Source organism: Sinohyriopsis cumingii, chromosome 1 (assembly GCF_028554795.1).
Source record: "Sinohyriopsis cumingii isolate HCF-2022 chromosome 1, ASM2855479v2, whole genome shotgun sequence".
In the NCBI taxonomy this organism is placed as follows: Eukaryota; Metazoa; Mollusca; class Bivalvia; order Unionida; family Unionidae; genus Sinohyriopsis; species Sinohyriopsis cumingii.
Genome location: NC_142961.1, coordinates 90,280,339 through 90,568,696, shown reverse-complemented (window position 1 = coordinate 90,568,696; position 288,358 = coordinate 90,280,339). Strand labels below are relative to the sequence as shown.

Genomic DNA, 288,358 nt, shown 5'->3' with positions numbered 1-288,358 from the left:
AAGTAGAGATGATCAAGTTTACGATGTTGACGAGTTAAATGAGTCCCAAACGAAACTTTCAAATAAGCAAATGAATGAGAGTGACATTCGCAATGCCATTCAACAAACGTGAGAGACGCAGTATTGAAAATATCATTCTGATCGTTTAAACTGTTATTTAGGAGAAATATTCGTAGCATTTAGCAAATAGAATTGTTCAGACTTTGACCATTGCTCTCTAGGGTCTATAAAGATGGCATAGAAAAACATATTAAGGCCAATGACTATTGCATATCTATCAGAGACGTACCATTTTACAGAACAAAACACTAAATTCGATGAATAAAATGCAACTGAAGGTTTTGGTAATAAAGTAAGAGTATCAGAGCTAATAAGTCAAGATGACGAAAAAGTATTATTACCGCAGATTAAATGGACTGTCACACAACACTTTTTTGCAATTGTCCCGTTTAACTATTTTGATGCAATGTTAGGTTAGCGAAGGAAGCCATACATGTTATAGCTGTGGTGCCCCCAATGGTGCGCGTGCAAGTGACATGGCATAAACATACGTCTTTTTTAGAAGGTAATAAGAATGGCAATAAACTTACTTACATTTATGCATCTTGAATTTCCTAAACATGTACTTAGTTCTGCACATCGTAATGATATGTCCCGTGTCATTCGTTCCAAAACTTGATACATACCACGAAATTGTACTGTAATATCGACCTCATTTCCAACTGAAAGCACATTCTCCTTCCTGGACTCAAAACGAAATGAATGTGATATTCCATAACGTCTTTTTGATCATTTAAAAGAATTATATGTTTAGCACATTATGATTTTAAACAATCAATGCCAGAGCAGAAACAGAGGTGCGACTGATTCAACGCCAGTCCATTTCCCATATCACATTTACATGTTACGGAATTAACTCAGCTATTAAAACAAATCAAATTCATCACAAGTAGAACAGCAAAAATGGGTTGGATCAACAGAAAAACAAACTCCATCCAGTCCAGACCAACTGAAAAAGTTGTTTCAATTCACATTCATTCACCACATGAATATATTTCAATTTTATGAAAACCAAACAAATTTTTAGCAACTAATGTCGAGTGCACATTAGTTTGATACTGCGTATTGTAGAATCTACGGTTGTGTTTTTATTTTCGAATACAGCCTATATTCAATTACTTTGTTTCTTGTAGTTTATTCTACTTATTATTAAGCATTGAGTAGAAAAACAAAATGAGTTTATAATGAAAAGGTTACTGCATTTGTATGGGAAATAATGAACTGGGTTTCTTTTCTTCAAACTAATACTGCACTCGCAAGGTCGTGCAGTAAACAAGCAGTGAATAGCGTACACTTTAGAACTAAGTGTGTTTAATTATGTGACCAGAACACCGGAATATCATTGTATGCTGTATATCTAAATTTATTTTAACTCTGTGACCAGAACATCGAAATATTAACTAACAATGGTTAAAGTATAATATAACTCTGTGACCAGAAATGTGTTTTATCTCTGTGACGAGAGCATTGGAGCATCACCTAACAGTGGTTGATGTACACTGTAGAACTTGGGGCTTATTTTAGATCTACGACCAAATATCAACTAACAGTGATTAGCGTTTACTGTATAAATTTTATGTAGCTTAGTGATGTGACCAGAACATATGAATATCAATTAACAGTGGTTAACATATATTGTAGAACAGGGGTGTCTCTTAGCTCTGTAACCAGAACAGTGGAACAACGACTAACATGGGCATTCTGTAAAACTCATGTGTTTTAACTCTGTAACCAGAACAGTGGAACAACAACTAACATGGACATTCTGTAAAACTGATGTGTGTTTTAACTCTGTAACCAGAACAGTGGAACAACAACTAACATGGGCATTCTGTAAAACTGATGTGTGTTTTAACTCTGTAACCAGAACAGTGGAACAACAACTAACATGGGCATTCTGTAAAACTGATGTGTTTTAACTCTGTAACCAGAACAGTGGAACAACAACTAACATGGGCATTCTGTAAAACTGATGTGTTTTAACTCTGTAGCCAGAACAGTGGAACAACAACTAACATGGGCATTCTGTAAAACTGATGTGTGTTTTAACTCTGTAACCAGAACAGTGGAACAACAACTAACATGGGCATTCTGTAAAACTGATGTGTGTTTTAACTCTGTAACCAGAACAGTGGAACAACAACTAACATGGGCATTCTGTAAAACTGATGTGTTTTAACTCTGTAGCCAGAACAGTGGAACAACAACTAACATGGGCATTCTGTAAAACTGATGTGTGTTTTAACTCTGTAACCAGAACAGTGGAACAACAACTAACATGGGCATTCTGTAAAACTGATGTGTGTTTTAACTCTGTAACCAGAACAGTGGAACAACAACTAACATGGGCATTCTGTAAAACTGATGTGTGTTTTAACTCTGTAACCAGAACAGTGGAACAACAACTAACATGGGCATTCTGTAAAACTCATGTGTGTTTTAACTCTGTAGCCAGAACAGTGGAACAACAACTAACATGGGCATTCTGTAAAACTGATGTGTGTTTTAACTCTGTAACCAGAACATTAGAATTCACTAACAGTGGCTAACATATACTGTGCAATGGTGTGCGCTTTTACGCGGTGACCAAAACATTAGAATATCAACTACAATTTATAAGTGTATATCGTACAACTGGGGGGGGGGGGGGGGTTAGCCCTGTGACCAGAAACTTTGTTCACATTTAATTTGTTGTTAAGATGTGTTGACAAACTTTCTTGTTATTATTGCAAGACATGGATTCTTGTTTACAATTCAGTTGCTTCAACGTCTTGATAGCATCTTCGTGGTTATTTTGGCCGATCCATATTTGCGGTCATAAGTGCCAAAAAGCAACCGTGCTCTACAGCTAAAGTGCAAAAAGTAACCGTGCTCTACAGCTAAAGTGCCAAAAAGCAACCGTGTTCTACAGCTGAAGTGCCATAATGCAACCGTCATCTAAATGAAGCTTAAGTGCCAAATTGCAACCGTGCTCTACAGATGAAGCAATACAGTCTACCTGGAAGATCAATTCACTCAATTGCTTTAGAACCACACCTGATCATGTGACCTTTTCTTGGTGACTGTGGTAATTTAGCATTAACAAAATGTAAATTTGGAATAAAACGTCTATTTCATGAAAGCAACAAGACAGCACTTTTTGATGTGATCTGACGATATTCAGAGATGATTATTTAATTAAACGAGTTAAAATATCACCGCAAAATCCATCTTGACAAATATATATCCAATATTCTTTATGACTTGAGGATTATAACGAGAGCTGAGAAAAAAAAAAACAAGAATTCGTTTGAGTTACGAGCATGGAAAATGTAAAGTCTGATTTATAGCCGGGAAGAATTTGCATTTGTATTGATATAGATACACGAAGTTGTCAAAATAGAATGAATATTTTATCAAATCCAGTGATGTTCACGTAATCTCAGTTATTTATAGCAATAATTACTCCATACTAAGCCCGAAAATATTATTAGAGGAGTGCCATGTAATATCTAATTCTGGCAATTTTTCAATTGAATTGAGGGTTTTAGGTAATCTCATTTGCATGTCATTTCCGGATGCATGTTTTTTATACATAATTTATCTATACATGCTTGTTGGATCCAACTACAGACATCTCAGCTTATTTACTCTGATTCCATAAAAGCGAAGTCCGAAAAACTTACTTATTGTATGAGGTCACATGAATGACCCACACACCAAACAATTCTCGAGAATTTAACATTGACTGTAGAAACAAAACAAACGTCTTATTCAAATCGGTAAGCTTAATTTCGAATCCACAGATCAACAAAAGTCTAATAAGTTTCGCGGCAAAGATTAAAAGCCTTCTGAACATGCCACGAGATGTCGATTAGAGATGGCATTACAAACATTACTGTTTACAACTTTCTGTATATCAAGGCTATACAAACATTATTGTTAACAACATGTCTACATACCAACACTTTGCAAACATTACTGTTCACAACATTTTCAAATAATATCACTAAACAAACATTACTGTATAAAACATTTCCATATGCCAACGCTACACAACTTACTGTTCACAACATTTCCACATACCAACACTATACAAACATTACTGTTCACAGCATATTGACGTACCAACACTACACAAACATTGAAGTTAACAACACTTCCACATACCAACACTATACAAACATTGCTGTTCACTACACTTCCACATACCAGCTATATGCACACATTACTGTTCACTACATTTCCTCATATCAGCATTTACAAATATTAATGTTCACAAGCTGTGTGCCACTGAATCTTTCATAATCACTTCCGGTAAAATTATGTACTGATTTGTTATTCACTTCACACATTAGGACAGTTAAACGATTGGATATTTGAATCGGTTTTGATCTAAAGATGTGAGTGTGCGTCTGCAACTATGCTGACTCACCATTTGTATTTGTTTAAGAATGAATGAACTCTGCACTGACCTGTCCAGTGTGTCCGCTACAAAACCTTTTGCGAATAATCGCAGTCTCCATTGCAAATTCATAAGTTGCTTCTTTTAGTTTTTGAACTTCTATTTTCATTCAGATTGATTAAATAAATATAAGACATACTTGTGATTTAAACAAGAAAGATGGTTTCAGTGAAGAAAGTATAGCACTAAAACACAGCATGCTTAACAACATTTGAACAATATGACTTTTATATAGCGGCTAGCGTATTTAATAGAGTCTGAAATATAAACAAAGCGCAACCAGGAACCGATAAGATGTAATTCAAGCATTTAAATGTATCTACAGGTCATCAAAGTCAATACTATAATGTAATTAACATTACTACCAACCACACAATTTTTTATACTATTTCTAAATTTGCCCTTTCCATTGCTTCGTGTAACTAAATTTTCCCATCGTTGATGGGTCCGGAAACATCGACGCATGTCACAAACGAAATTCCGCCACGCTCGTTTTTAACGGATTTTGGCTAGTATCTCTGTCCATGAAGGTCCAGAGAGAGAGAGAGAGAGAGAGACAGACAGACAGACAGAGACAGAGAAACACAGAGACAGAGAGAGAGAGAGAGAGAGACAGACAGACAGAAAGAGCGAGAGAGAGAATGCTTAACCATTTAGAAAACTAGGATTATTATTTTTATCGTTAGTTTATTACAACGCCAATGATTAATCAGTGGAAATTCATTACAGATTTAGAGAATATAGAAGCGATAGCCTGCTGTGGAAATAGAGCCTATGTTGAAACAATATTTATTTATGAGTATTAATGCGCCATGGGCGGATCACAATTTGATATAAAAATGTTATTGGTATATCAAATTGTTTTATACCAGCACTTTAAAAACCATTTTATTATACACACACACACACACACACACACACACATATATATATATATATATATATATATATATATATATATATATATATATATATATATATATATATATATATATATATATATATATATATATATATATATATATATATATATATATATATATATATATATATATAACGTCATTTTCTGCAAGCAAGCAAATTATGTCAGTCTAGAAACATATATATACCTTTATCTTTGATGCTAATAGCCACTGAGTAATAATGTTGAAGCGGAAATGATTTGATGGGTGCAGATTTGTTTCAACAACCACAGTAGTTTGATTAAACCGAACAAAATGATGAATGACATGGAGATGGGCAATTATTACGTCTGGAAAAACACAGCAATCATTTGTTATTTATAGCACACTTCTAGATTTCAGTAACAATTGTTGTTGTAGTTGGTGTTGTAGGTTTTTTTTTCAGCGCAAGATAGACTGTACATGGTGGTCAGTATAACTGGTGGAGGAAGAACCCTGGAAAAACCCGGGAAGAACCACCGACCCACGAGAAGTTACTGGCAAGCTTTCTTACGTACCCACGTTAGCCGAGCCTGAGACTCGAAACCCTCGCAGACAAAGGTGAGATGGCAATGATCCGTACAGGTGAGCACTTTAGACAACTCGGCCACTCGGGGCCCCGATTTCAGTCAATTAAAAAAATTACTGTTTTATAATAGGCATGACCGTTGGAGGGTGATTTGCTGCATCATTTTGTTTCTTGACATTATATATAAAAATGTAAATTAATCTGACAAATAGGGGGACATAAGTTTCAATGGCATATTAGATCTCCGCATGATGGAACTTTAGCCAAAAAGTATAACTGTGAATGATAGACAAATTACCTAACAACGCTGCATGGTAATTTGATGATGGAATAATGAACTAAGAGTGCTGGATGGTAATTTGATGATGGAACAATGAACTAAGAGTGCTGGATGGTCATTAGATGCGCGGTGTTGTGAAAACTGGTGTCAAAGGGCTTTGATCCAGGTCAACTCGTTTGACATGGGTTCTATTCACAACTGTGGCGTTAGTTGATTTGCTTGAATCACCGTTAATTTACCACTTATCGTTGATCGAGAGTTACTTATGTAGGCTTAAACTACAAAATACCTTTAAATGGTCCGTTATGAGTTCTGACTCGTGCTTGACAACGTGGCATTAGTGAATGACAAATCACATATTGTCATTCTTTGTGGCTTCTTCTGTCCTAATGATATTTACAGTATTTTTAATTTTAAAGACAATATAGTTATTCATAATACCATACATATCCGAGATCATATTTGATAGTGTGTGTTTCTGATTCCTCTTACTCTTTTCCATGTTTGAGGTGAAATCGGGAAAAATTAGTTTCATTTATAGTTTATAAATGCATGTACATTGTCACAAGTATAAAATTTGAAGTTTTGGTAGGCAACGAAAAACTCCTTACGAGCGAATACTTCGGACAATCGGCATTTGGATAATCAATGTATATACATATAAATACATATATATAGATAGAGAGAGAGAGAGTCCCAGCGGAACAAACATGACAAATTGTTGCCAGGCGCATTCGAGATGGACTTATCCATTTATCATAGACAAAAGAGTAAATGAAATATCTATTTACATACTGTTTTCTTTGGGTGAAACCGAAGTCAAAGAATCTATTATTAATATATATATATATATATATATATATATATATATATATATATATATATATATATATATATATATATATATATATATATATATATATATATATATATATATATATATATATATATATATATATAAACAAGAACAAACGTAATTCTTTGTACTATTTACATTGTGGTAAAACGGTATTTCGGCTTGGCAAAGAAGACTATTTTCATTTAATTTGCCCGCTTCTGTCCTATTTAAATGCCAGAAACAAAGCACTGCAACCAACTACCCACAATTTTGTCCAATAATAACATCTTTGCAGATTTGCAATCCTGTTACATATATTTGATTTAATTTATATTTGATTTAATTTAATTATTTGCAAGTTTTTAAATCTTTTCATTTTTAATTTCATTTTATTTCAAAATAATGTAATTTTTTTGTTTACTAGGAATTTGATATTTACCAGAAAATAGTTTAACCTTGACTCTTCAGTTGTAAACATCTAAAGCTGACCTAGCTCCCGACCTTAATTCAGAAATCAGTGAGAGAAGTAAACAACTTTTTATTTTAATCCTATTCTTAGGGTAAAATGATTGGTTTTTGCCAAGGTCATACTGGGACTATATGCTTTTTTACGTAAATACTTCTCGAAGGTTCTGGAAAGTTGATCCTCATCCGGGAATTAGTTTTTCGTTTCGTGTAACTGTAGAATCATAGTTTATAGAGATTTTTCTCAGTCGGGCTTAAAACAGTGGGACGTAGAGGTGTTCTTTTGTTGTGTCAGTTTTGAGGTATTTTAATGTTTATTCGAATTATCTGGGTTCAAAAGGATTCATTCTTATTCCTGAAAATATATGAGTGCTCATAAAGAATTCTTGGATAAAGACATTTCATTAATTAAAATGCCTGATAATTGTTTGTGAATAACACAGAACTGTAGACATTCCAGTACCACAAAGGATACAGTATTCGTCATCGCCTTCCATCTTGGATTCTTCGTCGGGACTCAGACTTGAATTCAGTACAACATTTCATTATTAGAACTTCTAAAATTTAATTCGTGGATTATTCTTGGATTATTTTTGGAGTTGATTCTTAAAACCGTAAGTTCTTATTTTTTCATTTTTTTTATACAGTGTTTCCAGGGAAATAAATTATTTGTTAAATTTTCCAAAGCTTGTTGTTTTCACTCTTTCTTTTCTTACTGTTTATTCGAGCCTAAACACGTAACATAAGAATCCAAATAGTAAAGATAATGTGCTTTCAAAATTAAGAATGAAATGATAATGGTAACCTGCTTCCAAAATTAGGGATGATATGATAACGAGAATGTGCTTCTATAACTTAGAAATGAGATGATAAAGAGAACGTGCTTCCAAAATTAGGGATTACCTGATATAAAAAAGAATATCTTAGGGATGAGATAATAAAGATAACTTGCTTAAAAACTTATGAGACGATACGTATGCATGTATTAGCGTTTAATTGCACCTCAAGACAATAATGAATATGAGGTACCAAGTTATAAAAACGTAGAAGTCAAGAATTTAGAAAACAAATCAACAATAACAGAAACAAAACTAAACATGGAAGATAAACTCTTCCAAACAAATGTAAACATAAAGAGGGAATTGGGTTTTTATTCATTAATTTTTTATTTTTCTTAAAACAAAAGCGATATAGTGAAATCGTCTACGATACTGAATTGCATTTGCTCTAAAACTCGTAGCGATTGTGGAAGTGATGAGACGATGACACGTTGCCAGTAATACTCAATTTACAAACAAATCTACATGGAGCTTAAAAATGCATATTTTTGAAGAAAGATGTTGGTCCTATGAGAATTGTGAATCTTAAATCTAGGGTCCCAAAATCCTCAAATACAAGCTATTTGTATTTCGATGAATTACTGGCATCCCCATTCTCTATATTCGAGTCCGTGTTTCACATTTGGTCACACGGATTACTTTAGATTAAGACATTTAGAATTAGGGCGATGTCAAATGTTGATTATTATGTATTCCTTAGACAAAACAACGAAAACAAAATGCTGTCAAATCACACCAAAGATGTCCGTATAACATACATAAATGTACTGAGCTAATTTTGACGCCTACAAAGAAAAGAATGCGATCACAGCCAATAATAAGAGTCGGGATAATGACAACGACGGCAATGGTGATAATGACGACGGTGATCAATAGGACAACAATGATAATTACATAAATGGTGCTGACTGCCGCTGTCGACAATGGAGGTAGAGATAACTTTTATTAAAGGGGCGCTAATATTCATCTAAAGGAATTACATTACACTTAGAACATATCTGAATTTAATATGACATTTGGCCACTATAAACTCTAATGGGAATTAAATATCAGCCTTGAGAATGTAATATTAATATGAAAATTTCGACATGACGGACGATACTATGGAAATTTAACATTACGCCCAACGGCCTCACTATAGAAAAGAAAAACAAATTATGTGTGTATGATTTGGATTTTTAATATAGCTTTAAAAAAATCAGTCGTATCGCTACGATGTCTGCAGTGGAACAGATTATAGTGATGTCTAGCACGAGATCACCATGCCGCAGACATGTAGCATCATGCCCCACCTAGTCAGATTATCCTGACACCAGGATGTCTAGTGCTAATACTAACATCGTAATGCTGAGCGCCAAGGGAGGCAACTGTTATTACCATTTTTAAAAGTCTTTGGAATGGTTCGGCGGACGTTCTAACCAATTATGCCACCGGAGCGGTCAAAAAAGAAAAAAGAAAAAATAACAAATTATCATAGGGGTCCGACGAAAAATTTACCATAAATGGACTAACACAAGAAGAGACGCACCAGAGCAAATGAACATACTTGCACGGGTGTAACACTCGCATTAAACATCGTTATAATCGGGATATACTGACGCCAGTCACTGTAGAACAAGGGTCACTGAATGAACTGGAACCATTTATGAATAAAATTTCGATATTACTGTGCTTGACATTTCTTAATAACTGAGTTTGCTTTTATATTTGATAGTGAGATGAATATAATACCTGAGTTCACTGAGTGGGGGACATAAAAATATTATTTCTGAAAGAAAACAAAAAACGCGTCGTATTTGTTGGCTAGTTTTGCTCTCTCTCTCTCTCTCTCTCTCTCTCTCTCTCTCTCTTCCCGGCCAGGCGGAAACTCCTTTGGCTACAGTATCCCGAGTCTCACTATCTCGGGTTCTTTAGGATAGGTCTTTGTATTTGGAGTGATACCCCGCTGTGTCTGTCTGAGGAATGGCGCTTCAGAGAGCATCAGAGTTCTACCTCAGCGGGATACAGTCTTATTCCTGGCTTCTTGCCGCCGACTGGGTCAACGAACTGTGTCGTCAATTGAGTCGTCGACTGGGCCATCCTGTGGTCGCTGACTGGGTTGTCGACTGGGTCGCCGAGTCGCCACCTGGTTCGCCGACTGTGTCATCAACTGAGTCGCTGGATCATCGACGGAATCTACGTTTGGGTTGCCGATTGGATCGTCCTTCTGGGTCGCTGACTGGGTCGCAGACTGGCTGACCGACTGAGTCGCTTGGTCGTCGACTGAATCGTCGTCTAGGTCACAGACTGATTCGTCCTCTGGCTGGGTCGCTGAGTTGCCGAATCTGTCGTCAAGAAGTGAGTCACTGAGTCGTCGACTGCTGGGTCGTCCTTTAGGATCGTTGATTGTGTCGCCCTTCTGGATATCCGGCTGGGTCGCTGAGTCGTCCTTTTGGGTCGACGAATGGGTTGTATTATGGTCGCCGACTGGATTGTTCATCTCGATCGCGGACTATGCCGCCGACAAGAGAGAGAGACGAACAGTACGACATGAGAAGGGAACAGAGATCATCAGTTAAAATGAGTACTGTCGCAAGGTCGTGATTCCATAATTTTCGAACCTCTTGAACAAGCCCTGTATCGCTTGTATTCTGGTCGATGAAAGGCCTTGTCCCTACACTTTTTAGATTCCCTGTTCTGGCCGGTTCCTGTTCGGTAAACTACGCCCAAATGTGCTTGCTCCTGCGGATGGTGGTACTGCTTCACTTGCAAGGGGACATCTTCACACAATACCGCTTCATAGCACACCACCATTGCAGCTACAGTTGGCTCGTATATAACAATCAAGTCGCACGTGTACATCACAAGCTATGGCTGTCGGTGGAAAAATCTCAAGGCCGCTTAGTGTATCAAAATAAAAGAAAAAGTCCGTTAAACAGTTTTGATTTACTCGATATTGCAAAGTCAGTCAGGTATTTCATGCAGACTGAATTCAGAGCCAAATTCTCTCTGGCGATGATCTCCCGTAAGTTGGAAATCGAGACTGTGAACCTGGATTCATCAACGGGTGTCACCGTCACTTGAAGTCGTTGGTTTAATTAGGGGCTGTAGACGACCACTGTTTTATTCGACTATGCCGTTAAAAACTTGGATGAACAGATTAATATGTGAACATCTTGTTATCAAAGCGTTGTATGCCCTCAACCGTTCACCAACACTACGCGCGCTTGCTGATGTTACCTTGTTACCTAGAAAGTACACTTATCAATATATAAAATGCATAGTAACATTTTACGGATGCTACAACGTTAGTACCCACATCAGCCCTCATATTGATTTGACTAGGTTTGACACCGGGCGAGTTTTTATTGACGTCGATATTCAATACGTTCTTTTCAAGTCGCTGAGCGCCGTCGCAAAGAACCTAGCCGAAATCAACGGAATCGGGGTAATAAGAGACGCTGACGTGTCGGTTGCTTTTATAAAAGACTACGTCGATACAGCTAATAAGAGAGAAAACTATACGTGGATGTAAAGATCGTAGAGGTGCCATCATGGTCACGCGTAGTAACTTCATGGGGTGTAACTAGTGGAATATTAATTAAAGAAGCAGAGGAAAAAACTAACTAATTAACATCAGCAAATGGTCGCTTGTTTTCTATTCTCTTAAAAATGTTTCTGATATACCCACATCTTAAATATGTGCGAGTACGAATCATAATTGTTTATCATAACTGGAAGTAAAGGCGGGTAGCGTCAAATAGCTATGTTGATAAATAATCGTATATAATTTGAGATAAGTCGATTATTTAAATTATTCATTATTCATTGGAATTACAAAGTGCACATTGACACTTTGGACTAAATACTATTTTGGGATTATTGTGAATTCATTCAAAGACATTCTGAATTATATCTTTGTAATGCCTCAAGACTGTGAGCACATCACCATATTCAAGACTATTGGTGTATAAGTACATTCAAAAATTCATTCTGATAATTTTATTCTTGTCAACTTGTGATAAAATATCGAGGATTATTTGGAACTGATATGACAATATTGTAAGAAAATTTTAACATAATTTTCATTTTGTATTCAAGGGAAGTATATTTTTAAAAATTCTATTTTTACTAGACTATTGGTTTCTCTTCTTTCTGTTACATAGTTTAAGACCAGGACCGGATCAGGTCAAAGGTTGGGGAAGTGTCCAAAATTTAAAAATGGGCCCAGACTATTCTCGAAGGGGCACCAAAGCAAAAGTATATGAGTATATTTACTCAAAGTGTGTATAATGCCCAATAAACGTTTGCATGAATAAAACGGTGGTCAAATTTCAAGCGAAAAGTGGCTGTACGTTCATGTGTGTTTTCATCTTTTATTACCTGGAAGGGCCGGAAACTCGGACCTGCCCCCCGCGATCCGGCCTTGAAGACGAGAGTTGTAATAATGTTAACATCATTAGTCGCGAAATTCAATTGAAGGAAGCGATATCTTTCCGGACAGGTTACTAATCCGTCTTTAAGATCTGTGTTTAAGATTTGTTTTTACATATACGTGATGGATTCTGCACGCGATGACGATGTTGCGAAATTTTTTGGACTGGATTTTGGACCAGCTGACAGCTGGATGCTCACATCTATGGCAATTTTCTTCCACTTGTCAACAAATATCTGTTTTACCATATAATCGTATACGATAAAATATAGTATAAACGAAACTATGATAAAAAAAATCGACCGTTGCGACCACCAACTATCACCAACTCAATTTTAGCTCGGAGTCGCAGCATTGGCAGGCGATAAAACCCGCAAAAGATACGTCACCATTAGGCTTAAATAAGCCAAAGATTGTCTCAATAACGATTAATTAAAATCTACAACTAAATTAAATCTGCTTACGTTACCAAGCGATTATATTAAACTAGCACTGACTCAACTAAGAGAAGAAAGTGTGTGTGTGTGTGTGTGTGTGTGTGTGTGTGTGTGTGTGTGTGATTTAGATTTTTAACGTAGCTTTAACAATTTTTTAGTCATACCACTACGATGTCTGCAGTGTGACAGTTTATAGTTATGTCTAGCACTGGGGCATCATGCCGCAGACATGAAGCATGATTTTCCACCCAGTCACATTATCCTTAAACCAGACCGACCAGTCCTAACACTAAACTCTTAATGCTGAGCGCCAAGCGAGGCATCTGTTAGTAACATTTTTGTAAGTCTTTGGTATGACTCGGCCGGGGTTCGAACCCACAACCTCCGGCATCCGAGGCGGACGCTCAAAACAACTAGGCCTCCGGAGCGGTCGTACGTACAGAGAAACAAGCAGACGGACATAACAATAAATAAAGAACAAAAAAGACAAGATTATAATGTTATCATATTTATTGTATCGAGCAAATCTACACACACACACCCGAAAAACGAAGTCAATAAAAGATATACTGCATCTGTTTAGTTTTGCTGTAAATGAGGTTATATAATTTATATCGGCTTTACAACGTCATCTTAATATTATTCGACACATTTAACAGCAAAACAAACCAATATAGTTCTTACACATGAGAAACAAGTTACTATCAGCAGCTCTTTAAACAAACGTCCCAGTGCTACAAACAAAATAGTAAGTGTTGGTCTCCATCACTCAGCTTAAGGTAAGACTTGCTATTGAATATCTTTTTATGTATTTCAGTGCTGGTCTATGTATCTTTTCCTGAATTAATCTGGTTAAATTCAAAACCAATTATTTACATTTATTTTGCAACCTTAAATAATGTGTTGTATTAATGTTTATATTGTTAATATCAAGGATATAAGAACCACGTGTAGGCGTCACCGTCAAAGATATAAAATGGAACTGTATGTGTGTCATGTGTATGAGAACAACCCGTAAGTGCCAAAGTCAGTTGTATAAGAACGATCTGTAGTTGTCGCCGTCGATTGTATAAAACAACATGTTGGTGTCACTGTCAAGTCTACAGGAATAACTTGCATGTGTCACCGTCAAGTCTATAAAACAACTTGTAATAGTTCACCATCAAGTGTATGTAATCGTCAAATGTATAAAAACAACTGTTTGTTTCAACCTCAGGTGTGTATAAGAACCTGTAATGAATCACCATCGATTGCATAAAACAACCTGTAATACATCACCGTCGATCATATAAAACAGCATGTAACGAATCACCATCGATTGTATAAAACAACCTGTAATGAATCACCATCGATTGTAACAAACAACTTTTAATGCATCACCATCGACTGTAATAAACAACTTGTAGTGCATCACCATCGACTGTATAAAAGAACCTGTAATGTATTACCATCGACTGCATAAAACAACCTGTAATGCATCACCATCGATTGTAATAACCATCCTGTAATGGATCACCATCGATTGCATAAAGCAACATGTTATGCATCACCATCGATTTTACATAACAACCTGTAATGCATCACCATCGATTGTGTAAAACAAGTTACAATGTTTTAGCGTCACGAGTACAAAACAACATGTAATGTCTCGCCGTCATGTGTGTAAGAGTATCCAGTAATATGCCACCGTAAAGTATATAAAACAAACTATAATATGTCACCTTGAAGTATATAAAACAACCTATAATATGTCACCTTTAAGTGTATAAGAACAACCTGTAACGTGTCACCCTATTCTTTGAGTCGCATTTCTTAGGTGATGGTGTCCAGCACTAGATCCAGCTTTTACACTAGATTGTGAACAAGGCATATTAGTGCAGGCAGACCTAACATAAAATATCCAAACTATAAATTCCCCAGAGCGGGGTACAAATGTGATCCTCAAATATTAATCGGACTTTTGCATATGCATAAAGAGGCAAAGACAGTAAAGATTTTCCGAGAGATGTTTTTACTTAGTACACACCCTAGATGAATTTATCAAATTAGATCAGAATGCTGGAAATAGAAGAATGTAAGAAACTACCATTTCCATTGATTTTGGAGAGAGAGAGAGAGAGAGGTGGGGGGGGGAGGCAGACAGACAGAGAAAGTCTGAGAGACTGATAGAGAAAGTACTTTTACTAGAAAACATATCGCCACCGAGAGTCTAAACGAGGATTTGTGAAATACATGTATATGGTTTTTGAGACATTTGTTTCTGCGATCAAAGCTGTTGTTTGCCGATAGGATGTGATTCTCCCAATACCGGATTGGTAATCACTTTGAACCGCATGGTTTCCATACTCGACCATATGCCAAATGAAGGATAATCTAAAGCATAATTTTTAATTTATTTTCGTATTTTTGTGTAAATGAGATCTGCATCAAATATAAATTAAACATCGTCCACTGGTCATCGATAAAAAACAAAAAGCATTTGTGAAGAAACAAAATTCTATGGGTCACATACAATTTGAGAAATATAGATAAATATACCCGTGTTCAGCTTTTACAACGACGAAGACAAATTCATTTGCATTTCTGTTCAGCAATGAACAAAAAATATTGTTAAGTCACTCCGGGTGGAAATGTATTCTATTGCCAAACCATTGATATGCCATATTGGTTAGTCCTCCCGCAAGCTTAGATAAAAAGTGACATGTTTCATGATATGCATGTAAGTGATTTTTTAAATAAAAATCGCTGTTTTTTTGGGGTGGTTTTTTGTTGTATTCATCCATCAGAGTATGCATCACATAGATACATAACGGATGTACTGGATGTGCCCAGTTACTTGAATACAGACTACAACAATTTACCAGACTCTTGAAGTTAAAAAATATCTTGTTAAATATGGGTCTAGTCTCTGGAAAACAATAATAAAGAGAAACATTAGTGTTAGAAAAAAAAAGAATTAAAATCCAAGGAACAAAGCTGTATACATCTCATCTCAATAATTTTATTTCTCAGTGTTCTCTTCTTCACAAGGCGATGTAAAATGTTCCTTCATGGAACAAAATGGAAAACCTTGCCGACCGAGATTGTCGTCCTTTGGAAGGGATATTCCGTTCAAATCAAACTCCTCATCAAGCCATTCCGTACTCTCTCCATTCTCCTCGTTTACGTTTATGACCATCATCTCGCGTTGCCTACGAAAAGCCACTCTCGCCAGTCTGATGAACTTCGATGGAACTTATATATATATCTGTGCTGGATAGAGTTGCTGAGCAGCATGAGCAGAGAGGCAAAGTGCAGGTGGCATACCTTGCAAATAGGGTCACTAAGCACGGATTGAACTGACTGACAGTACCGATGGTAGGGAATCGACCGATATTTATTTAGAGACCAGGGAAAGATATGATCAGCTTTCAGACTTTGCGATGCAAAAGGGTTGAAATCTTGTGCGATGCTCCTTATTTTGCTCGTTCCAGAACTGTTAAGTCCTTTGCCAGCTTGAACGACATATAGAGGAGGAGGAAGTAACATGTCAGTAACCACGATGTAATACGAGCTTCTTGATTTAGAACAGCAATTGTCGTCGGTGCACTTCACAGCAGGAGTCAGGTAATGGCGTGTACCATTTTTGATCTCTGGACGATAAGTCCTGGTCCAAGAGTTTTGAATCTGGTCGGCTCCATATATTCAACAATGGTAGGTAAAATGTCAACGACCAACTTTTACCATATTTCGGTCAGTGTCTTTCCGGCAAACTCAAAGTTCTATTTACAGTGTTACCTCTTTCGTCTAAATCATTGCTGCTGGGATCGGGAGGTAAAATCAATCCACTCAGTCCTTACTCGGTGGTGTCATCACTCCCTCAGCTCTGTTAAAGGTGTTTCGTTCAGCTGAGTTCATTGCAAGGATTGATAAGATTGTGTTGAAGAAAATCGGTGATCACAGCCTTAATAGCTTTCGCGGATTTTCATCCGGGTCACTATCAACGGGAACACAATAATCATTTTGACTAAGTGATCAATACCGATCATGACTATGGCGTGAAACTTCTTGATATTCAGAAACTTTTTGAAGTCAAGCCAATGGCTGAATGCTGTCGACGACGATTGCTTTCCTGATCAGATTGCAATATATGTTTGACCCTAATAGCCAATAGTGTATCGTTTCCCAAGACTGATGGGCTGAATCTGTATTAGACAGAGGGAATTAGCTTGTCTCAGGCAGCTACAATCCAGTCATAATCAGGAAGGATGAATCTATGTAACACATGTATCATATGTGGACTCAGCTTATTGGCAGCGGTCAAACCAACTGGGAAGCGAGACTTAATGTTTTGACTTATAAAACACGCCTCATTAGGCCATATCATGGAAGATGCTCCTCCAAGTGCCTGAGTGCCTGATTGTGACTGTACAAAACCGCCAATCAATATGATCTGCACGATGGTCGTTTTGTGCCCAATCAGTTTTACTGGGAACGTTGATACATGATATTGTCAAATGTCAAACGGCGCTTCGGCAAAAGATGAAAGTGAAACTCCTCTTAGACCGACGATAAAGCCATCCATTTTCAACCATTCAGTCAACTAGTTTAATATATTGATGCTTCTGTGAACGTCGCGCTGTCTTTTCTCGTGAGAAGCAGATCCACACATACCAATGTCCAGAATAGCTTTCAGTAGCAGTGGCTGATTCTCCTCAATTCTTGGCCCACCATAACTGGTCCTGACATTTAGAGATAAGTGCAGTTCGGGATTTTCTTCCAGCATAGCATTCAGTTGTGTATTCTTCTCATCTAATGTTTTATGTATAAAAAAATGATGATCCTTCTTCCTCTTTAACGTTTTTTATAATTCTCTTTTTCTTTTCTTTCAATTCTCTGTCCTGTTCATGTGTCGGTAGTCCTCGTTTCTGTCGTTCATACAAGCCGACCAGATCCGAATTCAAAACATCAATCTGCGACTGCAACTGTAAGCAGACTACAGCAATTTTTAACGATATTATTGCTAGTGCTATGGTGCAAGTCAAACGGGTCATGTGGGCATTCAACACTGAATAGGTTTGTTCCAGAAAGATTTGAATGCAACAAAATTGCACATTTTAATGAACAGTTGACACCAGACTCACATAACATCTATCAGCATCAACACGGATTTTGAATGGTTGATTTATCGGACTAGGACCGCCTTTGATAGTATGTTGTGGATAAGGTCCACATCTGAAACAAGAACGAAGTTAACTCCTTGTCATTCGATCTATATCATCATCGTTTTCATTGTACAAATTTTCCCATGGAATTTCATTAGTTCTTGCTTTCATCATTACAGAATGAAGATCACAATACATGTCATTGTGACATTACTATTAAATTAATATACATTCTGCATTTGTGAATGCTGCCATGTTGCAAAAACTATCGAAATCATCGAAAGTGCATAGTTTACATATGTTTAAATTCTTAGCATACCAAAATACATTAATATGGAGCCGAGGAAATATATATTATTTGCAATTTGAGTTATATATAATTGATAGAGAAAAAAATTATAATGATTAAATCGCGATTTAGAAGCCAGATATTTAGCCATTGATAGGTTGATTCCGTAACCTGAAGGTCCGTATTCTATATAGATCTACATCCTTTTTCAAAGCTCTGATTCGACTCGATATTAGACTAACCGGAGATGTCAGTTTCCGGTTCCTAGCAGTCGACGAGTTAGTTATTGTGCATTTTGATCTTTGATCCTTTAATCTCTCTCGGACCTACCTTCATCAGATGAAGTTTTAGTTGTCAGGTTGGTTCAGTTTGGTAGATTGATTTAATAATATTTTATAGGTAGAAATGATCCGTGTTTTCGTAGCATGTGTATTATTGTTTCTTTCCATGTTTATTAACTTTTTTCTTCGAGTATCTGCAGAATTTAGTGATTTATTTTTACTGTTTTATCTTTCAAACTCGCCTCTCATGTTAAATGCACATGTTAATTTCTGTATTGATGAATAACAGGTGTGAATGTTTAGAAAGTAGCTGACACTAATCCACTCGGCTATTAGACTATTTTGTGAAGCTAACATTGAGTGCTATGCTGTTGGTAATGCACAATTTAGTATTTGTGGGTGGGGGATAGTACTCTGATTGTTAATGATTTAAATTATGGTACTAGAAATGTCTCATTTCTGTTAGCAAAATGTTTGAAATGTAAGACTTTGGTCTAATATTTTCCCTTTATGCATACCATCAGTAGTATTAAACTGCCTCATTGTATCCTGGTTTCTGAAGCACCCAAGTCTTTGCAAATGATAACAGTACAATGATAAAAACACATTTTTCTGGTCCAATGTTCAAATGTCATACGATTTTTAAAAATATTTTCCCCATATGTGGAAGCGTCTACTTTGAGTGTTAATGGCATGCTTGAGTCAAAGTAAACCAGCACAGGGTTTCGTTTGATTATATCCTTGATGTCTTGAAATGCTTTCTGAGGTTCATCCCAGAAAAATTCATCATCTCTCTTCAAGAGGTCATATAAAGGGCTTGTAACCTCTGTTAAATTTGGTGTGAAGTTAGAAAGATAGTTAGCCATTCCTAATAGGTTTTCTAATTTGGACCTGTTTTTGGGAGCATCAGGTTTAATAATAGCCTCAACCGTGTTTTTATTGGATTTTAAACCTGATGAGCTTATTGTATGGCCAAAGAAAAATACTTCCATTATGCCTTTTACTCATTTGTCTGGGTTGAGACACACACCATTTGAACGTTTATGCTCAAATATACATGTCAACATGTCATATTCCTTGTGAGAGCATCCCCACACCAATATGTCATCAACTATACATCCAATATTTGGTAAGCCCTCTGTTAAACAGAGGGAGAATTGTCCCTCCAAAAATTGGTTTTCGTTATCTAGGGTTGACCGCCCTCGATGTTATTGCCCGGTTCGAGTAAATATAAATATAAGTGGTGAAACTTATAGGTGAAATAGATAGAGATCTGAACAGGTATATAGAACAAACCAACACGAGCCCCCGTACATGTAAACAAACAATTTAATCAATTACATAAAAAACTCTGTGAAAATTCATTACATCAGGAATATACTCTGCTTTTAGGAATTTAAACTTTCACCGAAATACAAAGAAAATGCAAATAGATTTAAATAAAATAGCCGATCTGTTTACTGATAGATTTAGTTCATCATAGGATCGAGTGGACAGTCGAAGTCAACGTCTTGTACGATTTCATAACCTGCTTGTCCCCAGTCTGTTTTGCTTCCTTTGTAGCTGTTCAGACCCTTGGATCTCAGGATGATACTTTACACCGTCCGTCTCAGGATACTCTCAGAATACGTTTCAGAAATTAATACGTTGCAGGATTGCATCACAGGATAATATGTCTCACTGCACTTCTCTCTATACTTCTCCGTATAGGTCTCAGAATAACATCACCTCATACGTCCCAGAATAATACGTCTCAGGAGCTATCTTCTCCCTTTTTAAATAAATATAAATAGAGACAACCTAAATTTCCCGTTATTTCTGAAACAGTTAATTCTTCATTATTCTCCCTCGTTATCAGATTTCACTATCAGTGCTAAACAGATGCTAAGGCTATCAATCGACTCCACATGTCCTATAATGACGCTAGTTAGTCAAATGGCTAATTCGTTACGCCTTGACCTTGCACATTAACACATACGCGAGGCATGGGGTTCTGAGCCAGCCTCAATTTACACAGTGAATAAATAGGATACATCACATCAATCAATTACTAGATCATTTCAGTCAATACACACTTATTCTTAATCATACGTGAAATCTTCTAAATTTGGCGAATTCACACGGATTCTTGTAATCATATTAACTAATGTAATGCAATAAATTCTTAGAACATAACTCTTATGCAAACAAGATGACAAATTCAAACAATTCGTCAAACTTATCTAAAGAAGACTAATGTACGACTTCCTATGTATAAACTCAACACAGTTATACTTCATAAAGCAAATTCTTACACGAATGTAGAAAAAAGATTCATGCAACTACAAGTAAATAACTTCAGCAAAGCATTATATATGGCATCAACAAATTACATGGAATTGTCACACTACCTTTGCTTTCAACATTCCTCCCTCTAATCGGCAGATTAGTTCGTCGGTTCCTTTCGACAATAGTTCCCTTTTTGGACAGCAGTTCCTTTTTACAAGAATTTCTTGCAAATCCTTGGAGTCCTACTTTGGTTTTCACGTAGAAAAGCTTAGACTGATTAGAATTTCGATGTGACTATTTTAAAAACTAGAAAATTTTGTGTGGGAAACACACCCCTTATTTAATGTAACCAATCAGAATCAAATATTGCTGCTGCCTTTTTCCAGAGGCGCCCAAGTCAGGGTCAGCTTGACCTGGTAGTTTGAGTAACAGAGTTTCTGTGATTTCTCAATTTGTGACAACTTTACCATGAAAATGAAGTTTTCCTTGTCCCTTATAGTCCACCTGGCTGCTGTATAAACAAATGTTTAATTAGGAACAGAATTCTCCCTTTAAAGGACATTACCGTACGCGGTAGTATGGCGATATGATACACGCTTGTCTCCATAAATCTAATTAATGGTTCTCTGGTCCCAACTAATGTATTCTTGTTAGATCAACATAAAATATGCCACTTTACACCCTCAAAACTTTCATTCATTTTCATTTGAAATATATCTTGTGAACTTTTTATCCCAAAAGGTAACCTAAGATATAGGTACCATCTGAAAGGCATACTGAATGTAGTTAGGTGTAAAGATTTGTCTTAAAGTTTCTCACTCCAGTGTGTACAGTCTAACGTGCTGAAGTACTTGACATTGGTTAGTTTAGTTATGACATCATCGATTGTCAGCATAGGATAGTGTGGCCTAAGGATTGAATTGTTTAATGCCTTTGGGTCAGGGCAATTTACCCAATTTCGGTTTCTCTGTAATTACAAGGGAGTTGACCCAATCGGTGGGTTCAGTAACCCTTTCAATAATTTTGTACTCTTCCATTCTTGTGAGTTCTTTCTTAAACTGTGACTTTAGTTCTTCTGGTATCCTTCATGGCGGGTTTACTACTGGTACTGCATCGGTTTAAGATGCAGCTTGCACTCGGGGGAAACAGACCTATAAAAATGGTACTAAGTGTGCTGCCTTGCTTGGAGCTCAGCATTAAGAGGTTAGTGTTAGGACTGGTTTGACCTGGTGTCAAGATAATGTGAATAGGTGGGACATCATACTACATGTCTGCAGCATGATGCCTGAGTGCTAGACACCACTATAAACTGCCACAATGCAGACATCATAGCGATATGACTGAAAAATTGTTAAAGTTACGTTAAAAAATTCAAATCACGGACACACACATTATCAATAGCATAAGTCAGCTGGACTAATTGTAAGTCAAGTCAAGTTTGAAGGCCAGAGGTCTTGCTAGGAAATTAAAACTAGGAGTCCAGGACTCCCATTTTGATAAAAGCAGGAGTCCCACCATCAAAAGTTGCAGTCCCTTCTTTCCTATAGAATCAACACAGACGTGAGTGTATCAATTTTGAGATGGAGAGGTTTTTGTAATGTAATCACTCACTTTAATATAGCTTCATTACAACAGTCCATTGAAAGGATTGCAAATAAATGGTTATTTATTTGTCTACGTCCTTGTAGTAATTTTAGGCAATAGTTAAATAGTATCCAATTTGCTGTTTTTCCCCGTATTTTCGCAAATACGTGTCAAGTCTGAAAATGGCTTAGGCCTTAAAGTGCATCTCGCAAACTTCACAACATAGCATTGTCCCATGCATTTCTGACCTACATAAGTTGCATTTTAAATAAAAATCTTTAACAAAATAATACCTTGGCTTTGCTTTCAGTGATTTGTATATTTTTCTGACAATATTTGCCCGATGATTTACGAAAACAGACAATCTAATAAAATGGTACATCCCAGACTTAGCGAAGTCCACCATTATTTCCCATTAGGCCTACTGGTTCACTTACAGTTTCAAACAAATTTTGTGACGAAATAGTGTACAGGAGGCAGTTAATATATATCCAGATCAAAGTTGCTCGGAAAAGGATTAATGGTCATTCAGCTATCAAAACATATGCTTGTGAATGGGCAAGAGTTTGTTTGTCAACTTAATTGATATCAAAGCTAGGCCTAACTACTGATGATTAAGTTTGCCGCACTCTGCAAGTCACACCTCTAGCCAGACACTGTGAGTTGTTCAACTGGTGATTCTTGTTTCTACAATTCCCACATGGTTTGTGCATTGTGAACTGCTTGGGCCTTGCACCATTGTGATGTTGTGTCTGATGTATCTGCATTGACTTCAGGAATTGTTGCCAGTGATATCCCCTGGATTGGTTTCCACCACTTATCTGTGCTCTGTTTTTTCTCTTCACGACAGCATCTACATCCTTGTTTGGCATGCTGTTTGAAATCAACATTGATTTCAGTTGTTGCTGGCAATATTCAAAGTTTTGAATGATCTGAATAGCTTTGTCTAATGTCAGCTTGTCTTCTTCATTAATTAGTTTCTCTCTGACTGTTCGTCCCAAATAACAATTCTATCCATTATCGTATCATCAGCATCATGAAAGTTGCAGTCTCTGGCTTTGCATCTTAGCCATGCGATGTAGGAATAATTGATTCCGCCCCTTGTACTTCAGTATTGAAATAATACCACATAAATATGAAGTTTTACTTTGGTTGCAAATGTGCCTTGAAACAGTCATAGAATGTTTGGAGCTTCTTCAGGTCTTCATTTGAAATACCAGTCCATGTTTGGTAGCCATCTCTCCCTTTCTCCCCAACCCACAACAAAAGGTATGATACCTTTTCAGCTTATGTTTTTTCTTTACGTGATCAAAATCAGCGTGACATGTAGTTTAAACATTTCCCACTGTTCTGGCAAGTTTATAGCCTCCCAGTTAATGACTGGTGGCAAAATAATGCCTAAATCCATGGCTGATTTTTTCATATCTTAACTAATGCACACACTTCTACTTTATGCACAACTCCAAGTTAATGCACAAGTCCATCTTAATGCACCAATGTCACATCTGACACCATGTTGTGTTTTTTGTCATGAACTATCTCAAGTGAGATGTATACATGCATATTGGAACAGATACAAGCGTATTACTTCCAGGAGATTATTTCTTTGAGTGACTCATATAGGCAATCAACAAAGTGGGTTCCTAACAGTGCATGTCTCTATAAGTTGGATAAAGATGCACACTTGATGTAGATTATATAATTCATTTCAATAATACAACACTTTTCAGATATTGCTTGTCCAATCAAAGCATTGCTGTCATTAACTTGTAACTCATGTAACAGGATGGACAAATTAGATACTCAACTGATGATTTTTTTTATTGTAGGGATAATAATTAACCTAAATCTATTACAACTACATAATGAAAAAAGTTGCATCAGCAACAGCATCTGTATGGTTAAGATGTATATAAACTGTGTCCATTAATCATGTACTCAAAATCCATCAAGTAACAACTTTAAACATTTTCTTGGTATTTTTTAAGATATTAGTGACCATTTGAAATTAGCACAAAACAAAGATACATCATTGTTTCATGTTTCATTATATTGGTATTAAAACTATATTAGGGAGAACATGTAATTCACTTAAGAATCAAAGACAAACACAATTTTGTTCTCTCTTAAAAATTCATAAAATATTTGGGAGCCAGCAATTAACAGGTTTGGTGCTGGAAGTAGCTGCACCACATCTGTTGACGATATTTTGTATTCATCTTCTTCAGTGCCCCTTAATATGCCAACTTTCTTGAAACTTTGGCTGCCAGTGATAATTCTGATGTTTACTAAAAACAGAAATATTCATGTACCAAGTATTAATTATTTAGTATGTTTGATCTGTAATGTATTAGTACATGTATGTACTTTCAGATATTGATATAGTCCAATTGTTTATATTTTGTTGCATTATTTTCATTTGGAATATATAATATTGATTTTGAATACACATCTAGGCTTTTGTGTATGCTCAGTGGCATGCCAGCTTGCTTAGGGTGACTAAGCATTTTATGTTAAAGGAAACTTTTTGGTCCTTATTGTTAATCTGATGTTGCTGTCATATAAAGTCCCTTGATGGTACTCAATTGATGTAAATTCTTTCAAAATCAGATTTTAAGCAAAGTAATGTTATATTGTTTAACATTCCTGGAGAAAAGACAAGAATCATGTTACTATGACTGCTAATTCAATTCCATAAATGTTACTTGAGATAAATTTTAATTAGAAGTAATTATTTACAGTCTTTAATTGGAAATGTGGTATTTATTTCAGTTTATTTAGGTGCATGTGAGTTCTGTCCTTTTAAAATAACAGTACACAAGAATCACTAAACAGTAATCAAGTTTTATGGCCACCATTTTTGTTCCATCAATGTCATGTGATTTGCACAAAGGTTGGTCAGAAATAAAATTTTTTATTGCACTGCAAAAAGACCAAATGTCAATATCAAGGTTACTTTCAGGCATGTAAGGAGGATAAATTGGTATAGAATTTCAGTTATGTTATTAACATTACAGCTGTTTATGCACAACCACAACAAACATGGATGAACACTTACTTCCAATCCGTAAATCTTATATGATGCTGGTTTCGATGTCAGTCATAAACAGTCATCTTGAGAGTGCAGAGAAAATACTGATGTTTCCTCACTGAATTTGTTAATTTTAATGGTCATCACATATTTGTAATTAAAGATAAACAGTTTATGTGAAGTCTGTTTGCTACCCATTTAAAGAATTCTCTTATTTTGTCACATATCACATAACTTACTCGTTCACGTAACATTCACATAGCATCCTTTCAGATATACATAGCAAGCATCTTGATTAACTTCTGATTCATTACCTGATGGTTTTTGACAACAGGATAGCAAGTGTGCAGTGTGCAAACTGAATGTTGTGTGCAGTTCTTTGGATTTTTGGTAAAGATAGAATCCAAAATTTTTACTCACGTAATGCTGAAGGCAGATGGACACTGAGGATTTTTCTATAAATTCATAAATTTGTCAAATGTTGAATACATAAAAATATTTAAATTTTTTTATTCAAACAATATAAAATTATTCCACAGTGCATATATTATTCAATTTACGGAGAGTATTATGACAGGACAAGTTGTTGATTATCACGTAACCAGTCAGACACATTACATGTAACAGTGGGGTGATAAAAATTAAATTTTTTAACATTAATTTCCAACGAGCAAAACTGTTTTTACAGGTTAGAAATCAGAATACACAAGTATGGACCAGACAACCATAGTTTTATATACTTGCAATGATGAAATAAAAGCTATTTGAATTTTGTATGTAGACAAGTAATGTTCCATTTTGATGTGTCTGGAATGTAATGTTTTTGGAAATGACAGAGGAAAATAATAATTAACAAACACATATTTTATGTCAAAACTGTATTTATTATCACAGTAGGTAATATTTATGAGCAATTCGAGTCTGAAATGCTTTTAGCAGCCTCATTTCAACAATAGCATCTGACAGTAGACTGTACACAAAACCAATTATACAAATAAGTGTCAGCTCTTTCCCTATATATGGTCTGTTTGACACACTGTACAATCGAATGTAGAAACAAATATTGATACATGTATATACATGAATACATGTCATTAAGCATGTTGCATTATATTTCATTTAACCTTTGCTCTGGTGGCCTAGTGGTAGAATGTCCACCTTGGATGTGGGAGGTGGGTGGCCTAGTGGTTAGAGCATCCACCTCTAATGCGGGAGGTTGTGTGATTGATCCTGGGCCGAGTCATACCAAAGACTTCTAAAAATGGTAATAACTATTGCTATTATTGGTACCTACTACAACTTTACTTTCAAAATGAAAATTATAATAGCCATCAGATTACAGGTTTACATTTAATGTAACTCAGTCAAGGGACCAGGTTGACTAGGGTGAGACCATATGGTGGCCCCCATTACTTTGCATCATGATGCAAGGCCTGATGTATATGAAAAATGTAATATATGTTGCGTCTTGATTAATCTTTCTGCAGTAAAATAATTACAATGCAATAGCTCAAGACTATCTCCATGCGATGATGTATTGTGCATAAAATTCAATATTGTTTCCTATTTTAGCTCATAAATACATCTTTTTGTAAAACAGATTGTCCCTGAACATCTAAATGACAGTTTTTGAACTTAATATAACTTTGAACTTGTTTACTTGTTATATGTGATGCTTGACCATACCATACCCACCCACATGTTAAGCAACTGCTCCGGTGGCTTAGTGGTTAGAGCATCAGACTCGGATGCGGGAGGTCATGGGTTCAATCCCTGGTTGAGTCATACCAAAGACTTATAAAAATGGTACTAACAGCTGCCTTGCTTGATGCTCAGCATTAAGAGGTTAGTGTTAGGACTGGTCAGCCTGGTCTTAGGATAATGTGACTGGGTTGGACATCATCCTGCATGTCTGCGGCATGATGCCTGTGTGCTGGACATCACTATAAAATGCCACACTGCACACATCATAGTGATATGACTGAAAAATTGTTAAAGCTGTGTTGATAATCCAAATCACACACATGTTAAGCAAATTTGTATTACCAATAGTAAGTGCATGATACTACTGTAATTATGACAAGAAAGTAAGTTTGATTATCGATACTTTTGACTATAGTGATGTTGCAAAAAGAAAGTAGTACTGATTACATCAGCGTTCTCATTAGATTTACAAATTGAAGAGACATTTGACCGTATAATCTCAAGACTAAAAAAAATCAAGAGCCAAAACTGAAATCTTAATAGTCACTAGTTTTTTTACAGCCATGAGCCGATGTGTGTCATAGCTGGCACTGTTCATTTTTCATGGAGCAAATTGAAGTTTAAGATTTCCTGTATTGTGATAAATACATTTGAACAGTATTTTGCAAGAATCAGACAAGTAGAAAGTGAGATATACATAGCCATTACTGACTCTTTTTAAAGTGTTTCTCTTTCTAATTATATGACTGTGTGTATAGTTGGTATATTAAAAACAAAAAGGTTAATTTATTTGTATATTGTATTTTTAGTTTCTCAATGTATTTTATTTTTTAACTCCTCAAATAATTTTAAATGCAAAAATATACCCATACAACTATGAAATTATATATAAATCAGATATCAAATTTTTGTCATTGCACACATACCATAAATACTCACTTATAAGTTAAGTCAAACTGCAAACAATAAAGATCCAGATCTGCCATAGCATATGCACCAGCAGATGAGGATCTGTGTTGTTTGTTCTACTGATTATTCTAACAAACTGCATATACCCAAATCTGCAAGAGCATTATGCAGTGGCAGATCTGGGTATATGCACTTTGCAGTTGGACTTCTGTTAAAACCAAGTATATATAGTAATAACTGCTAACTTGTTGTTATGGGGTTTAACGCCATTTTTCAGTACAATATAGGCTATACATGGTGGCCAGTAGACTGGTGGAGGAAGAACCTGGAAAAACCCTGGGAAGAACCACCGACCGTGGGAAGCTACTGGCAAGCTTTCTTAACGTATCCACATTGGCTGAGCCCGAGTGCTTACTGCCTTGCCTCATCCAGTTCCCTTTCAGGATTATTTAGGCATCAGGATGGTGCTAACTTTAAATACTTAAGGTCTGAGAAATGCATGTTCTTAACAGTTGGCTTTCATAATCATACATTTCTCTTTTATAGAATTAAGATGACTTCCAGCAACAAAGTATTTGTTGTTGTGGTGACACTTGGTTTTGTGTTGCTGTGCTGTGGAATGAAGGAAGAACATGTAGCTCACTCACCTGGAAGCCAGAAACACTTGACAGAGACTGGGGAACATAACCCACACTATGACCATGAGGCAGTTCTAGGTAGAATGGATCAGTGCATAATCTAGTAAAAATGTACTATAGTAAATTATACTCATGCTGCATATGTACCTATGTTGAAGTCTTTGCAAATCAAAGCATAGGTGAAAATATACTCTAGTAAAAACATAATCATTCCACATCAAAATGTATAAAAAATAATAACTTGAAAACAAAATAGTAAAAATAGTATTGATCTATCTTAGTATTAATCTTAAGGCACATTTACTGGAACAATGTGTGTCAAGTTTCTTTTACCCAAAAATGATATAACTTAAAAACTTATTTTCATTGCAGATAAAGACAAACTAAATTGCTTATTGTTTTAGGCTTAGCGACATGTATGGTTGTTAGTAATTTAAAACAAGTGCTTACCAACATTGAATAAAAGATATTTCATTGATTCCTACATTTCATCAACACAGCATCATATTCAGATTATATTGGCAAAATGCTTTGTCATATAACAAGTTTGCAAATGAGAATAATAACAGTTTTATATTATATGGATTGATGCAAAATGTATTGTATCTTTTTTTGTAAGACCTTACATACAGATATTATGTTAAAACCACCAGCATTATAAAAGGAATTTATTAAATTATATTCACCAGAATTCTTTTAGCATTAGCTGTGTTTTAGTTACTCTCACATTTTCTTAATTCCAAGTGGGTTTTTTTAAGGATGGGACACTGTGTAGCTACAGTTGTCTCAAATTGTTAGTGCCTTTCTTTCAGATTTTATAAGTTTGGACACTGACATAGATGATTGGGACATTCAGATATTTGTATGTTTGTAATTAATTTATATATCTAATGGTTGAACTGTAGGTGAATATATTTTTTTTCTTCAAATGTTAAGGTTCCTTAGATTCTCTTTGTAGAATAAGTGTGCTGAGCTTCTACATTGAAGTATGCCACTTAAATTTAAGGAAAATTGATCAGATGGATAATAAATTCATGTAGATTGGGGGATTTTATCCTTGTGATAAAATATGCTCATGACATATCAGTTACTAAAATCCCTGAAACCCAGAGTGAGGTCAGTAAAACTGTCAGCCATTTTACCTGTCAACAAAGGTTTTTCAAGGCCATTTTGTATAAATATGATGAACTAATACATTTGAAACTAAGTACATGAGAAATGACAACTCATACATTAAACAAACCTTTAATCAATTAGAAGTAACTTCTGATGAATTAGAATTACTTGTAACACATTAGATTCTAATAGCTGCTGCAGTAGCTCAGATGGCAGAGCATTATACTTATAATGTATGAGTTGCAGGCTTGATATTTGCCTGGATCAGCTACCTCAGTGTGTTTTTGAGAAAGGCAGTTTGCTTCCATTTCCTTGGCATAATATAACCATGAGGTGTTACAAGTACTGGTAAAATCAACTTCACCACCACCCAGTTTCATTTCTAATACGTTACTTTTGGGACCAGAATTTAAAACATTTGTTTTCTACTTTGGAAAAGCAAAACTCTTGCATTGGAAGTCACTAATAAAAAAACTTTTTTATGTATTGGACTGTTGAATTTGGAATGGTTCGGATGTCTTACTTATTAGGAGCAGTGGAAAAGTGTGTCCTTTAACTACCAAACTGGTGGCTAATTCAAGTGGCATTATTTGCATTGGTATTATAAAAGCAGTACCATCTTGATGCAAGCTATTTCTTAAATTAAATAAATGTATGAAGAAAAGTATTTAAAAATTTTAAAATATTTTTCCCTTTAAAGGCAAGCAAATTTTTAATGGCAGCATTCAGAAATCAGTACTTATTGTATTACCACAAGTTTTCATTCTCTGATCATACCATAGATCATTGATAGATTTTACACCAATTAGTATAATTGGATTTTCTATAGAAATAAGCCTATATGGTTGTAGCCAAAGTGTATATGCACATCATTTTGAGTCATTAGTACCTGTTATGCCTCTTATGGTTGGTCAGAATGAGATTGCAGCTAGATGGATGGCAAAAAATATGAAATATGTGAAGTGCGGTCAGAAATAAAATTTCACATATTTAGCATTGTTATCTAAGTTTACAAAGTTTAAACATAATTGGCATCCATTACAGAATTTATAGATATAATTGATACATATAAAAATAGGCAAATATTTATATGGAAATCAAAATTTAAAAAAATTCAGGTAATATAATATGTATATAGTTGTCTGAGATAAAACTAAGTTGGCTGGCTGCTGGATATGTTGTAGGAAATGTGATTAGAAAATGTATGCTTATTTCTAAAATTCTTGCCTAAAAATGTAAATAGAATATGTGAAGCATGCAACCTGTTTTCAAGTCCTATCTTTGTTTCTTCATTAAAACTCATCTATTTTCAGAACATTCCTCCCATTTTTTTAATTTGGAGTGGGCAAGGTGATTTTTCTCAATAAGTGTCCATTACTTAGTAGACTATGGCAGGCATCCCCATATTACCTATACCTAATTGGCATTGTCACCACTAATTCAGATTGTCAGGTATTGCAGATTTATATGTCTTTTCTGAGAATTTGCATTATCAGATGCAGAATATGACTTGCAAAAGCCTCAAAAGATTCAGGTTATATAGAGTTATCTCAGGCATAGCTAATCTGTAAGGCATCTATATATTACCTGAATCTAATTAGCACTATTGGCATATAATTAAAATTGGTAGGTACACTTCTCTTCATAACTAGCAATAAATGAGGTCCAAAATCAGCAGCATTAGCAAGAGTGCGAGTTAATGAGGTACCTCTGAATAAAGCAATGGACTTTTACAGTATGAAGAAAGAAAATGGAGTTGGGTTTTTTATGAAATAGTTGAATACTCATTTTAAAAATGGATTGTGAATAATTGTAAATTACTTTTTATAATGAATGTTTTGTGTTTTTTGTATAAATTGGCATCATTTTCAAGATAACCAATCTTTGAAAGACCATTAAAACCTTATTCCAAGAGGTTTTAATGTACATCATGCCAGTGAGAACATTGTGTATTACATCACTGCTTTTTGAATGTGAATGTTGATTCACATTTAATCGGACAAATAAGACTGTTGAAATTGAACACTTGTATTGTTTCATCAGTACAATATATGACATTGTTGTGATTTCATTTGCAAGTAATCATGAAAATTCTGCTCATCTTTGGTCAACAATTGAGTGCCAACATGGGAATTTGAAGTTCACACAAACTTTGAATTTTATTAGATTTGTACATGAAGTGGCTGCCCCATACAGTGGTATGACATTTATACCAACCAAATGGAAACCTATTTTATCTTCTCTTGAATGGCTATTTAGTAGAAACAATTTTTATCACATGTTGAACCAGATATTTTTTATCAGGGTGGCTTATTCAGTCCTGGTGTGGCTTCCATAGCAAACAGGTGGATAATATGCAGATGATACTCATCTCCCATGCAATATGTTTGTTGTTACTACCTGATCATGAGACTAAAATTGCCTGATCATGAGGCCAAAACTGCTTGATCATATGAGACCAAAACTACCTGGTCATATGAGACCAAAACTGCCTGCTCATTTGAGACCAAAACTGCCTGATCATATGAGACCAAAACTACCTGATCATATGAGACCAAACCTGCCTGATCATAAAAGATGATGGTATATAGACCAGTTCATTTGGTATGGTACATTTTTTTAAGAGCACACTGTGCATTTTATTGGTTACATGATGCCAAAGAAATTTGAACTAAGTGCTTTTCCCTAGGACACTGAGGCAGCCAACCCAGGCTGGCCTAGATGAGTATTGAAGCTGCAACCTATAGATTACAAGTTTGTATTTAAATGATAGATTGTTTTTCATGATAGTAAGTCAGAAAGGTGGATGATTGAATCAAAAGTTTATTTTAAATATAATTTTTTTAAGTAACTCTTCTATTTAACATCACACCCCACAAAGAAGTGGCACATCAGCACTGTAAGGCTATTTAGCGCCTTTGAAAAGGTTATATGCTAGACTTTGCAACTGATAAAAGTTTCATTATATTTGAAGATTTCTGATCAGCATTGAATATAAATGGTGTGTGAATAATTACATAAATAAAGGTACATAGGATGAACGATAGTACATATGTTCTAACAATACTCGAAGAGATTGCGCAGGTGCTATATATTAGATTGCGTGTGGGTTAGAGATTTAAACAGTATGTTATAAAATGCTTAACAGTGAAATGTTCATTGCAAGAAGGTGGGACTTCGCCTTTTAGTATATAGGTGTGGATTATGTAAGTATGACTAGTTCGAATGCTTGCATTGATAACTTTGTCCCTATGGATGGTTCTGTAGGAAGGAGCTCAGTCACCTAGACTGGTTTGATTATATGTAGTTTTTTATTCACTGCATCATGAAGTCAAAGTTTTATATAACTTTAATTGCTTTTAATTCTTTTTCTGAGAGCAACGACTGGGAAAGATTCAGTGCCTGTGGGTGAGTTAGAGCTATATGAGATAGACTCCTGTTTAATTTGCATCATTTAGACTTTGGATGCATTGGTTGGTGAAAGTGGGCAATCAAGCTCTTTATCCCATCTGTGAAATTCTTGCGTTATAGTGCATACAAATAGCAAGGTTTTTAATTTTCCATCTTTCTTGACGAATTTCAGTCATAACTGCTGCTGCACAACTGATTTTGCCTATTTTATTCATCACCTCTTCATGCAGGATTTCAGATTACATGTCTGCAATTTTGGCTTGTTTCTATACAAGAGGAAGGATATAATATGCAGTTGAAACATTCTCTTGGTGGACACAACTTTCTGAAATCTTTTATGGGGTTCTCAAACAACTGACATTGGAAGAGAAAAATATTTAAATGAAACAAATGGTTTGTAGAGAAATTCATCAGGTTACAATTGGTCACTAGTCTTAATAAATTTATGTTGTTCCCTTGATGCATCTAAAATAGATTTTTCTAGTGATATATCATGATGTTTTCCAGCCAGTATACAGTGATACTTGAATTTACTGTGAGTGACAGCTCTAGTTATTGCCACAGGTTTTGAGAACTAATTACTGCATTACATTAACTTACACTGTTACTAGAGTACTTTTGAATGGTCTTGAATAGTTGCTGGAGGAAACCAGTGTACATGTAGAAAAGATAATGATTCTATAGAAGTTTCCTGGGCAATTAGGAGTGAAACAGGTTTATAATTTTGTGGACAAATAATCAATTGAAAATAAAATATTCAGGACTAATTTGCTGAAATTGTGAATTCTGCAAGATTTGGGGATATTTTTCATTATTTTGGCCACCATGGGTCCCTATAAATATCTCTGTATGCATATAGGTTTGTGCATGTAGCAAACAAGTTTAGCACATTAATGTTCAGATCAGGTTATCATTGTCTGAGAGTTAGTAAGAGTTGATTCCCCAGATGATAACATGATTGATCTAAAAGTACTAAAATCAAACTTTTTATTTGACAGATTTTAACATGATTGATAAAAAAGTACTGAGATCATGCTTTTGACTTGTACAGTAACATGAGTTATCTAACAATACTCACATTATGCTTTTAGCTTGTCAGGCAGTAGCATGAGTTATTAAAAAGTACTCAGATCATGCTTTTGGCTTGTCAGGCAATAGCATGAGTGATTTAAAAGTACTCAAATCATGCTTTTGACTTGTACAGTAACATGAGTTATCTAAAACTGCTCAAATCATGATTTTGGCTTGTCAGGCAGAAGCATGAGCAATCCAAAACTACTCACATCATGCTTTTGGCTTGTCAGGCAGTAGCATGAGTGATCCAAAAGTACTCAAATCATGCTTTTGGCTTGTCAGGCAGTAGCATGAGTGATCCAAAAGTACTCAGATCTTGCTTTTACCTTTTACAGTAACATGAGTTATCTAAAACTACTCAAATCATGCTTTTGGCTTGTCAGGCAGTAGCATGAGGGATTAAAAAGTACTCAAATCATGCTTTTGATTTGTCAGGCAGTAGCATGAGTGACCCAAAAGTACTCAAATCTTGCTTTTACCTTTTACAGTAACATGAGTTATCTAAAACAACTCACATCATGCTTTTGGCTTGTCAGGCAGTAGCATGAGGGATTAAAAAGTACTCAAATCATGCTTTTGATTTGTCAGGAGTTTTACAACAAACTACAGGGTATCCTAAACATGGTCAGTAAGAAAGATATCCTCATTGTCCAAGGAGACTGGAATGCCAAAGTTGGCAAAGATGCTCTAAAAGACTGGGAAGTACATTGTGGACCTTCTTGCAATGAGCTTACCAACGAAAGAGGGAGACGGCTGCTCGAGTTCGCATGCTACAACAACTTGGTACTAGCCAACACCCTGGGACAACATAAAGCTTCACGATGCTGGACATGGCACTCACCAAATGGAACCCATCACAACCAGATCGACTACATACTGGTTCAAAACCATTCCCGATCTGGCATCAGTAGAGCAAAAACAAGGACATTCCCAGGTGCTGATGTTGGGAGTGATCACGACCTCGTGATCATGAACTTCCGAGTGAGGCTGAAGAAAATTAACAAGCCAAAGAACATCAGGCTCAAATTCAACCTTGAACAACTGAAGGACCCTAACATCTGCAAGTCATTCCAAGCCACAATTGGAGGAAAATTTGCCCCACTCCTTGTGATGGATGGTGATGTCAATGAGATGACAGACACCTTCAGCACAGTCATGACAGCAGCTGCCAAGGACATCATTGGCCTCCATCGCCCGAAGAAAAAACCCTGGGTTACAGAAGAGATTCTGAAGTTGTGTGATGCCCAAAGAGAACTAAAAAACACCAGACACACAACAGGGGCATTAAAGTACCGAGAAATAAACAAGAATATCAGAAAAACCTTGAGCAAAGCAAAAGAAAATTGGATTGGACAAAAATGCACAGAAATGGAGAACAGTATGATAAAGAATAACAGCAAAAAGGCATTCCAAATTGTGAAAGACCTCACCAGACAGAAACAACCAAGAGTCAGTACCATTCAAGATAAAAATGGAAAATGCCTCACAGAAGCGAGTGACATTGCAGAAAGATGGACTGAGTATTGCAGAGAACTCTACAACCATCAGTCCACAGGAGACCCAGAGGTGCTTGAAGTTCCAAACTCCTCAAATGATGATGACTTCCCCATTCTCAAAGAAGAGGTGGAGTCAGCAATAAGAGCACTGAAGAATGGGAAGGCAGCTGGAGTAGACAACATCCCAGCTGAACTTATCAAGAATGGGGGAGAATCAGTGAAAGAGCTACTAACAAAAATCTGCAACAAGATCTGGCAGACAGGTGAATGGCCAACACAGTGGACCCAGTCACTGATTATAACACTTTCCAAAAAAGGCAATCTCCAGCTGTGCCAAAATTACAGAACTATCAGTTTGATCAGCCATGCTAGTAAGGTAATGCTGAAGATCATCTTGAACAGACTGAAACCACAAGCAGAAGAAATAATCGCTGAAGAACAGGCCGGGTTCCGGAGTGGAAGAAGCACAACAGAACAAATATTCAATCTCAGGGTTCTGTGCGAAAAGTACTCGCAACACCAACAAGACATCTATCATGTGTTCATAGATTTCAAAAAGGCCTTTGACAAAGTGTGGCATGAGGCATTGTGGGCCACAATGAAGAAGTATAACATGGGTCCAAAGTTAACCAATACCATCAAGCAGCTGTACGCCAAGGCTACCAGTGCAGTAATTGCCCAAGGTGCTGTGGGAGACTGGTTCCAAACAACAGTGGGAGTGTGTCAAGACTGTCTCCTGTCACCCACGCTTTTCAACATCTACTTAGAGCGCATCATGAGCGAAGCCCTGGAAAACCACTGTGGGACAGTCAGCATTGGAGGGCGTAACATCACCAACCTCCGCTTTGCAGACGACATTGATGGGCTGGCAGGCAGTGAAGACGAGCTAGCCACCTTAGTGAAGAACCTGGATGAAACATCTTCCAGATTTGACATGGAGATAAGCGCTGAGAAGACAAAACTGATGACAGATAGTGGCAAACAAATCTCAGCCAAGATTAAAGTCAGAGGACATGAACTGGAAACAGTGAGCCAGTTCAAATATCTTGGTTCCATAATCACTGAAGAGGGATCAAGAGCAGAAATTTTGTCAAGAGCAGCACAAACAATGGCAGCTATGTCAATGCTAAGACCCATCTGGAGAGACAAGAATATCTGTCTGAAAACTAAAATCAGACTATTGCGAGCTCTAGTCATTTCAGTCTTTTTGTACTCATGTGAGGCATGGACCCTGACAGCAGAATTACAACGAAGAATCCAGTCACTTGAAATGAGATGCTACAGAACCATCCTTGGCATCTCTTACATGGACCACATCACAAATGAAGAAGTGCGTAACACCATCAGGTGCGAAGTAGGCCAATATGAGGGCCTCCTCACCACTGTCAAAAAGAGAAAGCTGAAATGGTATGGCCATGTCACTAGAGCCAACAGTCTATCCACAACAGTCCTGCAGGGCAGCGTCTAGTGTGGCAGAAGCAGAGGTAGACAGAGAAAAAAGTGGACTGACAACATCAAAGAATGGACCAGGAAAAGTTTTACAGAGACAGAGGCATTGGCACATGATTGAGACAATTGGAGGGAACTGGTCAGATGTTCAGCAGCACAGTGCCTCAACGACCACACTCGGTCATGATGATGATGATGATGATGATGATGATGATGACCATGAGTGATCCAAAACTACTCAAATCATGCTTTTGGCTTGTCAGGCAATAGCATGAGCAATCCAGAAGACTACTCAAATCATGCTTTTGGCTTGTCAGGCAATAGCATGAGCAATCCAGAAGACTACTCAAATCATGCTTTTGACTTGTACAGTAACATGAGTTATCTAAGAGTACTCAAATCATGCTTTTGACTTGTACAGTACTTTATACTTATCTGGTGCTTTGCAGGATCCAGGAAGCTGGAAGAAGAGTTTGATGAACTTACCCCTGAAGAGGCCAAGAAGAGACTGCGTGGCCTGGCACAAAAGATGGACATAAATGGTGATCAGTTTGTCACCCTGGAAGAATTAACTGCTTGGATTATTCATTCATATAGGTAAAAAAAAATAGAAGGTATATCACATACCTAGAACATGACTGCTGTACCATCTTGCATATCAAGAAAGTTTACTTTCACATTGTTTTTAATTTTACTTAAGCTTAAATCTACTAGTTTCAGAAACAAACTTTTCTTAAGCTGCCACTGCTTTTTGAAAAGATTTATTTTTTACATGACATGCTAGAATAACTGTATGGTATTAATTGAATTCATATATTACAATTTAGAGGCTATTTTTTTTCATTAAAATTACAATTGCCACCATTCCAATAGGAGTTTAATGACATTTGGTAAAGCCTGTTGATTTGTTACAGCCAGCTATTCCTTTTTACCCGTACATAAATATACATTTTCTGGGGAAAAAATCCATATGCACATCTTCCATTGTGTCTGTTCAACTGTCTGTCTGTGCAGGCTCCTAGATGAGGAGGAAGCCCTGGAGGAGATGGCAGAACAAGATGAGGATAAAGACAATCGTATCTCGTGGAAGGAGTATCTGTATTCACAGTTTGGCTACAATGAGGCAGATATTAAAGACTTCAGGAATAATCCTAAGGAAGATATTCAACAATTTCTAGAAGTGAGTTTGGGGTTGCAGAGTTGGTCAACTCTTTCATATTCATTCATTGTATTTGACACAATCCTTTGTCTTGTTAATTGCATGCTCATCAAATACATTGGATAAACCCAACTTTGACAAAACTGAGAAATAAAACATTCCCATCAGGTGTCATTTGTCTCAAATAAACACCACTTTTATAAGGTTAAGGGTGGTGGTGGGGATAAAGGCTGAATAATCCCCGGATCTCACAAAACTATTGTATATCTGCAACAAATGATGGTGATGGATATGACTTATTTATTTTACTACTTACTGCAAAACAACTTTGTTAATAAAAATAAATAGGGTTCCCACACTACCGGGAAATTAGGAAAAAGTCAGGAGAAATTATAATTTTTTTCCCAACTGTGAAAAGTCCTTGAATTTTGCAAATATTGATGAAAGTTGGGAAAAAACCAGGAATTTTCCTCCACAAATTGACGCCCGAAACAATTACATAGTTGAGTCATAACTGAATTGATCGTGAGTTAAATTTATCGAGTTCTAACCATAGTATTAGTAGGTTGCAGTATGAATCATTTGGGTGCTTGCCATAAGTATATTTTTTGAGAAAATCCAAACGCTCGTGGATTTGTTTCATTTAGTAGACTTTTTGTTTCACAGACAGCTCTTTATCTGTATCTTTTTTTTATATGGAAGGTATGAAAACCAGTCTAGTATCTCAAGAGGCCAACATAGTGGCATTAAAACATAGCTGCTCAGAGGATGGGCTAGCCAGCTTAAACATTAAAAAGAGTTATACCTGCATGAAATCGATATGAACATTATTTATTTTGAAATTCTTAGAAATTGTGAGTATTAAAATCGTTATGTCTTTAATCTGCTGAAAGACAATAAAACTAATACGTTGATGAAATTTGAGCTGGTACTAACAGTTTTGATTGCTATTGGCATGAGCACACAGAATCTCACAACCGTCAGTTTCAAATATTATAGAAAAAATATTAGACGACAGTTGTATACTGGTTGTAATAAAAATACGAAAATAAAAGAGCACAAAATTCTCTATATTTATTCCAAGACCAACTTCTGGAGTTTTTTTGTCTCATGTGACTACCACATTGACATGTGCTCTTTCATGCAGGGAGCATACGAAACGGGGAACCAGACGGCTCTGCCTGATGAATCAGACCGGCCAAGTTTCTTGTAGTAACTGTTGTAAATATGTTAAGAATTATATATTCTTTCTGGTTTTTACAAAAGGTATCTGACTTTTATTTAATATAATTGAAATTTTGTACAACAACATTAAAAAGGAGTTTGTTGTTGATATCACATGACTATTGGGCTTCCAATGTTGTTGTTTGAGATTTGTTAAGTCATGTGACTATTAACGCAAATGGTGAATACCGGGTCAGGTTTCATCTGTGCCAAGTTTTGTCTAGTCTGTTAACAGATTAAAGAAATAACGTTTATAATACTTGCCATTTTTGAGAAAATAATTAATTTTCCTATCAATTTCATGCAGGTATAAGTCGATATAACATAGCTTAAATTTGCTAGGCCCACTGGCAAGCTTTCTTATGGTGGCAGCAGATTCCTATTTTTTTTATATGTAATTGCTCTGAACCCACACTCCATTCTAAATGTCCAAATGTGAAAATGGGGTTGGAGTATTCGAAGGAAACCCAGATTAGAAAAATTTAGAATCTCTGAGCTGAACTTTGGTTCGAAACTATTACTCAGTGACATGTAGCTTGAAGCATTGGTTTCTCTTAAATAGAATGCAGGAGAAATGGGAAATTGTTGTCCCTTTTATTATATATTAAAAAATGATAAGACCCTATGTATCAATACATACATACATACATTGAACTACAAGAAGGCAAGTTGATTTTACAGAAAATTCAGTCCTTGTTTATACAACAGTATATAATTTTGAAGGTGTTTTGTCAAAATTTAAATCAAACCTTTTGTAAATGTCTTTAATTGATGGAATTTTTAACCAAATCGTCTTAAGGAGTTTAGATTGGTTGAAAAATCTTGTTTGAGATTTTATTGGCACACATAAATTCAGGGTTAAACTTTTTTCGTTAGAAGAGAAGATTCTAATACTTTGCATTTATTGGGGGTTTTTTCATGCTGTGATAGGAAATGTTTACCTTGTATAACATGCACATATATTGCAGCTCTAGAATTCTTTGGAATTAAAGGTTTGAAAGGAAACAAAATAATTTGTGCTCATTATGTTGTTTCCATGTAGCAACATAATGCAGGTCAGCAAAGCAAAGTTAAAATTTGTATTCTGTACATTAAAATGGCTTTAAATACCATTTTATAGAAATATAGTCAGATTTGTCTTTTTTTACTCATTTTGTGGTTTTGTACATGATCATCTTTCCTGACATATGTTTTGGAGTCTTGAAGGAGAAGCATCTTCAGATTTGGAAAATGCATGTTTTATAATCCAAAATATTCTTTAATTCCATTCAGTAATGGTCATATGTTAACCTTGAAATAAACCTGGAAAAGATCTGGAAATTTATATTTAGAAAAGCGTGGGAACCATGTGTTCATAACGCCAAGTGAGCTTATGTTGGGACCTGCATCCATTGCACATTGTCCATCATGCATATGTCAACAGTTGCTATTTTAAACTACTTTTAAAAAACCAGTAGACCAGTTTTGACTAAATTTGGCAGAGATCATCTTGCCATTATGGGGTTTCAAACTTATACAAATGATGCAAGTTTGCCATCAAATATGGCTGCAATTACTAAACTAGAAAATGTTTCAACCTTGCTAAACTGAATAAAATTTGACCAGACTAAACAAAAAGTTTCCTGTCATGAAGACCTTTCAGTTTCGTACAGATGATATTAATCCACAATCAGGTATGGTCACTGTTACTAAAACTAGCAAAACGTTTCAGTGACTTTGTTCCCAAAACCACTTAACAGAATTGGATCATATTTATTGAAAGTACCTTGTCATGAAGACCTTTAAAAAATATACAAATGATACTGATTCATTTTAAAATATGGTCACTATTATTAAAAATTGGAATACCTTTAATCTCTTTTCCAAAACATTTGAAAGACAGCGTCCCGAGATGAAAATCTTTGAAGTTTGTGCATTAGATGCCAATCCACAATCAGTTATGGTACTGTTACTAAAAGTTGTTGTAGTTGTTGTTGTAGGGTTTAACGCCATTTTTCAGCACAATATTAATGGTGGAAGAAGAACCCAGGAAAACCCCATAAAGAACCACCAACCCATGATAAGCTACTGGCAAGCTTTCTCACATACCCACATTAGCTGAATATGAGGTTCAAACCCACGCAGACAGAGGTGAGATGGCAGTGATCCGTAACAAAGAGTACTTTAGACCACTCGGCCACTTGGGGCCCCGTTTCTTAAAGTAGAAAATCCTTTAAACAGCTTCTTCAAAATTCACTCAGCAGAATCTGATCAGATTTTACAGAAAGCATTCTGGAATGAAGGGCTTTTAAGTTTGTACAATTAATGGCAATCTGCCATCAAATGTCACTGGTCTTAACATTTTTTTTAAAAATGTCATAACTTCTGCAGCATGGCATAAGAGGCTTTTATAAAATTTACCATGTTTTAATTTGTATGCCTTGCAGATTTATACAGATGAATCTGTTCTGCAATCAAGTATGGCTGCTGTTACTGAAAGTAGAGAAACATTTACACAACTTTATAAACAAAATATGAACAAATTTTCACCAACTTTGACACCTGTCTTTCTCAAGTTTGGTGCATTATATTCCCGTTTCTGTCCATAGACATTTGCTTTGTAACAGTTGCAGTGATTTTCATGAAGCATTGCTTTGCCCAAGTATATATCACAGCTAAATGGAGAGTTGCATACTGAGGTACAGAAATTAGAGCATGGATATCAGTTTTCAGTAATGCTCAATAAATCCTGAAATCCCGGGTCACCATGACCAAGTTTTGGCATGTATTCCAAGTTCTTTAGTCATACTGTGGTGTACCATTTGCAGAGTTCTTGCTGAAAAATGCACCATGTTTTACTTACATTGTCAATGGCTACAGTGTATGTAGATCACTGAAATGTTGTTGTTGTAGGATTTAATGCCATTTTTTGGCACAAGATAGGCTATACATGGCAGCCAGTATTAAAGTATAGTCACTATTATTAAAAATTGGAATACCTTTAATCTCTTTTACAAAACTTTTGAAAGACAGCGTCCTGAGATGAAAATCTTTGAAGTTTGTACATTAGATACCAAAATCCACAATCAGTTATGGTATTGTTACTAAAAGTTGTTGTAGTTGTTGTTGAGGGGTTTAACGCCATTATTCAGCACAAGATAGGCTATACATGGCGGCCAATATTAATGGCGGAGGAAGAACCCGGGAAAACCCCAGAAAGAACAACCAACCCACGAGAAGCTACTGGCAAGCTTTCTCACATACCCACTTTGGCCGAACATAAGAATCAAACCAACGCAGATGGAAGTGAGATACCAGTGATCTGTAATGGTGAGCACTTTAGACCACTTGGCCATTTGGGGCCTCGATCACTGAAATGAAGTATCCACATTTGCTATTTCATGTTTTTAAAAGTAAAATATTTTGAAAAGCAATATTACAAGAATAAAAATATCTGCTATGCCATTTATATCATGAATAACAGAGTTGTCAAGTCACTTGTTCTGCACTTAAAGGTTTGATTCTAAGATCAGCACTAGCCAGCATTAGTGGCTTTGGAGAGGGGACAGGATCCTTATTTTCAGCTGTATACAAGACCAATACAAGTTGCTAAATGGACCAGCAGAGTCAGTACATTGTTGTAAATTATTGTACCATGAACATCAGGTCAGTAAAGTATAGATGTCTCAGGTCTGGTTATCTGCATTATCAGCCTTGCATGCACAAACATGTATTTATCAATATGTAACTTTTGACTTGTGCTGTGGATTTATTTATATAAAGCTTTTTAAGTTTTAGTGAAAAACTACATTTTAATTAGTATTTAAATTCATAGATTTAGAAACAAATCCTATTGTTTCCAAAAATAAATCATCATTTGTTGGGTCTTTAAATTCATGATTTACAACAACTATGAAATTCACAAAAATTGGTATTCCACCAAAATTATTGAAATTCATAATACAAGTCCATTTTAATTGTGGATTTTATAATTTTTCATTCAGATTGTAGATGAAGATGAGAAGAAATTCACTAAAGCAGATGTAGATAATGATGGATACCTGAACAAAGGAGAGTATATTGCTTTTTACCACCCATATGCATATGAACACATGCATGACATTGAGTTGTCTCGAACATTGCGAGATAATGATAAAGATGGCGATGGATTTATCTCTAAGAAAGAATTTCTTGGAGAAGGTTGGTATTGAGTATAAATTTTGTCATGTGCAATGCATTCCATAAGCATTATTGTTGCATCTGTTTGATGGGTGGGTGGGTTCAGCTTAAGTACTACAAGGCTAGAAAAGTAAGGCAACAGTGACCTACTTTTCATTCCCCAGTGATTAAAAGTTTGCATTCAGTTAATTTCTCTGACATTGTTTCATGAACATTCATTTAATCGGTGTCTAAGGTTCATGCAGTTAAAGTTGGTCAAATTGTCCCTCTTGTCTTGTTCTTTCTTCTATGTCCAAATTTGTAATTAGGCATGGATTGATGTTGGTGGATGTTGTATATTCTAGAATGACTAATGCTGACATGCTGTTTGCAGTATGCACTAAGTATAAAATGCTCCTCCTTGCTTTCTGTGTTTCACAAAGTCAGACTCCATTAACAAGATGTTCTGAAATTAATTTTGTTGAGATTTGCTCAATTGCAGATGGCTTATCATTGCATAAATAATGGTTGTTGTTTTTTATTGACATTTTACCTTAAAAAAACGAACCACAACCTGACAGTGACACTGCTCATATCTTCATTCCAAAATAATCATGCTTTGCATTTCACCTATGTAATAAAATTCAACTTCAGTGAAACTCCGTGACTGTTCACAAACTAGTAAATAATCTTTTATTAAAGAAAGTAGAAACATTCTCATTCAAGGCAGCAAAGTGTTAATTTACAGTTCAAAGTTCTGTTTCTCTGAAACCCATCTCTGTTATCTTTAAGTCTGTTCTTGATGTTTGGTTCTCGAAAACTACACAGCAGAATTTAACCTAATTTGACAACAACCACTCAAAATAGGATTTTAGTTTTGTACAAATAATGCTGATTTACTCTCATATGTGGCTAACATCACTAAAAAATTTTAAAATATTAATTATAAGGTCTGTATTAGGTAATGAAGGATTATATTGTATTGTGAAAGGAATTATATTTTTCTCTATTTTACATTTTGCTGTGTTTAAAGCATCATGTTGAGTAAGATTACAGGCTTTGTTCAGCGCAGAATCAATTATATGTGTAGGATAACTTCTATTTTGGAAATATGTTTGCAAAATATTCAACGAATTTTGTAATTGACAATCATCTGAAAAAATATGTCTGTATCTTTTGGCCTGGCTATATGGTATACCATTTTCACAGGACATGGGATGAAATGAAAAATATTCTGCATATTGGTGGATATTAGTTTCCTTGATATGAATATTTGTAGAGATAGTGTTATCAATATTTTTTTTATTACATTTACATCTAAAAATGAAACAGGTGCACTAGATGCAGTATAAGTATGTTTAATCATCAGGTGAAAATGATTTAGGCAATCAATGCATTTTTTCAGTTCTTCATTTGAATGGTTCCAGGTCATAAATGTCATCTAAAAATCTAAACCAAACAGATGGATTAAACTTTTAGTTTTGAAGAAAATTGTTTTCTAATTTACCCATGAAAAGGGAAGCGTATGAAGGAGACATAGGACTACCCATTGTCATACCCATTACATGGATGTAATTCATATTATTAAATTGAAAATAATTATTTTACAAGATAAGTTTTATTATTTTACAGTTATCTTCACTAGAGAGTGCTATTATTAGGATTGTTATCAAGCAAATATTTACACGCTTCAGTACCATCTGCATGCGGAATGTTGGTATATAGTTATGTTACATCTAATGATACCAGGATTGAGTTATCAGATAGCTGTGGAATAGACTTCAACTTTTGTAATGAAATCAGTAGTATCTTTAATGTATGAAGGAAGTGATTTCATTAAAGGTAATAAAGCACTATCAATAAATTTGGATAGGTTTTCAGTATATGAATTATAACCTGATATAATGGGTCGTCCTGGATAATTGAAAGGTAAATTATGGTCAGGATTTTTACGAGTTTTGGGTAATATGTAGAATTGAGGTGTATTTATGTTAAGAGGGAAAGTATCAAATTCCTCATATATGGAATTATTAGTTTTGGTAATCTCATTAATGCATGTTGAAATTTTCGATTTAATTTCTATTGATGGGTCTTCGTTAATATGTCTAGTATTTTTCGTCATTTAATTGACGTTCAACTTCTTTAACATAATCTTCTTGATTAATAATAATAATAGTGTTTATCAGCCTTTCTAATCACTATACTGTTGTCATGCATTAGGTTGTATAAAGACTTAATTTCATCCTTAGAAATATTACTATTATTGTGCTTTTGATGATTACTAATTAATATCTCTTTTGTGATCACATCAATATAAAAATCTAAATAGGAATCACATCCATTAGGTGGTGTAAAAGATAATTTATTTGTGTTAAAATAACCCATTTTTTTAGAATTGTTGTTTGCTTTATCATAAAAAAATTCTTTTAATTTTATGCTTCTAGAAAAATTAAAAATTTCTTCAACGAATTTTATTGTGATATTTCGGTTTGGGATTTTTTTTTAGCCCTAACAGTATATAGTCATTATCAGTTAATCTTCTACGTGAGAGGTTTAACACTGTTTCTTTTCCTCTCATAATTTGTTTTCTTCGCTTTTTTCGTTCTTTCCATTCTCTTCTACTTTTGAATCTGTGGAACCTCCTATTCTTTTGTCTTGTGATGTCATCTCTATTAGTCCTTGTAAAATCTTTACCAAGTTTGTCAATGTCTTTCTCATGGTCACTGTTTCTGATTCCCCCCATTTTACGGCTTCCGTATATGTCTTTGTTGTGCCCTGGGGAGTCAAGTTTTTTTGCTGTTCATCATGTTGATTCTTGTTTGAATTTACAAATTCCTATTTATGTTGACTGTTTGGTTTACTGATGATTTGGGAGGTGCTATATGTGTATTACTGTTTCTTGCAGTAGTTTCTCTGGGTTTTGAATACTTCCTTTCTTGCCATTCCTTACTCTGTTGTTGTGATGATTTGATGCTTTTTCAGTTGTTTATGGATTATATGCTGTTCTCCAATTTTTCAACTTGTTTACTTTTTTCTTCCTTACTTATTTGTAAATTGTTCAGTTTTTCATTCTGCTTCAGAAGTATATTATTTTTCGTTGATTCTGTTTTCTGATAAACTTCTTTATCGAAACTGAAAAGGCTTTGCCCATCTAGTTTCTTGTTCATTTCATCCCTAATGTTTTCCATCTGTTTTCATATGTTTAGTGATATTTTTTGTTGTTCTTCTGCTAATCTCTTGCATATGTTCAGCAAGACTTTATGTAACAGAATGTCGATAGAATTTTGGAATTCTACATTTCTGCTTCCTATGTATATTTTTAGTTTTAGTCGCAAACCTCATGGAACGATCCCCTCCTCAACACATTTGTTCAAGAAACTGCTGTGAAGGCTGCTTTTCATTTGTTTTTCAGATAGATTTAGTGTTTCAAAGATGTTGTTACTCTCGGTGGATCGTAATTTGATGCCATTATGTTGTTGAAAAATTTCAGAATTGGAATAAGAAAAACAACACAAACACTGAAAATTCTGTGCAGCTAGTTTCGCATTTAATGTATGCTTCTTCAGGCACAAAATGTTTTGAAAGAAATGGATGACATCTTTTTATTTTACAATAACAATTACATCATTACATAACGTCATAAATGATATGGATCATCATAACAATTTTATATATATATATATATATATATATATATATATATATATATATATATATATATATATATATATATATGACAGGATCTAAAAGATAGATGAGTTTCTGATAAAACCTGAATCAGTAAAATAATAAAATAAAATAGAAACAAACAGTCATCCATATAATTATATTGTTATAAATAATAATGAATTAAATAGACAGAAAATAAAAAAAGATGATTTTCGTCATAACAGACACCGTGCTCTCAATGTGCAAACATAAGAGAAAGTACTTTTTTCAGTAGCGCCGATACAGAAGAGGTATTTTCTCTATGTTATAACACTAACTGCATACTAACTGGTGTGATATATTTGATAACCTGTAAAAAGTGTAGCATGCAGTATGTTGGACAAACACTTTAACAGGTTTCTAAGAGAATGAATAATCATCGCTTTCATATAAAAAAAATTTTATAGAGATCCTCAGTTTTCCTCTAGTATTTCAACATGCTTTAACACCAGTAATCACTCTCTACTTAGTTTTCTTTCATGCCAATAGATATTGTGCATGGTGACATGAGTAGACTCAGAAAAAAATCTTATTGGATTCATAAGTTAGATACTTTGTATCCTAATGGCCTTAACCCATTACCTCATGCAAGCGTCTTTGGACGCCTCTACTCCATTCGCATGGAAGTGCTTTTTGATGCCTCTACTCCATCCGCATGGAAGCGCCTTTTGATGCCTGCTGTAAACATCAGCCATTTTGAGCTGGTTTTCATAGCGCCACCTTCGGAGAAACCCCCCCCATTAGATACTACATTCATTTCTGCAAATGACAATTACGTCAGATTACGTGGTCACTATTTATGCACTGGTCGAATCTGCTATTTAAAGTAACTGGGTCGTAATCTCCACTCTCCAAAATGGCGGTCACGGATTTCATTCAGTATGTACGAAGTTTTCACAATTAGAATCACAACCATGAAAGATTCAATAACTTGGGTAAAGGCTCTGATATTGATGTAGGCAGCAATTAGTTTTTTTTATAATTATCAAATTCAGTGACTTAGTGATGTAGACGCCGACGAAAACTTTGTACATTTTGAGTATCGGAAATGGCAGCTACGGTTGGTCACGCGGCATCACTGACAAGACGGTAAACGAGTTCTCTCTCAATTTTAAAGCACATACAAAATTCTTCCGTGAAAAATAATTACACAGCTATAATAATCGGACTTTACTCTTAAATTTTTCCACATACAATAGATGTGTACCAAAAATGTAAAATGGTTCAAATTGCTGTTGAATGTAACATACACTACATTGCTTAACAGTTCACAGGAAGGCCTATGCATATGCTGTCAACTAGGTAACAGGTGTTCTATTTATAGCATGCTGCACTTTGTCACTATGCTGTATGAGGTAAAGGGTTAATACCAATGCATTATATAAAATTGTATAATTTTTTTTACATTGATAAATTGTATATCCTTTGTAACAATATAATTATATGTATAACTGTTTGCCTCTAGTTTTTTTGTGTTGTGTTTCTCGAATTACTTTCAATTATTAGACTTTAAGAATATTTACATTTGCTAAAAGATCGAAAATACCATATTGCCATTTTATTTTTAAAAACTTACTAATTGTTGGTGAAAAAATACAATGATTGATGCCTAGCTCTCTTATTGTCATTACAGTATATATGGTGTTTATTAACAACTGGAGATCATTTGTCCTTACAATATCTGCTGTATGGACAATGGTCTCGATAGCACATTGACAGATTTTAATTTCCCTAAAGAGAGCCTCATTTCCTTACTGGCAGCCTCACTGATTTTACCTCTTCTGTTGAATCTTGCCCTCTATCTGGTTTCAACTGGAATAACCAAAGCTCTACACATATTTAATTAGCATGTATACTAAATAACACTGCATAGCCATGTGCTTGTTGTGACAATGTATATCATAATTAAAACCGGAATGATTGTTGTTGTTGTTGTAGGGTTTAACGCCATTTTTCAGCACACAATAGGCTATACATGACGGCCAGTATTAATGGTGGAGGAAGAACCCGGGAAAACCCCAGAAAGAACCACCGACCCACAAGAAGCTACTGGCAAGCTTTCTCACATACCCACATTGGCTGAATCCAAGACTCGAACCCATGCAGACAGAGGTGAGATTGCAGTGATCCGTTAACGGAGAGCGCTTTAGACTACTCGGCCATTCGGGGCCCCAAAACCGGAATGAATTGTTGATTTAGAAATGTTAATTGATAATGGAATTTAGTAGTTTCTTAATACAAGAGGATTATCACAATTGTCAGGTAACTGAAAATAGTCTTTTTTTTTCTTTGCAAAAGGTACAAATAAAAACCACCATGAATACGGTCTTGTACAGTGACAAAATTTTGTTTCATCTCTCTCTCTGTGACACATATGCTTGCGAGCATTAACTAAAATGTGTTGTCAAGTTCTTTATTTTTTGTATTGCAATTTGATAATTAGGTTATTGTTGCTGTAAGAATAAAAGTTGCACTTAATTTCTTGACAACGTGGACTCGTATCATTGCATAAAATTTACCAATGCATAAAATTTACTAATACATAAAAAACATAATACATGTTCAAACCATCTTTATCATTTTGCCAACATTACACACCATTACACACCATAACAGCTACAAAGAAGTATGCTCTAAATGCAGACAAGCTTAAACACTGAGACATCCTCTCTCTCATTCACTAATAACAACACAAATCTTTCTGAGTACTTTTATTTTTATTGTAATTGGATTCTTGAGTTGAGAGCAGAATGAGAAAATATATATTTATTATGTATGTTTGTACCATTAGGTTTTCAAGTAGCGTGTGTTCCGTAGAACTTGTTCGGGTACAATCCCTATATTTCTCTTACACAATCAGTACCACAAAATGATAATTATTTATTTTACATATAATTTTTCATACACTGAAATTAATAATTATTTTTTCATGTATGAAAAATTACATGAAATATGGTATACTCATTTAAAGAGGTAAAGACCTTAGCTGGAACTTCTTCTTGGAATGCATCCCAGGGCATATAGGTTGCCTTCACAACACACAGAAAGGTGCATTGGAAAATTTTTGCATATATCCCCCACCCCCACCCCCGAATCCAAAAAGGCATAATGTTGGCTAAACATTGGGAAATTTTCAAACTGTGAAATTATACCACCTCATCAGAAATATTGGCTTTTAGTCAAAGTCAGTAATGAAAATAAATTACTGACTGTCCACACCATGTCTGAAAGGATTAATTACCAATTATTGCTTCAATCGCACATTTTCTACTGAGCAATCTGGATGGACTTTCTTGATGACAAGTTGTCATATCTATCTCATCTTCAAAATTGATTTGTCATATATTGTATATCATTGCTTCTCAGCTAAATCTGTTTTCCATAGTACTTACAATGCATGAGAGATAGTAAAATTTAAATCTTATTGCCTGGTTAACATTATGAATTCTTTTTCTTTTCTCTCTTAAAATCATCTTATATTGTGGAGCAAACTATTATGAATATTGGATAAAACTGATAGAGTAATAAACAAAATTTTGAATGACTTCCAAAAGATTGTTTCCATTTATGATGATGTTTTGGTGAGTAATAAATCATAAGAAAGACTAACAGAATCAGTCCATTTAGTCCAAACATCTGACCACTAGTTTGTTTTCTGCACATTATAATAATGTAGCATTCACACATTAGGTTACATGCATTTCCTTTTTTTTGTAGGACATCACGATAGAGAATGGGAGATTGTAGAAGAAGAAAGATTTAAAGACTATGACATAAATAAGGATAATTTGCTAAATTATGATGAAATCCGTCCATGGGTTCTACAGGACAATACAGAGGTAGCCAGTGATGAGGCAGAGCACCTTATGCGTGCAGCTGATACTAACAAAGACTCAAAGCTCAGTATTGATGAGATTGTTGACCACCATGAAGATTTTGTTGGTAGCCAAGCTACAGATTATGGAAGACATTTGCATAAATTCCAAGATGAGCTTTAAGTGTGCTTTTTAAAATGGACTTTCATGGTGTTTTATTGCTATGAACATACAAACAGTCACAATCAAACTTGCCTTTTGTAAATAAGAAGATGCTTAGACAACAGGATGGCAATCAAATTATCCAGAATAAATTTTAAAACAAATCAGTACTGAGTTTAAGAACAAAAAGTTTTAAAAGTTTTTACCCAGATTAGGTTGATTTGTAGTACTGAAAATTGAGTACTAAATCTCAGTGTCACTTTGCTGTCAATCATGATAATAGATAGGAAAATGTGTGTTCTGATATTAAAAAAGTACTGTTCTGTCTTTATAATGATAAGAAGCAATGTATGTTTGGATGAATTAGCCCTTTCATGACCATACCACATGCATCATTAAAATGTTGAAAGGTGAATGAATTTTATTGATATACAGCTCTCACATATGTAATGTTAATATTTACATTGCCTACCTAAAGGAATCTTTATAATGCAGAGCAAATAGGTCCATTGTACTCTTTATACAAGTCTTGTTTTAAGAATAAACCTTTATTTAGTCAAACCTGTAAACATCAGCCAATCATGGGAAAAGGCAAAACTGCTTGTTGTACATGGGTTCGCAGTTCAAAAAAAGTTTTTAGAACAAATGTCGTTTATTGAATACCATATTATTTCATTAACAAGATTGTTTTATATGTACTATTAAATAAATTGATAAAATAGGAATATATGTTGCTATCTTCTAAATTTATGTTTTACAAGATTATTGTATCCTGCTCAGTTAATCCATCCTAGAAAACAAATCATGACCGACTTAAAACATCTCTGATCTTAGTTTGTTTTGGGACCATTACAGAATGCTCATTTAACTACTAATTGACAGCTTATGTGTGACTGAAACAATTCACTGACTTTTTGGTCAGTCAGCTTGTATAAATTGGGCATGTAAACAGCTGTTCATGCTAAAACAAAAAAAAAACCTGAGATCAAGAGACAGCTGGCATATGTGAGGGGCCTGTGATAAATAGGGAGTAAAAAGAAGCCATATATAACTTGTTTTATGCCTCATGAACTGAAACTATGCCTGTCTTTACAGACAAGTTTTAAATACTGGATAACCCCTGACCCTAATGAAATGAGAGGTAACTTGTATATCTTCTCAAAGATGAAATTTTCTCATCAGGGACATCTAAGATAGCTTTTACTTCACAGGCAAAAAAAGATATAAAACTATATCTGACACACTTGCACAAAAAAACTTCATTTCTCTTGCAATAACATGACTGCTTTTCCTACCACCAAGTGAATGCTTTCACCCTCTCCTGTAAGGATACAAACACTTTGATTTGGAACCCAACATACTGAAACTTTTCAGTTAGACTGACAGTGTGACTGGAGTAAAGCAACTACAAGCAAGATATAAAAATGTTTACACATCAGTTCACATGATAAGACTTTACATAAACAATGCCTTGCTCATGAAGCAAAAGTTTAATTTGCATACTGAGAGCAGTCACTGTTGATAAGCTTCAGTGAAAAAACAACTGTTGTTTAGGAAACACGTGGCTACTAATTGCAAAAGGCAGGTGATAGTTGCACACATGGCATTTATACTGGAAACTTGCCAGGGAAAATTAGAATGAGCATTGTGACTATGTGACAGGTGACTGTCAGAACAGGTTTCATTTGACTATTTAGTAATGCAGAGAACACCAATGATCTTTGGGGTATATAAATTGTTGTTTTCTTTTTTAATTTTGATTATGTATACATAGAAATACTATTTCTGAGTCATTCCAAAGAATCGAGAAAACTAATTTTCAACTGAAGCTTTCATATATGTGCTAGTGCAACAGTCCTTAGGTTCAGTATGACTCTTACTGTGAGTTTCATGTTCATTGTTTTATGAAAATATTTAGGGTATCTGACAATTGTTTGTCATTCTACATTGAAATCCATTAGATATTGAGAATCAGTGTGCAGTTAGAATGTATTATTCTACTGTATATCTTTATTCATTTCAAAGTTTAAACATTTTCTGGAATGTGAAATACATGGTACAGAATTTGATGTAATAAATTCATTTTACAAAAAGTTCTTAGTTATTGTAAGCTGCCCATGTTATATAATTTTGAAACATCAGATTATGGGCAGTATATTTCCATACAAATATAGTTCCTCATGTGTACCGTGTAAAATATTTGCTGTTTTTGTTCTGAAAAAGATGTAATCTAAACCACCAATGTGATCTTTGTCCTAATTTTTTGTGATATTACATATCCAACTGATATTGTAGTTATTTGATAACAGAAGCAGTCCTACTTAGTATATTAAACATTAAGCTCAGTATGTAAAAACTTATTTGATTGGAGACAACACCATTTTTGCTTTTTCATTGAAGATTATGAAACACATTAGAGGACTCTTCAAATGATTAGTCATTAGCTTGAGAGATTTAATGACAATGCTTTTACATCCTTGTTCAGCAGTTTTATTGGGTTAATAGTCTTACTTTGGGAAATTTGAATTTTGTTGTCCTTGTTACATATACGTAGCAAAACATTATTTCCCCAACTGACAAGTGGAAGTACATGCTCTCTCATAACAGCGCAGAATACATGTAATGTAAGCTGGGATATTTTTATCACCTTTTAATTGTTTCAGAAAAGCCATTAACATTCACTTTACTTATTTAGAACAAATGTGATGTCAGACCCACTCATGGACTGGAAGCAGTGGGGTATATGTTACATCTATCTAGTAATTTGCCCTCACAAAGATGTATTTACTCTTATTTATTGCATATGACAACATTTTCCTAACATACTGTTATGAAATGATTCTCAATATCAAAAGTTTTAATTAAACTTTAAATCTAATGGCAAACAGTGGACACAAATGGAAACTGGTTATCCATTATGAACAGAGGCCAGAAAATCTTGTGTTCTTGAAAATCAGTTGTAACACCCAAACTATTTCTGCATGAATGTAAAACAGAATACTATGTAAATTAATAATTATTCACAAATTTAAAGCTATATATTTATACTGTCTTTACTGAGCAAACATTCCATACACAGATGGTTGTCTACATAGATGTAGCTGTAGTGAGAAAAGAGGCATACGTTCGTTTCAGATGCCAATTGAGAAAAAGACCTGCTTTGCATTATGTCAGACTGTGGTAAATGGTAACATGTAGAGATGTAAAAGAAACACTGCTTGATATAAATAGTTATTTTTACTTTTGCTGCCAATATTTAAAAGGAATCTGAGATGTAACATTCTGGCACCAAATCGAGTTACAGAATTCAGAAAACTGATGAGAATTCTATTGGTGCTACCTTATTTACTATATATATTGGGACATGATAAAATAATTCCTTTTTTTTGGGATTCTTATAAGTGTGCATATTTTTTATTTTTAATATACAAAGTCAGCTCACATAGCGAAGCCAAGTTGGTTCCTTTTTACTGGTATTCACAGGAATTTTGAAAATAAATTGAAACAATGGAATTTTTTTAAAAGTGACACAATATAGTGCTTCGTGCACAGACATCAATGACCCAGTGTCGCCCTGAAGATTTGGAGAAAATAAAATCATTCGATGAATTTGTAAAGGCCAGAAGAGAAGATGATTTTGCCAATATGATCATTAACAACGTTGAAATTCCAGTGTACTTTGATCTCATTCCTGGACAGACTGTCAATAAGATGGCAGTTAAAAGGGAGAATTAGCATGACTGGTGCAGATTTTTATATAAAAATATGACTTTAGTCCTTGCAATTTCCACTTCAGGAGATTTGTTGCCCACCATAATAATTTTTCATGGTTTGAGAAAGCTAAAAAATATTCATGCACTGAAAGGATGGAACATACATGTGCAGGACAAGGGTTTGGCTGATGAGATGCTGCTGCAAAGAATTAAAGAGTAGTTTTATATTCTTCTGAAATAAAATTTAAGTTGGAGTGCATTTTCCAACATGTAATTTTCGAACGGTGTCCCACAACTAATGTCTCAAGAAAAACGATGTGTCCCAGAACATACAGTGCACAAAAAAATTACTTTAAAAATTAATATCTGGTGTCCCAACAAATAGGGTGTTACAACTATCAGGAACTTAACGAGACTGGTATAAAATTGATCTAATTTTAGGATGTAACACTCACCACATAAATGAAATGTCCAGACAAGGTTAAAAATGATATGATAAATATTTCAACCTGAGGATCTGATTGATTTCAACTATTACAACTATGCATTCTCAATAATAAATAATTCCAATGATACTATCTGAATGAACAACTGTAGTAGTTAATCATGACACCCTTATTGTGAACATGATAAAACATGGAAATGTTCCTGACAATTTGTTTGAAAATGCATTTTTAAATTTAGTTTACTTATGATGAGTTTAAGAGATCTATGCCATCTTTGTATTGTTGACTGTAAATGACATGAGCACCAGCATTAAGTTTTGTTGACTAATTATTCTGAAAATACATTTTTAGATCTAACACTTATTTTACAACGTAAAATTCTGCACCACTTACATGGACATGTTTTATTTTACTGGGTAAATACTGGATGCTAAAATTGTTGTTCCCAAATACTCCTAAGATTTTGACTGTTCAGATGATGAAACACAATAGTAACAGAGTTTTGCAATTTCTTTACTTGCATGCATATTCATACTCTATCAATTTTTGCACTGCCATCTCACCTCTGTCTGCGGCGGTTCGAGTCTAAGATTCAGCCAATGTGGGCATGTGAGAAAGCTTGCCAGTAGCTTCTCGTGGGTCGGTGGTTCTTTCCGGGGTTTTCCGGGTTCTTCCTCCACCATTAATACTGGCCGCCATGTATAGCCTATCGTGCTGAAAAATGGCGTTAAACCCCACAACAACAACAACAACAACTATCAATTTTTGTGAGGTAGAAGTCACCTGGTCGGAAGGCCAAGTCAGCTTATTGTATTGTTATAAAATTATGTCCTTTGTGCATTGTTGTTAATTGATATGTTAACCTCTTCACAAAAAGCACTAAACCAATTTGAACCAAACCTGAGACAGAATCATGGCATGCCAATCTGCCAAAAATGTATGGCCGCCATTGATAATAATAACAGCAAGTCCTTGAACTGAAACTAACCAAATTTTACAGAATGCATTCTGTCATACAGTCCTTTCAGTTGTGTACTAATAATGCTGATTTGCTGTGAGAAATGACCACCATTTCTAAAAATAGCAAGCCTGTAAATGACTTACTTTACAGGAGTGTTTAGCAGTTTTACCAAATTTGACAGAAAGAATAGAATCCTCAGTTAAAAGACTTTGAAGTTCTTAAATGTAATGCTAATCCACCCTCAAAAATGGTTGCTATAAAAAAAAGAGAAAAACATTTAAATGACTTCCCCAAAATCAGCTGAAGAGAAATTTACCAGATTTGATTTAAAGTAACTTGAGCTTTAATAACAATAATAATAATAATAGTAACATGAACTTAGTACAATGTCTAATCTTGAGATGCTCTAAGCACTTTATAGAATTAGATAACATAAAAAATATATACAATGACAAGATAACAATCTAGATGAGGTGTATGCATGTGTCAGGTCAGATATGTATATTGGACTGGAGCCAGTCAATGAAACATAGTATAGTTAACATAATTTGTGTTTGATTCTAGATTAAACAGGTAGTCAGTGAAGGTTACAAAGCAGAGGGTGGTGGTGGTGCTCAGCTGTTCATACTCTAAGGATGATCCTAACAGCTGTGTTTTAACTTTTTGAAGTTTCTGTAGTAGATACTCAGACAAACCAGACAGAAATGAATTACAATAGTCCAGTTTTGAAAGTACTAGGGAACACACAAGTATTTTAGTGGCATCATCCCAAAGAAAATTGAAAATTGTGCTGATGTGTCTCAACTCCAGATATACAGCCTGGAATATGCTCATTACATGTTGATGTAATGAGAGTGTACTGTCGAGAGTGACACCTTTTTCTAAATCATACCAAAAAAAGCTGATCTAGTCAGATATGATCCCCTATAAACTTTACAGAGTTTAACCAAATTTGATGGAATGTTGTCTTGCTGGTTTAAATCAAATGATCCTGTTTTGTAATTGGAAATGGCCACAATCACTACAAATACAAAATTCTTTAAATGACCTCCATTCTAAAGCCACTAAACAGGATTTGACCAAATTTGATAAAAAGCATCATGGTATGATGGGCTTCTCTATTTATAGAAAATCATGCCATCCACCGTCTGATATGGCTGCTGTTACTAAAATTAGAACTTTAAATAATTTGTCAGAAAAAGCTTAACAGGACTGAACCAAATTTGGCAGCATCTTTGTTTAAATGCCTTTTATATTTATATAGATGGTGCCAACCTGCCTTCAAATAAAGCTGCCATTACTAAAAACAGAAAACAATACCTTTTACCTAAAAATTAATCTACAGACTTGACCAACTTGGACAGAAAGAATTCTGGCATTGAGGCCTTTTCTCATTGGTCAACTTTCAAACAATTGTTTAAATAACATAAGCAATATCCCTTTGGTCATTACAATGTAAAAATTTCCTTGTACCTTGTGAAGTTGCCTTGAATACTCCATGAATAAAAAATAGTTGCTTTAATCTTTAAATATTCCTTGAATTTTTTAAAAACTCTTGAACTCTGCCAAAAACTAGTAGAATTTGTCTGACGGAATACAAAATGTCAAAACTAAATAAAATGTATCACTTTTAAAATATGGACCTTGAATTATTAACATATTTTCCAAAAATAATAAACAGAATAAAACTGGGTGGATAAAATGACTCACAATGCTGGTTGTTAAGAAAATAACATATGCAGAAGGTTAAATTTCCACAAGACAAAATACTCAATGAAAACTTGAGGCAGTCTTTGTAACAAGCTCTCGAGGGCTGTATGAACCTTGCATTTGATGAACTTTCTACATAAAACATTTTACTGACCCATATTTTATTGCCAAATTTTTAATTTGAATATGAGGCAGATGTCAGCCATGTGAGTGATCTCGGACCCACTTTATCCTCTCTTGTATGCTATTCTTTTGTGGTTATATTATCATCATTTTAAAGTCAAATTTGTGCATTGGAAAATAAAATGTCTAGAGAAAATCATGGGGATACATGTTAATCATTTACTAGTCTTTCAGCAACTTGAAGATAAAATGCCTCTATTCATCAGAGCAAATTAAGTTTTCTGAGACAAATTAGAATTTTTTCACAAACCTGATGGGCACTTCACTTAGAATACAGGCTGAGCCTGATCTGAATTTAATAGATGGATTTGTAGAGCACTGGCAGCCACTGTTTATTTATCTTTGGTGCATTAAGTGATAAACTAGTTATAATTCAACAAATTTTCTCAGGTGGAAAATTAAAAAAAGTGCCATAACCAATTAAGCATTGTAACAAAGGAACTATAACAAAACCTTTGAAAAAGAATATTACTAGGAATTTATGCTCGACATTACATACATATATATATATATATATATATATATATATATATATATATATATATATATATATATATATTTATAAAAGGGGTCCATGCTGGATTCAAATATTTAGGTAAAATGACTTCACTCTCCTGCCAAAATAGAGGTAAGTTGATATAAAAAAAAAGAACAAAGAGTGTGATAAGTTCACAATTTAAATTTTCATGTCAGATGACTAAAATATGTATGAAATACCGATAAGATTTAGGGACCCCAAGTGGCAGAGGGGTCTAAAGCACTCACCATTTCAGATCATTGCCATCTCACCTCTGTCTGTGTGGGTTCGAGTCTCAGGTTTGGCCAATGTGGGTATGTGAGAAAGCTTGCCAGTAGCTTCTCGTGGGTCGGTGGTTCTTTCTGGGGGTTTTCTGGGTTCATCCTCCATCATTTATAATGGCCGCCATGTATAGCCTATCTTGTGCTGAAAAATGGCATTATATCCTACAACAACCAGTAAGATTTATAAAAAATATTGTAACATATTTGCATCATCATAATTATTGTATTACATAGTTAATGCATAAAATGTCAACCCAGGCAATAGGTTTAAGTAATAAATTAACATCTTTTGAAATGATTATGAAATGAAATTTTGGGCAAAATGAATATTTTAGTAGTGGACCTGGATACATCCAGAGCCATAATTTGCTTCAGACTGGATTACAAATGGGCAACTTTTCACTAATTCTTTCAAGGTTCATATGAATTTTCAGTGGGATAATCAAATTATCACCAAAATCGACCACAGAGCCTCAAACTTTTATAATTTGTTTAATTTTTCTAATTTGTCCAATTTCTCTTTGAAGGAAAAATGTACACAAAAGACTAAATTTTACTTTGATTAGAAAGCAAAGGAGGCTGACCTGAAAGGTGTGAAATTAACCAAAGTTTGGGTCTGTTTAAGTGAAATTACTTGGTGTGACTATTTCACCCAGATCACTCTCTAGCATGGACCATGCAGGACTGGATTTTGTGATACAGCCTCTGGCTTATTTCCATTTTACCAAAAATTATACCACAGAAATAAATTGGTGTAATTTTTATAGTTATACCATGGGCTGTATGCATGTATGTGATTTTGGAGGGTGTGTCCCTGGGAAAGGCACTCAGCTTCCAATTCATCTGCATGATATAGCCAATAAGGTGTTAAAAGTGCTGTTAAAACCAACATAAACAAAAAAAATCATTTCTAGGAGAGTTGTTTGAAGGACCCTCTCCTCTGGTCCTAAGGTGCTGCTACCTGCAGTGAAGTGAAACCAAAGGTGCATGCAGGTACATCAAGTGTATGTTCTGGCATCAGTACATATTATAATTATAGTTGTGGGTTCAATAGGGTTTTTTCTGCTGATAGCCATTTTCTGTCATGCCTTTGACACAGATGGTGCCTCAGAACCTGGTAATCCATTCAACTGGAATAGGGGCACCACTGGGCTAATACAGTCATCTGCAAAGATGAAGGTCTATGGCAACTTGCTCATGAAAATCCATGCTTTCTTGGTGACTGACTTGTTGATGACAATGTTTTGCCAGTGGAAAAGTGAGACCTCTGTCTTGCCTTCATAGGGGAGGAAAAGTGAGACCTCTGTTTTGCCTTCATAGGGGAGGAAACAATGGTTAAAGTACACCATAAATAATTAAAAAATTAATGTTTCTTAACATCTTTTATTTTTTTCCAACATTTTTTGAATAAAAACACAATTTGTAATCTATCCAAGATTCAGGATATACTCTAGAATAAGAAATATATAGGAAAAAATTCCCCTTTCAATCTGAAAAAGGGGTTAATTTTCTGAAAACAGGATTGATTTAAATGAAAGAATAAAGGTATAGCTTGAAAAATAGTACTTGAGTTTTGCACACTGAATACAATTTTGGGTGTAATTTAGTGTGAATCCTGTGGATCTTAGAAATACAAAAAATGCATACTCTTTTTGTTCTGAGTCATTGGAAAGAACAGGTCTGATATGGTAAAGGGATAAATCAAGGTAATCATGTGCCAAATCATGTTCTTTCCCATAACTCAGGACAAAATATGAATGAATGATGTTTAGTATTTAATACATATCCCCTTTTTATGCTATCTAAATATTTTTAGCCTTACAGAATGAATCAACTTCAAAATCTTCTGAGATTTATAAAAGTTTGATTCACTGCATCTAACTATATCCAAGCACAGTCATCAAAGGCACCTAAGCAATTTGAAACTGGGTGTGACAGAGACAGAAATACAGACTGAAAACACCAGATCAGGCATTAAGATTAAATGGGTATGTAATAAATATTATAATCTTCCACATTTATTTAAAACTACCCTTTGAATAAAATGTGTGAAAATCCAATCTTATTTATGATATTTATATGCTTCATATTCATTGATAATATTTCCACACCTTAATATCTTTCAAAAAAACTTGCATCTTCAGGTTTTGCACACACTATTTGAGACTAATATAACTCTCATTCTTCTAAAGTTATGACAACCTTAATTTATTTGTTTTTCTACTGAAACTACCTAGATGCTACCTCAAGTCAGGCAAACCTGACTATCCAGGCGTCACTATGCCCACATGTAGCATGTAATGAGACAGGTTGGCAGTCTATTAGAATTCAAATATGCAGCACAATTTACTTTCATCGAATGGCAGAAAGTTGGCAAATCCTCTGTTGGTTTGTACACTCTATACAAACTATACAATTATTGTACATAATAATGTCACATTGCCTTCCAACATGAATTTAAGATGCTGCACAGATAAGTATTGTCTTGCAAGTATTTGTGAAGATGAGCTGCTGTAAGGTTTGTTTTGAGTACATCTACAACACTTGCAGCTGGTTCTGTATCATATCAACTCGCCACAGTTTACAATCGTAATCTTTTGTGATGTTTTTCCACTTGAAGACCCACATTTCTGAAAGACAGAAAAATAAACTACTTTATTAGGACTTGATACTAATGCCTGCAATTGTGACCATGGCAAGTTACAACTCCACTTATTCAGACAAAATTTGTGTCATTTATGCTTACTGAAGGAAAAGTGAATAATAATTGAAAAATTAAACAATACTTACCCCAATTTGAAGTTTGATGATATTTTCATTGTACCCTTATGGATCACACAAGATGACACATAAGGCCACTTGACTGATCAGTCTTTAGAGAGGTCACAGGATACAAGATGAGACACAGGGAGGGTGGGTGGGTGGGGGTGTGAATCACCGTGTGATCCCTAAGGGTACTACAGGTTTAATGAAATTAGCATAAAACTTCAACTTGATAAGTATTGTTTAATTTTTCAAATTCACTAAACCTTCTGTACCCTAAAGGACCCTCAAAATGTTTAGTGTATCCTGTGACAGAAGTAGAGTATATAAAAAGAAGGTAAAAGGGCCTCAACCTACAAACAACTAACGACAATTGAAAATAAAAGGCTGAAAACAGTAGATTTCTGACCATTTTGTGCTTTGAATTGCTTGGAATTAGTTGGAAAATGGTTTATTTTTATTTGGCCAAAATCAATGTAATTATGTTATTGAGTCAGTCTCAAGTGCCAAATTACTGGGATCTAGTAACTGTTGAAATTATCAACCTGAGCACAAAACAAGACAGCAAAGGGCTTGTAGAGCTAAGATAACTAACTTCAATTAACTGAAAAAGCATTTATTTAGCTAATACCTAAGCTGAATAAATTGGTCCCTTCTGCAATCTGTGATTTTGAGTTATCTCTACTGGATCATCACTAGATGGCACACTGATGCTCACGGGGTGCTTGGAAGCAAAAATATATTTTCATTATTTTGCCAGTCACTCAGTATATATGTATGTTGATTAAGATGTATAAATCACAGACTAAATATTGAACAATATCAGACCCGCCAACCCCAATGAGAGTCCTCGAAGAGAGATTTTGAAATTTTTTCGGGAGATTTCAATTACTGCAGTGAGGATTTCATCAAGGGAATTGAAAACGTTTACAAAAAGTGAATGGTTTACAGATAAACATATACTGATTCAATTCTAAAATGGTTTATTTTCAGATAATAAACAACAATATATAAATAACAGACTGAACAAAGCTTAACAGTGAAGAACATCAATTAACATTACTCCTGGAGAGACATGGTTGTTGATCCTTTGCATCTTTTCAGCATAACTTTGTCAAGCTGTCTCTCTGAGCAAACAGTACCTTCTTGTTTAACATCAAGAAGACTTTCTAGTGTCTCAATTTTCATAATGCTCCTGGAGACTGTCCTATTGTTCCTCACAAAACTAAATATTCTTTCACAGGATGCATTGCTGTGAGGGATGGCAAGGATATGGCTCATCACTTTGGCAAGAAGTCCAGATTTTGCTTGACCCATGATATCTCTGATCTCACCAATCTTCATCCAAGTTTGGTCCACGGCAGCTGCTGAATTAGGCTCCAGCATACCAGGGTGTTTCTCTTTGTCTGTGCAGATGTTAAGTATCTGTGAAATAAAGTACATGAAATTTAAAATACTGACTCAGTTTCTTACTTTTTATTAAAACTTCAGGCACAATTAAGTATTTGTTTCTTTTCCCTATCTTACAATACATCTTAGGCAAGTAGATGTAGTTCTTAGGAAAGAGCTGATAAATCTAAAGTACATTTTCAGGTTTACAGCTTAATAATAATAACAATGAAGTTTTAGTATTTTTATTATCTGCAGATGTATCAATTCAATTGTCATTTATTCAATTGTACCTGATTTAACCGATCTATCAGTGCATCCTAATTTTCCAAAAGATATTCATAATTTTTATGCTGGCACTCAAATTAAAATTTGCAGCATACAATTAAGGCCATAAAAATAAACAGTAAAATTAAAAACTTACTTTTGTGACTGGAGATGTCGATGACACTGGCAACACTGCCACTGGCAACACTGCAAAATGAATTACATGTCTTGCAAAATGCTGTATGTTTATCACTTCACGAGCCAGGCATGGAAATTCCAAGCTATAAGAAGCTTGGAAAGAAGTTTTTATATTTTATTTACTTGCCAACTTCATCCGAATCTCCCTTTCTTTTAGACACCGTAGAAGAGATCACCAAACATATGGATTCAAGTCTGCACGCTTTTCCAAGAACTTTTGCGTACTTCCCATCTTACATGCTGGTGAATTTCCAAAATATTTTTCATTAAACTAAACAAATTTTTCCCATTTATTTTTTGACGAAATGAATTTTTTGTGGGAGAAAAAATAATGCGGGAGTGTGAGAGGTATGGTTGAATTCAGGGAGTCTCCCACAAAAAACAGGAGGTTTGGAATGTCTGTTCAATATCATTCTGTCAAAGTTGAGAAAACAAATTTAAAATGTTTCATATGCAGCCTGGATAATTCACACGACGAATTCCATGATCTTTTAAAATATATTTCGCCTTATATTAGAACATCTACATTCCCAATAGGTAAATTAGAATGATAGCATTCCTTCAGAAGCATTGAAAATTTAGACAATGGCATCAGACATGATTTTGTAGGTCTCCTGCTCAAGAATAGTAAAATAAGGTATTTCCAGTACAATGCTCATCACGGACGTATAATCTAAAAACTGGTAATAACAGTCTGTGTCGGAATGACACTGCAACTGGACACAGCTCATCCATATTTAATGTGAGTGTTGGTGAAAAAAAAGTGTTAAAGATAGGTGTTCTCACTAACACAGCCAAACTACTAAAACCTGTTCTATTTCATGAAGGTCAACAGACCCAATCAAAAGCCACAACATGCTCCAGAACTAAGTGCAAAGCAGGTGTTCTCACTCACTCAACGTGTTGACATCAAATGGTTTGTGTTCAGCCAAACACCTGTTCTGTCTCAAAAATTATAACAGACCCAATCCAAATCCAAAATCAGAACAAGATCCGTAACAAAGTGTGAGGCTGGTGTTCTCACAGTTCCAGAGGGTCAACATCAAATGATCTTGCCCAGATTAAAACCTATTCCATCTCAGAAAGTATTAAAGACTAAATCAAAAGCCAGAACAGAATCAAGAACTAAATGTAAGACGCTGTCCCATAGTACTGGCATCAAATACTGTCTCTAGCCTAAAATCTGTTCTATTTCATTAAGTATAACAGACCCAATTAAAAGCCAGAAGAAAAGCCAGAACAAAATTTGAAGCAGGTGTTTTCACTGTCTCACAGTGTCAACATCAAATAATATGTGCCCAGCCAAAACAAAAACCTATCTCAGAAAGTATAACAAAAGCAATCAAAAGCCAGAACAAGGTCCAAAACAAATTGTGAGGCAGATGTTTTTGTCCTAATACAGTGTCAACATCAAAAAACGAGTTGTGCTCAACCTAGCACATACTGCAGACAAGTATAACAGGTCCAATCAATAGCCAGAACAAAATACATGTTTATAATCTGATGAAAACGAGTCCCATTTCAAAATCTCTGCACCACTGAGTGTAATCAAAGCGTGTTTTAGTCCAAAACACCATGGTTACACAAAACTTAAATAAATCTATACAGGACAATCTGAAAATACATTTTTAGATCTAACACTTATTTTACAACGTAAAATTCTGAACCACTTACATGGACATGTTTTATTTTACTGGGTAAATACTGGATGCTAAAATTGTTGTTCCCAAATACTCCTAAGATTTTGACTGTTCAGATGATGAAACACAATAGTAACAGAGTTTTGCAATTTCTTTACTTGCATGCATATTCATACTCTATCAATTTTTGTGAGGTAGAAGTCACCTGGTCGGAAGGCCAAGTCAGCTTATTGTATTGTTATAAAATTATGTCCTTTGTGCATTGTTGTTAATTGATATGTTAACCTCTTCACAAAAAGCACTAAACCAATTTGAACCAAACCTGAGACAGAATCATGGCATGCCAATCTGCCAAAAATGTATGGCCGCCATTGATAATAATAACAGCAAGTCCTTGAACTGAAACTAACCAAATTTTACAGAATGCATTCTGTCATACAGTCCTTTCAGTTGTGTACTAATAATGCTGATTTGCTGTGAGAAATGACCACCATTTCTAAAAATAGCAAGCCTGTAAATGACTTACTTTACAGGACAATTGAAAATAAAAGGCTGAAAACAGTAGATTTCTGACCATTTTGTGCTTTGAATTGCTTGGAATTAGTTGGAAAATGGTTTATTTTTATTTGGCCAAAATCAATGTAATTATGTTATTGAGTCAGTCTCAAGTGCCAAATTACTGGGATCTAGTAACTGTTGAAATTATCAACCTGAGCACAAAACAAGACAGCAAAGGGCTTGTAGAGCTAAGATAACTAACTTCAATTAACTGAAAAAGCATTTATTTAGCTAATACCTAAGCTGAATAAATTGGTCCCTTCTGCAATCTGTGATTTTGAGTTATCTCTACTGGATCATCACTAGATGGCACACTGATGCTCACGGGGTGCTTGGAAGCAAAAATATATTTTCATTATTTTGCCAGTCACTCAGTATATATGTATGTTGATTAAGATGTATAAATCACAGACTAAATATTGAACAATATCAGACCCGCCAACCCCAATGAGAGTCCTCGAGAGAGATTTTGAAATTTTTTCGGGAGATTTCAATTACTGCAGTGAGGATTTCATCAAGGGAATTGAAAACGTTTACAAAAAGTGAATGGTTTACAGATAAACATATACTGATTCAATTCTAAAATGGTTTATTTTCAGATAATAAACAACAATATATAAATAACAGACTGAACAAAGCTTAACAGTGAAGAACATCAATTAACATTACTCCTGGAGAGACATGGTTGTTGATCCTTTGCATCTTTTCAGCATAACTTTGTCAAACTGTCTCTCTGAGCAAACAGTACCTTCTTGTTTAACATCAAGAAGACTTTCTAGTGTCTCAATTTTCATAATGCTCCTGGAGACTGTCCTATTGTTCCTCACAAAACTAAATATTCTTTCACAGGATGCATTGCTGTGAGGGATGGCAAGGATATGGCTCATCACTTTGGCAAGAAGTCCAGATTTTGCTTGACCCATGATATCTCTGATCTCACCAATCTTCATCCAAGTTTGGTCCACGGCAGCTGCTGAATTAGGCTCCAGCATACCAGGGTGTTTCTCTTTGTCTGTGCAGATGTTAAGTATCTGTGAAATAAAGTACATGAAATTTAAAATACTGACTCAGTTTCTTACTTTTTATTAAAACTTCAGGCACAATTAAGTATTTGTTTCTTTTCCCTATCTTACAATACATCTTAGGCAAGTAGATGTAGTTCTTAGGAAAGAGCTGATAAATCTAAAGTACATTTTCAGGTTTACAGCTTAATAATAATAACAATGAAGTTTTAGTATTTTTATTATCTGCAGATGTATCAATTCAATTGTCATTTATTCAATTGTACCTGATTTAACCGATCTATCAGTGCATCCTAATTTTCCAAAATATATTCATAATTTTTATGCTGGCACTCAAATTAAAATTTGCAGCATACAATTAAGGCCATAAAAATAAACAGTAAAATTAAAAACTTACTTTTGTGACTGGAGATGTCGATGACACTGGCAACACTGCCACTGGCAACACTGCAAAATGAATTACATGTCTTGCAAAATGCTGTATGTTTATCACTTCACGAGCCAGGCATGGAAATTCCAAGCTATAAGAAGCTTGGAAAGAAGTTTTTATATTTTATTTACTTGCCAACTTCATCCGAATCTCCCTTTCTTTTAGACACCGTAGAAGAGATCACCAAACATATGGATTCAAGTCTGCACGCTTTTCCAAGAACTTTTGCGTACTTCCCATCTTACATGCTGGTGAATTTCCAAAATATTTTTCATTAAACTAAACAAATTTTTCCCATTTATTTTTTGACGAAATGAATTTTTTGTGGGAGAAAAAATAATGCGGGAGTGTGAGAGGTATGGTTGAATTCAGGGAGTCTCCCACAAAAAACAGGAGGTTTGGAATGTCTGTTCAATATCATTCTGTCAAAGTTGAGAAAACAAATTTAAAATGTTTCATATGCAGCCTGGATAATTCACACGACGAATTCCATGATCTTTTAAAATATATTTCGCCTTATATTAGAACATCTACATTCCCAATAGGTAAATTAGAATGATAGCATTCCTTCAGAAGCATTGAAAATTTAGACAATGGCATCAGACATGATTTTGTAGGTCTCCTGCTCAAGAATAGTAAAATAAGGTATTTCCAGTACAATGCTCATCACGGACGTATAATCTAAAAACTGGTAATAACAGTCTGTGTCGGAATGACACTGCAACTGGACACAGCTCATCCATATTTAATGTGAGTGTTGGTGAAAAAAAAGTGTTAAAGATAGGTGTTCTCACTAACACAGCCAAACTACTAAAACCTGTTCTATTTCATGAAGGTCAACAGACCCAATCAAAAGCCACAACATGCTCCAGAACTAAGTGCAAAGCAGGTGTTCTCACTCACTCAACGTGTTGACATCAAATGGTTTGTGTTCAGCCAAACACCTGTTCTGTCTCAAAAATTATAACAGACCCAATCCAAATCCAAAATCAGAACAAGATCCGTAACAAAGTGTGAGGCTGGTGTTCTCACAGTTCCAGAGGGTCAACATCAAATGATCTTGCCCAGATTAAAACCTATTCCATCTCAGAAAGTATTAAAGACTAAATCAAAAGCCAGAACAGAATCAAGAACTAAATGTAAGACGCTGTCCCATAGTACTGGCATCAAATACTGTCTCTAGCCTAAAATCTGTTCTATTTCATTAAGTATAACAGACCCAATTAAAAGCCAGAAGAAAAGCCAGAACAAAATTTGAAGCAGGTGTTTTCACTGTCTCACAGTGTCAACATCAAATAATATGTGCCCAGCCAAAACAAAAACCTATCTCAGAAAGTATAACAAAAGCAATCAAAAGCCAGAACAAGGTCCAAAACAAATTGTGAGGCAGATGTTTTTGTCCTACTACAGTGTCAACATCAAAAAACGAGTTGTGCTCAACCTAGCACATACTGCAGACAAGTATAACAGGTCCAATCAATAGCCAGAACAAAATACATGTTTATAATCTGATGAAAACGAGTCCCATTTCAAAATCTCTGCACCACTGAGTGTAATCAAAGCGTGTTTTAGTCCAAAACACCATGGTTACACAAAACTTAAATAAATCTATACAGGACAATCAAGGTGGAGTTTGGTGGTAAGATAATCACTGTCAACATACTGGTACAAAGCACACAATCATCATTATCAATTTAAAATTGCTGCTGGCAAGGAGTACTGTTTTAATAACTAGTATAATATACATTTTTTTTTAAAATTCTATTATCACTGGGGCTGGGGGGTATATGGAATATACTAAATGCTGAAGAAGAACAGTTCCATCAAAGATCTGCAATATTATACAACATACCTATATAAAATGATGTCACAAATATGTGCATGACTAATGCATACTCTTGGAAAGGTCAAATATTGTAGACAAAGTCTGACAAAGGAAAGTATTGAAGATTCCCAATATCATGCAAGTCTTCCACAGTATGTTTTTGCCTCCTACAGAATGTATTTGTGCCTTCCACACAATGTATTTTTGCCTTCCGCAGAATGTCATGTCATCATCCACAGAAAGTATTTTTGCCTTCCACAGAATGTCATGTCATCTTCCACAGAAAGTGGTGTTTCAATAGTTTATACCACTACGATGATGAGCTAACTGCTTTTAATCATTGCATTTCAACTTAGGCATTTTGTAGCATTATAGCACACTTGGATACAGCAACAGATGCTAAAGAATATCACTTTCAAAAACTTGAACACAGAACCAAAACATTGCTGATGGTGATGTATCCATTGTCAATGGAAATGTGATCATAATACTTACTTCTCATTATTCTCAAGTGATACGATAAATGACTAAGTATTTGATGACTAAGTATTTATCTACTTACCTCCATTTTCCTGACTACATCCATGCCATCTGTCACCTTTCCAAAGACCACATGCTTCCCATCCAGCCTATAACAGCCAAAAATTATGACCATATTTTAACTTTCTAAAATATGCAACTGCAAAGAGCATAGAGATAAGGATCTATGCTGTTAATTCTACTCAAGATTTTAAGCAAATAGTATAGACCTGGGGTCAGGAACCTATGGCACATATGCCACAAGGAGGTACATCAAGAGTTTTTGTGTGACACCCAAAGGGCAGCCAAAAATCTCAATTTTATCAGTGTTACTCTCTTACTGGTGGCATGCTGTCATTCATTTTGTAATTAATCAGGAAAAAAGTACCCCTGGTACAGACCTTGATGAGGTGCTTGCACTACAGATCAGGGTCTCTGCAGTTTATATTCTACAGATTTTTTAAAAATACAATGCAGACCCAAATTATATGGTGCATTGTGAAGATTACATTGGAATTCTGGCAATTCACACATGGGTGACCCAAATAAGTTAAAGGGTTATCTGTTTTTCATAGTGGTGACCATACTTAGGTCCAATTCTGTTGAGATTTTAAGAAAAGTCACTGAAAATATCTTACTATTAACTGCTGCCATATTTGATGGCAGATCAGCATACAATTTAATGTTTTTATGTCAGTGTTTCTGTCAGCATACAATTTAATGCCTTTATGTCAGTGTTTTCTGTCAGCATACAATTTAATGTCTTTATGTCAGTGTTTTCTGTCAAATTTGGTCAAATTTTCTTTCCTGTGTTTTTTTTTAGAAGAATCTGATTAAAGGTTTCTATATTTTAAATTATGGTGGCCACACCTGAAGGTGGATCAGCATCATTTGTATAAATGTAAAGCCCTTCAGGCAAGGATAATTTTTGTCAATTTTTAAAAGAATTCTGTAAAGGAGTTTGAGTTGTTTAAAGGTTTTACTATTTTTATTAACAGTAGCCAAATTAAGGTAGATCACTATTATTTGCATACATTTCAAGAGCTTTTCTTTTCTGGATGTTTTCTGTGAAATTAGGTCAAATTCTTTGGCAATTATGTGAAATTCTGTTGCAAGCTTTTTCAAAATAAATAGATTAAAGCTTTTTCTATGTTAGAAACAGTGGTCATATTCGACTGTATATCGTGATTATTAGTAAAATATATAAAACAAATCTCTCATGTCTGAATGTTTTTTGTCAAATTTTGGTCAAATTCTGCTGGTTGCTCTTCCAGTACAGGTAGTTTAAAACAGGTTTTTCAATTTATAGCAATTGTGACCATATTTGATGGCAGTTTAGCAACATTTGTACCAACCTAAAAACATTCATTCTTAGATGAAGTCTAACAAGTTTAGGTAAAACTGGTTTAGTGGTGTTTAAGAAGCTGAAAATAGCAAGTGTTGACAGACACATGATTGATGACTCAACAGTGATTCAGAACCATGCCATAAGCTTTCTTGGCTTTGTGATGATGTAAGCTAAAACTTAACTGAGACTTACACTATAGATGAAAAACAATGAAAATTATGTTCACTTGTTGACAGTATAGAGGATGTCTTAGGAGATGAATATGCAGCTGATAAAATGTTTATCCTTTTAAATGCAGAGGCAAGTGGGTACTTTCAAGCTGATTATGGCCAGAAGTAAGATGAGAGGGAGAGAAAGGACCCATGACACCCCCCATACCATCAGTAGTGGAATATAATTTTCATCCTATTTTGTCTCACAGGTAAGACTCATTCAATATTTACTTTATGTTACCCTAACTGACTGAGTACTCTGGGTACACTGGATGTTCAAATGTAGTGCCCAGGAGATGGAAGACAAAGATTAATGAGAATAGGATGTATGTAATGAAGGTAGTGCCCAGGAGATGGAAGACAGAGATTAATGAGAATAGGATGTATGTAATGAAGGTAGTGCCCAGGAGATGGAAGACAAAGATTAATGAGAATAGGATGTATGTAATGAAGGTAGTGCCCAGGAGATGGAAGACAGAGATTAATCAGAATAGGATGTATGTAATGAAGGTAGTGCCCAGGAGATGGAAGACAAAGTTTAATGTGAATAGAATGTATGTAATGAAGGTAGTGCCCAGGAGATGGAAGACAGAGATTAATGAGAATAGGATGTATGTAATGAAGGTAGTGCCCAGGAGATGGAAGACAGAGATTAATGAGAATAGGATGTATGTAATGAAGGTAGTGCCCAGGAGATGGAAGACAGAGATTAATGAGAATAGGATGTATGTAATGAAGGTAGTGCCCAGGAGATGGAAGACAAAGATTAATGAGAATAGAATGTATGTAATGAAGGTAGTGCCCAGGAGATGGAAGACAAAGATTAATGAGAATAGGATGTATGTAATGAAGGTAGTGCCCAGGAGATGGAAGACAGAGATTAATGAGAATAGGATGTATGTAATGAAGGTAGAGTCCAGGAGATGGAAGACAAAGATTAATGAGAATAGGATGTATGTAATGAAGGTAGTGCCCAGGAGATGGAAGACAAAGATTAATGAGAATAGGATGTATGTAATGAAGGTAGTGCCCAGGAGATGGAAGACAGAGATTAATGAGAATAGGATGTATGTAATGAAGGTAGTGCCCAGGAGATGGAAGACAGAGATTAATGAGAATAGGATGTATGTAATGAAGGTAGTGCCCAGGAGATGGAAGACAAAGATTAATGAGAATAGGAATGTATGTAATGAAGGTAGTGCCCAGGAGATGGAAGACAGAGATTAATGAGAATAGGATGTATGTAATGAAGGTAGTGCCCAGGAGATGGAAGACAGAGATTAATGAGAATAGGATGTATGTAATGAAGGTAGTGCCCAGGAGATGGAAGACAGAGATTAATGAGAATAGGATGTATGTAATGAAGGTAGTGCCCAGGAGATGGAAGACAGAGATTAATGAGAATAGGATGTATGTAATGAAGGTAGTGCCCAGGAGATGGAAGACAGAGATTAATGAGAATAGGATGTATGTAATGAAGGTAGTGCCCAGGAGATGGAAGACAGAGATTAATGAGAATAGGATGTATGTAATGAAGGTAGTGCCCAGGAGATGGAAGACAGAGATTAATGAGAATAGGATGTATATAATGAAGGTAATGCCCAAGAGATGGAAGACAGAGATTAATTAGAATAGAATGTATGTAATGAAGGTAGTGCCCAGGAGATGGAAGACAGAGATTAATGAGAATAGGATGTATGTAATGAAGGTAGTGCCCAGGAGATGGAAGACAGAGATTAATGAGAATAGGATGCATGTAATGAAGGTAGTGCCCAGGAGATGGAAGACAGAGATTAATGAGAATAGGATGCATGTAATGAAGGTAGTGCCCAGGAGATGGAAGACAGAGATTAATGAGAATAGGATGCATGTAATGAAGGTAGTGCCCAGGAGATGGAAGACAGAGATTAATGAGAATAGGATGCATGTAATGAAGGTAGTGCCCAGGAGATGGAAGACAGAGATTAATGAGAATAGGATGCATGTAATGAAGGTAGTGCCCAGGAGATGGAAGACAGAGATTAATGAGAATAGGATGTATGTAATGAAGGTAGTGCCCAGGAGATGGAAGACAGAGATTAATGAGAATAGGATGTATGTAATGAAGGTAGTGCCCAGGAGATGGAAGACAGAGATTAATGAGAATAGGATGTGTGTAATGAAGGTAGTGCCCAGGAGATGGAAGACAGAGATTAATGAGAATAGGATGCATGTAATGAAGGTAGTGCCCAGGAGATGGAAGACAGAGATTAATGAGAATAGGATGCATGTAATGAAGGTAGTGCCCAGGAGATGGAAGACAGAGATTAATGAGAATAGGATGTATGTAATGAAGGTAGTGCCCAGGAGATGGAAGACAGAGATTAATGAGAATAGGATGTATGTAATGAAGGTAGTGCCCAGGAGATGGAAGACAGAGATTAATGAGAATAGGATGTATGTAATGAAGGTAGTGCCCAGGAGATGGAAGACAGAGATGAATGAGAATAGGATGTATGTAATGAAGGTAGTGCCCAGGAGATGGAAGACAGAGATGAATGAGAATAGGATGTATGTAATGAAGGTAGTGCCCAGGAGATGGAAGACAGAGATTAATGAGAATAGGATGTATGTAATGAAGGTAGTGCCCAGGAGATGGAAGACAGAGATTAATGAGAATAGGATGTATGTAATGAAGGTAGTGCCCAGGAGATGGAAGACAGAGATTAATGAGAATAGGATGTATGTAATGAAGGTAGTGCCCAGGAGATGGAAGACAAAGATTAATGAGAATAGGATGTATGTAATGAAGGTAGTGCCCAGGAGATGGAAGACAAAGATTAATGAGAATAGGATGTATGTAATGAAGGTAGTGCCCAGGAGATGGAAGACAGAGATTAATGAGAATAGAATGTATGTAATGAAGGTAGTGCCCAGGAGATGGAAGACAAAGATTAATGAGAATAGGATGTATGTAATGAAGGTAGTGCCCAGGAGATGGAAGACAAAGATTAATGAGAACAGGATGTATGTAATGAAGGTAGTGCCCAGGAGATGGAAGACAAAGATTAATGAGAACAGGATGTATGTAATGAAGGTAGTGCCCAGGAGATGGAAGACAAAGATTAATGAGAACAGGATGTATGTAATGAAGGTAGTGCCCAGGAGATGGAAGACAAAGATTAATGAGAACAGGATGTATGTAATGAAGGTAGTGCCCAGGAGATGGAAGACAAAGATTAATGAGAACAGGATGTATGTAATGAAGGTAGTGCCCAGGAGATGGAAGACAGAGATTAATGAGAACAGGATGTATGTAATGAAGGTAGTGCCCAGGAGATGGAAGACAGAGATTAATGAGAATAGGATGTATGTAATGAAGGTAGTGCCCAGGAGATGGAAGACAGAGATTAATGAGAATAGGATGTATGTAATGAAGGTAGTGCCCAGGAGATGGAAGACAGAGATTAATGAGAATAGGATGTATGTAATGAAGGTAGTGCCCAGGAGATGGAAGACAGAGATTAATGAGAATAGGATGTATGTAATGAAGGTAGTGCCCAGGAGATGGAAGACAGAGATTAATGAGAATAGGATGTATGTAATGAAGGTAGTGCCCAGGAGATGGAAGACAGAGATTAATGAGAATAGGATGTATGTAATGAAGGTAGTGCCCAGGAGATGGAAGACAGAGATTAATGAGAATAGGATGTATGTAATGAAGGTAATGCCCAAGAGATGGAAGACAGAGATTAATTAGAACAGAATGTATGTAATGAAGGTAGTGCCCAGGAGATGGAAGACAGAGATTAATGAGAATAGGATGTATGTAATGAAGGTAGTGCCCAGGAGATGGAAGACAAAGATTAATGAGAATAGGATGTATGTAATGAAGGTCGTGCCCAGGAGATGGAAGACAGAGATTAATGAGAATAGGATGTATGTAATGAAGGTAGTGCCCAGGAGATGGAAGACAAAGATTAATGAGAATAGGATGTATGTAATGAAGGTAGTGCCCAGGAGATGGAAGACAAAGATTAATGAGAATAGAATGTATGTAATGAAGGTAGTGCCCAGGAGATGGAAGACAGAGATTAATGAGAATAGGATGAATGTAATGAAGGTAGTGCCCAGGAGATGGAAGACAGAGATTAATGAGAATAGGATGTATGTAATGAAGGTAGTGCCCAGGAGATGGAAGACAGAGATTAATGAGAATAGGATGTATGTAATGAAGGTAGTGCCCAGGAGATGGAAGACAGAGATTAATGAGAATAGGATGTATGTAATGAAGGTAGTGCCCAGGAGATGGAAGACAGAGATTAATGAGAATAGGATGTATGTAATGAAGGTAGTGCCCAGGAGATGGAAGACAGAGATTAATGAGAATAGGATGTATGTAATGAAGGTAGTGCCCAGGAGATGGAAGACAGAGATTAATGAGAATAGGATGTATGTAATGAAGGTAATGCCCAAGAGATGGAAGACAGAGATTAATTAGAATAGAATGTATGTAATGAAGGTAGTGCCCAGGAGATGGAAGACAGAGATTAATGAGAATAGGATGCATGTAATGAAGGTAGTGCCCAGGAGATGGAAGACAGAGATTAATGAGAATAGGATGCATGTAATGAAGGTAGTGCCCAGGAGATGGAAGACAGAGATTAATGAGAATAGGATGCATGTAATGAAGGTAGTGCCCAGGAGATGGAAGACAGAGATTAATGAGAATAGGATGTATGTAATGAAGGTAGTGCCCAGGAGATGGAAGACAGAGATTAATGAGAATAGGATGTATGTAATGAAGGTAGTGCCCAGGAGATGGAAGACAGAGATTAATGAGAATAGGATGTATGTAATGAAGGTAGTGCCCAGGAGATGGAAGACAGAGATTAATGAGAATAGGATGTATGTAATGAAGGTAATGCCCAAGAGATGGAAGACAGAGATTAATTAGAATAGAATGTATGTAATGAAGGTAGTGCCCAGGAGATGGAAGACAGAGATTAATGAGAATAGGATGTATGTAATGAAGGTAGTGCCCAGGAGATGGAAGACAGAGATTAATGAGAATAGGATGTATGTAATGAAGGTCGTGCCCAGGAGATGGAAGACAGAGATTAATGAGAATAGGATGCATGTAATGAAGGTCGTGCCCAGGAGATGGAAGACAGAGATTAATGAGAATAGGATGCATGTAATGAAGGTCGTGCCCAGGAGATGGAAGACAGAGATTAATGAGAATAGGATGTATGTAATGAAGGTAGTGCCCAGGAGATGGAAGACAGAGATTAATGAGAATAGGATGTATGTAATGAAGGTAGTGCCCAGGAGATGGAAGACAGAGATTAATGAGAATAGGATGTATGTAATGAAGGTAGTGCCCAGGAGATTGAAGACAGAGATTAATGAGAATAGGATGTATGTAATGAAGGTAGTGCCCAGGAGATGGAAGACAAAGATTAATGAGAATAGGATGTATGTAATGAAGGTAGTGCCCAGGAGATGGAAGACAGAGATTAATGAGAATAGGATGTATGTAATGAAGGTAGTGCCCAGGAGATGGAAGACAGAGATTAATGAGAATAGGATGTGTGTAATGAAGGTAGTGCCCAGGAGATGGAAGACAGAGATTAATGAGAATAGGATGTGTGTAATGAAGGTAGTGCCCAGGAGATTGAAGACAGAGATTAATGAGAATAGGATGTATGTAATGAAGGTAGTGCCCAGGAGATGGAAGACAAAGATTAATGAGAATAGGATGTATGTAATGAAGGTAGTGCCCAGGAGATGGAAGAAAGAGATTAATGAGAATAGGATGTATGTAATGAAGGTAGTGCCCAGGAGATGGAAGACAGAGATTAATGAGAATAGGATGCATGTAATGAAGGTAGTGCCCAGGAGATGGAAGACAGAGATTAATGAGAATAGGATGCATGTAATGAAGGTCGTGCCCAGGAGATGGAAGACAGAGATTAATGAGAATAGGATGCATATAATGAAGGTAGTGCCCAGGAGATGGAAGACAGAGATTAATGAGAATAGGATGTATGTAATGAAGGTAGTGCCCAGGAGATGGAAGACAGAGATTAATGAGAATAGGATGTATGTAATGAAGGTAGTGCCCAGGAGATGGAAGACAGAGATTAATGAGAATAGGATGTATGTAATGAAGGTAGTGCCCAGGAGATGGAAGACAGAGATTAATGAGAATAGGATGTATGTAATGAAGGTAATGCCCAAGAGATGGAAGACAGAGATTAATTAGAATAGAATGTATGTAATGAAGGTAGTGCCCAGGAGATGGAAGACAGAGATTAATGAGAATAGGATGTATGTAATGAAGGTAGTGCCCAGGAGATGGAAGACAGAGATTAATGAGAATAGGATGTATGTAATGAAGGTCGTGCCCAGGAGATGGAAGACAGAGATTAATGAGAATAGGATGCATGTAATGAAGGTCGTGCCCAGGAGATGGAAGACAGAGATTAATGAGAATAGGATGCATGTAATGAAGGTCGTGCCCAGGAGATGGAAGACAGAGATTAATGAGAATAGGATGCATGTAATGAAGGTAGTGCCCAGGAGATGGAAGACAGAGATTAATGAGAATAGGATGTATGTAATGAAGGTAGTGCCCAGGAGATGGAAGACAGAGATTAATGAGAATAGGATGTATGTAATGAAGGTAGTGCCCAGGAGATGGAAGACAGAGATTAATGAGAATAGGATGTATGTAATGAAGGTAGTGCCCAGGAGATTGAAGACAGAGATTAATGAGAATAGGATGTATGTAATGAAGGTAGTGCCCAGGAGATGGAAGACAAAGATTAATGAGAATAGGATGTATGTAATGAAGGTAGTGCCCAGGAGATGGAAGACAGAGATTAATGAGAATAGGATGTATGTAATGAAGGTAGTGCCCAGGAGATGGAAGACAGAGATTAATGAGAATAGGATGTATGTAATGACGGTAGTGCCCAGGAGATGGAAGACAGAGATTAATGAGAATAGGATGTATGTAATGAAGGTAGTGCCCAGGAGATGGAAGACAGAGATTAATGAGAATAGGATGTATGTAATGAAGGTAGTGCCCAGGAGATGGAAGACAGAGATTAATGAGAATAGGATGTATGTAATGAAGGTAGTGCCCAGGAGATGGAAGACAAAGATTAATGAGAATAGGATGTATGTAATGAAGGTAGTGCCCAGGAGATGGAAGACAAAGATTAATGAGAATAGGATGTATGTAATGAAGGTAGTGCCCAGGAGATGGAAGACAAAGATTAATGAGAATAGGATGTATGTAATGAAGGTAGTGCCCAGGAGATGGAAGACAGAGATTAATGAGAATAGGATGTATGTAATGAAGGTAGTGCCCAGGAGATGGAAGACAAAGATTAATGAGAATAGGATGTATGTAATGAAGGTAGTGCCCAGGAGATGGAAGACAGAGATTAATGAGAATAGGATGTATGTAATGAAGGTAGAGTCCAGGAGATGGAAGACAAAGATTAATGAGAATAGGATGTATGTAATGAAGGTAGTGCCCAGGAGATGGAAGACAGAGATTAATGAGAATAGGATGTATGTAATGAAGGTAGTGCCCAGGAGATGGAAGACAGAGATTAATGAGAATAGGATGTATGTAATGAAGGTAGTGCCCAGGAGATGGAAGACAAACATTAATGAGAATAGAATGTATGTAATGAAGGTAGTGCCCAGGAGATGGAAGACAGAGATTAATGAGAATAGGATGTATGTAATGAAGGTAGTGCCCAGGAGATGGAAGACAGAGATTAATGAGAATAGGATGTATGTAATGAAGGTAGTGCCCAGGAGATGGAAGACAGAGATTAATGAGAATAGGATGTATGTAATGAAGGTAGTGCCCAGGAGATGGAAGACAGAGATTAATGAGAATAGGATGTATGTAATGAAGGTAGTGCCCAGGAGATGGAAGACAGAGATTAATGAGAATAGGATGTATATAATGAAGGTAATGCCCAAGAGATGGAAGACAGAGATTAATTAGAATAGAATGTATGTAATGAAGGTAGTGCCCAGGAGATGGAAGACAGAGATTAATGAGAATAGGATGTATGTAATGAAGGTAGTGCCCAGGAGATGGAAGACAAAGATTAATGAGAATAGGATGTATGTAATGAAGGTAGTGCCCAGGAGATGGAAGACAAAGATTAATGAGAATAGGATGTATGTAATGAAGGTAGTGCCCAGGAGATGGAAGACAAAGATTAATTAGAATAGAATGTATGTAATGAAGGTAGAGCTCAGGAGATGGAAGACAGAGATTAATGAGAATAGGATGTATGTAATGAAGGTAGTGCCCAGGAGATGGAAGACAAAGATTAATGAGAATAGGATGTATGTAATGAAGGTAGTGCCCAGGAGATGGAAGACAGAGATTAATGAGAATAGGATGTATGTAATGAAGGTAGTGCCCAGGAGATGGAAGACAAAGATTAATGAGAATAGAATGTATGTAATAAAGGTAGTGCCCAGGAGATGGAAGAGAAAGTTTAATGAGAATAGGATGTATGTAATGAAGGTAGTGCCCAGGAGATGGAAGACAAAGGTTAATGAGAATAGAATGTATGTAATGAAGGTAGTGCCCAGGAGATGGAAGACAGAGATCAATGAGAATAGGATGTATGTAATGAAGGTAGTGCCCAGGAGATGGAAGACAAAGATTAATGAGAATAGGATGTATGTAATGAAGGTAGTGCCCAGGAGATGGAAGACAGAGATTAATGAGAATAGGATGTATGTAATGAAGGTAGTGCCCAGGAGATGGAAGACAGAGATTAATGAGAATAGAATGTATGTAATGAAGGTAGTGCCCAGGAGATGGAAGACAAAGATTAATGAGAATAGAATGTATGTAATGAAGGTAGTGCCCAGGAGATGGAAGACAAAGATTAATGAGAACAGGATGTATGTAATGAAGGTAGTGCCCAGGAGATGGAAGACAAAGATTAATGAGAACAGGATGTATGTAATGAAGGTAGTGCCCAGGAGATGGAAGACAGAGATTAATGAGAACAGGATGTATGTAATGAAGGTAGTGCCGAGGAGATGGAAGACAGAGATTAATGAGAATAGGATGTATGTAATGAAGGTAGTGCCCAGGAGATGGAAGACAGAGATTAATGAGAATAGGATGTATGTAATGACGGTAGTGCCCAGGAGATGGAAGACAGAGATTAATGAGAATAGGATGTATGTAATGAAGGTAGTGCCCAGGAGATGGAAGACAGAGATTAATGAGAATAGGATGTATGTAATGAAGGTAGTGCCCAGGAGATGGAAGAGAGAGATTAATGAGAATAGGATGTATGTAATGAAGGTAGTGCCCAGGAGATGGAAGACAAAGATTAATGAGAATAGGATGTATGTAATGAAGGTAGTGCCCAGAAGATGGAAGACAAAGATTAATGAGAATAGGATGTATGTAATGAAGGTAGTGCCCAGGAGATGGAAGACAGAGATTAATGAGAATAGGATGTATGTAATGAAGGTAGTGCCCAGGAGATGGAAGACAAAGATTAATGAGAATAGGATGTATGTAATGAAGGTAGTGCCCAGGAGATGGAAGACAGAGATTAATGAGAATAGGATGTATGTAATGAAGGTAGTGCCCAGGAGATGGAAGACAAAGATTAATGAGAATAGGATGTATGTAATGAAGGTAGTGCCCAGGAGATGGAAGACAGAGATTAATGAGAATAGGATGTATGTAATGAAGGTAGAGTCCAGGAGATGGAAGACAAAGATTAATGAGAATAGGATGTATGTAATGAGGTAGTGCCCAGGAGATGGAAGACAGAGATTAATGAGAATAGGATGTATGTAATGAAGGTAGTGCCCAGGAGATGGAAGACAGAGATTAATGAGAATAGGATGTATGTAATGAAGGTAGTGCCCAGGAGATGGAAGACAAAGATTAATGAGAATAGAATGTATGTAATGAAGGTAGTGCCCAGGAGATGGAAGACAGAGGTTAATGAGAATAGGATGTATGTAATGAAGGTAGTGCCCAGGAGATGGAAGACAGAGATTAATGAGAATAGGATGTATGTAATGAAGGTAGTGCCCAGGAGATGGAAGACAGAGATTAATGAGAATAGGATGTATGTAATGAAGGTAGTGCCCAGGAGATGGAAGACAGAGATTAATGAGAATAGGATGTATGTAATGAAGGTAGTGCCCAGGAGATGGAAGACAGAGATTAATGAGAATAGGATGTATATAATGAAGGTAATGCCCAAGAGATGGAAGACAGAGATTAATTAGAATAGAATGTATGTAATGAAGGTAGTGCCCAGGAGATGGAAGACAGAGATTAATGAGAATAGGATGTATGTAATGAAGGTAGTGCCCAGAAGATGGAAGACAGAGATTAATGAGAATAGGATGTATGTAATGAAGGTAGTGCCCAGGAGATGGAAGACAGAGATTAATGAGAATAGGATGCATGTAATGGAGGTCGTGCCCAGGAGATGGAAGACAGAGATTAATGAGAATAGGATGCATGTAATGAAGGTAGTGCCCAGGAGATGGAAGATAGAGATTAATGAGAATAGGATGCATGTAATGAAGGTAGTGCCCAGGAGATGGAAGACAGAGATTAATGAGAATAGGATGCATGTAATGAAGGTAGTGCCCAGGAGATGGAAGACAGAGATTAATGAGAATAGGATGCATGTAATGAAGGTAGTGCCCAGGAGATGGAAGACAGAGATTAATGAGAATAGGATGTATGTAATGAAGGTAGTGCCCAGGAGATTGAAGACAGAGATTAATGAGAATAGGATGTATGTAATGAAGGTAGTGCCCAGGAGATGGAAGACAAAGATTAATGAGAATAGGATGTATGTAATGAAGGTAGTGCCCAGGAGATGGAAGACAGAGATTAATGAGAACAGGATGTATGTAATGAAGGTAGTGCCCAGGAGATGGAAGACAGAGATTAATGAGAACAGGATGTATGTAATGAAGGTAGTGCCCAGGAGATGGAAGACAGAGATTAATGAGAACAGGATGTATGTAATGAAGGTAGTGCCCAGGAGATGGAAGACAGAGATTAATGAGAATAGGATGTATGTAATGAAGGTAGTGCCCAGGAGATGGAAGACAGAGATTAATGAGAATAGGATGTATGTAATGAAGGTAGTGCCCAGGAGATGGAAGACAAAGATTAATGAGAATAGGATGTGTGTAATGAAGGTAGTGCCCAGGAGATGGAAGACAGAGATTAATGAGAATAGGATGTGTGTAATGAAGGTAGTGCCCAGGAGATGGAAGACAGAGATTAATGAGAATAGGATGCATGTAATGAAGGTAGGGCCCAGGAGATGGAAGACAGAGATTAATGAGAATAGGATGCATGTAATGAAGGTAGTGCCCAGGAGATGGAAGACAGAGATTAATGAGAATAGGATGCATGTAATGAAGGTAGTGCCCAGGAGATGGAAGACAGAGATTAATGAGAATAGGATGTATGTAATGAAGGTAGTGCCCAGGAGATGGAAGACAGAGATTAATGAGAATAGGATGTATGTAATGAAGGTAGTGCCCAGGAGATGGAAGACAGAGATTAATGAGAATAGGATGTATGTAATGAAGGTAGTGCCCAGGAGATGGAAGACAGAGATTAATGAGAATAGGATGTATGTAATGAAGGTAGTGCCCAGGAGATGGAAGACAGAGATTAATGAGAATAGGATGTATGTAATGAAGGTAGTGCCCAGGAGATGGAAGACAGAGATTAATGAGAATAGGATGTATGTAATGAAGGTAGTGCCCAGGAGATGGAAGACAGAGATTAATGAGAATAGGATGCATGTAATGAAGGTCGTGCCCAGGAGATGGAAGACAGAGATTAATGAGAATAGGATGTATGTAATGAAGGTAGTGCCCAGGAGATTGAAGACAGAGATTAATGAGAATAGGATGTATGGATGTATGTAATGAAGGTAGTGCCCAGGAGATGGAAGACAGAGATTAATGAGAATAGGATGTGTGTAATGAAGGTAGTGCCCAGGAGATGGAAGACAGAGATTAATGAGAATAGGATGTATGTAATGAAGGTAGTGCCCAGGAGATGGAAGACAAAGATTAAGTAGAATAGAATGTATGTAATGAAGGTAGTGCCCAGGAGATGGAAGACAGAGATTAATGAGAATAGGATGTATGTAATGAAGGTAGTGCCCAGGAGATGGAAGACAAAGATTAATGAGAATAGGATGTATGTAATGAAGGTAGTGCCCAGGAGATGGAAGACAGAGATTAATGAGAATAGGATGTATGTAATGAAGGTAGTGCCCAGGAGATGGAAGACAAAGATTAATGAGAATAGAATGTATGTAATAAAGGTAGTGCGCAGGAGATGGAAGAGAAAGTTTAATGAGAATAGGATGTATGTAATGAAGGTAGTGCCCAGGAGATGGAAGACAAAGATTAATGAGAATAGAATGCATGTAATGAAGGTAGTGCCCAGGAGATGGAAGACAGAGATTAATGAGAATAGGATGTATGTAATGAAGGTAGTGCCCAGGAGATGGAAGACAAAGATTAATGAGAATAGGATGTATGTAATGAAGGTAGTGCCCAGGAGATGGAAGACAGAGATTAATGAGAATAGGATGTATGTAATGAAGGTAGTGCCCAGGAGATGGAAGACAGAGATTAATGAGAATAGAATGTATGTAATGAAGGTAGTGCCCAGGAGATGGAAGACAAAGATTAATGAGAATAGAATGTATGTAATGAAGGTAGTGCCCAGGAGATGGAAGACAAAGATTAATGAGAACAGGATGTATGTAATGAAGGTAGTGCCCAGGAGATGGAAGACAGAGATTAATGAGAACAGGATGTATGTAATGAAGGTAGTGCCCAGGAGATGGAAGACAGAGATTAATGAGAACAGGATGTATGTAATGAAGGTAGTGCCCAGGAGATGGAAGACAGAGATTAATGAGAACAGGATGTATGTAATGAAGGTAGTGCCCAGGAGATGGAAGACAGAGATTAATGAGAATAGGATGTATGTAATGAAGGTAGTGCCCAGGAGATGGAAGACAGAGATTAATGAGAATAGGATGTATGTAATGACAGTAGTGCCCAGGAGATGGAAGACAGAGATTAATGAGAATAGGATGTATGTAATGAAGGTAGTGCCCAGGAGATGGAAGACAGAGATTAATGAGAATAGGATGTATGTAATGAAGGTAGTGCCCAGGAGATGGAAGACAAAGATTAATGAGAATAGGATGTATGTAATGAAGGTAGTGCCCAGGAGATGGAAGACAAAGATTAATGAGAATAGGATGTATGTAATGAAGGTAGTGCCCAGGAGATGGAAGACAGAGATTAATGAGAATAGGATGTATGTAATGAAGGTAGTGCCCAGGAGATGGAAGACAAAGATTAATGAGAATAGGATGTATGTAATGAAGGTAGTGCCCAGGAGATGGAAGACAGAGATTAATGAGAATAGGATGTATGTAATGAAGGTAGTGCCCAGGAGATGGAAGACAAAGATTAATGAGAATAGGATGTATGTAATGAAGGTAGTGCCCAGGAGATGGAAGACAGAGATTAATGAGAATAGGATGTATGTAATGAAGGTAGAGTCCAGGAGATGGAAGACAAAGATTAATGAGAATAGGATGTATGTAATGAAGGTAGTGCCCAGGAGATGGAAGACAGAGATTAATGAGAATAGGATGTATGTAATGAAGGTAGTGCCCAGGAGATGGAAGACAGAGATTAATGAGAATAGTATGTATGTAATGAAGGTAGTGCCCAGGAGATGGAAGACAAAGATTAATGAGAATAGAATGTATGTAATGAAGGTAGTGCCCAGGAGATGGAAGACAGAGATTAATGAGAATAGGATGTATGTAATGAAGGTAGTGCCCAGGAGATGGAAGACAGAGATTAATGAGAATAGGATGTATGTAATGAAGGTAGTGCCCAGGAGATGGAAGACAGAGATTAATGAGAATAGGATGTATGTAATGAAGGTAGTGCCCAGGAGATGGAAGACAGAGATTAATGAGAATAGGATGTATGTAATGAAGGTAGTGCCCAGGAGATGGAAGACAGAGATTAATGAGAATAGGATGTATATAATGAAGGTAATGCCCAAGAGATGGAAGACAGAGATTAATTAGAATAGAATGTATGTAATGAAGGTAGTGCCCAGGAGATGGAAGACAGAGATTAATGAGAATAGGATGTATGTAATGAAGGTAGTGCCCAGGAGATGGAAGACAAAGATTAATGAGAATAGGATGTATGTAATGAAGGTAGTGCCCAGGAGATGGAAGACAAAGATTAATGAGAATAGGATGTATGTAATGAAGGTAGTGCCCAGGAGATGGAAGACAAAGATTAATTAGAATAGAATGTATGTAATGAAGGTAGTGCCCAGGAGATGGAAGACAGAGATTAATGAGAATAGGATGTATGTAATGAAGGTAGTGCCCAGGAGATGGAAGACAAAGATTAATGAGAATAGGATGTATGTAATGAAGGTAGTGCCCAGGAGATGGAAGACAGAGATTAATGAGAATAGGATGTATGTAATGAAGGTAGTGCCCAGGAGATGGAAGACAAAGATTAATGAGAATAGAATGTATGTAATAAAGGTAGTGCCCAGGAGATGGAAGAGAAAGTTTAATGAGAATAGGATGTATGTAATGAAGGTAGTGCCCAGGAGATGGAAGACAAAGATTAATGAGAATAGAATGTATGTAATGAAGGTAGTGCCCAGGAGATGGAAGACAGAGATTAATGAGAATAGGATGTATGTAATGAAGGTAGTGCCCAGGAGATGGAAGACAAAGATTAATGAGAATAGGATGTATGTAATGAAGGTAGTGCCCAGGAGATGGAAGACAGAGATTAATGAGAATAGGATGTATGTAATGAAGGTAGTGCCCAGGAGATGGAAGACAGAGATTAATGAGAATAGAATGTATGTAATGAAGGTAGTGCCCAGGAGATGGAAGACAAAGATTAATGAGAATAGAATGTATGTAATGAAGGTAGTGCCCAGGAGATGGAAGACAAAGATTAATGAGAACAGGATGTATGTAATGAAGGTAGTGCCCAGGAGATGGAAGACAAAGATTAATGAGAACAGGATGTATGTAATGAAGGTAGTGCCCAGGAGATGGAAGACAAAGATTAATGAGAACAGGATGTATGTAATGAAGGTAGTGCCCAGGAGATGGAAGACAGAGATTAATGAGAACAGGATGTATGTAATGAAGGTAGTGCCCAGGAGATGGAAGACAGAGATTAATGAGAACAGGATGTATGTAATGAAGGTAGTGCCCAGGAGATGGAAGACAGAGATTAATGAGAATAGGATGTATGTAATGACGGTAGTGCCCAGGAGATGGAAGACAGAGATTAATGAGAATAGGATGTATGTAATGAAGGTAGTGCCCAGGAGATGGAAGACAGAGATTAATGAGAATAGGATGTATGTAATGAAGGTAGTGCCCAGGAGATGGAAGACAGAGATTAATGAGAATAGGATGTATGTAATGAAGGTAGTGCCCAGGAGATGGAAGACAAAGATTAATGAGAATAGGATGTATGTAATGAAGGTAGTGCCCAGGAGATGGAAGACAGAGATTAATGAGAATAGGATGTATGTAATGAAGGTAGTGCCCAGGAGATGGAAGACAGAGATTAATGAGAATAGGATGTATGTAATGAAGGTAGTGCCCAGGAGATGGAAGACAAAGATTAATGAGAATAGGATGTATGTAATGAAGGTAGTGCCCAGGAGATGGAAGACAGAGATTAATGAGAATAGGATGTATGTAATGAAGGTAGTGCCCAGGAGATGGAAGACAAAGATTAATGAGAATAGGATGTATGTAATGAAGGTAGTGCCCAGGAGATGGAAGACAGAGATTAATGAGAATAGGATGTATGTAATGAAGGTAGAGTCCAGGAGATGGAAGACAAAGATTAATGAGAATAGGATGTATGTAATGAAGGTAGTGCCCAGGAGATGGAAGACAGAGATTAATGAGAATAGGATGTATGTAATGAAGGTAGTGCCCAGGAGATGGAAGACAGAGATTAATGAGAATAGGATGTATGTAATGAAGGTAGTGCCCAGGAGATGGAAGACAAAGATTAATGAGAATAGAATGTATGTAATGAAGGTAGTGCCCAGGAGATGGAAGACAGAGATTAATGAGAATAGGATGTATGTAATGAAGGTAGTGCCCAGGAGATGGAAGACAGAGATTAATGAGAATAGGATGTATGTAATGAAGGTAGTGCCCAGGAGATGGAAGACAGAGATTAATGAGAATAGGATGTATGTAATGAAGGTAGTGCCCAGGAGATGGAAGACAGAGATTAATGAGAATAGGATGTATGTAATGAAGGTAGTGCCCAGGAGATGGAAGACAGAGATTAATGAGAATAGGATGTATATAATGAAGGTAATGCCCAAGAGATGGAAGACAGAGATTAATTAGAATAGAATGTATGTAATGAAGGTAGTGCCCAGGAGATGGAAGACAGAGATTAATGAGAATAGGATGTATGTAATGAAGGTAGTGCCCAGGAGATGGAAGACAGAGATTAATGAGAATAGGATGTATGTAATGAAGGTAGTGCCCAGGAGATGGAAGACAGAGATTAATGAGAATAGGATGTATGTAATGAAGGTCGTGCCCAGGAGATGGAAGACAGAGATTAATGAGAATAGGATGCATGTAATGAAGGTCGTGCCCAGGAGATGGAAGACAGAGATTAATGAGAATAGGATGCATGTAATGAAGGTAGTGCCCAGGAGATGGAAGACAGAGATTAATGAGAATAGGATGCATGTAATGAAGGTAGTGCCCAGGAGATGGAAGACAGAGATTAATGAGAATAGGATGCATGTAATGAAGGTAGTGCCCAGGAGATGGAAGACAGAGATTAATGAGAATAGGATGTATGTAATGAAGGTAGTGCCCAGGAGATTGAAGACAGAGATTAATGAGAATAGGATGTATGTAATGAAGGTAGTGCCCAGGAGATGGAAGACAAAGATTAATGAGAATAGGATGTATGTAATGAAGGTAGTGCCCAGGAGATGGAAGACAGAGATTAATGAGAACAGGATGTATGTAATGAAGGTAGTGCCCAGGAGATGTAAGACAGAGATTAATGAGAACAGGATGTATGTAATGAAGGTAGTGCCCAGGAGATGGAAGACAGAGATTAATGAGAATAGGATGTATGTAATGAAGGTAGTGCCCAGGAGATGGAAGACAGAGATTAATGAGAATAGGATGTATGTAATGAAGGTAGTGCCCAGGAGATGGAAGACAGAGATTAATGAGAATAGGATGTGTGTAATGAAGGTAGTGCCCAGGAGATGGAAGACAAAGATTAATGAGAATAGGATGTGTGTAATGAAGGTAGTGCCCAGGAGATGGAAGACAGAGATTAATGAGAATAGGATGTGTGTAATGAAGGTAGTGCCCAGGAGATGGAAGACAGAGATTAATGAGAATAGGATGCATGTAATGAAGGTAGTGCCCAGGAGATGGAAGACAGAGATTAATGAGAATAGGATGCATGTAATGAAGGTAGTGCCCAGGAGATGGAAGACAGAGATTAATGAGAATAGGATGGATGTAATGAAGGTAGTGCCCAGGAGATGGAAGACAGAGATTAATGAGAATAGGATGTATGTAATGAAGGTAGTGCCCAGGAGATGGAAGACAGAGATTAATGAGAATAGGATGTATGTAATGAAGGTAGTGCCCAGGAGATGGAAGACAGAGATTAATGAGAATAGGATGTATGTAATGAAGGTAGTGCCCAGGAGATGGAAGCACTGGTCAACAGTGAAATCATTACTGACTTGAAAAGGCCCTAATCTGTAGTATTTTGGTGTGCCGAACACGAATATAACCGTGAAAAATTTGTATTGGCTCTCGTTTTGAAGATATTCATATACCTCATTTTCTATGTTTCACTGTGTAAATTTCTCCAGTAGGACTGCAGCAACATCTGGAATAATGATGTAACATTGCATAATACCATCATGCTCACATCATCCACAGTTGATTGCATCATTTTCTGATGCAATGCAATACTAATGCCATGCGGCTGCTGAAGTAAGTTGACGTCAGCAGTGTACTATACATGTGTAGGCCTATTATACTAATGCCAGGCGGCTGCTGAAGCTGACGTAAGCAGTGTACTATATAAAGCCCAATCAGATAGGTTCAGCATTTAAAATATTTTAGACGTTGTGCGAGACAGTTCAAGCTACTGTTACATAAAACTTATTATTTTATCCATTTACGTACAATAAAGAACAGTAATGCCTCGAAAGTGTGTTAATACCGCGGACAATTTTTGCTATATTTGTGGGGAAGTGACATTTGCCAACCAGAAGAAAAGTATCAATTCTCAAGTGAAGAAGGCATATCATCTTTACTTCGGATGCAAGGTTGGTGACCAAGACAAGCCTTGGGCTCCGCATATATGCTGTGCTACATGTACAACACAGCTTTCACAGTGGTTGAATTGCAAAAGGTCATCAATGCCGTTTGCAGTCCCAATGGTGTGGAGAGAGCCAAGCAATCACCTAAATGACTGTTACTTCTGCTTGGTTCCTCCTCTTTCCGGCGGAATAACGAAGCGAAAGAAGTCGAGAATAGTCTACCCAAACATTCCGTCTGCATTGAGACCAGTTCCACATGGTGAGGGACTTCCTATTCCAGAACCTCCAGCAGAATATTCTCTTGATTCATCTGACGAAGACAAAGGTGAGTCGACCTGTTCTTCTCCTGGTCCATCAGCATGCAGTGATCCAGATTTTCACTGTGGTGCATCATCAACCCCACACAGAATAACACAGGAAGAACTAAATGACCTGATTCGTGATTTGGACTTATCAAAGAACAAGGCAGAATTGCTAGGATCAAGACTCCAACAATGGAATCTTCTAGAAGAAGATGTCACAATTACTGCATATCGAAAGCGCCACCAGCAATTGGAGCCTTTCTTCAGAAAGGAAAGTAATCTGATATTCTGTTCCGATATTGAGGGCCTCATGAATGCTTTAAAAATCACTCATGACCCACAAGAATGGAGACTATTTGTGGACTCTTCGAAACTGAGTCTCAAGGCTGTGCTTTTGCACAATGGAAACATTCTTCCATCTATTCCAGTAGCGTATGCTGTCCACATGAAAGAGACATACGATAACTTAAGGCAGCTACTGAATTCCATTGAGTATAACAAGTACAGCTGGCACCTCTGTGGTGATTTGAAGGTAGTTGCCCTTTTAATGGGACTGCAGCAAGGATATACAAAATACATGTGTTTCTTATGCGAGTGGGATAGCCGAGCAAGGGAAATGCACTACATGAGGAAGGAATGGACTCACAGGCAGAATGTAGCCATTGGAGAGAAGAATATCCAACACCCAGCTCTGGTTGAGGCTCAGAAAATCTTGCTACCACCCCTTCACATCAAACTAGGTTTGATGAAGAACTTCGTGAAAGCCATTGACCGGACTTTGCCAGCATTCCGATACCTGCATGAAAAATTCCCTCGACTCAGCGAAGCAAAGATTAAAGAGGGAGTTTTTGTGGGTCCTCAGATTCGAGAGCTTTTCAAAGATGACCGGTTCAACAACTTGCTGGAAGGTGACGCGAAACAAGCATGGAATGCTTTTCGCCTAGTTTCTACAAACTTCCTCGGAAATGTTAGGGCAGAAAACTATAAGGAACTAGTAGAAGACATGTTGATGAAGTATAAGAAACTTGGCTGCAATATGTCTCTAAAGATTCACTTCCTTCATTCCCATTTGGATTTCTTTCCTAGCAACTGTGGTATTGTTAGTGATGAACACGGCGAACGTTTTCATCAAGATATCGCAACAATGGAACAAAGATACCAGGGAAAATGGTCCACTACAATGCTGGCTGACTACTGCTGGACTCTCCTCAGAGATGCTCCCGAACAGCTGTACAAGAGACAGGCGAAGAAATCTAAGATGTAGTCAATGACTTGATTTTTTATAGGTAGGCTATTACAGTTGACCTTTTACTATTGGAATGCATTTCGTTATGTAAACATTAATTTCTTGCAGATTACAAAAAAACTAGAGCCAATTTTGCAATTTGACTGTCATATTCGTGTTCAGCACATAAAAATTGATAAGAATTGACTAATTTTATTTCAGTAACATGACTTTTGTAAAAATTTGTTGTCCAGTGAAGACAGAGATTAATGAGAATAGGATGTATGTAATGAAGGTAGTGCCCAGGAGATGGAAGACAGAGATTAATGAGAATAGGATGCATGTAATGAAGGTCGTGCCCAGGAGATGGAAGACAGAGATTAATGAGAATAGGATGCATGTAATGAAGGTAGTGCCCAGGAGATGGAAGACAGAGATTAATGAGAATAGGATGTATGTAATGATGGTAGTGCCCAGGAGATGGAAGACAGAGATTAATGAGAATAGGATGTATGTAATGAAGGTAGTGCCCAGGAGATGGAAGACAGAGATTAATGAGAATAGGATGTATGTAATGAAGGTAGTGCCCAGGAGATTGAAGACAGAGATTAATGAGAATAGGATGTATGGATGTATGTAATGAAGGTAGTGCCCAGGAGATGGAAGACAGAGATTAATGAGAATAGGATGTGTGTAATGAAGGTAGTGCCCAGGAGATGGAAGACAGAGATTAATGAGAATAGGATGCATGTAATGAAGGTAGTGCCCAGGAGATGGAAGACAGAGATTAATGAGAATAGGATGCATGTAATGAAGGTAGTGCCCAGGAGATGGAAGACAGAGATTAATGAGAATAGGATGCATGTAATGAAGGTAGTGCCCAGGAGATGGAAGACAGAGATTAATGAGAATAGGATGTATGTAATGAAGGTAGTGCCCAGGAGATGGAAGACAGAGATTAATGAGAATAGGATGTATGTAATGAAGGTAGTGCCCAGGAGATGGAAGACAGAGATTAATGAGAATAGGATGTATGTAATGAAGGTAGTGCCCAGGAGATGGAAGACAGAGATTAATGAGAATAGGATGTGTGTAATGAAGGTAGTGCCCAGGAGATGGAAGACAGAGATTAATGAGAATAGGATGTATGTAATGAAGGTAGTGCCCAGGAGATGGAAGACATAGATTAATGAGAATAGGATGTATGTAATGAAGGTAGTGCCCAGGAGATGGAAGACAGAGATTAATGAGAATAGGATGTATGTAATGAAGGTAGTGCCCAGGAGATGGAAGACAGAGATTAATGAGAATAGGATGTATGTAATGAAGGTAGTGCCCAGGAGATGGAAGACAGTGATTAATGAGAATAGGATGTATGTAATGAAGGTAGTGCCCAGGAGATGGAAGACAGAGATTAATGAGAATAGGATGTATGTAATGAAGGTAGTGCCCAGGAGATGGAAGACAGAGATTAATGAGAATAGGATGTATGTAATGAAGGTAGTGCCCAGGAGATGGAAGACAAAGATTAATGAGAATAGGATGTATGTAATGAAGGTAGTGCCCAGGAGATGGAAGACAAAGATTAATGAGAATAGGATGTATGTAATGAAGGTAGTGCCCAGGAGATGGAAGACAGAGATTAATGAGAATAGGATGTATGTAATGAAGGTAGTGCCCAGGAGATGGAAGACAAAGATTAATGAGAATAGGATGTATGTAATGAAGGTAGTGCCCAGGAGATGGAAGACAAAGATTAATGAGAACAGGATGTATGTAATGAAGGTAGTGCCCAGGAGATGGAAGACAAAGATTAATGAGAACAGGATGTATGTAATGAAGGTAGTGCCCAGGAGATGGAAGACAAAGATTAATGAGAACAGGATGTATGTAATGAAGGTAGTGCCCAGGAGATGGAAGACAAAGATTAATGAGAACAGGATGTATGTAATGAAGGTAGTGCCCAGGAGATGGAAGACAGAGATTAATGAGAACAGGATGTATGTAATGAAGGTAGTGCCCAGGAGATGGAAGACAGAGATTAATGAGAATAGGATGTATGTAATGAAGATAGTGCCCAGGAGATGGAAGACAGAGATTAATGAGAATAGGATGTATGTAATGACGGTAGTGCCCAGGAGATGGAAGACAGAGATTAATGAGAATAGGATGTATGTAATGAAGGTAGTGCCCAGGAGATGGAAGACAAAGATTAATGAGAATAGGATGTATGTAATGAAGGTAGTGCCCAGGAGATGGAAGACAAAGATTAATGAGAATAGGATGTATGTAATGAAGGTAGTGCCCAGGAGATGGAAGACAGAGATTAATGAGAATAGGATGTATGTAATGAAGGTAGTGCCCAGGAGATGGAAGACAAAGATTAATGAGAATAGGATGTATGTAATGAAGGTAGTGCCCAGGAGATGGAAGACAGAGATTAATGAGAATAGGATGTATGTAATGAAGGTAGTGCCCAGGAGATGGAAGACAAAGATTAATGAGAATAGAATGTATGTAATAAAGGTAGTGCCCAGGAGATGGAAGAGAAAGTTTAATGAGAATAGGATGTATGTAATGAAGGTAGTGCCCAGGAGATGGAAGACAAAGATTAATGAGAATAGAATGTATGTAATGAAGGTAGTGCCCAGGAGATGGAAGACAGAGATTAATGAGAATAGGATGTATGTAATGAAGGTAGTGCCCAGGAGATGGAAGACAAAGATTAATGAGAATAGGATGTATGTAATGAAGGTAGTGCCCAGGAGATGGAAGACAGAGATTAATGAGAATAGGATGTATGTAATGAAGGTAGAGTCCAGGAGATGGAAGACAAAGATTAATGAGAATAGGATGTATGTAATGAAGGTAGAGTCCAGGAGATGGAAGACAAAGATTAATGAGAATAGGATGTATGTAATGAAGGTAGTGCCCAGGAGATGGAAGACAGAGATTAATGAGAATAGGATGTATGTAATGAAGGTAGTGCCCAGGAGATGGAAGACAGAGATTAATGAGAATAGGATGTATGTAATGAAGGTAGTGCCCAGGAGATGGAAGACAAAGATTAATGAGAATAGGATGTATGTAATGAAGGTAGTGCCCAGGAGATGGAAGACAGAGATTAATGAGAATAGGATGTATGTAATGAAGGTAGTGCCCAGGAGATGGAAGACAGAGATTAATGAGAATAGGACGTATGTAATGAAGGTAGTGCCCAGGAGATGGAAGACAGAGATTAATGAGAATAGGATGTATGTAATGAAGGTAGTGCCCAGGAGATGGAAGACAGAGATTAATGAGAATAGGATGTATGTAATGAAGGTAGTGCCCAGGAGATGGAAGACAAAGATTAATGAGAATAGGATGTATGTAATGAAGGTAGTGCCCAGGAGATGGAAGACAGAGATTAATGAGAATAGGATGTATGTAATGAAGGTAGTGCCCAGGAGATGGAAGACAAAGATTAATTAGAATAGAATGTATGTAATGAAGGTAGTGCCCAGGAGATGGAAGACAGAGATTAATGAGAATAGGATGTATGTAATGAAGGTAGTGCCCAGGAGATGGAAGACAAAGATTAATGAGAATAGGATGTATGTAATGAAGGTAGTGCCCAGGAGATGGAAGACAGAGATTAATGAGAATAGGATGTATGTAATGAAGGTAGTGCCCAGGAGATGGAAGACAAAGATTAATGAGAATAGAATGTATGTAATAAAGGTAGTGCCCAGGAGATGGAAGAGAAAGTTTAATGAGAATAGGATGTATGTAATGAAGGTAGTGCCCAGGAGATGGAAGACAAAGATTAATGAGAATAGAATGTATGTAATGAAGGTAGTGCCCAGGAGATGGAAGACAGAGATTAATGAGAATAGGATGTATGTAATGAAGGTAGTGCCCAGGAGATGGAAGACAAAGATTAATGAGAATAGGATGTATGTAATGAAGGTAGTGCCCAGGAGATGGAAGACAGAGATTAATGAGAATAGGATGTATGTAATGAAGGTAGAGTCCAGGAGATGGAAGACAAAGATTAATGAGAATAGGATGTATGTAATGAAGGTAGTGCCCAGGAGATGGAAGACAGAGATTAATGAGAATAGGATGTATGTAATGAAGGTAGTGCCCAGGAGATGGAAGACAGAGATTAATGAGAATAGGATGTATGTAATGAAGGTAGTGCCCAGGAGATGGAAGACAAAGATTAATGAGAATAGGATGTATGTAATGAAGGTAATGCCCAGGAGATGGAAGACAGAGATTAATGAGAATAGGATGTATGTAATGAAGGTAGTGCCCAGGAGATGGAAGACAGAGATTAATGAGAATAGGATGTATGTAATGAAGGTAGTGCCCAGGAGATGGAAGACAGAGATTAATGAGAATAGGATGTATGTAATGAAGGTAGTGCCCAGGAGATGGAAGACAGAGATTAATGAGAATAGGATGTATGTAATGAAGGTAGTGCCCAGGAGATGGAAGACAAAGATTAATGAGAATAGGATGTATGTAATGAAGGTAGTGCCCAGGAGATGGAAGACAGAGATTAATGAGAATAGGATGTATGTAATGAAGGTAGTGCCCAGGAGATGGAAGACAAAGATTAATTAGAATAGAATGTATGTAATGAAGGTAGTGCCCAGGAGATGGAAGACAGAGATTAATGAGAATAGGATGTATGTAATGAAGGTAGTGCCCAGGAGATGGAAGACAAAGATTAATGAGAATAGGATGTATGTAATGAAGGTAGTGCCCAGGAGATGGAAGACAGAGATTAATGAGAATAGGATGTATGTAATGAAGGTAGAGTCCAGGAGATGGAAGACAAAGATTAATGAGAATAGGATGTATGTAATGAAGGTAGTGCCCAGGAGATGGAAGACAGAGATTAATGAGAATAGGATGTATGTAATGAAGGTAGTGCCCAGGAGATGGAAGACAGAGATTAATGAGAATAGGATGTATGTAATGAAGGTAGTGCCCAGGAGATGGAAGACAAAGATTAATGAGAATAGGATGTATGTAATGAAGGTAATGCCCAGGAGATGGAAGACAGAGATTAATGAGAATAGGATGTATGTAATGAAGGTAGTGCCCAGGAGATGGAAGACAGAGATTAATGAGAATAGGATGTATGTAATGAAGGTAGTGCCCAGGAGATGGAAGACAGAGATTAATGAGAATAGGATGTATGTAATGAAGGTAGTGCCCAGGAGATGGAAGACAGAGATTAATGAGAATAGGATGTATGTAATGAAGGTAGTGCCCAGGAGATGGAAGACAAAGATTAATGAGAATAGGATGTATGTAATGAAGGTAGTGCCCAGGAGATGGAAGACAGAGATTAATGAGAATAGGATGTATGTAATGAAGGTAGTGCCCAGGAGATGGAAGACAAAGATTAATTAGAATAGAATGTATGTAATGAAGGTAGTGCCCAGGAGATGGAAGACAGAGATTAATGAGAATAGGATGTATGTAATGAAGGTAGTGCCCAGGAGATGGAAGACAAAGATTAATGAGAATAGGATGTATGTAATGAAGGTAGTGCCCAGGAGATGGAAGACAGAGATTAATGAGAATAGGATGTATGTAATGAAGGCAGTGCCCAGGAGATGGAAGACAAAGATTAATGAGAATAGGATGTATGTAATGAAGGTAGTGCCCAGGAGATGGAAGACAAAGATTAATGAGAATAGGATGTATGTAATGAAGGTAGTGCCCAGGAGATGGAAGACAGAGATTAATGAGAATAGGATGTATGTAATGAAGGTAGTGCCCAGGAGATGGAAGACAAAGATTAATGAGAATAGAATGTATGTAATAAAGGTAGTGCCCAGGAGATGGAAGAGAAAGATTAATGAGAATAGGATGTATGTAATAAAGGTAGTGCCCAGGAGATGGAAGACAGAGATTAATGAGAATAGGATGTATGTAATAAAGGTAGTGCCCAGGAGATGGAAGAGAAAGTTTAATGAGAATAGGATATATGTAATGAAGGTAGTGCCCAGGAGATGGAAGACAGAGATTAATGAGAATAGGATGTATGTAATGAAGGTAGTGCCCAGGAGATGGAAGACAGAGATTAATGAGAATAGGATGTATGTAATAAAGGTAGTACCCAGGAGATGGAAGACAGAGATTAATGAGAATAGAATGTATGTAATAAAGGTAGTGCCCAGGAGATGGAAGAGAAAGATTAATGAGAATAGGATGTATGTAATAAAGGTAGTGCCCAGGAGATGGAAGAGAAAGTTTAATGAGAATAGGATATATGTAATGAAGGTAGTGCCCAGGAGATGGAAGACAGAGATTAATGAGAATAGGATGTATGTAATGAAGGTAGTGCCCAGGAGATGGAAGACAAAGATTAATGAGAATAGAATGTATGTAATAAAGGTAGTGCCCAGGAGATGGAAGAGAAAGATTAATGAGAATAGGATGTATGTAATGAAGGTAGTGCCCAGGAGATGGAAGACAGAGATTAATGAGAATAGGATGTATGTAATAAAGGTAGTGCCCAGTAGATGGAAGAGAAAGTTTAATGAGAATAGGATAGATGTAATGAAGGTAGTGCCCAGGAGATGGAAGACAGAGATTAATGAGAATAGGATGTTTGTAATGAAGGTAGTGCCCAGGAGATGGAAGACAGAGATTAATGAGAATAGGATATATGTAATGAAGGTAGTGCCCAGGAGATGGAAGACAGAGATTAATGAGAATAGAATGTATGTAATGAAGGTAGTGCCCAGGAGATGGAAGACAGAGATTAATGAGAATAGGATGTATGTAATAAAGGTAGTGCCCAGTAGATGGAAGAGAAAGTTTAATGAGAATAGGATAGATGTAATGAAGGTAGTGCCCAGGAGATGGAAGACAGAGATTAATGAGAATAGGATGTTTGTAATGAAGGTAGTGCCCAGGAGATGGAAGACAGAGATTAATGAGAATAGGATGTATGTAATAAAGGTAGTGCCCAGTAGATGGAAGAGAAAGTTTAATGAGAATAGGATAGATGTAATGAAGGTAGTGCCCAGGAGATGGAAGACAGAGATTAATGAGAATAGGATGTTTGTAATGAAGGTAGTGCCCAGGAGATGGAAGACAGAGATTAATGAGAATAGGATATATGTAATGAAGGTAGTGCCCAGGAGATGGAAGACAGAGATTAATGAGAATAGAATGTATGTAATGAAGGTAGTGCCCAGGAGATGGAAGACAGAGATTAATGAGAATAGGATGTATGTAATAAAGGTAGTGCCCAGGAGATGGAAGAGAAAGATTAATGAGAATAGGATATATGTAATGAAGGTAGTGCCCAGGAGATGGAAGACAGAGATTAATGAGAATAGGATGTATGTAATGAAGGTAGTGCCCAGGAGATGGAAGAGAAAGATTAATGAGAATAGGATATATGTAATGAAGGTAGTGCCCAGGAGATGGAAGACAGTATGTAATGAACAAAGAAAATGCTAAGTTCAACTGACCAAAGAACCTTGCAGATAAAAAACAGAATTTAAGGACTAGCTGAAAAAGTTACTATATCGCTTGCATTACCACTATGAAGTTACATGCATGAAGTTTAATACCATTCCATAGTATGAAAACTATTGTATCTAGAGCAAGAGTTCCCAACAACTTTTGGCCACAACCCTAAAAATATTATTTCTCAGTCTCATGATACTGTTTCCACATTTGGTAAGTTTTGCCACCCAAAACATTCCTGACGGCCTCCTGAAACTCTCCACAACACCCTCAGAATCTGGGGGTTAGGAATCAATGATCAAGAACACATATCTGAGAGCACATCTGACAAAAATCTACATACAGAAATGCTCCCATAAAAGGAAATGCCATTAGCTAAAAAAAGAAAACAAAAACAAACATTGATTATAGCAGAATTGTCATCAATAACACAAAAGGCCTCAATTGAATAACAGTCCAGAATGTTCAGATGATCTGTCCATTGCAAACAATGAGCTCTACATATGTTCATGTTGCTTACATTGTGCAAGAAGCATCTGTCCATATATCTCCATTGTTAGCCTTGAGGGATTATTTTACTGTTAAAAGTGCACAACTCTTCCAAAAATGCAAGTACAAGTATTCTTCTGATAATTCACAACAATCAACTCAAATGTGTGAGAATAATTGCATTTACAAAATCTGTAGTATATTGAATCCATCTGTACGAAGAAAAAGGATAATAACTAAAACAAACATCAAAGGAACACAAGGATATGATAATATGCACACCTTTACATAATGGCCATAATATGTATCAAGTTTCAGAACAATTAAAAAACTGCAAGATATGTTGTGCCAAAATATTCAGTCTCACACTGTCTTCAGCTGCAGATAAAAGGGCAATAACTCATAAAAAAAATGGTGACAGCAGTGATTGGTTAGTATAAGCACTTTCACATGACCACAGCATGCTGAAAGTTTTATAGCCATCCACTTAAAACTGAGACTAACTGCATTTACAAGGTTCTGTCATACACACTATCCAGCTCCAAGTTAAAAAGAGCAATATAATGAGAATGGCTGGAGTATTGTGATTTGTCAATAAACACATTTTCAAATACTGACCATAATCTGTACCCAGTTTATGGCTTTCCATCAACAACTGGAAACAGTAATGTTACAAGATTGTCATGCACTGCATTCACTTGCAGAACAAAAAGGGCAGTAACTCAATCAAATATAAATTGCTGGAGGACAGTAATTTGTTGATATGCATATCTTCAGATGATGAGCATAATATGTATTAAGTTTCACAGTGATTCATTAAAAACTCAGACAAGTTGTACTCAGAGACTGTCATAAACTGCATTCAGTTACAACACAATACAGGCAATATCCCCAACAACAAAAATTGAGGGAACAAAGTGATTTGTCAAGACACATTTTCAGGTTAAGACCATACTATAAAAACAATAAGCTAGTTGCATTCATGCAATTTTGTGATACAATGCATTCAGCTGCAAGTTAAAAAGGACAAAAGCTGTTATACAAAATTTGGGAACAAAGTGGCAAGCACATTTTCAGATGATGACTCCGAAGTATCATGGAAATCCATAAAAACTGCAGGACTATTTGCATTTACAAGATTGTGAGATGAATGAAAGAACAGATAGACTTGATGGACAGAGGGAGACAAAAATTCCTACATACCACACCTGCATATATTGTGGATTTCCTCAAATATTACTTGCACAGAATATATATACTACCACAAAACTGAAAACAACGTTGGCGATGCCCTGGTATGGTTTGTTTAACAGGGTCTCCTCTTTAATTTCCTTTTTTGAACCACACAAATGTTTTTAAGGTCAAACATATGAACAGACTGGTGTTTTAGCTAGTCAGAAGCATTATATATGTCACCATTTTATTGTTGATGCCTGAGCCAACTGCATAATATTACATGGTGCAAAAAATCAGGACATACACCAGCAGTATGTGGTTCCTTAGCACTTGTGTTCAATAACAAGTTGCCAGTGTACTATGTCATCTTCATCACATTCATTATCTTCAAAGTCTAATTCTCATCCTAAATCAATGGAGGATATAAAATTATACTCTATAGCTGGGGTCTCAAACATGTAGCCCTCTGGCCACATGTGGCCTGCCAAGCCATATCCTGTGGCCTGTCAAATGATTGGTGTCAAGAGGTATGATGAGAGATAACAAAGGTGGTGAAGCCTTTGGGCCATCGAAAATGCCCTCATGTGGCCCTCAGGGTTGTTTGAGTTTGAGACCCCTGCTCCATAGGGAGTTTCTGTCACTTATGGTCACTACTGGTATGATTGGAGCCACTGCTCTGTGTTCACAGTTTATTAAAACAGTTGCATAAGATAGTCATACTGCAGAATTCTCGTACAGGAGTCATTTCAGCTGAGTTTGATGGCAATGGTAATGATGTTACAGTAATGCTGTTGCTTGCTGTAAATCAGTGGCTTTTTCCTTTTGTTTTTTTTGCATTCTTATACTTAAAAATCTGCCCCACCAAATCAAACTCCCAAACTATCATGGATGTCATTTGCAGAGTAAAGTGCTGGTTTCACTCACTGTCCATCCACCATAAAAAAAATAAATAAACAAATAACTATAATGGAAAACAAGTATCAAAAGTATTTGACAGTTAAACTAATTTTAGTAATAGATGTGACATTTAAACTTTGATGATCTTTGATAATTAAAACAAAATGTAAGATTATGTTGATCTAAGAGTGGCATGGTAGGTAATATGTATGAGCTGTATATCTGTCTCCTGCATCATACTTAGTCAGAGGCCCCGAGTGGTCTAAAGCGCTCTATGTTATGGATCACAGCCGTCTCACCTCTGTCTGCGTGGGTTCGAGTCTTGGATTCGGCCAATACTGGTATGAAAGCTTGCCAGTAGCTTCTCGTGGGTCAGTGGTTCTTTCTGGGTTTTTCCCGGGTTCTTCCTCCACCATTAATACTGGCCGCCATGTATTGCCTATCGTGTGCTGAAAAATGGCATTAAACCCAACAACAACAACATACTTAGTCAATTGGTGGAACATAATCTAGAAGTTGGGACTCCTAAGCAACTGCAAAAGTTTAACATAATTGTAGGTCACAAGATCACAGAGGGTAACTGAGAAAAGAAAACACCTGACTGAAGAATACTGGGTAACATCATAGCATATCAAGACACACATGATGAAATGACCTAGACAAAATGTTACAAATACAAAGGAAATATCGTAATAGTTACCAGTCTGTTTTTGCTGTGCATAAGAAAAACTGTGAACCATTTGTATTTGGCCCTGAGTTTGCCATGGAGAGAATACCTGTTAGAAGAAGACAGTAGAATTTAAGTAGGCACTGGCATACAATTCAAAAGCATGGAAAAAACATAATAGAAACATAAATTCCATTTTAATTAAAGACTCTACTGTTGGTATTTTGTTGAAGATTATTCAGCTGGTCCAAAATATATGTTACAATGTGGCAGGCTATAGAGCATTTTTAAGATACCCACTTTGGCATTCATGGAAAATGATAAAATGGGTTAAATCTATGAGCAGATATGTGTTGATTCAACTTGAACATTCAGCTGGGAAAAATATGAGTGAGATGATTTTCAAAATGGTCTAATTGACAACCATTCTGAAGGTCAATCACTGAGACTATAATGTCAAATTTCATTAACCTATATCAAATTTATTCAGATCTTTAGCAGAACTGATAAAACATTATGTAGTGGACAGGAAATATAAACAGATATTATGTACCAAAACATTTAATGTAATATACTGTACTCAGTATTTCCAATACTATTTGTCCAGTATTGTGTTTACTTAATATTACATGTGTACAAACCACATGTAGTGTGCAGTACTATGTCCTCCCAATATTATGTGTACAGTATTGTGTCTGCTTAATATTACATGTGAACAAACCAAATGTAGTGCGCAGTACTATGTCCTCCCAATGTTACGTGCCAATAAATTACATGTAATGTACAGTCCTGTCTTCCCAGCATTAAATACCAATAAATTACATGTAATGTACAGTCCTGTCTTCCCAACATTACATGCCAATAAATTACATGTAATGTACAGTCCTGTCTTACCAATGTTACATGCCAATAAATTAAATGCAGTGTACAGTGCTATATCTTCTGCATATCATGTGCCAGCAAATTACATCTAAGGTACAGTAATAAATGCCTTTCCAATGTTATATATCAACATATTACATGTAATATACAGTACTGTCTTCCCAATGTTATGTGTCAATAAATTCCTGTCTTCCCAATGTTAAGTGCTAATAAATTACATGTAATTATGTTATGTACCATGTAATGCACAATACAATGCCTTCCCAATGTTAAATGCCAACAAATTACATGACTGTGATAGACAGTACTGTCTTCCCAAAGTTATGTATCAACATATATGTAATGTACATTACTATTTGTTCCCAATATTATGTACCAAAAATTATATGTAATATACAGTACTATGTCTTCCCAATATTATGTACCAACAAATTATATGTAATATATACAGTACTATGTCTTCCCAATATTATGTACCAACAAATTATATGTAATATATACAGTACTGTCTTCCCAATATTATGTACCAACAAATTATATGTAATATACAGTACTATGTCTTCCCAATATTATGTACCAACAAATTATATGTAATATACAGCACTATGTCTTCCCAATATTATGTACCAACAAATTATATGTAATATACAGTACTATGTCTTCCCAATATTATGTACCAACAAATTATATGTAATATATACAGTACTATGTCTTCCCAATATTATGTACCAACAAATTATATGTAATATATACAGTACTATGTCTTCCCAATATTATGTACCAACAAATTATATGTAATATACAGTACTATGTCTTCCCAATATTATGTACCAACAAATTATATGTAATATACAGCACTATGTCTTCCCAATATTATGTACCAACAAATTATATGTAATATATACAGTACTATGTCTTCCCAATATTATGTACCAACAAATTATACGTAATATACAGTACTGTCTTCCCAATATTATGTACCAACAAATTATATGTAATATACAGTACTATGTCTTCCCAATATTATGTACCAACAAATTATATGTAATATATACAGCAGTATGTCTTCCCAATATTATGTACCAACAAATTATATGTAATGTAAAGTACTATGTCTTCCCAATATTATGTACCAACAAATTATATGTAATATACAGTACTATGTCTTCCCAATATTATGTACTTCTAATTGCTGTTGTGAATTCTATCAATGAGAAATGAATAACATACCTGGTCCTGTGTGCTTTAATATGAAATTCTCATCTTCAAACTTTCTTCCATATATGGATTTTCCACCTGTCCCATCATGATTGGTGAAATCACCACCCTGACACATCTGACAAAGGTCAAGGATAATATATGACACTCATGCACCATGAACCCAAAATACCTATCAGAAATCTCAACTAGCTTCATCCAAATGCTTGCTGAGATATTAGATGAGTCCATTTTTGAGAAGGGGAAGGGTGAAGGCAATAGGAATGACCCATGTTACTAAACAGTCGCTCGGGTAAGAACCAGAAGATGCTCATGAAGGATGAAACAGAACACTCCTTACAAAAAATGACTGATTCATTTGCCTAAAAATAGAAGCACAACAAAGATCCAAGAAACCTGGACTAAGATGTCATGGGATTAACATTAGCCAAACCATTCAGTTAAAATGGAAATGAATCCAATAGTGTCTGCCTGGAGATTTAGAAAACTGGTTTAAAAACTTCAATATATTTGAAAGAAATGAATTCTTTCCATGCACAATGTTGTAACATTTTGCTTTTATTTAGTCAAGTGCAAATAGGGATTAAAACTGAGGAGGGTCCCAGAAAAAAAACTTAAATATTGATGTCTCCAGCAAAGTAGCATTATCCCCAAGCCTTTCTCAATAATCCCTACATTTATCTACTATACAAAGTCATATAAGTGAACACACCCCCACTCACAAAACTGCACCCCAGGGGATGGATCAAATTCTGTACTTGTTTTCACACACATATACTTAGCAAATAATGCATTCATCATTGGACAAATCAAGATCATACCTCAGTGTTTTTTCAAAACCATTTGAAATGCAACTTCTTTTGATTCCAATATAATATATAAAAATATGAGGTTACATTTTTAAAACATTAAGACAAAAAGGAGTTTTTTGGCACAAGTCAGTCTTCTTATTTTAACATATTTGTAACAAAATGTAAGGCCTCTGTGGGTATGTGAGAAAGCTTGCCAGTAGTTTCTCGTGGGTCAGTGGTTCTTTCCATGGTTTTCCTGGGATCTTCCTCCACCATTAATCCTGGCCACCATGTATAGCCTATCTTGTGCTGAAAAATGGCATTAAACCCTATAATAACAACAACTACACCAATAAAATGTAAAGTTCTGAGGGGAAAAAAATCAAGTTTTATACATGAAAAAATGATATATTTTATCAATTATGATTTTCATGGATAAATGGTGGATGAAATGTTACTTGAACTACTAGAGCAAGTTTGTGAGCTTTTGTTTGTTTGACCATGCTGATAACTGATGTAACAGAAAATGGCTGATGAACTTTGAAATTCACTATTTTAACATGTTCACAGATCTGATGTTACGGTAGGTCAGTTCATGCATTTTCTGTTTGAACATGCTGACAGATATGATGTTACAGTAGGTCAGTTCATGCATTTTCTGTTTGAACATGCTGACAGATCTAATGTTACAGTAGGTTGGTTCATGCATTTTCTGTTTGAACATGCTGACAGATATGATGTTACAGTAGGTCAGTTCATGCATTTTCTGTTTGAACATGCTGACAGATCTGATGTTACAGTAGGTCAGTTTATGCATTTTCTGTTTGAACATGCTGACAGATATGATGTTACAGTATGTCAGATCATGCATTTTCTGTTTGAACATGCTGACAGATTTGATGTTACAGTAGGTCAGTTCATGCATTTTCTGTTTGAACATGCTGACAGATCTGACGTTACAGTAGGTCAGTTTATGCATTTTCGGCTTGAACATGCTGACAGATATGATGTTACAGCCGGTTAGTTCATGCATTTTCTGCTTGAACATGCTGACAGATCTGATGTTACAGTAGGTCAGTTCATGCATTTTCTGCTTGAACATGCTGACAGATCTGATGTTACAGTAGGTTAGTTCATGAGTTTTTCTGTTTGAATATGCTGACAGATTATGATGTTTTTGATTTATTACATCAACAGGCAGCAAAGGTCTTGTAAGACTGATGTGTTCTTTATAATGCAGCACTACTGACACTGCTTAAAAACATTTCACATTTTTTTGTACTTATAGAATTTGCACACCACCAAAAAATAAGCAAAATTTATCAAGGGGGAAAAATAAAAAAATTCCATATGTAAATAGAGAATCTTGTTTTTGATACTTCTATGCTTACATAATTGTCAGAGACAAAGATTATAATAGTATTAACAAGAGTCCCTTGAAGAGACTGACACTCTAATAGGTGAAAGGAACTTCCAGGAATTAAAAAAAAAGATAATTTCTTTCTTTTAACTGCTGAGTATTGAAACCGTCTCAGATATTTTTCATTGATAACAAGGTTTTATAATCAGCTTCTGTGGTGGAGATATAGGGTGTCAGATTGGCACCATTTGCACTTATGACCAAGTAGACATCATTAGAAGTCTTTTTTTTTATAAACCTCATGTCAATATGGCCATCCGTTCTGGGCCAGTAGCAACAGCAAGATTTTAAATATAGTGACAACAATATTGGTTGTAAAATTAGCATCAATTGCATTTAGAACCAACTAAATATTAAAAGATGGCTGCTGGTGAAAACCCGATGTTGATATAGCCATCCATATGGGAGTAGCAGAGATAACAATATTTTTAAGATGGGAACCATGAGAGGGTCAATTACATGATTTTTATTAGGACCATCTAGACAACATAATAACTCTTCTGAAGAAAACCCCCATGTCAAAAAAAACTTAGATTTAAGAGAAGTGGCAATAACAAGATTTTTAAGATGGCTGCCAGGGCAGTCCTATTGGATATCAGGTGCACACTATTTAAATTTTGGACCAATCAAACACCATTATAAGACTTCTGCTAAAAGCACAAAGCAGATATGACCAGACATCATCGGAAAGTAGTGACAATAAGATTTTCCAGATTGCCATTATAGCGGCAATATTACGAGTCAACTTGCATCATCTTCATTTACGGCCAACTAGTCACCGTAAGAACTCTTCTCATCAAAAAACCTCTTGTTAAAATGACTTTCTCTTTATGCTTTATGAGTAGCAATAACAAGATTTACAAGATGGCCCCCATGGTGACCATATTGTACATCAGACCAGCACCATTTTAATTTTGGACCAACAAGACATCTGCTGAAAACCCCAATGTTGATATGACCAGCCATCTAGAAAAAAGTAGCAATAAGATTTTCCAGATGTCCATCGTGGCTGTCATATTAGGGGTCAGACTGGCATCATATTAATTTAGGACCAACTAGACATCACAAGAAGGATTTCAGTGAAAATCCCATGCTGATATGGTCATTTATTCAAGACAAGTACTGATAAGACAATGGCCACTGTGGTACTGGATGTCTGGATGGCACCTTTTTCATTTAGGGCTAACCAGACATCATTAGAAGTCTTTCAGTAAAATTCCAATGTTCATACAACCATCCATGCAAGAGGAGTAAAAATAACAAGTCTCAAGATGGCATCATTGGCAGCCAAACTGGATATGCAAGCGGCACCATGTTTTCATTTAGGACCAACTAAACATCATTTAAAGTCTTCTGGTCGAAACTGTTACTATGACTTTTTTCAGGAGGGGTAGCAACAACATTTTCAAGAAGGCTGCCATGGTAGCCAAAGTGGATATCAGACCGGCACCATTTTCATTCAAGACCAACTAAATATTATAAAAAGTCTTTCAGTATAAACCCCAGGTCAATATGAATGTCCATTTATAAGTAATAACAATAACAAGATTTTCATGACAGCCACTGTGGTGGAAATATCTGACTTCAGATCAGCACAATTTTCATTTAGGACTAATCAGACAATATGACATTCTGTTCAGAAGGAGTACCAATAACAAGATTTTCAAGATGGCTGCCATTGTGGCATTACTGACTGTCAGACTGGCACCATTTTCTTTTGAGACTAACTAGACATCATAAAAGTTCTTTTACTTAAAACCTCTCGTTGTTATGACCATACATTCAAAAGGAGTACTTATAACAAGATTTTAAAGATGGCCACTATGGCGGCCACATTAGATATTAGTTTGGCACCATTTTTATTTAGGACCAATTAGACATCACCAAAAGTCTTCTAGTGAACACCCTAATGCAAAAATGGCTTTCTGTTCAGAAGGATGAGTAGTAATAACATTTTCAGAACAGCTGATATAGTGGTCTTCAGACTATCCATTCAGGAGGAGAAACAACAATATTTTAAAGATGGCTGCTTTGGCAGTCATACTGGATTACCTAGTGGTACCATTTTCATTTATAACCAACTAGACCATGGGATAAATGTGTATGTAAATTGTCATGGCAATCCTCCAAGTAGTTCAGGCAGGGTAATGATAACAAACTTGTTCTTAAGGGCAAATGGGCCATGGACAAAAAAGCTCATAAGCTCTTCTGATCGATAAATAGTAGGGATAAAAATAAATCTTAAGTTTAAAATTTAAAATCTGGTAATCTTATTCTTAAAATACAGTTCAGGAAATCCTCAAATTTCAGAAATTAAAATTTTCTTTGAAGAACAGGTGCTTTTAAGATAAGACAAGAGATTAATGTAAAATGAAAAGCACACTGCTGCCAAGAAAGTGGCAAGAAAGACATCAAAAATCTCAATTTATCATGGTTCATACAGCGATAATGTTTTTTACAATGACTTTTCAAAGAGTTTTCATGGAATTTCGACAATTTTCAAGTTGTATTTTTTATCACAAAAATGTGGGTTATGACCCCAATTTGAATTGTAAACAAAGCTCATCCTTAGTCGGGTCACATTTCTTACTAGAACTGTATTCAATCTGCAAATGTGGTTGAGGTGATACAGTAAAGGGGTACCACTCTCAACTACTTGTGGTGTGTGTCATTTGATCCAACCCAAATATGTCCCATTTTATTCATTTATTCATATTATGAAAGATATATAAATCATAAAACCTTTAAAAAGTGATATAGCTTATTCATTCTTAAGAATCCATGCTAAAAGTAATAAATTCAATGAACATTTTGGCAATTTTCATGTAGTCTGTCAAGAAATTTGAGAATTTTCTAAGAATAAAACCAACTTTCCAGACATTCAGAGAGTATCTCTGGTAATCCATGAAAATGCAAGAATCTTTCAAGGTTGTATGAACAATGTCTCAAATGTAGAGTGATGTCATGTATGAGAGAAACCATCAATAAGGTAAAATCAAAAAAGGATACAAACTCTGGAATGACCCTATGAAATGTACTTCCCTTGTACCCAAATCCCTTTTCATGACTGCATAGACAACGAAAGTTTTCTGTCAAAGAAAATAAGTTGAATACCTTTAGATATATTTAAAAGTTGTGTGTGTTTTTGTATCTAAACAAAAAAATACAACATTTTCATGAAAATGCCTGATTTTAACTGCAAAGTTCACATTGTATGCTACCATAGTTCAACCATGATAACATAATGTTTTGTAAACAGGAAACTACTAAAAGCAGATAATTCTAACACTCATTTGGGACCCTGTGTGCTTTATGAGGTGAATGTGTCATTTCAGAAGCTTTAAAATGTGAACAATATGACCGTGTTAGGGAACCCTTGGCAACAATCAGGTCAGAAATTATAAATTACTGAAACATCAAAGTTTTGTACAATTTGTCTTATATCCTTGAAGTTCATGCTTTTCATTTTTAAAATCACAAGGAGTACAAACAGCTGGTGAGGGAAGAAGAGGCATGCCCCACCTACTTTTCGCTTATAATTGTTGGGATAATTTTATGCTAAATTAAGGAGGAAACTTGAACAGATCTCACCTTGCATAATTAGATGAAACTGTGTTCACTTATTATGAGTATAGTCTATTTTTATACCATGAAAATGAACACAACAGATGCAAATTCAAATTAAGTCAAGATCAGTCTGTAGCACATTGCCTCCTTTCTTACAATATTTTTCAACCATGGAAATTATCAGCTGTGTAATGGCTGATAGATATTTCAATATTTTTTCTCATGGTCATCATCTAGTCACTCAAATACTGCATCCTATAATGACTGGAAATTGAAAAGCCAATGAGTTGATGTTTGTCACAATGTCTGTAGAATCTGTGTGTGATTCTTGTGTTTAATATATCACATAGCATATGAAAGTATTGGTTTTCTTTACCTTTTGGATGAATTCCAATATAATGTATTATATTATCTACACATTAGTCACAAAAGCTTTAACCAAACCGTAACGCAAATTTTCTATGAATCTGACTCAATATCATATTGGCAAGTGAGCAAAGGAGCATGCTGTGCAATGAAGTGTCTTAGCTCCATAATGATTCATCACAATACAATGAAAATCAATGCATAGGTTTCAGAAATATATGCAAGTGAAAAACTTTAACCAAACCCTTACGGAAACTACTGATGCATCCGCTGATGATTAACAATAATTGCTTTGTCTCACTTCCCACTAAGATGGCTCAACAAAATGATATGTAGATATCATTCTGAAGTTTGGTAAATAGTCTTTTTTTTCAGAGGCATGACAAAGTGACTTTATAAAAACACAAGTCCTTGAGTTGAAATTCTTCTAGTTCAATTTCTCTGCTTGTTTTTTTTATTGATAATTTTACATATTTTTCTCACCAAGAGATGAAGAATTTATTTTCCTACCAAGGCCAAAGGCCAACAAAGGCATATGACAGGAAGTGAAGTTAAAGCTACATTCTTTGATGCCAGTTCCCATACAGATATGTGTCTGCAGCCTACAAAGTGTTCATCAAGGATAACTGGTTAAAACGGTGGAAAATTCTAATCCTACATCAAAATAATAACCATGCAGATAGTTGAAGTCAGTACCATTGTTAATGAGCCCAGCATGTGCTAATTGTGCTCTCTGATTGGTTTTCACTGACAAAACAACAATAGCAATGATAGTCAAAATAAGTATCATACCTATCTGAGTTTGACATGTGTTAGGTGTACTCTGATAAGTTTTCATTAAGAAAAAGATTTAGACTGGTTATGTGTACTGCCAGCAATATCGCAAACACATATGGAAAAGAAGGAGGAAATGAACAAGACAGATCAATGTACCGGTTTTGCATAATCAATAATAATTAGTTGAAATAGTGAGCTTCCTGGAAATTCATGTCCTACATCTAATTATGATAATGTCAAAATAAATACCATGGTTCAGCAAGCCTAACATGTAAGAGAATGGGTTTTCATAGAAAAAGCAATTTTGACAAGTTTTGTGTTCTGTGAACTATATCCCAAAAGTGCATGGCAAAGAGAGTAACTGATCAAGTTGAATGACCTGTCTGGTGGTGCTGCAGGACTAATCTTACCCACTCCCCAGCCAAAACATAATTTTCATATTTACAATAGGCTCAAGAATGGTCCTAACAGCAATGAAAATAAAATGGTAAAACATCCGCCAATCTGTTGAAAATGATTATCCCTAAATCTATTTTTGAGTCAGCATCAAAAGATGGCAAAAATGCATCATTTAGTATTAGCTCAATTTTTTGCCAGTTTGAAGAGATAAATTTCAGAGAAATTAAGGAATTATTAAACAAAATGCGAGGAAAGTATTGGCAAAGACTTGCAATAATTACAAAACCTGCTTTGCCACGGCTTAATCCAAAAACCTTGCAAAACTGTAAGAGCAAAAAAAGTCAGTGACCTATATTTGCCTGGGGTGAGTGGTACCCACGATGATCACTGTGACCTCCTTTTACCAGTGGTAAGTAGCAACCTCCAAGATGAATGCACCAATCAAGTTAACTGACTGTACGTAAGTATGAAAGTGTCAGAGAAATCTGAGATAATTGCAAAATCTTGACAAAATCACTGGAGCATTAAAATTGAGTCAATATGACCTACTTTACCTAGAGATAGAGCAGTAAACCCAAGATGAATAAACCCATCAAGTATCATGACTCTGCATACAACTCTGGAACAGAAACTGGACTAAATGAAAATACATATTATCAATGAAATATGAAAACTAGGTCACTGTAATCTACTTTTGTCTTGGTGATCAGTACCCTTTATGATGAAGAAACCCATCAGGATTTATGATCACACATACACCTGTGTCAGCAAAACTGAGCTAAAATGCATAAACACATCACTGATACGTATGACAAAGCTGTTGGAAATGTAGTTCCTATGTCCAACCAATGCTTCCCAAGTAAGACAAATACAAAAGCAAGAACCAGAACAAAATATTGAACAGACTTATTCTATCCTGGTTCATCCAGCAATCAAATATGTAACTATTATTTTTGTCAAAATTTGGTGATTACCTAGGAAATTCAAGTACTAACTTAGCCAGTGCATCGTCCATAGCTAAAGGAAAAAACACTGCATGACAAGCACATAAACACAAATGCATATACATGCACACACAATAAAACTCAAATATACATGTGCACATCAAAAGTAGTACCTGCTGTTTTAGGAACAACATCTGCTTGAAGTTCACATGTTATTCTACCCACATCCTTGTTTCCTATCCTGATGTCAAAATAAACTTGCGGATTTCCCCTCGCTTTCTTTGTCACTGGTTCACTGGCCTTGAAATTTAAGATTTGCTATAATTAAATATCAGCTAAGAATAAAGCAGATGTAACAAAGGTAAAATATATATTTTCTCCATTACATTTATTATATAATAAACTATCTTTCTCAAATGAAAAATCTGGAAAAATTCAGTTGGGAATAGACAAACGCATAAAATGAACAGAGTACAGTGAACATCATATTACATGCCTGCCTCATCTTTAATTAGACTTTGAAGTAGATAACTTACATTTTTGTGAGGAAACTACTTTTTTCATTTAGTCACAGTGACTTGATATTTTAAACTCCATAATCCAAATACCTTTTTTCCTCACCCAAATGTAACCCATCCACAAAGTTTGGTCCAGATCTGTGACACAGAATTTGTTTTATTGTCTGGAAACCATTTTTCTATTTTAGTCATCGTCACCTTGACCTTGAACTATCTGCTACAAAACTGATATGCTTATTCTTTACCCCAAGTGCGAGTCATCCACAAAGTTTGGTCCAGGTATGTTTTGCAGAATTAATGTTATTGTTCAGAGACCATTTTTGTTCTTTCAGTCAGTGACCATGGCCTTTGACCTTTTGACTGTGAAAATGATAGGGTTCTTCATTGCCCCAGGTGCAAGCCATTCTTAAAGTCTGGTAATTGTAGATTACGGTTTAGTTTGGTGCTGTGTGGCACTGAAACACATGTTGGTTATTTACTGCTAATACAATTTAAGTAAAGTGCCTTGCCCAAGGACACACCAAGGCAGCCAACTAAAGCTTATCTGATGACGTGATTTGAAACCTCAACCAATTCAGTTGTGAGTCTGTTATACTAACTGCTGCACCAGTGGTTCCTTAAGTTATTGTGTGAAACCAGTTTTCCTCTTTCAGTCAGCGACCTTGATTTTTACCTTGTAACCCTCAAATTGACAGTAATCTTCCTTACCTTATGTGCAAGTTATAGAAGGTGCAGAACTCAAGTTGTTGTTTATCATTATTACTTTGAGATCAATATCCACTTTCATTATACACCCACTATCTAGCAACTTTTCTTCAAACATATGCCTTTGAGGTTTTTGTCAAATTTGGAACCTATTTTCTTTTTCTTTTCTAATCCAGTCAACAGTTAAACCATGTACATAAACCAAATTGCAACTATCCAATCAAAGTCTGGCTACTTCAATTGAGTGTTCTTTGCAAGTTTTTCTCATGTCCAAGTGGGTGGCTTGAAAACCGGCTTTAAGATACTAAAACCTGACTCCATAAATACTTGATTATCTAAATTCAAAATTTATATGATACACAGTTTTCTAACCATTTATATCCCTAATACAAGAATACTCTTGTGACTATAAACTACTTACTGCATCTGTGTCCCCTGACCTCTTGGTTCCCCTTTCTGATTCCTCTATCTCTTCCTCCTTCCCATCATCCCCCTCATTCTTTACAGTCTCACCAGCATGTTCCTGTAACCAGCTGTCTTCATTCCAAACTAAAATGAAACGTTTTACACTTACAATATTACATATGTGAAAAATTTAGAGCCAGGTATCATGGTATACCATGGTATTTCTAAAGACACATGTACATGATACGTATCACAGTACAATCATATCTGGGACCAACAACTTAATTTTCATAGGCCTAGGACTTTTCTGAAACTACGTCTGTCAAAAACTGGAAAAATATCTTGCTCAGATTTATATTATATCCATTATATTATTAGAAAAAAAAATCATTCTTTATATCAACAAACAAAAGAACTCAGCTCAAAAGAAAATCGCAGCACCTATCCCCCACCCCCAAGAATGAAATGGTCAGTACCTATTAGTAAATCAATTTGCCATGTGTATGTTGATAGTTGCAGTTGTAATCTAAAAACTGTTACTAAAGTAGGAAAATTCAGCTTATACTATAGATGACACCCTGTAAAAGACTGCTAAATTAGAGAGTTTGCTGATAATAATGGGAATTATTGACAATCAAGCCTATAATTTATTAGCTAGACCAATTATATAATACACAGGGAAGCTCAAAGTTTAGATGACAACACCCAGGCAAAATGTTTATTAGATAGGGCCACGTAAATAACTAAAAATGATATATTTGTTCAGTCAAAATTTTTTCCAAAACTTGGATTTTCCTGAATATCTTTCACAACACCCCATTTGGCCACCATGTAAAATGTTTCAAATATGTGATTAAAGAATCATAAATATAATTTTATTTGTATGACAAAAACAAATGTTTTGTAAAAAAAAAGTTTGAAGTTTTGTCATGAAAAACAAAAACATGTTAATATAATTAAATTCTCAGCAAGATTACTCAGGAATGTCTGTACATTACTTACTGACGGAAACTACCAAAGTACCAGTACTGCAAAAAAGTACTTTGCTATATACCAACTCAAAAAAACTGGTACACTGGTAATGCAGTGTACATCTTGTACAAATGAGTAATATCATCAGACAATACAGGCACACAGTAACCCAACTTCCTGTACACTGGTTACAAATTTATACAAGACAGGGGTAACCTAACTATCTCTGTGACTTGGCTACTTACTTACACAAGCACCCAGTAAATTGACTTCTCTGTGACTTGGCTACATACTTATGCAGATCACCAGTAACCTGACTTCCTTTGCAACATGGCTACACAGTGTGAATGGCAGTTGAATACTACTTAAACCCCATTATATCAGTCAACTCTATCAAATGAACAGTGTCCACTTGAGAGAAATTTTATTGCATGATCTAAATGCCCATATGCTATTAAAGTCAAACTATACGACTCCTCAAATACTAGAAAGTAATGGGATCCAAAACATCAAATGCAACATAAGCAAGAATTCCAGCTGTCATTATGTATATCTTCATATGCGTATTACTCTAACACATTGTACTACCAAGGAATATGCAATACAGTGAAACTTGTTCGGACTTGTACAGGAATAAACAAAAATCGTTGAAAATTATTTGACAATTTTTGGTCCTGAATTTACATTTGTATTAAGTAATAGATCACTTATATTAAGGTACCAGTACATACAGTGTGACTCTGCTTTAGCATGCTCCCTTATAACACGAATTCAGTAATAACATGGTTGTGGTGTGGCTCCCGAAATTTCATATACATGTATTTTTCTCGTACACAAAAAATTCTTTCTTCAAAGTATGAAAAAAATGTACAGAGTTTATTATCATTTTGGGGAAGAGATCACGTATAAATAATAGAAGATGATCATGGCATGGCTTCTAAATTTTAAATGTATTTTTCTCATACACGAAAAAGTAGTTTTACCTTCTTAAAAGAACGAAAAATAACGTGTAAAAAGTTTATTCTGGGATCATGTAGGGCTTCAACAATGTCGCAAACTTGGATTATTTTCCTTATTGGCGGCAAAATATACCATTTGGCAAGTTTTGTTATTGGTGACATTGTTGGCTGTTTAAACTTGTATATAGAACCATTGCTTTGGAGTGGAGAAATTCAGAGGCCCCATGAAAGGAAGCTGCAAACTGGATATAAAATGCACTAAATTTATCTATTGTTACATAAACAAATTATTAGTCTGTACTGGCAAACCATCTAAACAGTGCATTGTTATATCATAATCTGTTTATCCAGACATCTAGCATGTGTACTGTATGTTGTGAGATATCCGCTTTTTTCACTGTTGACAACAGAAATCAATCGGATGAAGCATTATCTTGTAATCTATCTTTTGTCAGATATTTGGCTGCTTGCTAGTAATTAATATATTTATATAGACTGACATTTGTAAGTGGATGGTAAGTAAAAATCCTCTTCTTTGCACTCAGAACACTCACATTTTCTGTAATAATCCCTGTCATCAGACCAGAACACCTGTGTCTCTATAATCTGTTTACCCTTTGTTAACTTTCTGACGCATGCATGGATGCAGCATCACACTGCTACCACAAATGCAAAATAAAACAACAACAAAAGAAATCTTACTTATTGGTTTATTCAATAGGCAGGGAGGAACAGTAACTAGAATAGGCCAAATGACGGCCAATTCCTTTGTCAAAATGTACCCAGGGAAAATAGTTTGCTGAAATTTCAAAGGAAACAGATTACCTTTGAAGCACTGATTATTATGAAAACGTACTCAGCAAATGGAAAAAAATCAGTCTCAATCATGCAATACAATTATTTAATGTTGCCGCCACAATAAGAAATGAGCATTTGTTTCATTCTCCAAGCTGTCCTTTAGCAATGACTTCAATAATGCATGCACCTTCATCAAAGAAAGCCAACTACAATCTTCAATAAAAACAATGAACTTTTCTTCAAAGAAGTCAGTACCAAACTTAAATAAAAGCAATAGAATCTGATGGATTTTTGCATTTTCCAACGTGACTGGAACACGTTAACTGTGCTGTGAAAGTTACCTTTTTGCAGGGAAAAAGTTTATGCTCACAAACACTACCAACAGCGGCTTAAAATGTAAACTAACTTTTACCAACCTGGGACATACTGAAAAGTAAATGTGCTTCGTTATTTGTTATGTGATAGTGCTATGTTTTTACACTGAATTCAGACCAATATGACCTGTGACAAAATTACTGAATTTTTTAAATCTGTGTGTGTGCATATTTTCAATGGAATCACTTGTATTGTGGATTCAATGTATATGATGAGATTCATGGGTGAGTACACAGTGTTGATACTCTATTTATTCACTCAATACATTAGACATGTATATATAAACAGTATTCATATATATGTACCAATTTGTCATTCTCTAAATAAAGTAAACTATTATATATACCTTCTCTGTTTTCACTACAGATATATTTCTCATTTAATATGCATCGATTTAAGATGGTAACTGTGCCAATAAAGCATGTATTTTACCACCCGTATTTGTTACCTAACCCCACCCCACCACATCAAGCAAATTTCTGGGGTACATGCATCATTTTCTTCAGCTAACTGACCTGGTTACTTATAACATGGTTCGGTCTATAACACGGTCAGGTTCTATGGCTCCCAACTAATGGGGTCACACTGTATGGGTAACAGCGTCAAGCTTTAAAGTCAATTATATGCATTGGTGATTTATTTTAACACACAGTCTAGACTAATGTCCATATCAAAAGTTAACATGATTATATGCTGGAAAACAATTATCCATGCATCAATCAGTTAATGCACATGTATGAACACTGCCTAATCTAATGTCTACATCAAAAGTCAATTGATTATATGGTACAAAATAATTATGCAAACATCTATTTGCTGATGCACATATTAACTGATTATATAGTAAGAAATAATTATCCAAATCAGTTAGGCTTCAAGGTCAATTATGCAGAAAATCTTCAAAATCTAAATGTTTAAATGACTTTTGTAGAATATTATGTGCAGATTGAAAATCCATTTCTCAAGCACATTTTACTCTAAACAACTTACTCTTAAAATTAATGAAGAATCTGTTCAAAATAACCAACTGCATTACCTCCCTTGAATAAGGCTCGGTTTGCTGTTATGTGTGATGCCATTCTAGAACTAGCCAACCAGTCACTAATGTACAAGTGTATTGCTAACATAGTCATATTAAGTAATAAGTGACCCCTGAAGGGACTTATGCTATATTGGCCATAAGAATTTCCAGGATAAGACCATTTCAGCATTTATATGTTTGACTGCTGAAACCATCCGGTGACCAAACTTTTTCTAAGAGCAACACCATTTTCTTTAAGACCAACTAGACATACAATGTGACCATCCATTCAGGATGAATACTGATAACAATATTTTCAGGAGGGCCATTGTGGTTGATATACTGACTTTAAGCCTGGTAGCATTTTCAACTACAGACAACTAGATATCAAAGTCTTTCCATGAAAATTTCATCTTTATAGTTTATATAAATCTGAACTGCAAACACAGATCTTCATTAACCAACTGCTCTATAGGTTCATGAGAGAGAAATAAGAGCAGGAAATATCAAGTAGAATGTGGTGAAATTATATTCTCATATATAAAGAGTAACCATTTCAAAGAAGTGCAATTAGACTCAAAGATTTATTTTCAATAATTCTGACTAAAAACAGGTGATTTATTATATACTTTTGTGTGAAATATAGAAATTTATAGGAGAAATAATTTTCAGATATTTTTTCATTCCTATATTTTCACATGGGAAAAAATATATCCTCATATTAGTTTTCTACAATCTCATGTCTTTCAAACCTTGATAATTTGAGAATTGATCTGATTATTAAGAAATGAATCCATGTATTACAGAGAATATTAAAGCAGACATAAAATTTCTTAGTATTTCAGGCTCATCCAGGCCAATACCTCTGGGAAATTCCCTACCCAGGAGATGCTGAACAAATTCCTCATTTGATATTTTATTAAAGAACACAACAAGATAAATGTCAAAATTATTTATGTGTCCAAAATATCCCTTTGTCGCAGTGCACTGACATCAAATAAATGCATGGATTATTACATCTGCGTAAGAATAGCTGCAGTGTTTATAAACTTATGTGGTATTAGTTGGAACAGTGACCAGAACATTTGCATGGGATGTAATTAACTTTAATTCTCTTCTTGTTTTGGGAGTTTGCCACAAAAATGAGGGTTTTATAGACTGAAGTATGTTTTTTAATCTTTTGTTGGGCATATAAGTGTTTGCAAAGTGCTCATTTTCATACTTATGAAAATAGCATGTTTTAATATTTGTTTCCATGTTATTTTTCCTGGAAATATTTTCTCTCCAACAAAAGTTTAAATAATTTCAAACATATTATGTTTGTGCAAAATGTTATATATATCAGGAATAAAAGGTATGATCTAAACAAAAATATTCTTTGAGATGTTATATTTTCTAAAAGATTGCACAATTTATCAAACAAGTTTAGTTTCCTTTTATCAATTTCCAATATAATTCTATTTATTCCCAGTAATCTTTATCGCTCATTCATGGTTGTGTGGCTTGAGGAAATACTTGCAGAATTTTGGTGTAATTATGCTGAATACATCAAGCCATTGTGTCTGATTTCAACCAAACTTCACAGACTTAAAGGGCTGATGGTATTGCAATTGTTTCTTACAAACTGACATAGGTAAGAGTACTGAATCTTACGTCATTTATACCAATCCCTACAAGAAAATAAAATGATTTTTTCTGCCCTTAGAACAATCCCTATCTACTTTTGTCAAAATTTCATACTGGAGCTACCTGAAATTCCAATATGATCAGTAACAATAGGTATAGTATGGTTGCCTTTTCTCCAATTAAACTTCTCCCATGTTGTTTGTCTATTTTGGCTAAAAACTAATACACAACTTTTATTAAGGTTGATGGTGAAGTTCCATTTCAAAGAGTATATGTTACATACATCATACATCTTTTGTATATGGATTGGTGTGTTTGCAAGCAGAGTTATATCATCAGATAGTACTGGATTTCCAGATGGAGTGAACCCAACATTTTAACTGCTGTAACACTTACTGAAGGTTATTAATGTAAACAAGGTATAAGCATGTTGATAAAACACCTCCCTGTCTGATGCCATATTTTATTGGAAAAAGTTCTGATTTCGATTCATTCATCCAGACCCTGGTTTGTATATCTGAGTACAATTCCTTTATTACATGTAAAATCTTCCCTTGAATGCCCAGTTTTCTGAGTTTTAGAAAAAATCTGGCATAATTCAGAGTGACTAATGCCTTGTGAATATCTAAGAAATGAGCAAACACTCTTAAACCTAGTTCCAAAAAGTGGACAAAAATAGTTTTGTGTAGATTTGAAGGAAGCTGTTATAATACTCAATCCTTACTGAAACATATGTAGTTCTTATAATTTGTTAAAATGTATTCTTTGATGTATATTTAATGATTTTAAAAAATATCTGAAGTAAAACTTGCCTGCCCTGGAGGATCCTTCCTTCATTTTCATTGGTTTTGCCAAATTAACTCTGATTGTCCTACCAAACAACTCTGATTCATTCTGCAACAAATAATATAATTTACAGTTCAGTTGCTATCATTAAACACAATTCCTGCAGAAAACAGAATATAACCAATATCCTTACAAAAGAATGTAAATATATCCTGTCATACATTCAAACCACAGGGTAAAGAATCAATTTCCAGGGTTATAAGTAAATATTTTGATCAGCCCAGTAGTTATGATATTGAACTCCTGACCAAAAAGGTGTAGGTTTGATTTCAACTCTCATCAGCCTTGATTGGCAGCCAAATATTTAAGGATTATTTGTAAGAGCACATGCTTTCTTGCCCTTGGTGATTGAAATTTTAAAGTGTTTCAGGAGAAAAACACATTGGAGTTTGTTCTTTCTATTATTCAAAAATATAACATAAAAATTTGAAGTACACTGTGGCTAAATGCACTGGATGCCATAAGGTAATGCATATACATGTAAAATATTATAAACAGCAAATAGTTCATAACATGGTAATTTCAGGGCGACAAGTTGCTTTTGGTTAGTTTATGTTGGGCCATGAAAGCAGTCTAAAAACTGAATAAACTCTTTGTTTTTAAAAAACTCACCTTATCCATAATTTATTTACTTACAGTGTTAATTGTTTTATTTACAGTTATATTTTTATTCAGATTTTACAGAAAGTTTTCTTAAATTTAACCCCTTAGGTGTAATATTTTGCTAATTTATATGACTTATTTTATAAAAAGAATTCTCAATAATCCTCACTGTAGATTATTTACTTTGTTTCAAACAAACTGGCATGTACAGGATGCTTTCTATAAAATTTAATGATTTTGGAGAAGAATTAATTTAACCCATGTATCTGATTCTATCCTGAATATAACAATGGGTGTAGTATCTCACTCCATTCTGAATATGACTACAGTCATAATCTACTACATATTTGTGTTGTCTCTATAGAAACGTGTTAAACATCACAAATAGTTGTGTAATTTGTTAACAAAAAAGGACATGGTGACATCATGCCTGCACAGTGAGATTTTATAAAAATCATGATTGGAAACATGCTTGCTTAATAAAAAAGCAATCGATAAAATCATGGATGACAAATCAGATGTTAACTTGGATGCTTATACTGATTATGAGAATTAAATGGCTCTGAAGCTTTAAAGAGGAATGGGTTAGTTATGATTTTTCAACTTGGATGCAGCCATATTTAAATTGATAGAATGTATATACTATAAACAAATACCTGTATCTATACTATAAATAAATACATATAAATATACTGCAAATATATAGATACTGTGCATGTGTGCATTATATATATATATACACACACACACAAAAACACAGTAAAACCGGTAATGAGAGACCGCCCCTTCTGCCAACTAAACCCATTCAGGCTGGTGAAGTTTATCCCTGTTTTTGTGATGCAGTCATTCATAGCAGTGTTGAATCGCATACTTTGCCAAGACATCATGGTCGCTGGTCGCATTCAACAGGTGGTCGCTCACGACAGTGCATTTATATAAAAAAATTGATGTGTGCATTAAGATTTGGTCAGAAATGACAAGTGGTTGCTCAAGGGAAAGGTTTTTCATGACAGGTTTTACTGTATATACTTTATACTGTAAATATATACAAATAACTGTATGTAAACAGGTATTTCATTGTGAATGAAGTTATCTTAAAATTCAGTTTTCAACTCAAAATACCATATTACATAACTGTTCATGAATTTATTTGAGTAATGTTTTGTTTCATTATGGACTGATATGACTGAACAGTCATTGATAACTTTAATATGGTCATGATAGACACCCCCACCCCCACACTTGATGCAAAATATCAACTGTCTGACAGCATATTAAAAAATTTCTGGACCTCATGCATATAGGTGTACTGTCATTACATGTGAAAATTGCCTAAAGTGTCCTCAGGAAATCCTAATCTATGTTAAGAATGCATTCAATGGTATTGGCATTGTCAACAAAATTATCAGTGAACATACCATGTTGTCAACTGCAGCAGAGGCATCCTGCAAGTGAAAAAAGAATGAGCATACATTTCAATAATCCAGTAAAAACAGTGATGACAGATAGGATTTGTCTAGCCACACAATGCAAAATTTTATTTGCTCAGAAGACTTATTACAGATATGTCATATTGATCTTTCAAAATCTGCACTGTTCCCAGAAACCCTGAATTAGGGTTAATTAGCTCACAAATCATGTCTTGTACTTCGATTACTGTCCATTCTTTCTAATAAGCAAGTAATTATTTTATAAGCTATGGAACCAGTCCATGTATGATGGTATATTAAATACCATATTTAAAAGAATGAAGTTTGCTCACTGTCTGAAAATAATTACCAGAAAAAACTCAGTAAACTGTGAACTTGAACATAAAACCATTTTTATTTGATCACTGTCACAGCACAAGTACTACTGGATACAAACAGAGAGATCTCATTGGTCTTGATTTTTATTTTGGGTACCTACAATGTAATTTCTGTCAAACATATCACTGGATAGATAATTCACAAGATAAAGAATGATTTGCCAATCTTACCTCAAAAGTATCTGGCCAAATATTTATGTTGGGCTACTGGAACTAAATTATCTGCCATTGCACTATAGCAACAGATAAACCCAGTAGAAAATGACCAGGATAAAAATTGCACAAGCCCTTTCTCATCCATCTTATCAGCCATTATGGCTCAATTTTAGGAATAATTTGTCTGCTGTGTAAGTGTTAAACAGTTTTACTTAGAGCATCAATGTTAAATCACAATGGATTTTAAAACCAGATATCCAGGGATTGCTTAATAAAATGCTGTATAATGCATTTTCTCGGCTGCAACATAAATAATAAGTTTTGCAAATAAATACCTGGTAAATTGGTGCACATATATTTGATTAATAGTTGTCTACTTTCAAAAGTGTAACTATATGATTGCAATTAATAAAGTCTAGGTATGACAAATTACATTCTTTTTAATACTACAATTTTATTAAAAAGTTTGAATTTTCCGTATTTGTGTAACTGGGTAGATCTACCCTGACAAAACTAGACTACTAAATCAGGCCACATCATTACTATGTTTGATGTTGTATCTTGAATATTTAACTTGGTAATTTATTTATATTTTTTCTTCTGTTTTGCTATAATTTTCATCATTTTTCTCAAATATTTGATAGACATTTTTATGGGTGGATCTCTCACTGCCTTGACTGCAATGAGGCAAATAGTCATGGTTACAATTTCCTTTGATATCAGTAAAATATTAGCTTGTGATAAACATCAAAAGGGTGTGTGAGTGTGTGTGTGTGTGGGGGGGTAATTTGGATTTTTTAACGTAGTTTTAACAAATTTTCAGTCATATCGCTACGATGTCTGCAGTGTGTCAGTTTAGAGTGATGTCTAGTACAGGGGCATCATGCTGCAGACATGTAGCATATCGCACCCAGTCACAATATCCTGACACCAGGCCAACCAGTCCTAAAATTAAACTCTTAATGCTGAGTGCCTAGTGAGACAGCTGTTAGTACTATTTTTGTCTTTGTTATGACTCGACTGGGGTTTGAACCTGCGACCTCCTGCATCCAAGGTGGATGCTCTAACCACTAGGCCACAACATCAAAAAGGACTGCTTGATTTCTCAAAAGTTGTGAAAACTGAAGTATGTGAAGAAGTAGGAGTGAATTTGAAGATTAACTTCCCATTTCGACAACAATCAATGTACAATAACAGCTTTCATATAAGCACTTGCCAGGCATCACTCTTTTAAGGAAGAAAGGTGAATGATACCAATTTTATGTAAGCACATTTGAAAGATGTTGAGTAATGTTTTGAGAAATGCAAAAATTCTGAGTAGTTGTTATTGAATTGGAGCCATTAAAAAAATCCAAGATTACCTTCTTTGCCAAAGTCGTTTTGAAATATGCACTAAAATAAGATTTTCACTACATATTACACATGAATCATAATGCTTCTTTTGGCAGCTTCTCAGGGAAAGTTTTATTCTTTAGTAGTCAAATTCCTCAATATCTTCAAAACAGTAATTCTGAGAAAATATTGCTTTTGTAGGAGGTTTCAAGTTATAAGTGCCTTTGACTATGAACAAATAAAAGTAAAAGTATGTAAAATATGACTCCAGGTCACAGGCCACAACTAATTATTTTATGACCAGCCTATGTATGGTGGAAGAGTCTACAGCAGCCACCCATGTAAAAAGGCAAAAGTGGCCTTTGTAGACAGGTGATCTCTGAAAGCAGGTTCAGCTCTCAAATTTAGCTAATGACAAATTTATGTACTATGAACCAACATAATTATTATTATTATTGTTATTATTTTTTCACATTTTTATTAGCAGTAGTAGCATGCAACCAAGATGCATCTTAGCAAAAAGAAAAAGAAAAAATTCAATGAACTAAGTTCTGCACAAGGATACTTTGTTGTTGTTGTTGTGGGGTTTAACACCATTTTTCAGCACAAGATAGGCTATATATGACAGCCAGTATAAATGGTTGAGGAAGAACCTGGGAAAACCCTGGAAAGAACCACTGACCCACAAGAAGCTACTGGCAATCTTTCTCATGTATCCACATGGGCCAAGCCTGAGACTCAAGCCCATGCAAACAGAGGTGAGATGGCAGTGATCCGTAACGGTGAGCACTTTAGACCACTCGGGGCCCCCACAAGAATATTGAATCTTGACATTAATCCATCTTGTACATTAAATCATAACTAAGCATTAAAAAGGTCACTGATCTAAGCTTGTTTTGCAAACCCGTTCAGTTTACATTGCATACCTGCCCTTCAAGTAAAGTGCACACAACTGACTTTGTTAGGACAGTTGGTGTAATTAGGCATGAAAACGGGTGTTCAAGCTTTAAACAATTCACCAAGATATAAAGACAGTTGGCTTTTGTTTGTGACCTTTGTTGATTAGGGAATGAAAAGAAGCTTCCTGAGACTATTGTTAGAAGCACCTAAACTGTAAGGGCTATCACTAGTGCTGTGTACCTCTACTTGGAGATTACATGCATTTTTTCATCACATATAGCTTGGATTCAAAATCTTAAAATAACAATAACAGCTTCATCCTATTAAGGAAAAAAAGTGTTTCTGGCAGGTTGACCATCCATATTTCTTAATGAAGATCATAGCACTTTTTTCCCTCATGATAAAAAAAAAAAATCACATTAAATACATACAATGTGTATTAAAAAAATATAAACATGACCTGCCTAACATAATTTTAAAACCAGTGCAATAAAAAATATAGATCTTTTTTGCCTAACAGGAAAAAAGAAAGAAAATCAATTCAAAATAGAATTGCTTCAATCCTTTCCTGTAAAGATATAAAATAACATCTTGCTTTTGACCTTTGAGTTTCACTGGGTAACAGTAAGTACAATCAGAATATGAAATGTTTAAACACTGATTCATGTAGTATACCTTTACCTTTATATATACCATGTCATGCTCATCAAACAAAAATTAAGTTTAATTTGCATACTTAAAGCAGTCACTGCCGATAAGCTTCAATGACTGGAAACCAGGGTGAAACCATGAAATCACTGCTTGATTAAGAAACACATGGCTACTGACAGTAGAATACAGGTGACTGCTGATTACATGACATTTATATACATGTAGGAAATCTGCAGGGGGGTAATTAGACTAGCCACTGTAACCAAGTTTGACTGTAACATATTTACAACAATGACAATCACTCATTGGCTGAAATAAATTGCCAGAACAAATAATGTCTTTTTTCAGATGAGTACTGCATATAGTAAACTGTACACACTGAAAGTCTTGAACATAAACCATTTTTACTTAATCCCAGTCAACACTCATTGACCTTGGCCTTAGAGCAACTGACAATCAAATTGAAAGTATTCTTTCTTGTGCAAAGGAAAATGTGAACCAAACTGCATTAAAATCTGCCAAGGAAAACTTAAGATGCTAGCGGGAAACCAAAACAGATGCCCGACTGCACTTCCACCAGCCTGACCACTCAGAAAGATGTTGGTGAACTATAGCGCCTCACAACTTTCATTGGTTGTGTACACACAATATTAAAGATTAGTTTCACTAGATACACACAGAGGCTGGTGTCAGTTATAGAGTACACACCTAAAGGAAATACAATTTACAGTAGGGATACAAAAAAGTATGCCTAGGAAAGATGCTTACCAATATTCTTTTATATGTATTTAACATAAGTTTTGAAGATAGCTGACTCTTAAAGTTTTCACCAACCATGTTGACAGGTTTGGTAAACAAAGTACTTTTGATTACTATCTGTTTGTATAGCAACTATTTATATAGCAACTGATAAGCCTCTGCCAGTTAAATACAGTATCAGGTCTATCATTTGTGGTCCCTTCTAGTTTAAGTTAACAATGGCTGAGTATATAAAATAAATATAATCTTTTTTTAAAATCCCAGATCATACTGATACCCAGTATAGTAAAAGTCACATATACATTCAGTACAGACTCTTTCATTCAGGACACACGGTGGAGAACACCATATGAGCCACTGCATTTTGTTTACATACATGTGCATGAAACACATGTTATTGATTCTGCACCAAATGAATCTGGTGCTACTTTCATTATTGAGTACTCCTGAGTCAAGCCTGTAAGAATGCTAAAATTGCATCAGTAGAAATTTGTCTATATTTTTTTTCAAATTACACATAGGATAAGCTCTCAAAAGATATTTTCACTAAAATTTTAATTTTCATTATTAACCAATTATGGACCACCAAACCTGTAAAGTCTCTATTATTTCTTCACCCATTTCTAGACTGGTTCACAGTTTGTCCGTACAATTAGTACCGTGTGTCCTATAACCAGATTTAAATTTTTTAGAAAAAGTTGTATTTTTCTCATTGATATTGGAGCATAATTGTAAGAAAGAATTGGCCATGCCTGTGCATAGATAATAGTGCAATAGCATTTTATGTGATACCAATGTCTATAGCTAAATTGCATCCGTATTAAATGTTGCTGTGTGGTATTGTACTTATTAGTGGCTTATTCTTGTTATTAAAATAATTGTTTTCTGCCTTTGTATCTTCATGTTATCTTTCTATGGCATGCATGCTACACAAAAGAAACACAAGCATGCTGACATCAGCAAGTATGACATCACAGGGTACCAAATTACATGATGCATTGTATTTTCATCTCTCACTGGCTATAAGACAAGTTTTAAATGTTTTAAATTTCAAAACTGCATTTCTTTTCTTGCTGACTCTCACAGAAATAAGATGCAGTGCATCCCTATTCACATGAATCAAACAAAACAAAATAAGTGTGCCACATGACAGGTCAAAGTGATAAGAGGCCATTGCCCTTTTGTGACTAAAACAAATACACACACCCAAGAAGCATCAAGAGATGCTGACATTCCAAACTTATTTAAACTATCATCACATGTGATTCATCACCCCAAAATCTTAATAAAAAGGTATAAAAGCAAAATAAAAGTTCCATAAACTTTATTATATTAATAATTAAATAACATAGTGCTACTTTTTAGTATAAAACTATGGGGAAGGGTGTGGAGGCAAAGAATAGAGTAATTTCTTCAAGCCTGGTAATGCTCCCCACAACAAGGCGGAAAATGTGCATCAACCCAAAAGACACAGCAACATGAGGTCTGTTAGATAAGGACAACAAGAGACAAATTTGAAAAAGCTATCCAAAGTTCCTATGATGCTGACACTGATGTTGGAGACAGAAAGTGTATATACAAACTGTTGCGGCTCAAGCTATTAAGTATGCTGGAGGTGGAGAAATGTGTGAAAAACTTTGCGATGCCAAGACAAGTCCATTTCTCTATGCAATATTCAGACACTGATAAAACTTATCACGGCATAAACTACTTGTTAAATTTAAGTAATAGAACTGAACTGCATATTAAAGTTGTCTAATACATAAATCTATACCTACATTTACCCAAAACTCATAAAAAGTTAAGAAAAAGTCTCAAAATCATTACTGTGGCTACTTTCCACTATAAGCAGTGTTAAATTACTTACTTTTAATATAAAGCTGAATAAAATGCATAAATTATTGAACAAAAGAGAAACAAAACAAACCTTGCAATCACTCAATTACAGTCAAAGGGGAGGTAATACACCTTGATTTGGCAAACCAAATAGCAAGCTCTAATTTACAGCTAAATGATTCCTTACTATTACTTGATAGTAAGTGCAGGGCAATGTTGGCTTTATAAATAGCTTTTGTTTCAAATATGAAACCATATTTCTGACATGAAGCTTGTTTTCATCTATTCATAACAACATATCTGGTGAACAAAACACATCGCTTAGTGCACACAGGAAAAAATGCTGAGATGTGGAATAATGTGTTCTGAGAGCACCAGTTCCAACACCCTGACTATAAAGGTTTTCTATCATGGGACTTGGTACATGAAGAAAAAAGAGGTCTGGTGTGGTGGGAGAGAGCGATATGTTCACCATGCAGTTATACATCAAGAATGTTTCAACTGTATGAAGAGATGCCGAAGAAAGGGGAATTGGGGGAAGAAAAACTGCCTGTGTAAATAATGCAATACAGATAGGACTTTTGCAGACTTATATTGGGAATGAAGGGTTGAAAACTATTATTTTAAGTGAAAATGTCCCTCCCTGCTCCCTCAACAAAAGGGATGCAAAAAAGTTCCAATACTGTTTGCCAAATAATTTAATGTACCAATATGAGAAACATGCTGAACATAGAATAGGTGTCAAGGAGTTTAATTATATGATAAGAAATAAGACAGATATAATTCATATTCAATGTGACTCAACATATAATAATGCAATTTACAGGTTGAGGCAATGCAGCATGTGCAGTTTTGTGCACAGTCCTTGATTTTTACAATGTTCTCTGCTTTGATCTGCTGAGTGTGTCTCTAAAGTTAAATGATCAGTTTTGATACATAAGTGATTGTGACATAAGTGGCTTACATATAAAATCTTTTCCCACCCCCTTTTGGGGAATTGTTGCATGTGTTAAATGGTATTTAACCATATAGGCCAATATGTGGGCACCATCATATGAACTTCTGCCATCAGGCCATACTATGCTCTTTTCCACATGGCCTGCACTATGTACTGCCACTGTCCAGTGTATAAAACCATTCCCATCTGTCTTTTGTATAGATTTTTCTCCAAAATCACATGCAAACCATGACAAAAAGATTCCGTTATGATTGTCATATGCAAAAACCACCAAAATGATACTCTGGATGTACATGGTAACCATGGAAACAACTAGCTCCTATTATGGTATAGCTCGCATATAGGACACACGGTACTAATTCAACTCCAATAGTAAACACCATCATATTCAAAATTCTATAACTTAAAATTTCTGGGTGCTGATGATGAGACCTATAATTCTCCATGCACATCTACCCTTGGTGCAAGCTTATGTGTGGAGAACACCATATGAGCCACTGCATTTTGTTTACATACATGTGCATGAAACACATGTTATTGATTCTGCACCAAATGAATCAGGTGCTACTTTCATTATTGAGTACTCCTGAGTCAAGTCTGTAAGAATGCTAAAATTGCATCAGTAGAAATTTGTCTATATTTTTTTAAAATTACATATAGGATAAGCTCTCAAAAGATATTTTCACTAAAATTTTAATTTTCATTATTAACCAATTATGGACCACCAAACCCGTAAATACTCTATTATTTCTTCACCCATTTCTAGACTGGTTCACAGTTCATCCGTATAATTAGTACCGTGTGTCCTTCAAGGATGAACTTTATAGAACTGATTACATATACCTTTAAATGGTGATTAGTCATTTGGATCCTCCTATATCCATAATTCATTATTTACACATCCTGACAATCACATATGACAAAACTCAATGTTAAAGTATGTGACCATTTTGGAAGAGGTGAATCAAAAGGTACAAACTGGATCTCACGATGAAAGCTATGCATGTTGAAAATAAACTGGACATGCCCTATACTGTAACAACTAGACCTGAGGAGTTCTTTTCTTCACCAGGTTTAGTACCTATCCACCACTGTAAATGTCCAAAGTGATAGAACATTTCATCCGCCAGTTTCTTGATGACAATTAAGGTGCAGAATAATCAGGATTGAATAAACTTTCATTTAGTAAGAAATTTTAGAACCATATTTAATTTAAGATGTGTAAATCTTCCTATATGACCAAATCAACATACACTATAGTATTTATGCATTAATCCAGTAGCAGTTTAAAATACAGACAAATGAAAAACACAAAAAGATAGAAACCAAAAGGAGTCAGATGTCTGACAAGTAAGCTGCATATTTGTAAGTATAAAAGTAAACATAATCTATTCACATTAAATGCAAACTCACCTCTGCCAATTCAAACTCAATAAATGCAAAACCTCTGTGTTTTTCTGCAATTGAAAGAAGTATAATTCTTAATCAAGCATGAAATTATACAATTAAAAAAGACATACATATATACTTTTGAATTAAATAATTACATGCATATTTAATTTTCCACATAGAACAAAACAAAAATGACAAAATTTGTATTTGTAAAATGTATAAAAAGAAGAAGAAAAAAAACTGAATAATTGCTACAATGGCATGAACATAAAATCATTTTATCAACATATACATATAAGTCATGGACTGATAAAATCGCTAATGCCACTGTTTATCATAATATTCACCATTCATGCATTCTAACAAAATACTGAAAGAAAGGAAATGATTTGTTAAAAAAGCTATCTGACATAAACAGTTCTTTGAAACAATCAAGATGTTAGGTTTAAAAGATGTTCAATTATTCAGTTTGGAATTAAGAGGTGCCACCCCTTAAATCAGTCAAAGAAGTTGCTTGTAATTCCAATCTTTTTCAGAATGCTCCAAACGTAGTAATGTGATACATTCAACATCTTTGTTAGTGACTAATCTAATAACAACATTCACATGCGGTGCACGAATTGATCTGAGAGGGAATGAAGAGAGTCAGGCCTGCTTATTTTAAGTGAATCTGAGATGAAAAAAGTTTGCATTAGATAAAAATAAGACTCGGGTGAATATTGGTGATCAGCTGAGGTGCTGGAATACACAATGAAGGGCAAACATAGGATGAAGACAATCTGACCCAGCATGGTGTTAGCTTCTTATGTTTACAATGGTGATGTCAACAAATATTGTGTGCCAGCTTTCAAATGAAACTGGTTGACATATGGATGTTGACAATCAACATCTTATTAATTTGTACATATGTGGAAAATGGCAAGGTATCTCAGTTTCAGAGAGAAATTACATGGCACAAAATGTAATGAAACATCAATATTATCTGATTTTAATGAAACCCAACAATGTTTAGGACCAATGTCTTTCAAGATTTATTATTGTTCACATCAGTTGGCATATACAACCTTTTTGCATGTAACAATGGCATTGGCAATTTAATTGTACTAACAAGATTTTTGTCAAAATAGTAACCTACTAAATGTGTGTTTATCATTCACATAAAAATAGTAAAGTTTGTTACCAAATTTGTTATGTTGAAATTTCTGAAGAATAAGAGAGATACTTTCAGTACTCAGCTGCTTAAAGGAGGAACATTCATCTTGGAATTTCTGGAAATTCTTTTTTGCAAGTAAAGTGTTATTCCTCCAAAGGGACTCTTGTTTACAAAAACTACTTATATATACTTTTGCTTATTATTTTAAGAATAATAAACACATATTTATTAGGTTGACTCTGTTTCATACTAGTACATATAGTAGGATGACTCTACCTGCTTCATACTAGTACATGTAGTAGGATCACTCTACCTGCTTCATACTAGTACATGTAGTAGGATCACTCTACCTGCTTCATACTAGTACATGTAGTAGGATCACTCTACCTGTTTCATGCTATTACATGCAAAAGGATGACTGCACCTATTTCATACAAGAAAATATATTACGACGATGCCACCTTTTTCATACCAGTACATGACTGTTTCACACTAGTACATGCAGAAGGATGATTCTACCTATTTCATACCAGTACATGTAGTAGGAAGACTCTACCTGTTTCATACTAGTACATGCAAAAGGATGATTCTGCTTATTTCATACTAGTACATGTCATAGGATGATTCTACTGGTTTCATATTAAATACATGTCATAGAATGACTCTACCTATTTGATACTATTACATGTAGTAGGATGACTACCTATTTGATACTATTACATGTAGTAGGATGACTACCTATTTCATACTAGTACACATAGGATGACTACCTATTTCATAGTACTACATATAGTAGGATGACTACCTATTTCATACCAGTACATATAGTAGAATGATTCTACCCGTTTTATATTATTACATGTGGTAGGATGACTGCCTATTTCATACTAGTATATGTAGTAGGATGGCTCTACCTGTTTCATAATCTAATGGAATCTGAATGTCAGTTACGTCACCAAATGGAATAAATGCAGCATGGAGTGTCTTCTCATCTACCTCTTCTGACAAACCTCCTGGGAAAATAAAAAGACAATATTGCAGCAGTTTCTTTTTCATGGAAGACAAAAATGTAATTTTTTTCAGAATGTAGGTTTTGACGATATTTTCATGATCTATATGTTGCTCCTACAATGGTTAAGATTTCCAGCAATTAATAAAATTAATGTGCTATGTCATACAAGAAAAATAATTAGGTACAAATATGGTCCTTGCAAGGCATGTGTGCAAATAATTAGTAGAACAATCTATTATCTACATGCATTGCATCTATTTCAGTGTGGTAGAGTAATACATACTCCTTTCCACAGTAATCAATCAGAATCCAACTTCAAGAACAGTTGGAATCATATCAATTATTGAGTGTTTGAAAAGATCTGATGCAGTGGATTCAAAGAGATGAATTAAACTTATCTGGGTCTAAATAACTCAAATAGTAGCTGAAGACTGCTCCAAATCCAAAATTTCTGCAGTCAAACTTCGTTTAAACTCATCTCTCAAGCTCAGGGTTCTCACTAGTATTTTCAAAAGTTCAGGAATCCTAACAGGGGGAAAAGGTACAGTCCCACTACTAGTATTACCAAAACCTTTGATTTGGAGCCCAACACTTAGGATTACCAAACATTGTTATTCAGTTATCAAGCGCTATTGCAATCAAGGTATAACCTTTTGCACATGGAAGTAAAGCAGACTTTATCTATGGTTATATAACTCACCTCAGTAATACTTAACTACATGTATTTCAATACCTTAGCTTTTTTCTCATTTCTCTCCTGCTTTAATTATCTCACAACATATTTATTTAAGGCAGTGAGTGGAAATTATGGCTTCCATACACAGCTGAGGTCTCATTAGGATTTTAAAATTCAAAGTAAAGGACTCTTCTTTTGGTAAAATAGCAGTCCCATCAGCAAAAGTTGCAGTCTCCTTACAGAAAATCTGGAATTTTGCAGATTAGAAGTACCAGTATTTGCCATTGAGTTTTAAGTTTCTCCATTCTTTCCACTGATAAATAGCTCGTTTGTCCATCAGAGTGAGACTAAATATGTGTAATTAAATGTTTCCAAGACCTCTCTACAGTATAGATAATCCAAGACCTCTCTACAGTATAGATATGTATGCATTGAAGCATAAAATGATTTGCATTTATTTTTTTGAAAAATTAAAATAAAATATACACACGTACAAGGTAATATTTTATTAACATATAACAGAAATGTTGCCGATATATCAAATAACTTTATTGACCTCTGTGAATGAAACACTTTACAAAGCAGGGAAAGGCTTCATCATATTTGGCTAATTTCTGTCGGTCTTTAAATATGTAATCTGGGGCAGCAATGAAATCAATATAAAATTAGTACCCTACAAAATGTATTGACACTATAGTATGTAAATTTAAAAGAAAATGTTTTTTGTTTTTGTTGTAGGGTTTAATGCCATTTTTCAGCACACAATAGGCTTTACATGGTGGCCAGTATTAATGGTGGAGGAAGAACCTGGGAAAACCCCTAAAAGAACCACTGACCCACGAGAAGCTACTAGCAAGCTTTCTCACATATCCACATTAGAAAAGAAAATGGTAATAAATATAAAAACCACTCAAATCTTGGGAACCTCATTCTCTCAGGATCTGCTCTGGAGGTAAGTCAAGATAAAGTTCTCATAGTATCTGCTTACCATTCTGTTTGTACACCTCTACCAATTCCAAAAATGAATAGTATCAAGGTTATACAAAAATGCACTAAACTTTAGTCATTTCACTAATCAATCTATAATTTCTAACCTGATGGTCACCATATGGCCATAACATTGTCATCTTGCTCACATTTCAAAACCATATGGAAGCTGTCAATGTGAACAACCAGAGAGACTGCTGAATGTTTTTCTTCTGGTCCCTAGAACAGTACATTTTCAATCAAATCTGTAACATAGGTTTCCAGTATATGCTGTCTGAAAAAATAGGCTCACCCAAGCAAATATGGCAAATGGCAGGGGCCCTGGGTAGGCATGTGGTCAAAACCACTCACTGTTACTGGTCACTGTCATCTGACCTCTGTCCATATGGGATTTGAGTCTCATGCTCAGTCAATGTGGTTACATGAGAACGTTTGTCTATAGGTTCCACTGAGTCTGTGGTTTTTACCAGGGTTTTCCTGGTTTCTATCTCCACCAGATATACTGGTTGTCATGTATAGCCTATCATGTGCTGAAAAACTGTGTTAAACCCAAAACAAACAAGCAAGAAATTCCAATCTGGTTTGAATGAACAAGAAGTTGAGTGTTTGAGACACCCTTGTTACAATCTGGTAGCAAATTATAAATTGATGAATTATAAGATTAAGTTTGGTGCATTTTTTTTATATTCTTGATCATTTTTGTTTTTAAACTTGATAGGGATGGGGTTATAAAAAAAGGGGTTAAAAAAGGAGGGTAAGCAAATGCTATAACTGACATGCTAAACACTGTGCCACAAAAACATCTCATAAATGGAGGAGGGTTGCCGTAAAATGTTGTCAAGTTTACCAGGCAAAACAGAACCATGCCAAAAGCACTATGATAAATTGATAGAATTATCTGTATTAATAGTTCAGAAGAATAAAAAAAATACTGGTTAACTCAGTCGAGTCACCAGTAATTAACACTCTGATTGTAGGCGATATGATATGGTAGGGTTTGTTTGTAAACAATGCACACAAATATGCAATGGCAGCTACTACAGAATTGTTTAGGTGTTCTTCCACTCCAGATCATTGGCGGAAACATCTGAACATCAACACCATTTCCGAGCGCATCCGTCATAAATAAGTATAATTGCAATTAGCGTCTGCCACCTAGTCCCATTAGTTAGAAGCCCAAAAGTAGGATTGTAGAATCGTGCCACTTAACGCTATCATTACTAAATTACGCAACCCTTACAATTTCAATTTGCAAGCGAAATTATGATACATACGAAAATAGAAAACTTTTACATTGTAGGTCAAAAATTCTTCTTACAAAAAAATTCAGACAGCGCTCAAATACTTTTACATTTAGTCCTGCTTTAATAATGAACTACACATTACATATATTGCGGAAACTGATGATACGAACCTACGTAAATTATACGCTTATTATTCGTTGACATCTCCCTGGACTATTTCTCTTCATATAAGTATGTCTAAAACGGAGGGCGAACGCAACGTCCAACACTCAGGACACAAGCAGACTGCGAACAAGCTGGCATATTTATGAATGTTCGCTACTGCTGATCGTTACAGCTCACATGACTAAATGTGTTATAACACGAAACAACATTATCCATACTAAAGATAAATCCACTATAATAAATTTTGTATAGATAAGGTTATTTCGTGGTTTCCGAAATTTTCGTCGTATTTTATTGATAAAGCATCAGACTCTTGTAATTTAATTGCTCTGGTCATCGTCGTCGTGGTCATCATTATCACCATCATCATGAATGTATTTGTTCTGGTACTATTCTGAAGAATTAAATTCGAAAATTTAAGATTACTGTACGTGGATAAAATAACAAGTACTTAAAAACACGATAATGATCTTGACCAAAAGGAAGCTATCCAAACACTTTCTTCAACATCAGTATAGTTTTGCTCGTTTCGTTAAAGAAAAGTAATTCGATTTCGGCATTCCTGGCTTTCATCGCATTCCAGGCAACTGAAATATAGGTCAATGCATTTTAAGACACATCTGGCGGAATTTTAATTTTACAGAAAAAGACATCAGAGTAAGTAAATTCCGACTACAGCAATATGACTTTAATTTGTAGAAAGTGTTGATATATCGGATGCCAATTATGTTAAAATGTGGCCTCTCATTCCCCTATTAGTCGACCGGAGAACACGCTACACACCGACATTATTTAAGCAGTAAGACGTGGACCCAAACAAATATCAGGGTCGATGTCTTACATTGTTGGGCTACCTCAGTAAAAATGAGTAGATGCTATGCATACCAGATTTGTAAGGAATGCTGCATATATCTCGAACACTCGTGTGTTTGATATTGTGAATTATTTTATTATAATACTGCGCCACAGATAAATCATTTCTATAAGAAATAGGAACGAAAAAATCACAAGTAGGACATTTTCGGCAAGTAAACATTCTGATCCATCATTTTTTAAATCCTTGAGAATCCAGTTTGATTTTAGCAATACATACTCTACAAATACATTCATGATTTATTTGACACCCTACACGAAAAGGTATTTGTCTTTTTAGTGGTTGGCCTGACTCTAAAATCTATCCTAAAGTAAGCATTATTTCTTAGCAATTTCAGTATTTCCCTTACATTGCCAGATATTACATGTATACAACTTATATTTTGTTTCATATAGCGTTGCAAATTGTATCCGCCTCTGTTTCTTATTGAATCTTCACGTCGGCTTCTGGAAATGTTGCTACGATAACCGAATTCGTCTCGTGCATGAATGATTTAAACATAATTCACAATGAGATAAAGCACAACACGATTCTTTTGATGCACGATGAAAAAGATTGGTCTGTATACACATAATCCGCCATGTTCGTCCTGATTTATATAAGAGTTCATGTTTGACACCTCAAAGAATCAAAAGGAGGCAACCATATTATGGACGAATATAGCTAAATAGAAATGCTGTTTAATCTTCAATAAACAAATCGACTCTTCCACAAATTATAGCGGCATCGAAAAATTGTATGTAAACAGAACACGGTGCTTTTAGCATGTATTAAATGAGATGTTTTATGATCTATGTCGATTTAAACGATGCTGAAATACTTGGTGGGCGAAACGAATTAGTTACTTTTAGCTACATTTAATAACATTAATATGAAAATTCATTGAGCAACAGATGATATCATTCACCGCGCTGCATGGAACGAACTATAACTTTGCGAATAATTATAATTGCACTAGATATATTTAGTAAATATTTGCTATTACAATAAGTAATTTAATTTCCTACATAAGGATATGTCACAGCCATACAGAACGAGTTTTGAAACACTTGAACCCAAGTGACCGTGCATCACACAGCCAGTAGCTCTCAAGAGTACCGAAGTCCGCCTTAGAATGAAATTTTAGGGTATTTTGTAAGCGTCCTAGAGACTTGATTGAATCATGAATAATAAAAATGTATAGTTTGGTTCCCAAAGATTTTGACGTCTTTTACATGCGCTTGCAAATTATAAACATGGGTGGAAACAACTATGTAAAGTTTATTTTTTTTATCTATATCATAGAAATTGTCGTACTTAATCTCTTATCATATTAGTTTATATGTTTTACTATAAAATGTATCCTTTCTCTGTTTCAGCAAATTCTCGCGCCGTTTGCAACAATTTAAAGTTTCAAGTGTAACTTTACCAATAGAAGACCTGAAGACGTAAGTTATGGCACAGGGGTTCGTTGCAAAGAAAACGGAGTTTCCTCCATGAATCAAGGGATTGGGGGGGGGGGTCTAACCCGTAACATTAAATTGTTACAGATTAGACCCACCCACCCCATCCCTTGATTCATGGAGGATACTCATAATTTTCTTTGTAACGAACCCCGTGAGTTATGGTAGCTTCCTATAGTCTGACTCTACATCTCGTTTGTTTGTACCCCCCCCCCCACCGATTTCAAAAACGAGAATGTTTAATGTGATAAAAAGTGCACAGAACTAAGTCAATTGAATCATTGATTTATAATTTCTAACCTGACTGTGACCAGAATGGTAATAATGCTGGCATCCCCTGCACCATTTCATGCTTAACGGACTTTCCATACTAACACGGCACCATATTGCGTACACTATAGGTTATTTTATTTCCATCAGACAACATAATAAGTTTATCCTGTTCGGCAATGCTGAATAATTGCGTAAATTACATAACTTTGAGAGTTTGGAATTATATCCCTCTGCATACATGAACATAGAAATTAAACCACTTGTTAAATCCACATGAAAAGCGTAGTTGTCATTTTCCTTTGGTTGATTCGACATTGAAAATATCAGAAGCAGATGACTTATATATGTACTTATGTAGTCATGATTCACCCCTTTGCTGAAAATGGACTTGTCCAGAAACTGGAAATGGATCCAAAAATGTCCGGCTATTGCACTGAAAACTTTGTTTAAGCATGAAATGCGCATAAGATGATGGTGTTAGGGCCACTCTACTCAGAGTCGGGTTAGAAACTATAAATCAATAAATGAACTAAGTTCCTTACACTTTTTATAACATTAAAGGTTTCCATTATTTAAATCGGTAGGGGGGTACAAACAAACAGGTTTTTATTATCAGACTATATGATATCGTGGGTTCTATGGTATCGGGGTATTCCATGTTTGTGGTATTTTTTCTGCATGCTGCCACTAATCTTGTACACTACGTGACCATAAGTTAATAGTTCTGCATTACTGTTTGATTTCAGGAAAGTATCAGAATTGCAAACGAGTGCACTATTTTAAATATACCCTCATGGATATAATTCTTTCACATAATAGCCATACCCCATCATCTCAGATAAAATCTATATCTTAAAATCGCTATCATTGTAACAGATCAGTGAACCAGTGTGTTATCTGATACTGTCCAATGATGTTATGCAATAATTAGATCACATGATTACCATATTTGTCAAGAACCAAGAGATCGACAGGTGTTGATTTTAAAACTTTGTTGTACATGATTTATTTCTTTTCATTGACACATTGGAGTTGTTTGAACAGTCTGAGGTTGACATGTACTTTCATGCTCATGTTGGCGGTCCATTCTCAGCAATAATTCCGGTGCAACTCTCATTGTCACAGGTGATTACAGATGCATTTCTTTACTTCTCTGATAAGTTTTTGTTGGAGGGCACAGATGGTAGAGTGAGTGCAATGGAAGTAGCATTGATTTTTCAACTTGACATCAAGATCCTAACATTAGGACAAGCATTGTAAAAATATATTTCTGTGATACCAGAGTAACTTCCACTGCATAACTTGGTATGTACATGGCATCTATTTATCAATTGATTCCTGCAGCCATGTGACTTAAACTGGAAATTAAATGCATTTTAACATAGAAAAAAGAACAACAAATAGACACATATAATATATTGAAGGTTGTTTTTTTAATATTGTTATTTGCTAATAGCAAACTTTGAGACTGAAGATACCATAGTATTCCAGTATAAATATTCTTCAGGGTCCTTGATATTTCTCTTTAATTCATTTTTTACCCTTTTAAAAGTACACATTAAATTTCAGTGATATATAGGTGCAGGAGTATAGTAAAAGTCATACAGGTCATATGGGCACATTTACTCAAATTCAATTTTAGTTGTCCTAAAATTATAACTTAAAATAGTTTGACCAAAGTCTATTCAGTCCTGAATGTTGAATGCCTAGCACCTTAAATGTCATCAAAAATCTCTCAGACAAAAATTATTGATTGCTTTGGACTTTTACAATGGTAGCTAGTACTAAACTGGGTGAAGAAAAGACAATGTCAGGTTAAATCATCACAACATAGGTAGTATGAATTATTTTTCAACATGCATAGCTTTCATTTTGACATCACCACACATGATATTCAGTCCAGTTTGTACTGGATTACACTTTTAGGTTTATCTGGTCCAAAAATGTCCCCATAAATTAACATTGATTATGCCGTAAGTTTTTCTGATGGCATGTAAATAATAACCTTCCTGTGGAATATGAATTTATGAGGATCCAACATAAGTGAATAATTGCCATTTAAAGGTATGTGTAATCGAATTTCCATCAAATGACATCCATTACTAAAATAGTCCTACATTGACCTGTCTGACTTTTTCTACAGAATCAGCAGAGGCTTTAGCATTGTTTAACTAGCTACTTCATTTTATAATAAAACAGCAAGTTTTGAGTATGAATCTAATAATGATGGCAGTGTTACAAAGTTTTACAATAATAACAAATTAACATGCATCAGGGTATTGTTATTTAATTGAATATGGAAGAGTTGTACAGTATTTTCACAGAAAGGATTTATTTTGTATAAAACCCAGAAACATTTTTTCTTTACTTCACAAGTTTGTTGCCGTGTTTCCACTGATAACACTCATTGTGATTATTAAGTTTTCACACATAACAGGTTCTCAGTAGTTTCTGATCCAGACTTTCTCAATTCATTGGTATTGTATATCTATATTAAGATTTGACCAACAATTTGTTGTTCACCTGTTTTTTCTTCAGATGGTATAGGTGGTGGATAACAATTGTGTAAGGCACAATTTGTGCTGGATCATCAGTATTATTGATCCTGTGGAGTATCTGGCCACTCACTACCAATTAATAACATGTCTTAACCTTATATCAAAACCTGTATTACTGAAGATTGACTGATGAGGGGGATGGTGATGACATGCTGCTTTTGCCTTTGGGGTGATGCTACTTTCTATTCGTTTATTACCAATTCCGATCAGAGGTTAATATCCAATGGATGCAGTGGTGTTCTGTTACATAAGCAATCAATACTAAAAATGTGAGTGTTCAGAAGGATTTAATACCATGACTGAAAGAAGAGGATTATACTTAACTGCCTGCATACAAAAGTCAGTTGAAATTAATATACTAATTAATAGCAAGAGGCCAGATAATCAGCTTGATAAAAATGGTGATGCTCCAGCACAAATCATGCCTTATGCATTTGTTCTTCACCACCAATAATGGCAGAAAAAAAGCAATGTCAGGAAAGAACAATAGGTGATATAAATTTCCTCCTCAATATGCTGTCTTAAAATTACAATGGCCAGTAGCAGCTGACAGATTACAATGGCCAGTAGCAGCTGACAGATTTACAATGGCCAGTAGAAGCTGACAGATTTACAATGGCCAGTAGCAGCTGACAGATTTATAATGGCCAGTAGCAGCGGATAGATTTATAATGGCCAGTAGCAGCTGACAGATTTACAATGGCCAGTAGCAGCTGATAGATTTACAATGACAAGTAACTAAAATTTGTATATGGGCACATTTTTAAAAAATGTATTCATGATGATCTACAAATACAAAGTAACACAAATTTATGCATGTACAAATTTCTCTTGCTTTCATTACTGTCTGCAAAGTCATGGTAGGTCACAACTAAAACTAATTAGCAACCCTTTCACTGTAATAAATTAGAAAGAGCAGTAGTGTTTTTAGATAAGGAATTGTATTATTTATATGTTGGTCTGAAGCAACTAAGAGAGACTCTTTTTGTTTAAACAAAACAATTAGTTATACCATTTTAATATGTTAGCCCTTGTATAAAATCCACTTTGCCTGAAACGCAGAATGTAAATTCAGGAACTTTGATAATCTCCTGCAGTGACTTAAACTCTGATTTCCAAGAATTGTTTAACCTTTAATAACTTTTAGCAGAAGAGTTTTTGCCTTGGGAGAAAGGTCATGTTTAAACGTTAAATATTCTTCTTGAAAACAGCTTGAGAAACACAGTAATAATTAAACATGACAAAAAAATTAAAAATGCTTATGCAAGTGTTTCTGTCAAAGTATTTGGTTGCAATCCTTCCTTTTTATTTCACCTCTGCCAAAGGTCTGCTGATTTTTAATGAGAGATTTGCAAACTATTGTGTACCACCTTGAATCCCTTTATTACTCGAAACAGCTTAATAAATATCCTGACATTGGCCTTCAATTTGTCTAAGTTACAACAATAAGGTAATCAACTGTAGTAATTCATAATCGGTTTACTCTGTGCACCATAGCACTGGTCATTGCTTTGGTGGAATAATTCCAGTCCCAAGTAGACTGATTCTTACTGGTCTTAATAGTGTGTATATAGAATGCATTAATAAACTTTTTTTTGTTCAGAGGTCTTGCTAGGATTTTAAAACTAGGAGTCCAGGACTCCCATTTTGGTAAAAACAGGAGTCCCACCATCAAAAGTTGAGTCCCTTCTTTCCTACAGAATCAACACAGATGTTGAGTGTATCTCTTTTTAGATGGAGAGGTTTTCGTAATGTAATCACTCACTATAACATAGCTTCATTACAACAGTCCATTGACAGGATTGCAAATTTATGGTTTATTTATTTTATTTGTATACGTACTTGTAGTAATTTTAGGCAAATAAATAGTATCTGATTTGCTCCCCCCCCCCCCCCCCGTATTTGCGCAAATACGTGTCAAGTTAGAAAAGAGCTTAGACCTCCTTAAAGTGCATCTCGTGAATTCCACAACATAGCATTGTCCCATGTGTTTCTGACCTACATAATTTGCATTTTAAAGTTAAATCTTTAATAAAATAATACCTAGGCTTTGGTTTCAATCATTTGTACATTTTTTTCTGAATATATTTGCCCGATGATTTAAGAAAACAGATAATCTAATAAACTGGTACATCCCAGAGTTAGCAAAGTCCACCATTATTTCCCATAAGGCCTACTGGTTCACTTACAGTTTCAAACTAGTTTTATGATGAAATAGTGTATAAGAGGCAGTTAATATATATCCAAATCACCAATTCTGATCTTAAAACACAAGTTTGTATGTTTTATCATCAAAGGATAGCATGCAGGAAATTGATAGTTGCTACCTTACTCGGAAAAGGGTTAATGGTCAGTCAGCTATCAAAACATAATGCTTGTGAATGGGCAAGAGTTTGTTTGTCAACGTAATTGATATGAAAGCTATTCCTAGCTACTGATGCCTTGATGAATACATTTCTCTACAAGACTAGAACTAACCAGGCTAAGGTGAGGGGCATTAAAAAAATATGGTATGGTCAGTCAATGTACCTCTTAAATAATCACAGGGCAAAGTTTTTTTTGCTTTCCTAACAGAAGAAGGTGAAGGTTACATTTTTAGGTGACTTGTCACCCACTTACATTGATTCTGAGGTCACGTGCACTGCTTATTCTGCTACATTCGGAAATGAACACAATAACGTTGTTTATTTGATGCACTTTTATAATGACCACATGTACATCTCTGGGTCTTTCTGCCTCTGAATTCAATCACTGTAAATATCTACATCATCCCACGCGGTCGCCAGACAAAGCCTTTGAACTTGCCGCCCAGCTATTGCATCATGTTCTTTTTTATGTACTCTTATAAAATGGCAACATGTTTGTTTCATGGGGTCTTTCAGTCACTGAATTCTGTCACTGTAAATATCAACACAGCTAATTGATCAACACATTTTCCTACAAAGCAGGTGGCTGAAGCAGGACTAGCAAGTCTTTGAATTTTGCTGCACACTTACTACATGCGTAAGGAGGACTCCCGCCTCAGTGATTTTCTGCATCCCAGATCAAAAATTGGCATCCATATAAATGTAATTAAGTGTTTCTGAGATCTCTGTTGTTGTTGAAATTTTTTAAAAGCAGTTTATTCTTTGGTTTATTCAATGTGTCAGTATTCCCCCTTATCTCTCTCCAGTTTTTCCTTATTAGTTTTGAAATATGTGGAACATTGTATCATTTAGAGAGAATGTTTAGTTTTAGAACTTGTGCCCAGTGCCATTATGTCATATTGTGACATTAAAATATGTTTAAACTAAAACTGTATTAAATAAATTCCTATCTTTTCCTTAGGTGAAGGTACTGAAAATGAATTCAAAATGTACTCTCTTCATATGATTCTTGGTACAAAATGAAATACTGCCTAATTATTTAGTTCCATTTTTTTTTCAGTTATAAAAGAGAAACAATGTCAAAGAGAAAAGCCAGTCTTGATACTTCCACTGCCGGGCCTTCCTCAAAGCGTCAACAAATATCACATGATTCGGAAGGAGAATCTGATAATGACAGCCGGCTCAACTTGACTCAGAGGGCAGATTTCAGAACTCAGCCAGTAAGTAGAATAGTCAATTGCAAACATTTTATTGTCTCTGAATTCATAATGACTGAAGCTGTATTAGCAATACAGATACCAGTGTCAATTCTAGAATTGTACATTATGGGATTCTTGTCTCCCCATTTGAATGCAAAGATATTCTAAGAGGGAGAAGGGGAATTCATCAAAGTTAATAAAGGTAGGGTTTGCAAATATTTTGCATAATTTTGAAACATTTGTTTGTTTTTCTGGCATAATTTTTATAAAATTATTATGGTTCCCACAATTGTATATCCAAGAATAGACCCAGAGATATGAGTTTAATGGACTCTAATATGCTTGGTCTCAACAAAATGGAATAGGCCATGGACCAATCATTTAGGATTTTTGAATGGTTTTGACAGAGGAAAATGTAAAACGGGAGTCCAGACAAATATTATTTGGAAGTTTTTTATGCACTATATTTTCAGAAATCTTGTCTCAATGGTGTTACAGCTATTAGTATGCATTCATATTTGGATACACATAGAGTGTGCATAAATAAATGGTCACTGTAATCTGTTTGTTTCTATATTCTGATACCACTGAAATATTACATGAGGTATTTTCAATAGTTTCACTTGAAATCATTATACTTGCAGTGTGATTGCATCTTTGAATGAACATTTATCAAGTCCCCATATAAATTACTTTTATCTGCTCTGAACAGGTGATGTTGTCAGTGCCAGCGCATCTAAATGGTGATGTTGGCAGTGTCAGGGGCATCAACATGGTGATATTATCAGAGTCAGGGGCATGCAAAATGATCAAGTTTTTTAGTCACATATCCAATACATCATTTGCTACATTCAAGTGAAACTTTCTGATACCATCACCAGCTACAGTTATATCATTGGAGTTTCAATCTTCTCTTTAAGAACCAAGGTGAATAAGACTAAAGTTTATGCCAAGATAAATTTGGCTCTTTAAGCACCATAGTTAGACTATTCCAGTGGCCTAAGAGGTTAGATTGGATGCAGGAGGTCGTGGGTTCGAATCCCTGTTGAGTCATACCAAAGACTTATAAAGAAATGGTACTAACTGCTTGGCACTGCACATTAAGAGGTTTGTGTTAGGACTGGTCGGCCTGGTGTCAGGATAATGTGACTGGGTGGGACATTATGCCACATGTATTGCAGCATGATGCCCCAGTGCTAGACATCACTGTAAACTTCTACACTGTATACATCATAACGATATGACTCAGATTGTTAAAGCTTCATTAAATATCCAAATCGGACACACACATGGTCAATAAGGTTAAAGTTTATGCCAGGTATACTTGGAGCTCAACAGTTTAGATATCACTGTGAATAAAGCTAATATTTATGCCAAATTAACTCTTGAAGTTTTTTTCTCACCAGTTTAAGAGACATTAGTGAATAATAGTGAATAAGATTTAAGATAGGCTTGGAGTTTCTGTCTCATGGTGAATAAGGCTAAAGTTTATGCCAAGAGATGATTAGAGTTCTATTCAAGCATCATGGTGAAGAAGTGTCAAGTGGGATTTTTTCTACATCATTGGGTGCAATCAACTTTAACTTTAGGCTGAAATCATTGATAGCAATATTCAAGTTTTGTCTTAGAATGTTTGAGAGTCACACTTCTTTTAAATTTGTTTCTGTATTCAGCTGAAACTTTGGTTTAAAATTAGACAGCTTTCTCCAAGTTTGATTTTGGACAATATTCTCAAATCATTGATATTTCATAATGATTACAGCACCTTAAGTACGTATGATATAGACTCTTGGGCACTTACAGTTTCAGTATACAATTATTAAAGTGGAGAAAAGTATGTCAGCTCTTAAAAAAGTCATCAAAAGTTGTTTACATTTTTTGAGACATGGACATGTAATGAAAATGACAGTAATGCCAAGAAAAGAAAAAAAGATTGGTGAAAGTGCAAATGAAGACAAAGATAACCTGAACTTGGAATGCATATCTAATATTTTCTCCCTCTGGGTACCATACATGTATGTGTGTTATTCATTTATGTCAGCTATCTATATGTTGTAAGAGGCGACTAATAAAGGCGTCATGTGATGATGTTTCAGTTAAAGCCTTAGGCTTTGTAAAAGAGTGACATTTATGTAAAAAAAAATCACTTTGTATTTGAAGGATATTGTTCTTTTTTGCTTTTATCTTTGTTTTGTGTGGGTGTTTTGGGAGAGGGGGGTAAACCTAAACTTTGTACCATACAGTCAGGAATGTGCTGATGTGCCATTATAATATATTACAGGCATGTTCCCAATGGGGCTTGGACCACTAAGTCATTTTCTCTAGACATCAGTCTTGCTTTTTATGGTTATAAATATTTTTATGCCATAGATGGCCCAATAAACAGTTTATGAAAAATCAAACTTAGTTTCTTTACTGCATTTTTTCTAGATGAACGACTCTAAGGTAAATTTTCATACTGATATTATACCAAGGGGTGCGAGACTGAGAGTCAAAAATCTCCTTGGTGTGAGAACTGAGGGTCAGACTGAGTAAAAAACAAACTTTGGTATCAAAACTGGGGGTCACATACAAAATTTGGGGGTCTCTGAAGTGCAAATGAGGGTAAAGGGAAATACTGTCTGTGGTTTGATCTTGCACTGTCCAGTGTTTTTTGCCACTTTGAGACTGGTACCTTGTTCAGTTAATAATTGGTTAGTGTGGGACCCAGCTTAATTAATAATTATTAGCTTGAATTCTATAACTTAAGTGAAAATGAGACAAGTAAGTTCATTATTTCTTTACTTTGTATTTTTCTTTGCAGCAAGAAGCAGAGGTGGGAGTGGTTGAAAAGATATCCCTCAAAAACTTCATGTGCCACAATCGACTTGACATCACACTTGGGCCACATGTCAACTTCGTAATTGGCAGAAATGGGAGTATGTATACTAATAAATACATTTAATAGAGAAACGATAAATAGATATAACATAATTGTTTTGATATCAACATTTGACATTATCATATAATGTGCACATAACATTAATGGCACAAAAGCACAATAATGTCTTTATGAATATACAGTGGAACCCCGCTATAACGCAATAATTGGGGTCCAAAGAATTGGATCACGTTAATATTGGGGTCGGGTTAATGCGGGGTTTTACAGTATTTTACTTTTTCAGAGAACAACTCATTGGCATTTATACGTGTATTCATGTCTAATGTATATGATGAATAGGGTATCAACACCGTTTACTATTGTGTCGTCCTTGCATTCAGTTCATCTATAATGCATGTAATTCCACAGAAAAATTGCACACAGATTTACACTATTCAGTATTTTTTCTCAGATCATTGTGTCTGAATTCAGCGTCTAATATATAGCATGAACAGAGTATCAACACCGTTTACTTGCCGTCTGATATTGTACCATTGGGGATTGAAATTAATCAATAAAATATGTAATTCCATTGCAAATATTGTATGCATATATAAACTATTCAATAATTTTGTCACACATCATTATGTGTCAATTCAGTGATAAAAATTAACAGCAAAATTAGGTTAAGAAAGACGAAGCACGTATACGGTTCATTACGTTACAGGGTCTATGAACACTGTCAGTACAAATTTCATACTGCTAAAATTTTCTCATATGCGTTTCCATGTACATTTATCCATTGCAAATTTCCAATAATTAACACTTGTATGCCTATTCGTTTGAATGACTACAACAAGAATAATTACCAATCAACACATGCTTTCAGCGTGCATATAACTTATCCTTCAGATTTTGTGAATATCGAAAGAAACATGTGAAAACTACTATACTAATCATTGAGCAAATTGCAGTGAATGACTTGCATTTGTGAACTTGCTTTCCCATAACGGTAAAATATTTGTATACAAAATAGGAAATTAATAACAACTTCATAAACAAACACCATACCCATATAAAACCCAAGAACTAAGTGCAGTATGCCTGCAAATGGTCACGAGTCACTTTTATATAAAAAGAAATTAAGCTGAACACATGTACAATTTCATACCCTTTCAATTTCCAGCTAATAAAGTGGACATTATTTACTAGTCAACTGATTGCATCTAATAACACTGTCAAGCCCAGCAAACGTGTTGGTGGCTTTCATTTTTTTAATGTTTATTAAATTGTGAGAATCTTTTATCAACCACCGCATTGGCTGCTGCTTGTTTGTGTATGCAGTTAAAGAAGAAACACATGTCGGCTATTGTTTGAGCAACGATTGTATACAGAATTAATTGAAGACAATCACAAAGACGACTTACTGGCTTTATTATGGATCAGTAACAAGTAACATTTCCAATAATGTTTATTTTGGCATAACACTTAAAGAACCTGGTGAAATTGTTAAACTTCAGAAGCCAAGTTTCGATATGATCATATTATATTCAAATTCTTAGTCGAACTCTTCCCAAAATGATAATAAACGTTTTATACACTATTTCTCACACTTTAAAAAAAGTATTTTCCCGGGTACGAGAAAAATACACGTACCTGTATTTAAAATTTCAGGAACCACGCCATGATCGTATTTTATATCATATTATATTCGAATTCATACACTATCTCTTTCCCAAAATGATAATAATTTTTTTTTTGCACAACGTGCTGCACCATTAATACTGGCTGCCATGTATAGCCTATCGTGTGCTGAAAAATGGCATTAAACCACACAACACCAACACCAGCAAAGTGCAGAGAATGAATTGTATTTGTGAACTTGCATTTCCATAACAGTAAAATATTTTTATAAAAAAATAGGAAATTAATAAAGAGTTCATAAGTAAACCCCATACATATGTAAAACCCGATAACTAAGTGCAGTAGGCCAGCAATGGTCACGAGTCACTTTTATTAAATACATGTATTTAACATTTCAGGAACCACGTCACAATCACATTAAATTCGAATTCATACGCAATCTCTTCCCCATAATGATAATAAATTTTTTATACACTATTTCATGTACTTTGAAGATTTTTTTTCTCCATGTGCGAATGTATATACGAAAATTTGGGAGCCACGCCATGACTGCATTATATCCGAATTCGCGTTATAGCGGGGTTGCACTGTATATTTATATATGCTTGAGGATTTAATAGCTAGTCTGCACAAAAATTTACCAGATTAGGTCAATAATTGTTCTGTCACCTAGAAAATTAATAACATCTGATTGGTTAATCTAACCACTTTGTTTTATGCCAAGTTTTAGAGGGAAATAAGTCATTTTCTAGGACATTCCTTAAATGAGAGTGGTAACTCTGCCTTTCAGAATCACAAATCCCATTTATTTGTGTTGGAACTACCTTAGTTTGGAACAAATTCCGGTAATAATCAGCTGCTGTGAGAGACTGGTCATATCACACAGCATTGTGTTAGTCCACCCCAATTCAGCAAATAGGGGTACAGGGTATTGATAATCCAGAGATGATCAAAATAAAGAACTAAACCTACTGCATTTGTGGTTCTTTAAACCCCTACATGTTTACAATAATAAAAAGGACCATGACTGCCAGTATCTAATGAGTTCCTCTCTTTGTTTTATGCAAATTAGTATCACTTTAACCTGCCAAACTATCATTATTCTCTAGTATTTGATTATGGAAAGTACTCCTTCTGCAGTAGAAAGATGGTCTTACAAGAGAAATGATCTTTGGAAATGTACAGTGGGAAGAAAGAGCAAGACTTATAAAATTGTAAAAAAATGCCCATGATTTAGGTGCAGGACAAGATATTTTATCTTTTTATAAGTGTTATCTCATTAGAGATGTCTGACAAGAGAATAACAAAGTTATATAGACGACAAAAACAGTATTTTGGGGGGAGAAATGATATTTAAATGCCATACATATTGCAATACACAACCTTTGATATTTAAATGCCATACATATTGCAATACACAACCTTTGATATGATACATACCATGTATACTCAACTATAAGTCACACACATACAGACATATCCTTTTAGGGCTGCAAAACACTAATTTGTCTTTGACACCCCTATAAAGATGGGCTGTATTTGCAAGTAAGATCCATCTGTGGGAGTGACTTGTTTTCAGTGAGCCATTGTTGCATTTTGGAAAAATACACAGGGCAAACTTGATAGATATAGACACGCCAAATAAAGACAACCAGTGTAAAATGCAGTTATATTATTGAGTGGAAATAAATTGACAACTTAAATTTTTTCCATCATAAGATCAATAGAGATCCATAATGCTTGGCATTTTAAATCTATTTATATAAATCTATGAGTTCTATTATAGGACACATACTGGTATAAAAATTGTAGCCTAGAATGATCCAGTTCACGATATCCCTAATGTTAATTCCACATGTATTACAAATAAACAATAGAAGTAAAGTCCACAATTTTGTGATTCACAGAATCCTATAAATGCACGGGTTGTTTTTTTTTTGTGATTTGGTACAAAACACAGAATTCTTCCTCATTGTCTGGGTGACAAAATAATGCTTTGAAATCCTCCATTGTCGTATAGTAATTTTAAATTTCATCCAACTCGAATTCCAGTTCTTTATCTTAGCTGTCATATGCAGGTGCTTATTTGGAGACTACACTTGGCTCTGTATAAAGTGACACTTCAATGATTCATTCTGTGAAATCTATTAAAGGATGCAACTGAAAACTGATGTAAATTGTGCTGAAAGATCACCAGGACTTCAGATAACCATCCTCTCTTAATTGCTATTGAACAAGAATCAGATGTATGGCTCAATCAAAGGGTTGCCACTTGGGAAATCAAATAGGGGGCTAAGGGATTAAGGTTTAACATGTACAGGGATTTGTAGGATTGTTCGTACCACTGAACAAGTATCAAATTCATGGATCAATCAGAAGGAAACAAAGACAGTACTGCCTTCCAAGAGCTGATCAGCCCACACAGACTTTCAGAGAACTTGGGAAATATCAATTAGGAATTATATTTGGCTTGTGCAAAAGAAAATATAAATCAAATCAAGACTTTCATTGGATCAAACAATGTTTATGCAGCAAAACAAAACATATCATTTAGAAACAGGTTGCAAAAAAATGGAAGCAATATACTTGCTAATAAACACTCTTGGTAAGCAACATTGATGGAGACTCACTTTCCAGTGGGTAATATTTAATTTACCATCAATATTTTCCTGTAATTACAATCCAAATAATTGTAGATATACATATTGTGTAGTGAATACTGTCATGAAACTGATAAACGCAGTCCATATCATAGATGCATTTCTGAATGGGAATAGTGGCATCAAAATGTACAAGTATTTGAATTGGCAGTTTTTGTGCAGACTGAAAATATATGTAGTTTGCAATATTACCTTAATTTATCATATTTATTGTATGTTGCACTTATTAGATGACCCCTACTGTGCATGTTTGTTAAAAATTAGCGGTAAAGATTATTGTGAATCAGTTATCAACTGTTAGTATCAATGTGTGGATCAAAATTGTTAATGTGTCAATGCATTGAATTATTTCGATCCATGTATTTTAACTCTTTTATTGATGTTCCCGCTATGAGAGGTGCCTCACAAGAGAATAACTTAAGTTCTATGGGAGAAACAGTGTATTTTTCAATGATTGAAAGTCTAATACATGCCATGATATAAAGTAAAGCCACTAACTTTGACTGGAACAACTGCAGTGGCTTATCATCACAAATCAACATTTGCATTTAGGTTAGTTTTCAAACACTGGTAGGGCATTATGTTCCATAAACACATTTCCAGTTAACACCATAGTCACCAATACTTTTTGAAAATTTGAAGAATTTAAAGTCAAAATCATGCGATTTCACTTGCCATTCATCAGGTATTTTTGCTAAATAGTGCTTGTTATGCATGTATTTGTTAATGCAATACACATTTTTTTATGATTGTCAGGTGGAAAAAGTGCAGTTGTGACAGCCCTAGTTGTTGGTCTTGGTGGTAAAGCCTCAGTTACCAGCAGAGGAAACACTATCAAATCCTTCATTAAATATGGAAAACAGTAAGAGTTCTCACCTGCTTCATATCCTACATGTGAAATCTTACCTATTTTTGGGGGTTATATAGTTTCTCTGACAGTACTAAATACCTGTTTTGACTTTTATTTTATTTTGGTTTCTGCAGCCATTTAATTGTAACATACATGATACTATATATTAAAGAAATATTAAGTACATGTACTTATATATTTTATTGAGGAATTTTAATTATTTGTCAAAATATAAACATTTTATTAATTTTTTTAAATAAATTACAGTTCTTTTGAACAACAAGTAAAGGCTGTTTTCTAGATGCAGTATATATTTACAAATTATTTAAAAAAATACTTGTTCTTTACTGGATTTAAGCATTAGAACAAATTATATCATTCAAGTGAAAAAATTAAAGTTGATTTCAGTAAAAAGCCAGAGATTATTAAATTATATTCATCTTCATAGTATATAGTAATCCTCATGCCCATCCATCCATCCAACCAACCACCCACCCACCTGCACTTGCACTAACACTACATTTTTGATGGATTGTCATGAAACTATGTTTATGAAAAAATCATTTTTCATCTGCAATATTGTTGTTGTACAGTTACTGCCCTTTTTGTCATAGAAAACAACGATCACACAAACATAAAACTTGGAAAACTTTAAAACTAACACTAATAAAACTGATGGTTTGCCAATTCAGGATATAATGAATGAAAATGTATTAAGCTAGTCTTTTAACTTACATTCAGTGATGCAGGTTGCCATTACTAGATTTCAGTAATTAACTAAAAAAAATGTTAATAACGATTGCCCAGTAATAATTAAAATTAATAATACGCATGCTTTAAGACTAAAGTTAGATGTCACTGTACACTGGCTGCAGCTAATACTGAAAGAATAGTTGAAGTAGGTTGTATTTAAGCAGTAACATTTGTCCCTTCTCCTCAAGTAACGATCTGAAAAAATCTGGCCTGTGCCACTAAACAGCTGCTCGCTCGGAACGCTTGAAGCTGGTGCAGACAAATACTGTCTATCTAATTTGGCCTAGTAGGGAAACTGAAACCTGTGAGCGCTCCACCAGCTGTATATGTCTTTTCATGGCAACAGAGGGCTGGCCAGATACAATTCAAGCAATGTGTCAATGGCGTCATCCAAGTGGATTGTTTCGTTGACGGTATGGACAGGTTCATCACAGGCCACATAAAACAAATCCCAGAGACACAGCGTTGATGGTCCAGTGGCATTTGTTTCAGTTTTCCTTTTTTTGGTCAGGGGTTCCTCCTGCTTGTCGCTAACACAACTATGATGCATTCTGCTCTAAGCCATTCTTGGCATCTGGTCACAAGTAATTCTTCACTGAATAGGCGATGTTTGAATCGTGGATCCAAGATGGTGGCCAAGACAAGCATCTTGTTGCTAACAACCTCAGCAAAGCATGTGTTTAGTGATGTCAACATATCATGGCGCATTGTCTGAATACCTTGACTCACTTCATGCTCTCCAGCGAGCAACATTTGGAGCATTTTCAGCATAGGAAGAATGATGGATACTGATGTTTGGGTATCACTTACTTCCTTGGTAATGTCTGCGAATGGGCCTAACATGTCCACAATATTGTTAATCAGGACCAACTGTTGAGCTTTTAGGCTTGGTAGGTCATAGAGAGTAGCGTAAGCTGCCAAGACTTGTTTTTGTTCAAACAATGAAATCAACATATTGCATGTAGAATTTTAGCATGTCTGGACATCCTGGACAAGGAGTTTCTTATGGGCAACGCCAAATTTTTCCTGCTGCTGTTTGAGCTTCTGTTGTGCCATGATGGGGTGCCATAACTTGCTGACTATGGATTGCAAAATCGCCAAAACATCTTTGACAGTTCAATGCGACATAATGCCATCACTGACAACAAGATGCAGTTTGTGTGCAAAACAGCTGATGCTGTCGATTTCGGCCAGACACATTGCTTTAACCATGTTTGAACCTCTTTCACGCAGAAGAACATGGATCTGAGTTTTGGGAATGTTGTATTCCTCGCATAATTTGTCCACTTTGCATGCCAAATATTCTCTGTGTGTGATTCATCAAGAATCGCTACTGCTAAAATTACCTGTTTCCCATGAAAGTCTTTCGTCAGCTAGTGTGCCGTAAGAGTCAACAAGGCTATGCCAGTGGATGGGTCTGACCATGCATCAGAGGTCAGATTTGGCAGAAACTAAATCACACACCTTGCTTTGTATCACCTTATGCAAGTCAGGTATCAAAGATGTGGGAAAGTACTTCTGTCTTGGAATTTTATAGCGTGGTTCTGCCTTGGCCATCAGACGTCAAAATCCAATGTTGGAACATGGTTGCACATCTACTGTCATGAGCTCTGCAATAGCTTTGTGATAATTAATAGTTCTCGGGTCATCAAATGCAAATGGCTGCTTCAGATTCAGCATGGCATCAATATTCAGAGTACAAGGAGTTGCTGCAGTTACTGAGGTTACAATTTGCTTTAATCTCGTTGACTGCATTTACTTTGAAGTAATTCCAGACTAAACTTGAGTGTTTTGAGTTCAAAATTATGCATAATCTTGGTAGTATATTTAATTGTGTACAATCGCTAGTCAATATTAATAATCCAATCAATTCATTCTCTTGAAACAATGCTTTTAATCAAGTAAAGACACTGCTAAGTTGTCCACATGGCTGGATGGATGCATGCACCACGCTGCGAGTTGCACGCTGAAGCAGCTCAGCAGCTGGGGTATCCAGGGATAACGTTGCTGGCATGACATTATCAATGCTGCATAATATTTTATGTCAGCGTTCAGCTGCTTCAGCGTCCAACCGCTATTCATTGATTAGCATTGCAGTACTTGCTAAAGAACAGATTAACTATAGTGAGTCATAGTTTCATAGTACAGTGTGACCCCGCTATAGCGCGCTCCATTATAACGCGAATTCAGATATAATGCAGTTGTGGCGTGGCTTCTGAAATTTCATATACATATATTTTTCTTGTGCACACAAAAAAAATCTTAAAAAGTACCAAAAAAATGTAAAAATTTGCTTATCATTTTGGGGAAGATATTGCGTATGAATAATACAAGATGATCATGGTTTGGCTCCTGAAATTTTATATGCATTTTTCTCGTACACGAAAAAGTATTTTCTTCTTCTTAAAAGTAAGAAGAAGAAAAAAAACGCATAAAAAGTTTATTCTGGGATCACGTAGGGTTCGCCAATGTTGCAAACTTGGATTGTTTTTCATTATTGGCTGCAAAACATACCATGTGGCTTTTTATTGGTTTGAAGTGCAGAAATTCAGAGGTCCCATGAAAGGAAGCCGCAAACTAGATATAAAATGCACTGAAATTTATCTATTGTTACATAAACAAATTCTTTGTCCATACTGATAAACCATCTAAACAGTGCATTGTTATATCATAATCCACTTATCTTGACATCTAGCATGAGTTCTGTATGTTGTGAAACATTCACTTTTTTGTTGTTGACATTTCTGGTAACGGAGATCAACTGGATGAGGCATTGTCTCGTAATCTCTCTTTTATCAGATTTTCGGCCCGCTTGGTAGTAATTGATATATTTACAAAGACTGACATTTGTATGTGGATAGTAAGTAAAATTCATCTTCTTTTCACCCAGAATTCTTCAGAACACTCACATTTTCTGTAATAATCCCTGTCATCAGAACACTTGCGTCTCTATCGTCCGTTGACCCTTTGTTAATTTTCAGATGCATGCATGGAAGGCAGCATCATGCTGCTACCACGAATGTAAAAAATAAATATATCTTACTTATTTGTTTATTCAGTAGGCATGAAGGGACAGTAACTAGAATAGTCTAAATGACAGCCAGTTCCTTTTTAAAAATGTACCCAGATAAAATAGTTTGCTGAAATTTCAAAGGAAACAGATTACAGTGTGTTAAAAAGTATTTACTTTTAAGAAATATTTGTCTTTCAGTTAACCTCCAAAACAAATGTTTATTCCTTAAATTTAAACTATTTAATTCTGATTTAAAATTCAAGCCATGTCAAGATGAATGTTATGATTGAATTTATATTTTGGAAATTTGTTTACATCGTCACCGATTATTTCCGCCGATGCTGATTATACCGATTGTTCTAATAATCTGCCTGATTATGATTATGGCCGATTGATCGATACAGCTTTAGTTTACTTATCTACGGTAATCATGCTACTCAATTGAGCCAGTGTCCATGCCTTAATTGATTGACAATTAAAGTCAATGGTAAAGCTTGCCAACAGCTTCTCTTGGGTCACTGGTTCTTTCCAGGGTTTTCATCGTGTTCTTCCTCTGCCATGTATAGCCTATCTTGTGCTGAAAAATGCCATTAAACACCCTACAATAACAATAACAAATATGAATGATTAGTCCATTATAATTTTTGGGGGGCCAACTAATTTAGTACTAATATTATGCATGGCATCTCATCCTGCTCAACCCACTTTAGATTTTCCAACAGTTAATTCGCGTCGATTAATGTTGCAGAACAAACAGTTTAATGGCATTGCTGTCTTCTGTTAGAAAACAAAGGACAAATCTGCCATTTATGAATAGAATGAAATGCCAAAACAACCAGTTGTTCAAATTCAAAGTTGGAATGAATGCTGTTTTGAAAGTTATGAATTTGTGTTACAATAAGCTGAAACACAAAACTAAAATGTATCAATGATGATTAGTTATGTGAATATGCTGTATGCTGTTTATGCAGCTTGTGTAATTAAAGTTGTGCCTCATTTCATATAATTTACATCAAATTGTTGGATTGCTTACATCTCTGAAAAACAATGACTCCTGAGTGTGTGGGTCAAAAAAATAAAATAGCAATTGACTTTTAAATGTGATTTGGGAGAAAGATTTTTTAAAAATGAGGAATAAAGCAAAACTGTATCTAGTATTCTTGGGAATAAACAAGGATATACATTTAGCACCGTAAAAGTACTGTTCTGTACACTATATATAGACCAGTAGCCAGGTAAACTCTAATCGCCTGTGAATTATTTAAGTTTTTATTGACTATTTTATTTCAAGTTGGAAAAATTGGAAAATATTCACATGCAAAATAATAACATAAAAACAATCATAGTAGTTTATAAAAGTTTATTGACAGAGCAAATAACAAGAGCTGGTCACTAGTGCAGTATGGTCATCTTGCCAATTTTGTCTTGACATATTTTTTACGTCTGTAAGTGTTGAGACACCGAAAATACTTAAATTTTTTAAATGCATATAAATCTCGGGACATGAAAAATATTAATCATTTTTTGTGTCCCAAGACATAGTCATTATGGTAGTATTATTTTTGTTATAAATTTAGAATATAATAATTTTATTTTTTACTCAAATAAATATGCAAAGTGTAGTAACCAATAAAAATACAAGATTTGTCAAACTCAAATAGGTAACTGCCAATTTGTCTCATTTTTATTGCAGAACTGCTGATGTGGAAATCAAACTTAGAAATAGGGGGACTGATGCCTACAAGCCAGAGGAGTATGGAGACTCTATTATCATTCACAGGAAGTTTACAGCTGATGGAAGTTCTCAGTACAGGCTGAAGTCCAGCACAGGTTGGTTTCTACAGAGTAGAGAACGTTTATTGACTGTTCTTGAATTCTTGACTTTGTTGTTGTCATTGAGGGACACTCAGTTACATTGTATTATCCAGGCATTGCAGATGTATCCATGCCCTTACTCCAGTGTACTGTTGGATTTTTGAAAGTTATGCAAATATGGTTGCTTGAGATGGCGCCTGCTGTTGAAATTGTAACATGTTATAATCCTTAGAATTTCTCATTGTATCTTCAAGTATCTTCATGAATAAAATGTTCATGTGCTGTTTATGACACAATGTTATTAATTCACAGAAAATGGCATTGTAGAGGGATTGTATTTATAACTTGAAGTCAGTGTTAATTGGTTGCCTTTCCCATGTATAGACCTAGAAAGCTGACCAGGCTGGCTTGGGTGAGTATCAAACCCAAGACCACTAAATAATGAGTTTAATGTCTACGGCTTCCAGACTTGATGTAAAAAGGTCTTGTAGCATAATGGTTGAATTAATCACTGCTGCAATTGAATTCCACCAAAGGGCTTATAATTGATTGAATGCAAATAATGACAAAATTATTAATAGATATTTTCACCAGCATTTATCTCCTTTTTCCCTGCCACTTTTTTCTAGGGCGAATAGTATCTCAGAGACGTGATGAACTGGCTCGAATATTGGACCAGTTTAACATCCAAGTGGACAATCCTGTTGCTATTTTGAATCAAGACACCAGTAGAAATTTCCTCAACTCCAAAAGTCCAAATGATAAATACAAGGTAGAGACTAATAATATTCTGTGCCCTGGTCAACGTTCACAAAATATGGGTGTGGATATGCAGAGTGCATCCAGTTTTGGATAAGGACATCTTATATTTCATTCAAGGGTGCATGGTAAAAGTGACCATAAGGACAAATTTTTAATGGTACAGTTGTATATCTCATAAAAAATTCCAAGCTTTTCTGATGGCATGTGATTCATTTTTTATACCTATTGTCAAGATAGCTGCCTAGTCATCCAGAAGCTGGTCTCATTTCAGAAGAAAGTTGTCTCTGAATATTGTTATGATTTAGTCACATGTTTCTCAGACAGATTGTCTCCTGTTACAATAACACTTCCATCAGCCCAAATTTGTAGAACAGTATTTAGGTAAAAATTAGATTGTACAAATGCAATGTTTAGTTTTGCTTTTAACTTATTGTAATATTAAAGATGAACATTGTATTCTGTACACATAAATGTTACATTATATAACATAAACAACTTGTTTTGCAATATGATTATCATATTGTTTTATCTGTTCATACACAGTATTTTGTTACTTATTTGGCGTACTGCACCTTACAATATGAATGTTTATGTTACATTCCCATCTCATTTTGCAATATGATTATCACATTGTTTTATCTGTTCATACACAGCATTTTGTTAGTTATTTGTCATACTGCACTTTACGATTTGAATGTTTGTGTAACATTCCCTTATCATTTTGCAATATGATTATCACATTGTGTGACCTTTTGCATCTGACATTATAAATGTTGCATTCTGCACTTCCACATTTCATTGTTAGATGTAATTATTTTGTGTGATCTATTCCCTAATTATGAAAAATATGATTATCTTAATTATGCATTTTACAGCACAGCATAAACAATTAAGACATATAAAATGAATCCACATATTTTTTTAATCTTCTGACTTATGCTTCTGAAAAACTATTGAGCTTATATAACATGTTCATTGTGTTTAGCTCCATATTTTGCAAGATAAATGTCTGAATGTCAAAGTAGTTGCTGTATTCTACACTAGATGAAAATTGATTTAGGCAGCATCACACTATGATCTAAGAGGCATTTTCCTACCAAAAGAAGGTAAATTGTTGTGAGGAATATGTGCCACTATAAAGTTGGGAAAGATCTAAAGGATGCATGCTAAAGGTCTGGTTGAACGAGATTTGTCTTATTGGAACTTGATTTCAAGAAAACGTTGCTATTATAGCAAGGTATGTGATGTCATTATGACATAAGAGGGTTCTCAATTTACCTATTCTAGCAAGGTATGTAATCTCATTATGGCATACTGCTCCGGTAGCCTATTGGTTAGATCGTCTGCCTTGGATGCGGGAGGTTGTGGGTTGGATCCCCGGCCGAGTCATACCAAAGACTTACAAAAATGGTACAAACAGCTGCCTCGCTTGGCGCTCAGCATTAAGAGGTTAGTGTTAGGACTGGTCGGCCTGGTGTCAGGATAATGTGAATGGAAGGGACATCATGTTTTATGTCAGTGGCATGATGCCCCAGTGCTAGGCATATCTATAAACTGTCACTCTGCAGACATCGTAATGATATGACTGAAATATTGTTAAAGCTACGTTAAAAATCCAAAACACACACACTTATTATGGCATAAGAGGGTTCTCCAGTTACCTATTATAGCAGGTTTATCTGAGTACATGTATGTGTATGAATGATGCTTGTTTCTTCTTCTTTTTTTTAACAGTTCTTCTTGAAGGCTACACAGTTGGAGCAGATTCATCAGGATTACAGCCAAGCCAGTGAGCAGAAAGAGATCACAAAAGAGATAATTGAACAGAAAACACAGGTTACTATATGTGGGCTGTACATTGTGCATCCTGTTTTTGAATACCAAAATAGACAGTTCCAAAGTTTTTGAATAAATGATAGTTGAAAAATTTAAGTGAAAAATATATTTTCTTTGATAGGATTTCATGTTTATGGTTAATAAAAAGCAGGAAATTCATTAAGACATTAATATAGACAATGTCCAGAGCTCTAGACTACAAGTATATTTGCATTTGTATGTAAACAAAATAATGAAGAATATATAAATAAATTGTTGCATTTGTTCAAATTATGCCAAACAATTTAATATGAAGCATATAGTTCAAAGTTGTCAGAATACTGTGCATGCCATAAGCTCAGGCCATATATTATGATAGTGTAAAATCAATTGCTGTTGGGACATTCTCCAGATGTTTGTGTTTGAAATGATGGTACTTAAACACTGTGAGAGAGCACACCCTGAAACAGAGACCTAATTGAATGCACCCATAAATTAGTCACCATCACTAATGAATATACCCCATCAAACATTTAAAGCACAGCTAGTTCCAAATCATGGAGTAAAATGCAGAATCTCTTAAATTCTTATCTAATCCTATGTCAAGAAAGAAAGGTGGGGATCATTTTTTCTGCATCTTTGCTAGCCAAGGTTCTGATAATCCTATTGTACCGAACAGACATTCCTTTGCTTCGGGTCTGTGAATTGCAAGCCACCGCATCCAGTCAAAATTAAGTTGTTATGATTTGAACACTGTTCCTGCGTGATTGAGTCAAGGGGAGACACAACTTGAATGGACTGATAAATAAACAATTTTCGTGGCTGCATGCAGGCATGTGTAATGTTGCACAACTGCATTGTTCAAGAAGATGTCAAACCTTGGGATATGATAGAGTGGTTATCTATAGATGTGTACAGTTTTGAAATAGCCCATGGGTATATGCTGGGGATTGGGGGAATTGGGGCTCGAGTGATTTAAATACATTAGCTAAACAAATCTGAGACTGCCATATATGAAAATTTGATTATCGAGCTGCGTGTCAACATACAGTTGTAGCCCTATGGATGAATGATAATAGTGTAGTGATTTTAACCCAAAAATGTTAATTATATATTTTTAATCAAACTTTGCATATGGGTATATCATGACATAGTTTGAGAGAAGATAAGAGATCTTGTGCCCATGATATCAGGTCCAAGGTCATGACAAAGAATCTCATATTGCACATATAGTATCTTATGAATATGTTAACTCCAACATGCAAGAAAATATTTTGCTGCTAAGTTTAGTAAGTTAGAGTAGTGCAGTTCATGACAGTTAAAGACCTGGTGCTGTTCATGCTGAGGTGACACTGATCGTCATGCTAACATTTAATGACCTAATACTTTTCATGCTGAGGTGACACTGATCCTCTTGCTAACCTTTAAAAACTTAGTGTCATTCATGCTGAGGTTCCATTTGCTACCTTTAACGACCAAGTGTCATTCATGCTGAGGTTATACCATTATCTTGTTAATGTTTAATAACCTTGTGCTGTTTCATGCTGAGGTTACACTGATTCTTGAAAATAATTATCAGTTATTAAATAAGTTCATTGTAATGCACATTTTCCTTTTTATGTGTGTCTTTTGGTCCATGTGTTCAGTTTTGTGTGGTATCCCTTTGGTAAATGAAAGAGTTTCATCTATATTTTTTTTACTGTTATCTATATTGTATTTTCAGACCCTCCCTAAACTTGAGAAGGAGGTACTTCACTGGGAACAGAAGTTCAAAGCTCTAAATGCCATAGACAATCTGAGGGAAAAGACCAAACGTCTAAAGGATGAAATGGCCTGGGCTTTTGTTATTGAAAAGGAAAAGGTTAGGCAGTTGAGATGGTGTTAGAGTTAATATAGTCAAAGATCTCCTTCTATCAGAGGTTATTAAATAAGAAGTTGGTTTAAATATTTTATTGCCAAGAAGATTGCAAATTAGTAAACACAGCAAAACAAGTTTTTCAACTTACAAGTTAGTCTCCATTATAAACTTAATGAATTAATTAATGTGCAGACAAAAGTTGTGCAAAAAGTCATGACATACATATATACATACACACACATACACACACACACACACATACTGCCTCGGATGTGTGCGGTCACAGATTCGAAACCCCGGCAGAGTCATACCAAACACCTATAAAAAAGGTAGTTACAGCTGCCTCACAGGGTGCTTAGCATTAAGAGGTTAGTGTTAGGAATGGTCGTCCTGGTGTCAGAATAATGTGACTGGGTGGTACATCATGCTACATGTCTGCAGCATGATGCCTCAGTGCTAGACATCGCTATAAAATGCACACTGCAGACATTGTAGCGATATGACTGAAAATTGTTAAAGCTACATTAAAACTCTAAATCACACAGACACACACACACACACACATAATGAAATGAAAGGGATGAATGAAATAAAGATAGCAATAAAAAAGAGCAGAGGGATGGTATTTATGTGGTTTGGGAGAACTTCATTTGGTTTATGTCTGGTGGTCCCTGGCAGTTACAGCCTGTGAGTGGACAGTTTTGTACAGATGCAAGCACAATAGACAGGAGTGCACATCACTTTCCATCATTCCAATTAACAGTGGTTCACTTAGGATAGTCTCAGCATATCAATATCCTGGAAATGAAAGCCATAAAGAAAGCATTCCATCAGTAGCGGGAAAATCTATATGAAAGGGCATTATCGTTCTTTCTGACAACTCTACTGTGGTGAATCTTCCCAGAAGGCATGGGGAACTGCTTTGCAGACTTGCTGTCTCAGAAGCATTGGCTAATACAATCAGAATAGTTGCTTCTTCCATAGTTTTACTCATATATGTGTCCACTCGGATCTATTGGTGACAAGAGAAATGCAGGACTCTCCACCTTTTTCTCATCAGCCCTGGATCCATATTCCTTAGATTGCAACAGCTTGGATGTATTCATTCAGCCTCCAACTCACCTGTTTCTGATTGTGATACAGAAAGCAAGAGAATTGCAGTGTTGCATCATCCTGATTGCTACAATTAGAGGTATTTCCTCATCTGCTCAAGCAATCATGCTTCTTGTCTGGATTATATTAAACAAGCTCTCAAGAACAAACAGTTCTCACATCAAGGGTGGAGAAAAGCTCTCGAGTGTGACAGTCTTCACTTCGAAGATACGAGGGAAATGGAGAATTTTGTGCATTGTGCCACTGAATGCATCAATACCTCAAAAAGCTAACTTCTTACTTTGGCTCTTTGACAAGAAAGAGCATCAGTTACAATAAAAGGTTACGGTTCTGCAATCTCTGACACATGTCATCATTGAAGAGAGGCTATTGGACAAAACAAAGACCTATCCATTTGTCTGTCAGATTTCTATTTTGCACATCCCAAGATGTTGTCCCTGTGCCTTAAGTGGAATCTATCATAAGTACTTACCTGGTTGAATATGACACCATTTGAACTGCTTTCACATGCATCATTGGTTCATCTCATATAAGGCCTGCTTCCTACTTGCACTAGCAGCAGTAGGCAGAATAAGAAAGATACATGACTTAGCAGTGGATCTGAACTATTTGTGGTTCTGACAGGATAGGTCAATGCCTCTAATGATGGCCACTATTTTCATTACCAAGAACAAGCTTCTGCTCATTGTACATATTACCTTTCTGGTGCAACCCTTGTCTACTCTGGACACCTCATCGCAAGGTTGTATAAAGAACCCAGTGAGAATTCTGAAGTGGTACCTAACAGATCCAAGCCAGTGCAAGGATTACATTTCACTGCAGGCACTCTAGTCCTAGATGAAATGTGTTATCCACACAACATATCTAGTCCTGGATGAAATGGGTTATCCACACCAGTCATGATAAGCATATATGTAGTATGTGTGTAGGGTCTACACATATTATGATCTTGTACATATTATTGAAGAAAAGGTAGAGTATGTCGACACTGACCTCCATCCAGTGCATTGTATAATGTCATCTAGGGAACAGTTTTGCTCATATGCAATGCTTGTCGGTACCAGATGTGGCATACATGATGATTGGATAAACCACTTTCTTTTTATCCCTATATTCTCAGGCTCAGTTTCATACACTGGAAGATAACTCAGTCAAATGCCACACTGATATTGATGTGATAGACAATAGAATCATCACAATGACATTGATTTGATGGACAAATGCCACACTGATATTGAAATGATGTATAAATTCCTGAAATAATACAAATTCTGGCACATTTAATTTGGGTAAATGAAGAAAAAAAAACGTTTATTTATTTTCATGAAATTTAATACTTTCTGTTTCATTTTCGTCTTCAGGGATTATCCCCAATTCAGAAGGAGTACAATCATGAACAAGCTAGGTTACCCAGATTTGTTGCTAAAGTTGAGGAAGCAAAGGTAAATAGCTAAATGTGTGTTTGAGAATCTCTATATTTGTGATGCTGTATTTTCTTTGTTCTCCAGTGTGGAGCTTATGAAGTCTAATATTTCTTTTTAATTTTAATTTCTGGATATTGCAATTCTGTTTTGGATTCTTGACTTGTATATAATTTTTATGCCAGTCCTATAAAGGAAATGAATCGATTTATTAAAATAATAGTCACCTGTATTCTGTGTATTTGTATGCACTATCATCAGACACATATGTATTTTTTGTTCACTATTATCTTTGATCACAGACAGGCTCTGAAAGGAGGAAGCCTGTCAGTTTTAGAGTAACAAGCACAAAGATCAAGGTCACAGTGTGACTGAAAGAAGGAAAATGCTTTATGCACAATAACTTGAGTTCTCTGCCATCTTCAGTTACCAAACATTTTGGTAGCTTGCACTTTTTCATTTTTACAGAATTTTTTCAGGGAAAAAAAATTTTTTTTTTTAAGCTTGCTGTTTTCACTCTTTCTTGTGTTACTGTTTATTCTAGCCTAAACACATAACAAATTACAGTTATCAATATGGGAGACTGTTAAACATCAATCAATTTTTTTTAGCAAAATACATAATATGAGCCGATGCTCAAGGATATATATTCACACTCATCATTAAGGACCTGAGTGAATAATCACTTTAGGTTTGTTCATCAGTCATGCTTCATGCTATATCAGTGACTAGCACATGAAATTTTGGCCAGCAAAAAGCCGGTTTTTATAAACTCTCATATATGAGGTCAGTTTATCAGATCATACTCATGTGTATTTAGCTTAGTTTAAAAAGTAAGACCCAAGAGTTTATGGAGGAATTTTAAATTGTTTCTTTTTATTTTCATGCATTGAATGAGTTTATATAATTACTGTACACTTTACGTTGTCTTGCATTGTTTACTGGCATCATTATTATATAAAGAGTGAATAGTCATTCTTTAATCGCTATTCTTAGAGAATGGCAGTTGAATGCCAAGCTGATCTGAATACTCCTTCTTGTTGACATTTAGCTTTATTACCATTATCTCAGGAAAATAATTAGGGCCCAATAAATTAAAATGCCCTTAGCAACCCATTTCTGGGAAAATTGGAGCAGACGCTACTGGCAAAATGTTTACAGTTATATTACACTTTGTTGAGTCAGACACTCAAACAACCCTTTGAAAATAATTCATAATTCATTTTAGGATATCGTGACTCTGCATACATGTATATAAGGGATATTATTTACAATGTCAGCTTTATTGTTAGATATTGATTAAACATATACCCATTATTTTTTGTATAGACCAAGTCCGAGCAGTGTCAATACCACTACAATGAATTTGCTGTCAAGTTACGGGCTTCAGCTGAGGAGGTCAAACAGCTTCAGCCACAGCTAGTACAGGCTAAAACAGCTTTACAGGAACAGAAAAAAGTCACCAGATCAGCTCAGGTACATAGAATTCAATAATAAATTACATTTTATTATCCCAGTTCTTCACAGAAAAGGTGTGGATTATGTGATACTTCCACTTTGAACAACCATAAATACATCTTTAATGCCACACAGTTCAAAATAGTCTTCACATGTTAGGATATAATTTAGATTTAGAGCAGTCTGTTGATGTGCCCACTGGTTTTGGAATTTGGATTGAACTTAGCAGTGCTTAGGAGATGGTAATACTTGTGCATGTTTATATAACAGAGGGATACCAGAAAATATAGCTGCCAAGTGTCCCGGATTATTTTTTATCTGTCCCATACTTTTGCATACATGCCAACCATTACACTTTTGGCGTAATCATTATGCTTTTTTTCACTAAATTACGCCTTACACGCAAATGTTTTTGGATTATGCATTTTTGGTATATCCCCCTCCAGAAAAAATAATTTGTTTTCTTATTTTTATTAGCAGCCCATTAATCCCACAGACCGTATTCAAGAGTATGCTTGTCCATAGACTTGCATGCACTTTCATAACAGTATTATGTTCTATTTATAGCAGCTGCCCTATTTCCAAGAAACATGCTGGTTTCTGTTATAAACTTTTGACCGCAGATTCTTTTTATAGCAGCTGTATGGCTTAGTTAGGAGAGAACAGACTTGTTTTCTAACTTTTAATCTTTGTTCACAGATTCGTTGTTCTTATTCATATCTGGTACAGAACCAGTCTGTATGTATTTGGCACTGAAAGTGAAGACAGATTTATTCTTGTTGATGCGTGTGTTAGAGCAAAAATGCTTTTCAAACAATGTCACAGATGGATTAGGAAAAGAAGAAAAACCGATTCAGAGATGAATACATGAATTACACAATACAGCGTTCCATTCTAGGGCAGTTTCTTGCCCCTTGCAGGCTGTGTGGAAAGGATTTTAATAATGGTTATGGTGGTAAAACAAACAAACTTTGAATTAGTTTGTTTTACTAACTCCAGTACTAAGGTAACTTCTTTTTTACAGCAGAACTAAATTGTGAACACAGATTTTATAAATGCAGAGGCGTTATCTACTGAGTTCTTAATAGAACATGGACTACCCCAAGTGGTAGAAGACTACATTGGTCCATTGTTCAAATGAATGTTTCCTGATTCCAAAATTGCAGAAAATATGCATGTGCAAAAACAAAATCATCTAATATTGTTAGGTGTTTAACAGAAGATACTTTGCTTAAAATTGCAGAAGCCATGAAAATTTGGCCATTTAGTATTGCAACAGACAGGAGTAGTGGTTATGAGGTCAAAAAGTTGTACCCATTCTGTGTAAGAGACTTTGACAACGAAAAAGGCAAAGTCAGAGTGCTCTTCTTTCATTACCAGAATTAACATTGGATTCCACTGGAGAAAACATTTTTTTATTTATTTGCTTGATAATGCGTTGAATAAATGTAAGTTGGCAGAACTGTATGGGGTTTTCAGCTGATACTGCATCAATGATGACTTGAAATTCATAAAGGAATTGCAATCTATATTTTGTAAAATGTCTCCATCATTCAATTCCAGTAAACACTGGTTTCTTCAATTTGAAAATTTGCCTCACAAAATCATCAAAATAATACTGCATATTAGTTCGCAGACCAGTATATACTTTTAAATAAATGGCACCATGTGAGTGAAACAGAGTTTATCAATGTGATTTTGGCTGTTTTATGACTGAAAAATGTTTGAGTAGGTGGATCTTTTTAAGCTTCAAAACATGTCCGATTAGAAAAAGGACAAATTAATAGCCTTTACAAATTTGAAAAGAAGAATATGAGAGTGATTTAATACAGCACTCTGGTTGAGAACAATGGAATTCTCATCGCAGAATTCGTGGGGTTGACTTTATGATAATTTAGTGAAAGTTAATAATAATAATAATAATGAGGATTTTGTATAGTGCCTAATCTTTAGAAGCTCTAAGCGCTTTACAACGTTAGGCAACACCTATAAGATAAAAAACATATAATGATATGATTACAAAAACAAACACCATGAAATTAGAAAACATTAAGAAAAACATGCTGAGAATATTTAAGGTAGGAAACATTATTAGGTCTTTAGGTTTGTTCTTGCAGTCCAAATAAGTGAGTTTTGAGAGCACTCATGAATGTGATCACTGTGTCTTTGTGTCTAAGTTCAGTGGGCAATTCATTCCACGTTGCTGGGCCCTGGTATGCAAAAGAATGCTGTCCATATGACTTTGTTTACATAGTGGGAATAATGAGTATACGATTGTTAGAAGAGGAGCATAAGCATCTTGCTGGTGTGTACACATGGGTGAGGTCAGATAGGTATGTTGGACTAGAGTCCGACAGTGTAACGTAGCACAGAGAACAAATTTTATGTTTGATTCTGGATCGAATGGATAGCCAGTGTAGGGTACAGAGCAGCGGGGAGGTGTGCTCTGATCGTGGTATGCTAAGTATGATCCGAGCAGCTGTGTTTTGAACTTTCTGAAGTTTCTGGAGCAGATGTTGAGATGAACCAGACAGAATTGAGTTACAATAGTCCAGTCTTGAAAGTACTAATGAACATACAGGTGTTTTAGTGGCATCAGCTGAAAGATACTTGCAAATTGAGCTGATGCATCTCAGCTCAAGATATGCAGCCTTGCATATGTTCATGACACTAGACTAGTTAAAGCGAGTGTTGCATTTAAATAATTTGCCAGTATGTTTTATATTTTGTTTTATGGAATTAATCCACATGGATTTTGCCCATTTGTGACAAGAATTATAACCAGCCAGAGATAATGTTAGTAGCAAAAATAAATGTGTACGTTTCATACAGTGTCCTGTGATTATAATATATAGATTACACGTTTTTATGTTCAAATTACACTTTTTGCCACTTACATCAGCAATAATACACTTATAGCTCTTTTGGGGTTGGCATGTATGTAAGCACATTTGTTATATTCTACATAAAAAATTTAAAATGTTTTGCAATTATGAGATTTAATTCATATGTGGTAGTGAGGTGCAGTAGCCAATTAGACTTCCTTGTTTGCTACCCACCCTTGCTAGCCCAGGTTGCCTGCCTCAGTGTGTCCTTGGGAAAGACACTTATCTCCCATTGCATCAGCATTATTTTGCCAAAAATGTATTGAAAGTGCTATTAAAAACCAAACAACCAGCAAGGAAACTTATTTTGGAAACTTTTTTGTTGAATTTTTGAAAACTATCTAAGTTACCAGAAAATGTTTAACTACTCTTCATATGTTTAGAAATCATTTGAAAGTAGGTTTCATTATATAATTTTTTATTATTTATTACTCTGCTCTTGTTGTAGTAAATTACAGACTAATTCCTTTTGATTCATTCTTTGTTCTTGATGAATTTCCACTTAAATATTTTGTTTATGCAGATGGAAGTTAGAAGGCTAGAGGGTTCCCTTAAAAACATGAAAAAAGAAAGAGGTCAGATCCTGCAGAGAATACAGGAGCTCCAATCAAGGTACAGTTACTGCCATTAATCGTAGTCATGTATGAAGAGATACAGATACAACCTGTAATAGTATTCTTGTACACATGAATTACAGCCACAGTAATTATACAGCCTATAATAGTAGTCTTGTATACTGGAGATACAATAAAGGTACAGGCTACAGTCATTGCCTTGTATACAGGCTACAGTCATTGTACAGATACAGCCTATAATAGTATTCTTGTATCCAGGACTACAGTCATAGTACAGATACAACCTATAATAGTGTTTTTGTATACATGCATTACAGTCACAGTTCAGATACAGCCTACAGTAATATTGTATACTGGAGATACAATCAGTAAACACTACAATCTGTAATTGTTGCCTTGTATTCATGGCTGCTGTCACAGTAAAGATACAACCTATTTTTATGTATATTTGATTTAATTTAATTGCTTGTCTGATGTTTTAATTTTATTTTGTTCCATTACATGCTATTGAAATGTAATATTGTTTATTGGACTTGTTTGTTTTTACAGAATTAAGTTCAGTTCTGTTTGACCTGACTTTTTAAAATTTTCATTGGTAAACACCTAATAATAGAAACACTGTATCTAGTTTCTCAAAGTAAGAATTATTAAGTCACGGCCATATCTGGACGACGTGATATTTATCATGTAACAAGCTTCCATTTCTAGAAGGCTGACCCCCCATCTGGGAATCTGTTTTGCGTCTTAGTTAGACTTATTACTGATGTATTGAGAAAGAATTGACAGTCATGCCTTAACACTTGAGACATCAAATTGTTTGTGTTGTGTACAGTTTGGGCTAATTATTTTATTTTCTTCAAATTATTTTGAATTCAGGTGATTCTTTTCCCTGGAAATACTAGTGCTCAAAATTAATTTTTGGACAAGGATATTTATCGAAATTTATACAGAATTAAAAAAACTGAATGATATTTTCTGTGCTTCAACAAGAGATTGTTGACACTGCAGCACTTCACAGGTTACTACAGACGTCATCATCTTCCATTTTGGATTTCATTGGGATTCAAACTCATTTTCATTCAGGACTTATAATTACAAGGACTTCTATTTTTTAATTCTTGGATTATTTTTGGATTTGATTCCTAAAACCGTAAGTTCTTTTTTCTCATTTTTCACTTGATTTTAGATGGAAATAAATTATTTGTTAAATTTTACAAAGCTTGTTGTCTTCACTCTTTTTTGTCACTTTTTGTAACAGCCTAGCCTTGTAACACTATAATAGTATTCTTATATCCAGGACTATAGTCATGGTACAGATACAGTTTATAATAGTAGTCTTGTATATAGGGTTACAGTTACAATACAGATACAGCCTATAGTAGTCTTCTATACAGAACTATTCAGTGTGCAGATGCAGCCTATAATAGTAATATATCCATGGCTACAGTCAAGATGCAGATCAGCCTATAACAGCAGTTTCGTGTACAGAACTCCAATCACAGTACAGATACAGGTTTCTCTTTTGCCTTGGCACAAAAATTAAATTGAGCAAGAGTATGATTAGTGTGAAAAAGAGCTAATTGAGTTTACTGAGTATAAATCTGGCAGATGTTTTGTTGACTGTATGTCTTAGTTCTGACAGGTGCCAAAAAATTGATTATGGTCAGGTCAGGACTCTGGTAAATAGGCTTCTGTTGTAATAAACAGATCTGAAAAGTGTTACATTATAGTTATGACAGGCTTTCATCTTTAGAAATAGTTTTTATTTATGTTGGCAGTGCACAGCATGACTATGATGCTGAGAGACAAGAACGTGAAGGGAAAATTAAAGAGCTAGAAGAGACATTTGCAGGACTTGTTGCTCAAGAAAAAACCACAGAGCATCAGACAAATCAGTTCAGGGAAGCCATCAGCAAATACAAAAATGATGAATACAAATTGGGGTATGTAAAAAATAATTTTACTGTTTTAAACAGTAGTTCTTTGGTCATAATGAATGGAAGGATATTTGGCATTTTGTTCTGATTTGTTACATTCCTGAAAAGCTGCAGAGGTACCAACCATTCAAGATTTTTTTAAATCAAACTTTTTGTGAAAATGTCACTTTCTGAATGATATTGATATATTTTAAAAGATGCAGTTTTTGGGGGTTCAAACTGTGAACAATCATTTTCTAAATAGATAGATGTAGGAATAAAGTAATTAAGGAACTAATCTGACTGACTGGTCATAGAACAGAAGAGCTTGTGAGTATGATCTATTTTCTGTCATTCATTGTCCATCATCTTTTTACCTTTGTCCATCATCTTTCATCTGTTCATCCATTAGCACAATTTGTTATTGCTGCTCCTTCTAAACTATCAGGAGGATTGCAGTAAAACTTTAAGTATTCTTCTCATGGTCTTGTTATTCCTACATGAAAATATTGCAGATCTCACATCCAGTATGGCCACCATGGCAGCCATCTTGAAAATCTTGTTTATCTCTACTCCTCCAGAATGGATGACCATATCAACATGGGGTTTCCATTGAAAGACTTCCTATGGCATCTAGTTGTTCCTAAATGAAAATGGTGCTGATCTGACATCCAGTATGGCCACAATGGCAGCCATCTTGAAAATCTTGTTTAATTTACTCCTCCTGAATGGGTGGTCATATCAACATGGGGTTTCCATTGAAAGACTTCCTATGGTATCTAGTTGGTCCTAAATGAAATTGGTGCTTTTATTCTTATTTGATCATAATTGTTACTATTTACAGGTACATATGTGCTCATAAGAAGATTCATATGATCATATAGCAGTTTGTTGATTTTAATGTACATGCTCTCCATTATACAAGGACTACCTAGATCCAGAAAAGTGACACTGTGATTCCTGATTATACTCCCTGTCTTATTGTTATGTGCCATGTTTCAACAGTTTTGGGAGTAGACATTCGATTTCATAAATAATGAGGGATTCCTAACAAATAGTTGTAAAAAGACAGTTGAAAGTACACATTAAATCCTCCCTATACAGATGCCAGCTGATAACGGTTGCTTTATATCAATGTATACTTAACTAGTAGCAAGTTTTAATGTAACAGCAGCTTAAATATTTTAGTTCCAAAGTCAGGTGTCCAAGTAATAATAATGTATTTTGATAAAATTTCAGATATACAAATTTTTCATTGCTTTATATGACATGTGCTTACATCAATATCACCATAATACAGTTACATAGTACAGATGTTGTTGGAAGTGGGTTTTTTGTTGCCTACCCATTCAACCGTCTGGCCAACAAGCTGACCATAGTAATATAATTCAGCCATTTAAACACTGTATGGGTTTGGTTTTCAAATTTCGTTTTTCAGTACCATCAGCAATGTTGTCTTGTACTGACTTTGCTGCCTGGACCGGCCCACCTTCCTTTCGGCTGCACAACTGATAATTTTGATCCTACCATGGAAAGAACTGAATTCAGTTTCAAAGCCTGTCATTAATTTTACAATTGGAGATTGATTGTACTTAGCCTATTGGTTCTGCAAGTTATGCTGTTTTCAAGAATAAAAGCTTCCTATACAGTCTTAGATAATACGCATGCATGAATGCAGACACACACACACACACATGTGCGTATATGTCATCAGCTGATCAGCTAACAGATCCACTTGTCAGGGATTTCCAGGGGAAATTTTCCTTTCAACAGTACATCTTTCCAAAAGTATAGTTCCCATATTTGGTGAGCCTGTTTTCACAGAGCTTAAATAGGCAGTAACTTTGGCATCCATTTGCATATCTGTATTTATCAAATAAAACACTTTGCCTATAATGTGGGCAGTTTAATATTTTTAATATTATAACATGTAAAATATCACTTTATATCATTCTCTTTGGTCCAAATAAGTCCATGGAATTTTTGTGCAGTATTCTCTTTACTGATTGACTGTGATCATGGGAAAACTTTTTTTACCCCGCCTTCTGTCAATATTTGTTTTCATTGAACATTTTTGGCTTCCATTTTTTTAATCAACTCGTGAAAGAGAATAGGGGAAAAATGGTCTTGTCTGTTTCAATATTGCCAATTTACCCCCATAGGGGTTTGTTGTCATGTCATGTATAACATTTCATAACATGAAAGATGGCAAAACCCCAAAGACAAGAACAATAACAAGAAGTAAAACTACCAGTATTGCTCAGATGATAGTGAGGTTGGGGGTGGGGATGGAGGGGTGGTATATCTGTAGCATGGAATCCACCCTATATACAAGCTTGGTTTAAATGTGAACTTACTGAAGTAAATAAACTGTTTTGTATAGACCAACTCAAACTGGTACTGTACACCATATCAAAGAATGTGACACCACACTCATTTCACACTTTGTGTTGACAAATGTTTTGTCTTTTGTAAATGTTCTTTTTATTTGGATGGATGCTCATTCTTTGATTTATAGTTAGCATCTGTCGGAATGAATGAAATTATTCGTTCTTCTTTTTATCGAAATAATTTCTACTGAACAAAATCTATGTGTTAAAAAGAATCTCAAATGGGTAATGATTTAATATTAAATTTATAAAACTCATTAAATAATGTTCATTTTCTTTTGTCAAGGCTCACAAAAGCTGGACATTATTCAACTAATTTCATAATTCAGTATTAAATTGTTACCCATTTGAGATCCTCTATATCTGTTTCCATGCATATTAATTGCATTTTTAAAGTTTTTACTTTCATTTTGTGTGAATACCAGTTATTGATTTGGATTTGCTAGCTTCAGTATGCATGTATCTAAACATAACCCCTCATTGTAGATCTATACATGCATTCCATGGCCAGCTTCTAAACATTACCCCTCATTGTAGATCTATACATGCATGCCATGGCCAGCTTCTAAACATTACCCCTCATTGTAGAATCTATACATGCATGCCATGGCCAGCTTCTAAACATAACCCCTCATTGTAGATCTATAAATGCATGCCATGGCCAGCTTCTAAACATAACCTGTCATTGTAGACCTGTCATTGTAGATCTATACATGTATGCCATGGCCAGCTTCTAAACATAACCCATCATTGTAAATCTATACATGTATGCCATGGCCAGCTTCTAAACATAACCTTTCATTGTAGATCTATACATGCATTCCATGGCCAGCTTCTAAACATAACCTTTCATTGTAGATCTATACATGCATTCCATGGCCAGCTTCTAAACATAACCCCTCATTGTAGATCTATACATGCATTCCATGGCCAGCTTCTAAACATAACCCGTCATTGTAGACCCGTCATTGTAGATCTATACATGTATGCCATGGCCAGCTTCTAAACATAACCTGTCATTGTAGATCTATACATGTATGCCATGGCCAGCTTCTAAACATAACCTGTCATTGTAGATCTATACATGCATTCCATGGCCAGCTTCTAAACATAACCCCTCATTGTAGATCTATACATGTATGCCATGGCCAGCTTCTAAACATAACCTGTCATTGTAGATCTATACATGCATTCCATGGCCAGCTTCTAAACATAACCCCTCATTGTAGATCTATACATGTATGCCATGGCCAGCTTCTAAACATAACCCGTCATTGTAGATCTATACATGTATGCCATGGCCAGCTTCTAAACATAACCTGTCATTGTAGATCTATACATGCATTCCATGGCCAGCTTCTAAACATAACCCCTCATTGTAGATCTATACATGTATGCCATGGCCAGCTTCTAAACATAACCTGTCATTGTAGATCTATACATGCATTCCATGGCCAGCTTCTAAACATAACCCCTCATTGTAGATCTATACATGTATGCCATGGCCAGCTTCTAAACATAACCCGTCATTGTAGATCTATACATGCATGCCATGGCCAGCTTCTGGCTGCACTTAATCATTTCAACCTGTATATCAGCTTCAAAATTCGTGTATGTTCTTCCAGCACTATTTCAGTAGAGGATCACCCTTGTTGTCCTGACACAATCTGCTGTATACTTCTTCAGATGGTGGGTTGGCTGGATAACACACATAAAGTCACGTGGTTATGAGAAGTTACAAGATATTGAAACTCTGCATTTCTTTTTTTTTCTGCCATTGGTTCCATGCCATGTCTGACACAGTTAATTAAACTTTGTACACATTGGATCCAAGAAAATATTGTGTTGGCTAGTTGGCCGATTTTACACAGGCAGATGCTGCCTCCATGGCCATAGAGGGATACTATCCAGTTTGGGCATTTAGTAGATGTTTATCTTATACATTTATTTTATACAGCAGTTTAATTTGGGACTGTTTTTTGTCTGCTATATTGAGCAGATGACCTTCTTATGTAGAGGCTGATCAAGCAGGTTTGAATATATGCTTTTTTATAAGGGACACAACTGTTGGCTAGTATTCATTTTTACTAGAATTCACACCTTTTACCAAAGTTTTATCTTCTGCCTGAATGCCCTTATGACCATCACAAGAAAATATCCTTTTCTCCAGACCTAATCTTACCATTTCTTGTATGTGTCTAATATCAAGAATTTGCATTTTATTTCAAAATTATCTCTCAAATCCATCCTGAAAGCCCAGTCATTATGAATATGACAAGAAGCTCCCCTTTTGTCCAAACACCTCGTCTATAATGTTTTTACCAAAATTTATTCTCAATTCAGTCAGAATGGCCAAAATTTCCAAATAAGACATGACAAAATCCTTTTGTCTAAACACACAGGCTATAATGATTTTACAAAAATTTATTCTCAATTCCAGTCAGAATGGCCAAAGTTTGCGAATAAGGTTGGACAAAATCCAGAAGAACCTTCATAATCTAAAGAATTCACGTGGAGACCGGTTGAAACGGTTTGGATCCTTTATGCCACAGCTTATACAACACATACAGGAGTACCACCGCCTGGGCAAGTTCCACAAGAAACCTATTGGGCCAATAGGTAAGGAATCATAGTGTTGATGTTAGTTAAAGAATAAAAGTGCTGGTTGATGGCATACAGTAATGTTTGATTGTCAGACCTTGCTGTGTTTTCCTTAACAACCAGCAGCTGGCTTGAAAACCTTAACAAATTGTTAACATTGTAACATTTTTGGTTACATTATTGCATTGACCTTTTCCTTCATAACACCCTAAATTTGTTTTACCAACGTTTAAACCACTATTTTGAAAGTGGACTGCTCTTTTTCTCCAGTGTTAAAATTTGTCTCTTTTTAGTTGGAGGTACTTGTATTGTTATTAAGTTACTAGGTGTTAACATTATTTGTGCTCAGTTGTAATATCGACTGTAAAGACAGTTTTGGTTAGGATTTGGGGAAATATGAAACATTGCATGTCTAACAATTAATGAAATAAAAACAAACAGCTATCTCATCCAGAAACAGAATCATTTACTTAGATACAAAAGTCATTGGCTTAATTCAGAGAAGACATACAGGAAAAACTCCTTAAACAAATTGTGTAATCCAATTTCACCAACTTGAATGGACGACAGCTTGGTGATTGGGATGTAACCACTATAACATTGGGGGGAAAAAAAGAACAAACCTCACAAGCCTTTAACACTATCAATTGAATCCTGCAAATGATTCTCACTTGCTGGTTTAATAGACAAAGACCTTATTCACCCCCAGGCAATGGCAGTATGGATTAACTCTAAAGACCAAACAATAATTTCGGCACTCCAGTGGCTATTCGCGACATGTAGATAAGCCTGGTTTATGAATTGTACCAACTCTCACTATATACAAACCGAAAGCCAGACTCCATTTTTTGTTGTTGTTCTTTTTATGTTTGTTTTTATCAGAACAATATTTACTATTCAAGCGGTCGTTGTTACAAATAATTACATAAAGATCATTGGTGTCTGTCTCTGTTCTTGCAATATGGTCGTTCATAGGGATACTGGGTCATACACGTATATATGAGTGTTAGCAACAAATAGGCCGGGAACCAGGCTAAGTGCTTGAATAATCTTCATGTACTTCAGTCTGGTTTACAATAGAATACACAAACACTAAAAGAATACCTAAAATATTTCAGATATCGGTGGTCAGCCTAGTTTTTGGTTTTGGGGGATTTTTGGTTCGGGGGGTAGAACAGTGTAATGGTCATTGTTACATGGATTAAATAAAGGTCAGCGGAGTTTATCCCCCCTCACCCGTTTTTGAAATGCATTCGTTCATAGCAGTGGTGGAATGCATTCTTTTTACAAGACATCATGGTTGCTGGTTGTGTTAAGTAGGTGGTCACTCATGACAGTGTTTATATAATAAAATCAATCCGCGCAATATGATTGTGGTCGGAAATGACATATTTATCTTGGGAGGACTGGATTTGTGATGTAGTAGTAGTAGTTCTACTAAATCAGGTAAGTATTATTGAAGGAACGTATTTTACTTTAAAAAAAACTGGTTTTAAAACTAATAATAATTTTTCATCCTTTGTATTTTATCTGCCTCTAAAATGATTTGTCAGAAATATCAATAGCAAGATAATACAAAATCTCATTTTGAGGAAATCTTTTCAGAATTTTAGTGATACTGTGGCCGGGTCATTGAGAGAGCAAGAAGTACACCAGAAAAAATGTGGACAATATCAGAAACCTTCTCGTGGGTCGGTGGTTCTTTCCGGGGGTTTTCTGGGTTCTTCCTCCACCACTTATACTGCTGGCCACCATGTATCTTGTGCTGAAAAATGGTGTTAAACCCTACAACAACAACAACAACAACCATCAGAAACACGGATATTGCTACCTCATTTGACATCTTTTTATTGGCTTTGATGTTAAATACAGAATGCTTACTGTTCTTTACATACAACACCAGCACTGCCCTGTGCTCCATGACTGGAACAGATTTTGTCAGCAGTATCTCTAGGCCAGTACTGTCTTGCTACAGTGGCCCACAAGAATATCCTGGGTCCGATTACTGTGACCTCTCCAAGATTAGCCGTTATTGAATACAGGGTCCACAGCAGACTTCAAAAACATCGAAAAACCTAAAATTTCATTTTGATCTTGAAAACCTAGAAAACAGCTTTAAAAATGGAAGGAAACCTAGATAATAGAAACTAACCCCAAAAATTTGACATCTTGATGAACGGCTCTACCCCAACCCACAAAAAAATTTTTTTTTTTGTTAGGCAGTCAAGAAAGTGCAAATATTATGCATGTTAACGACATCCAGTCATTTTATTCCATCGTTCATTTGATATACCCTCTACTGCATATTGTTTTCAACCATTTTAAAAAGAGTATCATTTGTACCCTTTTAAATGTATTTTGGAAAATTGTAACTGATGCCCCTTGCCTGAAATATTGTTTTGAATTAAGTGAGACAGGCATGTAATCCAAACCAGAAGATGTATTGCCAACATAACAGAAGAAGTACATATATGTAGTGACAGTATTATAAAGGCTCAGAAATATGTTTCATTGCAAAGGTATGTCAACATTTGGACCAAAATCTGCATACAATCTAAATTTCATAACTTTTCAAACACCAGATATGTAATTTTAAGGTGTACTGACTTCTGGGCTGTACTTTAGGCAATTGTTAGTGCCAGCCCATAGACTGATAAACACAGATCCCTTGGTATTCTTGAGGCGTGTTGTTGAGTATTATCTCAACTTTTAATTTACTACACCACTCCCTCGATAACTCGCGCTCGGATAACTCGCGATCCTGCTTATAACGCGGTGTCCGTCTTGGCTCCCAATTTTTTTTACAGAGAAAATGTATTTAAAATATCTTTAAAATATGCTGAACAGGAAAAAATTACGATAAGAATTGATAAATTAAACCTTGATACATTGCTCGTTTTATCATCGAAAATGGTGATTAATGCCCGTAAAAATATAATCCATATTTTGAAATTTGCAAGTTCTAAAGAAGAATTAATTTCTGAGATCTCAAAAATGCTTAATTACGCATATTTGGATGCCAGTTTTTGATCTGGGATGCAGAAAATCACTGAGGCGGGAGTCCTCCATACGCATGTAATAGGTGTGCGGGAAAATTCAAAGATTTGCCGGTCCTGTTTCAGCCACGTGCTTTGTGGGAAAATGTGTTGATCAGTTAACTGTGCTGATATTTACAATGACAGAATTCAGTGACTGAAAGACTCTTTGATGTACTGTTGCCATTTTATAAGAGTACATTAAAAAAAATAAAAAGAACACAATGCAACAGCTAGGCGGCTAGTTCAAAGGCTTTGACTGGCGGCCAAGTGAGAAAATGTACTGATATTTAGTGATTGAATTCAGAGGCAGAAAGACTCAGTTTTAAAATCCTAGCAAGACCTCTGTTTAAAGATATCATATATTATGTAAGTTTTTATGATAAATAGTTGTCATTGTACTGTAAATAAACAGTCTAGTGAAATAGCGATCAATGAAAACTTCTGGTAAATGCTAACAGGTGGCAACAGAGAATGAAATAAACACCAATTAAATGTCTTCCTGTGTGAAAGTCACGTTCTAATCCTTTAATTCCGTTTCAGTGTAAACATTATAATCACAACATATTCTGTTCATTGAAAACATGAAAAGAGTCAATCAACCGTCACATCGAAACCCGTGAGTACTTCTGTGAGAACCTAATTACATGTACATGCCGGCTTTGTTTTGATCAACAACTTAGGGAAGTGTTTGTTGCATTAAAAACAAAATCGATTACAAGAGACCTTGGGTGCTGGATTAAGGGTCTTGGAGCTGCCTTTGACGTAAAGCAAAACAGTAACAGAGACAACGACGATGATAGTGACTTCGAATGTTTCAGTGAAACTGATGTCATTAATGCCGAGGCTGTTTGGGAGAAATTCGTACATACTCATGGTCCTGAGATGGGCGTTTCTCTTGATGATGTGGAGGAGTGGATTTGTGCTGACATTGATTGCCCCACAGCCGAATACATGTCATATGAAACTATAATTATTTCTATAGCGAACAAATTTGCAGCAGAAGACAATTCTAACTGGAGTAACACAAGTGTTGAAAGTGATGCAGATGCAGATGTTGCACCCCCCACCCCTCTGCACAGGAAGCAATCAAATATTTTGATATTGCCATAAGGTGGCTGGAGACCCAAAATGTTGACTACGTAAAGCTCATGCAGTTGAGAAATCTGAGGGATTTTGCTCGGCAGATAAACCAAGGAGTAACACACAAAAAAAAATTAACTGATTTTTTCAAAAAGTGAATTGATATTTGTCAAGTGGCACAAACGGCAAGTATTAACTTGTTCTAATTTACGTTGTTTTAAATTTGTAGACCAATTAAATATGTTAGTACTGACTAACCCTTGTTTTTTGTTTTGTTTTCCATTTTACTTCTATCGCATTCAAATCTATTTATCTATCGTTCGATCGACACTGTTTCTCGAAAAGAGTCGATATTTTGTATATAAAAAAATTTGGATCAAACAATAAAACTAGAATGTATCCAATTCAACATAAAAATTAGTGACATAGTACACATTGTGTGAAGTGGTACACATGTTAAGCGAACAGAAACCACGTGGAATAATGTTTTCGATTATCGCCTCAATATACTGTAATTTATCCTGAAATTAATGTTGTCCTATGAGAAAAAAATAAAGTACACCGTTATGAAGAGATATGTATTAACAGTTAATCTCAGAACGATTATAAAGTGAGTATTCAACAGTATAATCTGCCTACCCCCCCCCCTTATTTTTCCGTTATGTCGTCAATCACTTTATTGGTTTTGGGCTTATTTTATAGGTCCCTCGATAACTCGCACCTCACTTATAGTGCGGTCGATGTTTCTGGACCCCGATGTGCGTGAGTTATCGAGGGAGTGGTTTACTTAGTTTTCAGGTGCAAGAACATGTGCATTGAAACAGTGAAAAGTAACACACATTGACATTCTCATATTCACCTAATTATATTTTTATTTTGGAGTTTATCAAGGTGAGGTGAAATCAAATTCAAATTTATAATAGGGGATGATTTACCCCCAAATTACCATTTATATATGAGTTTAGGAAAAGCATGGGGGATACATATTGTCACTGTCTTTTTAATTCGCATGAAGAAATACGGAAATATCACAACATTTATTTAGTATATGGTACTATAAAAAAATGATCTCCAAATATAATTTTTTTTTTACTACTTTCTCTTTTTAGATTTCAAGTTTTTTCAGCTTCTTGCGTTATATACTAGGGTTATGTGGAGGAAAAAAATATGTAATAATGAGACCCTGATAAATCCAGGAAAGGTAATATAACTCCTTAAAAATTCATATTTGAAAAGATCATGAGCATAGCTGGTAGAATTGTAAAACCTGTTCCCAACTAAGCTGGCTTTAAAAACTGGTGTATGCCTGATGGTTGGAATGTGACAGTGACCTTTTTTATGCATAAGGCAAACACAAAGTGTGCAAGGGATAAAGTAGAGGAAATCATGGTTCTTGAAAAGTAGCTGGATGAGAAGTTTCAAGAGCTTAAAACTCCATATAAAGAAAATGTATAGGTTCTAGGACAGGATATTATGTATTGCATATTGTGTATTAACTTTGTATAAAACTGCAGGCCTAAAGCTGACATGTGGTAAATGTTTCAATTTCTTTAATGGATTATTTGCTTGGCAGTGTGCAAGAGGACATTTTTATGGAAATTTCTTTGCACTTGCAAATATTTGGTTTTTAATTTTACTGGTCTACAGCCAAAATGATTCCTAAATAAATATAGTCAAACTTTACTAATCCTGGGTCACTGAGATCTTAAATGATGCTTAAAATTGTTGATTGGCCACAGTTTTGAAGACATAATACAGGGTCATTATACATGATCCTGTAATGGGGATGGCAAAGAAAGTTGAGTTATAAATGGAAGGATCTCAATTTACACCAAAAATGAATAAAATACATCTTTGACTGGATCTATGAATAAATCTATGATTGGGTTTGGACAGTCTTGCTTTTTAGGCAGAGCAATGAATGATGCAATCTGAAGCTGTTATTGCATCTTGTATGTTATGGATTGCATCATGTTATTCCTTGAAGTCGTGATGATGCAATCATAAATAAGCTTACATCACTCTCCTGAACAACTTGCCCTATATCAGCTCTAGAAATCATATACATATATACATACACACACACACACACACACATACATACATACACATACATACATACATACAAGCTAAGAAAGCTTAATAGGTTTGATCCTGTCATCAAATTCATTTCAAAGCAGATCCTAGAAGCATAATTATGGTCTACAGCCAAAAGGCTTCCTAAATAAATATAGTCAAACTTTACTAATTCTGGGTCACTGAGATCTTAAATGATGCTTAAAATTGTTGATTGGCTACAGTTGTAAAGATATGATACTGGGTCAGTATATATGACCCTTGACTTGGGAATGGTGGAGGATAAGTGAGTTATAAAGGGAAGGGATTTCAATTTAAACCTGAAATTACTAAAGCACATCTTTGACTTGATCTATGAATAAATCTATGACTGGGTTTGGACAGTACTTGCTTTTTAGGCAAAACAATGAATGATGCCATCTGAAGCTGGTATTACGTTATACATAATATGAATTGCATCATGTTATTCATAGAAGTCATGGATGATGCAATCAAAACTAAGTTTACATCACTCTGCTGAACAAATTGCCCTATATTAGCTTTAGGAATCATACAATGTCGTGCTCTCTTATTTATCAGTGTTTGATTTTGCAAAGGGACACATTTCTGTTTAGCCAAAGTGAGCAGAGATGCCTTGTACATGTGTGAGCAATGCAGATAACTTATGCTGTATTTGTGGTGAAGTGACTTTTGCATCACAAAAGTGCAGTATAACCACCATGGTTAGGAAAGCCTATCATTTTTATTTTGGCTGCAAAACTGGAGATCAGGACAAGAGGTGGGCCCTGCACATATGCTGTAACACTTGTGCAACAAATCATGACCAATGGTTGAACAGGAAAAGGACATCTATGCCTTTTGCAGTGCCAATGATTTGGAGAGAACCAGTTGATCATATCAGCAATTATTACTTCTGCGTGGTGCCTCCAGTTCGGAAAGGTGTTTCAAAGAAGAAAAAGTATACTGTGCATTATCCAAACATTCCATCAGCTATATGCCAAGTAGCCCATGGAGAAGGACTGCCAGTACCTGATGCACCAGAATCATTCTCATTTGTTCAACAAGGAAGAGGAAGAGGATGAAATTTCTATTCCTGAACCATCCATGTCACATGACCCATATTTTCTCACATCCTTCTCTGAACCACACCTCATAATACAAGGTGAACTGAATGACCTTGTCTGGGATTTGGAACTATCCAAGAGTAAGGCAGAACTGTTAGGCTCCAGACTACAGCTGTGGAATCTCCAGGCAGGTGATGTTAGGGTTTCCATGTTCTGTGACCATCAAAAGGATTTGTCCCATTCTTCTTCATAAAAAGGTGATCTTCTACCATTCTTATTCATGGAAAGTGATCTTCTAGCCTGCAACAACGTTGATGGTGTGTTGGCAGCCCTCAACATCATTCATGATCCCGATGATTGGAGACTGTCCATTGATTCTTCGAAGACGAGTCTTAAATCTGTCTTGCTGCATAATGGCAATGTTTTGCCATCAATTCCAGTTGGTCATGCAGTCCATATGAAGGAAACCTATGAAAACATGAAACAACGTTTGAGGTGCATAAACTATGACCAACATCAGTGGCAGCTTTTTGGTGATTTGAAGGTTCTTTCTCTTGCCTGGTCTGCAGACTTGATACGCAAAGTACTGCTGTTTTCCTTGTGAATGGGAAAGTTGTGTGAGAGATTCTTGTTAGAGAGATTGGCCACTCCGACAGTCATTGGAGCCTGGGAGGAAAAGTGTTCAGCATCCACCACTTGTCGAATCAACTTGCAGGAAGATTTTGTTACCATCCTTGCACATCAAGCTGAGTCTGATGAAGGACTTTGTCAAGGCCATGAACAAAACACACTCAGCTTTCAAGTATTTCCATGGAAAATTTCCATGGTTAAGTGAAGCTTAGATAAAGGAAGGTGTCTTTGCAGGTCCTCAGGGGCATTCAAAAGCCTTGGTTGCAGCATGTCACTAAAGATACATTTTTTCACTCTCATCTAGATTTTTTTGTACCAAACTGCAGAGCAGTGAGTGACAAGCTAAGCAAGCGATTTCACCAGGACATTGTACCAATGGAGAAATGCTATCAGGGCAAATGGAACCCATCGGTGCTTGCAGACTATTGCTGGACAGTGACAAGAGATGCTCCATTTAATGAATACAAGAGACAAGTTGAGAAGCACTGAATAGACACTGAATCCGGACTTAACTATGTACTGATATACACATATTTTTTTTGCCTTTTGTTTCATAATAAATTTTGTTTACATAACCCTTTTGCTGTTTTTTAAAGTGTTACATAAACAGGTCAGGTAAAACATTGTTATAATCATGTAAAGCAACTATAAACACATGAAAAGACCTAGATTTAAATTTGATTAAAACTCTACCATCTACACAATATAACTAGATGTAAAATGTAGAAACTTAAATATCTTGGAAACAGTAGCCAATCATTTGTTTTAATTGTCATATTTGAATTCAGCAGATCAAAATTCATAATAAATAGTACATTTTATCTCTGAAGCAGATGACTTAGACCAGTGTTATTTAATAAATTTCACTTTATTTTTAGTTTCATTGTATTTAGAAAAAAACTCAAAAGCATACTTTATCTAATTTCTGATAAATGTTATACTCACCATGGAGATGGTCGTGTAACTGCAATGTGTATTGAACCTCACTTTTTTTTAAAAACCTTGAAAAGACCTTAAATAAATTTTATTTTCACTTCTAACCCTGTGAATATGGACATTAGCTGTTGCACAGCTTTGACATATGCCAGTGGCTCACAGGAGTTGAATCTTGATACATTGGTCTGTTTTCTTGGTATACCCATTTCCAGCTTCATGACACAGATAGTTCCTGAAAACCAAAACCCAGTGAATGTTGGAGATAACTGTCACAACTTAGCCAGATCCACAGTCTCTTTCACTGTCCATCTCAGCTGGCTTTACCAGTTGCATTGAATGCATTGCAGGAGGCATCTTTATCACTCCATTCCTTTGTGTTTGTGAACTCAAGCTCATGCTCTGTGTTCAGTCTCCAAAGCCTACCTTCTCCTACTCCATAATTGGAAACTTAAAAAGTTTCAGCATCTGTCAGTCTGATTGTCTAGATGCACTAGCTAACATTCAAACAGCTATGACATTCTAGTCAAGTCATTGACCTGTTAGAGTCAACACCAAAATCCAAGTGTCAACAGACTTTTCTTTTTACAGCAACTTCTCCTGTCAAGTTTTAACAAGATTTTTACAAAACTCATATGTTTGCTTTTCACACTGAGGTCCTAGCCAATGAGAAAGTAAGAAAAAACCTCATCTCTTCATGTGAACCTAAAATCTTTCATCGACATAACAACAAATTTTGATCAGGTTATTGCTCAGTTATGTGGGGCCCCTGAGTGACCGAGTGGTCTAAAGCTCTCACCTTTCCAAATCACTGCTATCTCACCTCTGTCTGCATGGGTTTAGGTCTCAGGCTCGGCTAACGTGGGTATGTGAGAAAGTTTGCCAGTAGCTTCTTGTGGGTCAGTGCTTCTTCCTGGGGTTTTCCAGGGTTCTTCCTCCACCAGTTATACCAACTGCCATGTATAGCCTATCATGTGCTAAAAAATGATATTAAACTCTACAACAACAACAACAAAACTCAGTTACGTATCCATGGCATTCTTTCAGCAGTCTGCAAAGTTGTGACTCTTTCATCATAAATCCTACTGGCCATGCCTGGGAGACAGTCTCAGTCTCTCATCAGTGCAACACATCCTTGCCAATTCCATACCAGCGTCAGCGAACTTACAGCTTGCTGAAAGCGAGGCCTTTTTCTCCATGAACATCTTTTTTAGGAAGCACAGTAAGGTCACACTTAGGTTACTGCTTATGTCATTCATCTTGCTCTTCCATTGTCATGTAGTGGAAGTCCCAAAACAGATAGCCAAAGAAGCAAACATTGCACAGAATGGAAACCAGAGAAAGATGAAGGATTCCCTTAGGCTTGCTAAATGGGCAAACAGTCCTATATGCCCTTTCCTCGGATGAGAAAACAGTTTTCAGTGGCCATTGATGACAAAACCTTGAAAGCTAAAGATTACTTCCATGTGATGGGTTATCTGCTTTGTGTTTCAAGAATTATCCCAATGCCAAATGAACTTCTCAGGTCAGGGCAGTACCTACTAGCATAGAATAACTGTTCTGTAACTGACGTCCAAGCTGTGTGATGGCAGGCAGAGACGACATCCTCTTACTTTTACTTCAGAGACTTTTCATCTGTAAGGACTTAGTCTGACCTGGTGTGACCTATAACAGGCTGCCTTCCCAGGTAATTCAGCAGCCTCTCAATGATGTGGTCATTTTACTCAAGTGGGATTTTGGGACTGAAATTTCTCTACAAGCTGCATTCAGACAAATCTATTTGTTAACTCTATCTCATATCTCATGAGATTTGAAGTTGCTTCACATTCATTCAGGGATGGGAGATTAGGACTTTCATCTATGTAAGGTTCATCCCTCTCCAAATAATTTATCCGATCATAATACATTAGGAGAAAAGGAGATGAAGGGAGTTTGCATCATCAGATAAAATATTTGAAGAGGAAATCAGTTTTTGGAGTAAAATATGTTTTGTTGGTAATGCTTTCCCATAACATGGGCACACTCTCCCAACCTCTCTGTGGTGTCCTTAAAATGTGATAGAGCATGCACATCCAATCCAACAGTAATTAACATATTATAGACCTATATAATTTGTTTGTTTACAGCAGGGGTCTCAAACTCAAACCACGCTGAGGGCAGTTTCTGTGGCCCAAGGGCTGCACCACCTTTGTTATATCATGACATGTTGTGGCGCCTATCATTTTTAGGCCACAGGATACAGCTTGGCAGACTGTGTGTTTGAGATCCCTGATTTACAGGGTTTTTGGTATCTTATGAATAACAATGCTATTCCCATGATAAGGCATGCTGATCTTGATTCATGGAAAAGACATAACAGTTGAATGAGCCTTAATTCTTGCAGGTGCTTGTTTCAAACTTGTTGATCAGAGATGGGCCCTGGCCATCGAATGCTGTCTGAAATCACTGCTAAATGCCTTTGTGTGTCATGACCATGACGATGAAAAGATGTTGGAGCAAATCATGTCAACTGTGTGTCCTCAACAGTACAAACCTGTCATTATTGTAACCAAGTTCAAGGTAAAATGACTATTTGCATCATTTTTATTTTAAATTTTTTCAACTTAAAAGCTTTGCAGGTTAATATATCATCTTCTGAATCCTTTATTTAATATCATGTTTTCATATGCTGTTCCTGTCTTACTATTAAGTGGACAAAATTCATTATGTCCTTGATTTCTCTGGAACAACTTTGTACATACCTAGGTGGAGAGGGCTCTTAGTCTCACTTAGGGGTATTGGATTGTGGTTGAAAGCTGAGTGGGTGGGGGTCATTTGACAAGGCTAAGTCAGTGGTAATTCACAAGGAATTAAAAGTGTAAGTTAATATTGTTAATTGGCTCAAATAGCCCATTTATATTTCCAAGATTTAAAATTTAAAGGAAATACAGTAATATATACATACATGCCAACCATTACACTTTTGGTGTAATCATTACACTTTTTTTCACTAAATTACGCGTAAACGTGTATGGATTATGCTTTTTCGGTATATCCACCTTCCAAAAAAAATCAATTGTTTGTTTTCTCATTTTTATTAACATCCCATTAATCCCACAGACCGTATTTTAGAAAAGACAGCTTCTACCTAACTACAATATAAGAGCACGCTTGTCCGTGCACTTTCCTAACAGTATTATATTCTATTTATAGTAACTATCCTATTACCCAGAAACATGCTGGTTCTACTTTCAAACTATTTATAGCAGCTGTATGGCTTAGTGAGGAGAGAACAGACTGGTTTTCTAATTTTTAATCTTTACTCGTAGATTCTTTTTTCAAATTTATATTTAGTACAGAACCAGTCTGTAGGTATTTTGCGCTAAAAAGTATAATTTAGTTTAGTCGATGCGTTTATGAGAGCAAAAATATCTCTTTTCAAATAATTTCACAGATGGATTAGAAAAAGGCCAAAAATAAACAAAACATAAAATAACAATCCTCCAATGATGAGGACACGAGGGCAGCATCATGTGACGTCTGTTGCAGATCAGTGCATGTGATGTGGACATCCCATGAAAAATACAGATCAGTGCATGTGCATACATGCCAACCATTATGTTTTTGGCGTAATCATTACACTTTTTTCCACTAAATTATGCCTTATGCGTAAACGTATATGGATTACACAGTTTCATTATATCCCTCTTCCAAAATAATGTATTTGTTTTCTCATTTTTATTAAAATCCCATTAATCACACAAACTGTATTCTAGCACAGATGGCTTTTGCATAACTAAAACACAAGAGTACGCTTGTCTGTAGACTTGCATGCACTTTTCTAACAGTATTATGTACTATATTTACAGCAGCTGTCCTATTTCCAAGAAACATGCTGGTTTCTACTTTCAAAATTTTGAGCTTGGATTCTATTTATAGCAGCTGTATGGCTTTGGAGAGAACAGACTGGTTTTCTAAATTTTTTATATCTTTGCTCACACATTCTTTGTTTTAATTCATAATTGGTATAGAACCAGTCTGCAGGTATTTGGCATTAAAAGTCAAGCCATATTTATTCTAGTTGATGCATGTGTTAGAGCAAAAGTGTTTTTCAAATAATTTAATAGATGAATTAGAAAAAGATGAAAAACCATTTTAAAGATGAATATATAAATTACATAATACAATGTTCCATTCTATGGCAGCTTCATGCCCATTGCAGGCTGTGTGGAAAGGATTTAATATTCATGGTGGTAAATTTTATGCGGAACAACACTTGAAATCAAAGAAACCTTATATTTTATTTACAAAGTTCTTGATATAACATGGACTACCCTTAGCGGTAGAAGACTAAGTTGGTCCTTTGTTCAAATGTTTCCTGGTTACAAAATTGCAGAAAATTTTCATGTGCAAGAGCAAAATCATCTAATATTGTTCAGTGTTTAGCTGAAGACACTTACTTAAAATTGCAGAATTAATGCAAAATTGGGTCGTTTGGTATTGCTACAGACAATATTAGTGATTATGATGACAAAAAGTTGTACTCAGTCTGTGTAAGAGGGAAAAGTCATATTGTTCTTCTTTCATTACCAGATTCAACAGTAGATTCCACTGGAGAAAACATTTTTGATTTGCTTGATAATGCTTTGAATAAACATGATATAAGTTGGCAGAACTGTATGGGGTTTTCAGCTGATAATACATCAGTGATGACTGGAATTTATAAAGGAGCTGCATTCTATATATTGAAAAGTGACTCCATCAGTGTACCAAATATTTGTCCCTGCCATTTGATACACCTTGCTGCAGGAAAGGCTGCTAATAAATTTGAAGGAGAATTCCTGAAGTATCAAATTGGCATTCTACCTGATAATGTACTTCATAAGGAAAGAGTTGATGTGCTATGGCATGATATAAATTTTCTCTTTTTTTTGTCAGGTTATGAAGGGAATATTGGTTCTTTACCATTCTAGTGCTGACTGAGAGATTGATCAGTATTGTTAAAAAAAATAAAACTGAATCAGATCCAGGCTCAGTAACTCATCATTTTGTGCTCTACTGGTGTGCAAAACATTCATAGTATCAGCTTTTACAAAGTGTTTAGAAATGCAACACATGAGAATGTTGCTTTGTTAAGCTAAAAGTGCTACATATGAAAACTTAAGCTGTAATTGATGCTAAAAGATCAGAGGGGTAAATAAATCATTTTGTACATATGCTTATTGTATTTTTATCATGTATGTGGATTACTCTTTGTGTACACTTGGATTACAATATTTCCGCACCAGGGGTTGGCATGTATGCATGTGATGTGAGCATTCCCATGATAAATACAGATCAGTGCATGTGATGTGGGTATTCCCATGATAAATACAGATCAGTGCATGTGATGTGGACATTCCCATGATAAATACAGATCAGTGCATGTGATGTGAGCATTCCCATGATAAAAAAAGATCAGTGCATGTGATGTGAGCATTCCCATGATAAATACAGATCAGTGTATGTGATGTGGGCATTCCCATGATAAATACAGATCAGTTTATGTGCTGTGGACATTTCAGTGATAAATGCAGATCAGTACATGAGATGTGGATATTCCCATGATAAATACAGATCAGTGCATGTGATGTGGACATTCACTGCAAGTATTTTTGTTTATGCTTGAAAAATATTGTTGATCCTCAGGTCCAAAATGTGCTTAATATGCTCCTCCTTCAAATGTTCTCTGATCGCATTAATATTAAGGTATAAGCATGCTGAATCCAGTCTACTTAAAAGACAAAAATGTATCTTTGCTTTCTATTTCATATTGACCAAGTTAAATAACTCATGTGCATAATAGCCTCCCCTTGCCACCACTAATTGTTGATAGTTTTTAGCTTTGCTTTTGTACTGTCAGCTTTGTATGGATACAGCCACATCAAACCATGCCAGTATAAGTGAAAAATTTTTGCCATTCATCTTGGAATTTGGATTTGTTGTGTAGGAATCATTCCTCAACAGGTTGCATACATTATTTCTGCATTTTTTCCAAATTTGGGTGAATTTTTCACATTCTATGGACTTCCATCTATTTCATCCACATCTTCAACACTGTTGTTGTCACTCATGGTTTAATGCAACACTATTTTCAGCTATGGTAGACAAGTGATTCACATCAGGCCAACTCTGCCTCTTGTTAAAGGGCAGTATCAATCAGAGGATCATCATCAAACCTGGTTCACCTCTAATCTTGGCAGCAGGAATACATTTTGATTATTAAGTTCTTTTTTTGTTTGGAATTTTGTCTGCAATTAAGAATGTGTACAGGCTTCAATTACATCAACTGAGTTCATTGACATGGAGATGTCCACACAAACCCAAACATCATCCTTTTATATACATCAGTATTTCAAGGCAGATTATACTAATTCATGTGCATGATCTTTTTTACATAATTATTGATGTGAAAATGTAAATGTGGTATTCAGTTTATATTTAACATATTGTTTTCTCATTCTAGGACCAGGTGTATGATTTTTCTCGAAATGTAAGTTATTTTTTTGTTCATACATGTCCTTGTTATAATTTATGACTGGTTGTACAGATAGAAATGCATAGTGATATATATATATACACACACACACACATATATACATACATATACATATATATATATATATATATATATATATATATATATATATATATATATATATACTGTTGGTACATGATGTAACAGCAGATCTGGGTCTGTGCAGTTTGGAGTTATATCCGACTTGCACACAAATGTAGATGGTAAAGATGCAGTATAATAAGTACATGGTAAAATTTTCATATTTTTGAGATTTAAAAAATCTGGCTCAAAATAACATGACAGAGTCCATCTTACAAGTGTTAACAAAGATATCCCACCAAAGTCCATCTTATAAGTGTTAACAAAGATATCCTGCCAAAGTCCATCTTACAAGTGTTAACAACAAAGATATCCTGCCAAAGTCCATCTTACAAGTGTTAACAAAGATATCCTGCCAAAGTCCATTTTACAAGTGTTAACAAAGATATCCCACCAAAGTCCTTCTTACAAGTGTTGATAAAATATCCTGCCAAAGTCCATCTTATACAAGTGTTAACAAATTGATCCTGATGAAGCCTATCTTTCAAGTGTTAGCAAAGATATCAGGTTATTTGGAATTTAGCAGTTGTGAAGAGTGTGAAATACACAGTCTTGTCTGTATGAATGTGAGGAACGTTACAACTGATAACAATACACTTATTGGTGAAAATGACTAAATTTCTCTGCTTTGACGCTGTAAGTGTACTATTTCTATCATAAGGTAGAGCATGTTATGATATTGTCAATCTCTTTACCCATCCATCTGTTCCCTCTTTTGTTTCTGCACGATAACTTGAGTTATCACCAATTATCTTTCACAAACTTTGTATGTTACATTTGTAGCTGAGAAGAAACCTATCAATTTTGGGTCACAGTGATTCAAAATTGACTTATATATCATGTATCTTGGTCAAACTTTGTAAATGACCTGCAGTTCAGAAAAGAAAGACACTCAAACCTGTTAGGTAGCAGCCACCCATGTGAAAATGCCAAACTGACATTTGTATTCATATGTAGGTTCACTTTTACACTTGGCTCTTGAACAAATACCTGTTCAAACCATTCATCATTTAAGTTTCTGTGTTTGATGTTGTATGTTTTTGTTTACATATACTGTATGGAACCACCTAGCTCAGTTGCTTGTACATTACAGCTGGAGTCTTCTGTCACAGAAGCAAGAGACGTAGGCCAGATTTAAAAAAGTGTCAACTCAGTGTTTGACAGATCACCTTGGTTCAAAGACTGTGATGCCTTTTAAGTTGAAACACTGTTCCTGTCATGTATTTTTATCAGATGTAAATGGGTTTTCATCCTCATTTAAGTGCTCTTGTTTAATTTGGATGAGCATTTCTTGAAAAGTTTGAATATCTTATTTGTAATATAGTCTGTATTATTGGTCCATTGTCTGTTCTTTAACTAAATGGAGTAACCTAAATAAATAAATGTCTGTTAACATTTGCATCTCAAATTTGGATGGATATTTAATGAAGATCTAGCATGTACATTGCAACTATTTGTTCATTTTTCTCCTTCAGGGACACTCCCTGATCACATTAATGCTTGGGATATAAGCCTTTTACCACACCAAATCCAGCCCTACTAACAAGATGAAAATTAATTATTTTTCTCAATTTCATATAGGCAAAGAGCAATAACTCTTGCCCATTACCTCACCTAGCCACCACCATGTGTCAGCAGGTTTTAAGCACCTCTTGTCAATCCAAGCCACAGTTTTAAAAAAATTCAGACCATCTGTATAGGAGTTTGGATTTATTTGGAATAATATTCATTCCTGTACAGGTGGTAAATATTCTTTAATTTCTGCAAATTAATTTGTGAAATTGTCCACTTTCTTGGACTTGGCAATTTTTAGACCACATGATAAAAAATGCTATCATTGATACATGTTGTTATTCGTGGTTTTCCACAAACATTTTGTAGCTCACTGAACCAGTTAGTGAGGGCTGCTGTTTTACTGACTTATGTTGCATCATTAATTTATACATTTTTGTTGTGTTTTATTTCAGTGAAACCTGTCAGTGAAGTGTAATAAATTCAACACGTTCTCTCCCCTATTAAAACTACCTTAGTACACTGCTTCTCAATAACTTGCATACAATGAGTCAATCAAATTGATCACACTATAAGTGAGGGTTTGAGTTACCTAGGGACCTATGAGAAAAAAAACTAATAAAGGGATGGAAATTAATAGAGGGGGCAAGAGTATGGAGGTTACATGCCAGGTTACATTGTTGAATACTTGTTTTATAATCATGTAGAAATTAACAGTGAATAAATATATCTGTATAATGGTGCAGTTTGTTTTCGTCGTGTAGAGATTTACAGTGAATAAATATCTCTGTATAATGGTGCAGTTTGTTTTCTTCATAAATTACTTTTAATTTCAGCATAAACTATATTGAAGAGACTTAAAAACATTATTCAGCAAGGTTTCTATACACTTAACATGTACTGCCAAAAACATTGTCAGCTTGAGTTGTTTTCATTTTTTTATTTTTCTGCCACTAGATAGATTAATCAATCAAATTGATTGATTGATTGATTGATTGATTTGCAGTAGAATGTAAAAAAATATATTCATAGAGGTTAATCATTACCAAACATGAATTTAATGGGTTTAAACATTTTTTTTTAAAAACAAACATGCAAATGAGAATATAATATTTGCCGTTTTTGACAAATATCACTTAACATTTCACAGCCTGATTCACCAAGCATATCTCTTCTGACAACCAATTTTGTTTTATTCTATGTCCGTACTGAAATTCACCTTCTATTATCATTTGTAGCCCATTTCCATTTTAGTTTGAAACCATAATCAGAATTAACATCATCAAGTAATTCTGATATTTCTGTTCATTCTTTTGCCCACCTCTGAGCATCCACTTGGCAATTTCACTCCACTGTTATGAACCATATCTGTGATACAAAGCTTTTTATTCACCAAGTAATTGTTTAGCTTGATTCCTTTACTCTCCATGATCACATTTACAAATGACTAGGATACATTATTGGTTAATATGTATACATATTCACATTTACAAATGACTAGGATACATTATTGGTTAATATGTATACATATTCACATTTACAAATGACTAGGATAAATTATTCATTAATATGTATACATATTCACATTTACAAATGACTAGGATAAATTATTCATTAATATCTATACATATTCACATTTACAAATGACTAGGATAAATTATTCATTAATATCTATACATATTCACATTTACAAATGACTAGGATAAATTATTCATTAATATCTATACATATTCACATTTACAAATGACTAGGATACATTATTCATTAATATCTATACATATTCACATTTACAAATGACTAGGATACATTATTCATTAATATCTATACATATTCACATTTACAAATGACTAGGATAAATTATTCATTAATATCTATACATATTCACATTTACAAATGACTAGGATAAATTATTCATTAATATCTATACATATTCACATTTACAAATGACTATTACTATTTACTGTGCATTGAAAAAATATTTTCCATTAAAATCTAACAAAATATGTGATTTGTTATTAAAACTAGTAAATTTCATGATGTTGATTCTAACATTTTGTGTACTAAATACCATTTTCGATTATAAAATGAGTTATATATCAAAGTTTCATTTACCATTTCTGATCAGAATTTTCTTCACATTCAACACATCAGGCCATTTTTTAATGTTTTCTTTAAATAAAAAATCAGGATCCACTCCATAAACTATGTTAAAAGTCAGTTTATAAGTTATCAGGGCACAAGTTATTGAGGAAGTGGTGTAGTTATATGATCATATCATTTCACTTCTTCCAATATTTGGTCAAATAGTAGGACACTTTCAGTAAAGGCTTACCTACCCATTAATTAATTTGGAATAAAGCATCATCACATAATTACTTATCACCTTGTATTGCTCCTCTTCTTGGATTATATCCATTGAAGTGGCTGTTGGGTCAGAAGCATATTTTGTTGGTTTATTGTCATCCAATTTATACATTATTTGGAACATTGTATATTTCAATTACCTCCTGTTATTCCTGCCCTGGTTGCGGCCATGTGGTCAAGGGGTTATGCCCTACGATAATAATAACATTTTATAGGGCCATGTGGTCAAGGGGTTATGCCTTTTGATAATAACAAAATTTTTAGGGCCATGTGGTCAAGGGGTTATGCCCTATGATAATAACAACATTTTATAGGGCCATGTGGTCAAGGGGTTATGCCCTATGATAATAACAAAATTTGTTGGGCCATGTGGTCAAGGGGTTATGCCCTATGATAATAACAACATTTTATAGGGCCATGTGGTCAAGGGGTTATGCCCTATGATAATAACATTTCATAGGGCCATGTGGTCAAGGGGTTATGCCCAATGATAATAACAACATTTTATAGGGCCATGTGGTCAAGGGCTTATGCCCTATGATAATAACAACATTTCATCTTATGGTTATATCCTGCTTTTTTCTTAGAACAAAGTTTTTGTGTTTTTTTCTTCTTCTAGTGTGTGCAAAGTGGCAAGTATCAATCTATTCTTGATGTAATAGAACCAGAGAACCCAATGGTGGCCAACATACTAATTGACCAGGTGACTATCATGTTACATTTACTGTATAAATTTGTAAGTTATTATATATCATATTACCATAATATTTAATTTATTATTTAAAAGTGTTAACTGTTTCCTTACATCCAACAGTATGATTAAGTTTTTGCATGCAGGTAAGTTTTTCAGGTTCCAATTCAGGTGTTTCATTTTCCAGGAATGCATTTCTTATAATTTAGTTATTAATGAATGAATAGTAAGGTCATGGTTGTTCTGTCTCCGTCATTATGAAACTTTCTGAGCACAAAAATTTATGTTGTTGTGGAGTTTAACGCCATTTTTCAGCACATGATAGGCTATGCATGATAGCCAGTATTAATGGTGGAGGAAGAACCTGGGAAAACCCCAGGAAGAACCACCGACCCACGAGAAGCTACTGGCAAGCTTTCTCGCATACCCACATTGGCCGAATCCTAGACTCAAACCCATGCAGACAGAGGTGAGATGGCAGTGATCTGTAATGGAGAGTGCTTTAGACCACTCGGCCACTCGGGGCCCCCACAGCAATTTAACTAAAAGGTTACAACTCTAAAATTTGAATTTAAGGCAAAGTTTCTGACAGTCAGAATTTCATAATTTTAATCAGAGTTCAAATTTTGTGCTCAAGATGAACAGTTGCTGTAAACCCAGATTGTTGGAATAGTGTAAGAAAAATGGGTCACATTTTGTAAACCCACTCATTCATTTTTTTTCTCAAATGGAACAAATAATAAGACTTATATCACAAAGGCCTGAGTTGTATCACATAAGCACTAATCAACTCAAACACTCCATCTAGTCCATGAAATGAAAATGGTACTGTTCAGACATAATATATGGTCACCACCATGGCCATGTTGAAATTCTTGTTAATGATACTTCTTCTGACTAGATGGTCATATCAGTATGGTGTTTTCATTTCATTACTTCTTATGGTGTCTAGTTTGTCCTAAATGGAAATAGTGCTAATCTCAATCCCACTATGGCCACCATGGAAGCCATTTTGAAAATCTTCTGAAAGGATAATCTTGTCAACATGGGGTTTTCACTGAAAGACGTTTTATGATGTCTAGTTGGTCCTACATGAAAATGGTGCCATAGTGATGTCCAGTAAAAGACTTTCTTATGTTCCAGTCAATCTTAAAATAAAAATGGTGCCCATATGATCATAAAATTGTGGCCATCTTCAAAATCTTGTCATTTCTACTCATCCTGAATTGATTGCCATATCATGAGGTTTTCACTAAAAGACTGTGTATGATGTGTAGTTGATCCCAAATGAAAATGGTGCCAATTTGACATCCAATATAGCTACTACAATAGTCATCTTGGTAGGTTGGTGATCTTTTATGTGTGTTGACATATTGGTTTTATTTTTAGCATGCAGATAACTTTGGAGGGGGATTACTGCCATAATTATATGCATGTATTTTCTAATCTTCCTTGATGCATTATTGTAAATGGCTGCTTGCAAGTGCTACTTTCATAATTCTATCAATGTATATTGTATTCTTCATTGATGCAGATTGTATATGGCACTTTGCAAGTGCTACTTTCCTTCTGCATTACTGTCAATGGCTGCTTGCAAGTGCTACATTCATAATTTTAGTCATGAATTTTCTGTACTTCATTGATGCTAGCTGTAAATGGCTTCTTGAAAGTGCTTAGATCTACTTTCCTTCTGGCATTGTATCTTGCAATTTGCCAACTACTGAAATGCTTCTATCGTTTGTGGTATGACAAATGCTATGTCAGTTATTACAAGTTTTAACATTCTATTTATAAACTTTCTATGTCACAAGTTACACAAATTGCACCTTCCAAAGTCATGACTATAATGTAGCATCAAGCATGTCGCAAGTTAGAATCAAGGAAGTTAGCATAAAATAATGCCTCATTATGACAACAGATGGTGCTGTGACACGTTGATTTCTTACAATACGACTACTCCCCTGACCCTAGCGACAAGAGGTTATACCACTTTATGGCATGTTAGGGCATCTTATTTAAAATATGATTCAAATTAAATTACAGCAGCTAATATCTCAGAGTATTAACATTCGGAAGAGAGGTGGCCTGCAAGTAGCACAAAACAAATTAAATGTATCAAATTGTACACAGTTAGGTGTATTAACACAACATTATATTTCTGCTAACCCTTCCCACCCCATTCTGTTTGAACATTTTGTCTGTTTAATTTACCGCTGCTGAATGGTGGCAGAATAGGGTAGCCGGTTACAATCAAGATTTAAGGCCCTAATTTTTATATATATTCTCATTCACGATATTATCAGTTTAGAGCATATTTATTATTTTAGAGTGCAGTGCAAATTCTGCTTTTTGTAGCAGTAAAGACCTCATAAGATTTGAGCAAATTGCAGATAATTGTACCTTGAGGCCATACTTTCATTTCTTCTTTATTCACGAGAGAGAGACAGAGACAGAGAGATTAAATTAGATTAGATTCATAAGTAAGTTAGTTTCTTCACAGAATATTAGAAACCGCTAGCCAGTTTCTGACTGCAGTTGTAAGATATCTGAGACGAAAGTAACAGCTACTTTATAAGTATACAAGTCATTTTAATGGGAGTTATAGGCTCTCAAGTACTATTCCTCAGATAAGACACAAGACTGGGTTTTAGAAATTGAAGCCATAGAAGTAACAGTTTGTTACTTTGTGAAAAATGGGGTCATTATGAGAAAATGGAGACACCTGATGTACCTGCTGGTGATGAGTGGTCAGTGAGCAATCAAATTGTTGTTCCTAAGTCATATAGACAGGAAATGCATAGTCTAGCCCATAAAACTCCTTAAGCTGGTCATTTTGGTGTCAGTTAGACTTATCACAAGATCCTGAATCATTTTTATTTGCCGAAAATTGAAAGTGATGTTTATAAGTACCATAGTTCTTGTAACACTTGTCAAATGGTAGGAAATCCCAATCAGAAGATATCTAAGGCACATCTGCAACATATTCCTGCATTTGACCATCTGACAAGCCATTTAACAGAAAAATGGTAGATTGTCGGTTCTTTACATAATACCAAGTCAAGCAACCAATACTTGTTGACCATAATGTGTGCGTCCTCGAGATTTCCAAAGTCTATTCCTGTCAAGAATATTAAAGCAAAAACTGTAATAAAAGTTTAGGCAATGTTTTCAACACTTGTTTGCCTCCACAAATTTGTCTAAATTTTATGTTTGATTATTTCCAACAACTTATGCATGAATTAGACATCCAACAGTTTAATTTTTCTATCTGTCACCCTGAAAGTAATGGTGCTAACTCAAGACTGTCCGAAAACAGTCTCACCTACCCAGGATACATGTATCCCATTATATTGAATAAAACCTTAAAAAAAGACAGTGATCAGTAAAAATCCTGCATTGTATAATTATCGAGTAAGATCAAGAGAGTTTTTTTCCTCATATTGGTATTTATCACCAAATGAAAGACCCCATGACTACCCTAAAACTACGAAAGACTGTCCCAAAACATCCTCAGCTACCCAGGATAAATGTAGGCAATTAAATAGAATAAAACCAAATAAAAAGACAGCGATCTGTAAAATTCTACCCTATATAATTATCGAGTAAGATCAGTAGAGTTTATTCTTTTGTTGATACTTACTGAAGACTGTCCCAAAACACACTCATCAACCCAGGATACATGTACACAGTTACAATAAATTCATGGAATATGCAGTTGTTGTGCATTTTCTTTCTCATTCTTTCTCTCTCTTTCTTTGATCATAGATAATTCACTAAACTACTTTCATATTGCAAAGAGCAGCACAATTAAAAAGTTAGAATCATGTGTCACTGCATTCATATTTCAAAAATTCTTTAAAACTTTTTTAAAATCTTTAATGTGACAAAGAGCAGCTGAATAATTGGAACCTAAGGGTGCTATATTTGTATTTTTAAAATTCTTGAACCAAATTATTAATTTTAATTGGTTTGATTATGGTAAGAATTACAATAAATAAAAGTAAAATCTCCCGTAACATCTTTTGTCTCTGATTATTTCCACTTTTCGAGACAAAAGTTTTAAAGGATGCAAACCAGTTTTAAAGTTGGTTAATTGTTTTATTTTTTATAAGTACATTCAAAGGTTGAGGTTCTGTACATTAACAGTGCAAATTAAGTACTGGAAAACAATTGTACACTAAATCTAATACTTCTAATTGCAAGTAAACATTTTTATCAGATACGAACATGATTTTCCAGTTTGATTATTTCGGTTTTTGCAGCAAAATATGTTCCAAAATGAAGATCATGATAGGAATAATAATACCTTTAAGGAATGCTTAATTTTTTTAATGTCATTTTACCAATAAACTTTTTTATGTGCTATTGATGTTGTTCTGAAATATTTTATTTTTGTGGGAGCTTTTTTACAAGAGTATCACAGGATTAGATAGACGTCAGTGAGGTGTGTCAAAACGGGTGACATACAATATGATCCTTACAACCAGGGTTCGTCTGATGAAAGCTCGTTAAGAAGAATATGAGGGAATATATCATTGTCATTTCTGATCCTTATTTTGCTAAAATAACTAAAGTTTACAAAGTAATGAGAGATACCACTAAAAAGTAGATTTCTTAAATGGTGAAGGTAAATACATAAGTGCATCAAAACTGGGGTTGAAAAAGATGGACCACCCTGCTGCAGTGTATGCGTAAGATGCTATAAATCACTTAGATCTTTGAGAAAACATATGGTTTTTAAAGACAATTAAAACTTTGTTGCTAACGTACACCTTAAAAATGGTACTGAAAGAGTTATCGACACAAAATGTATGCCGTAAGGCTCCGTGGGAAGCATTCATTATATTTGGTAAAGGAAAAACTTTAGAAATTTAGAGCACCGTCTGTTGTCATAATGCCATGCTAATCTCTAGTATGCCATTATGACAACAGATGGCGACAAGAGTTGGACAGCAAAGACGATACTGATAAAACTTAGTGTTTATATTTTTGCAAGGCCAAATCTGTATGAAAACAGCAGTTGGAATGATGTAATTGTAAAGTTTATAAACAGAATATACTAAACTTATAATAACTGACATAGCATTTGTCATACAGCAAACTACAGAATCAATTCAGTAGTTGGCAAATCACAAGATACAATAATGCAGAAGGAAAGTAGATCAAAAAACTTGCAAGCAGCCATTTACAGCTTGGATCAATGAAAAATAGAAAATTCATGACTAGAATTATGAATGTAGCAATAATGCAGAAGGAAAATAGCATTTGCAAACTGCCACGTATAATTTGCATCAATGAAAATACAATATACATTGATAGAATTATGAAAGTAGCACTTGCAAGCAGCCATTTAGAATAATACATCAAGGAAGATTAGAAAATACATGCACAGAATTATGACGGTAATCCCCCTCCATAGATAACAGGCACATGTAGATGACCGTATGCTATGCTCAACCTTGACAAGATAACAAAAATACTTCCAACCAGACTGTATGTTACGTATCAGTGAATTGTATTAAGCCTTTTCGGCCATTTCATTCTGCTCCATTTGATCAGGTGCAGGACTTATCTTGGTCTTCATGGTCTTTGTTTTGCACTACATGAATGCCTTTAAAATGCCATATCACCAATTTCATGTTTTAACTTCAAGTTTGAAGGCATTACGGTGCAGTCTTCAAAACAGAAGAAATAATGCAGTTTCCTTTTGCAAAGAAACTTTTATCTAGAATGAATCAAAGTATGGGAGTGGAGATGGTTTTATGTAGAACAAGTCAAAGTATGGGAGCGGAGATGGTTTTATCTAGAACAATTCAAAGTATGGGAGCGGAGATGGTTTTATCTAGAACAAGTCAAAGTATGGGAGCGGAGATGGTTTTTTCTAGAACAAGTCAAAGTATGGGAGCGGAGATGGGTTTTTCTAGAATAAGTCAAAGTATGGGAGCGGAGATGGTTTTATCTAGAACATGTCAAAGTATGGGAGCGGAGATGGTTTTATCTAGAACAAGTCAAAGTATGGGAGTGGAGATGGTTTTATGTAGAACTAGTCATAGTATTGGGAGCGGAGATGGTTTTATCTAGAACAAGTCAAAGTATGGGAGCGGAGATGGTTTTATCTAGAACAAGTCAAAGTATGGGAGAAGAGATGGTTTTATGTAGAACAAGTCAAAGTATGGGAGCGGAGATGGTTTTATCTAGAACATGTCAAAGTATGGGAGTGGACATGGTTTTATCTAGAACAAGTGATAGTATGAGAGCGGAGATGGTTTTATGTAGAACAAGTCAATGTATGGGAGTGGAGATGGTTAACAACCATATCCTTGACATTGTACTTTCTGCAGATGCAAAACAGCTGCTGTGGACACACTCATTTCTGAGAGTGAAGAAGGAAATTATTGACAACACACACTCCCCTTCTACAAATTAACAAGATGACTACTTGTGCAGCTCAAATCTGCCCCCTTTCTGGTTCTGTGCTAAAAAATTTTTATCCTGTTGGCATGTTCAGTTGCTGATTACATATATCAATGTAAATTGAAACATTCCAAACTGGTTCACCATGTAAATACTTTACAGATTTAGACTGAATTTGGATGCCAATACTTCTGTTGTGTCATACAGTGAACAAGCTACAGTTCTGATTGGTGGTTAATGTTTTATTCTGGACTGGAACAAACAATAACCACCAATCATAATTGAACATAACCTATTTCATTGTGTGGCACACCAGAATTGTAGCCCTTATGTTCAAAACAAGTCAACACGATATGAAGTAACAGCAAAACTTTGTGTTGAAACAGTTTTATTTGACCAGTAAATTATTTAAATCCTTCATAAGAGCAAATCTGGAATGTCTTCTTTACATTTATATAAGTTATCAGTGGCTGAGCATAATGACATAATAAAATAATCAGTGTGGAATTGGTGGAGGTGATGACAGATTTCAAAACCACATATGTTAGTCACCTTGTATTTGTAGAAAGCGAGTTGGTATTGTCAGTAGTTTATTTTGTTGGTATTTTTGGTATTGATTCTTTGACTCATGTATTGATAAGGAAAAATATTGATATATTGATTAATTGTTTCACCCCATATTATCATCACTGATGAATATCAGAGATGGTTTCAGCACTCAGCAGTTAAAAGGAAGAATGGTCTTATCTTGAATTCCTGAGAATTTTTTTGCACAGTATAGTGTCAGTCCCTTTGACAGTTTTTGTTAAACTTTTCACATTCTCTTCAAATACTTTGGTGACAAGAGAATGTGACAGGTATGACCAGCCATCAATGCTTAATTATGCAAACTTGAGAGAACCTGTTGGGAGATTCTTTTCAGTTGCATAATCTCTATAATGTGCAAAATCCCCATTACATACAATCAAGTTCAGGGGCCCCGAGTGGCCGAGTGGTCTAAAATGCTCTCCGTTATGGATCACTGCCATCTCACCTCTGTTTGCGTAGGTTCGAGTCTCAGATTCAGCCAATGTCAGTATGTGAGAAAGCTTGCCAGTAGCTTCTCTTGGGTCGGTGGTTCTTTCCTGAGTTTTTCCAGGTTCTTCCTCCGCCATTAATACTAGGCGCCATGTATAGCCTATTGTGTGCTGAAAAATGGCGTTAAACCCTACAACAACAACAACAGCAATCAAGTTCCCCATTACATTAAATTGAAACTTCCACTTCATGTAATTAACCACCTAGAAAGCCAGTAGAATCAATACATGAAGACATTTTGCATTCTCAAAGCTCAGATGTGTGTATTTGAAGCTCAAGTATGCACTCTCAATAGAACCATTTGGAAAAGTCATTTGAATTGCAGAATGAGACTATATGAATGCACATATCGAAGCTTGAATATGCAAATTGTGAAAGATAGCCAATCAGAGAAGTATTTTATATAACATGATTTCTCTCTTAATTGTACATTCAAGATTCACACTTTTGGGTATCACAAATCATCAGTTGGTTGAACTTTGACCTAATTATGACCCTTCTTAGACAAGATCCGAAGTGGCATCCACCCATGTCATAGTTAGGTTACCATCAGCAACAAAATGAGAGGATGCTTATACTTATCTGAAATAACATCATAAGAAAGGAGTTGGTTTATCCAATGGCTGGCTTCTGACTATTAGTGTAATTAATGTATTCTGAATTGTGCTGTCAGCTTTGAATACTGTTTAAAGCAAATGTTGGCAGTGTACAATGTCGTGGGTCTGCATGCATGTGCATATATGTGATGCTGACTTCGCCAGTAAAACATGGGAAAGAGACTTGATATGTTTGGGGGTTGTATATAGACGTCATGCAAAATTGTTCTAGCATTTTGATCTACTTGAGAGAGGGAGTGTAACAAAATATTGCAGAATATGCAAGATGGCTTCCATCACATATTTTAGCTTCAGTTGTTATAAAGCAGTTTATTATTTTATTTGATACTTGAATTTTTTGATCAAATCCAAAATATATTCGCTTTTGTTAATGGCTTGTATTACAATCACCAGACCTTAATTAGGTCCATACTATAGTATGCTAATCTCATATAAAGTCAGTGTAACTTATTAAGTCTGACCTTGTTATCTGCAGAGAACAGTAGAAAACATCCTGTTAATCCCAGAAGGCAGAGAGGCTCGACATGTGATGGATCCAAGCACATTACCTGGTCCACCAGTTAATTGTCGAGAGGTAGGGCTTACTCAAATATTTTTTTATTTCAGTAAACCTGCTTTAACAGACACCATATAAAGGACACTTGCTAAGTAAGGACAATTGTTTTTATCTTAAATGTATGACTATTCTTCACCACTGTCAAGGACACATATGCAAAAAGAAATTTTTTTGTGTTTCCTTGACTTTTATGTAGACAGGATTCATTGTGTTAATTTTTCTATCTGTTATATATGTAGTCGCACCATAAATCTGTATAGAAATTGGTAGCATTGTTTTATATTGGGTTTGCTTCTGATCTGATAGCTTTGGGAGTTCATTCCATAGAATAGTACCAGAGTAAGCAAAGGCTTTTTTTAAAGTATTTGTTTATGGAAATGATATTTTGCAATGATTATTTGGATTTTTACTCAGTTTAGGTCCTTGATATTGTTTTTCTGACTTAAAATATTGTGGACCAAGTTAATTCTTAACTTTGAACAATAATATGGACTTTTGGTATTCTGATCTGTATTCATGTTTCAGCCATTTCAATTTCAAGAATAGATTTCTGGATGATGTATCTGATAGTAAATTGAGGATAATTCTTGCTGCCTTTATTTGAAGTCTGTAGATTGTTTCAATATTGGTATCAGTTGTATTTCCCTAAAATGTGCATTATTAGTCCAAAAGAGAAAGAATGAATGCAGTGTAAAATAATTTTTGATAGTTGAGTGGTAGATAACATTTTATCCTCTCTAAAAGGGAAATTCCTGAGTTTACTACAGAACAAATATGTTTCATTTGCGTACACCAGTCTAGACTCTTATTGCACTCCTGAAGTTTTTCTGTGTGAACATTTTAAATTTCATTGTTAGAGATATACCATATTTACCGCATATGTTGGGACACTATTTGTTGGGACACCATAAATTAATTGACATATCATTTTTTTCAAGTCATAAGTTGTGGGACACCTTTTAAATCATTCGAAAATTACATGTCGGAAATTGCACTCCAACTGAAATTTTATTTTTTAAATATAAAACTGTACTTCAGATAAAACTCTTTAATCCACTACAGCAGCATCTCATCAACACAACCCTTCTCCTGCATACATACGGTCTATTATTTTGGTACATGAATACTTTTTTAACTTTCTCATACTGTGAAAAATTGTTAGAGGCAACACACCACCTGAAGTGGAAACTGCAAGAACAAAAGGAAGATTTTTTTCAAATCTGCACTAGTCTTGCTAATTCTCACACTTTTGATGCCCATCTTATCGTCAGTCCATCCAGGAATGCAATCAAAGTGCACTAGAGTTTCATCCATGTTAATGATCATATTGTCGGCGAAATGATCTGTTTCTCTTCTGGCCTTCACGAATTCATCACATGATTTTATTTTCTCCAGATTTTCGTAATGATGCTGGGTCATCGATGTTCGCGCACGAAGCACTATATTATGGAACTTTAAAAACTGTTCCATTGTTTCACTTTATTGTCAAACTTTTTGTGAATACTTTTGAAAAGGAACCAAAGTTAGCTTCCATATCTCGGCCGTCTTTGTATATTCAAAGCTAAAAAAAGAAATCGGCACATTTAAAAGAATGCAGTAGTTGGCATCTGAGGTCAGCTTGCTTTGCAATAAAATAACCTTTGTATTGATATCCTTTAAAAAAAATTCGGCCTCCAAGTCCAAAGTCGGCTTCCAATGTCGGCTTGCGCTTTGTAATAAAAATAACCTTTGTCTTTGATGTCTGTCGGTAAGTTCAAAGAAGTTTACTGCTGGCTGCCAGTTGTGTTTATTTACCACCAGGGCTTATATGTGCTTGGCATCTCTAGTAATAATTAATACAAAGGTGCACTGATATCTGTTGGTAAATATTAATGATACTTACGTAACCCACGCTGGTGAAAAGATTGTCACTTGCACTCAAGTGAATGTGTTTTCAAATAATGATTTTTATTTGCGAGATACTGGCATACAGTATAGTTCTCTTCTGGCCTTAACGAATTCATCACATGATTTTATTTTCTCCAGATATTCTGGGTACGCTGGGTCATTGACATCTGTGCACAAAGCACTATATTGTGTCACTTTAAAATTTGTTCCATTGTTTCAATTTATTTTCAAAATTCCCGTGAATACAGTTGAAAAGGAACCCAAGTATGCTTCCATATCTCGTCCGTCTTTGTATATTCAAGAAAAAAAATAAAAAATCGGCTCACTTCACAGAATCCATAGTCAACTTCCAATGTTGGCTTGCTTTGCAATAAAATAACCTTTGTACTGATATCCTTGACAAAATAAAGTAACCGAGGTTGGCTTCTGAGATTGCCTGCTTTGCTTTGTAATAAAAATAACCTTTTGTCTTTGATGTCATGTCAGTAGGTTCAAAGAAGGAGTTAACTGCTTGCTGCCAGTCGTGTTTATTCACCACCAGGGATTCTATGTGCTTGGTATAGTAAGGGTAATTATGTAACCCTAGCTGGTGAAAAGACTGTCACTTGCACTCAAGTGAATGTGTTTTCAAATGATTTTTTTTTGGCGAGATATTGTCATACAGTAGACTGGATATAATTCAGTCTTGATTAATTTGCACCCAACACCGTGTCATGCATGAATGGCATCTTCAAGATATCAGTTGACTATTTCCCTCTTGTATGTGATTTTGTTGGCTCCAGTTTTCAGTCGGATAACATGTTCAAACCTTTGAGCACAACCACACACAATTGTTTCTCAGTATTCATGTCAATGAACAACATGGTGTGTTGTATCGGACATAATTGATACACGCTACAGTATGGAAGCCTACGCTACTTATACGGATTTCATGGAAATATTTTATTCTTTAATGCTCGTGTTGAAAAAAGGAATAAATGATAACAACACAAGGTTAGTTTCTTTCTTTTTATTATCAATTAAGCGTTTTATTTATCTATTTTATTGCGACGTGCAGCGGAGGTGGGGAGCACAAATGCAATATAAATTTAATTCGTTTCTTAAGTCTTGGGACATATGACCAAAGTGAAAAAATGTTTCACCTTAAGTTCTGGGACAGGAAAAAAAATAATTATTTTATCGTGTCCCAACATATGCAGTGAATACGGTACAGTTCAAGATATGGATTTCTGTTCACTGATAATCTTTCCTTAGTTCCACTCAATATTACCTTGGTTTTTAGGGGATTGATAAACATGTTATTAACTGAGTATTCACCAGTATTCAACTTGATATAAATCTTCACTCAAGTTTTTGTTCAAATTTATAAAGTTAGAATCAGACTTATGCAGCATATGGATTGTTTTTGAATGTTTTCATACAGGGGCAAGTTATTTATAAACAATATAAATAGTACAGGCAATAAAATAGAAAGCTGACTATAAAAGAATATTTATAAATATTCAATTTGGTCACAAACTGTATAAATTCTAAGCAAGATACAGACCTGCCAACTCTTACGATTTTGTCATAAGTCTTATGAAAATTGCACTTAAAATACGGACTTATGGCATAAAAGCAAAAACTACAGAAAAATGATCATTGCCCAAAAACCCGGAAATTTTTTTCATTTGTGTTGATTTGGATCCGAGTTTCATATTAGAAGTAGTGAAATTGATCAGGGAATCAGATTAACTTTACAGCAGCACAGCAGATGCCTTAAACTGCACCTATTTGTTCATGCGAAGAGTCTGCATGATCAAACTGTTCATCACAGATTTCTTTTAAAATGGCATCCAGCAAGCGATTTATCTTTAAGACAAAAGGGAAAATAAGCCTCTTGAAAAGTGGTAATAATCAACACAGGAAAAATAAAATGGAATATTTAGATTCTTGTGAATAAAAAGCGGAAGGGACACAGTTAAGTTTATTGGACATCACATGTCAATTTGAGTAGGACTCGTGGCAGGAAATATGATTGCCATTGTCATGTGAAATGGAAAAAGAATTTCCAGGAAGTACGTCATGCCATTGATCTGCACAGGGTTTGGAACTAAAATTTGTGCAACTGTACTAGTGGTAAATACAGTCTACGCATACTTTACAAACTTTTCAGTTGAACATAATGTTTATCATCTCTGCATGTTCCGAATACCGAACTTTTAATTATGTTTTCCAGCTTTAAAATAGCAGTTTATGATATTTTGTTACGCCTTACTGAAAATTGGTCAAACTTATGGAAAACAATCAACAGCCTTACTGAGATGGACTCGTCAGGGTTGGCAGGTATGAAGATATAGTTGAATTTGCAACTATGTCATTCTGTGCATGTTGAAATTAAGCATACCCAGTAGATATGCAGTGTTTACCACAAATTCCCCACAGAAAAGAAAATTATTATTGTCAAAGAAGTAAACAAGTAATGTCAGATGTCAAATGACTGGCTTAAAGGACATATTCTATGCAAATGAGGCAGTTCAGTCTCCAAACTGGTGTGATTTAAGCAGTTACATTATAACTAGATTGTACGTCACATACTATAGCTATGCCCCTACCTCAAGGTCATTGTCATGGCAGTGGAAAATATAAATCAGTAACCTCTATTTTCAGGTTTACTTTTTAAACCAATGAATATATTTTAATAAAACTTTAACTTGACTTGGCAGTGTCTTACATGTTCTAGTCATATCCTCTATCTCAAGGTTAAGGTCACCACAGGGATATTGAAATTCACTAGCTTCTTTCCTTATTCAAGCTGTCATGTAACCTCTACAGATATTTTGATGAAACTTTACCCAGGTCAATACCTTGTCAAGTCCTAGGCTCAAGGCCAAGGTCATTAGTTGAGAAATGGTCATGAGACGGGCATATCATGGTTTGTTTGTGGTGCTCTTAATCACTAAGATGTAGCAATTGTAGATGTTCTGTTTCACTTTTTTTAAAATTAAAATTGAAATTAAATTTTGTGTTCAAACTAATTTGATAAGAAGTAAACGTTTGAAAATTATGATCCATGATGTTGGGAAACTAGACTGGTAGTAGGTAACAAATGAGAATGATCATAGCAGGCTTACAGTAAATAGAGTTGCTATGCACAGTCTGCGTTATAATTTTAGTGTAAATATTAAGAGAAAATTTTGAGAAAACATCAACTCAAATATAAAATCTAAGCTAGTAGGTACAGTCTTTCCATACATAATACAGTTGTATGTTGATTATTACAGAATGCTTGGAAATCCTGCAAAATATTTATAGCATAAATACATACTGTATATACTCACATGTAAGTCAGGCCCATCTGCAAACAACATACACCCAGATCTACAAGTGCATTATGTACTGGAATATCAGGGTTTCAGGTTTTTGTCCTATTGATTAGTCCTAGGAAACTGCACAGACCAGATCAGACAGTGCATTATGTGATGACAGATGTAGGTATGTGCAGTTTGCAGTTTTCAGGGTCTGTAGTGGGCCTTGAAAACCTTGAAAAATTAATTTGTCCCTCAAGGCCTTGAAAATTTAAAATATTGTCTGGGTACCTTGAAAAGCCTTGATTTTCTTGAATTGATAAATATTTTTGTTTTACAGATTTCAATAAAAAAGAAAACTATATAAAAGATAAATAAAAGAAACCTGATCTCTCGCTAAGTTTGTTCCAAATCGGAAATTTCAACAACATGCGCAGCCGTATGTTTTGAGCTTCCGATTGTTCAAAGCCTGGATGTAGTTGCAGTTTAAATTTGCGTACTATGGGAGAGAGTGCTTTATGATCTCATACACCTGGAAAAAAATATCAAGCTCTCGTAATGGCGGCTAATATGGGAAAACAAGAAACCATCAGCATGAAATCGTTTTTGACAAAAGAGGTATGTCTGAGTTTTAAAATAGAAAACTGCATAGTCTTATTTATGAAAGTAGTTTGAACCGTTTCTATTTTGGGACTGAATGGAAATAGACAATAATTGTAATGAACAAATGAATCTAAAAATATTGAAACCAGCTAAGCTGAGATAAATATTTAATATATCTAATATGAAATAGTTTACTATACCCATGCAATGTTTTTGATAAGTGATAACATAAAAGACAAAACAAATATCTTTGGGGTTTGTTTTGTTTTATGGGGGTGGTTGGAGGTTTAAATAATGATATCACTACTCAGGCCCACATTAATTTAAATTTTTGTTCTCATGAATTTAATATTCATAGGTGTGTTTCAGATGGGTTTATTGCAGGGTTTCATTTTAATATTCTAAAACCATTTTCAGGATCTCATTTTCATAGTTGGAATTATTAAAAGAGGGTTCTGTACAGTCTTCACCCCCAAAAAAAACAGTGTTAATAAGATCTTTAATATTAACATTTTTAAACTTGTTTCAGAACAAACCACAATCTGCTGAGCCTGAAATTCAGAACTCACACATCTTCAGCTCCTTCTCCAATGGTCTTGTCATATTTTGTTTCAAAGGAGGAAACATTAAAGCCAGAAATAATATGGACTCTGCACACCATCAACTTGCACAACAGTTTTTCCTCAAATTCTGGAATCAATCAGACATTCCAGCGTATGTTTCCTGACAGCAAGATTGCAAAGCTCTTTGGGCTTTCAGACAGGAAAACAAGCTGTATTGCTGCCTTGGGTTAGAACCTTACTTGACATCATTGTTGGAAGAAACGGTGAAGCCAGATGATTTTGTCATTCTTTTTGATGAAAGTATGAATAAATCACCTCAGAAGAAACAAATAGACATTGAGACCAAGACATGATAACAACATTGATTTTTTGCATGTAGGTTCCTTGGTCATGCCTCTGCATCTGATGTGATTAAAGCAATTGATGATTCCACACAGAAGCTAAACATAAGGAACATGATTCAGATCTTTATGGATGGGCCTAATAGCAATTGGTCTTTTCATGAAAAAGTCGACCTTTCATTGCAAACCAACCACAGTATCCAATTGTTGGATGCAGGAAGCTGTGGACTTAACAAAGTCCATGGGGCTTGTAAGGCTGCCATGGATGCTACAGACTGGAAACTGGATAAAATTTTGAAAGCATTTTATATATTGTTTCATGTTACTCCTGCAAGAAGAGATGATTTTGTTAAAGTGACAGGTATGTCAACCTTGCCTTTGGAGTTATGTAAACATAGATAGCTAGAAAATGTGAAAGTTGCACAGAGAATTCTGGATTTGCTTGAACCTGTTAAAAGATATGCAGAGAGTGTGATGATAGGATATGTATCTGATCCAAGCACAGAATTGTTTCAAATTGTAAAGGATGCAATTGAAGATATCTTTCTCCTAGCCAGGCTTGCATTTTTTATTTCACTATCAAAGCAAGTAAAACCTCTCTTGACAGTATCAAACAGACCAATCAATGCTTCCCTTTGCTCATAAAGATTTGAATGCATTTGCATTCAGCCTCTTGAAATGATACTGCAAGCCAGAAAAAGTGGAAGCTATCAAGTCAACAAAGGATGTGTTGGCATTTGTAGTGACTGTTTTCACAAACCATGTCATCAGTCATAAAGTAGACATAGGTTTTGTTACAGAAACAATTATTAATGAATTGAAAATGAGAAAAAAAGCAAGTGAGCTACAAATCCGTAAGTTTTGCGATGAATGTAAAGCAACATTGATATGTTTTACAGACAAGTTTATTGCTAAGTTCCCACTGCAATGCTCCTTTGTGAGAAACATGGCATGTCTCGATCCAGAAGTAATTTTTGTTAGCAAAGCAGAAGCAGACTACTCACTGTGCTCATCAACAAGAGAAGATATTACATCACAAAATGTGATTCTGTCCTCAGAGGATTTTCTTCTTTTGTCGATCAAGCTGTCAGCAGTGGGTCTCTGAGCTCATTTTCTAGGAAAACAAATATATTTGATAAATTCTTTTATGACAGACTTGCATGTCAGAAAGAATATATTCATCTGTGGCCAGTTAAAACATTTCTTCTTTTGTCTCATGGACAGGCTACTGTTGAAAGAGATTTTTCCATCAACAAAGAGTGTGAAGGTGTAAATATGAAAGAAAGGACTCTTATTGCAAGGAGATTTATTGTTGACAGTGTAAGAAATGCTGGTGGAATACACAGATTGATATAACACTAAAAATGCTTATAAATGCAGGCAGTGCATATAGTAGGTATAGCATGCACTTAGACGAGCAAAGAAAAAACCTTGAGCAAGAGAGAAGAGGACAAAAAAGAAAAGCACTGGATGAGGAAATAGCAGAGTTAAAGAGAAGAAAGGCATGTACTGAAAAAGACATTCAGGCAATGACAGCTGCTGCTGATGATTATGCCTTGAAAGCAGAGACACACAGGAAAATTTCCGTCATCACAACATCAAATAGTTTGAGGAGAAGAGTGAAGGACAAAATCACTGAACTTGGAGCACTTGAAAAACAGGTTGATGACAAGCTACAAGAATTAAAAAATTCACTATAAAATATTGTGGACTTTGTAAATACTGTAGCATAGACATTTTAAAATAAAAATTGTTCAGTGACTGTACAGATGTAGGATGTGTAGTATAATGGGAATGATATCAGTGATCATACTCTTGACTGTCTTTAAAATAAAAAAATTTGCAAAGAAATTTTGCATATGAAGTATAGTAAGTATTAACTTGTGTATTTTTCATTTCTGTATTCTTTAAAATCAACGTAATAATGCACCTTGAAAACCATGATTTTGAACCTTGAAAAACCTTTGAAAATTCTGAAAGAAATATGCTACTAACCATGAGTTGAATCCAACTTACAAGCAAGTATGTATGGTATCCAAGAAGGGTACTCCAGCTGGACCATGTATGTGTGCAGACATATGTCCATTTCCTGCAACTGTGAGATCAAGATAATGGATCAGTCAACTCCATCAAATGTTGATTACTTTCCAGCATGTATAAGCTGGAAAGTACACAAGAGTGAAACAGGGAATTAAGTTGATATTTCAAAATGTACTTGTAGTAATAGATATTCAAGCGTTAGTTAAATATTAATTTATAATTATAGGCCCAGTCCTTTGTTTTTCTATACCCACCCTCCCCCACCCCCATGCCCCGATTTTATTGGCAAGACTGAATCTCTGAATTAATCAGACATTAAATTTAAGACCTTAAAGTGAAACTATTGCTTTCACTGAGAGTAATCAATGCTCCAGAGTTGAGTGTGTGTGGTTGACAAATATATATATATAAACGAATCATGTAGCAAACCATTGGAAATGCATGTTTATATTTGTCAGGTCCTGAATATAGACAAAATGTGAATGATAAATTATGGATATTTATTCTGCATGGAGGCTTTTTATTTTGTAAAAACAAAAGCATAGGAAAGACTCACACATGAAAACTACAAAACTGTAACAGTCATATTGCTCACAGACATTTACAACTGTAAAAAACGCTGTGTGAGAATTCTATATTATTTGATACTTTTGAATAAATTTGACAAATTGATCAGTTAGTTACCAGACTTATTTCACCATACAGGCTTTCACACTTCGAGGGGATCAGGTGTTCTGCCACCCAACTTTACGGTATTATTCTAACATGATGGACAAGCCAAAGTTTTTGACGTCAAATGTGGAGGAAGACATTAAGACACTGGAGGCAGAACTTCATGAAGTTCAGGCAGAGCTGCAGGTAGTCCATCAGCAGAAAGGAGAGCTTGGGGCAGATATCCGTCGAAACCAGCTTGAAGAACGCAAAGCTGAAACACAGCTGATGAGAATCAGAGAAAAATCCAGAAAAATTAAGCTGGTTTGTATCTTATTTTGGTATGTGTAATGCACACTGATGTATAATGTGCACCCTGATTTTTGACCCAGAATGAGAGGCAAAACTTTAGTTCTGCCATATAATGTGCATTTGATGTAAGATATTCTAAAGTCTTGATAATTTTGCTCATTTTTAAAGGTACAGTATTGATTTTATGGATGTCCCTCAAAAGAGCTGTGATGGAGTTCATTGTAATCCATCATATCCTTCAAATTCATCTTCATTTTTATCACTCTTAAAACATCATTGTATATCCATGTGTCATCATTCTAGGCATTGCTGCATACTAGCTCTCATCTTCATCTTCATCCTCACATTCTGGGTGGTGTTCATGCTTGCCAACAAGCTGTTCCTTATAGAGTCTGTATTGATACTTTGACTGTATTTTTCAGATTCAAGATTGAACACAGGTTGCTGTATGAATGTTTAGGTCCATTTATTTATTTGGACTAGCATGGCATCCTCTAAAATATATGTCCTCTCCAACCTAGAATTTTCCAAAAACAATGCTTTGTAATTATGTTTGTCACATCAAAGCTTTGTAATTATGTTTGTCACATCAAAGCTTTGTAATTATGTTTGTCACATCAAAGCTTTGTAATTATGTTTGTCACATCAAAGCTTTGTAATTAAGTTTGTCACATCAAAGCTTTGTAATTATGTTTGTCACATCAAAGCTTTGTAATTATGTTTGTCACATCAAAGCTTTGTAATTATGTTTGTCACATCAAAGCTTTAGCAGGTGCTGATTACCTTTATAAACAAGAGATTGAGTCAATTAAACATTGCTCACAGTATTGTTACAAAGAAGTATCAGTTAAAGTGGTCTAAGATGGGAAACAAAGAACCAAGTTTGTTTTCTGAAGAAAAGTAAATAAATTGCAAATTTACATACACAGAGCAAGATAACTATGTTTAGCAAAGCTCTAGCAGGTGCCAGTTACCTTGAAAAGACCACACTGAGTCATTGAAGCACTAATTGCTGTATAGTCACAAACAAATGTAAAATGCTATAATCTTAGGTGAGAAATAAAACTATGAACCAAATTTATTTCTTAGGGAAGAAAGTCTTGCCAATTTCATACCTTAATTTATTATTCTGTCCACAATAGTGTTAGTGTTTCTGTAACAGACAAATTGTAGTCACAAAAATGATGCCCCCTGAATGTGCCTCTGATGAAAAACATTAACACTGCTTGAATTCTAAATATTATATTACAGTTCAAACAAAACAAAAAAAATTGATAAATGAATACAAAATTTGCAAGATGTACAGTTATCGAATACTGGATATATACACGAACAGTAATCATATATTTTTGCATTTAATATATACAGGGACAGTAATCATATATTTGTATTTAATATATACAGGGACAGTAATCATATATTTGTTCCACAACGGTGCAGTACCTAGCACAGTTTTAAAGCAGCAAGTCACCAGTAATTATATTGTTAGGACTATTGTTTTAAGCTAAGTAACAGAAAAGATCAAAATCCAACAAGTTTTGTAAAATTCAGCAGATAATTTATTTCCCTAGAATACAAAGTGAAAATTGAAAAAGAACTTTCAGTATTGTGAATTAAATCCCAAATAGTTCTAAAAGTTCTATAACATGTCCAAATATATGAAGTTCCAGCTAAATTCCAGTGGTGTTCCAAATAAATTCTGATATTGAATGTGTTGATGTGCCTGTAGTCTCAAACATGCTAATGTGTCAATGGCCTGGTAGGTGATGATGTGTTAGCAGCCTTTGGACAGATCACAATAATATAATCCAAAATGTCCTTGACTGAATTCACTATAATTCCAAATTAATGTTTTAGTCCAAGAATATTATTGAGAATTTTGTAATTCCAGTGTAATAATAATTTGAATAATAAATTCCACCCAAATTAAAACTGAACACAACAATAAGGCTGATTCTACTTTTGATGTTAAGGCAAGAATGAGTCATTTTAAAGTAAACAAGGTTATTTACCCTGCCACTTGGCCTAGGTCACAATTACCATTTTCTGGAAATACTCGCAACTTAGTGCAAAAGTTTTTTTCTGGAACTTTTATGGTCAGAATCAAAACTGTATCTTTAACTCAAACTGAAGTAAACACAATAATGATCTGAATATTTAATTTATAACCATAGAGAAATTATAGCTATGTATTATGTTTTTACCCCAAAAAGTCACCAGTCATGTAGACCATTAACTTGATTTTGGACAAGGTCAGTTAAAAAATATAGATATGCACAACATATAATCATTGAGAAAAGCCAACAAACAATACAAATTAAATATACATAACAATATACATGTATTTCTGGTTGAGTCACAGAACAAAATGCTACACAATGATGTGATATAAAACAAGTTTATTAAGATAGGTAATTGTAGAACAAGGACTATCAAGGTTTGTAAGCATTATTTAATACTTAATAAGATTAATACCAGTAAAAATCTTAGTCACAATGCAATGTTCAACTAATGTTATATTTCACAAGAACTGAACATCATATGTTTAGACAGCTTTATTGCTTTTATCTTTCATCATATCAACCTGGAAGAAGTTTTCTTTTTTATTCTTTTATTAAATAATCACACCCTCCTGAAATTAAGCATATTAGGTAATAAAACAGGTCTTTATACACACCAAAATATGGTAGCTTATGAGTTCATTTATTTTCATGATTATCAATTTTTGTGGTTTTGAAAGAGAAAAAAAAGCTAGTAACTCAGTTACCCCTTCACTGATTCACTTTATATTTGGAATATAATGTCACTCTTCTTTCTGTGCCAAGCCCCGAGTGGCCAAGTGGTCTAAAGCGCTCTCGGTTATGGATCATTGCCATCTCACCTCTGTCTGCGTGAGTTTGAATCTCGGATTCGGCTGATGTGGGTACGTGAGAAAGCTTGCCAGTAGCTTCTCGTGGGTCACTGGTTCTTTCCGGGGTGTTACCGGGTTCTTCCTCCACCATTAATACTGGCCACCATGTATAGCCTATTGTGTGCTGAAAAATGGCGCTAAACCCTACAACAACAACAACAACAACAACTTTCGGTGCCCTTTTGTCTTTTTTTCTGCATCTGGATTGGGCCAGGGTTAAAGAAGTGTGAGAACACATTTTGGTTAAAATTGTATCATCACTTGTATTATCACCACCACCCCATAACCTATTTACTTCATGTTTGGAATATATTTCAATACCACTCCTGCCCCTTTGGGCAAGGTCATGGGGTCAAGTAATGGGACACAATTTGGTTAAAGGTTTTGGTTAACTTTTAGCTATTCCTTATTGGAATCATGTAATGAGGAAACATTTTGCTTAAAGCTTTTTGTTAAATGTTTGTCTTTACTTGTATTTTCATTGCCCCTTAGCCAGTTTACTTCATATTTGGAATATTAGATGATTGTATGCACCCGTTGTCAATACCACTCCTGTCCCTTAGGGTTGAGTGATGGCTCAATAATTATAATGGAGACACATTTTGGAAAAAGTTTTTTTTCATCACTTTGTTTTCCCATAAACCTTTACCCAATTTACCTTTCTTTTGGAATATAATATCATAGCATACTCCCCTCCTCACAGTATGACTTCCGTTTTTGGAGTTTGCCTTTGTCCAGTAGTAATAGGAGCATGATTTACATAAGGGACACATTTTAGTGAGTTATTTTTGTGTTACCTTTTTTTGTGTGACTCTACTTTATTCACTTGATATTTGGAATATAATATGATCCCATGCATATATCCTCATGGATTTTATTACCCCTGCCCTGGGGTTTTGTTCCTAAGTGGGCCCTTAGGCTCATTAAGTACATTTAGAACACCATCTTTTTTAAGTTTTTTTTCTCCCACATTAATATAAACATCTTTACCCAGATCATTCATATTAAGAATGTAATGCCACACATGTATCCTCCTCCCCTTCCCACTCCTACCCTTGGATCAAGTCCCTGGGTTGGGCCATTGGGCCATTATTTTGGACACATTTATTAAAGATTTGATTTGATCTCATATATTTTAATAAACACGTATCCAGTTCATTTAAAATCTGGAATATAATATTGTAATACCTAACTCAACAAACCAAACTACTAAGCGCTATTAAGAACTACATTCCAGTAATAATACTAATAATGATAAAGTAAAAACATCAAACAAAGTCAGAAAAACATGATGCAGTTCACTATGTTGTAATTCCTTAATGGTATTGTGAATGGAGTTTTGCATGCATAAACATTGTCCAATTAATGTGTGAAGATTATTTGATGTTAAACATTGAGATGTGAGATGATGTTTGACCTAGGAGACTTTGGCATATCTGATCATGTCATTCATATGAATTAATTCTTCCATTCCTGAACATATGCCACCCACCCACACATTGTTTAGATCGCCATCTGCTTCTCTTATAAATGTGTACTCTGTGTTTCGTACTAAATGTGTACTCTGTGTTTCGTACTAAATGTCAGTATAAAAACATGCTCTGATCCTCGTACTGTCACGCTGTTGTCATGAGTATTCATGAATTCGTCAAGGAATTTAACTAAAGATATCAACAGTTCTACAAGCCCTGGGATATCAACATTAAGTGGGAAGAAGTTCGCATGCTAGCAGTTATTGTGCCATATTCCTTTGCATGTTGGACCATGCATGTGTTGTGCTGAAATTTCTCATGAATAGTTTAGGAGATGAATTATCTTACATTCAGTGTTTTTAGAATATCAAAGCCAGAAATATGATGTTAGTCCATAAATTAGTGATTTCAGCCATCTGGTTTATTTTTGTTACTGATACAGCGGAGATGCAGGATAGTGATGGAATCAATTTGCCTGGCCAAAGAATCACATATCTCTTGTCAGACTTTTGTTGAACAGTAAGTTAGAACTAATGTTACTGTTCATTATTGTAAGTTTTTGGTTATGTAGAACTTGTTATTTTACTTTAGTGTGCAAAATAGTATGCATCTGAAAGGGACTATTTCTAACTATATTATGACTCATTGCATTATCAGTACATTGTACTCTTACTCAATTTGCATTGAAATTCACTTGTCCATTTTGTTCAGTTCTACATAATCATAGATATGAATATACAAATAAGAATAAAAGTAAAAACGCACACCACAGACATTGAGAGGACAACTTAATTCTGTCAAAGTTTTGTATTCAGAGGGATTTTTCCTTGCAGTTTGAACAGTTGACTTGGTTACTGCCATGGCTAGCCCTGAGAAGGACAAACATTGATTGGCTAACTATGGTCATGTGACATCAGTAGGAGTCTACAAATATGAGTGCAGACATTGCACTGGCAGATAGATGTCAGAGTGGCATAATATGAACATCTAAGTATGTGGAAAAAACGAATTTTGGCCATGTATTCTAAAACCATCAATTATATATTTTTACATAACCAATACTAACTTTGGCACTTTAAAATCCCAAAACTGAATGAAATATGAGAAATTTTAAATAGATGTATTACATGACTGCTATTGAATTGAATTTAATTGCTTTATAATTATTATATAATTCTTTATAAAGCCGCTGTTATCTCCCACCACACTGCTCAAGTACACTAGTACTAAAAGTATTGTTTCATTGAGATCATGCTACTATGTCAGAATGTGTTACAGTCAGTCTAATAAATTTAGCTGTTAATATACGCATAAATTTAATAATATAATTAATTTCACCATAATATGATGTATTATAACGTTGACTTTTGGCATTTAGACAAACAAGACTGCTTGGTGTTATCAGAAGTTGATATTGTTGTGAAAAACACAGTGTTAATGTAAAGTCACTATGCAATATAGAAAGGCATGTTTGATCTCACCTTTATTATTTATACAAAGCATTTTTAAGTCCTGAATTCTAGTCATTTCGATCTATAATACATGGGGTGTTACAATATGATCCCATACTTCCTTCCTCCGTATTGTACTGTTGTCCCTGAGGGACTGTTATGGGGCTTTCTTAAAGCACTATTAAAAACACATTTCTCATTCAGTATTTCTTTGGCACATGTATATATTTATATATATATATATATATATATAATTTCTTTCTCTCTCTCTCTCTCTCTCTCTCTCTCTCTCTCTCTCTATATATATATATATATATATATATATATAAAGCAGATATAGTTATAGGTTACGTCATTTGTATAGGATAATATGAATGAGGTTTTTTTTATACTGCAAGACATTAAAAAGGCTTAAACAGCTTGCTTAGTTCATCCATAGACAAATCTAATAAATCCAAAGCTTGGGTGTCTGCTACATGAGTATACATTGTTTGTTTACAGTATAAAGCAGTTCCTAACATTATCCTTGTTTTAGATCTACATGTTGTGCATTATGAAGCAGTGCATGTGTAGCAATACTGCATGATACTGATAAAGTAAAGCTAATGGCAAAAAAAAGTATATAATAACTGTGTGTGATTATTTTTCTTTGTCAGCAAGGTATCTGGTGGATTATCCTTTGTTTGGAACTTTTGCATCAAGCAGAGTAAAAAGAAAATATGTGCACCTCATATTCCTTGTATAATTATCCTTAATCACCTGATATCCTTATAATTGTTTTGCCATGCGGTTGAAAACTGAATTTAGACTTGAATTTTTAGGAAATGCAACAAAACCATTTTTACCCATTTATATCTGAAAACACTGTTGGCATTAGGAAAAACATGAAGTCTACTTGATGTAAAATTGCAGAAGCAGGGTATATATGCCACTTTCACCCCTAATTGATATCAGTAAATTTTCTTTGCATTTACAAACTCTACTGGCTAAAGATTCAGATTCAAAGTTTTTACACAAATTTAAGGTCGTTGTATTTAATAACACATAATCTGCGGCGGTTCGAGTCTAAGATTCAGCCAATGTGGGCATGTGAGAGAGCTTGCCAGTAGCTTCTCGTGGGTCGGTGGTTCTTTCCGGGGTTTTCCGGGTTTCTTCCTCCACCATTAATACTGGCCGCCATGTATAGCCTATCGTGCTGAAAAATGGCGTTAAACCCCACAGCAACAACAACAACAACAATAACACATAATGTATGCAGAAACCCATCGATTTGAATTTAATTTAGAGCTAAATGTGCTGAAATAGTTATTGTAAATTACCTTTATATACAAGTGGCTTCTAGACTTAGGTGATCACTGTAGCAGGTTGGACTGTATATATTAAAAATTTAAGGTTCCTTTCTAATTGAATGTGTTACTGTTTCTTGTATTTGTAGGAACTTTCAGAACTTAAGTCTATAGAAGATCCAGCACCAGTTGATGTGACTACATTGGTAAGTGATCAAGACGATGTCTTTTACTTTCATTTTGTTAAATATCATTTCTTTGAAACACTGCTCTATTCTTGAAGAAAAGAAAAAATAAATATTTTTTTACATTCATTTTTTCCATCTGAAATAAAATGACTATAAACACTTTTATAGAAAATAATTTACCACAGAAGTTTTGACTAGAATTTCCAGGGATTTTTCACAATCAAAATGTATTGTACAGAAAATATTGGTATTTCCAACAATAATCAGTCAAATAATTTGCTCATTTCCAAGATAAAACCTTTTGCCTATGACACTGAATGCTAATAAAACTGAAATTCAAACACTTTGGGCCAGCAGCAGAAGTTAAGGTACAACTGTATTAGAATACACATAAAGGTAAATTATACAAAAATTACTATCAGGTCAACACTAGCCCTGTTTCTCAATGAGGAATCAGTGAAAAGTCCTAATACAATTTATTTTCTTCACCTTTGAAACAAGACATTCATTTAAGAATAATTTAAACTATGACAGTGACCACTAGTCTATAAGAGTGTAATTGAACTTTGACAGTGACCACTAGTCTGTAAGAGTGTATTTGAACTATGACGGTGACCACTAGTCTATAATAATAATAATAATAATAATAATAATAATGAGGACTTTGTATAGCGCCTAATCTTTAGAAGCTCTAAGTGCTTTACAACATTAGACAACACCTATAAGATAAGAAACATAATAATATTATTACAAAAACAAACAACATGAAATTAGAAAAATGTTTAAAAAAAATATATAAAAAACATGCTGAGAATATTTCAGGTAGGAAACATTATTAGGTCTATAAGTTTGTTCTTGCTGTCGAAATAAGTGAGTTTTGAGAGCCCTCTTGAATGTGATCACTATAAGAGTGTAATTGAACTATGACAGTGACCACTAGCCTGTAAGAGATGTAATTAAACTATGACAGTGACCACTAGTCAATAAGAATGTAATTGAACTATGACAATGACAACTAGTCTGTAAGAGTGTAATTGAACTATGACAGTGACCACTAGTCTATAAGAGTGTAATTGAACTATGACAGTGACCATTAGTCTGTAAGAGTGTAATTGAACTATGACAGTGACCACTAGTCTGTAAGAGTGTAATTGAACTATGACAGTGGCCACTAGTCTGTAAGAGTGTAATTGAACTATGACAGTGGCCACTAGTCTGTAAGAGTGTAATTGAACTATGACAGTGACCATTAGTCTGTAAGAGTGTAATTGAACTATGACAGTGACCACTAGTCTGTAAGAGTGTAATTGAACTATGACAGTGGCCACTAGTCTGTAAGAGTGTAATTGAACTATGACAGTGACCATTAGTCTGTAAGAGTGTAGTTGAACTATGACAGTGACCACTAGTCTGTAAGAGTGTAATTGAACTATGACAGTGGCCACTAGTCTGTAAGAGTGTAATTGAACTATGACAGTGACCACTAGTCTATAAGAGTGTAATTGAACTATGACAGTGACCATTAGTCTGTAAGAGTGTAATTGAACTATGACATTGACCACTAGTCTGTAAGAGTGTAATTGAACTATGACAGTGACCATTAGTCTGTAAGAGTGTAATTGAACTATGACAGTGACCACTAGTCTATAAGAGTGTAATTGAACTATGACAGTGACCATTAGTCTGTAAGAGTGTAATTAAACTATGACAGTGACCACTAGTCAATAAGAATGTAATTGAACTATGACAATGACAACTAGTCTGTAAGAGTGTAATTGAACTATGACAGTGACCACTAGTCTATAAGAGTGTAATTGAACTATGACAGTGACCATTAGTCTGTAAGAGTGTAATTGAACTATGACAGTGACCACTAGTCTGTAAGAGTGTAATTGAACTATGACAGTGGCCACTAGTCTCTAAGAGTGTAATTGAACTATGACAGTGGCCACTAGTCTGTAAGAGTGTAATTGAACTATGACAGTGGCCACTAGTCTGTAAGAGTGTAATTGAACTATGACAGTGGCCACTAGTCTGTAAGAGTGTAATTGAACTATGACAGTGACCACTAGTCTGTAAGAGTGTAATTGAACTATGACAGTGACCACTAGTCTGTAAGAGTGTAATTGAACAATGACAGTGGCCACTAGTCTATAAGAGTATAATTGAACTTTGACAGTGACCACTAGTCTGTAAGAGTGTAATTGAACTATGACAGTGGCCACTAGTCTATAAGAGTGTAATTGAACTATGACAGTAAACACAACTAGTAGTCTATAAGAGTGTAATTGAGCTATGACAGTGACCACTAGTCTGTAAGAGTATAATTAAACTATGATGGTGATCACTTTCCTATAAGTGTAAATGAACTGTGACAGCAGCCACTATACTATAGAGTTTGATTGAACTTTGACAGCAACTGCTGTTCTGTAAGTGTGTAATTGAAATGTGACAGCAGCCACTATCATGTAAGATAGGTTGAGCTATGTCAATAGCCACTCATCTATAAGAGTGTGATTGAACTGCGACAGCAAGTGCTTTCCAATATTAGTGTGATTGAACTGTGACAGCAACCACTATCCTAAGTGTGAAATTGAACTGGGACAACAACTACTATCCTGTAAGTCTGTAATGGAACTGTGACAGCAACCACTATTCTGTAAATGTGTAATTGAACTGTGACAACAACATCTATCCTGTAAGTGTGTGATTGAACTGGGACTACAACTACTATCCTGTAAGAGTGTAATGGAACTATGACAGGAACGACTATCCTGTAGGTGTGTAATTTAACTATGAAGCAACAACTATTCTGTAAGTCTGTAATTGAACTGTGACAACAACATCTATCCTGTAAGTCTGTAATTGAACTGGGACAACAACCACTATCCTGTAAGAATGTGATTGAACTATGACAACCACTATCCTGTAAGTGTGTAATGGAACTGTGACAACAACCACTATTCTGTAAGTGTGTAATTGAACTATGACAACAACATCTATCCTGTAAGTGTGTAATTGAACTGGGACTGCAACCACTATCCTGTAAGAGTGTAATGGAACTAGGACAGCAACCATTATCCTGTAAGTCTGTAATTTAATTGGGACAACAGCCACTATCCTGTGTGTATCGGAACTGTGACAGCAACTGCTATCCTGTAAGAGTGAGATTGAACTGTGACAGCAACCACTATCCCATAAGCGTGATTGAACTATGTCAAAAACCACTATCCCGTAAAAGTGTACTTGAACTAACAGCAACCACTATCCTGTGTGTATTTTAACTGTGACAGCAACTACTATCCCATAAGAGTGATTGAACTGTGACGGCAACTACTATCCTGTAAGAGTGTAATTGAACTGATGGCAACTACTATCCTGTAAGAGTGTAATTGAACTGATGGCAACTACTATCCTGTAAGAGTGTAATTGAACTGATGGCAACTACTATCCTGTAAGAGTGTAATTGAACTGATGGCAACAACTACTATCCTGTAAGAGTGTAATTGAACTGACGGCAACTACTATCCTGTAAGAGTGTAATTGAACTGATGGCAACTACTATCCTGTAAGAGTGTAATTGAACTGATGGCAACTACTATCCTGTAAGAGTGTAATTGAACTGACGGCAAATACTGTCCTGTAAGAGTGTAATTGAACCGACAGCAACTACTTTCCTGTAAGAGTGTAATTGAACTGATGGCAACTACTGTCCTGTAAGAGTGTAATTGAACCGACGGCAGCTACTATCCTGTAAGAGTGTGATTGAACTGTGACAGCAACCACTATCCTGTAAGAATAAAATTGCAATGAGTCCCTTTTTGTCTCACTCTCAGGAATTTCATTAAATCATAAAAAGTTGCTGTTTGATCATATACATCTGATTTTAATCTAGCATTCATACATAATTTATGCCAAGCTCAGATGTTTGCTACAATACAAAAGAGATTGTAACCATAAAGGTGAAATCTAAGTTGACATCTATCCTTTAAAATGGGACTGCAACCACTATCCAGTAAGTTAACTTAGTCCTTTAACTTTAAAATCTCCTCTGCTAGGATTTGTGACTTGGATCAGGATAATTAATGAGTCATTGGAATTTCAGAGACTGTTAATACTCTAGATGCTTATTCAGAGACCTTTGATCGATATGTAAAAAAAATGTAAGTTTCTCAGGAATTTGATGGTCTTAATTATTGAGTTGGTTTGAACTCAGATTTGACTGTGATGAAAACTGAAGGACACCAGATGGTATATGATCCGGGCTGATCTGATGGTAGGATTCAAACCTATACTCTTTAAGTCAGGAGTCTGGCATGCAAACCATGACTTCAGTCACTGAGGCTTCTGCCTCCATTAGACAACTCTTTCAACATGCACATTAGACCTAATTTACCTCTCCAAGCCTCCCGAGAGACATTGTATTTAAGTGCAACTGAAGTAGCAGACCACCACATGAACTGACACACAAAAATTGACTGATTGGTTAACCACTTGTTTTGCACAATCATCATTCCAATAGCATTGTTACCTTTTAAATTATTACATAATATATTGATACTCAAAAGAAAATATACTGACTTATAAGTCAGATCGAACTACAAACTGCATATTTCCAGATCTGCTATTGCATCATTTGCCTTCAGATCTGGGTCTATGTGTTTGTTTGTAGTAATCAGTATAACAAACAAGATATACCAAGATTTGCCAGCACATTATATGACAGCAGATCAGGGTCTATGTGTTTTGTAAGTAGTAATCAGTAGAACAAACAAGATGTACCAAGATTTGCCAGCACATTATGTGACAGCAGATCAGGGTTTATGTGGTTTGTAAGACCAGTCTTATAAGAAAGTTTAGATAGTACTGTCGGTGACAACTCCTGATGATAGTTAAGTCCCCTTGTTTTTCAATCAATTTATAGGAGGAGGAGGTCACAACCCTGGATGAGCAGATTCATACCCAGGAGGAACAGATGGCAGCTAGATCAGAACATTATAAGGAGGTTGAAAAGCTGCAGGCAGAGAGTGAGGCCAAATACAAAGACATTGAACAGCAAGTCAGGGCAAAAGTGGAGGCAGGCGAGACCCTCAAGGTAACTCTAATATGGATGTACATTATGATTTACCATATTTATCCACAAATAATGCACACCAATTTTCAGGTATCACAGACTCAGATCTGCCATCACAACAGACAGGGGCCCATGTTAGTTTTTAAAAATATACATTGTTAAACAGACAATACGGAATCTCCTGATGTATTTTGTGACTGCAGATCTATTGCTGAAACAAGGACCTCACTTTACTATTCAGATGCTCTATGCATGGATTCAATTTGTATTTTTATATTCATGTTGTTGTGAAATATTTACCTTGACCAGCCAGCATTGAATCAGATGACATAAAGGCAGAGTTTCAAATAAATTTTGTAAACAATTACATCCCACCTCATTTTTATATAGAATTTTCTTGTCTTTTTTGTTGCTGAGGTGACCCTTCTACAATAAATGCAAAGTAGATGAAATTATTTTAATGAAAAACATTTTAAAGATTTTTTTGGTACTGAAATATAGGCCTATTCATTCCCATGGAAACCACAACTGTTGTATGTGCATAATAAGTGAATTTAGATTTTTTTGTAACTATCAGAAAACTTCACATGCCAACAGTGATTTTGACTTCCACTAATGGAGATGCAGTGATGAGGCATGTTGTATTTAAAACCACATTAATATGGGAAATTATAAACCAAAAACTAAAATGGAATGAAATGGGTTCCATCCCAGCTAGACACCGAAAAGACCATGGAAGTGGGGTGGAGTAATGGCACTGTTTTATTACTGAATACATGTTTTATAATCACATTGGGAATAATTGTCAATATGCAGCTTTTTCTTTCTGCAATGAAATTGTTTGCTTTTTGGTATAAATTACCTTTTCAAGATAACAGTCTCTGAAAGATTGTGAAAAACATACTTCCAAGAGTTTCCATGCATCGTGTACTTGTATGCCTTGTTGTGTACCTGCAAAACATTGTGCACTGCATCACTGCATTATTGTGCAACAAAATAAGATTTCTTATTTCCAAAGTAGAGACACTTATTTCTTGAAAAAATATCTAAACAGAAACTTGATATTTTTAAGAAATTGTTTTATTAGTGAAATATTGATGCCATGATTTCATTGCAAGTACTAGTGAAACTTCTGCTTATCCTTGAGTGCCAATTCAGGAATTTAAAAATAGTTCTGCAGAGAGTGGTGTCTAGCAGAACACTTTTTAGCCATTGCCAAGCTAGACACCACTCTCTGCAGGACACATGTTAGCCATTGACAAACTAGACACCACTCTCAGTAGGACACATGTTAGTCATTGACAATCTAGACACCACTCTGTAGGACACCTGTTAGCAGTTGACAGGTTAGACACCACTCTGTAGGACACTTGTTAGCTATTGACAGGCTAGACATGGTGTTAAGCTTGCAAATGGCTAAAAAGTGTTCTGCAGAGAGTGGTGTCAAGTGGAACAGTTGTTAGACAATCAACTGCTAGACACTAGATTTGCACAGTGTTACCAGTTTACCATGGTATTTTTTTGGTGTGATGCACCACAGTATTTTCTCACTGAACCAGTACTTCAGTAGTTTCTATCAGTAAGGTATGTATGGAAATTCATGAGTGTCACTGTTACAAATTTATGATATTAACAGGATGTTTTCATTCTTCATGACCAAAAAACTTTTAAAAAATTTCATTATCTTTTCTTTTTCAGAACAGTTACATTTAGCACAAAAATTTTGAATATTGGAAATATAATTATATTTATGATCCTTTAATCACATGTTTGGCATGTGCCATTGGGGTGGCCAAATGGGACCTTGTGAAAGATATTCATTACAACTTTAGGAATAATTTGGTTATAAAACAGAACACACAGCAAATTCATCTACTATAAAATCCCAAAAATATGTTTCCTGTTGCACTGGTTTTAAAATTAGGGTAAGTAGGTAGGTTAGGCTGTTGTTGGGTTTTTTAACATTACAATGAGTAGTATACATAATGTACTAAGCACTTCAAGTACTGGGCTACACCAGCTCAATTAGATGCACATATTAATTTCAGGATTTTTTTTTTTAAATTTTACCATGGAGAGGGGGAAGTGCTAGGATTTGCAACTGAAAATGGTCGGCTGACCAGAAACATTTTTTTTTTGCCTTAGGTAATGACAGTTAATGGGTGGAGTAGATTTTCTTATGATCTGACATATTTATTTTGGTCTTAGGATAGTTATATTTTTTTCAAATAATATAAGGGATATAATATGATTTCAGTTTGCTATAAATCAGAGTAAGATATTTTTAACCAACTATTGACAGACCAAGATTTTTGTGAATAAAAGCTCAAGACCCCAGCCCCAGAATGTTAAGTTGTTGGTCCCCAATATAACTGCAGTATACCACGGTAGGTATTGTGGTACATTCGGAAATATCACAATTCAAAATTATTTGTGGCTGTACTAAACACCACTCTTCATGGAACACTTGTTAGCCATTCACAACCTAGACACCACTCTCCATGGAACAATGTTAAACATTCACAAACCTAGACACCACTCTCCATGCAACATGTTTTAGGCATTCACAAACTAAACACCACTACCAACAGAACACTTGCTAGCCATGCACAAGCTAGACACCACTCTCCATGGAACAATGTTAACCATTCACAAACTAGATGCCACTCTCAACAGAACACTTGCTAGCCATTCATGCTAGACACCACTCTCCATGAAACACATTAGCCATTCACAAGATAGATTCCCCTTCACAAAACACTTGTGGCTCATTCACAAGCCAGACACCATGGAACACTTGTTAGCCATTCCAGCATTTCATTTCAGGATGACTTTGGTAATGCCCTGAATGAAATGGAAAAGGCCAAGGACGCCAAGAGGCACTATGAGCAGAAGCTCAAGGAGCAGGAGAAGAGAGTCTCAGAACTCAAGACACGTCTCGAAAAATATCAAGAAGACATCAAGGTATGATGCCATTTTATGCATTTATGCTAACATTATAATGGCATTTTATGCATTTATGCTAACGTTATGATGCCATTTTATGCATTTATGCTAACATTATAATGGCATTTTATGCATTTATGCTTAAATTTCATTCAGATGCAATTCTTTTTAGAAAAATAAGTTTTAATGTTGAAGGCACTTACTTTTATTGCCCCAAGCACCATATACAAACTTGAATACAAACACATATCGTCAGGCATAATTTAATTTATTTAAGCAATTGTTGCTAATTGATTAATGATTAAACATTGTAATTTCAAGCAGACATTGGGACTCCTAAACACATCTTTACCTTGATGCCACTAGTTAAGTACAGCTGTTGATGAATTGCAAAGTTTGAAATCACCTTCCTCAGATAAAGATTTTTTTTATTGTTTTATCAATGTATTGATTAGATGATTGATTTTTCACAGAGTGATGTGGAGAAGGCCACCAAAATTTGTCCAGAGAGGGTCAATACAAGGCGAACACCAGCCAACCTAGACAGTGAGATCAGTCAAATCCAGAAACAAATCAAGAACGAGGAGAAGAGGTTAGTAAACATTTTAAATGGCACTGTGTTCTGGAATCACAAAGCACCTGTTCGAAATCCATCTTTTGTACATCCAGTCAATAAAAAATGGCAATGGGATAGGACATATTTCCAAAATCACAAAGGACTTGTTGGAAAGTCATCTACTATACAGTCAGTACATAAAGAATGGTAAAGGGATATGACATTTTAATGGCACTAAGTTTTTAAACTATTTCTACCAGTGTGCATTGTATATTCATCGTTAGATTAATCTGTGTTAAACAAAAAGACTAGGTTGCTATAACCTTCTTTGTATAGTTCATTAAACACTAGGTTAAAGATTCTTGTTACAGAGGTAAGGATTTATTTTGAGCTTTGGCAGTGTTACATATTTTTGAGCCATGAGAATGACGTCACTCAGTATCTGTACTACTTCTGTCATGCTGGCAATGCATCTTCCTGTTTGCATTACGTATCTGACAAACTTAATTCAAAACTATGACAGGACAATAAAATGTCAGTGCTAATTTCAGCAGACTATTTAGTTTTAATTAGTATATTGTTAAAATTTTTAATAAATCAACTTTATTTCCACACAAAAAAGTCAGACAAATTACGGTTACACCAACATGACTGCCACACTATGTAAAGTATGAAAATTGACGTAAACTTTATGCATTTGATAGTAATAAGTATAAATAATAAAATAATAATGTATAAAATAAGAAAATATACTTACTTCACAGGTAGTTAATCAATATAAGAAATCCAAGTGAGCATCAAATTTCAGAACGATAAACGACAAGATCTTCACACACATGAGTTGAACCATGAAATAAAACCTTTTTCATTATCAGACGAAGGAAAGTGTGGTTTTGAGTATGATTTGATTAGTTGTACGACCCGTACACTGATGAAAATGGAAAAAGACATACAAATTATGGGTAAACCATACAAGTTGACACCTATGTGTTGTACTCATTGTGTGATTTTTCTTGTTGATGATTGATCAGATTGTTGACTTTTTTCTTTTGTCCATAATATCAAACAATCCTATAATTACAGAGATTGTTGTTTGAATACAAGCACCTTTATGATCAAGATCTGTTGTCATATATTGAGGAATCTATTGAGGCACTCAGAACTTTCTCTCTGAAGAGTATAGCAAATTGTTCCATTTGATCAGCCATCAGGGAAATGTCTAAAGAGTATAGCAAGTTGATCCATTGATCAGCCATCAAGGAAATGTCTAAAGAGTAAAGCAAGTTGATCCATTGATCAGCCATCAGGGAAATGCCTAAAGAGTATAGCAAGTTGATCATTGATCAGCCATTAGGCAGGAATTTACAAATTTTATAAATGTTTTCTTGCCTTGGGCAAGCTTAGTGGAGAATTTAATGGAATATTTAAGCTTGCCACAAACATAATACCCCAACCTCAGTAAAACATTAAGATAAAATATAGCATATTTTAAGGAAATCAATCTGTATTTATTTTGTCCATTTAGTTGTTTGCCAAGCAGTATATATCAGATCACCTGTAATTAACATGTAAACAACATATCATATTTGCCACTTGTGGGTGCTACATTTTCCTAACATCTGTTATGCTTTGAACAAAATCTTTCCAAACACACACCTATCAAAGATATCTCCCCGGTTATATTTTAGACCTGTTATTTCCAAACACACACCTGTCAAAGATATCTCCCAAGTTATATTTTAGCAATTATCATCTACTCACCATGGCAACATGCATCAGAACAATCTTTGAAAAGCCATTGTTAGAGTCGGCAATCTGACAAACTGCCTAAGGCTAACTTCGAAATGTAATGTCGCCAAATCCCTGATATGTACAAATATTATGAGTACAATGTAACTGATAACTTAGTTAAAATGTCAGTATTTATTCCTTGTTATGAGTACAATGTAACTGATAACTTAGTTAAAATGTCAGTATTTATTCCTTGTTATGAGTACAATGTAACTGATAACTTAGTTAAAATGTCAGTATTTATTCCTTGTTATGATTACAGTGTAACTGATAACTTAGTTAAAATGTCAGTATTTATTCCTTGTTATGATTACAATGTAACTGATAACTTAGTTAAAATGTCAGTATTTATTCCTTGTTATGATTACAATGTAACTGATAACTTAGTTAAAATGTCAGTATTTATTCCTTGTTATGATTACAATGTAAATGATAACTTAGTTAAAACGTCAGTATTTATTCCTTGTTATGAGTACAATGTAACTGATAACTTAGATAAAATGTCAGTATTCATTCCTTGTTATGATTACAATGTAACTGATAACTTAGTTAAAATGTCAGTATTCATTCCTTGTTATGATTACAGTGTAACCGATAACTTAGTTAAAATGTCAGTATTCATTCCTTATTATGATTACAGTGTAACTGATAACTTGGTTAAAATGTCAGTATTCATTCCTTGTTATGATTACAATGTAACTGATAACTTAGTTAAAATGTCAGTATTTATTCCTTATTATGAGTACAATGTAACGAATAACTTAGTTAAAATGTCAGTATTTATTCCTTGTTATGATTACAGTGTAACTGATAACTTGGTTAAAATGTCAGTATTTATTCCTTGTTATGATTACAGTGTAACTGATAACTTAGTTAAAATGTCAGTATTCATTCCTTATTATGAGTACAATGTAACGAATAACTTAGTTAAAATGTCAGTATTTATTCCTTGTTATGATTACAGTGTAACTGATAACTTGGTTAAAATGTCAGTATTTATTCCTTGTTATGATTACAGTGTAACTGATAACTTAGTTAAAATGTCAGTATTTATTCCTTGTTATGATTACAATGTAACTGATAACTTAGTTAAAATGTCAGTATTTATTCCTTGTTATGATTACAATGTAACTGATAACTTAGTTAAAATGTCAGTATTTATTCCTTGTTATGATTACAATGTAACTGATAGCTTAGTTAAAATGTCAGTATTCATTCCTTGTTATGATTACAATGTAACTACTTAGTTAAAATGTCAGTATTCATTCCTTGTTATGATTACAATGTAACTGATAACTTAGTTAAAATGTCAGTATTTATTCCTTGTTTGTCAAAACTTGCTTCTTATAGTAAATATTCACATTATCACGTCTGCAAGAAAAAAATGTGAAAATGCTCTTGACATTTGATACTGTGATGGAAATGACACATACAGAACATGAAAGAAACTGTAGCAAGGAATGCATAACAAGAACATGCTGCAAAAAAATAATAAATAAAAATTCAGATATAGATTATATGTTGTGAGATTGCAGGGCATAAAACTTGCAGAACATAAAGCATTAGAAACTGAATATGACCCCATGTTGATACTCCTGTATTTTACCCAGACCACTGACATTAAATCAAATGTATCTTATATCCCTCTCTCAACTGTTTGGACTTGCCGATAGGCAAGTGCCTTGCAAATCTGAATTTGCCCAAACCAAATTTGAGGTTGCTTTGTGAGTCAGGCAAGTGTATTTGTAAATCCCTATATTAGGGAAGTGTTTGAAGAGTATAGTAAATTTATCCATTGATCAGCCACCAGGGAAATGTCTGAAGAGTATAGTAAATTGATCCATTGATCAGCCGTTAGGCAAATATCTGAAGTCAACAGGTAGTCATGTTGAAACAAAAGATAAGTGAGGAAAGTCAGAGAGATGGAAAGATCATCTGCTAAGGATGAAACCAAGGAGGAAAGGTGTAATGGCTTGATACTTAATCGAGTGCAGGAAGTGGTGATATAGCTGGCACCTCATCATTCAGGCCTTGCAAATGATAAATGTGATGGACAGAAATATAGGAACAACATGCATGAATTGTGGAAAATTATGTTTTGGATATCCTGAAAACCAGTTCTTGATTCAAATCAGACCAGCCAGAAAATGGCAGTTCTGCCTTAAAAAGTTGATTGTGAGAGGGGTTTCAGTTCTCAAAGTGGAATTCACACGATTATGAGGAATAGGTTAGCAGCATATAAACTGATGACTTGACGCATACCAGGGGTTCAATAAACGATTTATATTCAGGTCTTCTGCTTTCATCCTATATTTAGCTCTGTTCTTTTATCATCATCATACAAACTTCCAGTTTACAAAAATGTTTCAAGGCATACAAGGAAAATGTTATTACAAGAAAATTCTTTACAGGCATCACTCACTATATATGTTGCTTTTAATTAGATTAATTGAATTCAACATCAGTATGTGATAAAGGATAAATCTTACTTGGGATTCTAAATGAATAATGGATATAACCAATTTATATTGATATAGTTCCTGATATATCCATTTATTTTTCATTTAGTGATTTTGCTGTCCATATATGCATTGGACCATATTGTACAAGAGCTGCTTACTTGACATTTTGTATTTTATAGTTTTTTTTTCTCTCACCAGTCGTGGGGACCCTGAAGAAATCACCCGCAAATACAAAGAAAAAAAAGAAGCTTACATGAAAATCAAGAAAGAGGTGTCTCAGTTGAAGAAATTTTGTTTGGTGAGTTTATTTTGTGTGCTAACTTTGCATGGGCTTAATGACTGGTTCAGTCAGTGACTTCCAGTGTCAGATAGGGTTTTAACCCCATGTGCTCTATGTAAACATTTTTCTGTTTTGGTGGGGTTTGTGGTTGGGGTTGCTGGCACTTTTAACATATTATTGACTATATTGTGCCAAGAAAATGGGAACGAAGTGCCTTTCAAAAGAACAAATTGAGGCAGATGACCCAAAGATGGATTGGAAGGGCATCAAACCCATGATTCTTGGATTGTGAATACTCTACCAATGGAACTACCACAGTGCCCTACATTTTTAAGATTACACATGTGTGTAATATTTCTATAGGCTGATAGTTAATAGCTTCAGAATGTAAAATGATACAAATTCTATACATAGAAAGTTACTGACATTACCTTAATGGTTTACAGGTGTAGAAAAGTGCCATGTGTATCCAAATTCAGGCAACATTATTTCAAGGTGGGAACAGTTGGTGAATATAAGTAATACATATATGTTATGTGTCTTGGGGAGTGAACTTTCTGTACATCAAATTTTACCTGTATGCAGTTACCCACTTATAATGGCCCCATGATCTGTTGATAGTGCCAAACTTGTCATGCTTATGTCAATATCAAGATAAAAAGTATGTGTATATGTCAACAGAAGCCCTAGGTTCCAACTTGAAGACATCCTTTGTTTTCAAATCATAAATGATAAAAAGCTGCCAGTTCCAACCCATACTTCATTTTACGATGTCTTCATGTTGCCACCAGGCTTTAATGTTACTGTTGCATTAACAAATGGGCATTTGTTTGATTCTCCACAGTTGGCCTTTCATGATGACTTCAATAATGCATGCACCCTTCATCAAACCAAGCCCGCTACAATTTTCAATAAAAACAATGCACCCATCATCAAAGGTTGCTGCTGAAAGAACTAAGAGACAACATTGCAAAACCCAAAATAAGATCACTGAAATCAGCTACTCTTAGCCAGCCTCTTTGGTAAACATTTACAAAAACAAATAAGTATGCAAATTACACAAAAAGCATCAACTACCTTGTAGAGAAATTCACAACTCAGAAACATTTTAATCAGACATGTGACTATAACATCAAGAACAGGGACTGCCTCACAACAAATAAGCATCTGGGAATGACTGATAAAGTATAGCAAAAGTTACTGCTGGTGGAGAAGAGGAATCAAACAGACAAGAACATGTACAAGAAAGGTAGGCAGAAATGATGCAGTAGACAATCAGGGCACCTTGTGTTCCGAGGCATGCTTTGGAATCATTCTAATCTCCAACATCAATTTAATTAGTGCACAAAAACACAGCTAAAGGAGACGTTCATGGCAGTACCTGCTGATAAATGACTCTAATCCAAACAACCATCAAAGGAAGTCAGTACCAAATTGAATAAAAGCAATGGAATCTGACTGATTGTTGCATTTTACAAAGTGATAAGTGATTGGAACACATTTGTTTTGACTTGAAAATTTATTTTCTGCTTTCTGCTTATGCTTACGATGGCTACTAACGGGAGCTTAAAAAGCAAATTAAATTTACAAACTCTTGAAACTAAATATCTGGGCATTAGGGATATTGAAGATGGTGCATCTTGAAAAAATGATTGTGAAAAATGTTCACTTTTTGACATCTTTTCATTTCCTTATGAAAAGCTTCATCTCCTTAGTAGACACAGCAAGATGATTATGTTTGCTGTCTAAGGCAGACTGAAATCAAGGCCAGTTTAAGTACGCATACATATTGCAACTTCACAGCTACATGATACTGGTGGCAGTGAATATTGTAGTGATTTCTTTAGTGATGTATGTTTATCAACAATTGGATATAGATTAAATGAGGACTACCATTTTTTTTAAGGTTATTTTGTAATGGGATGTGACAGATGCATGAACTTTCTAACACGTGATGTATACTCATTTTCATGTATTTTTCATTTGCACATATAGTACTTGATACATTATTGATTGTATTACACAAAGGTAATACAAATGTAAGTTGTCATTATATGAGTGTATTTCAAACCTGTTTTTGCCTTCAGTTCATCAAAATTTCCATTGTTATTGTCTCAAAGCATAAACCCTACTCACAGAAAATAGGTCACCCCTTAAAGAAAAATTTACTTGTGAATGCAAAATTTTATATTTTTTCAGCCCTCCTCCCCCCTTCTTGACTTACCTCAACATCCACTTATCAGGATTATAGGTTGGGGTGTAATTTACTTCCTCCTGTTCCAATTTCTCCATTTTAAATGTTTACTTCTTGTAGTAATAGTATGTATTCAAGCAGGCTGCAGTATTTAGGCACATTTTGGAACACAAATTTTGGTCAGTCCACTTGAAATGTGGAATTCATGTTGTGATACTACACACCAGGCAGTAATAATTTTTGTGTAGCATACTAAAATAATATTCTCAACAAAATACAATATTGGTACAAGCTATTTGGTATACCTTGGCTATTTGAATTGATTGAATGATAAGATACTCTTAGGAACCAACACACATGCCCTGTCCTTGCTTACACAAAGTGGTCTCTGTTTATAAAAATGGATGTTAACATTGTCAACCTGTGGTTCTACTTTTATTACTGTAGTTATTGTTACAGCATGAGTACAGTCATCATCATCATCAATACCATCATCATCATCATCAGATGTTTACATGGTGGATGGCTTAAATTTCCATAGTTGGGGTGAAAATAGTATAATAGAATATTCACTTCATATTTTATATTAAAGAAATTAGCATTTGTGGTCCTCAAATGGTCTTAGAAAATGCAATCTGGCCCATGGCCAAAAATGGTTGTGCACCTCTGCATTAGATGGAATGAATATTCTTCACTATACCAGCCTTGAACATTTTCCAACAAGGCTAAATTCCTTAAATGTCAGTCTTGTTTTGTGATTCATGCAGAACCAGCCACTCATTGTCTTGCCACTCTGCCATTGGGATGACAATCAGGATAGAAAACATTTGAAATAAACTTTTGGGAACAGAGAAAAATAGAAGAAAAAATAGAAAAGATTCACACTTTGAGCTATGCTTCGTTATAAATGGAAATTTAATTTTGTTATTGAAATTGTAATGAACAAGCTTTCCAATAGGCATGTTTTGGTCACAGAGTCAAAAGACTTCTTTACATTACATCTATAAGGATTGATCCAGTTGTGTTACCCTTATAAATGTGTTCAAGCCATTTATCAATATTCGTTATCGGGACAGAATGACATGAGTGGTTTTCATTTCTTTTCCTTTGATTTTCATTAACTTTTTCTTATATAAAATCTGCACAAACCCCTATACTTTTTCATTGATCTAATATTTACATATTCACAGAGACATGCCAGTACTAGTGTATAATTTATTTTTATTATTATTTCAGAAACTGGACGAAGTCGTTGCTCATCGTTTGCATCACTACTCAGAGTTTAGAAAGATGATTGCAATGAGGGCCAGATATCACTTCATTGTTCTTCTCAGCAATCGGCAGTACACCGGAAAAATGAAATTTAATCATGAAGAAAAAACTTTAGAAATGACAGTAGGTATACTTTGCATGTCTGATGGGTTGGAACTGATCCCCACATCCAGAACTTGCAAGGGTGAATTTTCCTTTGTTTTATTTTTAATTTTCTCCATTACAAGGACCACCCCAAACAGTCGTTATTAGATACACAGTGTAGATTGAATAGGCATATATAGATGGCTTGATAAGATTTTCAGACCTGACTGTAAACTTGTGACTATATTTTACACATTTTTTATCTCCATGGACCTTCTGGGATAAAATTGTGTAAGAATGATGAAGCAAATTCCTCATGAGGAAGACAAATTAAAATTGGTTGGCATTTTTATGTGTATGTAGGTGACCTAATAATTCATTTTCATGCCATTATAACAATTTTTAAATTTTTAAAGGTTTTGGACATATTCCTTTTAGTCTGCAGCGGTTAATACATGTTTGACACACACAGATCTAGCAATTCATTCAATAAATTCTTCTCACTTGTCTTAGATATTTTTAGTAAAATAACTTTTCCAATCTTACGACCGTAACATCATTTAACAGTTGCTGTGATTTCAACTTTTGTACAGTCTAGTCTTTAGGCATGAAAAAATAAGTACTGTTTTGTTTGGCTTAAGGTTCAACCGACAAAGACAAATGGTGAGGGTGCCAAAGATATGAGGTCACTTTCTGGTGGGGAAAGATCGTTTTCTACAGTTTGTTTCATCCTGGCCCTTTGGGAAGCTATGGAATCTCCTTTCAGATGCCTTGATGAGTTTGATGTTTTCATGGTAAGAATACCTACCATCCTGCCTGTCTACCTACCTATCAATCCATTCATCATTGTTCCATCCTTGGGACCCTGATTAGCTTAGGCACTCAGCTTTACTGACCATTCACACATGAGTCTTGGTAGAACCTGTATGAGAAAGCTTGCCAGTAGTTTCCAATGGGTCAGTGGTTCTTCCAGGGGTTTTCCTGGGTTCTCGCTCCAATAAATATACTGGCTATACTAGTCTTGCAGTTTTCAGTGGATTGTTGTGAAGCTAGATAATGTATATACTATTGCCATCATCAGATAATGATAATGTATATACTATTGCCATCATCAGATGATAATGTATATACTATTGCCATCATCATCAGATGATAATGTATATACTATTGCTATCATCATCAGATGATAATGTATATTCTATTGCCATCATCAGATGATGATAACGTATATACTATTGCCATCATCATCATCCTTGTTTCTGAAAGTGTTATTTACAATTTGTTGTTACTTATAGATCAGTGTCATAAATGATACGATCTTATTACTGCAGTTACTGATGTATTTCAGTGATATATGGTTTGGTTTGGTGTTCTATGGGACAGCAAAACAGGCAGATTATTTAGTGCTCAGGCAACTGGAGTAAAGTGCCGTGCCAAAGTACATGCCATGGTAGCTGACCGTGGCTGGTTCATGGCTAGGATTTGATTCCACACCCTTTCAGTGATGAGTTCAGCACACAAACCACTGCAGCTTCTCAGTGATGATTGCTTTGATGGTTTTGAAGATAAAGATGATGACAAATTGGCATGCTTTCATGATTTGAGAGGTATTACCATTGTGTACATGCAAATGGAGGCAAACAGTTTTACAGTTGTTTAATAAATACAATATTAAAGACTCATCAAGAAGAAGGATTTGATGTAAATGGGTGGGGTATTGATGTGAGGATATTGCTCACCATTCCTCTAGTTTATTTATTTTTCAGGATATGGTAAATCGTAGGATCAGCATGGACATGATGATGCACACTGCCAAGTCCCAGACAGACAGACAGTTCATATTTCTCACACCCCAGGATATGAGGTATAAACATGATGCATTTACCCTGTTCAGTGGAATATGTTCCACAATGCATTGTTTGGAATTAGCAGGAGCAATTTCGATACTACCTATGGCACATATCAAATCCAGCAGCATGTGGTCAACTTTGTTACATTTCTACAAAGACAAAAAAAATGTTATCAATTTAGGGAGGAGGAATGGGCTTTTTGATTTTGCTATTGAGTATTTTTTTACTTACATTTAGTCCCAATATTAAGGACTTCCTGCTTGATAAAATGAAATTTTTTAACCCTGCCTTGTCAACACTACCGAGATAAAAATGGCTTCATTGTCCCGTATGTTGAAGTTAATGTTTATCACAGAGCCAAATGTTAACTCTAAGTCTTACTGCATATGATAATATCGCTGGCATAAGCATGCATTTTAAAATTAGAACAAATATATTGTATCTTTTGTGCAGAAAGATTAAATATGTAGTTATCCAGTTCAAAAAATTGTTTCTTATGTTTGTGACATCAGGATATTAGTAGTAGTAAATGCCTTAGTTTGGCTGTTATGTGACCATGACATCACATTTACCTGTTGACTACCCTAATACAAAGCCATAATAAATCAGGTGTCAGGAGCAATACAATATCATACAGATCTGTCATGCTTCTGTTGAAATACCAAATCTCAAATGCAATAGAGAGTGATCTGATGCATTAGTTCTCCTCTGTACAGTTTTTAAAAACATCATATTTGCAGTTTCATTAATTGGCTTAAAACATTTCTTTTGCAGTCAACTTTGCATCACAAGTAGGAATCTTCGGATCTTTGAAATGCCCGCACCAGACAGAGATCAGTCAGTTTTGCCATTTCGTGCTGTGAATAAAGATGTTGATGAGGAGGACAACTAGAACAGTACTATTAGTATTAAAATGTGTTGACAGTTTGATGGCAGGGATATTGTTTTGTGTGTTGTTGTCATTTGATACAAGTCTCTTGCATAGAATCAAAAATTTCTATACTGCTTTATTGACTCTTGTTTCCAACTGTTGAATGATATTTCTTGTAGATTTTGTTTGGTCTCGCAGGAAATGTTACTGTTGTACAGTATTGATCCTGGTTCATTAGGGTCCCCTACATCAAAATGTAGGAACCCTATTGTAATAACCTTTTCTATCTATCACTCTCTTTATCCATCTGTTCATTTGTTCACACTGCTTGTAATCACCTTAGCTCAGAGACCCTTTATACATATTTGGATGCCATTTGTTAAATGAGTTGCATATTACATGTAGATGTGCCATTTGAAAGGTTCGTCTTTTTAAGGTAAAATTCTGATAGAGTTACTGCACTGTTTCCATCACTATTACATTTACGCTGACTCAGGAATCCTTACACATTTTCTGCTGCAATTTGGCATGTACATTGTCACATAGCCCTAGATGTGCCTTTATGGGGTTTGTCTCATCCCCATTCTAAATAGAATTATGGCCCTTGACAATTACCCTCATAACTTCACATAAAATATTGCTTGTTACTGGCAGAGCTCAAGAAAACAAGTCAACATATTCTGTCTCATAGACTTATATGCACATCGTCTTGTTTAGAAGAGTTAAAGTCCCCTCATTGCTTGTCTTCCTGACTTTGGTTTCCACAAGATTATCTGTTGGACCTAAACCAAAGTTTGCTTTTGGTTTCAAATTGATGTGACCTTGAATGTGTTGATTTCCAGCATTTTTATGGCAACATTTGCTAGAGTTATGGTCCCTGAGTGCCCATCCTCCTTACTTTGCTATCTATGGCATAACTGCACTAAGCTTTGTTCATATATTTCAGCTTGATTTAGGATGCAGCTTTATGCTGGTAATACCTTGAATGAGTTTGATTAAAAAATGTCTGCATCACTTTGAAGAGTTATGGCCCATTATTTAGCGTCCTTTCTTTTGCTGCATCCAAGATTGGTTTGTTATCATTTGTATCTCTACTTTGCATAGACCTTATGGATGGCATGTTTTCTGTTGTCCCGTGTCCACCATAGCAGCCATCTTTAAAATCTATTTATTGTTACTCATCCTAAATGTAATGTCTTATCGATATGGGGTTTTCACCAGAAGACAAATTATATCTGCTTGTTCTGATATCTAAATGGAGCTAATCAGACCTCAGTATGGCCACCTTGGTAGCCATCTTGAAAATCTTATTATTACTCCTTATAAATGGAAAGTTGTATTGACATGGGGTTGAAGATTTCTGATCATGTATTGTTCCCAAATGAAAATTATGCTGATATAACTTCAACTATGGACACCATGTGGGCCATCTTGGAAACCTTATCACTCTTTCAAAATTGATGGTCACATTGACGTATGCTTTTCACTACAAGACCTCTTATAATACTTAGCTGGACCTAAATGCATGGAGTGCTAAATCTTATCTTACATTATGCTACAACAGTGACCATCAGATTAGATGGTCATATCTGCATTGTTTTCACCAAAAGTCTTCTAATGAAATCTGGTTTGGATTATATGAAAATGGTACCAATCATATGTTCAGTATGGCCACTACAGCAGTTAATTTGAAAACCTATTGCCCAAAAATATCAGAGGTTGGTTTCAACACTCTGAAAAGATACTCTTGTTCTAACTAGTATATACAAAGTTTAGTTTTCATGTTATTACCTCCAGATTAAGGAGGAACTTGGTCAGGACATTTCTGGCATTATTCTGTACTACATAATGGTATAGTAGGTCACTGCCATTTAGAACATTACATTTTCAAATCCTGTCTTTAGTTTACTTGCAATTGTTGCTTCTTTTATCTTCATCTTTTCTGTGCAATTGATAGTTCATCATATGCATGTGTTTTTGTATTAAAAATGTTATTTTTCCACATAGTATTGTCATTTTTTCTTGAAAATGCAGGTTCATGTCAGGATATTTAGTTTATTCTGAACCTGGGAATGTCATGTACATGTACCAGTGCTTAATGCTTTCTTCTTTCATTTGGCTCAAGTTTCCAATGCATCAGACAATCAGTGCTCTTCAAAGGGTCATTAACTTGTTGATTAGCAAAATGATAACTGCCTTGTCTTCCATGATCCAGACTACCAAATTAGTTCCTAGTGCTACATATTGATTTCTTCACCTTTTAAAATGTTCAAGATAGTTTAGGATTATTTTCTAGTTATTATTAAATGTTCATTATAAAACAAGTTCTCACAGCTTGGATTGGTCTGCCTTATGAAGTCTTTTTCAAGAGAAGTCATCTCTTGAAAAGAGGCTATATAATCATACACAAATTGAATACATTTATGCCTCACCTGTACTAACAGATTAACGATTAAAGCAGTGCCTTCTTGAGCCCTATCTCAAAGGAGGCCACCCATTGAAAAGAGGCTGCTTCATCTCACACTAGTTAAGTATAGAGTGGACCCCTTATAAGACCTATCTCAAGAGGCTATTTCATCATACACCAATTAAGTACATTTATGTCTCACCTGTACTGTTAGATAATCAATTAAAGCAGCTGCCCTTATGAGGCCTATCTCAAGTGAGGTCATCCCGTGGAAAGAGGCTACATTATCATATTCCATTCAAGTATATTTATACTAGCAGATAATCAGAGGTAACCCCTTGAATAGAGAGGTTACTTCATTTTTCATATTCAGCACATTTATGTCTCTGACCTGTACTAGCAAATTAGTGAGACATGTATCACTTTCAAGCAAAAACATTTTGCTTGAAAACTTTGTGTTACAGTTTTTAACAGTTAAATAAAGGAAGTGTACATGGCATATTTTGTTGCAAGACATAATTCTACAGACTTCATGTTGCCACCTTGTCATGTTCTAAAGTGGCCAACTGTTTTACAGGTAAATCTTTCCAATGCAGACAAGTTGATTTTGACTTTGTAACTCAAGATAAAGTGTAATCCATTCATTGTTACATCCGTGTTGATAATGATATCATTCATCAGGGTTAGGTAGAATAGTGCCAGGAACCATGGTGGATTTTTAGACAGCACAGTGATACAATAAAGACATTCTTCCGCTTTTACATAATGTATATAAAAGATGTTCAACAGAAATATACCATAAGATTCTTAAAAGAGAACAAACAGAACCATATGAAATTATAAACTGACATCCTGCCATAAATTGGCTCCATTTTCTTCCTATATCACATTATAGTCAGTCTTAAATAATGTAACAGATAACTTCACCCACCAAACAATCATCAGGCAGCAAAAGGGGTGGTTTTTCCATCTTTTATATGCTTTGGATGCTAGTTTCTGCTTCCAGTTATCGAGTTCATTCTCTGGCTTGACCTGTTAAGAATCCATCTTCCTTACACTCTGAGGCTCATAAGTGGGGATATTAGCTCTTTGGGCTCATCTTCTTCTTGAGGCCTTGCAGCTTATGGTCCACACTCTAGTGACAATTGTCTTGCATACTGATCTCTTTTTGACAGCCTCCTTCATTACCTTGAAGAAGGAACTGTTGTCTCCAGCAGCACTCCTGCACTTGCTGGAGAGTGTAGTGTAGAATACATGCAATTAACTTTCCATGTCAATGGTGCTCTTGGGGGATTTTCGTCACCTCCACAAGGATGATGCTTTGGAAAATTCTAAGATCTTGCTGGGCCACAGTGAAAACCTTTTCTGATTTGTACCTCCTTTTGAGGTAGAGATGCTCTTTGGAGCCTGATTCCCTCTGTAAGAGTTGCAGGATTTAAGGGAACACCAGCAACATGTTCTTGGCAGCGACTCCAGATCTGGGATCTTCTCAAATTCTTCACGACAGTCTTACAAGCAGCCTCAGTTCATAGCTCCTCCCACCCATAACATTTGCATGGCAAGATGGTCAGAGAGGCTAAGGGAGAAAGTTTACAAACTCCTTTCCCTTTTCAAAGGACTGGGATGACTATTTTACCTGAATAACCTCTAACATGGGCCCTGAACTGTTATGATCAATGAAAAATAACTACTGAGAAATGGAACAAAATAATGGTTATTCATCGAATTTCTCCCAAGTCTTCAATCTCTTCCTCCTTAAAGATTACCTTGCACCTGTACCTTTTCTGATGCAAGTACTTAGTACAAAGGTCCCTGTCCTAAGAAATATTGTTGGTAAATCCTCAAAGTATTTATTTTTTTCCACAAAGAGAGCACTTGTTCATTAAAAAGAGGCAAAACAATCTACAAACAAAAGTTTGATGTGCATTTTGAAACCTATATGTTTCATGAAAAGAACATGTGAATGAAAATGTATAGGACATGAAACCCTGCAACCACATAATATTCAAATAATTTCATTATGAGTATTTAAAAGTGCTAAAAATTTAACAAGCTGAATATCATGTATTCCTTTTTCCTTTGGTCCATGTGGCCGATGGTGTTGGAGATGATTTAGAATACTGTCCTTGTGACTTGGAGAGAAACTGAATGGACATCAGAGCAGAAAAGATGTATTTTGTTCAGGTAACAGCATTAATATATAACCTGTTATTTTTATTATGTTTCTGTCAGTTCCATCCCAGAGGAGGTTCATGGCCCCACAACTGTCAAAGTTAAAAGAAAAAGCACCAATCGCCAGTAGAATGCTCTGCTGCAGGCAAGAGGATAGCCTTTTGACAACTTGTTGAACTGACATTAACAAAATTTCAGTTATATTGCTATAATGTCTGCAGTGTGGCAGTTTATAGTGATGTCTAGCACTGGGGCATCTTGTCACAGACATGTAGCATGATGTCCCACCCAGTCCTGACACCAGGCTGACCAGTCCTAACACTAACCTCTTAATGCAAAGTGACTAGTTAGGCAGCATTTAGTACCATTTTTATAAGTCTTTGATATGACTCGGCCAGGGTTCAAACCCATGACCTCCCGCATCCAAGGTGGATGATCTAACAACTAGGTCACCGGAGCAGTCTGAACCAACAGAATGTGGCTTTCTTGGCATCATCCTGAGAATTATTAAGATGCAACAATAACTCTAACTAAATGTGATTTGATTCTCATTATAGCAAGATCTGATACAGATTGATAAGCTCTATAAATAATTTACCTAGAGACTGTAGCTACAAAATTTTTAAATATATATCTGATATGTAGAACAGTTTCTGACCATTTTTAACTGGGCAAGAAGTGTATCTTGTTTATGTCTAATGCAGATGTATCTGTTACTGTCATTAACTTAACAAATTGATTTTCACTTTTCACATTTCACTAGTTATTATCGACTTTACAGCATCAAATTGATTTTCACTTTTCACCAGTTCAGAGTTGGTAGTCTCCTACTTATTAAAGAAACTTTTTTTCCTAAATTTGGACTTGTAAATGTTTGATAGCATGAACAGTTTAGCTTGGACTTGTACCTGTTTGATAGCATGGACTTGTACCTGTTTGATAGCATAACAGTTTAGCTTGGACTTGAACCTGTTTGATAGCATGACAGTTTAGCTTGGACTTGAACCCTTTTGATAGCATGACAGTTTAGCTTGGACTTGAACCTGTTTGATAGCATGACAGTTTAGCTTACATGGCCATTGTCTGTATTAAGATAGTAAATGAAGCTCTTTTATTTCAAGTTAAGCTATTTTGGGGAAAACATGCAAGTGACCATCCTCATATTCAGCTAATATAGAAAATTATGCCATTTTAAATTATTATTTTACAGCATTATTATGCATATCGACGCATGGTCCCATGTAATGGCAAGAATATAGTCAAGAGTCATTTTAGGTCAACTGGATATTGCTGTAAGTTCACAAAAAATATTCCGGATATTTTTTTTTTATTGGCAAAATAGATTTTGTTACAGCTTGGTGCAGATGTGATAGCTTGTATTCATTTCGTTTTTAAATGTAAGCATGCCGATATTAATATATTAGCATATTAAATAAAAATAGCTTATTCTCTCTGAATTTTTCTGGCACATAAAATGAGCTATATTGATCAGTATCTGCACCAGTCATGACATGCTTATGTATTACACAGTGTACTATTTGTAGCTTGGAAGTAATGATACAAGCAGCACTGCTGCTTAGTAACTGCTTGCCATACTGTATAAAGCCTCAAGAATGTGTCTGCACTTGTCACTTTCATGGATTAATCAACCATGGGTTGCACATTGTATATAACTTACTTGCCAAGTCATTGGGAATAGAGGATGTGGCAATTATCTTGTTTTGCTATTATCTAGACCCAAAAAGGCAAAAGGGGGCAAAACCCTAATATGACACAACTCGAGATGAGTTTTTTTGTTATCATAACTGTGTAATTCATACACAGCAAGTGCTATCATAGCTATATATGCAGATTCATTTAAAGAAACTTAAATTTATGGATTTGTGAAGTTAAATAATGGGCAGGATAAATAAACATTACATTAGTTAACTTTAAAGTTTGTATGCTAATACTCTACACCTAATCTTCAAATATAAATATATTTGAAAAACTTTACTGCTTTATAAAATTATTTTGAAATTAAATGCAGTATTTTTAAAAGAACTATGAGGAAGGAATAAAATGTTTCGACAGAAATTGTGGGTATTTCTCCATCTTTAACCTTACTGAATTTGCACCTTGAGAATTGATCATCTTGCAGAAACTTTTATGAGACCCCTTGTCTTAAGAGACCACTTTTTGTTGGCAGAAGAGGTGGTCTCTAAAGATACATTTTACTGCAGTATATTTTATCCTTCTTTCTTTTATTTCAGTAATACTAGTGTTTAAATACCTTATGTTTTCTCACATTTCCCTCTATCTTTACTTCTTACAACATTCACAACATATCAATTTAAGGCAGAGAGTGAAAAAATTACATCTACCAGATGCAGTACAATTATGTATTCATTAAAGCAATAAAAATGTTTCATCATCCTTTTTTGGGATGGGTTAATATATAACAAACACATGTAAAAGTTATTTTTGTATTGCCAGATTGCAGAAATGATGAATTATCAAAAAGCGTTGTTGACCTCTATGAATGAAACACAGAAAGAAAATGGCAGGAGTGGGTTTCTTCATCATATGTGGCAAATTTTTTATTGAGTCTTTGGTGGTCTGGGCAACAATAAAATCGATGATAATTGGCACCTGCCACAAACATTGTTGAAACTACAGTATTTAAGAACAAAACATAAAAACATACGTCTGTTAAAATGTATTATCTTGTCAAAAGCAGATGCAATGCAACCTTACCCAACATTTTGATTAAATAAATGCAAAGGCAATCCCCAGTGCAGTGGAATTACATCCCTGAAATACAACAAAATACTACACATGTATCCAATGTGCTAGTTTGTATGAGGTAAAATGATGGAAGGAGATGTACACATATTTTATCATACTAAACATTTTTCATGAAACTACCTTTTTAAGAAAGTACAAATGTGCTGGACATTATTTCTTAAATTACTACACATGAAGCAAAAACCTGTACAATACAAGCATCTTTCCAGATAAAGTCAGTTTTAGTCATTACATGAATATGCTTCCCTAGCTTTGAAATGTACAACAGTTCCATGCAGTTCTATCATTGATACAACTGAAATTTTATAATTCTACTGGTAGACAGAACTTTGAAATGTAAAACTACACAAAGGATAATGCCAGAGAAAATTTACAAACTACAATTCCACTTTAACAAAAGGATTAAAGTTTTAACACGTTAAATAATGCAGCACATGAATCAAGTCTAAGAGTATTATCGATAAGAATATTATTTATAAGCTAACCAAAAGTCACCTTGTGGTTCAATGTTTTCATTCAAAAGAATATTTGTAAAGCCCTTGTCCACTGATGAAAAAGATACAGCATTTTCTTTATCCTCTGTGTGCTTCATGTTGCAAAACACCACGATATCATTTTCTCCAAGTGGACAAAGCCCAAAATAAATAGTCCAGTTAAAAGTCAAGCCAATAAGGTCATCCTGGTTGACCAATGTAAGGAGTAGAGGTCCCTAACCCCTTAAACACCACCCAAATAATAAAGATTTGCTCTATATTCTGGACATTCATCAATGCTTCAGTTATTGCAAATGATGTTCATTAGGAGTCACAACTTAGATTAACATTATTAAGTAAACTAAACTTTTTTACTTTCAACATTTGTATTTTTTTAATTTATGTAATTTTTTCATTAGATATAAAAGAAATAAAATACCTCATCAATCATCATTGATTTTGACAAAGGCACTGAAAGAATGCAACAAATTTATTAAAGTATCATTTTGAAGGTAAATACGTATCACAGAGACTTCTGTCTAGCATCTTGATCAAGACTTTACAATGCTGCATTTAAAGGATGACATAGGTGGGGTTGGTGGCAACACCACAGTTGTTGTTTTCCTGTGACATGAGGACATAACCATCATTTCCCCAGTATGTGGACCAAGAATTCTTGATGAGCCAATATGCCTTCCCATTCAGTGACCCATAACCAACTGCCAAAACTGCATGGTCAAGGTCATCTGGCTTGTTACCTACAGACATAGATATAAATAAGAAAGTTTGTGATAGTACAAATATTGAATGACATTGTCTACTAAAGAATGAAAATTGTGCACAAATCAATTCTATCAAAGTTTCAACCCTAATTCAATGAAGAAAAATTAACCAAATCACAATTGAATGATAACTTAATTACCATATGCCAGAACAATATATAAAAATATTTCCAACAAAATAATCTGCCCCATGAATAGTGATTTCTCTGAGATATATTCATGATATTCAAAAGGGTTATGGATTGGGAATAAAATAACTCTACCCGAGTGAAGTGATACCATTTTAAATATAATTTTTCATTTTGACAAGGGTGAATTATTCACTTAAAAATAATAAAAATGTATGCAGACAAAAAAGTCCGAGTCACCTTTAATACAGCAACCACATTTATGAACAAGATATGAGGCACTTCTTGAATGTACATATATGAAAGCGAAATTGTTTGTGCCCTTGGCTCTCTATGACAGCATGAGGCCTGATATTTGATTATGAACAAAATTAGAACAAATTTCTTACCACACTTTGGCTCATAGTAAACACCATTTGCATAGAAGGAGAGGGACTTGTGACCTGCATCAATTGCCACAGAAATGGGTCCCTGGTGGTAGATTGCAAACTTGAGGGCCTGAAGGTCACCGGAAGTCACATTGACATAGTTTTGTAGGTTGACAACTGGCTTAACCTTATCACTGTGACAATACCCATCCTGAAAATGTAAACAAAATAATAATATGGAAGAAGTCATAAGGATTTTTTTATTTTAAAAACATGAATACTGCACCATCCATGTTATTTCAAAGTACACAAGTCAAAGCTTTGAGCACTATATCCATAATTGATAGATAAACTACTTGCAGAACATGGTTTGTGCAAATTCAGAAGCTTGTATTTTGATGGCTCCTAAAGTCTTCAAGAAGGCATATTCTCTTCTGTACCATATCCATATGTTTGAACTTTCTCTGTATGCTTTTCTGTGTGTTACTTTGTTTATCAACGCATAAATAAAAGAACACAAATATCAAGCCATTACAGTAAAGGGACACCACTCCATATGATAAATATCCAGGTCTTGTATCGACCCGGTTTTATTACATTTTCTTTTCAATTTTTCGAAAATATGTAACAAAAACTCCTTTTTAGAAAGCGATATATCATAATCATTTTTTTAATGTTTTATATTCCCTCAGATAAATTCAAGAAGCTTGGGAAACACTTTCAAAGAGAATTTTCAACAAACTAAACATTTTTTATGAGTAAACCCCTAAAATTCAATGCTTTTTTAGGATTGTAAAAACCATGCAGAAATGTGATCAAGGAACACAGATGACCCACCAAACTGCCTGAAAACTGACCTAAATGCCAATTCTAAGCAAAGTATGATGTAGAGATTTATAGCTGGCTGACTGGATAAACTAATGGCCAAAAATAAAAAATATGCCCCTACCACTGTCATGATGGGGCATACAAATACTGAGTTTACTATAATTCAGACAAGGAATGGAATGTATGTTTTAGTATATGATGCGTAAGATTTCTGAAGATTATTCCTCTAAAAGTTTATATTAACTTCAGTTTTAAAATATTTATATTAACACAAAGTGAAATCTAGCTGGTCACAACCATATAAAAGCACCTGCTCATAAAATACTTTCTAAGTGGCTTCCATTATATTTATAATTTATTGTAACCACTCTATACAATTTCTAACCATTTTTAACACAAAAAAAGACAATTAGTAAAATATGTCTAAATTCTGTCCACTAAGATAATAAAAAAATTATAATTTTTTTAATTCAACATCAGATAAAGAGTAATAACTGGATTAAATATTAAAAAAATTAATTGGAGAAAAATGAATTAATTATGAGAAACATGGCAAAGCATATTTTCTGTATAAATATTCATCACTTGTAATAACAAAGATCTATTTCCAAACATCAGTGATGAAAGGTCCATATTAATGTTTATAACACAGTACATTATTCTAAACAGGTTATTGATGCAGCTGTTTGTAATCACATGCTCAGTTGCTCACTGAATGCATAGCTGCCAGGGCATATCCAGTGAGAAACATGATTCTTTTACTCACAAAACTCCGACACAGCCATGTTTATAAAGAATTTCCAGTAAATTTTACCAAAAATAAAAAGAGAAAGATTCAGATAAACCTTTGTTGCCACCATAACATATGCCCAAAACCTTACCTTGTATAAACAGTAAACAGTCATGCTTATGGAAAACTATCACTACATAGCAGTTTTATTTGTCACAGAGGTGACTAAAAAGACAAGTTAATCTGAAATAAACAACAACCCCTACAATTTACTTAACTGCCTAACAAAAGTTTGAGTGATTTTGTTTTGCACTATCTTTCAGCACTGCTGTGGAAGAGTCCGTTAAGCTCATCTGCATAGTTTACCTCAAGTACATGAAGTATAACAGTCCACTAATTTTGAAGTTAGGTAAATCATAGAGATGCAAGTTGGATCATCAGAAATTTTTACACATCATTTGCTTGGATGGAACATGCTGAAGCTATCTTTTTTAAATATTTGGGGCAAGGTTGTAATCAGTGGCAACAATTATTTGAAACTTAATTTTGCTCTCTATTTACAATACAAAAAAATGATTATTCTGGGAGTTGGAATAGTAAATTTTTGAGAGTAAAATGTCAAAATGCAGATGTAATTCAAACAATGATAGACTGCACAAAATGAGTGAAGTCCAGCAAAACTAAATTTCAGAATTTCTGCATGACTGAGTTTGACTTTGTTAAACACAGGACCAAGGAGGAACATTTTATTCTCTGCATATGCTGCAAATACCATATTAACATGGGTAACTGTCATCTCCTCAACCTCACTGCAATGCAGATGCAGAATCAGCATGGTCAATGCAGAGAATAGCTGAATAAAATCTTTATGGAAGTTTTAACAAAAGTATTGAATGCAAATCTGAACACTGATGAAAAATGCATTCCCTTGAGAAACTTGGACTTTATGACACTGCATCAAAGCAAAAAACAGAATGATGGATTTCATTTTACACAGCTTAAACTCATCATAAAGACTGAGAAACAATAATCTATAACTTTCAGACACTATTTTAACACCAAAACCCACCTAAGAAACACGAAAATTAAATTCAAATTTTTCTCTCAACTTTTTTTTGGGACTCATCTATTTTGAGCAAAAGCACTAAACAAGAGGCCAAATTGGGCCTTATTTTGCTCACCAGTATTACAGTTGACCATTTCACTGAGCAGGCTTAAATGGTATTTTACTATATCCAGAGTGTAACAAGGTAAGTCAAACAGATACAAGATCACCAATTAATATGCATAGATCTTCTTCAGAATAGAAAATATTATACATCTTCATGATTGACCAAGTTTTATTAAAGAATGATCAGAAATAGACTTGCTAAAATATTGACTAGCTCAGCCAGCTAAATGCAAAATCATCTTATTAAAATGAACAGATCTTGCTCACAATTGTACTTATCCAGGATCTTGTTCACTTAAACATATGTACCAAGTTTGATTAAGTCTGAGAGCAAGTTCAGTCAATCACCTGATTAAAGATCCCAGCCATTATCAAACTTGTACAAGATATTGATCATCATATAAAATATATGACTTCCAGAGTGGCAACAAAATCAGCCAATCAGATGCAAGATCACCTCATTAATATGTGTGGATCTTGCTCATTATTGATATTATCCATGATCTTGACGAGATAAGCATACATTCTTAATTTGATCAAAACTGGATAAGAAATATAGCTTCCTTAGAGAGGTAAGAAGATCAACCAATAAGAAGCAAAGTTACCTCGTTAATATGCATGTATCTCACACATTACTGAACTTGCAGAATATACTGATGATATAAGCATACATTCACAAGTTTTATCGAAACTGGATCAGAAATAAAGCCTCTAGAGTTGTAACAAGGTCAGCCAATCAAATACAAGATCACTCTATTAATACACATTATTAAACCCATCTAAAACCTATATGATGTAAAACCATATTCTCATTTCAACAAAATCAGCCAATCAGAATTATGGCTTATAGATTGGTAACAAAGTCAGCCAATCAGATTAAAGATTATCTTCTAGTCATGCATGGATCTTTCTTATTTTTGAACTTGTCATAAATGCTGATGATATAAGTCCAATATTCCAAGTCTGACTGAAATCAGATCAGCAATATGGACTCCAAAGTGTTACTTATTAATGGATGGATGACAAACAAAGCATGATGAATAAGTTACTAGACCTTATGGTGACATGAGCTAGAAAACCCAGACATTTGGATCCATGAACTTCTAGAAACATAAGCTGCAGGGTCTGGCAACCCAACTCTGCCGGTAGTAGGGAAGATGGCAAAAAATTATAATTACCGCCATAAGATACTGTCCATACTCCTCCTCAGAGGTAAGGCCTCCGTTCTTCATAATCCACATGTAGGAGCGAAAATCCTCACCTCCATCACAGCCATTGTTTCCTTCTCCCCAGGAACAGTCAATCAGCTCCTGTTGGGACAAACGTACCAGCATGCCAGTCTGAAAGCAAAAATATCTGAGTCTGAAAGAACATAAAATTGGTATATTTACAATACCGGAGTCTTTATACTGTATATACTCGCTTATAAGTTGAATCCAACTGCAAACTGCATAGACCCAGATCTGCCTTTGCATAATGCACCAGCAGATCTAGGTCTGTGCAGGTCGATAAAAGTAATCAGTAGAACATATATACCCTGATCTGTTGGTATGTTATGTGACAGCAAATCAGGATCTTTGTTGTTTGCAGTTTGACTTATAAGGAAGTATACATGATAGCTTGTTCTTTACATTTTTTTCAGCAACTCTTCAATTTCTTACATTTATCAAGAGTGATGCTGGTTGAATTTCTCTTATTATTATATGCTCAATTTTTTCCCCCTTTAACTTTACATTGACAGAATCGTTCAATATTCCCCGATACTGAACGCGCACGATAATACACATATAGCATTCACGTGAATAAACGAACTACTTTATTTTATTTTGTAACTAAACAATGGACTCAGACACCAGCACTTTTGATTTGTAAACAAATCATGTACACTCGCGTAAGAGGTTCTTTACGTTGTGGTTGTTTATTTGTTTCTGAATGAACTAAAATATGTTTCGTGGACTGCAAAAAACCCCAGATGTCTTGACATTTTGCGTTGATACAATGTTACGGATTTAGGCTAGCTACCTTGTATAAATGACGGATTTGGTCCTTACAAATAACAAGGCATATACTGTTTTCTTTAGCTGGTGATAAGAAAGGCAAAATAAAATATACTTACAGTTTTACATCCTGAATTTCCTCAAACTGTTTTTTCTTAATTCTGCAAATCCGAATTACATGAGCCATGTCATAGGTTTTCAATCTGGATCACACATTTTGAAAGTGTGCTGTAATTTCGATGATAAGTGCAATTGCATCCTCCTTACTGCACTCAAAATGAAATACACATTAAATTCCATAGCGTCTTTTTGAAAATTGCAATTGAAAGACTTCATATTTTCCCCAAGTTATGTTTTCAAACATTCAGTGACAGAAACAAAAACACATTTGCAGACGTAAACACACTTCTCCCGTGCCACTTCAATCCGATGTATTTCATGTATAATTTGCACAGATGAATCCAGTCCAAAATCACAAACTTTAGTCAAATCGAAACACAATACCAAAATATATTCACTCCAGATCAAATGGAAAAGTCGCTGCAATGTGCATTCATTCACAATATGACTGCAAATTTCAATTTTAACTAGACACGCCATTTTCTTTCGAAAGTTTTGTCGACCGCGTGACTAAGTTCAAATTTATCTGGGCGGAGCTATGCGCGCAATAATAATGATGTCATTTTGTAATGTCAAATATGCGCTTGTGTATTTAGTTTGGAATACGGCATTCATTAATTATATTGTTTCTTGTAGCGTATTTTGTGTATATAATTAAACCTTAGGTTGAATAAAAAAGATGAGCATATGATAAAAAGGTTACTGCATTTGTATGGGAAAATAGGAACTTGTTTGGTCGGAAGGATATACTGCACTCACAAGTTCGTGCAGTATTCATTCCGAAAAACTCGTTCCTATTTTCCCATACAAATGCAGTAACCTATAATTATATTACAAGCCTTGATACTGTATCTTATAAATTTATCTACCATACAATAATTACTCTCTGATTTAATAAAGTTTGAGTTGGTAATACTATGCATTTTGAAAGAAAATGTTTTTTTCACCACTTTCACCTGAGACAAATCATGCTTTTAGTGTACAGTGATGTCACTTCTCAACCCATGACCATTTGTTCAAGAAGCATATGAATAAAACTCCTGAACCTAAGAGTATCAAGATTGTCTTTATGTTCAATAAATAGTGGCCAATTTCTTTGGTAGTTTTTAGAAGAAAACAATGGGGATCCATGCCTGACCCTGCATTATTATCCAGGGTGTGAGTTATCAAGGGTGAGGTTTACATGGGTAAAGATGGTACTTGCCTAAATGTTAGTTTTGTTACAAATTGCCTAACTGTTACACAGTAGCCTAACTGTTACACACTGGACAAGCCTATCGAACAAGTCACACGGGTCATGTAGGCATTCAACACTATTTCAGTAATGGGTGCCATTTTTTAGAATTTGATTCTACATACCTTTAAGTGGCAAGTATTTGCTTCATTTGGGTTTTGCATACATCCATATTCTTTTGGAAAGTCATTATTTAGATGCCCCAAGAGTTGCATACAGCAAAATAGATGTTCAAGTACATAGACATGAACCTCAAGGTGTGATCCAGTACAATCCAGACTGAATGTCATGTGCTGTGATGTCACAATGAAAACTCTACATACTGATAAACAAATTCATACTACCCTCTATTGTCATGATTCTACTTGACATGCTCTTATTTTGACCCAAGTTTAGTACACTGTCACCATTCTAAAAGTCCATAGCAATAGATAAATTTTGTCTGGAAGTTTCTAGTTGACAGTTAAAGTTTAGAACATTCAAAAATCAGTATTTAATAAACTTTCGTTAAAGGACATTAGTGTTAGATTTTAAAAGAACAATTTATATTTAATTTAAAATGATTAAATGCGCATACATGACCCATGTGACATGTAATTTAATTGTTACTGCATGGCCAGAATGTTACCTGTTAAACAGTAGCCTATCTGTTACACAGTGTATTAGCCTGTTACACATTGCATTTACCTATCTGTTACACAATGTATTTCCTTACAACCTGTTACACACTATATTTTAACTACCAACTGTTACACCCTGAAGTCAACTAACTTGCCTGGAGAAAGTCAGCCCTTCAATGGTTTTAGCTATCCTAAAACCCCAGCGAGATTAACACACTCCCTGGCATGGGCACGCACACATGGGGGGGGGGGGGGGAGAGCACTTATCCAGGATTTCAACTCTAAACATGTTTTGGCTTACATGTTTGCCACCCCCACCCCCAAATATAATGCTGCAGGTGCCCCATGCTCCCTGGTACTTAAGAGGTGTCACTGCTCCTGTTTGCCTAACTGCTGGACAATTTAACAGCCTAACTGTACACACCGTATTCAACTACAAACTGTTACAAGCTGTATTCAATTACAAACTGTTACAAACATTATTTAAATACAAAACTGTTAAACAGTGTATCTCCCTAACAGTTACAAACTGTATTTGCCAGACTCACCTTAAGGAAGTAAGCCCCTTCAATGGTTTCTGCTGTCCCAAAACTCCAGCAAGATCCACACACACCCTGGTCCTTAACAGGTGTCACTGCTCCTGTTAGGGAAGTCGAAAGAAAAGTAATGTACTAACATTAAGGTAAAATACTTAACATTCTTTCACAACCGACCCTTTTCTTTCCTCTCTCAGCCCTTGTTTGCCTTTGTGTGTCTGTCTCCAATTTTTGAATTTTTTTATTTACTAAGACTAGCTTTCTTTCTTTCACAATGCAATTTAATAAAAAACAAATAAGGAATGATACATAAACATAATACACATAAATAAATATTGTAATAAATAAATGTAGTATAAACTCCATTAACAGTCAACTCTCTAAGAACATCTCCTGTCATATCCAACCAGTCTATTCTAATTTGTTCTCCTACCAATTTCCTCATATATTTGACTTCCCTGCAGTAGCCTCTATCCTGATCCAACCAGAATTATCTGTTTCCTTTGCTGGCTGTTTAAGAAAAGTTGCATTGTACCATAGGCACTTTATATTAGTACACAACTACATTATGGTGTTATATAGTGTATAGGTCACCACAGTGGTCAGTTTTTAGAGTGCCAGACTTACAAGACAAATGTATTAAGGATGCTGCCATCCTTAATGCCATCTTTAATAAAAGACTTAAGACACTGATGCCGCCATCATTAACACAAGACCTAACATACTGATGCTGCCATCTTTAACACAAGACCTCACACACTGATGCTGCCATCTTTAACACAAGATCTAACACATAGTTGCTGCCATCTTTAACACAAGATCTAACACAATGATACTGCCATTTTAATGCAAGACTTTAATAACAAATCTTAACACTCATGCTGCTATCATTTAACAAAAATGTTCACCACACTAATGCTGCCATCATTAACACAAGAATTAACACTCTGATGCTGCCACCCTTAACACAAGACCTAACACACTGATTCTGCCATCATTTAACCAAGAAAACACATTGATGGTATCATTTTTAATACAACACAAATTTTAATATATGACTTTAACAAAGAATCTTAACATGAATGCTGCAATCTTTAACACAGAACTTTTGACACTAATGCTGCAGCTTTAACACATAATTTAAACACTGATGCAGACAACTTTAACACAAGACTTTAACATAGAATTTCAACACTGATGATGCCTTCATTAATACAGCACCTGTCTCACTGTTGCTGCAATTCATAATAAAATATTTAACATACGATCTTAATACTGTCATCATTAACACAAAACTTCAACATAGAATCCTAACACCGATTCTGCCATCCTTAATACAAAACTTTAACACTGAATCCTAGCACTGATGCTGTCATCCTTAACATAAGACTTTAATACTGAATTATAACACTGATGATACCATCATTAACACAAGACCTGGAATCCTAACACTGATGCTGCCATCCTTAATACAGGATGTCAACGAAGAATTCTAACATTGATGCTTTCAAAAAAAGACTTCAACAGAATCCTAACACTGATACTGTTATCCTTAACAGAAGACTTTAACACTGAATCCTAGCACTGATGCTGCCATCCTTAACACAAAACTTCAACACAGAATCCTAACACTGATGCTGCGATCCTTAACAGAAGACTTTAACACTGAATCCTAGCACTGATGCTGCCATCCTTAACACAAAACCTCAACACAGAGTCCTAACAATGATGCTGCCATTCTTAACAGAAGACCTCAAAAATGAATCCTAGCACTGATGCCACCATCCTTAACACAAAACTTCAACAAATAATTCTAACACTGATGCTGTGATCCTAAACACAAGACTTTAAAACTGAATCCTAACACTGATGCTGCCATCTGTAACAGAAGACTTTAACACTGAATCCTAACACTGATGCTGCCATCCTTAACAGAAGACTTTAACACTGAATCCTAACACTGATGCTGCCATCCTTAACAGAAGACTTTAACACTGAATCCTAACACTGATGCTGCCACCTTTAACCCAAGTCTTTAAGAAAGAGTCCTAACACTGATGCTGCCATCCTTAACACAAAACCTCAACACAGAGTCCTAACAATGATGCTGCCATTCTTAACAGAAGACCTCAACACTGAATCCTAGCACTGATGCCACCATCCTTAACACAAAACTTCAACAAAGAATTCTAACACTGATGCTGAGATCCTTAACACAAGACTTTAACACCGAATCCTAACACTGATGCTGCCACCTTTAACCCAAGTCTTTAAGAAAGAGTCCTAACACTGATGCTGCCATCCTTAACACAAGACTCAACACTGAGTCCTAACACTGATGCTGTCATCCTTAAAACAAGACTTCAACACAGAGTCCTAACACTGATGTTGCCATCCTTAACACAAGACTTCAACACAGAATCCTAACACTGATCTTGCCATCCTCAGCAAAAGATATTAATGTCACACCGTTTGCAAAAGCTGCTGCCATAATATAATAAAAAAGCTAGCAAGGGCCACTTTTGTCCCCAGGTTTCTGATGTAATTCTGCCAATAGGTGACATCAGAACCATATGCCTATTGAAAAACCCACATACTGCTGGTAAAAATATCATAACCAAGGATCCATGGATATGTATTCCTTGCAGAGGCAAATACGATACCCTTGTTTATAAGTCAGATCCAACTTGCAAACAACATAGACTATTTTGCAAGCAGATCAGGGTCTGTGCAGCTTCATGAGTAAATATGGCATCTGTCTACATTTGTACATGTTTCATTATTAATTTAGCCTATGTTCAGCAATTTCTCTTTCCCATAGCTGTCTACTCCAATTTATTAATAATTTTTAGATTTCGAGACAACATAGCAAAAAGAGTCTAACAGAGACTGCATAAATGAGATGATATGTACTAATTACCTGACATAAAGATAAATAACAGAGCTAACAACTTCTGCATTGGCACATTTTCATGGATCTTACTGTTGTGAAACATTTGGCTGCAAGCAACACTACATTGTTGGTGTGGTAAAATCTGCTCTTTCCAATGGGCAATTGGTTTTTGTTTCACCCATCATCTGGAAGTCACCCATCATTGGACTCTACAATGGGTAATTGGCTTTCATGTCACCCGTTATTTCGACTGTACAATGTGCAGCTAGCTTTCATGTCACCCATCATTTGGACTCTGCAATGGGCAACTGGCTTTCATATCACTTATCATTTGGACTTTACAAATGCTTAGATGTTGCCCATCATTTGGACTTTACAAATGGGCAATTGACTTTTTCACCCATCATTTGGACTTTACAAATGGGCAATTGACTTTCATGTCACCCATCACTTGGACTTTATAAATGGGCAATTGACTTTAAGGTCAACCATCATTTGGACTCTACAAAGGGTAATTGGCTTTGACATCACCTGTCAAAATTAGATGAAAAATCATCGATAGGGTGATGTCACAGACTCAAACTATGATTATAATTGACAAAAATGAAAACAAGTATAAATTCCTTTGGCCTTACATTGATGGGAGTGATGTCAATGACTCAAACTAAGACTATAATTGACAAAAATGAAGACAATTATCAACTCCTTTGGCCTTACCATACAGTCTCCAGTCAAACTGATCAGGCATGTCTTTTGCATTGTATTTGCTCTTGTCAAAAGGCAGGCCTCCATGGTCCCCTGGGGAATATCTGTAACCACGGAGATACTTCATTTCAGTGTCAGACTTGTCAGCAAAATGGTTGACAGCCAGTGTATATCCCAGACCTTGTCTGTTCTTAGAGTGGATGAATCTACAATAATAAGGTAAAAAAATGCACATGATTTGCAGAATACACAAAATGGAATATTAGCAAATAATTTCTAGGCTTCTGATTTGAACTTTCAAAGTTTCATGTTTTCAGAATTGTTGCCATAGACATTTAAAGGAAAACCAATATTGTAAAACATCCCAGGTTTTATACAATATAATTCCCCTTGTACAATGCTAGACCTGAAAATGTGCATTTGATAAAAATCCACATTTTATCTAAACTAATAGAGTATCTAGAAAGTAGGTTACTTTTATTAAATTTTCTAATTGTTATAATGCATTTGCTAAGATGCTTTTTATGTAGAGATTCAAGACAATTATTTTCAGTATCTGGGAATCTGGCAAACATAATGTACAGCGCTGACCTGTTGGAATAATGCAACTGTTGGATACAAAAAGTTTAACTTTACAATCACCAACAAATGGTCCCTTTCAAGGTACTGTATTAAAACATTTTTTTACACTTTATTAAAGTGACTACAACAGTTAGCTATAATAAAACCAGGAAATCTGACATAGCATGTCAGTGCTCTAAAAAAAGGGACAGCTTTATTCTCGAGGCCTGTCAAAATCTTACAAAGACCCATCTTTTTCTGTGTGTCAATTGTACTTGGGGCCTGCTGGCTTTTTGAGACAAATGATAAGTAGATCTTTTTTAAACTGCTCTAAAGCCACATGCTATTGGCATAGTATAACTTTTTTTTAGAAGTATTGCATTATGTACAAATCTGAGAGCAACTGCAGCCTTGCTATAGATATGAAATACTGCAGTACCTGACACTGTAAAAATATACTACACATATGCAATACTGCAGTACCTGAAAGTGTGTGGAAAAATGCTACACATATGCAATACTGCAGTACCTGATATTGTGTGTAAAAATGTTGCATATATGGATTAATGCAGAACCTGACATAGTGTGTAAAACAAAATGCTACACATATACAATATTGCAGTACCTGACATTGTGTGTAAAAAAAAATTGCTACACATATACAATATTGCAGTACCTGACATTGCATGTAAAGAAAATGCTACACACATGCAATATTGCAGTACCTGACATTTTATGTAAAAAAATATGCTACACATATGCAGTATTTCAGTACCTGACATTGTGTGTAAAAATATGCTTCCTTTGGGCATGCTCTTTCTCAGAGGAATAGTTTGACTTGTGTGTGTTCTTAAAGTGCTCAAACATCTCACGGATGTGTTCCTTGCTATTATGGATGTACTCCTTCATTGGATTCATCAGAATATGGTGTTCAGCAACACCAGGGCCTGGAAATCCACCACAGGTCATATCTGTAAAGTAGGGTATAATCTATCAACTTGATGAACATTTATAATGATTCATATTTCTTACTTTGACTTAGAAAAGATGCAGTACAATGAGGGTTGTCTATGAAGGGAACACAAATAATTGTGCTTTATGGACAGTTTTCATTTATATGTAGATAAAATATAAATGTAAACTTGAGAAAAGAGATTTATAAATAATGTCCTTCATTATCAGGTGACCCTAATATGTGGGTGAAATATGTAAGTAAACTTGAGACAGGGATTTATAAAATACTGCATTTTATTAGCTGGTGACCCTTCAATGTTGATAAAATTAGTAAGTAAGCTTGAGAAAAGGGATTTATAAACTACCATCCTTTATTAGCACCTGTCCACTGTATGCTGAGTAGATGCAACAGAAGCAATGCTAGTTTTTTTTGTTGTGTGTATGCACTAGAATGCATGTATTAAAAATTGTCTGTCCTTCACTTTGCATAACCATGTTAGAAACAAAGATTAAGATACGTAGTGAGTTTAATTTGGGGCTAATTTTGACACATCTGGCTACCAGACTAATATATGGGCAAACATCAAGATCAACACTGCATACATAAACACTTACTAAATGAGGCACAAATGATCAGGAACTAGTCTGTGTGTGTGATTTGATATTTAACATAGCTTTAACAATTTTAGTCATATCACTACAATGTCTGCAATGTGGCAGCCATAGTGATGTCTATCACTGCGGCATCATGCTGCTTACATGTAGAATCATGTCCCACCCAGTCACATTATCCTGACACCAGGCTGACCAGTCCTAACACCCACCACTAATGCTGAGTGCCAAGTCACGCAGTTGCAATTCCATTTTTATAAGTCTTTGGTCTGACTCAACCGGGGTTGCAACCTGCATCATTCAGCATCCAAGGCAGATGAACTAACCACTTAGACCACTAGAGCAGTCCAGCAACCAGACTAGCAGAGTGGCTAAAATCTACATCAAAACCACATACATATATACTTACTGAATGAGGTGCAAATGATCAGGTACCAGACTAAAACAGGGGCAAAAATCTACATCAACATTGCATATGAAATTAGGTGCCAATGATCAGGAAACATACTTTGTTGTTGTTGTTCAAGGTTTAACGCCATTTTTTCAGCACAAGATAGGCGATACATGGCGGCCAGTATAACTTGTGGAAGAATACTGGAAAACCCAGGGAAGAACCACCAACCCACGAGAAGCTACTGGCAGGCTTTCCCACGTACCCACGCTAGCTGAGCCTTGGACTCGAACCCATGCAGAGGTGAGATGGCAGTGATCCAGAACAGTGAGCGCTTTAGACTACTCGGCCACTTGGGGCCCCAGGAACCATACTAATACAGTGGCTAAAATCAACATCAACACCACATACATATACACTTGCTGAATAAGGTGCAAATGATCAAAAACCAGACTAAGATTTTAAATATCTTCAAATTGGTCATATGAAAGCATTTCCCACTTCAATGAAGATCAAAAAAATTATGATGAAGAGCATAATGGACAACCTGAGTGCAATTTTCAAGCCTGTTATGTCCCACCTCAAATTTTTTGTCCCACAGATACAAGGTAGGATCATTTTCTATCTGGAATACTGCATTAAAGTCCAGGATGTGAAATTTTGTGACCTCTTATGCATTCTGTTATGACAGTGTGTAATACAACTGGATTGCTGCGACAGTCTTTCTAGGGTTTATCCAACTCTGCTTGGAAATTGGGGGGTACTAAATGGCTGAGTGTTCTAATGTGCTTGCCTTTACTGAGCCCTCATATCCTGCATCTGTCTGCAAGAGTTCAAGTCTTAGTTCGGCCAATGCCAGTATGTGAGAAAACTTGCCAGTAACTTCTCATGGGTCAGTTGTTCTTTCCAGGGACTTTCTTGGTTCTTCCTCAACCAAATATACTGTCCACCATTTATAGCCTTTCATGTGCTGAAAAGGGCATTAAATTTACAAAACCAAACTAAATGTGACTGAAATAAAAAGAACCTTGTCATCTATTGCCACAAAAGTTACCATGTGTGCTTAACCAGGGTAGAATGTGCCTTGCATACCAAAACTAGGTCACTATGATCTACAGGTAGTTTCAATGATTTATTCGATACTGCTTCCAAATACTGAGTTATGCCATGAATTGTTTTTATTTTGGAATTTTAATGGCACTTATAACACATTATTATGTCATCCTGAGCCGATTGGGGCAGGTATTGAACCCAGGAGCCTTGGATTAGGAGTCTGATGCTCTGTCAACTGAGTTATCACAGTTCCTTATGCCATGGAAGTGAAGGTATTTTATAAACTCCTGTTCACTAACAACTATATTTAAATGTGTATATTACCTAAACCGAAATTAATCAGAATTGAAATATTTTGTGGATATCAATATTTTCTTTTCTTTGGTAACTAGAGTTATTAGCAATGGGTGCATCACAAAGAAAACTCTCAGTATGCTCTGCTTTGTATGGCATTTAAAACAAAACCAGTTAAGAAAACAAATTTGGTGCATCTTTGAAAACTATCACATTCATATTCACTGTATTTTGGCAATACAACTTAAGAACAGAAGTTATAAATTGTAACAAATTTTAACTGAGTAACTAGATTACAGTATTGTAATTGCAAGTTAGTACAAATGCTTAATCAACTACCCTTAATAATGATTTTTTTTCTTTTTACTTTCTGAAAGTTCATTATAAAATAGCATTTGAAAAGATTTCAAAACTTCTTTGAAACAACCCCTGCATCATGTACATATAGAAAATGCACACAATGTTCAGATCATACTGTTCATCCTAATTTCTTTGTTGCCAATAAAACTTTACCGTAACTGTTCATAGACAACACACTGAAGAATTAAAGTCAGTATATGAATGAACTAAACCCTTTTTTCAACCGAATCAACACAGCCAACATGTAAGTGCATCTATTTTCGGAAAGAGGGATTTTCTTAATGTAACCACTCACTTTATAGCTTCGTTACAACAGTCCATTGACAGGATTGTAAATGTAAGATTTTATTATTTGTCTGTGTACTTGCTGCAACATTAGGCAATGGTTAAATAGTATTTGCTTTGCTGTTTTGTTGTTTTTTTCTTTGTATTTTTCAAAAAAATTAGTACACATATTTATAGATATATAGATAAACTCAGAATACAACTGTGACCTTACAGCATCTCATCGAATTCTACAACATACCATTGTCCCATATGACCTACATAATTGCATTTTAAAGCTAAATCTTTAATAACATAATATTTAGTCTCTGCTTTCTTACAAATTGTATATTTTCCTGAATATATTTGCCCAATGGTTTACGAAAAGAGACAATCTAATAAAACGGTACTTCCCAGAACAGTGATATCCGCCATTACAGTTCCAAACAGATTTTTATCAAGAAAATAATGTACACACAGCAGTTAAAATATTCATGTTACCAACTCTATTCTTAAAACTCAAATTGCTTTTTACATAAATTTAAGTTTTGAAACACAAAGTTAGTATGTTTTATCATCAAATGATAACTTGCAGAAATTGGGCAGTAATAGTTGATAACTTACTCAGGAAATGGTTAATGGTCAATCAGCTAACAAAACACATGCATGTTAATGTGCAAGAGTTTGTTTTGCTGGCATAAATCATATCAACACCAACTATTTCATGGTTTCAAGCGTACATTTTGCCTTGAAATATATATAACATAACACTAGAACTAATATAGCCAAGGCAAGGGAGCATCTAAAAAATAAGGATGGTCATTCAATGTTCCTCTAAACAAAAATCACAGGGCAAAGTCGTTTTTGCTTTCCTAACAGAAGAAGGAGAAGTTTACACTTTTTAGGCAACTTAGTCGCCCACTTTGCCTGGTAGCACGACCCCTGATAAAAGTGAATTTACAGTTATCTTGAAGTATTTGAAGATAGAAACTTCTTTTTTCATAGTAATTTTTAGCAAAATATTGTAAAATTGTCAGCTTCTATGAACTTAATGTTGCTAAGAATAATGATGGAAACTATATCTAGTATGTAAAAATCTAACTATTCTCAGTAATAGACTTCAATACACTGAACTTTGCTACACCAGTCCACAGTAACAGCCTCTAACACTTCCCGATACCAGGTCACAGATTTTGGTCACAATCAAGCAAATTTAATGCTAACTAAACCTATGTAAACTGACCATTTCTATAAACCTGCCAAAAAGTATTATCCCAACAAGTTTGGTCTGGTTCTAGGACAATTCCTCCTTGGATAATGTATCCCCATGAATAATTCATCTGCAGGGAAAATCATTCCCAAACAGTTTGTCCCCATTCAACATTTAGACAAATTACAAATCCTCTTAAGAATCAATAAATGTTGTACATTTTAAAATATGGAGGTTTTGCTTTTCTCTTGCCTGCAATACAAACTTCTCATATTGTAATGAACATACTGATGAATAATCAATCTATAAGCAGTGTCGACATGTATACATCACTGCACATTGCGTGCTGACAGATAAAGGTCCATGATGTTAGACTGGACTCATACATAGAATACACATACATACAATTTAGACTGCATCATCTTCATTAGATTTATACCAAAACAAACACAAAACAAAACTTTCTACTGGATTCTCAAAAACTAAGAGATGTGTGGGATGAATATCTTCTATTACTGAACATCTTTATGACAGATGAAGCATCCATTTGTCACCTTTTGTTTATGACATGCTTAAAGATATTAACTTCTGTGAAGTAAAACAGACAATGGTGGTGGTGGTCTGTAGATGTATCAAAACTTTTATCAATGCCAAAGTTGATCGAGGGTGGGATAGTCATTTAGACATAAAACAAAGACAAGCTCTTACTTGATGGTACTTCAAAGTCTGTGACTGGGATTTTAACTGTGTTATCAAAGTTTGAATAATCAATGACATATTTGTCATAGTGAGATCCTAGGAGTGTGTCGTATCCCATCATCTCATAGCGGATTGGTTGCCCATTATCAGATTCAACCCACATGGTGTACTTGTTCTTCTTCTCCCCCTCCATGTCTACTTTCTGCCAAGTGTCACATGCAGCTCCATCCACCACATCCGACCCAACTTTCTGAAAAGCAAGAATAAACAAAAACTTAAATTCAAACTTAATCTGATTCCAACTCATCTGTATTTTTCACCAAACCATTTATTTTTTGTATATCTTTTGTAAAAAGAATTGTGCACAAAAATATAATCTATTAGAAATAAGCCAACAATTAAAACATGTGGCCGAAGTAGACCTGATATCACTCACCTGACAAATTTTTCTAGTAATAAGTCAGGTAACATTTGTTGAAAGATGCCCTTGTCAGACAATTTCCATCTATTTGGTTGAAATTGGTGGTATCTGACATGTATACTATATATAACTGCTTATGAGTCCAACTGCAAACTGCACAGACCCAGATCTGGTGTCACATAATGAGTCAGTAAATCTGTGCAGTTTGTTAGGAGTAATCAGCAGAACAAACAACATTAGACTCTCATCTGCAGGCACATTATGCAACAGCAGATCAGAATCTTTCTTGTTTGAGTCAACTTGTATATGAGTCAACTTGTATACTGTAACTGCGTTTCAACTCTGAGTAACTTTAGTTGAATTAGATATTATATATTGTCAACTTTAATATGACTGTGAAAGGCATTAAGGTTTGAGCAACCAAAAAAAAATCTGGTCTAATATGGTCAACCAATTTTGGTTAAAACATTGTTCAATGGAGGTTGTTTTTTTTATAAAAACATATTAGTAAGAATCGCTGTATCTGATGGGAGATAGTATATAATCTGTAGGTTTTCCACCAGGTTACAATGGAAGTCACTCTGAAGATAACTCTGGCATTGGCATTGGCATTATCAATGGAACATTCCTTTTGTTTTTTTAAAAATCTGCTCTGTCATTCTGAAGAAATGAAAAACAGACTTTTCAACCTGGTTGTTATAAAAGCCACACATTGCCAGGGGTTCCACCCGATTAAAAGCCACATATTGCTAGGGGTTCCACCCGATTAAAAGCCACACATTGCGAGGGGTTCCACCCGATTAAAAGCCACACATTGCTAGGGGTTCCACCCTATATAAATTCTGGTAGAGTATGTGCTAATGACTGTTCCTACCAAATTTTGATCTTAAGTGTATAGAAGAAATCAAAATTAGTTTTTTTACATAGAGCAGTTCTGAAATCAATACTCAAATATCAAATGGCAAATATTTGAATCTTAAATTATTTTTTGAATACTCCTGTATTTTTTATATATGAACATGTACACTTTTAATATGCCTGATGAGTTGCCCAAACTTTGAAATGGCTTCCACGATATGAAGTGTCACTTTGCAACCAGCAGGTGGTCACTCATGACAGTGTTGATATAATAAAATCAACTCATGACAGTGTTGATATAATAAAATCAACTCATGACAGTGTTGATATAATAAAATCAACTCATGACAGTGTTGATATAATAAAATCAACTCATGCAAAACAATTGAGGTCATAAATTACAGGTGGTCATTCAATTCAGTTTTTACTGTATTTCATATATATATATATATATATATATATATATATATATATATATATATATATATATATATATATTGCAAATAGTGCAATTTGTCTTTGTTAACAACTGTACCATAATGCTGTTATTTTTCACCATAAAGCCAAATATATTTCCAGATGGGGGCCATAAATTCAGACTTTGATAAAAAGGACATCTGTCCATTAGGGTGAATGTGTGGCTTCACCAGTGTTCTTTATAAACTGGTTTCACTTCTTACAGTAATCACTCATTATTACACTGTCCATGGGACAGAAGGAGCATACACCCGGGAATGAGACTGTTTTATAGTGAAATTTGTAACACAAAGTCATATTATCTTACCACCGCCTAATAAAATGGGATCCATGACCATGTCCAGTGCATAACAGGAAGGGTGTTATAATGACAGGCCTTAGAACAGAAAGTGTTATAATGAATGGCCTTATCACAGGAATTGTGTTACAAAGAAGGGCCTTATAACAGGAACAGTGTTATAATAAAGGGTGTTTAATGATTAAGTCCTTTATTTAACAGATCATACAAACCTGGAAACCTGTGAGATCTGGAAGACAGCCCTGGACAGTGATTGGCGCATCTGATGTTCCATTCACCTGAAAACACATCTGTTTATTTTTGACATTGTAGTCAGACATTGGTGCCAGCTTGTATGAGATACCAAATGTATCCATATCTGCTCTCAAAATTGTCACAACCATGCCTGCAAAAAGAGTGATTTTACTGAATTATCAATTATTGTCACCTGCATCTTTGTACAGTCTAGTCTGTGATTGAATTCAGCTCCATCTACCTGTATATACATTTTGAATGTAATGTGTGAAATCTCATTAAAACCTAAAAAGTATTGCCCATTTACCTGTATATAAAGATAATCTGTGGATAAAGGACAGTTTCTACCTGTCCAATAGGTGACCTTTATTAACAGCTTTGACAATAACACCACATCGATAGTTTGGCCTCATTAATCTGATACAAAATGTTCACAGGACATTTGAAAAACACAATTTGGCAATATATATGTACATAGCAGATTTTATAGTGCCCCAGCATAACAGTGGACCTAAAGATAGAGCCTGAAAATGTATAACTGAATTATAAATAAATGTAAACATTAAGTACAAAAAGAAAGAGAAAAGTAATGAAGTTAAAATGTAAAATGTGTACTAAGATAATGGTAAAAATCTTAAAGACTGAGTAAAAATTTGTCAAAAAGTTCTAGATTTTCTCAGATTGATGCCACTCTCCAATAATGGGTTTGCTGTTCTTAAGTTTGAAAGTTTTCATTCCACATGTTCTGCTAAGGATGATGAACTTACAGATTTATATACGTCAGTATATGGAATCATCCATCTGGAAACAGGTGACTGCATGGCGGCATTGGCTGCTTTATCTACCTTTTTATTACACTTTACGCTGATAAGACTTGGCAGCCAACAGTACAAAATACTCTTCCTGACTGTATGAGCAAATTGGAACTCCATAATATCTTGGATGTAAATGGGTGTCAGACTTAAGATTTTACGATTTTGCTAATATTTTAATATTGAAAGGGAGTCTGAAAAGGTGATGAAATTTGTTCTTTGAGAGGTTTCAATATAGCTCAAAGCTTTTATTACAGCTGTAATTTCTGCAGTAGAAACAGAGGCTTTATCCACAAGCCACAGATGGTGGCATAGGATGTTACAATGGCAGCTTAACCATTTTTTCATCTTCAAAGGGTCCATATAAAAAGCCATGATAGTAGACCCTGATTTCATTATATGTACTCTGAAAAAATGAGATTTTTTTTCACATGTTTTGAATTGGCAAAGATCAAATGTAAAATTTAGTCAGATGTTTGTTGACAATCCAGCAGTAACTTTAGAACACAGAATTGTACAGTATTTACAACACCGATTTTTGTCATTTGCTAAAATCTCAGCTTCACTATATTTCCAAATTATATAAAATACAGATTAGAAATCAAAGACCCCAAATTTTTCCAAGCAAAATATGTTTCTTCAAGAATACTTAAACAATCATAATACATTAGAAGTAATTCTCCTAATGTATGATGATCAAGTAATGTATTTGAAGAAGAAAACAATTTTTTCTAGTAAAATATGTCTTTTCAAGAATACTTCCCCAATCATAATACCTTAGGAGAACTACTACTAAGATATTATGATTCGGTAATGTATTTGAAGAAGAAATGAAAGTTATAACAGTGCATTTTATGACACACTGACTGAAAAAATTAAGAGGCAAAAGTGGACCTGATATCTCTCACCTGTCTTACATAACAGCTGACCATCTTAAAAGCAGTTTTATGTAGTATTGTAAGAAGATATCTCTGTATAAGCTAACTCCCAAAATTTATATATTGATTTTACATGTACCTATTTATAATATCCGGATAAATCTTCATTCTAAAGATGAAGATATAATTAATATGCACATACTCAAATCATCTGGGATCTTCAGATGTTAATAAACAAACTGATAAAAAAATATGCTTTCTAGAGTGGTAGGATGCAAGACCAACTCATTCATACGTATTAATCTCACTCGTTACTGAAACTGTCCAAGATCCTGATGAAGGAAGCATATATTCCAAATTGGATCAAAATCTGACCACAAATACATCTTTTAAATTGGTATCAAGCTAAGCCAAACAGAAACAAAATTACATCATCAAAATGCATGGATTGAGCTCATTAAACTCATCAAAGAGCTCGATTTAAAACTTTGATCAAACATTTAGCAAGAAATATAGCTCTGGAGTTGTGATAAATCCAGTCAATCAGATGCAAGATCACCTCATTAATAAAATGGGTCTCACTCAATACTGAACCCGTATGAGATCTTGATGACATAAGTATATATTCCAAATTCAACCAAATCAGATCACAAACAGAGCCTCCAGAGTGGTAACAAGCTCAGCCAATCAGATGCAAGAACATTTTATAAACTCATAATTCCCAACCACCATGATTACACATATTTTATATACTTAATCTCCCACCTGCACCAACAATGCGGAACAGTTTACCTTGTTTGTGTATCAGGAGCTGCATCTGTGTGGTCATATTAGTGTAGGCCTCTATTCTGCATGATGAATTAACAGAGCACAGACCATTCATAGATTTCTAACCATCTGTTTATTATGCATTATGTTTAACTAATCTAATTTCAGCTTGTCTCAAGAGATAATAAATTAATATGTGTGGATATCACTCATTACTGAACCCTACAAAGATCTTGTATTTCAAGTTTTATTAAAACAGGATTAGATATACACTGTACAACTTCCGGACAGGTATCATGCTTGGCCAATCTGATTCAAGATAATTCTATCAATAAGCATGAATGTTCCTTATTACTGAATTCATTCAGGATTTTAATGCTACAACCCAATATTACATGACTTTGTATAATTAGATTCGGAAAGCATGAATGTTCCTTATTACTGAATTCATTCAGGATTTTAATGCTACAACCCAATATTACATGTATAATTAGAATCGGAAAGCATGAATGTTCCTTATTACTGAATTCATTCAGGATTTTAATGCTACAACCCAATATTACATGTGTGATTAAAATCGGATCAGAACTATGGGCTCCAGAATAGTAACAAGCAATTTTTGATGGATGGATGACTGCACAATGAATGGACAGCTATGGTGTAAGCTACCTGGGTCTAATGGTCAAGTGAGCTTAAAAGACAAAATAAACAAAATCGATGGTTTCTTTACATGTATTGCATAACTGAAATTACAGAAGCTATATGATAACATATACATAATCTCCTCAAAATAAACAAATACTGACCACTAATTTGTTTTATACCAGGGATGATGAGTAATGTCACAAATTTTGATTATCAGATAAATAGGCCTGTATTTGAAAGAGTAGTTCCTATCAAGGACTACTGGGATAGTACAATGTGGTGAGTAAACATCTCTTGAAGAATTAGGTAAGAGTTAGAGCCCATGCAAGTTGTTTTTAAAACAAAGAAAAATACATGTACTCAACCAGCAATTATAAATCTAAGGTTTGAAACAGCATGTGTCAAACCTGATTGAAAACTGAACAAATAAGTATGTGGTACATCTGGTGTTAGCTAAAGCACATGTCCAGGCACTTCATCTGGTTGCATTTTTGCTTTTTCAACATCTACATATATGAAGCAGTGTGCAATACCAAGGAATATGCAACTTTATTCATTTTTCTATATTTATTAAATATTTTTATCCTATATTGAGTATTTTTATATGGTAATATAGAAGGTGTATAAAAGTAGTATCATGTACCACTCCACTTGGCTCTGTAAATTCAGTATTTGGTTTTAAGAATTCTGGTAGCCTATGGTGCAAGATTTATCACAACCTCATAATGTTTACAAATTGATAATATCTACCTATACATATAATATATAATTATCTAATAATAATTAATAAAATCAATATTGCTTTTTACCTGCAAAGTAAACAATCCTGCTTTTTTCTGGCATAAAAATAAATCCTGCTTCTTGCCTACATAGGAATCATTCCTGCTTAGTAACTGCAGAGTAATCACTCCTGATTTTCACCTGCATAGTAGTCAATCCCGATTCTTACCTTCATAATAGTCAATCCTACTTCTTTTGTTGGCCGCATCATAGTAGCAGCTGATCGGCTCCTGTATCTCTGCATATGGCAGACTTAAAACTCCCATCACAGTGTACGTGTCCCCCCATTTTGGTGGTTCATCATTCACCGGAGGGTAACTCAGCACTACACCTGTAAATTAAGTTAGTAACTGGGATGAAAATCCAATGTGTAATCAGTAATTACACAGCTCACCTCTAAGAGCATATGGTAATCTCCAGCAGCCATTGTAAACATCATTATGCACAAAATAAAACTGAAAGTTAAGTGATCTTGACAAAAAAGATTAGCTCCTTTTCTACAAAAAAAAGGTGGATTTTTCTACTCTTATTTTTTAGAACTGTACCTTTCAATCGCACTATATATAATCAGTATTGTGTTGACATTACACCATATACATACATGCAGCAACAAGGCATAAAAGACATCCAACAATAAAAAATTAACCTTCTTTTCAAAGATATCTAAATGAAGTACTATATTGGGTTTATACAACCAGAGATTCATTTTGTTTTTCTGTTCTTGTTTATATAAATCATTGTTCTTAAAATCAGCTTGTGAAGCCGTCATCATTGTCCACCCCTTGTAGCCAGATTTTCTTGTGTTAAAGTTGCAGGCTTGTTGACAATGGAAGCAGTACAACTCTCCTCAACTTTCTAGATGTGAGCTAATATAATACACTACATACACAGAACAATGAATACATAACAGAAATACATGTAGGTCTACAATTATAATAATAATTAACAATTATTATTATTACTACTATTTTAATATCAACAACAACTCTGAAGAGGACAAAGAACAGATGGACCCACCGCTCCGCTGGCCTAGTGGTTAGAATGTCTGCCTCAGAAGCAGAAGGTTATGGGTTCGAACCCTGGCCGAGTCATACAAAGACTTACAAAAATGGTACTAACGGCTGCCTAGCTAGGTGCTCAGCATTAAGAGGTTAGTGTTAGGACTGGTCGACCTGGCATCAGGATAATGTGACTGGGTGGGACATCATGCTACGTGTCTGCGGCATGATGCCCCAGTGCTAGACATCACTTTAAACTGCCATACCATCAGTCCTGTGTCCAGAATAGACAGGAGCTTCACAACAAAATCTAACCACAATCAGGAGACTATTCCTTCCACTGAAAGCAGTGGTCGCCATAAGTGATACTGACCCATCTTGTCAAAAATGCCTGTAGTTCTGGTCCACTGATATGTATTTTGCTGTTTCTGTCTGACATCATTAATGCAGTGAGGAATCAAGTCTCATAAGAGAGGTGAACAAATGTTGAGAGCAGTCGATCGTATTAATCTTTATTTTGTCCAATGTCCTCTCTTCCATGATAATGCAGGGTGTCAGAGATCGTGGAACATTAGCCTCTGATTGTGACTGGTACTTACTGTGTCTCATCAAAAAGCAGTAGGAAGTTGACATCTAAATGAGAATCCTGGGAGTGACATACTCCAATGGCTTCCTGGATTGATGGAAGCAGGCATACCTCCCCCCTCCCCCCCCGTGCTCCCATTAGTACAGATTGATTTCCAGATGTTGTACTTGCAGGAGTATATCCGACATGAGCCAAGTGAGGCTGCCTCATCTTCTGACATGTAACATCAGATTTGTGCATACTTGTACAGAATGTGATAGGTCGGCCCAAAAAAGAAAGTTTGGCACAAAAAACAGGTTGCTCTAAGAAATGTATACATAGGATTATCATCAGGAAACTAAAGAATATCTGTACTGGACACCAAAAAAGGTGATTATATGATGATTATCATGGAAGTACATATTCCTCCAACAAACAAGTCTAAACATCTTGACCTTATTTTTCTAAATACGGTATACAATAAAATGCAAGTCTTCCAATTACTGAGTAAGATTTATATGATGAGATTAAAACTGTTCTGAGTAATATTCAGCAAAGAGAGGTGTCAAAACACGTGCATGTAATTTGTCTTTTGATCCAAATGATCCTTCATAACTGCCAATTGATTAATCAGTGTTACTCTCCTTGTCTTCTAAGATGTAACTTAAGCAGGTCTATCTAATCAAAGTGAAGTTTGACAGTATGAACACTGTATAACTGATACCTACTTTGCAGAAATCTATGACAGAAAAGATAATTTTATTGACAAAAAATGAAAAATTATGCATACTTTTAAGTGGATTTTGTTGCACTGGAGAACCCTGTATATACTTTCTTCAATACCGAAGTAAAAGTTGAATAACTGTTAACATGAACAGTATATGCACAGTACTGAAGCACAAGCAGATAGGTCAAAATCAAGATCTTAACTCAGCATTGATACAACTGTAAAAATTGAACATAAATGATACAATGATACAAATCAGATCATCTTCATCAGAGACCTTGATCTTCTAGAAGAAACTGAATGACTTTTAACAAAACTTCAACAATGATCCATCTCTGTGTTCCTACAAGGTGGCTTGAACCATAAACAGACAGATCATTTTAAAAACTGTCTCCCAAAACCACAAAATGTTATGAATTGAACGGTTTTATTATTATTCAAGTTTTAAAACATCGCCCAATACATAACAAAAACATTTTCTACCTGCCACTAAACAAACTATTCCAGCACAAATTATCCTCATTCTTGATTCCACCATGATGAAGTCATGTGACCAAATGTTCTGATCACATGATGACAACCATGTGGCCTATCAGCTGACAGGGAAGAGACTGCATTGAAGGTCAAGTATCTTTATTCAGCACAATCTTTATTATCTTCAACAGGTAGAATAAACATTATTTTAAAACTTTCTCACAATATACAAACTCTTCTAACAACAAAACTTACACCTGACTTCTCTTCCATTTTTTTCATAAACCCCACATTGTAAAATTAATGTAATTGGCAGGGGTCTGGTGTATGATGAATGTCCCAAGTGGGATCTATTATTAACATGGGTGCATGGAACTTGAGCATGATTACATATCAAAATGTAAAAAAAGCAAATTAATACTTGATCAAGGGAGGTTGTTAGTCCAAACCTTGTCTAAATCTTTTGGGTTTTCTTGATATGTGGGTAAAAGCATCCATCTTAAGTAATTATTAGTCAGAGTATTAACATTACTATTATTATTTTTATAAATGTGAAAGTAATGTTGATGTTGGGGGTTGGGGTTGGTTAACATTCTGGTATTTACTCTTAGCTCTGACACACTGAATATACATAAAATATCTCACAAAGGAAAACAGACATTTTGGGAAATCAGTTAAAAAGTACATAAAATTTAACTGAGATTTCACAATTCATTGTAAATGTTTTGTTTTTCTAAATATTTTAATTTGTTCTCATACAGACATAATATCAGTGAATGTTGTCCTTGGTTTCAAATTTACAAAACTTACTTATTCTCTAAATCTATCTTTATGTAACTTCCTGTTTCAATTTCTAAACCATGTGTAATTCTTACTTGTGTATGGCTTCATCTGAAGTTTGAATTTTTTATGTCTCTAACAAATGACGCAGCTAGAGTATAATACCTGAATTGTAAAATTCAAGTTTTTCATTACTATCTATTTTAATTGTCTAGTGTTGTTCATACTCTGATTACATGATTGTTTTAAAATATTCTTATGTGAAGATAGTTTCTTGTCTTTGATAATAGAACTTATATCTATTTGTTATTAATCTATTATTTGATTTAGATTGGTACTGTATGCTGTGAGTCCTTTAAGGTAGACTCCATAGTGGCACTACAGTTCAGTATTATTCTATCTGGGGAAATATAGTGCAAGTGGTGCTAAAAATTAAGAACTTGTATACTGATATTGGAAATTAAAGGGCATCCTCCCAATTTACCTTTGCTAGCAATGTTGGTACAACTGTCAATCACTATAATGTCATTCATTTATAACACAATTCCTTTACAGAAAGTGAGTAAGATCATCGATTCCAGATTGTTAAAGGTAATTTCGCTTAGTTTTCTGGGTTTAATACAATTGTTCTGCACTTTATAGGCTAAGCATGGTGGCAGAAGAACCAAGGAAAACACTGGGAAGAACCACCCACCCATGGGAAGATGATGGTAAAATTTCTCACAACCCATGTTGGCAGAGCCCAAGACTCAAATCCACGTGGACAGAGGTGAGAAGGCAGTGACCTGTAAAGGCAAATGCCTTAGACCACACAGCTACACAAGGAGTAAAGGCATTACATTTTATTATCAAATATAATGATTTCTCTGTCTATATATTTTCCGGCAACCTTGGTTACAAAACATTGCTGGATTAACAGTTTGCCAGACCAAATGAGGTCACATAATAATAATTCAACAATACAGGTATAAATGAAACAGGTTTATTAATTACTGTACTTGCAAAGAATGTTGCAGTACCACCATTCCCAAAGTGGAAAATCTTAGAATTTTACTGGAACTATAGAGTTAATCTCAAAGGTCTGGAAGTTGAGGGCTGTCAGGATTACTGTGTCACATAGTTGGTTGCCATGGATTTCTGATGCTGCAGGTGGGACATCTGGGGTACTTGAAGATGAAGCCACAGGATTTTCAGATATACTGCTCTGATACACTTTCTTCTTCGATATCTTTTTAAACGTTTCATCCAAGCAAAGTTGTTTCATGTGTTTTTATCTTTCCAGGGATCTAGGAAACACTTAATTGCAAGTGTTTTGATGCATATTTTTTATCTGGAATGCAAAAAATCACACATGCAGGAGTCCTCTGTACATACTTTTGTTTTGCAAACAGGAAACGTTTGTGACACAATAAATATGTTCTAGTCACTATGAAAAATTAGACAATGCTTTTATTAAAGTTTGTTGCTGTCTTCCTCTGAGGAAAGGTTGTTGTCTTTGATGAAGGTGCATGTGTTATCGAAGGCACCATTAAAGGCTCTCTTTGAAGGACCAAACAAATACCCATTTGTTATTGTGGTGGCAACATCAAATAATTGTAAAACATTGAGACAGAATTTTTAAAATTTGCTTAATATATATCAGTGCTTCAAAAGTAATGTTTTAAAACTATTTTTCTGGTACATTTATTTTATATAAAAAAACTGCCATGTCTGGTCAACTGTAGTCATATTCCATTCCCACCTTCAGAGGTGGTCGATTGAAGCTAGTCAGTTGCATGGCTATTTTCATTTTACTAAAGCATAAAGTACCAAGGCCAGACATCAGCATAAGCGGATTATGATATAACAATGCACTGTTAGGGTGGTTTGTTATTATGAAACATGGATTTGTTTATGGAACAACAGATTCCAGTGCATTTTTATATCCATGTTGGCGGCTTCCTGTCATGGTGCCTTTGAATTTCTCCACTCCAACCCTAGACTGTATATAGTTTTTATCAGCCAAAAATGTTGTTGCCAAAAATATCGCCAGATGGTATATTTTGTCGCTAACAAGGAAAATTATTGCAATATGTGAGATTGGTGAAGCCCAGCACGATCCGTAATTGTGTTCATTTCTGATTGAAACCGTATAAATACTGCATGAGACCTCAAAATCGAGACACACTCAGACTTGGTCAAAATGCAATTTGCAAATCTGGACAAGTGTTTTGGGGTTCAACAGAAAACTGATGAATATTTTAATGAGATTCAGAACTGTGCTAAAGTTGCAGGAACTGATAGTTCGGATGGGACAGTAGCCAAGTGTAATAAAAGTATGTGATGCCTGGCTTAGAGTTTGGAATAAAAACTTTCCTTGGATTTACAAAATTCATTCAGATTGAGAAACAAGAGCTATATGGCAGTGGTGTAAAGAATGTGGACATTAAACTTAATGGCAACTACTGGTCCTTCTAATCTATAAAGTTCCATATTTTCTATGCATAAGACATCTGGAGACCACCTATATGCTAGGTAGTCATAAAATCATGAACTGCACACTAACTGAAGCCTGTACAACTCTGCTTCAGGAGTAGAGAAATGTATTTGCAGACTTTGCAGTCCTAGCTGTAATTGTGTTGGTGTCACATCTGTGGCATGACAGAGCGGCTTCGGCGTGCAGAACAAAATCAGTACGAAGGGAAGGTCCAGAATAAAACATGAGACCTTACCACAACTGATGTGAGTCAAAGAAGAGGGACCTATTGTAAAGGAATACAATCCAAAGCCAAGCATCAGAAACGATTCTAACATAATCATGGTGGTAATCCAGCCATTTTTATTAGCACAGTATGTTACTGGGTAAATTTTAACACCTTTCAAAGCCCTAGGGCATTTACTTTTTCCTACTGCCAGTGGTTTACATCTGTGTGTCTGCTGTGTTTGAGCATCTTAAGATGGTAACTATATCCTTAGATTGTTTGAATCCTATGTGCCCTTCTTCATCTTCTATTGTTAGCATCCTTCTAGATGTATATTAACAATATAATGCAGTTTCATCTGCATTATACACCTGCTCATGACTGAGGTGCTCATCAACTACAAGCTTATGAAATTCAACCACAAACTCAGCAGCTCCTTTGTAGTCTGCAGTTTGTTTTTCTCCACACACTTTATGCATGGAAATTCCATGATGCGTCTTGAAACTTTGAAGCTATCTTTCACTATATTCACACTTATCTTCTAATTTAAGACAAAGTTCTTTATAAAACAACTGAGCCTGGTGCATTACCATCCTGCCTGACAAGTCCACTCTGTCACTCTGACGTTGTCGAAACCATTCCAGTCATAATTTGGTCATACTCAGTATTCTTGCCACCTTTCATAGTTTTTCTAATGTTCATTCACTTTTTGGAATCACTGTCTGAATAGAATTTGTCCCTCTGCTTCTTTATATCATAAGCAGTTGATCAACCAATACCATATGTGTCACACAGCTTTCCCATGGAAACACCACAGTCCATTATTTTCAACAGTTCTTCTATCTATAAATATGTTGATGCAGTCACACTTAACTATTAAGCAACGGGTTTGTTTGTGGTCAGAGATAAAGTAAAAACGGAAGTGATAAGACAGTCAGAAGAGTAATGATAGGAAAGGCAGAAATAAGTAAAAGAGTGTCAGTGTACGGTTTTGTCCCTTCATAATCAGACCAATCCAGCTACCATAGCAGTGATGAGATAATGAAGCATAACCATTGTAGCCCTGAGAATCTCTAGGTCCTACTTGTAGCTGACTCATTCATTAGAATGTGATTTTGGAAAGCTCCTGCTTGTGAGATACCAAGTCAGGAGCTTCTGCAATTATTGATGGTAATTTGCTTCAAGTCCCTATTGTACGGAATTTGAAATAATTTGTTGATGCTCACTTTAATTGGAACTTTTTCCTGTGGTTTGCCCTAGTTTGGCTATATGCCAGGGTCAGGTATTTGTCTGCTGGTATGTCCACTAGGTTGTTCGCAATCTTGTACAACATGATCAGCTGGGCCTTGGTTCACCTGGATTCAAGTGATTCCCACTGGAGATGGTTCAACATTGCACTGACAAGCTCTCATCTGAACCACCTAAATCTTATTTATTAGATCTTTATTATGTGGGTTCCACACAGTTGATCAGTACTCAAGACCTGTTCAAGTCAGAGTGAAATATGCTGCACTTTTTACTGTTTCATTGTTGATTTGGAGGTTGTGGCACAGGAAACCAAGGTTACCGTTCCCTTTTTTTCACTATCTTGTCCATGTGCCCTTTCTAAGAGAGGTCTCTGGACAATTCAACCCCAAGATATTTTGTTGCCTGCTCATTGGCTAACTTGTGCCCCTTAAGAGTATATTCGGATAAGACTGGTGATTTCTTCCTGTAACCATTTAGGATTCTGCATTTTTCTGAGTGGAACGACATACCCCAAGTTCTTTCCCAGAAGGCCAGTTGGTTCAGGTCTTCTTCAAGGCTCTCACAATCCTTGGAAGCATTTATTTCCTGGTAGACTATACAGTCATCTGCAAAAAGTTTTGTGTTGGATTTGATACAGGTAGATCATTGATGAACACCAGAAAGAAGATGGGACCCAAAACATTCTCGTGTGGTACCCCACAACCAACTGGTGCTGGGTCTGATGTTGCTCCATCTGTCTATCACCTGAAATCTCTGATCCATTATTGGTTGTTACCCCTGATGCCATAGTGGTACAACTTACAGAGGAATCTTTCATGGGGAACACAATCAAAAGCCTTAATGAAGTCAAGGATAGCAAGGTCATACTGCTTCCCTCTGTCTAAGGATTTGGTGAGTTCATCCACTAGGGTTATGAGCTGTGTTTCACAGCTTCATCTGGCATGGAAACCATGCTTGCAGTCTGTTAGAATGTTAAAGTGATCTAGATGTTGAATCATGCTGCTGACTTTGACATGTTCAAGCATTTTGCAGCAGATACATGTAAGGAAGACAGGTCTATAATTGCTGGCCTTCAATCTTTCTCTATTTTTTAAGATAGCTGTAATGTTTGCTGTTTTCCACACATAGGGACTTAACCTGTTGAGAGGCTCTCCTGGTAAATATAACTCAAATATGGTGCACATTCTTCTGCTAATCTTTCAGGATCCTTGCTGGAATCATGTCTGGTCCTGTGGCCTTCTGAGGGTTGATTTTCCACAACAAGCTGTATACACCTCCTTCAGTAACTTGAATGTCAGGCATTGGTGGGTAATGATCTCCAAGTAGGCTTGGTAGATCACTCTTTTCCTCTTCGTTGTATGTATCAATATTGACTGGTGTTTATGCTTGACACCACCAGTGACACTTGCATCTTTAATTCTAAGAAGCCATTGCTAGGGTTAAATGTAAGTAAAATAAGCTAAGAATCACACAAAATACAAGTATCACCACAAACAGTTGCAGTGTAAACAATCCGAGTGCACACCCAGTAAATTAATTTGGTGGTGTTAGCAATTTAAAGTGTCCTGTCATAATTCTGTCCAGAGTAAAAGGGGTGCCTGACCATCCATTGCCGGAAAATCAGTGGTTTACCTGTATATATATAAATAAAACAGATACATAATAGCACAGCAAATATAACTATTTTATTGTTTTTGATCTGAGGAAAATCTTATTTTTTTACCTATTAAAATGAAATAAAGGAAAACAACAGATTAATTTGAATATGCTCAGAATGTTCCATTTCCTGTGTTAATCTTCACAAAAAAATCCCTGGGTGAGGATCCTCAGACCCTCCCAACCACCAACAGAAGTGGGAAACCCCATCCCACCCATGTCCATCACTGCCCTAATCTCAAAATTGCTCCTGTGCCCTTGTGAATAACTGAATAAAAGAAAATAATTCTGGAATATTTAATATTCATTGCATAAATTAATAAATCCATGACATGAGTGCCTGTGACAAAATGTATTTCACTTCAATACACAAGAAACCGATAATAATGCTTTCATCACCACTTTTTGACCAGGTTGGTGTCACTGGGACCCACTTTTTCATATCTCGAATAAACACTGCTGTAAGGTAAACAAGATAATAATAATAATAATGAGGACTTTGCATAGCACCTAATCTTTAGAAGCTCTAAGCGCTTTACAACATTAGACAACAACTATAACATAATTGTTGTTGTTGTTGTTGTGGGGTTTAACACCATTTTTCAGCACACGATAGGCTATGTACGGCGGCCAGTATTAATGGTGGAGGAAGAACCCCAGGAAGAACCACCAACCCACGACAAGCTACTGGCAAGCTTTCTCACATACCCACACTGGTCGAATCCGAGACTCGAACCCACGTAGACAGAAGTGAGATGGCAGTGATCCGTAATGGAGAGCGCTTTAGACCACTCGGCCACTCGGGGCCCCTTCAACTATAACATAAAAAACAAATATAATGATATGATTACAAAAAACAAACACTTTAAAATTAAAAAACAAAAAACATGCTGAAAATATTTAAGGTAGGAAACATTATCAGGTCTTTAAGTTTGTTCTTGCAGTCGAAATAAGTGAGTTTTAAGAGCACTCTTGAATGGGATCACTCTGTCTTTGTGTCTAAGTTCAGTGGGCAATTCATTCCACGTTGCTGGGCCCTGGTATGCAAAAGTACATTGTCTATATGACTTCGTTTTCATAGTGGGAATAATGAGTATACGATTGTCAGAAGAGGAGTGTAAGTATCTTGCTGGTGTGTACACATGGGTGAGGTAGGATAGGTATCTTGGACTAGAGTCCATCAGTGAAATGTAGCACAGAGAACATATTTTGCATTTGATTCTGGATCAAATGGATAGCCAGTGTAGGGTACAGAGCAGTGGGGAGGTGTGCTCTGATCGTGGTACTCTAAGTATGATCCTAGCAGCTGTGTTTTAAACTTTTTGAAGTTTCTGGAGTAGATATTGAGATGAACCAGACAGAATTAAGTTACAATAGTCCAGTCTTCAAAGTACTAATGAACACACAAGTGTTTTGGTGGCATCAACTAAAAGATATTTGCGAATGGAGCTGATGTGTCTCAGCTCAAGATATGCAGCCTTGCATATGTTCATGACATGTTGGTGCAATGTGAGAGTACCGTCCAGAGTAACACCTAGGTTTCATACTGACTGTGTGAATTTAATATTGGTGTTGCTGATATTTATTGTTTGAGGTAAAAGATGTGAATGAGAAAGTCATTGTGCTGTGATCAGAATGGCCTCAGTTTTATCATCATTCATCTGCAGCTTGTTACGTGTCATCCATGATTTCATGTCAGAAATGCACCTCTCTACACCGTGGATGGCAGCATCAACTTCAGTTTGGTGGCTAGATTTGTATATTTGGTTGTCATCAGCATACAACTGGTGATCACTGGATGTTGATCTATGACACTTGAGAGCAGCTGAGTGTATAGAATGAAGAAATCAGGTCCAAGAACAGACCCATGTGGAACACAACAACATAGATTAACTTAGCTGGAGTGTATTCCATTTTCAGATACAATTTGTGTCCTGTTGACCAAGTAGGACTTGAACCACAGTAAGGCTGTATCATGAATGCCAAATACATGCTGGAGACGGTGAAGTAATATATCATGGTCTATTGTGTCAAATGCTGCAGACAAATCAAGGAGTGTGAGGACTGTAATCTTTCCACTATCCAAAGCAGAGAGAATGTCATTAACTACTTTTGGAAGAGTAGTTTCAGTACTGTGGCAAGGGCGATATGCAGAATGTACATTGCTAAAAAGATTGTTCGAATTCAGATGAGATACAAGCTGGGATAGAACAACCTATTCTAAGATTTTTTATATGAATGGGAGATTATAAATTGGGCAGTAGTTCTTTAAATCATCATGGTCGAGTGTTGGTTTCTTCAGCAGAAGCTTTCCAACTGTAGTTTTGAAAAATGATGGAAATTCTCGAAGGAGAGAGAGGTATTTACAACATCAGTTAGTGAAGGCAATACTGGATCTAAGCACTCAAGCAGCAGTGATGTTGGAACTGGATCAAGTTCACATGACGAATGTACATACTAAATCCATAGAGACAGGTTCAAATGCTACTAATGGTTGCCGCTGAAATTCGGTATAGCAACTGTATGGCGATGACAAGTCAATTGAAATTGTGTTGTCAAGCTTATCTCTAATGGTTTGTACTTTGTCACAGAAGAAATCTGCAAATAGGTCCGGAAGGTCGACTGGAGAGAAGGTAGTTGGAAGCACAGGTGCTCGACGCGAGCTTGATGTTAAGAAAAAAAATAATAATCTAAAGGAAAAAAAATCATACAGAGTGACAAAAATACCTTAGATTACCCCCATGACCCGTTCTGACATAGGACCCTCTCTATCATAATATATATTTATCTATTTTTCTTCCGGTATAATTTTGGTTTTTTATTCCGGAATTATCAGTGGTTGTTCCGGTAAATAGTTGGACCGGCAAAATAGTAATGTGCAATCAATGACTTTTATCCGAATTTCTAAATTCAAGTTGGTTTTAACTACAGGTGTTTAACGTTAAATAATGTTCATTGTTTTGTAGATCTTATCCGGTATAATCTGAATTTGCTGGGTACAATCCAGAAAAATATTAAAGACATATAACGTCAAGCGCGTGTGCTGCGTTTTCAACCACATACAGCGTTCTATGTTCACAAAAACGGATCACTTGAGAAACTATATTAGAAAATCACAACATGTTACGAACTGAAGCGTCTAATCTATATTAAATTTTATAATAAAACAGTCACAATATACAAAAGAAAGCATTTTCTACCTGCTAATAGGCAAACTCCGGCAATAAACGTCCTCATGATTGAAGCCACCATAATGAAGTCATATGCAGTTATTAATAGGACTAAATCATGTGCTGATCATATGATGGCCATCACGTGACTTTTCAGCTGACCGGGCTAAGGGGGGGGGGGTTGCTTTTGAAGACTAAAGCATATTCCAACATTATTAATTAAAGACAAAAGCATATTATCTCAACAAAGAAAAACAAATACATATTATCTAAAGAATTAGCCTATTATAAAACGTTCGAACAATGTACAAAACCTTTCATACAAGATCACGTGTGTTTCTATTCCAGTATTGCACACAACCCCACCTCTGTCAGATTGACGTGACTTTTATGTGGGAGAGGGGCAGTGGCGTAGCTAGGGGGGTGTGGGGGGGTGCGGACTGCACCGGGTGGCACCATCAGAGGGGGTGACACCAAAATGACATTACCAAGGATTCTGTATGGTCTGTTTCGGAAGGAGGACCATGGGGGTGACACCATGAGCTACCGCACTAGGTGACACCAACCCGAGTGACGCCGCTGGAAAGGGGTGGTGCTT

At 35.3% G+C, this 288,358-nt stretch overlaps 4 protein-coding genes across 7 annotated transcripts; 2 read left to right on the top strand and 2 right to left on the bottom strand.

Moving 5' to 3' along the window:
* Positions 1 to 18,907: 18,907 nt before the first annotated feature.
* On the top strand, positions 18,908 to 53,939 carry LOC149807327 (reticulocalbin-2-like). Its single transcript, XM_089965387.1, has 6 exons — positions 18,908 to 19,038; positions 29,004 to 29,173; positions 38,091 to 38,238; positions 38,656 to 38,821; positions 44,008 to 44,203; positions 51,587 to 53,939. Exons 2-6 carry the CDS (start codon positions 29,011 to 29,013, stop codon positions 51,865 to 51,867), a joined length of 954 nt encoding a protein of 317 aa, XP_089821513.1. The 5' UTR covers positions 18,908 to 19,038; positions 29,004 to 29,010; the 3' UTR covers positions 51,868 to 53,939.
* A 7,088-nt stretch (positions 53,940 to 61,027) lies between these two features.
* LOC149807326 (peptidyl-prolyl cis-trans isomerase E-like) lies at positions 61,028 to 136,923 on the bottom strand. Its single transcript, XM_089965377.1, has 12 exons — positions 136,785 to 136,923; positions 133,610 to 133,708; positions 131,564 to 131,607; positions 123,170 to 123,196; positions 121,115 to 121,196; positions 114,568 to 114,695; positions 113,097 to 113,223; positions 109,880 to 109,959; positions 104,672 to 104,777; positions 102,593 to 102,668; positions 70,315 to 70,381; positions 61,028 to 62,290 (listed from the first exon to the last, which is right to left on the bottom strand). Exons 1-12 carry the CDS (start codon positions 136,816 to 136,818, stop codon positions 62,222 to 62,224), a joined length of 939 nt encoding a protein of 312 aa, XP_089821503.1. The 5' UTR covers positions 136,819 to 136,923; the 3' UTR covers positions 61,028 to 62,221.
* Positions 136,924 to 138,813: 1,890 nt separating this feature from the next.
* Positions 138,814 to 244,943, top strand: LOC149807325 (structural maintenance of chromosomes protein 6-like). Of its 4 annotated transcripts, XM_089965333.1 has the most exons (29): positions 138,814 to 138,906; positions 139,012 to 139,080; positions 140,401 to 140,493; positions 145,353 to 145,512; positions 148,295 to 148,409; positions 153,412 to 153,517; positions 158,965 to 159,101; positions 159,716 to 159,858; positions 161,583 to 161,684; positions 163,387 to 163,524; positions 165,996 to 166,076; positions 167,385 to 167,531; positions 170,922 to 171,010; positions 172,752 to 172,916; positions 177,720 to 177,898; positions 189,085 to 189,260; positions 193,186 to 193,212; positions 197,834 to 197,917; positions 206,489 to 206,587; positions 215,996 to 216,265; positions 223,523 to 223,579; positions 228,486 to 228,656; positions 231,462 to 231,599; positions 232,055 to 232,173; positions 236,589 to 236,688; positions 240,101 to 240,259; positions 240,862 to 241,014; positions 241,987 to 242,084; positions 242,845 to 244,943. In XM_089965333.1, exons 4-29 carry the CDS (start codon positions 145,369 to 145,371, stop codon positions 242,960 to 242,962), a joined length of 3,315 nt encoding a protein of 1,104 aa, XP_089821459.1. In that variant the 5' UTR covers positions 138,814 to 138,906; positions 139,012 to 139,080; positions 140,401 to 140,493; positions 145,353 to 145,368; the 3' UTR covers positions 242,963 to 244,943. The 4 variants fall into 4 exon arrangements, with proteins under 4 accessions (XP_089821459.1, XP_089821467.1, XP_089821477.1 ...); XM_089965341.1 differs by lacking the exon at positions 139,012 to 139,080; XM_089965351.1 differs by lacking the exon at positions 140,401 to 140,493.
* Positions 244,944 to 249,971: 5,028 nt separating this feature from the next.
* Positions 249,972 to 287,887, bottom strand: LOC149807324 (digestive cysteine proteinase 1-like). Its single transcript, XM_089965366.1, has 10 exons — positions 287,791 to 287,887; positions 275,631 to 275,792; positions 271,557 to 271,729; positions 269,300 to 269,540; positions 264,229 to 264,424; positions 262,905 to 263,098; positions 259,307 to 259,398; positions 255,966 to 256,127; positions 252,080 to 252,269; positions 249,972 to 251,538 (listed from the first exon to the last, which is right to left on the bottom strand). The coding sequence occupies exons 1-10, from the start codon at positions 287,840 to 287,842 to the stop codon at positions 251,354 to 251,356; spliced, it is 1,647 nt and encodes a 548-aa protein (XP_089821492.1). The 5' UTR covers positions 287,843 to 287,887; the 3' UTR covers positions 249,972 to 251,353.
* Positions 287,888 to 288,358: the final 471 nt, after the last annotated feature.

Coding starts and splice junctions, on each gene's coding strand:
- LOC149807327 (XM_089965387.1), top strand. CDS start 29,011: ATGACTTCCAGCAACAAAGTATTTGTTGTTGTGGTGACACTTGGTTTT. Junction 38,239..38,655: donor TGGATTATTCATTCATATAG/GTAAAAAAAAAT, acceptor CTGTCTGTGCAG/GCTCCTAGATGAGGAGGAAG. Junction 44,204..51,586: donor GAAAGAATTTCTTGGAGAAG/GTTGGTATTGAG, acceptor TTTTTTTTGTAG/GACATCACGATAGAGAATGG.
- LOC149807326 (XM_089965377.1), bottom strand. CDS start 136,818: ATGTCAACGAATAATAAGCGTATAATTTACGTAG. Junction 109,960..113,096: donor TGTTGTTCCTAAAACAGCAG/GTACTACTTTTG, acceptor TTTCTTTGACAG/AAAACTTTCGTTGTCTATGC. Junction 62,291..70,314: donor ATGTAGTCAGGAAAATGGAG/GTAAGTAGATAA, acceptor TCTGTCTTTCAG/AAATGTGGGTCTTCAAGTGG.
- LOC149807325 (XM_089965324.1), top strand. CDS start 145,369: ATGTCAAAGAGAAAAGCCAGTCTTGATACTTCCACTGCCGGGCCTTCC. Junction 223,580..228,485: donor CAGTTGATGTGACTACATTG/GTAAGTGATCAA, acceptor ATCAATTTATAG/GAGGAGGAGGTCACAACCCT. Junction 231,600..232,054: donor AATATCAAGAAGACATCAAG/GTATGATGCCAT, acceptor GATTTTTCACAG/AGTGATGTGGAGAAGGCCAC.
- LOC149807324 (XM_089965366.1), bottom strand. CDS start 287,842: ATGGTGGCTTCAATCATGAGGACGTTTATTGCCGGAGTTTGCCTATTA. Junction 271,730..275,630: donor TAGGATTGACTATTATGAAG/GTAAGAATCGGG, acceptor CTCTTTTTGCAG/GCATGGTTGTGACAATTTTG. Junction 264,425..269,299: donor AGACTTTGAAGTACCATCAA/GTAAGAGCTTGT, acceptor CCTACTTTACAG/ATATGACCTGTGGTGGATTT.